The sequence below is a fragment of the Amphibalanus amphitrite genome, unplaced genomic scaffold (genome assembly GCF_019059575.1).
Source record: "Amphibalanus amphitrite isolate SeventyFive unplaced genomic scaffold, NRLGWU_Aamphi_draft 000034F_arrow, whole genome shotgun sequence".
Taxonomy (NCBI): domain Eukaryota; kingdom Metazoa; phylum Arthropoda; class Thecostraca; order Balanomorpha; family Balanidae; genus Amphibalanus; species Amphibalanus amphitrite.
Genome location: NW_024881530.1, coordinates 744,105 through 951,521, shown reverse-complemented (window position 1 = coordinate 951,521; position 207,417 = coordinate 744,105). Strand labels below are relative to the sequence as shown.

General features: G+C 49.6%; 7 protein-coding genes across 57 annotated transcripts; 6 read left to right on the top strand and 1 right to left on the bottom strand.

The window, feature by feature from the left end:
• Positions 1 to 2,397: 2,397 nt before the first annotated feature.
• LOC122369800 lies at positions 2,398 to 61,166 on the top strand. The gene is made up of 4 exons (XM_043344811.1): positions 2,398 to 2,696; positions 19,803 to 19,858; positions 56,862 to 57,799; positions 58,597 to 61,166. Exons 3-4 carry the CDS (start codon positions 56,900 to 56,902, stop codon positions 60,118 to 60,120), a joined length of 2,424 nt encoding a protein of 807 aa, XP_043200746.1. The 5' UTR covers positions 2,398 to 2,696; positions 19,803 to 19,858; positions 56,862 to 56,899; the 3' UTR covers positions 60,121 to 61,166.
• LOC122370416 lies at positions 27,715 to 30,426 on the top strand. Its single transcript, XM_043346021.1, has 3 exons — positions 27,715 to 28,115; positions 29,596 to 30,313; positions 30,420 to 30,426. The coding sequence occupies exons 1-3, from the start codon at positions 27,839 to 27,841 to the stop codon at positions 30,424 to 30,426; spliced, it is 1,002 nt and encodes a 333-aa protein (XP_043201956.1). The 5' UTR covers positions 27,715 to 27,838.
• Positions 30,341 to 33,601, top strand: LOC122369804. The gene is made up of 3 exons (XM_043344825.1): positions 30,341 to 31,194; positions 31,667 to 31,935; positions 32,419 to 33,601. Exons 1-3 carry the CDS (start codon positions 30,438 to 30,440, stop codon positions 33,106 to 33,108), a joined length of 1,716 nt encoding a protein of 571 aa, XP_043200760.1. The 5' UTR covers positions 30,341 to 30,437; the 3' UTR covers positions 33,109 to 33,601.
• Positions 61,167 to 69,654: 8,488 nt separating the features above from the next.
• On the top strand, positions 69,655 to 89,366 carry LOC122369761 (glutathione synthetase-like). Of its 9 annotated transcripts, none has more exons than XM_043344776.1 (13): positions 69,655 to 69,810; positions 70,699 to 70,837; positions 71,250 to 71,433; positions 71,745 to 71,820; positions 72,976 to 73,106; positions 85,298 to 85,340; positions 85,583 to 85,656; positions 85,925 to 86,089; positions 86,668 to 86,821; positions 87,143 to 87,247; positions 87,380 to 87,654; positions 87,889 to 88,053; positions 88,404 to 89,366. In XM_043344776.1, the coding sequence occupies exons 2-13, from the start codon at positions 70,741 to 70,743 to the stop codon at positions 88,432 to 88,434; spliced, it is 1,500 nt and encodes a 499-aa protein (XP_043200711.1). In that variant the 5' UTR covers positions 69,655 to 69,810; positions 70,699 to 70,740; the 3' UTR covers positions 88,435 to 89,366. The 9 variants fall into 9 exon arrangements, with proteins under 9 accessions (XP_043200711.1, XP_043200663.1, XP_043200734.1 ...); XM_043344728.1 differs by lacking the exon at positions 72,976 to 73,106 and adding an exon at positions 83,452 to 83,582 and having other exon boundaries at positions 69,730 to 69,810; XM_043344799.1 differs by having other exon boundaries at positions 69,747 to 69,798.
• A 694-nt stretch (positions 89,367 to 90,060) lies between these two features.
• On the top strand, positions 90,061 to 170,870 carry LOC122369680 (dynein axonemal assembly factor 11-like). Of its 18 annotated transcripts, none has more exons than XR_006254460.1 (12): positions 90,064 to 90,168; positions 92,050 to 92,230; positions 92,808 to 92,975; positions 93,504 to 93,678; positions 94,049 to 94,227; positions 94,446 to 94,530; positions 94,660 to 94,899; positions 95,204 to 95,369; positions 95,781 to 95,960; positions 98,704 to 98,781; positions 99,702 to 99,709; positions 99,932 to 102,158. XR_006254460.1 is itself a non-coding variant. In XM_043344637.1 (10 exons), the coding sequence occupies exons 2-9, from the start codon at positions 92,221 to 92,223 to the stop codon at positions 95,919 to 95,921; spliced, it is 1,164 nt and encodes a 387-aa protein (XP_043200572.1). In that variant the 5' UTR covers positions 90,063 to 90,172; positions 92,050 to 92,220; the 3' UTR covers positions 95,922 to 95,960; positions 151,997 to 152,251. The 18 variants fall into 18 exon arrangements, 16 of the variants coding, with proteins under 16 accessions (XP_043200543.1, XP_043200572.1, XP_043200534.1 ...); XR_006254457.1 differs by having other exon boundaries at positions 90,066 to 90,172; positions 99,932 to 100,714; XM_043344637.1 differs by lacking the exons at positions 98,704 to 98,781; positions 99,702 to 99,709; positions 99,932 to 102,158 and adding an exon at positions 151,997 to 152,251 and having other exon boundaries at positions 90,063 to 90,172.
• On the bottom strand, positions 96,583 to 204,211 carry LOC122369556 (coiled-coil domain-containing protein AGAP005037-like). 24 transcript variants are annotated; one of them, XM_043344491.1, is made up of 25 exons: positions 204,042 to 204,211; positions 186,211 to 190,357; positions 167,228 to 167,317; positions 135,982 to 136,094; positions 135,240 to 135,368; positions 129,672 to 129,840; positions 127,771 to 127,969; positions 125,332 to 125,497; positions 124,696 to 124,822; positions 124,257 to 124,467; positions 123,173 to 123,238; positions 121,922 to 122,070; positions 121,135 to 121,191; positions 119,932 to 119,982; positions 117,208 to 117,291; positions 110,916 to 110,978; positions 110,541 to 110,618; positions 109,550 to 109,703; positions 107,488 to 107,607; positions 107,064 to 107,171; positions 104,858 to 104,956; positions 104,523 to 104,606; positions 104,209 to 104,293; positions 100,782 to 100,818; positions 96,583 to 98,094 (listed from the first exon to the last, which is right to left on the bottom strand). In XM_043344491.1, exons 2-24 carry the CDS (start codon positions 190,340 to 190,342, stop codon positions 100,786 to 100,788), a joined length of 6,567 nt encoding a protein of 2,188 aa, XP_043200426.1. In that variant the 5' UTR covers positions 190,343 to 190,357; positions 204,042 to 204,211; the 3' UTR covers positions 96,583 to 98,094; positions 100,782 to 100,785. The 24 variants fall into 24 exon arrangements, with proteins under 24 accessions (XP_043200426.1, XP_043200323.1, XP_043200341.1 ...); XM_043344388.1 differs by lacking the exon at positions 100,782 to 100,818; XM_043344406.1 differs by lacking the exon at positions 100,782 to 100,818 and having other exon boundaries at positions 125,332 to 125,482.
• Positions 194,556 to 199,511, top strand: LOC122369661 (uncharacterized protein K02A2.6-like). 3 transcript variants are annotated; one of them, XM_043344578.1, is made up of 3 exons: positions 194,556 to 197,525; positions 197,691 to 197,875; positions 198,200 to 199,511. In XM_043344578.1, exons 1-3 carry the CDS (start codon positions 194,946 to 194,948, stop codon positions 199,224 to 199,226), a joined length of 3,792 nt encoding a protein of 1,263 aa, XP_043200513.1. In that variant the 5' UTR covers positions 194,556 to 194,945; the 3' UTR covers positions 199,227 to 199,511. The 3 variants fall into 3 exon arrangements, with proteins under 3 accessions (XP_043200513.1, XP_043200519.1, XP_043200506.1); XM_043344584.1 differs by having other exon boundaries at positions 194,556 to 197,875; positions 198,200 to 198,435; positions 198,787 to 199,509; XM_043344571.1 differs by having other exon boundaries at positions 194,556 to 197,875; positions 198,200 to 199,509.
• Positions 204,212 to 207,417: the final 3,206 nt, after the last annotated feature.

Here is a 207,417-nt window from a genome sequence, read left to right as displayed (position 1 = left end):
GACCACAAAGCTCAAAGCTCCACAAAGCTCAGAAGTATATGTATTCTTTCATTTCAATCCATTATTTGTCAGAGGCATATCAACCTTGACCCGCAACTGACAATGTGTTTTAATTACAAGAAAATACACTTGTAATTCCAAAATATATTGCCAGTTTTGATACCGTTGGCTTGAGGACACGTGACTAGCCAACTTCAGAATGTTCTAAATAAAACTAAGTATCATAAAGCGAAAAAATGATGCTGCTAAAATCAAGCCATTTTGATAGCGCTGTGTTGGACATGATTGCGTTTTCATGAATGTGAGGTCTGCTGCTAAACTACAATCATTTTTCTAATGGTTTCTTTCAGGATGTGTTCTGTCATCCTTTTTTAAACACTGGCATTTTATCAACTCACCTCTGAGCTTCTTTAGCCGAGAAATTTTGAACAATCCAAAATCATATCAACTCACCCCCTGGGGGGTGGTGAGTTGATATGAACTTTGACGTTTTAAAAAAGGGGCTTAATATATACATTTTTTATTCATTTTTGCTGATTGCCTCCCCAAGGCATGTGCCATGAAACTGGCACAAAAAGAATTCCGTAAATGAATGTGGCTTTTAAAGAAATCTAGAATAACCTCAAAATCCATATCAACTCACCCCGGTTTACGGTACTGGAAACTATGCACCGCTACAACCTCAACCCCGCTAAGAAATCACCCAGGGCTGTGGTAGATTCAGACTCAGCGTTGCAGTCTCCAAATGGAGATGTCCAACTGCACCATCTCGGAAATGCAGTCTCCATTTGGAACTAGGCATCTAAGCAGCGTTACAGTCGCCCGAGAAAGGTTGGTCCGAACGGGGCATCTAATCGACACTGATGATGGTGGCAGAGACATAGCAGAGGTGGCCATAATAGTGTTCCAGCCCAGAATCGGAATACAGAAGAATGACATTTCTCGGCAACTGCAGCGTCCATATACAAATTTCGCTTAAAACAGATTTACAGGCTCTTGTTTGAGCCTACTTGCTCATCAAATTCATTCGCGATGCTCATGGATAGTCCTTGTTGTAAGGAAGCGTTCAAACGCGTGCGATGCCATTTTACTCTAGCCGTCTTTTTTTTTTTTCTCTCTGAAACTAAGTTAGCAACAGACGAGCCAGGCCCAGTAGCTGTAAAGTCTAAATATATGGCCCATCGTCTTATGACTGCGACGGGCCATTTTTCAGGCCCCACACTACGCTCCCCGGCTCGGAGCTCTGGTATAACCCCTGTCCTCGAGTCCTGCTCTGACCTCTGCTCTAATGACGTCACGACGGTCCATTGACGTCACGCGTAAGACGGCGGCCGGCTCGCCTCCAGTACGGTTGTGGAAAGCCTGATTGAGGATTACGGGAGACGGGATGAAACCCGCGCGATGGATGCCGTTGCAGCCAGTGAGACTGGTAGTGGTGTTGATGGGGCTCCAAACAAGGAGAACACTCCGGCGTTGGCTCTGCAGCTGGCGCGGATGATCTGCTCGATGAATGAATCCCCAGACAGGACCGGAGACGAGGCACCACCCAAACGACGCGATTTCTGGTATAGGTATGAATTGGGACGTCGGGTGAATGGCTCACGTCTTGCACTACCACGTCCACCAGCCGCTCGCCACGATTCACGGAACGATTCCCTCGTCCAGCCAGTCTTGTGTGGCATAGGTGACGTTTTTGAAGCGTCTGTCGTGTGTGTCGTGTGTCGCTCCAGCGCTGTCATTGTGTTACACTCTGCAGGGAGCTCTACCATTCGCCACATTCCTCTGACGCTGCAGCGAAGACGTTACGGAGCTCTGCTGCGCGTATGGCAGCTACTTGAGTTCGGTCAGCGGTCGTTTGTGTGAGTTGTAACAGGTGACGCGTCGAGCCGCCCAAACGACTGTTATTGTACGCCGAAGTCTAATCCGACAATATTGCACTTGCAGTGGTTTGAATGGCTTTATTACAGTCACTCAGGTATGCCGGGTATGCGCGTTGACCTCCACTTCACCTCGGCTTTGACCTGTAAGATGACGCATATTGCCTGTCCCTCGGCTCTCACCTCACCTCACCTCACCCTGAGGCTTCATCCCGCCATCTCACCTCTGAAGAGGCCGCTGGGCCTGCTCGGCATCCGGCGCGAGGCAGGTAGCCGCCAGCCATCCCCAGCTGTCACATCGCCATCAGGCAAAAACACCTCGGAAAACATTCATGTCATTTCTGCGCGGCTCGGGCGGCAGCTGCCCGGCAGGGGGTGACCGGCGGGGGGTGGACGGCGGCCGGCGGGCCACAGGGGGTCCCCAGCGCGCCGCGACCCACCGGGGGACGGTCGGTCAGCCGCGCCGACTACAGCGCCGCACCGGCAGCGGCGGCGCTGCGGTCGGTAGAGCGGCGCGCGCGCACTCTCCGTGGAGTGGAGTGTCGCCGTGGGCCGGCCGGCGGCAGTGTGGCGCGCGACGGATAGACGGGAGGGTGCGCGGCCGGTGCTCCGAGGGTGACGAGGGGTAGCGACTCGGACAGCAGAAGACTGGGATCGTGGACAGGAGTGGACGGAGCTGTGGATCTCAAGAGTGACCTCACACAGTGTGGAAAACACCGCCAGGACTGGCACGACCGAACTGTGGTGGTTTACTGAACAGGGTGCAACTCTTGAATGTATAACCGCTAGAGCATTCTTCAAGCCTGGAGTCAAAACAGGGTAAGTCCCGTAACTTCATCGGCGTACTGCTGTTAGTGCATTTTTCTACGTGTCGTGTCTGTCGAATACTTCGGAAAGGCCTCCAGTGGACACTCAAAATCGTATTATGTTTATAGTGAGATAGTCAAAATATATCACGTTTCATAAGCCATCACAAGATAACAAATGAAGTAAAGTAACCAAAGCAGTCCAGGTTTCGTTAAGGCAAGTGCACGCACATGAAACATGATAAGGGCAGTCGTAATCGTCGAGCACATCGCACGTACCGTGTCAGCAGAACCCTCAGCACTAGCATAAGCAAGGGCAAGGAAGTTTCCTATATCGGTGCAGAGCTCGTGTTTACCAGATCGTTTATTCGCTGCTAATTAATGACTTCTTAAAAACTTAGAGGCAAACATAATATTTCGTTAAGACTGGCTATCTATGTAGCTTTATTTATACGATTATTGGTAGGTACTCATATCTTCCCTAACTAATGACAGATAGTGGAAAAGAAGTAAGGTGAAATTACCTACACGTATTCATTGATTAATTGTTCGCTACCCAGAAGAGCTACGACTGACCTGTAGTGTATAGACCTTATTCGTAGATCTACTTGTTTCCTAAAAACGACGCCAGCTCATCAAGCATGGAACGAGATTTAAATTTGAAGCCTAACATCTCTGAAATATGATATTTTTGTAATGAAATGACGTGGGCTTCCTAACGCTTCATAACAATACCATTATGGATGCTAAAATGTTGCATTACACGTTGTAACTTCACATCGATAAGGCACCACTGAAGTTGCACACAGAAAATGCGATATGCAACATTCATGTCCTCACTAGTGGTGTCAATCGGAACTTGAATCTTTGGAATTCCGATTTTGTCCAATGTCCAATTCGGAATTCGGTTGGACAATGACGGCAGGCGTTGGACAACTTTGGACAATCACTTGCTACACCTCAGCATTTTTATAAAGCAATCGTGTTGAACACTGATTGGCGAATAGAAAGCTCAGCTTTTGAGATGATTAACACATTAAAGCTGGTAATAGTGCATTTAAAACAAATTAAATAACAGTGTTGAGTGTAAACTATTGCGTAGGTTTCGGACATCTTTGGACAAATGGCTGGCTTGGACATTTTTGGACGAACAATCAACGTAAGCATTGGAAATTGGACGGACATTGGACATATATTTTCTGAAACTGACAACACTAGTCCTCACCACTAAACATTCACATATTCATATATTTTTGTCATTTTCAACTAACCCACTTTCCCCTCAGCCCACAAAAGAAGCCACTTGCCAATAAATCACAACACAAAGCTCCCTACATCCTGCTCGACTGTCACATTTACCGGCGCAGAAATCGCCCCGAATCTGATGTGGCCAATCGCTAATTGTTCTCGGTGGCTGATATTTTATGTTAAAGGTAGTGTGCCAGCTTTCTTGGACCGTATGGAGTTAATGGCCCAGATAAGGAGAACCGGATTTTTAGAACTTATCCATACCTTCAAAACTCATGGAAACGTCTTAAATTCTTCAAATTTTGAGTACCCCAGTGCGAAATTCGCCCCGACGGGTTGTCGGTCGTACCCCAACCACATTTCACACCACTATGAACAATAAATGCACACACTGAAATCGCTATTACCGATATGCTCATCCAATCAAGTTTCGATAAACCCGTTCATCATCATCTCCTGCGGTTTCGAACACGCCTGTTAGGTGGCTTCTGATGCTCGTCGAGGTCGGAATTTCCAAATACGCGTGGTGCGTCGGGCCGCGCGCTCTGACTTCGGACAAGAAAAATGCGTCAGCTGATCATTGTCATTTCTGCCACTTGCGTGTGGTGAAATGGGGTCATAACTTATAAGACGGCTTTTTCATATCAATTATTTTACATAAAATCATATTTCAAACCATAAATAATGTTCGACAGCCAAATAAAAGAAACAATACCAATACGGGCTTACAGTTTAAGGCTCGACATTGTGTTGTCTACGATTAGACAGCTGATAACTCATTCCCGTACGTCGTATGGTCGTAACACTATAATGACCTTTGCTTATTGTCACAAGTGCGCCGCATTCGCGATTGTTGCCCGACGCCTGTTTGCAGGTGAGCCCACTACAGTTGTTATACATATCTAAAAACCGAAAAACTTTTAGGCGAAAAAGGCACTATTCCAGGCCCATTTTTGATTTTTTTTGCGATATTAGGTAAAAACAGAAGCTTCTTATCCGAGGAAAAATAAAATGGGAAATCTTTCAAAGGTGGCACACTACCTTTAAAGGTAGTGTGCCAGCTTTCTTGGACCATATGGAGTTAATGACCCGGATAAGGAGAACCGGATTTTTAGAACTTATCCATACCTTCAAAACTTATGGAAACGTCTTAAATTCTTCAAATTTTGAGTACCCCAGTGCGAAATTCGCCCCGACGGGTTGTCGGTCGTACCCCAACCACATTTCACACCACTATGAACAATAAATGCACACACTAAAATCGCTATTACCGATAGGCTCATCCAATCAAGTTTCGATAAACCCGTTCATCATCATCTCCTGCGGTTTCGAACACGCCTGTTAGGTGGCTTCTGATGCTCGTCGAGGTCGGAATTTCCAAATACGCGTGGTGGGTCGGGCCGCGCGCTCTGACTTCGGCCAAGAAAAATGCGTCAGCTGATCATTGTCATTTCTGCCACTTGCGTGTGGTGTAATGAGGTCATAACATGGATGAAGGAGAACCTGGATTGGAAACTAACAGCTGATTGCGTTCCCTTCGGTAAGTGCCCGAGGGCACGCGCGGCGGCAGCGGGAGCCGCGTCTACCGCGCATTCACTGGCGCCGCGTAAGCGTTCACCGGCGCCGCGGAAGAGAAAAACACTAGAAATAAATGGCCCTCTTTTTCAAGGTCGCCTGTATTCGGCCCTCGTGTACGACTTTGGTGCGGAACGAACAATAATAGTTTTGGTCTCATTCGATAGCCTGATCAATTTTGTCTGTCGTAAGTAGCTTCTAAACCTAAAAATAAATCCGCATTGCGGTCTAATACCCGTTTCAAAACATGCCGCCCCGCGTCCACCATAGGCCGTAATGCTTAACGGCGGGAGTTTCCAGTCCCGATACTTACCGAACGCTAGGTGGCAGGTCGATCGCCCGGAACGCTGCCCGTAATGTTGAAGGAATAGGAGTTTCCTATCCAGGTTCTTTCATCCATGGTCATAACTTAAAGGGACACTCCCACCTTAACATTAGTTTTGAGTTGAGATAGCCAAATTGGTGGCCATGGCCTGCAAATACCGGTTTGGGCACTCACAACATCGACAAATGCTTTAATTCGGAGATATGGAATTTCAAACTTGCAGTTTTCGGATTCTAAGGGGCTAGTGCATTGGTATGCCCCCTTAGAATTTGTGACGTCAGCGGAGATCTAACTATTTTTAAATCTTTTACTAAAACGTTTGGTAGCACGCGGTGGTATATGCTGCTTTGCGCGCAACAAATGCCGCACTTTCAAATAAAGTCGCTAGGAACAGCGGAGATCCCAAAAAGTAAACAAAAGTAAAAGTCTAATATCTTGAAAACCGGTGAATATTTTTCGATGAAATTTGGTAGATATTCGTTTTCGCTCTTTCTGAACCGAGCGACATCACTTTCGTGCCAATTCATTAACTTTTTTGAAGGTGGGAGGGTCCCTTTAAGAGACGGCTGTTTCATATCAATTATTTTACATAAAATCATATTTCAAACCACAAATTAATGTTCGACAGCCAAATTTAAGAAACAATACCAATACAGGCTTACAGTTTAAGGCTCGACATTGTGTTGTCTACGATTAGACAGCTGATAACTCATTCCCGTACGTCGTATGGTCGTAACACTATAATGACCTTTGCTTATTGTCACAAGTGCGCCGCATTCGCGATTGTTGCCCGACGCCTGTTTGCAGGTGAGCCCACTACAATTGTTATACATATCTAAAAACCGATAAACTTTTAGGCGAAAAAGGCACTATTCCAGGCCCATTTTTGATTTTTTTTTGCGATATTAGGTAAAAACAGAAGCTTCTTATCCTAGGAAAAATAAAACGGGAAATCTTTCAAAGGTGGCACACTACCTTTAACACACTTTTGGCTTAGTATTTGGATATTTGGCACATAAGTGGGAAAAATATTAAAAATAACAACACACGTGCTGGTATCATTCACGTGTTCTATTTTTCTATTTTTTTTCTAACATGGTACGTCTAAGCCAATCATTACTACCGTTCAACAACGGCAAAAAAGCAAAAAATGTCTTACTTAATTCAACATAAGATTGCTGGTTTGAAAATGATGGTACAGTGTTTTAATTTGGCATACCAATGCGCAAAGAAGTGACGCAAATTTGATGAAAATTTTGGCTCGTTATTCGCACCCGAATTTGAGATATAGGACTCCAAAGTTCGGAACGTTTTTTTTTGGGCCACCCGGTATATACATACTGATTAAAAAAAAAAAAATGTTATACCTAATCGGTCGTACCCCAACCACATTTCACACCACTATGAACAATAAATGCACACACTGAAATCGCTATTACCGATATGCTCATCCAATCAAGTTTCGATAAACCCGTTCATCATCATCTCCTGCGGTTTCGAACACGCCTGTTAGGTGGCTTCTGATGCTCGTCGAGGTCGGAATTTCCAAATACGCGTGGTGCGTCGGGCCGCGCGCTCTGACTTCGGCCAAGAAAAATGCGTCAGCTGATCATTGTCATTTCTGCCACTTGCGTGTGGTGAAATGGGGTCATTACTTATAAGACGGCTTTTTCATATAAATTATTTTACATAAAATCATATTTCAAACCATAAATAATGTTCGACAGCCAAATAAAAGAAACAATACCAATACGGGCTTACAGTTTAAGGCTCGACATTGTGTTGTCTACGATTAGACAGCTGATAACTCATTCCCGTACGTCGTATGGTCGTAACACTATAATGACCTTTGCTTATTGTCACAAGTGCGCCGCATTCGCGATTGTTGCCCGACGCCTGTTTGCAGGTGAGCCCACTACAGTTGTTATACATATCTAAAAACCGAAAAACTTTTAGGCGAAAAAGGCACTATTCCAGGCCCATTTTTTATTTTTTTTTTGCGATATTAGGTAAAAACAGAAGCTTCTTATCCTAGGAAAAATAAAATGGGAAATCTTTCAAAGGTGGCACACTACCTTTAATCTTCCACTGTTGGCGGTAAATGCAGTGATGCGTCTGTGTCGAGCTGTACTGTCGGTCGGTTGGCCTGACCTGAGGCACCGCCCGCCCAGACGCCCTCCATCAGTGAGTACATGACGTGCGTACCGAGCGATGTGCGTTCACCTCTGGTAGGCTGCGCTCTGCGCACGAGCTGTAGTGAGGTTTGGTGCGCGCGTGGAGTGGAGGGGCTGAGGAGATAGAATGAATGACCTCACCTATCCATGCTTCTATCCTCAGGATACTGAAATCCTTCTCCTCCACACCGCCACCCCCTTCCGGGCTGGACAGGCAACTTTATCTCATGCGGGCTGCTCCCTTGGAGCGGCACCGCTGCTCCCGAGGGAGCGCACCCCGTGCAGTGAGTGCCTTGGGGCTGGGTGGCCTGTCTTCGGACGGGCTCAGCCCCGGCGACTCACTAGGGTGCCTGCCCAGACCAATGTCTCCCCCTAATTCCTATCATCCTTCCGGCTCTGCAATGGTCTTGTCGACCGAAAGGGCCTAACCCAACAAAACATTAATGAATGAATGAACAGCTGCAATTGTGTAGCATTCACAGCTGGAAGAGATTTGTGAGAAATAAAGTGTATTTTTAGATTGAACTGTATCCGGTATCATATTATGCTCAAAGAGTCACATTTCTTCATACAATTTATTTCAGAATTTTCAGAACGTGAAGCTGTTGCCGTTCGCCCTTCATAAAAATGAGGTGTAGGTACTATCTGCACCTGCATCTTATAAGAAATGCAGGTACTATTTATGCCATTGTTTATTAATATTGAGGTCCTACCTACTAAGACCAATGTCTACAAGCTAATGTAGGTAGGTATAGACCCACAAGGATATAGTCAACATTTCAGCAGCAATAAATAAAAAAGAAAACAAAAACCAAACTAAACAATCAAATCACCCCCTTGATCGTATCAATAGCGCTACAGCACCGATGCTTCGCCGAATCTAATCTTCTGGGAAGGCTATCTGCGCAGACCGTTGTACTTCTACAGCTACTGATGTCAGCCCGGCATCGATTCACTCGCAGCCTCGTATCTGTCAGGTACTGCAGCGCGACATCTCCATTGTCTGACATCGTCTTCTGTCCCGGTGCACTGTCACAGCCCGCTGCCCCGCGGCGCGCATGCCACGGCCTCGGTTCGCGGAGCGCCCCCCCCCCCCCATTTACGAGTCGCTCGCACTCAGACGCTGTCGTATGGAATGTGCGATTGTGGGTTTATTGTAGAAGAGTGTCCTTATCTTTATAGTGGCCATTGCAGTGAGATCGCCGCACGGGGAATTTATGCTGTTTAAAAGGTCATCCAGAGCTGCCGCGACAGCCCAGAGCCAATTAGGACCCCATAGTCAGCCGCTTCTGCAATCAGATGTGTCATGGTTGGAAGTCGTCAGGCTCCAAACTGTGCGGATCGCCAGGGTGGGAATCATTCGCCATTGTTAACTGACAATTAGCCACGTCCGAGCAATTTACGATAGCAATGACGCTTCATTTTAACCGGTGCAATCCAGAGTGGCTATGCAGTGCCACTTAGGCCGTTCTTTATTGATGCCGATGGTCGGACGCAGTGGTGCGTCCACCGATCACATACCGGCGACAATGACGCCGCGGCGGCGGCAGCGCGCTGCGCATGCCGCCGGTAACGAACTAAGTGCCCGTTCTGCGTTCTTTGGGCGACATTTTTACGGCGTGCCGCGGGCGCCGAAATGAGGGACGCGGATCCGGGACTCGAAAAGCTTCGGATGGCCGGAGTTTTTGACAAGCTTTTCAGGCGTTTTTAGTGGACCCGAGGAACGTTAAGGGAGTTGGATAACCATCAGCGAGAAATAACCCGGCCGGTGTTCGGCGCAGATGGGAGACGGGACGCAAACCTGCCTTGTTAGCGACCAGTAACTGTCCCGTCTTGGATTTACTTCTAGAGATCCGAGGCACATACGGTTCAAGTTGTTTAAAATCAATCAGTTCACCTCTCAAAGCGTCCAGAATGTGTGGGGTCTGGCTACACCGGGGACACTTTCATCGTTTTTCCGATCAATAGCGCCTCCCTTCCCACACAATACGCTCCATTTGCGCCGTCTCCCCTATCCCCTCATCCCTTCTTTCTCACGGACAGGTCTCCTCCCTCCTCAACCGTCCCCACCTGTCCGAAGAATTCTCTTGCCGAAAAATATCGCCGATCTTGGACCTGGGACGGCATCTCGTCGATAACCGATCACCGGCATGCATGAATGCGCTTTGTGGGCCCGCCGCGGGCCGGGCTGGGGTGGGCCGCGGACCTCCCGCGCAGGGCACGCATAGCGCATCACGCACGACTGAAGCAGAGGACAACATAGGCACGGACAGAGGGCCCGCCGATCGGAGGGCGGCCGGCGGCGCCGAGAGGCAGCAGCTGCGTGAGGCGCGGCCCCGTGATGGAGCGGCCAAGGTTAGACCAACAGTCGACCAGAGTACTTAGCGAAATGAGCTCCGGTAATGATTGTCGAACGTCCGCGGAAGATGGCTCAAAAGATGAGCCGTGGAGATGGTGGTGGGAGGGGGACGGAGAGAAGTACGTGGGCTGTCTGAGAGAAAATGAACGACTTGCTTATGACTTGGTAAGACAGAGTATAACAGGTATCACCCACGTGATCTACAAATGGAAAATGATCGTATGTGGGTGGATATCGAGGAAATCATTGTAAGAACAATAATGCATTTCCATTATTCCGCTTCATATTGGTGTGATGTTTCATGGCAGTGTTTCGAGAATCGAAAGCTATCAGTTACCATGTCACATCTATCACTTCTTTCCTCGCCTTTTTCGCTGCTTAGAATCGTGGTTGGTTTCAGCTATACATTTTGTAGCAGCGATCGATCAAAATCGATTGCCCTCAGTTTCTGAATATAAAAGACATGCTCCCATTTCAACAACACATCGTTTGTCATATCCTCATTATATTTCAACACACGTATCTACACCTTCCTAGACGCAATGGTCTGTTCTTCGCATGAAGTTGCTGTGTATTTTTGTGATGTCTTTTCTCTTCCTCGCTTCTCCGTATGTGCATTCCAATGTGTCGGCCTGCTGCGCCTGCTTCTGCTCACTATAAATATTCTATATGGCCGTTTAACATGCCTGTAAATTAGGATGGCATCCAGCCTTTTGTCATGCGATCTTTTAGCCGGCTTGCCCGCTCAATTAGGCCCATTTGTTTGCGAATCACTGCGATCGTAAACATCCCAAGCAGTGCCAATGTTTATTTTGCTGTCACGCTGAGCCATCCGCATGGTCGAATGTCCAACGTTGGTCTTGGACTCAATCCCTGCATCCAAAAGATATCCAACAGTAAATTGGTGGCCTATTCTTATGAGGAAACCCCACCACATTCAGCATTGACCGTTTAAATAGCAACGCTTCACCAACGTACATGACACGTGACCCACCTACATACAATGCACGTTGGTGAATATGGAGACCACATGACGCATAACAGCTCCCGACACAATGGTCACGTGACATGTCACCTGGGCCACGTGACTCTCGAGTCCAGGGGCGCTCCCTTGTCGCCAGGCGGGGTAAGCTCCTGACAATAACTTTCGTGTCAACCGCGCCCAGCGCGGCAGAGAGGGTGTCTCGTAGCCTGTCGGGAGAGGCCATAAAACAGGCAGCTGCTCCACTATCACTCAGTGGCTCAGAACGCGCTGCAGCCGGCCGCCATTAAAACGACATTAATCTGCACATTAACAGGGCCCGAGCAACTTGCGCTCGCGCTCGTTTCAAATGGAGGAAGCCATTAAAAAGACACAAATATAGGCATAACCAGTAGCAGGTAGCTGTTTGCATGCAAGAGGAGCGTGCGCCAGCGAGGTGGGAAAGAGGGAGGCACAACGAGCAAGTAGGAAAGAGGGGAGAGGAGGCCGAGGAATTCAGGGACAAAGGGAGGCGGAGGATATTTGGGGAATGTGTGGAATGCGGCGCGCATGCCTGTGTATTAGTACGGGTGACACGGGCTGTCTCCCGTCGCATTGCCTGTTTGGTCTGTACAAACGGAACAAATCGGTAGTAAAAGAAACTGGTTCGGTAGCCGGCCGGCGCACGTACCTAATTAACGCGGAACTCCTTGCGTCCGCATGCGCGTCATTTTCGTGCGGCCTTCAGAGCTCTCCGAAAGCCGGATTTCCACTGGCTATCTACTGTCGGTGAATCGAGTGCGGATGACGAGCAGTTTACTTTGAGCGTTTGAATTTGTTCTGGCGCTGGTGGGTGGCGCGAACTCGCCGACAACTTGCTGAATCGAGGTAATTTGCGACACAGATGACACCGTACGGAGGATTTATCTGCTCCTACGCGGTAGGAGACTGTCACATTGGCCGCCTCGTGACACTGAGGCCGGCGGAGCGGCACGAATCCATGCAAATGCTGCTGTCATTCGTCCGGTCGATACAGCGGGACGAAGCAGCCCCACCTCACCGTCTACTTTGAAGCGGACTCCGACTGGCTGAGTTGTCCCATAATGACTTAACGTGAACATTGGTTTTTTAGGGTCAATGAGACAGACAGGTGGTGAAAAATATCTATGTATGGTCCCATATTTTAAATGCAGTCTTTAAATGAAAAGAGGAACGCCATGCCGTCAAATCATCTAGTACAATGTTGCGTGTTTTCTGAGGATTTAATGATAATGAAACCTTCAACGAGCTGAAAAAAAGACCTACAATGATCAGATAACCATGGTGCTACTCTTAGACCGTCAAGGCTTGATCTAGCTTGGACTCGTATATTTGAACAGCGTTTATAGATGTTATAAGCAACAGCTGCCGGCCGTCGCTCCCTCTCCGCATCGCGGCCCGGCCAGGGATGTTTGCCTGTGCTCCATCGTAGTCTCCAGAGGAATGCAAACACTCGAACGGTTACTGAGGCGTCGCGTCAGGGACTCAGGCACCAGACTTGTGCCGGGACCAAAAATCAAGATCCAGGATCCTCAAGGTCCCACGGCAAATTCAATTTTTAGAATCCAAGGTTTCCAAGGTCCAACGGCAAATTCAATTTCTAGAATCCAAGGTTTCCAAGGTCCCACGGCAAATTCAATTTCTAGAATCAAGGTTTCCAAGGTCCCACGGCAAATTCAATTTCTAGAATCCAAGGTTTCCAAGGTCCCACGGCAAATTCAATTTCTAGAATCCAAGGTTTCCAAGGTCCCATAGCAAGTATACTTTGCAGGGTCCACAGTCCCCAAGGTCCCACGACAAGAATGCATTGCAGGATCCACAGTCCCCAAGGTCCCACAACAAGAATGCATTGCAGGATCCACAGTCCCTAGGGTCACACGAAAAGTGTGAATTTCAGGATCCACAGTCCCCAAGGTCCCATGACAAGTACACACTTCAGAGTTCAGGGTCCACAGTCCTCAAGGTCCCACGACAAGAATACATCTCAGGATCCAAAGTATTCAGGGTCCCACAACAAGAACTTAAACAAACTAACATTCTGATGAGCAGACTTACTTCTAAATATTCTGCCAACGGATGCCCAGCAACATTGAAAGGGGCAGAACCTATGCAAACCTGTGGACTGTGGTGGTTTTATCGTTAACCAACATAGGTAGGGGGAGCTTCAACACAAGTTAAAAATGAATCATAATATCAATCTCTCCTTCTTTAACCTGACAAATTCATAAAAATATAGGTAGGTAATAGGTACCTTGCAATTTGTATTGTCGTGTCCCTTTCAATTCAATCTTACCTTATCAGTAGGAATGTAGGATAGCACCTCACAGTTATTGAAGACAGACATTCAAGTATTCTTTCAGGCAATATAAAAAACCAGAAATAAAACCTACAGGCTTCATAGAAATGGAAAAGTTGAATTGGATAGGTATATGCTTTCGATTTTCTGCACATTCAGTTACATAATACCTTGGATAAAAAGTAAAATATGTTCTAAGTCTTGTTTGCGCGAGCGCTCACAGAAAAACTGAACGACTAAGCCAATAGAATTAACGGTCGTCAAGTTAGATGTAAGTGAATCCTAATCTATAATCTAAGATTCGGAATCAGGTGAGCCCCTACGATTTGGACCAAAATTGGTCAGTGGATAGTACGTAACGTCCTGATTACGATGCACCCAAAATCTAAGCTCGGCCCGCCATATTTACGAAGTTACGGATGTTTGAATTTCAAGGTCATTCGGGAGAGCCCCTACGATTTCCGTCAAAATTTGTGTACGGACACTCTAGATGCTCCTCATTACGAATATCACAAAATTTAAGCTCGGCCCGCCATATTTACGAAGTTACGGAGGTTTGAATTTCAAGGTCATTTGGGTGAGCCCCTACGATTTCCGTCAAAATTTGTGTGCGGACACTCCAGACGCTCCTCATTACGAATATCGCAAAATTTAAGCTCGGCCCGCCATATTTACGAAGTTACGGAGTCACAAAGTTACGGAATTTCAAGGTCATTCGGAGAGCCCCTCCGATTTTCGTCAAAATTTGTATGCGGACACATTACATGCTCCTCATTACGAATATCATAAAAGCTAAGCTCGGCCCGCACTATTTCAAAAGTTAGAGATGTTTGAATTTCAGTGAGTTTCAAACGTCAGTAACTTTTGAAATAGTGCGGGCCGAGCTTAGCTTTTATGATATTCGTAATGAGGAGCATGTAATGTGTCCGCATACAAATTTTGACGAAAATCGGAGGGGCTCTCCGAATGACCTTGAAATTCCGTAACTTTGTGACTCCGTAACTTCGTAAATATGGCGGGCCGAGCTTAAATTTTGCGATATTCGTAATGAGGAGCGTCTGGAGTGTCCGTACACAAATTTTGACGGAAATCGTAGGGGCTCACCCAAATGACCTTGAAATTCAAACCTCCGTAACTTCGTAAATATGGCGGGCCGAGCTTAAATTTTGTGATATTCGTAATGAGGAGCATCTAGAGTGTCCGTACACAAATTTTGACGGAAATCGTAGGGGCTCTCCCGAATGACCTTGAAATTCAAACATCCGTAACTTCGTAAATATGGCGGGCCGAGCTTAGATTTTGGGTGCATCGTAATCAGGACGTTACGTACTATCCACTGACCAAGTTTGGTCCAAATCGTAGGGGCTCACCTGATTCCGAATCTTAGATTATAGATTAGGATTCACTTACATCTAACTTGACGACCGTATAGAATTAGAGTACCTATCAGCGAGCGCAAACCTTACTTACTGTTCATTCACATTAGATTGAAGGCTCTGAACAAAATTCCATCTGACAATTTTTTCGTCAGCCGGTTATTCGTCGGCAGATTTTCGTCTGACTTTTTCGTCTTGCATTTTTTCGTCTGTTCGAATTAATTTGGTGCATTTTCGTCTGAGTATTTTTCTGTCCGGCATTTTTTCGTCTGGACGAGGCGGAAAATGTCCTTATGAAAATAATGCGCGGACTTAAAAATGCACAGACGAACAAATGCATAGACGAAAGTCTGCGGACGAAAATCTGCAGACGAAAAATTGTCCGACGAAAACCTGCTAAACGAAAAAGTTGAACTGTCATGGAATCATTGCTTATATTGCTCATTGCTCAATGGTGATTTGATGAATTGCAAAACAAATAAGTTTGACACTTACTTGGTCAGTGGGTAGCTTCCAAGTAGCTTCAAGCCCGGCATATCACAACCCAGAAAATATGTGAGGTGAGATTAGAAAAGAACTCTCCAAACCACCACTGTCCACTGTTTGACAGTTTCATAATCCATAACATTGATAATGTAAAAAGCTACCAGGTCTCTTGTTCCAGTTCTGCCTCACAGCCATGGCAACGATTTTGCTCTATATATGTCTACACAGTCTGGTTCGTTTTCTCTTCGTGTAGCTATCTAGCCCCTTGCAGCTGGTCGCTCAACCATAGATATTTATTGAAGTGCCTACAGACAAAACCTAGTGCAGGGTCCTTAGTGGCCCATGTGCAACATAAACCTCATGGTCCAGCTTCCAGGATTCTTGAGGTCCCTCAACAAAATGATGGTGTAGGTCCAGACCGTTCTCCTAAGATCCCATGACAAATAATAAAACTGGTACTGAAGGTCTGCATTCTGCAGGGTCTTGCAGCATACCAAAATTTTGAGGTCCTAACCCCTGGGTTTCCATGGTTTTACGGCATATGAAATGTTGAGGTCCTGGGTTTCTAAGGTCTCATGTCACATGAAATGTTGATGTCCTGGGATTCCAAGGTCTCACGGCATATGCAAATGTTGAGGTCCTGGGATTCCAAGGTCTCGCGACATATGCAAATGTTGAGGTCCTGGGATTCCAAGGTCTCGCGGCATATGGATGTTTTAAGGTCCTGGGATTCCAAGGTCTCGCGGCATATGGATGTTTTAAGGTCCTGGGTTTCCAAGGTCTCGCGACAAAAATGACAATACAAGGTCCAGGATCCTTCAAGGTCCCAGACCTTGGACTCTGCGAACCCTGGATCTCGGATCTTTTTGGGACCTTGGCACAAGTCTGTCAGGCACATTCCACCGCCGAGAAATCCTGCTCCGAGACAGATGAAGTGGACTGAAGAGATAGCCTTGATCCCATCCAGTAGTTGAAGTACGGACGACAAGCTCGGCATCGCGGTCCTCGATTATCCATGGCGTTCACTACGACACACTCCCATGCACTTTGATATACGCCGGTAAACAGGGATCCAAAGAGGTTCACGGGGATCCACGGAGATCCGCAGAGATCCAAAGCGATCCATACCGCCCGCACTCAGCCCGCGCGAGCCTCCGACCCCTCCCTTCCCCTCGCCAGCTGATGGCGCTCGGCCGGTCAGACCGAGAGGTGTGAACGAGATGGTCCCCCGCCTGAATACCGCCAATTGGCGATCAATCAGCGTCCGATTGAGAAATCTCCCCGCCCGTACGGGAAGTCACCCTGCCGAGTTTTTACAAAAGGCGTCATTAGAGAGCGTGCGGGGTTCGAGCCCACGGAGCCAGCGCTCTCAGAGACGGGCGGCTTTATTATAAATGGTCATGAGACGAGCGTGAGAAGCGTCCGATGGTATTTGGCCGGCTTGTAAGTAAACAAAGCGGTCGTGAGATTGCCTAAGTACTGTAAGAAGTGCGGTTTAAGTCCGTTAAGTCTTAGTGCTCAGGACTGCCGTGGGTTTTACATTTTATCGGCTCAAGGCATATGGTGTTCAGCTTTGGTTTATTTTTGAACCAGCCGGACGACACTGCCAGACCTTTGTTAGATTAGTGAGAGCTAGATTAGCTTCAAATGCTGATTAATTCCGTCTTGAAATTTGAGGCTCCTGGGCTATACTAGAAAGGGATCAACATTGATGCGACAATACAGTTTTTATATTTTTAGTAGAGAAGAAAATGTTTAAGCATTCGGTATCAGAAGCAGGAATTTGAGTCTACCTGAGCTTCGTTTGATTGCGAATTAGGCACATGATATCATCCCCGTCGCGTAATTCTTTTTTCCAATCAAAGGAAGGCGCTATACGGAGAATAACCCATTGCGTCATTGAAAAGTGACTTACACCTCGATTCGGTCAGCTGGCTGCTTGGCGTATTGGTTAGCGCACTCGCCTCATGATATGATAACTAGGGTTCGTATCCCGCTGCCGGCCGAAATTTTTGGCGCCTTGTAGGTTAGGTTAGGTTGTAGGTTTGTAGGTTTGTAGGTTGTAGGTTGTAGGTTTGTAGGTTAGGTTGTAGGTTTGTAGGTTAGGTTGTAGGTTTGTAGGTTGTAGGTTAGGTCAGGTTAGGTTAGGTTATGTTAGTTTTTGTTTGGTTTGGTTACAAAGAAGCATCTTCGGGTACAGCGCCTTCCTTTGGTTGGAAAAAAGAAACACGCATCCCCGTCACTTAATGTGATACTTGAAGCAGCAAATTTCACATTATTAAATCGAAGCGGCGACATTCGCGAACGTCCATTCGAATGGAAGTTTCCCCTTCAGAATTCTCTGGAGATCGATATTTGTGTCCACCACCCATTCTATATTTCAATTTTATGGACCACCTCTAACCAAAACCCGGACCCTCGGCCTTTCGCAACCACCACCAGCCGTTTATCCAAACCACTCTCCCCAGCATCTCAACACAAAGCGGTCTATCCTGCGGGCGCCGCACTCCGGCCAGGTGCGTTCCCCTCCCCTCGCACCCTCCCTCTTCCCCTCTGCCCCTCCTCCTTCTATCGTCTCTCCCTCCTGCCTCCGCTTTGATGCGCGAGACAATCCACGCATTCCTGGCTTCATGCTTTTCTGTCATAGTGGGTGAATTTTATGGACTTTTGTGTGACAGAGCCGGGCCGGGCGCGGCGGGGCTTCTCTCACCTTTATGCGCGAGTCACTCGGTAATCGGGCAGCCGAGACCGGTATGCGGACTCGCACTATAGCACGCCCTCCAGTCAAATAGCGCACGGGGGATGGCGTTTTGTGAGTGGCACGCCCCTTACGCATCGCATGCCGGCCTTCTCAGAAGGGAAGGAGGGGCCGCAGCGAGCCACCCCGGCTGAGGCGGGGCGCAGCGGGCCGCCGCGAGCGGAGATGAGCTCTGCATTGCTTCGTGCCGAGTTCTCTGGAAGCGGTCGGACCGCCGCCGCCGACCAGACAGGCGAGGCGTATTGCACGTTGCGTGATACAATGTAGATCGTGGACAGTGGGCGGCGCACCGGCCGGCTGAGCGCCAAACCGGACGCCCGGCGCCGAGCAGCATGTGCAATGCGCCCCGGTGCATGCCAGCGGAATCAGACGCGTAGCGGCCGACTCAGTGGCGTTGGATTAGGCGGGCCCGAGGAATTCGCCGCGATCAGGCCCGACTATGAGCCGGGCCCGCCGCGGTCTGTTCAGGGCCGGCGCGGCGGCTCGCTCGGCTCAGCGCGGCGGCTAGGAGCGGCACAACGGCTCAGATCGGCTCGCAGTTTTCTTTTCAGCTGGAGGCGGCGGCGCGGTGCGAGAAAGGGACAGGTGTCTGGCCGCAGAGCGGCGAGGACAAAGCCGAGGCGTCTTTGGTCGCGGTGCCGAGCCGTCTCGGGCGGCGGGAGGGCGGCCGGCGGGACGTTAGTAGGGATTCCGGAGGGGAGGGGTTATCCCTCGGGGAGGGCAAATGGGGGGCTCTGTTAGGGCCCAGCCGTCTCCTGGTTACGGTTTTGGTCATTAGACTTCATCCTGACTGATCTCACACACCCCTTTAGGCCGTCTAACCGCCCATAACAATTTTATGCGATCGCCTCGAATCTCGTTTAGAATCTCGGGATCAGTTTCGAAAGACCCTACGAACCCGCATCACAAAAACTCGGAGTTTGCCACCACGTTTTGCGAGCGACGCGGGGCAGGCCGCGTGCGGCGCCGGGCCGGTCGCGGTGGGTCGTCGGGGTACCGGGGTCCGGACTCCGAGCGGGCGCAGGTGGCGGCGACCTCGGCTGCTTGCGGTGACGCTCCATCTGAGCTGCGGCATTGTGCTGTCGGAGCGCGGGCCTCCCGCTGTGACCGACCCTGTCCCGGCGCTGTCCCGCCCGACCCCGGCCCGCCAGCGCCGGCCAAATGCCGACCTGTCAGACTCCACCCCGGCTCAGCGACCGCAGTCGTTCACCTGTGCCTCGTTCTTCATGAGAAGTGGCACGTGCTCATGGCTTGGTTTTTCACGTGCGCTCTGTTGAGCCGTATGAATACCGTGATCACGATGTTTAATTATGTGCAATTTCTTGCATTATGATGGACGGGTGGATAATTTGATTACTTTGTAAGTGCCCGTGATTTTCATTATAAAAATGAAGTGTGGAAGCTTAACACATACTTAATCTGATTTATCTGAACACATCTTTCATGCGTATCTTGCCTTGCAATGAAGTTTATTCCTATTTAGGTATGGGCGATATGAGTAATGAGTCTCATTTTGTTTCAGAAACGACCCACCAGGAAGGCAGAAGGAGCGACTGAGGCCCGCCAATAACTTTTAAGGTAAGTCCAGCACTTGTACATACAGCATCCTGTTGCATTCTTCCCTTTTTGCACTCAGCCCGAGCGAACGGCACAAATACATTCTCAGTTTGTCTCAGCACCATTCCAGCCCACTATCTCTCCCTCGCCAGCTCTCAAACCACACGGACACGATCGTACCCACGCCGTGAGCGATTCCCTAGCGATACGGCAGCCGCCAGAGCTGCAATGTGTCAGCTTTGCAGTCGCGATGTCAGCGCCGATACCTGTCCGTCACCGCTGGGCTGACCTTCGACTGCTTTCGCCAATTTGAGACGAAATCGGACAATCTCGGGCGCTAGCTGCGGATCATGGGATTTTTTTTCGGCAGGACTCCGAAGCCTGAAAGCGGGTTTATTTCTATTACATGGAGCACTTGTTTGTGACAGATAGTCGGACATGATATGGCGTACTAATGATCCATGCGTGCCGTAAAGCCTTTGGACAACTCACGCCTTTTTAAAACTTATATCTAATCGATCCACGCACGCCCTGCTTTTAAAGGTATAAAAACTAATATAATTTTTGCAACTGATTGACTCTAAAAACTCATTTAGGTACTCCAGACTATGCTAACATTTTATCGAATTGTTTAAATAGTCGGTGTTGATGCATCTACCATTATTCAGTGATTATGATGATGCCTATATCCATTGAATTACCATGATGCAAATATTATAATCCGATGAGACATTTCGGTTCAACTTTAGCTGGTATTTATCAACTACAAAGAAGCATTCGACGCATCATTTTTGCCTTATCTACGCAATCTAAATGCACCGTTGCTGAAATTATAGTTGGCTAAATACGGATATGAATGTGACTGACTTATTGAAAGCACGCAGTCAATTGAAAACGTCAAATTGGCAGCGAGATAGCAAATTAATATTCGCTATAGCCGATTACCCACTTATCGCAAACACCCAGAGATTATGCAACGCACACACAGCGGTTTAACATTCCATTGGATATTTCTGGTGAATTCCGAGTGCTTTACTCCAGCGTCAAAGATATCTATTTTTCGGCTGACAGGCCTTAGCTAACCCTACTCCCCAGCTAATTGGTCACGAATGCCGGTTTTGCCAGTTCGTGTTATCGTGGCATCGTTCGATCGCTCCTCGGGATCCACCGTTCGACGGAAAGTACGATACCCACCGGTGTCAACTGTCAAGAAATACGAGTTGTAGTAACCGGTCATCGTAGCAGGTTCCAGTGAATATGTCTTATGTGTGCAGAGCCAGGGCTCTTCTGATCGTGACTTGGTCATGGCGAGATCTCCGACTCCCCCTACAGTCAATGGAGGATTTACGTGCTGTTTTAATGAACCTAGATCATTTTTTTCTCCTTGATCAAATGAGTACCTATTCTGAAGCTTTCTAGGCGAAGGTATTCGACATGTTTGAGCGATGCATTATGATTCATGACAGCAATATCCATTAAAAACCAAACCCATAAAAGATATTTGCTAGAGTTATTACGATTATGAGTTACCTTCAGGAGCAGTATGTTTTTACTCAGTTGCACAAAGAATAAAATACTGCTCGCACAATATTGGAGATCGGTGTCCTATTTAGTGAAAACAATTGTGGAAGGAAACCCCCTTTGCCGAATCCATCCATCAAAACTAGATGAAAACTATCAAAACTCAGCTTTCCTCCTGAGCAATGGTGCACCCACGACTGAGGTTTACAGTCTGATCCGCACTTTTAAAATGCGGCCATCCAAATTTGTACCTTCCCGGTGAATTACATTGTCTTTTGAAATATCTGATGGATCGACGATTATGGACTCACTAACGATTCGACAGGGCCATGAACTAGTTACACAATGCATTCTTGGCGAATGCCAAACGCTGTAATGCGTTCCATAGAACATGAACAATGCGACGTTCTTTAAATATTCTGGCCTTTGCGATTCTGTTATCTTGATCTAAATGTCCCACTAGCTTTGATGGTTTTCTCGAGAGAAAAAAAAACTGCTCATTGATCTACTCGAACTAAAGAAATAATAAATTCTACTATTAACCATTACTGACATGCTGTTCATGATCATGAAACAAAACTGCCTCAGTAAGAAATAGGCTCGTTCTATCTTTCCATGCTGATTTGAACTGGAATCGCTATCGCTGTTTGACAATATTCTTTTTTCCCTTGCCATATTTGATAACCAAATTCCTCAAGTTAACAATGCCTCACTCTGTATCGTGTCTCAAACTATACTTGCACGTACTACATGTGCGTCGTATCCCACGTTTTACTCATGACGCATTCCGTGCCACATCCCATTTCTGCTCTGCGTCGTGACCCAGCTCATAGCCCGCCCCGCCCCCTCCTCTGGCGAGCATTATGATCTTGTGACCTGGGCGACCCCACCCCGGGCCGGGTCACTAAAGTGAGAGTGACCGCCAGAGGGGCAGTTTGCCGTCAGACCAACGCAGCGCTCTTGGGGCGGACCAGTAACTCGCGAGATGCCGTCCCTGATAGAGGAACCTCGTGCTGAAGAGATGGAGGGAGGTAGGGAGGGAGAGAGAGAGAGAGAGAGAGAGAGAGAGAGAGAGAGAGAGAGAGAGAGAGAGAGAGAGAGAGAGAGAGAGAGAGAGTCGCGATAGCTGAACGAGGAAGAGATAGGATGGCGATAGCAGAGATTGCGCCAGGAGAGACATGATTAGGTCATTTGACGTCATTCTTTCCACGGAGCCATTGTCCGTTGTATAATGCATAATCTTAAATCAAGGCCTCGCGTTCTCGATGATTAGCATTTGGATCGGTCATCGGTCCAGTTACCATTGGTACTGCACTCTTAGTGCGTGTCGTGGTTTATCATCGGCACTCTCTTCGGGTTGAAACCTCACAGACGAGGAAAGACTTTCAGTCAATAGCAGTTTGCGCAAAATCATTTTACTGCAACGCACAAATGCACCAAATTACCCCGACACTATAAAATCAATAAGTGTGGAGAACCGTGCTCATTGAAAAAGATGGTTTGAGGACAGACAGGCCAAGAGATTAGGCAATTACAAGAGGGCTAGAACACTCAGAAAGCCTAAGGAGAGCTGACTATCAAACCATTGACGACCATAGGACCAAAAGATGCGAGGACTATGGGAGTAGCGCCCCGCGCACATAGGACCAGCGAACCAGCGCACACGAGAACCAGGTCCAGCGCACATGGGACCAGCAATCCAGCGCACAGAGGCCCTCGGTCGGCGGGCACCGCGTATATATCCGGCCCAGCCAGCGCCGGGCCAGGTCACGCGAGTGGTGGTTCCCACGGCCAGCCTACATGGCGTGCCGAAAAACTCACAAACCTGCTCTTATCACGCCGATTCGGGTCCGACCGGCGTATTTGGCTGCGTTTGAGGTGGGCGCCGCAGACACTACGTGGAGCCTCCTGCGAGTGGCGTCAGTTGAGTTAATTTTACAGGCGGTGTTGAGTTTTGATCTGATTGCTGTTTAATTGTAGTGCCTGAAGTTTTGCTATTCTCTGTGAAATTATTTTCGGCACATTGCCTGTGTTACGTGATGTCAAGCATTTTTATGTTTCCAATAGAACATAAAATTTGCAAATGCATAGCGTTTGTTAATGTAGTTACATTTCATCAAATTGTTATCATCTGCAACCAATTTCTCCCCAATTAATTAAACAGTTTCGATCATCAACTTAATGACCAAAACCATGAAGAGAACAGAGTCAGAAACACTCTTTCAAAGCAAATGGCTTTTGTCGAGGTATATTCAGGTAAACATTTGAACGTTATCTGCTGCTGCCTTATCCTTTACTGATCCGAACATCCACATGATCAATCACCAATATGACATGACACTATTTAAGAATACTGCACTACTTGCCCTATCCATTAATAATCTGATCTTTTTTGTTGGTTCCCGGATCCAGTGCCCCTTTTCCTGACGGGAAGTTCTCCGGGCGCAGAGGCGGGACGCCCGCCCGAGTGGCGGTGACACTGCTTTCTTTTAGTGCGCCATTTTCCTTATCGGCGTGAATGTGCCAATCGAAGAACGAATTTTAATGGTGTCCGCGTTCTACCGGTGGTCGTTGGAGTAGAAAGACGACCTTCAGACTTGAACGACTAATTAAACACCAGCCCACCTGACCAAACGCGAGAGAATGCGCGCTGGACTCGGCCGCGGGCTGGGCGCGGCGATCGGCGGCCTCTGGAGAGGAACTGCAGGGCGCGCGCGGCTCGGCGCAGTTTCGTCACCGTCTCCCCGAGGGTGCCAAACGCTCGCTCTGAACCCTGCGCCGCCTTCTCAGTATTATTCCAAGCATGATAATAGAGTATTGCAGGAGAGCGGAGGGCGTCTGAGAGCGCGCAGCTATCCGGGCCGGCCCGCAGAATGTCAAACAGCCGGCCGGCAATGACATGGCACTATCGCGCAGGACCCGGAGGCCCGCGCAGGATCCGGAGGCCGCCCGTGGCGCACGCTCCCGCTCCCTCCCTCGACGGCCTCCGAAATCCCGGCCGGCCGACCGGCGCCCGCCGCCGCCGCCGCATCGGCTGCATTATCATGCAAAGCTGATGTATGCGTGTTTATTTGGATTTGGGCGGCCAGAGGCGTCGCTGGATACGCCCTGACCTGCGTGGGGTCGCCGTCAAACGGCCTGTTGAGCTCCACAAAGCCGTCCATTTGGGGCTGCAAGTGTCATCGCCGGGCGTGTGGGCGATGCCGAGGACGCTTAATGCGGTCCAGTCATGGCCTATTCACGTCGATACTAATCATTGTTAGTTTGTCGCTGAATGACCTCAGCCCAAATGATTCTTCGGCGAAGAAGTTGGACTACCCCTTGCTGATTTTAACACGATGAGGCTCTTGATCTTTATTCCACTTGGGCTTCAATCTGGTTTTCCCATGTTAAGCAATGACCTGTTTTCTGTTCTGATCCCATCGACAGTCTGCGACAGATTTTCCCCTGATCTGTCTGAGCGACCTTTTCCCACGTGCCGCGTCGTCGCTGGCCATCTCGAACTGACGCCGGCATGTGCGCCGGGCTCGCCGGAATGCCTTTGTACCCACCCGGTCTCTCTGAGGACAGAGCAAGCTCCAGTCGCTTCGTTCGAGTGCATGGACGCACGGTATGCAGACAACGCACACATGCACACAGCTCGTTTTCGGCACACGCATATCTAGGCAGATAATATTTCTTGGTATTCATGCGTTAGTTTATATATTATATGCATAATGATGTCTTATTATCCGTCAATAGTGTGCGGCCGTCAAATTGTGGATCGCTCCGTTTGAAGCCACGACTGGTATTCATTAATTGAAATGCCTTAGGCAGCCTGTCCCATTATTTCGTGCGAGTAAATCGCCTTCGCCTGTGTTCACATCCGACTGTTTCATGGTCGGCAGTCCCCGTGCTGGAGAGGTGTTCCCAAGAGCTCATACATGGTCGCCGTCTGCAGCCATGGCTCATGTGTCGGTCCCCTTCTCTCAGCGGGTCGTCGACAAGGCGCAGCTCCTGAGTGACCCCCCCCCCCCCAGTCCGCCCTCACTCTGTGCGGGCGTCTGACCGCCCTGTCGCGGCCTAAAAGCCCCGACCGCGCGCCACAGGCCGTCGCCCGGCATTCCGCGCATGGTACAAAACCAGGAATGCGCGCAGTCAAAACTAAAGGCGATCGTATCTGGGCGGCTCTATTTTACGTCAAGGGCGTCGTCGGGCGGGCGGTCTGTATCTGCCCTGGCATCGGGTGCGCGCGATTGGTCTGCTTTGTGACGGCGACACGAGCAGTTTGAATATTTTCCGCCCCCACCGAGAGAAAAACATTCCCATGCTGAATCAGTCTATCGCCGTCTACTGTTTGGGAATGTCAGGCAGCATGAATAAAAACAGCGCTGTTTTGTCAGCGGCGAGAGCTGTCCTTTTTGTCACTTGACCGCGCCGAGATAACGTATGCACGGATGAAAAAGCAGCTCACCGGGAAAATTCCTTCACGACGGCGGGCGCATTCCTCGGTCGGTGCAGATTGACACCAGGTGCGCACTCCGGTGCTTCAGAAAAGGGCCAGCATCACCTGCAGATGCACGGACAATGATGCAAACGCCCGTGGGAAGATATACTGCAACATGCACTGACACGGGTCGTGGCAGTTCACATAAGGAAAGAGAACACACTACGGTCACGGTCGTTTAAGTGGAATGCTACGGAGGAATGGAATGTGTCTGTCATTCTGTTTCACAAAAATAATTAGCTTTGTTTACAGCTCTTAAATAATTTCATTCATTGCAACAAAACAAGCTTAATGAAAAGGACCGACCAGAACCAGGTTCTTCTTATTTTGAAATGATTCATGAATATCTGTGCAGTTGGCACTTGACTTATAGATAAAATATAGGCAACTAGCCATATCTGGAGGTTTGTGAATGCCTGTGGTTTCACTCCCTGATAGAGCGTTTCTGTTACATAACACACCTGAAGTAAAGCCTCTCTCGTCAAGTCGTCAATACTAAAGTATAACGCCCTCAGACACCGAGTGATATACTGCCACCTTTGATACCACCAGGCCGCTTAGCATGATTCACATTCCTAAACCTGTGAATGTCATTCCCAATACTCCATCCGAAAAGCTCACAGCGGGCTCCATTCCGGCTCATGTGTTGCAATCGTGGCGCACAACTATCTGCAAAACTGCCTCGTCAGGTGCCAACGAACACAGGGTGTTTTTGTACCCAACCACCAGCGGCTCCTCCCGTACCCACAGCAACGCAGCATCAGCTGGCGCGGTAGCCATTGGCTTCGAAGACAAAGTTCTCTCTCTCACTCTCTGTGCCACGTGGGAATGCTTGGCGCCAGAATACGTCACGGGGTGAGCAGGACAAGGGACGGGTCCCGTGGCGATAAATCGCAGTTCGCGCCCTGCATGACACGGCTACTCGCAACAACAAATGCTCCGTGACACGGACCGGCGATGGCAATGCCTGGCACGTAGATACCGTACTACAAAGTCAGTTTTCTATTTGCGGAACTGCACGACACGACAGGGGAATGTTTGTGCCTCAGTCATACGCGGGCCAAGGGGAAACGGTACGGTTCATCCAAGCCGGCTCCGTGTTTAGAACATTACACAGACATGGAATGATAATCGGAAAGGCGCCTTATATGGAGTGCCGGTAAATATTCCAATAGAATGAACGGACACGTAACGGTAAGCGTATTGGGAAGGTAAGGTACAACAGTCTGGAAGCAGTGCATGAAATCAAATAATGAACAAAAGTATAAGCAAGCATTCCAAGCTAAAAGGCCATGCAAGTATTGAACGTGGTATCACAATGCATGTGGAATGTTGATGCACCTACTGTAAGTCAGATATAAGGGGCTAGCCGAAGTGACGCTGCTTTTGGCTAACCAAACAACATATTTCTATATGCCTACATTGGTCACTTACGATGGGACGTCTAGAAGATGGCGGGACGGGTACTGAGCAGCGCTGCTCATTTCTCAGTCGACACTGCGCCGGCCACGGTTTGAGAAATGATCCGTCCAGTGAGCCGTGGGGGGTCGCCGGGCAGGGTCCCCGCCGCGCAGAGGTGCAAAAAGCAGCCAACTCGCCAACCGGTGTTTGCGACAGATTTGGACTCAACTGAACAGCTTGTGCGACACATTTTGCTTGTGATCATTGTGTTATAGTAACAGTCTTCATATTTCAATCACAAATACGGATAATGCAGAAACTCCGTAATCAAATCATGCACATCGCATGCGTTCAAATAATTAGTAGTCGAGACCTAATACCCAATTGACGCACAGTTGTCAAACCCGCGCCATGACTGGATAAATTTAGCCTTAACGCAAAAAGTGAGCAACTCTGTCGCACGGAGCGTTGTAAAGCGTATTCCTAGTTGGAGTTGGTTGTGCGACAGTTGTCTGCGACAGGTGTCGCACGGTTTTTGAGGTCGGTTGCCGTTGATATTGATAGTTGCCGCCCGCGGTTGCTGTTAGTTTGCCATGAACCCATTGCGTGGTGGTGTTGGACCGATTAAAAGGCAGAAAGGTGCTGCCTCCGACGCCAAGAAGCCCCCATCACGTCGACGCGTGGTGTGTGGGATTGACGGGTGTGCGTACAATGGCGAGTACAGGCTGCATGCAAGGCACAGGCAGCTGGTGCATTCTGGAAAAAGAGCGGAATATGCCAACAGCTCCTTTGGTGTGGGAGGACGATTCAGGAGCTGGGTCCAGAAACCATCTGAGGATCAATATGTCCATCTTCGGCAGGAAAGCCCAGGTTAGTAACTGGTTAAAATAACATAAGAGATGCCAGATTTTGTGTTTTTTTTCAAACTTTAATTTTCATGCCCATTTTTGGGTCGTTTCGTTTCAGTTTTCTAGGCAATATCTAAAATGCAAAATATTTGTAAAAACCTGATTTATTAATTTCCGCACCATATGTAAATGTGATGAATGATGATCACCTACCTGTCCTATCATGTCATTTTTTAAAATTATTGTTAGTCAATTTGTTAACATGGCTGAAAGGATTTTTTTTTCAAATATCAAGAGCTCTCCTTGATTTATTAAATCTGGTCAGTACCTAAAAGTATCTTTGTCGGAATACAATTTTGACAATATCATTCCATGCTCCTGCATGCATTAGTAGATGTATTAATAATTTCCATAGTATGTTGTCAGAACAAGCAGCAATTTATCCTGTTTAAGGGTATCGCCAGAGGGTTTCCTTCAAAATGTCAGGTGTTTTTTTTTTTAGCTGCTTGTCTAAATATGGTTGAGGTCCCAATCTGAAGTTATTATTCCAAAATAGCCTGTTTTGAATGAGTGACCCTCCAATGTTGATTTCTAGAGACACACACAATGCCGGGCTTAGCTGCCAGACAAGCAATCCTGCCAAGGCCCTAAAGACTGCTTCAACATTACATGGCAGATTAAAAAAACAAAAAATATCAAGATTTCTTGAATGTCTCTAGTTACCTCCCCAAAAGTTGGGGGAGCATGATGAGACTGACAGCACCCACCTGGAGGCAATTGTGGGCTGTAATATCTTAAATTTCCTTAGGGAAACTCTTACTGAGCTGAGCTGACCTGATGGCTAATGTTTCATCATGCCTGTAAGTGGATGTAAGGCATTTGGTTTAGGTTGTTTGAAAACAGGTCATTATTTAGGCATAACATGCCTAAGGGTGGTAAATTACTCCTGAATTACATTTTTCTTATCAACAAATACCTTCTAAAATAATTAAATAAATACAAATTATCCTGCCTTTCCATTCCTTTAGGATGTGATGACAATATTTGTTAGGTACTGATTAATGAAAAAGTTTAATAGTTTGCTTTTTTCCTTTCAATACCACATCCAACTTGCCACTTAAGTGAAATGTGGTGTTCCTTTTTGTAAATTCTGCTAACAGGCATCTAACTTTGTTGATCAACTCTTGAATTTGTGATGCAATGCATAGCTCATCTCTCTCTCTCTCTCTCTCTCTCTCTCTCTCTCTCTCTCTCTCTCTCTCTCTCTCTCTCTCTCTCTCTCTCTCTCTCTCTCTCTCTCTCTCTTTCTCTCTCTGTCTCTGTCTCTGTCTCTGTCTCTGCTCTGTCTCTGTCTCTGTCCCTGTCCCTGTCCCTGTCCCTGTCCCTGTGCCTGTCTCACTCTTTCCCACCCATTTGTAAAATTGCATGTCAAGAAGTGCTCAAACTTCAGTCTTATTGCCTAAGTATTTGTCAAAAGTAACTCCAACCTTTGGATGTTCTAGGTGCTGCCTTGAGAAGTGAGGAGAGTTCACCCCCAGAGGAGACTCCTCAGTCCTGCTCACCAGGCCAAGCAGCTTCCAGCCCAACTCAGTGTGCAACTGAACCCCAAGTGAGTTCAGACAACGTCTGTCATCGCTCGGAGGATGTGATTGGGGAAACAACGGACAACACCGAGTCGGCAACTTGTGGTGGCTGCTGCTCAGTCTGTGGTGTGTCCTGTAAGGCCCAAACTTTCATGTCGGACGCTCAAAAAGTGCTTCATGTTTTGGAAGAAAAGTGCCGTGAATTGGCAAGTGACGCCTTCGTGAGTGAGGCTCGAAAACTAGTCGCAAAACTGGACCAGAAATGCACGGAACTTCCAGACAAGCTCCCGGCAGTTGCCACTGAGGATGTAGGTGAGGGAGAGCACATCAGTGTTCTGTTCCGGTCCGGTCGCAGTATATCCACTCTCCAGACGGCGTCAGGTGGCGAACTAATGGTAGACGAGGAGAAGGGATATCTCTATTGCTCAGTCTGTGTGCCTCAGCCGAAAGACGAACAGAGAAGCAGACCTGGCTTGTTTGCCTACGACTTTTCACTTGGCTCAGTGTTCGCCAACTGTTCCGTGCTGCCACCACGGTTTAAGAGCCTGCGGGACACAGTTGCAAAACATTTTAGATCGGAAGGCCATAAGGCCATGAAAAAGTCGCGCTGTGAGTCGAACGAGCGCGAAAACGCCCTGCATGATGCAAACAAGACGGCGGCAGCGAGGGTTCTTCGAACAGCATACCTCGTTCTGAAGAAGTCGCTCAGCCAGCTTCTTTTCGAGGAACTCATTGTCCTCCAGCATTTGAATGACGCCTTCATGGGAAACATAAATCACTCGCGCATGATGATGGACACCGCCAGGACGGCGGTCTGCCAGACATTGCTATCAAATCTAAAAGAACACGTAGAATCTCAACCGTGTGTTGCAGTACTGGCGGACAAAGTCACCATCGCCCGTCGAACAGTTGACATAACCGCAATACAGACCCTTGTGCCGAACGCAGAGCCCGACCACATCTTCCAGACCTTCGTGGTCGGCGCTCCTGTCGTGAAAAATCATGACGGCGAGGCGCTCGCAGCCGACATCTGCAGCACGCTGTCTGAGGTAGGCGTCACCAACACGGAGAAGATTGCTGCTGTGGCGGCCGACGGCCAGTTCCACCACAATGGTGTGCCACAAAAGCTGGCACGACTACTGGAATCGTCGAGCGGCTGTCCCATTCCGGCCGTATGGGACCAGGCGCACCTGATGAACCTGGCTGAGTCCGATGCTCGCAAGCACTGTAACAGTAGATGGGTGAGAGACACCATTGAAACAGTAACAGAGGTGAACAAGATGTTCTCCATCGGCAAGGGATGGGAGGACCTCAGGCGATGTGGCGAGGATATGGGAGAGCCGGTACTGCGACCAAAGCTGTGGTCTGAAACACGCTTCGCAGCGTACGCTGCGGAGGTGTTTTCCGTCTTCAGACGGAATGAGAAGCAGCTGCGAGCGGCACTGCGCAGGAAGAGGATGGAGGAAACGCGACCGTCGCATCTGAAAGAGCTGGAGAGGCTGCTTGTCTCGCTAAACGGTAAGTACTTCAACCAGGCTCGATGGAGACAGCTGTGAAGCAGCTGTCGCCCCAAAGTAACCATTGGGTTATGTGGTTCTGGTCCTTCTCGCATGTCTCTCTCATTTTGTGTTATTAATTTTGTCGTTCAAGTGTTGTGCTGTCCGGATAAGTTGTCACGCAATATCAATTACCATTCAAGCCTTTCCTTGTTGACCGAGCGCCTTTCACTAACTCATTGTACTTTGACACCTTTTTAATTTTTGGAGACGACGATGAGACATTATTCACGAAACCTCATTTAAATATGGCATCGGAATGTAGGAATTACTTTCTAGCTTTTCACTACTTTAATTATTGCTGTTAATGTTGCCGTAGCCAAGAAATGTGCCACATAATTGCGAACAGAACAAGACATTATTGCCAAGTTTTAAATGACATTATTTCTTGTTTATGACCAATGATGGTAAAAGCACAACGTATCTGCTCACAGATCCAGCGTTTCATGCCCGCGTGAGGGCGCTGGAGGACATATATGGTGTACTGGGAGCAGCCAGCAAAGCCGTCCAGAGAACGCAGTCCCTGCCGTGGGAGCGTCATGCTGACCAGCAGGAGGCCGTGGAGACGATCCGCCGCATGAAGGTAGCGCTGGTGACACAGCACAAGAAATCGCCTACCACAGAAGACCTCCTGTGTTTGGCTGATAAAGACGAGCTGTGGCCTCGCTTATCAGCGAGCGAGCCATCAGTTCCAGCAGCGGAGGTGAGAGGCTCGGCTGTTGGTTATCCTGGTCACCAAGTACTTTCCGATTGATCTGAACTGAATAGTGTGTTAGGCTAGGCAATAGGCATGCACATGTTTTTGCAAAGACACTCGCGCTTTAAATGCATTTTCGTATGTGTTTGTGTGTGTTTGGGAAAGGGGTCTTAGGATGGTTACAGGTACCTTAAGTGCAAAATTATCCCGGAGTAATATTAGTTACCTGCTATTAACAGCTGTTTATTCAGTTACATTCAAAGCACGGCTGCTTCTTAGCTGACATCTTTGATGATCACCGCTGTTTATAAGCAATTGCCTTGCAAAAAAGTAATTTGAAAACACGCACGCATACTAACACAAAGTATAGCATGCGTACGCTGTCTGACTTCGATCAGGTGACCTGCAAATAGGTAACGGTCCTGTGATAAGGTAATAAGATTGGCTGAGCTAATCTAAAACGCTTTCCCCCTTTTTGTTTCATTTCAGGTCGCCAAGATCGCCTTCTTCTGCACCAGCATAATGGAGCGACTGAAGTTCCGAGGGGCTGGTCAAGATGTCAGCGGCTCTGACAAGAACACGGCCAATAATGTTCTGGGTCAGAGCATGGCTGATCTGCGCGCCGTCGCTGACCTGCACCAGCTGGCCGGATCGACCGTGCCAGTGCCAGTGGCAGCTCGCCTCTACCGAGAGGCAGGGGAGAGGCTGGTCAGAAGAAAGCTGATCCCAGTGGACACGGTACCGACTGAAGGTGAGATTCGCTCCGTGCTGCCGCTATTGCGTCGCCATCGTGAAGAAACCAACCAGCAGCTATGGAAGATGCTGAACCGGCACGCTGATGACCACTCTGCAAGGGCCCTCACCAACCTGGTCACCCGTATCTGGCTCCTGTCCCCACCAGAAAGTGTTGTGGAGTCGATGGGCAGTGTCATCGCTGAGGTTTTTGGGGAACATCGGCAGCTGGAACACGGCAACGCTGCGAAAGAACTAATTGTGAGGTGGAACGGCCCATCGCTGTGTCGGGCCGACCGCCTCCTCTCGCGCGTCCACCGTCACCTCTCTCGCGACGACAGCTTCCGGTGCGTTCGGAGGACGACCACCATCGGTCAGTCCTTCCACGGAACAGTTATTACCCGGCACAAACGGGCCCCTGACCACAGGGCGTGCCTTTGGACTTAGATATAGTAATGCAACCATGTTTGTAGAATGCCTGTTAGATTATGTATTGCTTTTAACCCTCGTCCGTATAGGGGAAGGGGATCGAACGCCCCACCCGCCTCGGTTTTTCGCGATAACTCGGCCGATCGGGACGAAACTTTCAGTACTCTCGAGTCAATCAATTTTACACCTACCCAGAAAATTGCATGACCCTGACCCAAATGACCTTTGACCTGTGACCTCTTTCTCGAAACCATGTTAGGCTGGAATTGCGATTCGGCGTGTGGCGGCTCGCATTGGCCGTTTGTAGTCTTTTTGTGGCTTCAAGCGTTCAAACATGTGATATGATGTTGTTCCCATGCATTATGGTGGGTGTCAAGGTCGCCTGAAGGTCAGGTCAGGTCATTGACCTTTGATGACCTCGGCTCACTTTTTAGTTTTTACCTGTGTCCAGGCTGGTTTTTGGAGCTGGTTTCGAATTTAGCATTTAGTGCATTTGGCATTTAGCGAATTTAGTGCCGGTTCTGCGACAACTGAGCGAACGTCATTTCAGCGAACGACATTTGAGCGAAACATTTTCAGCGATTATCAATTTAAGCGATTGGCTTTTTCAGCGATTGTCAAGCCGGCGAATTCAATCACAGCGATTATCAACTTTAGCGAGGACCAGAATCAGCGAAACCAGATTGAGCGAACATATGGTGGTCAGTGGGAGACCAGTTGAGCGATGCAGTTACAGCGAATGACCGAACGCGACGAAAGTCAATCATTTGCTACTTTTCGGAAATTATTGCACCTCTTCACGTAATTTCAATTTTGAAGAAACATATGTACATCGGACGACCAACAAGGGGTGCATGGGAGGGCAGTGTGTCCAAAATTGTAATGATGCGGGGAAATCCGCCCATAATGAAAATAATGACATCCTAAAAATACAAATAAAAACATCCACACAGCAGTCACGACTCATAATAACAACCTCGAACCCAAACATCTAGGAGCAAGAGAAACACAAACCTCGCAAACTCTTACAACACGCCAAGACAACCAATCGAATACCCCAAATGTTCAAATATATGACCCAACTTAAACCTCATTTAACATATCCCGAATACCAGAATGCCTTCAAAGTTTTATCAGTATTTAATATTTCTACATCATTTTCTCGTGGCATAAAAAGGGTCGAAGTCAAGTTTTATTAGAATAACGACATCCTTTCAGCCCTTTTTTTCTGCATCCTCCCCTAACGTAAAATGAATTTAGCCACACTGTGGGAGGGGAAGGAGGCGGGCAAAATTTGAATTGAAAATGTGGAACGTGAGAGATAGGGCGACGGAAGGAATGCCAAGGACCAATAACAAACTAGAGAGATGGCACAGGGGAATCCAGTCTATGTTTTAGGGACCTCACCCAAATATCTGGAAATTCGTACGGTGCTTGGGGCAAGAACAAATTTTACAACATGGGGAACTGATCCAACTTCAAGCGGGGCAATTTCGCGAAAAAAGCACAAGCAATATTGATCTCTGAACAAACGTTTGGTCACCATTATTGACAAAGAGCAGGGTGGGTTAGGGGGGGGGTGAAATTGAACCGTTGGAATTTTTGACAAATGTAGCATTAAAATTGGAGCTCAATGCCTGACCTTTGAACGCGCGACATCCGCCATCCAGTACAGGATAACCATGAGATATTCCGGAAACATTCGTACGCATACGCTCGCAAAAGAAAAAATCCACCGTTACAGGACGATGAAATGTTTCGCTGAACTGACAGTCGCTCAAATTGTAGTCGACGAAATATATGTCGCTGAAACATAGCTTTCGCTAAAATTGATAATCGCTATATTTGATAATCGATGAACTTGATAATCGCTGAATTGCCATTCGCTGAAAATGGTTCGCTCAAATGACGTTCGCTCAAATGACACTCGCTAATGTCGCTCGCACCGTTTAGTGCCTTTGTAACATGTTACGAAGCTGTCAGTGGCGGTTGACACCTACTTTGAATACCCAGCAGGACATCTACTGGTTGACATGACCTGACCTGACCCGGCCTGGCTTAAATGCATGAAGACATCATGCATTTATGTCCCGTATTTGGATTGTGAAGCCACTGTCTTTCAACGTGATATGTGACTGTGGGTGTGTGTGTGTGTTTGAAATGACGATGTGAATGATAGCATTTGTCACAGACTTCTCTGTTTCCATGGAGACATAGAGAAGTCTGTGCATTTGTAGATAATCTGTTGTGCTTCTGTTACTCCTCTCGTCAAATTAAAAGAAGAATACTTGCTGCTATTGGTTGAGTGTTGATGAAATTCTGCAGATGTTCAGGTTACTTAAGAAGTTACGCGAGTTTTTGGTGGTGCATCGGTTTATTTTTGTGTAGGCTGTAACAACAGAGGATTATACTTCAAATAAGTCAGTAACTTTGTTTGAAACCCTGTCGTTTTTTTCAAGCATTCAGTGACTGCTCGTTTGTGCTTTCAATTCGGAAAACCTAGATGTGGTAAAGCGAAATGGATTGCAGATTCTTTTGACTAAAAATGTCAAACTTCGAAGAAGACACCTTAGGATCTATGGGAAAATAAAAGACAAAGCATAGATTAAAGCTCCGGTAATAATATCTGCATTGTATACCTACGCTCGCAATTTTCGGAAATGGAGGCAATGCGACAGAGTTGAGAGGTTATGTTTGAGTATGCGACAGGTCGATTGGTTTTTGCACCTCTGCCGCCGCGTCCCCTCCCCCCCCCCCAGAGGGGTAGTGTGTTTGTCTGGCGAGGACCGCCCTCCAGCCGCGCTGACCCTACCGGTCAGGGTCGCTAACCGGTCCGTCTGTCATCTTGTCATTTAGTGACACAGTGTATGACACATGACACACTGGTGTCATGTGAGGTCACCGTCACCTTGGTGTCACCATGTGATCTCCGATGATGGCTGATATAGTCAGGTGCACCCGACGTCAGCTGATGTCATCTGATTTCCTCTGGATGTCCCTCAGTATCATTTGATGTCACCCGATGTCATCTTGATGTCCCTCAGTGTCATCTGATGTCACCCGATGTCATCTGGCATCACTAGAAGTCATCTGGCATCCTGTGACTTCATGTCCACTTCTGGTGAGGGTTTCGACGTCATTCCATGTCACAAGAGATCAGCAGTGAAACACGGGTCACCTGTCGACATCATGACCCAAACTATCACAATCAAAGCTCTCGTAGATCAAACACTGTGGCTATCAGAGCCATCAACGATCAGAACCATCACCGTAACGAGCTGAAGGCAGCAGCGACATCCGCAGGTCACAGGGTCGTTTGTCGTTACCGGTCACCGTTACCGATTTCGCCGTAGTTGTCGGGCCGTCACCTGGCGTTGACAGGAGCACCTGCCAGTCACGTCCGCGTCCGACCAACCGTCATCTCGGCGGCCACCAGATGTCGGTTCGGATGTCGTCTGCCATCTGCCAACGGTCGCCCCCGCCGGGTTGACAGTTGGCAACTGGCAGTGGATTTCCGGTGGATGTTCGGTTTAGTTCTGATTGTGTAAGTCAGTCTGTTGTATCGGCCAACTCCAGGTGGTGCTCCCCTGTCTTTGTTGGCTCGGGTTTGCTGCCCAAAAACGTTAGGATGCTATGTGTCGTTACTCGTTAGAGATTGTTTGTGCATTTCTAAAGAGCCATCCGGGCATTGGTATCCAGTGAAAATGGATAACCTTTCCTAAGGAACAACAAACCATCTCTTAAAAGGTCGCAGTTTATGACTCGCCTTTGGCTCACGGACTCCAAATGATCTTTTGTTTAACCGCAGTTTATGTCCTTTGAACATAGTTTAAGTACGGTTATTGATGTCTTCAAAGATCAGTCCATGGAAATATGTCAGTCTGTGACCTTTCGCCGACGGACCCCATTTTCCAGCATTTGAACTGACCATCCCCACCAATTCAATGCCGTCTTCCTTGGCCATTGAACTGGCCAGCTGCTTGAATCGTGAGCCGGAAGTCTCCACAGCTTCGCCATGACAGGAGGCACCCCGGCGGGGCGAAAGAGAACAACGGGACCCTCGCGCGCGCGCTGAATGCGTTGGCGGCGAGGTGTCGCCAGCGACGGGCTGAATTCCGCGCCCACGTCTTGTCACACCTCTGTCGGAGACCTGGGCCTTCCCGAGCGGTCGGCATTTGTCGACAGTGGGCGAAATCTCACCAGATCTGAATAGTGAATCAGCAGAGGGCTGAAGGGCAGAGGCCGGCGCGGGTTCGAGGCGAGATCGCTCCCTTTTCCAGAGGAAATGCGTCGATTGTTCGGCTGGCGAGGGCTCTGAGAGGTTTGGCAGAGTGGGGTGAGGTGGTCTACGATCCATCAGGTGGATAGAAGATGCTAGTCAAGTTTGGAATGATTCAATATCTCAATCGAAATGTCAATGATTATGAATACTGGAAAGTGGCTTAGGCTAGCCTAGATGCTAGTCAAGCTTGGATTGATACAATGCCTCAATCAGAATGTCCATGATTATGAATACTGGAAAGTGGCTAGCCCGTTTGTCAAATGTCTAGCGACCTGGCATAGGAAAGAAACACTTATGAATGCATGCTTGCCGTATGAATCACTGCCTCTGAAAGGGGGTTTGGGACTGAATGAAAGACAATTCTCGCTTCTAAACCTGACTCTTCAGTCATCAACTTGCCAATTATGTCATTCTCAGCCTGTTAACCGGAAGATATCTGCTTCAATGTTTCCTTTAGCAGCCATGCCTCACATAACCATTAACTCTTCTCTGAAACTCCACCATACGGAGGCAGTTTTACCTCCTAGTGAATGATGTCTCCTCCTCTCCTAGTGAAATGTCTCACCCGTGACCATGTTACGCCAGTGAGCTGGCCTTCCCGACACCATCCCGTTGAGCAGCACACCTCTCCCAGTGACCGGGTCAGCTCGCTCCGGCCGGCGCCGTGTCCCAGTGCAGGCCCGGCCGTCCGCGGCTGGTATGGAAATGGCCCGATGTCGGGCCCCAATGTCCGGCGATGGCTAACAGACGGTATCAGGCTGTGATGCATACAGCCGAGATCGCCTCCTGCATAAAGATAATACCGCCGCCGCCGCGCCGCGCCGGCCGAACCGGCGTCATCCCGCCGCGGGGTGCGCGCTGCAGTCGAAATAAATGGGCAAAATTACTGACAAATTTAATCCTGATCGGAGCCCGCAGTGCGTCGGCTGGACAGGCGGCTAAGCCATTTCACCCAGACTGATTATTTTTGTGTCATGGAGCTGTGTCCTATCATAGTCCACGCCCTGATGGTCAGATATAATCATATATGTAGGCTATCTAGCCGAGTGCCATACCACGAGCGCGGGACACACATTGCTGCCAGGTCTCGAGTTGACCAGAGTGTGGGGCGCTGTATAGGCATCCAGCCTGCGTGGGTATAATGCAGTCCCACAGACTAAGAGTCGCTGGAAAACCCGCATCGCCGCTGCCGTAAACGTCGCAGGAAATGTGTTGGCTCCTCTGAGCCCGGGTGGATTGGTCAAGGGTTTCAGGTTTGCGGTGATGTATTCTGCAAAGCTAGTGATAAGGTACTATTAGTTTAATACATTGATTTGATTCGATTTATTGAGCCATGCGAGTGAACATCGGATCAACGCACGTCTGGCTTAGGACCAAATTCGGAGTGTTTTATAAATTACGACACTCCTTATTTCCATTGGCAATTCAGCATTATAAATTGCAAACATTTTTTTTAGCTCTAACCAAAAGATTATTCCATCATATCTTGTCTCATCACCTCATATCATTCCAATTTTCAAATTCGCATCAGAGTGGTTACAATTTATATTACCTATGAGCTTAGCTCGAAACCAAAAGCTCAGGCCTCAGCTCAGGCTATGCAAGCTCAGTCCATCACACAGCCACTGCCGTTTGGTTCGAATTGTCTCCGGTCAGCCGTCCGCCCAGGCTGAGCTCCGGCTCGACAGGCTGTGTGTCCCAGCTGGGTGTTGGACAGGACGAATTCAGCTCCCCCGCCGGGGACACGGCGTCACACCGAGCCCGCTGAAGATTAATGCACGATGTAATGACATACCGTCGCCAGGACGAGAGCTATCGCCTCTCTCTCTCTCTCTCTCTCTCTCTCTCTCTCTCTCTCTCTCTCTCTCTCTCTCTCTCCCTTCCCCTTCTCTCTTTCCCTCCCCCTCTCTCTCTCTCCCCTTCCCTTCTCTCTCCCTCTCCTTCTTTCTCTCTCTCTCTCTCTCTCTCTCTCTCTCTCTCTCTCTCTCTCTCTCTCTCTCTCTCTCTCTCTCTCTCTCTCTCTCTCTCTCTCTCTCTCTCTCTCTCTCTTTACCTATAGGTGCAGCGAAATTTCAAAGCATAAGTATACAAATGACTGAACTAAATAACTATTATATCCTTACCATTGACAATGCTACTGATCTACTAGAAAATCCGTATATCTAAGTATTGGAGAGCGATTACACCCTACTACGTTCTACCAACATCCGCGTGGGCGTCGGAACAATGCGATTAACCGCACTGAGTTCCGTGTTATATGTATGACATGACACTACGTCGTCACAGAGCCGCCCCTTATCTGTGCCAGCGCAGTGTAATGATTCGCTGTGTGCACTGCTGCCTCCGAGGCGGCAGGATCTCTAGGATTTACAACAGTATCAGGACCAACAGGACATTCTGGGAACATTTCGCACACGAGAGATAAGCTTCTTGCCAGTGAGCATACATCTACACTACATAAAGCAGTGGTTTTTCATGCCAGCTAAACATACATGACAGGCAAGTTTGGTAGAATGAGTCAACGAGCTGACTGCAGCATAAGTACTACGCGGCACGCTGTCTGGGCAACTTGATAGCAACAATTAAAAATCTGGCCTCGGCTTACATATAATAATGTAACATGATTTATGGGATTGACATTCATAACTGTATTATAAACTGCTTAATCTCGATGCCCACTTAAAAACATTATTATGCAATGTGGGATACCTGTTTTTGGAAATATTATAAGGAGTTTACTAAGATTAAGTACGCACACGCTAGATGGTTGGACGCTTTTCATTCCTTAGAAGTTTGAATAATGCCAATTGGGATAGTTTCGTCGTAATCAGATAAATCACCACTAAAGTTCTTGAAAATGTTACGTAACTGACTACAAATTTGTTTATATCATACACTGGCATGACAAACTTTTATACAACTTCCCGGGAAAGCTGTTGATATACGACGCTATGTCGCTGAATACTCGCATATCCACTCTATCAGCAACTGTACATATTTTTACAAATGCGATGGGCGGTGTATTTTATCATATCATACAAGATAGGAACGATATGATACGATCGGTCTAACGGGTTGTTTTGGAGCTTGAGTCGGTATACCGAAGCTTAAAACTTAGAGTCGTTGGGTATAAAGTCGTGCTTCATACAAGCTGATCTCTCGGAAATCACGGTGCAAAAACACATTCATGATTACATACTCAATAGTATGTTTCCCAGAAGACATCATAAACGGACATTGACTCAATATAAAACAGATAACACATAGTCCAATATTCACCATTGTCGCCGTCAAGTTCGGCCTGAGCCGTAACAATCCACCCGTTGCTGATGTAAAACGCGTCAAAGCCACGCCTGCCGTCGCCTCCGCCGCCGCGTCGGTAAGCGGCTGTTTAGCGGTGGTGGTCGGCGGCAGACCGCGCCTGCCGCCGCCTCCGTGGCCGGTCACACTTTCACCCGTGGCCGGCTGACCCGTCGTGCGGTGCCGGCCACGGGCGCCGGCCGCAGCCCGCGAAGGTCACTCGACCCGGGAGGCCCGCGCCGAGCCAACTCAGCGCTCACCGCCGGCGACGAGCGGTGAGCGTGCGCGTTTCTCGGCGAGATGAATGTGAGCGAGCGCTCTTACCGCTGGCGTTGAACGGTGAGTGCTGTGCTTACCGGCGGTGAGAAGAGACAGAGCTAAATGGTGAGAAGGAGGGGCTGTCAGCTGTGGTGTAAATGTGCTCGGCGGATCGTTCAGGAATTCCGATTAGTAACATCGGAATGTGAAGTTTCACAACCGTTTTTGGGCGCTTTGAACGCACCGAAAACGCCAGTAATCACTCATCTACCGACTTAACAAACATCTTGTAAGCATCTTTTGTTCGCTTATTCATTGTGGAGATATCAATTTGCCAAGTTGTTCACATCGTCCGCTTATTGCATTTTGATTGTTGTTATCGGTGGAGCGGCGCGCGGCGCTGTCGGCCCGGCGCCGCCTCTGAAGGCATTTGTCACTCTGTTGTTGGGACTCGCGGCACCATTGTGGCCGCTAAGCCGCCTCAGTATGCACACAGCGCGCCACACTGTCTGCATGGACGAATCAAAATGATAAACAAGTCGCGCCAGGACTAGGCTAACCGATAATGAAATACGAAAATTCGCGGACGCCGTGGTATTTCTCGGAGCTCCGCCGGACTGCCAGCGCGCTCGTGGACACGCATAAAGTGGCAGGTCTACGGTAAACACGCCACATTAGCGGCCGTCGTTATGTAAACACCGGCAGGGGGTGTCAGACTGACCTCGGGCCCACGCCCGGTGACTCCGCGTCCCCCGCACCCTCCCCGGTCATATCTATCGTCCCACGCGCCGCCATGTGACGTACCGACTCGCACAGACTCTCCCTACATCCGCCCTAATCGCCTCCTACACCGCGGTCTCATCCAAATCTACAGGGTGTCTCAAAAGTTCGTTCACAGGTACCAGCCATGCTTTTTTGTCAATAATTCTGAATCAACAAGAAATTAACAGTCGAAATTTTGCATGGGCATTGGTGACAACCCTCCTCAAGCAGTCTCATTGTTTTCAAGTGCATTCGACCCTTCATGAGCTACCAAAAAGGGTTCACCTCTGACCATGGGTCAGGCACGAAAATGTAGGTTGCAAAGTCGGGTATGTTGTGAAACTCTCTGTTTCAGGAGTAATGAGAATGGTTAAGTCGGAAATGATACATGGCTAAGTGTCGGCGAGGATGAGCGCAACATGATGATCATCTCATAAAAACGGTGGCTAAAATTTTTGAAGGACGAAACCATGCGAGACTAACGGCGTTTTGAACGACCCTCGCACGACAGCAGACTCGTGTTCCGGAAAGCAGCTGAAAATGCGGTCATAACTATTGAAAACTGGCAAGAAGGTCACAGACAGAGGTTACCCATTTTCAAAAAGTGCAGGTCATCGTAAAACAAAAACAAAGCATAATTTAAAATTGTTTATAATATCTATAACGCTAATTTTTGGGGAGAATAACGCAAAAATCGTCAATGCCAAGGACACCTGACCCTCCAAAAGTGTCAGCTATTGTAAAAATTTTATCTAACGAAGTTTCAAGAGGCAGATCTGCAGCGAATAATTTTCTTTTAAACACAAAATCCCGATAAAACCACACGATGGACAGGTTTGGGCCGTTTACAAAGCAGAACATCTCCCGAGGAAAACACTCCGCAACCGAGCGAAGGTCTTGGCATGGGGAATGACGAGCGCTTGGAATTTGCAAAATTTGCACAATGTGTCTGAGAAACAGACGTCCGACACATTCTGCTACCATATGATGCGAAAAATTTACTCCTGGCACTTCCCGTTTGTTCAGGACTGGGGTCGTTTTGAAAAGGAAAATGGTGCTTGGGATGTCGGCGCCAGTCATTCATGAAGGAGTTAGCGCCAGAGAATGCCTACAAAATACTCAAGAATGGTGTCGATGCAAGCTGTCGGCTTTCAGGGAAAATCAGATGTTGCCGGGGAGCTAGTCAAAACTAAATCCGACGCAGAAACTGCAGGGGATTCCCCTGCAAGAGCTTGAAAGCTGGTAACCTTTTATCAGCCTCCGGCAGCTGACGGAGCAACAAAAATCGGTATGGGCAAATATTTTTGGAGATACAGCAAAGGGATTGGTTTCCAACCTTCTTAATCAGTTGTCAAAGCATGCATATTTGTCTAGTGTACACACAGACACCAAAATCTTATACTTTTGGCCGGTTCTTATATGCTTTATTGGCATGGGAAATGTGTGAACGAACTTTTGAGACACCCTGTACACCTCACAAGCCACATTGGAAATGAGCACTGCGCTGAAATGACTCATCTTTAGCCTGCGCATCCACACCGCATCCCTCCAAAGCCCTACCTCCTACATTGCCTAACCGTATCCCTCGGGGAAGGGGCGGTCCTTGAAGTATTTCCGAGTATTTCCGACAATCGCCTGGGGTGTTCACGTGCTCCAGGTAAACAGAGCGCCTAGCCCAACCCCTGGAGGCTGGCGCCGCCGCCGCCGCCGCTAAACGACTGGTGATGATCGAGCACTGTGATTTACTCGACCGGACACGGCTTGATTAGCGCTCTGAGGACGCGGCGGTAAGGTGTGGGGCGCCGCGCTGGGGGTGTTTGAGGAGGGGCGGGGGGGGGGGAGGGAGTGGAAGGGTACGGCTGCAGCAGGCGCGGTGGCGCGGGCCGGCGCCGCGCAGGGCCCTCGGCACCCCGGTGCGCCGCCCGACGGGGGGCCGCCAGCCGGGGGCCCGAGCGGCCCTCCGTGCGACAAATGGCGCACGCCCCGCATTCCTCAGCATTCCGCCGTAAATGGAGAACGCGCCCGGCGCCGGCCCGGTCACGTGACGTGACCACGTGACAGGGGGCGGGGCGCCGCGGCGACTGAGGAGATATTGGGGCGAGGGTCGCGGCCGATTGGACCCCGCCGCCGACTCCGCCACCACCTTATCGTTCTCCCGGGAATTCGGCACCCGGAAATGCCGGGGAGCGCCCGGAAACGGACAGGCGATTAGCGCCTATCTGACAAATTCTTCTCCCCACCGGACAGGCTTGTCGTTGTTACGTTCTCAACTCCTCTCTGCTTACAACGGTTTTCGTGGGTTTACCTCCAGGTGCGACTGATTTAAGCAGTGTCTGAGCCTCTCGCTATACCTTCATACGAACTACGATCATATTAAATTTAGCTACACCACCACACCACACACATTCCCTATCCGCCGAGCCGTCCTCCGAATGCGCGAGGCCAGTACCGACCTTGAGTTTCACCGGTAGCATATTTGTATAAATCGCCGAGCGGTTGACTGGCCGGGGTCGACGGGGCGACATCCCCTCGGCAGGGGAGGGACCGCCAGCTGATGTAGGGCCTCGCTAACCTCGCGCGACAGATGAAGCCCCAGCAGTGCGGTCGGCGCTGTCAGGGAAGGGGAGGGCTGTCCGCTGGTTGGACAGGGGATGAAAATCGTGATGTTTGAGGACAATGCGGTCATATCGAAGTTCGGAGGAATGATAGTGAATTGGACATCCATTAATGTCTCGTCGCATGGGAAGGTATTCAAGCGGTAATGCAATTCGCAGCGAGTTAGTTTATTAAGTGACCCACTAGCTCAATACGCAGATTCATGCGGTTACTATCGGTAATATATGCATATTATCACGTAACAGAAATGGGCTACAACGATATTTTGCATGCCCTCGTATATCAACATGTCAAGATTGTGCGTAGAAATAATGTGCGTGGCAGATAACGAGGAAGGAGCATGGGCAGTGTGATCTGCGATGATGAAACTGGGCGTGCAAATCACCTCGAAAAATGCAGTATCGGAAATCGGAATCGTTCCGACGATTGCGTTAACTACATTATCAATTTTTACTCGTTGGTGAGTAAGGGAGATTATCATTATACATAGACTGATCATCTCAGTTAATCCGACTTGATTAAAACCTGAGAAACGGACATTAGAAACTATCCTCCACCATAAATTTCACAAGGAAGTTTGGCGTTGGTGACTCGGACAGATCAGATAGATCAACTCCCCTGACGGAGCAGTTCGATTCGATCAGCACTATACCGGTGGTCGCCGGTACTCGTACGCCACGCCCTAAATGGTCGTCCGCTCTCTCGGTTCGGAGGTCCTCCGGTCAGCATCCGCGCTACCTCACATGGCCGTCCGAGGTCACCGAGGTCACTGGGGTCACACGCTGGACGTGAGGTCAGCAGAGAGGCCGAGCCCGGGGGCTCTGCGGCGTGCGAGAAACTGTGGCGTCGTGCCGCCCGCTGGCCCAGTGCAGGGCGCCGCTAGTCGCGTTGCGAAACTCACCGAGATGTAGCTTTCGCTTCGGGTGCGCGCCAGTTCCATGACCGGTGACCGCCGCTCGACGGAGGCGTCATGAATTAGATGAGAGGCCCCAGAGGAACCCAGCCGGGCGACTCAAAAGCTTCTCACAAAGGTCTGGGACACGCTTTCATGGAGAAAGAATAACAGACTGGAACATCTGGACAGATCTGCGGTGAGCTTTGCGCCCGTAAGTCGCCGTGTCGTAAGCTGAGCTGCGCTCAAAGCTGGTGGCAGAAAACGGATTGCTGAGGCACCGAGAGGATGAGAGCTGTGAGGCGTCCGAGTCTCCTCATCTGGCGACAGCAGCCATTTGTCAAGATTTGTGAGGCTCAGCCAAGGTGTCCCAAGATCATCTCCGAGACGTCAGTCAGACCGAAACGGACCGACCGAGCGCGTCGGGTAACACCAAAAACGGCCGGCCGCGCGCGTCGGATAACACCAAAAACGGCCGGCCAGCCGCGCGGCGGGCGGACCGAGTACGGCCGACCGCGCGTCGGCCCCGACTAAACCCCGACCACGCAGATGGCAGTGCCAAAGTGCTGAGCAATACGGGATCCTAATATCTCAGGGCATAAATTAATGAGGCTCATTACTCATCCGCTCACTAATTCGGTTCAAAATTAAATAAACTGTTGCAATCGACCGAAATATTCGTCAACAAAAGATAATGTCATCAAATCTGGGAAAATGAAAGTTTATTTGTTTTGATTGATAATTTGGCATGGGTCTGCTAGCATCCTCCGTTTGCATACGGGGTTAGACAGAGCGTTTTGCCTTAGCTGTCAATAGACAAGGAAACGTTCACAACTCTGAATCACAAGGGTGACGCAGGAACTTGTCCATAACCAAACGGAACCGGTTATAAGCGACCTTCACGAATCTATGTAATATCTGTTCTTTCTCCACTCTCGACAGCATACCTCCGCCCAAACATCCCCTCTCCACGTCTCTCCCTTCCTTCCCTCCCGAGAACCTACCTCTCCACACTTGCTCGTGTAGCCGCCACTCTGCGGAATTCCTCGCACTCCCGACCGGCTACGCATACCAGCTCATTACCGGATTGACGGTGTAGCTGAACACCACACGGACCCCTCAGACCACTCGGGCGACTCCGAGCGATCCGATACCATCACCGGTTGTAAGCTCACGCCGGTGATTCAATCGAGACGACCGGACTGAGTCTGCAGCTCGCGCTGCACGTGTCTGAGGCGGTTAGATCGGGGAGGCGGCCGGTATCGGATACATATCGCGCAGAGAGGCACGGGGACTGCATCACCGGTCTGGGTCAGCCAGACAGACGGTGACCCAGAGAAGCCGTCAGGGTGTTTGTTTGCAGCGTGGGTCATCCGGGCGAGACTGGAAGGCTGTCTGAGAGGGGTCTCATTCATGCAGCTTCAGCTCCGAGGTTCTTGTGGTATGCGAAGCTTCTTGCTGCTGAAGGTGTCCTTGTCAGTTCTTGTGGGTGTGAGCCGTGAGGGGCGTTGTGTTCTTGTCCGCTCTCAGGCGCTAGTCATTCCGGTAGCCATTTTAATAGGGAACTATGGAAGGAATTTCAAGGTTGCGTGAGAAGTAAAGTAGTCGTTTGAATCAGTAAGTAGTCGTTTGAATCAGTCGCGTGTTCTAATAGATTTTTGTACTCTACAGAGCGCCACCAGAATTTCTTAGAGTTCATACGGCTTCTTCTTGTGACTCCAGTGCTCTGCCAATAAATCCACGCAGGTGTTTGCCGCTGTGCAGCCAGTCGTTGAACGAAGCCCCACGGCGCAGGCTGAAGTCCCCACGGGAGGCTGACATCGCCCGCCGCAGCCGCAGTAGGCAGCACCGCAGAAAACGTCTCCGTTTACAGCTGACGTCACGTGACATCACGTCATGTGACGTCGAACGCACGCATAAATTAGCCGCGGACCAGTAGATTTATAACCTGCCGCACGCCTTAAATCCTATCAGGCGGACGACCGCAGAGGCGAGAGCCGCCCGCCCGCTGCCGGTAATTTGACCCTTAACGACGCGGCGGCCGCGAGTCGCATAACTCGGTTCGGCTCGCCGCGTGCAATATGCATATGAGGAGGCTCCGGGCTCCCTGTGGGCCGCGGCCGCGGTGTACGTTACCAACTGATCACGCCTCGGATGATCATGTGCCGTAAGTATGATCGTTATATTCAGATCGCGAGCGAACGTGACTAATTGAGGATCGTTTGTTTATTTAATTTCGCCTGCCGGTCACCAACAGAAAGTGAATTTTATTGCCGGCTGCAAAGTGTTGTAGTAGCGTGGCCCTGCAACAGCCAACTGGTAAACGTCGAGGCATTATGATGGCGATGAATCGGTGTCGTGACTGTTAGCTTCTAAAGCTGCCACTGTTCGTGCTGCGCCACTGTAAGGCTGGACAATAAAACAGCAGAAACATCACGGTATTAGTCCTAAAAGCCCGGAGAGAACATGTCTAAGTCAAAGTCATGCTCCTGGTCAGGACATATAGGTACACCGTCTCGAAGAGCGTATGGGACGAAAACAACTTTCTTAAATAACACAGAATAATAATTTTCACCTAGATTGGAGGATGAAGTGCAGCTTCGGCCAAAGATGTGCTCCAGAGTGTTCCTCATAGCAATTCACAAATGCAGTTTTAGTCACCAAAGAAAGAAATCAGCTTAAGAATGCATACCTATTATCTAGCCCATATGCTCACGACCACCTAGCAACCACTGCCTAATGGAACCATTTACCAAACCTGCAGACTGCGAACATAAATATGTAACGCTGGATCCTTCACGTCAATCAAAATCAAATATCCCTATGAAGGACTTCGTGCAGGTTGACTTGATCTCCAGTCCACTTACATTAGCGGCACATTTTCCGCAAAGCGCAGATTTCTGTAGCTCGCCTTACCGAACATATCTTCCCTCCTTCATGCAGTAACTGCAAAACATTGTACGTCACGCAGCTCCCTTGCACGATTTGCCGACTCACTTTGAGTGAGTGGATCCGGTCCTGTCTGTCGTCTCGGTTACGCCCATGTCACTCAGACTAGTGAATGTCTGTGCTGACGGGTCCGGTCCCCTGCCGTCATACATCATTCAGTCTGTGCCACCTGCCATCGGCTGCAGCTGTTCTAACACTGTTGTAGCCGCGTGTAGATCTTCTGCACGGACAACACATCCGTCCTGTGTCCATCGGCTGCCTCCGACTGATCCGGCCTGCGCTGTGGTGCTTCCTGAACAAAGAATGACGGAGAATGCTTGCCATTCGTGCACCGCGAGATGTTTTGAGAACCAGCGGACGAGCGATACGAGTTACAAACACGCAAGTCGTGCATCATGAGTCGTATATGAATACTCAACACAACGTTAATATTTGTGTAGCTCGTGTAGCACATGTTCTGTTCCATCCAGCTCCAGACAATCCATCTACTCCAGACCACGCCGGTGGTAGGACTTTCGCAGGACCTGACCGAGACGACCGGGCCGGTCTCGGCGGGCCAGAGCTACCGGAATGCCGCCAGCAGCTGCGATGTCGCCGGAGAATGTGGTTGGACGGCATAGGCAGTCTGCCTGGGATAGCGCGGAGGTCGTGTCACGTAGACGAGCGTCCGTCTCCCCGAACCTTCTGGCGCGTTCGCCCAGAATCTCCGGCTATGGACAGGGAACTCTGTGAAATGAGTTTTCAGCGAGGACAGAACGCCATGCTGGCCGCTGAGATTGAGGTTCTCTCGATCGATCAAGTGACTGACAGTGTAAATCCGTTGTTCGAACCATTTGAACTCTAGCGGTGATCTGCCGTCGATTATTAAATATTTAAACATGTTGTCGTGCTGATGTCGCAACGTCTGCGCATATGGAGACAAACATCCACGGATTTCACCTGATGTATTTGTGTTTCAAACTCATCATTTACAATCAAAGCTCAGTGATCATTTACGTCACAAATGCCTCCATAACCATCGATCCCCCACTGCTCCACGATTTTTCTGCGTCCTGACCTTCTGACGTCACGCGTTCTGACGTCACGCGTCAGAAGGTCGGCAGAGCGGGGCTGCCAGACACCGCCCGGGGGCTGACCATTGCAGTCGGCTGACCGCCGCGCTGCCAGATCTGGTGCCAGATGATAAATGGAGGACACGCTCAGACCCAGTGTAAGAGTTCTGTGAAAGGCAGCGCGGTATGTGTCGATTGAGATGCGCCGGCTTTGGCCAGTGTCTCGGCCACTTCGTTAAATGCAGATGGGATGTGTCCAGGGCTATATAAGTGCGGTGCCAAGGTGCGACTCTGAGATGGAATTCGAAACACTTGTCGGAAGTGCGCTGACTGATGACGGGCGTTCTTGGGAGTGATGTGCGTCATTGCTGGTCATGACGTTACGCAAACTGTTCGAAATATTCGGCAGTAACGCAAGGTTACGTGTATTCTGTTCAATCTGCCGGGATGGAAGCATTTTGTGGTGAAACGGTCATCTCGATTTTTGTCAGGTGTCGTGTCTCGTCTTTCTTCAAAGAACGAATGACGGACGCACATACGACGTCGTGGCATAGCAATGGGTGATTTGAGTTCATGCAGCCAGAGACCTGTAAATTGTTCCTGAGTGAAGAGTGGTCCATATAATCTGGTCTGATTCTAATGGCTCAATAGGTCAATTTCAAAGAAATTTATCAATGCACCTTGTCACGGCATTCATGCCCTTTCCCGGAAGTAGGTCCATATACAATATCCACCTTAATTAGCACATATGTGCGTTTTCCTAATCAGATTCTAAGGTGACAGCAAATATCTGATGGTCAAGATTTATTCTCCTTCTTTTGTACCATGCAACCCTTCCACGAAGCTACGCAGGAAAAGAATAAATGAATCGTAATAAAATACGTCGAAATGCGGTAGCCATCTTTCAGAGGAACCGGTTGCAGCTGCAACTTGATACTACATACCACGGTGAATAGCTCATCGCAACGCCGAACAGCGTTGGGCCAGTCCGCCGCGGCGCCTCGGCCGCCTGCCCCAAGGTGCTGGATGTGTCATCCGCTGCACCTCTCCCGGCCAGGGGAGGCTGTCACGTCCCCGTGCACCGGCGACCGCTCGGGAGCTCCGTCGACCCGACCGGCCGACCGGCGACCGACGCCGGTCGGCCGCCGCGAGTATAACAGCGACCGGCCACTGTCCTGACGGGATGTACTGGTTTCTAAATACACTGGTTGTGAGGCTTCCGTGCTGCCGGTCGCTTGTCCACCGGGCGGCCAAAGTGGCCGGGCCGGACGCGAGTCGACTGTACGACAGCCATTACCGTCGACACACGCAGGGCTGACGACGGACGGGTGCCGCGTGGCTTGTAGTGGCGACCAACGCTATCCAACCGGACAGGTATCGCCTTAATGCGACACGCGCTGCCGTTCTCAGAAGGCTCTGCGCACACTGGTCCCGAGCGGGGGAGACCGACGGGATCCCTCGGCCGATCTCACGGCCGGTGCTGGTGAGATGAATCGACAGCCCCTATCAAACCTCATCACCCGAGCATCACCAACGATCGAAAATAGGTGTGGCCGATTCTAAGGACTCGACAAACGGCTGGATTCTTATGAGAGGGTTGGTATGCGTCATAGACCCCTGTGCGCCGAGAGTCGGTAATAGGTCTATGAAGCGTTCATACGCACTCATGGTAAGATAGTCGGCGGGAGGCTCGATGAATCCTTTTCCAGCGACTATTTCATACACTATTTAGATTTACCCGGCCAAAACATTTGATAGCCTGCGACATCGAATAACCACTTCAATAGACGCTTACGACCCACCGTTCGATTTAATATTCAGTGATACTGTCCTGTTATTCGTTGCAGTCTCCAGTGTTATACGCTCACCACCTGATGCAGTTCCCGCTGTTAGTGACTCAGTGTTCGTTGCAGTTCCCGAAGCTTGCGCTTTGGTGATAGTGGATAATGCGTCGTTACAGTCTTTTGTAATGATGCTGCCTCATTCGGAAATGCAGTCTCCGACGGCTAGCATTTGTTCACGTTCCCAAAAATCAAAACATTGATGGATATGTCTAAGTTATTCTGTACGTACTTATCGAATTTTACGACACAACCATGCTTTAACCCTCGCATGTGTAGGAGGGGGGGGGTCGGATGGACCCCCCCCCATGGTTTTTCGCGAATAACTCGCGTAAAAAGCGGCCGATCGCGACGAAACTTTCAGTACCCTCGCATTGATCAATTTTACACCTACCCTGAAAATTTCATGACCCTGACCCAAATGACCTTTGACCTGTGACCTCTTTTCCGAGACCATGTTTGGCCGGAATCGCGATTTCGCGTTTGTCGGCTCGCACTAGCCGCGTGTTTGCAAGCTTTTCGTGGTTTCAAACGTTCAAACATGTGATTTGATGTTACTCCCGTGTGTGTCAAGGTCACCTGAAGGTCAGGTCAGGTCATTGACCTTTGGTGACCTCGGGTGACCTCGGTCACTTTTTCGAGTTTTACATGTTTCTAGGCTAGTTTTTGGAGCTGAATTCGAATTTAGCAACCCTTTGAACATTTACGAAGTAGTTTTGGTGACTTCGTAACATGTTACGAAGCTGTCAGAGGCGGTTGACACGTACTACGAATACCCGTCACGACGCCTACTGGTTGACCTGACCTGACCTGACCCGACCTGGTCTAAATGCTTCAAGACATCATCTGTGATCAAAACTAACACGATATTCGTGATCAGCACCCCGAAAAACCCCTTAGCAGCCACACTTTACGACTTTCTAACAGGTCCCGATTTTCCCGACTTTGGGTCATTGACCTGACCTGGAAGGTCAACCAATGACCTAGGACCTTAAAATTGGGTATCATCGGCTTCCTCTCGTCACGGGCAACACGCTCGTTTTTTCCGCGAAGCTCTAGCTCGATCAGGGGCCAAACGGCAAGGGGGGGGTCCAACCGACCCCCCCCCCCCCTACACATTAGAAGCTGGCAAACGCCGCACACATGCGAGGGTTAAAATCATTATGTTAATTATTATGTAATCATTATGTCAGTAAATTCGCTCAAATCATATCAAGAGTCGTCCACCAGTACCAATATACATATAGGTACCAATATAGGTACGGTACAGCACCGCCGCGATGCGTTCCCTCGTTAACGCGTGGCCTTGTTTGTGACCGAAGTTCCGGGAACAATGCCGTAAACTCTGCTATCGAAAAGTACACACGGATGGCAGCCCGCACCGCTAGGCCGGACCCGGCACTTTTACACGGTGCGCAGCGAGTGATTTCCTCCGATAGCCCTATAGTGATGTCCGCCAGTGATTATTAGCTAAGGTATGCTATTGTGCTGGGTTCTGCAGGCTCACAAAGCTAATGAATGGCACAGTAAGTACCATTCAGAAGCTCTCATGGTGTAAAGCTCTGTGATTCGAAGCCCTCTTGTATTGTTCTCGGGTCTTGGTCGAATGCATTAGCTCTTGAAACAGGCCTGACAAATGTTTTGTGGGGCTATAATGGGCTCACCTTGTTATCACATGAATCAGACAAAGCTCGACTGGAAACCTTCCGCCATATCGAGCCAGGTGGGAGCAGATGTTCCCAATAAGACAATTCAGACAGCTTTGTCCGAGCGCAGTTCGGCGAACTCATTACCCGTCCACCTGTGAGCGGCCATTGTACACCGAAAATAAACCGCCCGACAAATTCAATGGCTTGTATCGTTTGGCATCGCCGGTCGAACACTTAGCAGCGGACGCCCAAACAGAAAGCACTCGGGTGTAAACAACGCCCGAGACCGGCGGAGAATAATTCATCAAACATGGGCTCTCCGAAACAGCGGACGCCGGAAGGTTACAAGACCACAACAATGAGCACAGCGAGCAGCTCTGCGAAAAATAGTACCGACTTCTCCGTGCAGGCGATCGATACTCCACGGCTAATGGCGCAGAGAAACCGCAGACGTCTGTAAAAATGGCGCCGGCCAGGAATTTGGAGGAAGGTTTCAGCGATACCTTTTCAAGCGAGCTGAACATTCCTGAGGATGAGCGGTGCTGGCTTTGAGCTCCGTCTTTGTGTTCCGACAAATCCAAAAACCAGATCATCTGAGGTGTTTCAGACGGCAAACTGCGCACTGCGCAGCTGTTGCCGCAGAAAGAAAGAAAAAATATATAACGGGATCGAGCTCACACTAGCCTCACCCTCATGTATTTTCTATTGTATCATTATATATGAAATGCATAAGATTTATAGTGTAGCAGAATTACGTTTCACTTCAGGCACAAGAAATAAATTAAACACGGAAATGATGTCAAGCATAATCAATTCCATATTAGCCCTTTTCACGACGGGCTATCTGGCAAATGCACCTTATTTGATCAAATCTGCATCAAATCCCTTTTACAACAAATATATTTAAATTATGAGTTTATTTCAGTATTTTAAGTCGCATTAAGTGCTAGTCGCATCAGCATACAGGGTACCGAACACTACAGCACGCCACCTTGCCGCTGATTTCGACGATTTTGAAGCCCAGATTCAATTCATGACAGCCAAGTATCCACGGTCTACACTAGTGTTATGCGGTGATTTCAATCGTTGTCTCTTAAAAACACCTGTCAGAGACAATTATAGTATTCAACGACTGTTTGAAACGTACGGCATTGCGGTGACAAATAACACTAGAGCTACGTACCGTCCGTCTGGCAGCCTGTTAGACGTCATAGCGACCAATCGTCCTGATCTAGTGAGGAGAACGGGTGTAACGCGATGTCATTATGGCGGACCACATGATTTTACCCGCATCATACTCGCATACCCTCCTGTAGAGACCACAGGTACACGACAGAAGTATCTGTATCTCCGTCCAACAGGTAGGATTGACCAAACAGCTTTTAATTTGCAATTGTCTTCTGCTGATTGGTCAGACGTCTTATATTCCTGTGAAACCGGTCAGAAGTGGCATGCATTTAAGCATACGTTCCTGTTTCATTTGAACCTGGTAGCACCGCTCAGACGTGCACGTGTGCGTGAGCTCAAAACCCCACCTGTGACAGCTGAGACGCGGCGCCTGCTTATGAGCCGCCGTGCCGCGCTTGACAGCGGAGAGCGTGACGAGTACCTGCGCGTAAACCGGCTGTGCCGGGCCGCGATCCGCCGCGACTGTGTGTCCCTGTACAGCAGTGAGATCCGAAAGCGCGGGCGCAGTGGTCTGTGGCGAGTGTTAAAACCAGTGTTAGGCCGCAAGCAGCAGCAGTGCACGATTCCCAACGTCACAGCAGATGCTTTGAATGACTATTATGCGTCGATTGGTCGATTGACTGCTGCTAGTGTGCCGCCTTCTCCTGGTCCAATTCCAACGCTGCTCCCCCGCGTCATGACCTGTTCGTTTAAAGTGAGACCGATTGATTCCGACACACTGTGCATCACTTTAGCAAACATGAGGAACTCCAAATCACTGGGTGTCGATGGCATTAGCATTGACCTTCTGCAGAAATACTTCTTTGGAATTTGCATGCCTTTACTCGAAGTAGTGAATTCTAGTTTGGTCACAGCTACCGTTCCTGATTCTTGGAAACATGCATTGGTCACACCCATTCCCAAGGGTAAAGTAACCAAATGTCCAGCAGACACCAGACCGATCTCAATTTTACCTGCCATTTTGAAGCTAACCGAATGTATAGTTCAGCATCAGCTCGCTGAGTACCTTGACCAGCACAAATTGTTGGCTGATTCTCAGCACGGTTACAGGAAACGGTACTCAACTGAGACAGCCTTGCACGCGGTTACCGATCTAGTGCTGCAATCCATGGACGAAGGCAAAATTTCACTCCTTGTACTTGTTGATCTGTCAAAGTGTTTCGATGTAGTGCCGCATACTAAATTACTTGAAAAACTCTCACTATATGGAATAGACACCGCATGGTTCCGCAGTTATCTTGAAGGGCACACGCAGCAGGTACGGATGCCCGCGACGGAGCAGGCTGCGGATCCCAGCGGTGCTGGACATGTGCCGGCAGTCGCCAGCCAGCTGTCGAAAACTAGAGATGTGCCCATCGGTGTTTTTCAGGGTGGTGCGCTCTCTTGTTTACTTTACCTACTGTATGCCAACGACCTGAGCCTGTGTGTCAGTGAAGAAGTCAGCATAATACAGTATGCTGACGACACGCAGGTGCTAGTCAGTGGCAAGAAGCGAGACTTGCCCAATCTTATTGAGCGGATGGAAAACGCACTCGCGGCACTTTTCCGCTGGTTTAGCTGCAATGGTATGAAGGTTAATGCCCAGAAGACCAAGATGATTGTCCTCGGCACTCCTCAGATGCTCCGTGGCCTTCCACCTGTTTCGCTTAGCTTTAACGGGACGACTGTAACAGAATCGCGAGTAGTCAAGAATCTGGGGCTCACTATGGACAGATCGCTGAATTTTCAAGCTCACATCGACTGTATGTCTATAGAAAATGCTCAGGTATCCTTATAGCACTAAGTCATGCTCGTCATGTTATACCCGGCCAGGCACTCAAAGTCATAGTTGAGTCACTTGTGTTGTCTATCGTGCGATATTGTTTATCTGTCTACGGCTCGTGTGGAATTACTCAAGTGCACAGGATTCAAAACATTGTAAATTTTGGTGCCCGTGTTATCACCGGCAGGCGGCGAAGTGACCACGTGTCAGATGCAATCAAACTTCTAGGGTGGCTTACAGCTGAGCAGCTCATCGATTTTCACACCATATGTGCCTTGCAACGTATTATCCGGAACGAAGAGCCCACAGGCCTATACCTCACCATCGGTTCGCAAGCAGACGAGATCCACGATCACAACACACGTCGAGCCGTAAACAGGACGTTGCCGCGCATACGCACCGAGACGGGTCGGCGACGACTGTGTTACCGAGGCGTTTCGCTGCTGAATAGGCACCGACTGGATCCTGCAGATCGTAGTTTCCGCGTTAAAGTTAAGACGGCGCTGGGAGCTGATGATGGATGATGCTCTGCGAGTGTCAGTCGTTCGTCGCCAATCTTGAATTGTGGCATTCTCACAGGCATCAAACTGAGTCCCCCCCCCTTTTACTTAGTCATGTGTTGTATTAGGTATTATGTGAGTGTTTGCGTGATTGATGTGCGATTTTAATTATGTCTGATGTCCCAGTAACATTCCCCATTGATTTACTGATTGACGTGAGAAAGTGAAAAGCCCCGTTTTACGCGGACCTTTTTCGAATAAACTGATTCTGATTCTGATTCTGATTTAATCGAAAATAGCGTCCAATAATTTGAAAAACGAGGACTATAAAGTATAAGCATCTGTGCAACCCAAACTGACAACTTTAAAGTAACACAGAGAACCTAATTCGATCAAATCTGCACCAAACCTGCACCAAACGTGGATCAGATGGCCGTCGTGAAAACGGCTATTGTCAAACACTGCGAAAGCTAAAACCCAACTGTATGTACAGCACACACGAAATAGAATAATGGACATTTGAAATAACAAAATGCCAAAAGTAACGCTATCAATGAGAACGAACTCAACTCAAGAGGCGAGCTTCGGTTTCTATGTATGTAAAGCGCCCGCGATGCGCTGCGTCTGTCGAGCATTATGCTCCATATTCCCACTCCCAAACGTCCCAATGACACTGCGAGCCGTTTACAAGCCCATCTAACTCTGTCTGCCCTTCCACAGATCACGGCCGCAGGATGACCTAAGCCGCGCCGCCGGCCATGTCCAAGGAGGGCGAGACGACCGACCCGGAGCGGCGTCGGCTGCGTCAGACGGCCGCCATTCTGCTCGGCTGCCACCTGTTGGAGCTGGTGCTGACTGTCTGGCTGACGGCTGACCTCTGGAGCCAGCAGCGGCGACCGCTCTGCCTGGCGCTGCTGGCGCTCCTGGTGACCGCTAATATACTGGTGGCCGCCGCTAGTCTGGTCTGGGTGCACCGCCAGCTGCGTTTTGGAGATCGCTGCGCCGGGAGACTGGTCTGTTACCTGCTGCACGCGGTCGGCGGGGCGCTACTCTGGCGGGCGCTGAAGCTCGGTCTGGTGTTTGACGCGCGTGACGTGAGGGAGTTTGCCACCCTGCGGCACCTGCTGGTGCACGTACAAACCCTGCCCGTGTGTCTGGTGCAGATGTACGCCAGTTACCAGACGGGCAGTATCGGCGTGTTCCCGGCGGCGCCTGTGGTGGCGTTGCTCGCCGGCGCCGTTACCACGGTCGTGCTCGCCAGCTCTGTATTCTCTCGCGCCAGCGGCGGAGGAGGGGGAGAGCTGGGGAGGTCCGGGGGCGGCGGCAGCGCTCTGAGCCTGCCCACCCTCCCAGAGCCGGCCGACAGCCCGCTGGCAGTGCCGCGCGGCGCCGCCGCCGACTGGACGGGCGCTGATGACGCCTGGAGCCGACTGCTGGTGGCCGTGCAGGCTCTCTGTCTGCTCTGGGCGCGGCTGACAGCGCTGGCCACGTTCGCCAGCCTGTGGCTGGGCTGGGCGGTGGGCGTGGTGGCGCTCCACTGGACGCTGGCCGCTGTCTGGCTGGCCGCTCAGCAGTACCTCACGTCCGAGCAGCGCTCGCCGGCCTCCAAGGCCGTGCGCGTGGCCTTCCTCGCGTATCTCCTCATCTTCGACTGGCAGGTAGGTACGGCCACCGGTCGGCTGCCGCGCGCGCCGCCCGCTCCAGATTCGCTGACCGCCCAGAACGGTATCTTGCGCCGCTAAAACGCCCCGATAAATCGCTGATAAAACAAATGTGCATTCTGATTGGACGGACGGTTTGTTAATTTAATGTCCTCGCCAGCATGGGTCCCGGGTAACAAACGTATTTTCACAGATTTATGCATGCCTTTGTGAAATATGAAGCGGCTCCACACATTTTCGTGGAATGTTAGTGCTCATTTCTTTTGTGTAAATGACAAATGACTAACGATCGAGACCGGCTTTTTTACATTATTTTTACTACCACCTTACCAACGCCAGATGATGTCAATCATCAATATGTGTGATGAACACGATTCTTGACAGGTACACCATGTCCACTCATTCAATGCAAGCATCTGTGCATAATTTGAATTGATTTGCAATTCATGAGCGGGGCGGGTGCATCCAAAAGTATGTGGCGTTTCCGGTGATGGCATTCTCAAAATACGATGTTGCTGAGTGGGATTAGTGCATCTTGCATCCGCAAGCTTCCGATTGTGTTCATGTTTACGGTGTTTTGCACATAGCTAACGTCCCTGGTTTACCTCCGAGCGTATGCGTTTTTTTTTGTGTGTGAAACCGTCCATGAATCTTCTGGCTATCCCGTGTCTAAAAATTAGGTACTTAGCTAGCATCCCGCTTTCGCCCTTTTCCGACTCCACTATGCGATGTAACTTCAGCCCAATAGCATGTCTCAGGCGCCTCTAACGCACCTCTGTTCTCTCTGCTCACAGGTGAACCGTGACTCTGGCAGCGCTCTGACGGTGTGCGCCCGGCCGCGAGCCGCCGCCGTTTACTACCTGGCCGTGGGCCTGCAGAACGCCGTGCTGCTCGGCCTCTGGGTGGCCTTTTCTGCCCACATCCCGCACACAAAACTGGCCACGGTGACCGGAGCGGCGGCTACGTTCTCGGTCGGCGCTGTCATCCTAGTGATGCTCTACTGCTACTCGGCGGAGACGGCACTCGGCGCGCAACCTGAGCACGTGCTGACGGCGCACGTCGGCGAGAAACCCAGCTCGGTCAGCGAGACGTACGTCGATTATAAGCTCGAGGAGGAGAGTGCTGCCGAGAGGAGACGCCGAGTGGGGAATCTCTACACGGCGTTCCCAGTGCTGTCCAGATCAGACCGCTCGACGGATAACCACTCGGCAAACTCCCGTAACACGAACACCCTCTGTGAGCTGGAGGTGGGCCGGGGAGAGCCACTGACGCTGGCGCCGCGGCGGCTGCGCCACGGCTCACCCGGCTCCGACACAGCTAGCTCGGCATCGCGTGCCGCCGCCGTGGCTGCCGTGGTTGGTCACTGCGTCACCAGTACGCCCAAACGAGCGCCCTGGGAGAAGACGCCGTCACGACCGACCCGACCGTCGAGACAAACGAGGCACGTGTGCGCGCCAGGTGCCGCTTGTCATTGTCGACTCTTCGACGCGCACACGGGTCTTCATGTGCTGGAGCCGCGTCATCCGGCCGGCAGTCACACGGACGGACGGCCGTTCCGAGTTCTGTGCGCCGGCTGTCTGCGCGCACACGACCCACTGCTGACGCCGTGCGCACCGCTGCCGGCCGGCACGGCGCACATACACGGCGCGCCCACCTCAGTCTCAACCACCGACTACCCGTCCGTGTCAGAAGCCTCTGAGCGGGCGTCTGTCTCCTCCTCAGACGGCTCAGCGCTCTCCTGTTCAACCTACACCACTTGGCCGCCGCGCTCCGTGGGCGGAGAGCCTCTCTCCTGGCTGCTACCACCCGACCTCACTGGCCGGGAGTACGTCCAGGCCTGGCTGGAGCTCTGCGGCCAGCGGCCGCCGCCCGAGGGCCGGCCCAAGAAGAAGCTCTGCCGTCGCCAGCACGCAGGATGTCCGCAGGTCGGCTGCGGGGGAGTCGGTCAGCCCGTCTCGCCGGCGACACGACCCAGAAAGCTGTCCAAGAAACAGCGGCTGAAAGGCGTCCTGCTGAAGAACAAACTGTGCAGAAGGGCGGGACGGCTGAGGGCGAGGAGCGTCTCTCCACGCCCGAGCGAGGTTCGAAATAACACGCCACCAGCGCCCCTCGTAGCGGAGAGGCGAACTCCACCAGCGCCGCCCGTGGAGCAGGCAGCAAACCTAGCGCCTCTGGCGGCAGAGAGGCGAACCCCACCAGCGCCACCGGTGGACCAGGCAGCGACACTAGCGCCCCTTGACAATGCACCGGCGCCCGCACCTCTGCCAGCGATGAACAATGTACCGAACTTTGTACAAAATGTGGAGGCTTACGTTTAGTTATGTTCAAATGATGACCATTACCTCAGATTTGCAAGGGAGCTCGCCGAGTGTTGAGCCGCCCGCAAGTACGGCTCTCAGTCATAGACAGGGTTTTGTCAAGGTTGAAGGGATAACGACTGCAACCAGTAGATCAAAGAAATGGACTTTGTCGTTAGTGCATAGCGTTCGATGTTTGCTTTGCAATGTATGATGCTGATTTTTATGTTGTCAACGGGTACACTGCCGTGAACTTCGCTGCTTTTTTAAAATGTTTTCATTTGTGTAAATATGTGTTTCAAGTGCATATTTATTCAGACCTTGGGACATCGATGTTCCTACGACTGGTGACGTTTACCGAATTATCGAAACCTGCTGTAATTGATTGACCGATGTTTACCTTGTTTACAATGTCAATTTCCTTCATGTGTACGATCCTGACACATGAGTCGTGTCCTCGCCCACCTGATACCCTGTTACTTCAGTCAGCACCTCCGTACACAGCGCTGTATTTGCGGGCAGCGCTCGCCTTGCTGAGGTTCCTATCTCCTGCCGCGATCAGCAGCGCTCACAGCTCTGCCCGTCAAGTTCCTAGTTGTCCCCCATAGCCTCGAGCTCGCGGTAACCATGCTGCTCTAGTCATTGTCCGGGGCGTGCGCATATGTTCGACGTGTCTTCATGTTCTATCCTGTGAGATTTTCGGAAGGTGAGGCTGAGTCGCGAGAAACGCAGTCGCTTGGCGGATAAGTGGGTGCTGGAAATATTGCAGAGATTTGGCACGGCGCCGAGGGTTTATCATGTCCTCCTATAAGTGATGAGGGTGACCGCTGTTCGCATGTTGAACGGTACCAGCGAGCTACCGTGATGGTCGAGCGGTGCTTGGGTCAGTGTGGCCGTATAGAAACGATTCGAGAGATGACTTCGAGAGATGACTCGGAAAACGACTCGAGAGGTGACTCGAGAGATTCGGAGTAGTTACCTCCCGACTCGAGCCGCTCAAGATGGCTCGCGGCTCGACTCTTGCCAGCCTATATTGCGGACAGAGCAATAAACGACTATAAAAGGGATGACCGTCTTTTGTTTCACTTATCATCATTAGTTATGTCAATTACAGGAAATCGGAATACCGATACCAAACCAAATACCAACCAAAACCATCAGGAAATACCGAAACCGAACCAACTTGAGAAGATGAGGAAAATACCAACTTTTTACCGATTTTTCAACCTTGTATACATTAGCAAGGGTTCATAATACCAACACAATACCAAAAACAATCGGATTGAAATACCAAATACCAACTTGGTATCGGTTTGGTATCGGTATACCAAAAAGTTGGTATCCGATTGACATCACTAATCATCATCCTTCATTGCTTTTCAGTAGGACTCTGTTAACCCGCGCCCGGCTGGGGGTCCTGAATTTCCACGCCTTGCTGGGGGGGGGGGGTGTTTGAACACCCCCCCCTTCTAACTCGGCTCCTGGGCCACGTAGCGATACGCGGAAGGCGGCGTTCGAAAAAGTGTCAAAAATAATGAGGAAATCACTTCGGTCAATTTTTTGGTCAGGTCAAAGGTCAGGTCACCAGAGGTCATTGAAGGCAAAATTTCGCCGATTTCCAGGTCGAATGTCGACAATTTCCAAGAATCCAACGCATAACTCGGGAACCAACAGAGCTACAGCGCCGCGGAAAAGCGCATTCGATAGCCCTATTAACGCCCTTTCTGAGTAATTTTCTCAGATTTGACCTAACGTCAACGGTTTTGCCTGCAGGGGGCAAAAACTGCAAAAATAGCCGATTTTTTCGGAAACAGTTTTTCTGCAATAACTTTTGACCCAAGCCTTGTACGAGCTTACTTTTACCGGCATCGTGTTCCTCTCGTCAAGACGCATCGAATGAACTATAATTTGACCTTGAAAGCTCAACTTGAAAATTTGACCTCAGGTCAAGGTCATGACCTGACCGGAAAGGGTCATGTTGCATATCAGTCGATCCGTATCGTCGAGCTGAACACATCTAAGGCGTTTTCATCGCTCTAGCATGCCTCTATCAAAAGTACGTTACTTACTACGTTACATACGTTACTCGTTACTTACTATGCCAATGTTCGTTCAATTTTGGAATACGGTTGCGTGGTCTGGGCGGGAGCGGCCAAATCCCACACAGAGCGGGTTGATCGTGTGCAGCACAAATTCTTGTTGTGGTTGAATAGCCACACATCCTCGCCATGTTCCTCTCTGTCCTATCCTTCTCTTCTGCATCATTTTGGTATTACATCACTGTCTGTCCGTAGAAACCAACACGACCTGCTCTTCCTGAGGAATATCCTGGCCGGTAAAATCCGTTCTTCTAACCTCCTTGGTAGATTTCCGCTCCATGTGCCGCCGCGATCAACCCGCTCACAGCGGCTCTTCGCCGAGCTTCCCTGGCGCGTACGGACCGTCGGGGATGGTTTTCTGCGCCGACTACCGAGGGCCATGAACGTGTTTTTAACTAGAAGTCCCGCTGATGTTTTTAGCGATAGTTTCTACACTTTTAGAGGACACGTTTTAAACTATGTGAAAGGGCTGGAAGCGGCGTGATCGCATCCGCTGTGCTTTTAGTGTTTCTTGTTTACTAGGCTTTTTAGGCTATTATTCATTTATTTACATCTCCTGTGTTTATAACCCTACGTGTTTTTATCTTCAGTGTGTGTGTGTGTATGTAGGTGTGTGTGTGTGTTGTGTGTGTGGGTGTGTGCTGTTTTACTGTCTCTTTGACTTCGCCTTTTAGGTGGACTTATTGTCTGTTGGCGATTTTAAATATACAAATTTTTTTAAATATACAAAGTCATTTGCGAAAAACTGTTAGATACCATTCGTGACCTAAGATGACCTCAGGGCATAAACAGGGGTCACGGACACCATTTTCATGTTCAGTGTGTCTAAAACACTTGTAATTCAGTGTTTGGGAGTGTTTATAGTGTCTTTCGTCCAAAAGAGGTGCATTTCAATTTTCTCCCATTGACTTATAATGGGGAGGTCGCAAAATTGACCTGACCTTAGGTCATCGATATCAAAATTCTGAGATATACATTTTGTACATGCTATTGCTCTTAGCAATCGCTGAAAGTTTCAAAGCGATCGGTCACTCGGTGTAGCTATGACAGACATTGAAACTTTTTATGAGGTGAGGTCACTTCAAGTGACCTGGTGACCTGACCTTGAATGACCTTGGTCTGAAATTTTCACAACATGAGTAGAATTGATGTATGATAAGGTGTACCAAAAACGGCGGCGCCGCGAAAAACCACAAGGGGGGGGGTGTTCAACCCCCCCCCCCCAGCAGGGCGCGGGTTAAGCATGATGGCCGATCAAATGCATAGTTACACACCATTAATTCGTCAGCGAGGACATCGCCAGGTGGGCAATCCCGGTCATTTCGTCCTAGCTTGACATGCAGGCGCAGCTTAGCGAGCAAAGCGAAAACCGTAAAACGTTCCAATGATTCGAGGCATCAGCTGGCAGCCATGGCACGGTACTATCACACTCACTTCAGCGCTGGGTTGGCACGACGCTGTAGCTCGTAGCCAGCTTCAGAACGAATGCAGGGTTCTTGACAGTTGACATCGTCCAGAAAGTCTTAGCGCCCTCCCTCCAGCCAAGCGAACGAAAAACACTGCAGGAGTCCTGTTAGGAAGGGGAGCAGCTCGTTACGTGCCATCGGTTCTCCCCGGCACTTCCGCTTGCCGCCTGAGATCGGCATCATGAGACGGTCCTGCCGGCGGCTTGAACCGTCTCAGAGGTACCAACACGGGCAGCAGTTCGCCGAGTCGCTGCGTCTCCAGGATGACGGCCTCGGTGAAGGGCAGCCGCTGTCTGTCGGCGAGCGTCGGCGGCCGCTGGCGGCCCAACTATGTGTTCAGCTCGGCCTGCAGCCGGCGCTGCACGTCCGGCCGCTGGCAGAGAAAGCCCAACGCCAGCGTCCAGCGCAGCGTGTTGGCCGTCGTGTCGTTGCCAGCAAGGAAGAGCCTGGCATCCTCTCCGGGTGGTGGTGCTGCTGCTCCTGCAGCAACGCTTCAGTACCTATAAGCTCGTGGCTCGCCGGTCAGATTTAGATCTTAACGATGTTGCTCCAAGGCTGGGGTAAATGCCTCCCGGATCTGTTCACCAAATTACCTCTCTTTCTTCGCCCTGTTGAAGACGAACTCTGGGAGGATCGCATCCAGCCACGGGTAGACATCCAGGATGACGAGCTTGGCCGCGTACGTTGACGCCCTCCATCAGCTCAGTGGATCACGTTCTGGATCTTGTGGTCGGTTATAGGTATCCAGCTCCTCAGACGCCATTAGACCCAGAAGAATGGATGTTCAGCACGGCAACGTTAAGCGTCTGGTCGATGGTAATGCAAGATGTTGGGCGTCGGGAATAGATCCATATAACCCTTGATCTGATGATGAATATAAGCTTCTAGCCTCGATTTCCCCACACCAAGGCTGCGCAGAGGAGGCAGCGTCAGCGACCGGGAGTGCTGTCACAGTGGCCCTTCCGAGAAGGCCAGGCACTGACGTTTGAAGACGAAGTGGGCGAGTGCCGTGTCGGGCCGGTGGGCCACCTCGCTGCGTCCGAACGCCTCGCGGATCAGGTTCGGGCTGCAAAGTTGTACAACCTGGTTCAGCAGCCCCACTGGTCGTACAGCTGAGCAGCTCACTACTATGCATTTCAGACCCCATGAGACCCTGCTTTTCGGCAAAAATTTCTTCAATTTTTGTCCAATTAGCTTGAAATTTTGACATTAGACATTTCAGCTCAAGCGCCAATTTTCATCAATATGGTCTCTTAACAAAATATCAATATTTAGAGCACTTATCATAGGCTCGTAATGCTAATAAGATTTTGCACCCGGATAGAGGCTCGTTCGCTACCGCAGCGGATTGGATGGGAGCGCTGGCCAATCACGTTGCGCCGGGCCCAACTAAACTCCGCCCACTGGCCGTGACCGCGCTGGGTCTATGCCGGCTCAGTCGGCGGCAGCACCGCGGGGAGGTCGCACGGGGTCCGCGCGCTGGAAACATGCATGGAATCGACAGGAAGTGTCTGAGCGAAAGTTTGCTCTTCATTTGTGGGAGTTGGTAACCGCTTCTCTCTTTTTGGTATATTAGGTAACACCGATCCAGCTCAGAATATGAAGAATAATCATAATGAGGATATCAACCTCCCCAGAACCAACCTTAAATAGAGAGCTGAGTCATGCACTATCTGAATATCTGAATGAATGCACATTCTGGCGCTTATCTCATGGTCAGGTCGTGCCATTGTTCTGTCACCCATGGCATGCGATGCCCCTGCACTACTCGAAAATATCGATATTGTTGCTTCAATCGCTGCGTTGCGTTGTCGTTGCGTCAATCGCTGTTTCTGAAGACGCTGTTATACCTATGCAGAAAGCAACGGAGTAAGGATGATGAGTTGCGAGCACTTCCGATTGCCTAAGACGTCGCTCTAAGAGCTGTGTTCGTAATTCGGGAAGCGTTGAGAAGGGAGCAGAAATGTGATGTGCGATTTATTGCGCATGGTAGAAATGTGACATCAGAATAAGGGAAACAAGCGCATTGGCTATAGATGGCTATAGTAAAGAAATCGCGTCTTTTTGTCAAACTAAAGTAACTTTTCAAGCTCTCCAATAATGAGGCAGTAGGCTACTTACTTACAGGTATTTTAATTATTTGTAGTTCAACACGAAATCCTGGGATCAAGTCAGTCCGGTGACCTCAAACTAGCCAATTATAAAATGGGTTAGTTCTGAAGGTGTTCATGTTGCACCGCAATCGCATGAATCCATCTCAAGGATACGCATAAGCATAATATATTTCATATTGCAACCACATTTCTTAAATGCTACGGTGTAGGTAAATGTTTATCATGTCTTGCAAATTTGACGTAAGCTGACCGACGTCTTGCATCAGTTCACAGTCAATTGACATCAACGTTTTTTTAATGACGTTAAATCAAGCAAAAATGCAGTCACTAGCCCTGAACTTACTGAACTTGTAACTTACGCAATACCCATATCTTTATTGATTGACATGGTGTAGGCTAATTTGCGATAAATGCCATAACGAAGGCTAGTGTGCTAATTACGAGCGTTAGTTTCTGCTGTATCGTTATTACTGCAACGGCGACCGCAAGGAAGCCACGTCCAATGCGAGCCGCCCCGGTCCGGCATACGGCGTTGGGTCCGGCAGCTACTGCCCCGTCGGCTCCACGCATCCGACTGACCGGCCAAGGTCACCGCTCCGTCCGCCGTGAGGGCGGAGCTTAATGGTCACGTGCCTGTGACGTCACACCTACGTACGGATAGCCTCTACTCCACTGACGGATTTACGGAGCTGATTTTAACATTACGAGGCAACGACAAGTACCCTAACAATTGATATTTTGTTAAAAGACCATATTAGCGAAAATTGGCGCTTGAGGTGAAATGTGCTTTGCGAAAATTTCAAGCCAATTGGATAAAGATTAAATAAATTATCGCCAAAAAACAGGGTCTCATGGGGTCTGAAATGCATAGTAGTGGCCATGACCGAGGTTGAAGGACAGCGGGAGCGCCGATGGGGCAGCACCGATGCATCGGACCCCTTTGCTGCCAATTGCCATCGCGATGGCAGCAAAGGGGACCTGAAAACCGAGTTAAGGTACAATTAAATTACCGTCGAACGAACGCCAATCGGGTTCCTTCGCCCGGACTACCCATAGCTTTGACCGATCCAGGGGCGGATCCAGGAAAACTCCAAGGGGAGGGTCATGAATCGAAGTGGTGCCCCTACCTATACCCAAAATTAAAAACTCAACGGATTTCGTCCACTTCATTTTGGTGGTGCCCCCATTTTCAGTTTTTTTTTGTTTGTTTTTTTTTATTTTTAGTCAGTATCTTAACTCTTAGCCACAACCACATTTACCAATTGTAAGCAAGTATATATGAATGTGCTATGTGTATATATGTTGTGGACGCTGAGTAGTGAGTACTTACCAGGAACGTTATTGTAAGGTCTTCGTCGTCTAAATTTGCGGCATTGTTTTGCGCCCGTAGTTTGAAAACCGTCAGGTCACCAAATTGTAGACGGTCAGAATAGACTGGCCGTTCATGCGTGTGTCGGGGGGACGGTGACTGGCGGTGCGTTAGTGCCTGGGTGCCAGGTGCGTTCGAAGGACATGGCCTTTGCCTCATGCCTGTTTTTAGAACGCACTACCGCCTCGGGCCGAGTACAAAAGCGGTGAATGAGAGTGAAGCGGGGTCTTCGGTGCCAGTTCGCTGCTGAGTGCGCTGCTCCGAGGCCCCTCCGACGAATCACCGCTGCTGGCTTGGTCTCAAGGTACGGTCCCTGGGCACTGGGAAGATGCGGGCTCAAAGGTCTTCCTATAGATAGGTTTGGAGCAAGGGGAGGCGGTTAACCTTTTATTGCGAATGCGTTAGGGTATGATAAGGTAGTTTTGCGCGTTATTTTGGCGGCCTTATTGATGTGTTTATGTTCTCATGGCAGTCCATTACTATTTTGGTGTAAATACATTGGGGCTAAATCGATAGCATCTTTACATGGAGGTTTTCACGAGAAGGAGGAATGAAAGAGCGGGAGCATTTTCAGTCGGCACTATAGTCCTGCCAGTTTGACTTTGAGTGGCTAAGTGTTTGGTGCATATTAGATTAGTATACCCATCGGCACGCTACCAACCGCGTGGCTACCAAATGGCGAGCATTCACCACTGAACCACCCGAGTAAAACGGCCCCACAGTAGTTGCATATATAGAATGACAGTGGCCCGGGTGGCAGACGGGTTAACGGCACAAAGGGAGACGTCCCTGCCTAACACTAGTCACGTAGAGTAAAGTAGCAGATAGCTGATAAAGGGGGAGATAGCGACAGACCCACAGGACCCGGGGCTCGAGTCTCCACCCCTACATTATCAGGTAAGCAAATCGTTGTCAGTCCGACGAACTTGACCCTGGCGTCTAAAGGGTCTGTCCTTGACACTTCAGACTTGTCAGGGGCACCAAAGTCCTTCCAGGGACACCACAAACCTGTCAGGGGCACCTACGGCCTTGTAGGGGCGCCACAGGCCCGCCAGGGGTACCACAGGCCTGCCATGAATCAGGGGCACCACAGGTCTAGCAAATATACACGACAGGCCTGTCAGGGGCACAACGGGCCTGTTGGGCCCATGAGCACCCCTAGGGGCAGGGGCACCACAGTCCTTCCAGGGGCACCGCAGGCCTGTGAGGGGCACCAGCGGCCTAGCAGGGGCACCAGTCAACACAGGCCTGCCAGGGGCACCACAGACCTGCCAGGGGCACCAGAGGCCTGCCAGGAGCACCACCGACCTCGCAGGGGTAACTTGGGCCTGTCAGGGCCCAGGGGCACCACGGGCCTGTCGAGAGGCACTTCAGGCTTTTCAGGGGCACCATAGTCCTCTCCGGGCGCAGGGGTAGCAGGGGCACCAGAGGCCTGCCAGGGGCACTACAGGCCTAGCAAGGGCACCACTGGTCTATCAGGGGCACCACGAGCCTGTCATAGCCAGGCATCTCAGGCTTGTCAAGGCCCAGGGGCACCACAGGTCTGTGAGGGGCACCAGCGACCTAGCAGGGGCACCAGTCAACACAGGTCTGCCAGGGGCGCCACAGACCTGCCAGGGGCACCACAGACCTGCCAGGGGCACCAGAGGTCTGCCAGGGGCACCACCGGCCTCGCAGGGGCACCTTGGGCCTGTCAGGGGCACCTTGGGCCTGTCAGGGGCACCTTGGGCCTGTCAGGGGCACCACGGGCCTGCCGAGAGGCACTTCAGACTTTTCAGGGACACCAGTCCTCTCCGGGCGCAGTGGTACCAGCGGCTTAGCAAGGGCACCAGAGGCCTGCCAGGGGCACCAGCGGCCTAGCAAGGGCACCAGAGGCCTGCCAGGGGCACCACAGGCCTAACAAGGGCACCACGGGCCTGTCAGGGGCACCTTAGGCTTGTCAGGGCCCAGGGACACCACAGTCCTTCCAAGGGCACCGCAAGCCTGTCAGGGGCACCAGAGGCCTGCCAGGGGCACCACAGGCCTAGCAAGGGCACCACTGGCCTGTCAGGGGCACCTCAGGCTTGTCAGGGCCCATGGGGCACCACAGTCCTTCCAGGGGCATTACAAGCCTGTCAGGGGCACCAGAGGCCTAGCAAGGGCACCACAGGCCTGCCATGGACACCACAGGCCTGCCAGGGGCACCACCGGCCTTGCAGGGGCGCCTCAGGCCTGTCAGGGGCACCACGTGCCTGCCGGGGACACTTCAGGCTTGTCAAGGGCGTTACAGTCCTGTCAGGGCCCAGGGGCACCAGGCCCGTGGTGTCCCTGCTAGGCCTGTGGTGCCCCTGGCGGTCCTGTGGTGCCCCTGTCAGGACTGTGATACCCCTGATAGGCCGGTGGTGCCCCTGGCAGGTCTTTGGGCCCCCGGGCCTCAAGGGGGGGGGGGGCCATGACCCATGTGACCCCCCCCCCTTGGATCCGCCCCTGGACCGATCTTGCCATTGTCTAAGGCATCATCCCACGTCGCGAATCTGAGAACGGATAAGTCATGACCACTAAAAACTTCTTGTCACGGTAGTGGCGCACAAAAGTTTATAAATGACGCACCCCGAAGCGCAGTCAACAATCGAAAGTCGTGGGGGCGGTCCGCACGTCGGAGCAAGCGGAGGGTGAGGGTGAAGGTGGGTGAAGGTGGAAACTCAAACTGGAAAGATACCGGCCCGTCGTGCGTTTTTTTTGTGATTTTAGGTACCTACCTGCCGCTGTTAATGGAGCTGAGTTTTAAGAAGATCTGGTTTCAGTTTTGCTCTCAGGAAATATCAAGGAAACGTTGAGATCAAGGGCCGGAACTTGAGATCTCAACTAAGCATTCCAAATAGCCATTTTTTCAAACTTCTGCCATTCCAATGTTGTTATTACCTTGTATGATTTATTATAAGTTGGCTATTCAGATTTTACGTACTGACAGGCCTAAATTTATCTCCATTCTCCATGGAAAAATGAAAGCTTATACTTGAAATTTGAATTATCAGGACCACATCAGGACTATGACCCTTCACAACTTATAACACTTGTCTTGATGCTATTTTTTGTTTTGTTTATGTTGTTACCTTTGTTACATTTTCATTTTCTTATATGATGTAATATAAATGAAGTCATTACTCATTATAATGTGCACGTTTACTTTCATCTGTATCATTTTCACTTTCTTTTGAGTTGCACGCATCCGGCATCGCACAAGAACCTCACAGCTTCATGACTTGTCTGTAGGAGGATGACTGGGGTGCATGGAAATGTTCAAGTTACATGTAGTCATGCAAGCTTTTGAAACTTGAGTTTAGATTTTAGAGGCAAAATAGTTGACTGTTTAATGTTTATGTCATAGGGTTATTGAGAAATGAGAGCATTCAAGAATTGAAGTCATGCATTTGTTCAGAATGAGATGGCATTGCCAACAGAATATGTACACAGTTGTACTTAATACTTGATGTATAAGTGTGAGCATTTGTACCTATATCTTGTTGACATCCACCTACATTACATTTGACATGTTTAACACTTCATTACAGGCAGCCAGAAAGTCAAGTCATTGATTTCAGTTCATTCTCACAATGGCAGAATATTCTCATCCATTCCTGAAGTTCCCAATGAATGAAAAAGAATTAGAGGAGCTTGCTCAAAATGAGAGAGATTATCTCCTTCTCCATGGTAAGAATCATAGTGCTGTTTCACCCTAACCATTGTTGCTCAATGCATTAACTTGTCTAGTGTCATGATCCTTTCTGTGAAGGGCTATTAGCTGTGCATGGTTCTTCTATTAGGCCTTTTTTACACATTCAGGCTAAGTATTTCCCTATAAAGATAAAGATAAATCATCATTAATTGAACATGCTAGAAATAAGCAAGAAATAATTTTGAAGACAATATGTAATCTAGAGCAATGTGTACTCAGGCTGAGTGTTGTAACTGATAATGCAACCCAGTAACACTTTCAATAGACCACCTAGTTAACCATGAGTAACTGTTGGTTGTCTTGAAACGAGTTGACCTCATCATACCAATCATGCATATGTAGTGTATACATCTTCTGTGAGCACTGCATCCCTTCCCTTCCTCTCAGGCGGCAGTCTGAGGCTGCGAGAGAGCAAGTCGAACGATGAGGTGCGGTTCGCGCCGTTTTTCCTGTTCCCTTCGCTGTTCCCGGAGCGCGGGTTCCGGCGCGCGCTACTCGTGCAGACTGCCATGAACAAGCTCATGATGGGAGTCGCCTACGATCGCCAGTTTCTCACCCATTGCCTCAAAAAGTAAGAAGTGCACACAGCTGTCCATTGCAATTGGTCCTGTTTGCATACTCTTGTTTCACTCTTGGTTATATAGCCTTGGTTTCAGTGACATAAAGTCCTTTGATGCTGCATGGTGAGGGCCCATTGGTCCACCAAATATCAGAACTTGCAGTTATGCACCAGCACTGAATCAGACTGCTCCTCCCGGGTTCCCTGAGTGTAATGTGGCTTGTTTGGAGAACACCGGGTCCTCGGGAAGTCGCCAGCACCTCCCGTGCCCCCGGATACTCTCGGCCAGCGTGCGTGACACACCTCTTGTTTTGCATGTCCAGCACTATCGAGGTGGACGACTTCACCGCGGGTCTGTTCAAGATTTACACAGCGGTGATGGACGAGGGACTCACGCAGGTAGGTGCTGGCGCCGGGTCAGTGGAAACCGTGTAATGGTGTCGTTACTCCCTGCTGCTTGTCGGCTTCAAGCAGTGATAATTGAGTTTCATAATGGCTTTAACGTAATTTGGTTGTGTGCTTAGCTGGTTAGTTGTGTTATATGCCATCTGATGAGTTGCATTGATATTAGCTTAACTGCTATCGATTCAATACTGCTTCGCTATCAATAGGAAATGATGTGTATGAACATCTCGTATTGACAACATTGTGTGTGCTGTGTATATGAACTACAGACATTCAGTACAAATCAGTCACACATCACGTACATGTCTCACGCACTGTCTATCTCGCGACATCTACCGCAACTGCGAAACCAGACTGTTACATTTCATAATAACAATTATCTAGAGACATCGTATATATCTTACTCTCACCGTGCTCAGTACGGTTTTTGACGTTCACGCTTACGGCTTATCCCCAATTAATAGCATATAGTCAGCAATACCCAGCGATAGGTGCGTATAACTACCATGCATATGTTCATCCGATCAATGTTGTATCACTAATTTTCGCCATCTCATGCTTCGATAGTACGCTACTCACTGGTATCGATTCTAACCGGGGGACCGGCCGGCCTCTGATTTCCGGCCTAGCTTGTAGGTGAGGGGGGGGGGGGGCAGGGGTCATGCCACTCGGCGCGCCCGGCTGGCCCGTTCTCCAATGTTTATTGATCCTGTGCCCGTGGAGGTCGGACCGGTGACCGTCCCAGTTTCGCTGTCACAGTGACGAGCAGTTTTGATCGCCCAGTCACTGTCCCTCAGCGTTTCATGGGCTCGGGATTCGGCACTGTCCTGCTGTGTGATAATGCGATAGGTATCTAGCAATAACAAAATTTAATGCTGAGTTAACGATTTGCAGCATGACAAGCACTTGGGAAGCGATAGTGTACAACTGGCATGTAACGTCATACTTACATTACATTAATGTGAATGGAAGATCACACAGGGTCACGGGATATAAACACCTAGATTATACACATTCGCCCTATACCATCCCCTATACTCTACACCAGGGCCCGTGTATCGCCGCCACTGTCGGTTATGTGTTTGAGCGGTGGTGACCGCACCAGTTCTCACTGCCACGCCCCGCTCGGCGCCTTGTGTATATCCACAGAGCGTCGGCCTCGGCCTGATTCGCAGCGACTATTTTTACGACGTGCGCACCGGCAACGTTAAACAAGTGGAATGCAACACGATCGCCTCCAGTTTCGCCACGATCGCTTCCATTGTTAACGATTGCCATAGGTAATCGCCCACGTTTAGCACATTGAGCACCTCGGGTTTCGAATGGTTAGAGTTGCGAGATCAGAGCAAGACGATACAGGAAATCGTCAGTAAATGGACGGGGAACGTTGTCCGTTTTGCAAAGCTTTTAACGGAGAATACGGAAAATGTGTAAAGTTACGAAAGGAAATATTTCACCTTCGCTTCGAGTATTTCAAACTGAGATAGATTAGCCGACCAGGTACCTTTGCTACTCACATTTCCTCGTTTCTGTTGAGAGGAAGTGGTTGAAAACTCACATAAGTGCTCGTCATTGAGGTAGGTATTCTATCAGAGAGCGAGATGCCTCGCAGAACGGTTAAACCTGGGATGTCTGAAAATCGCATTACCCGTAGTTCGGTCACGAAATCTTCAAAGCTGAAGATATATTATTTTTGGAAGGTGAATTATTTCCTTTAGGTTGTTACGCAACACTTTTTGCCAACGTCCTTAGATTAAGTTGCGACTAGGGTGCTTCGCTTTGTTAGCTGTGCCTTGCGCAATGCACTACCCTTACCTGCCACTGTCTTTTTGGTTTTGACACGGTAACGCTGGTTTAACTTAGGAATCGCTACGCATGCTTATGCTTTGGGGTGTGAAACAATGGGATCATTGACGAACCCACTTTGTCTGCGAATTTCCTTTCCTGCTGCCTGCATGCTTGCATTTCCATGCAAAATGTAATGGTCTCAGTAATGCTCCATAAAAACACGACACAGAAGATATTCTATGCGACAACCCATATGCTGAACGAAGCTAACGTAACGTAAACAACAGTTATGCCTAGTCAAACGTAGATCACATGTAGGTATGCTTAGCGACCATGATAAACATTACCCTAATGTTTCCGGAACTATATTTCGCCCTGGTTATTTTTGCTGTCCACCAAGTAAGTATGGGTACCTACCCGTATGGGTATGGCGTGCAACTGCGTTAGCGGTAAACGCATTTAACGTTGAATAGCTTTGATTAGAAGTTAAAACCCCACGTTCTTGATGTGAACCCTGGTGGCTGTTGGACTTCGTACGTGCGTAATATTTTCCATTTTCCATCGTCGGGCAATCGGTGAGAGGGGAATGCTAGCTAGCAGACTCAGGGTAGAGTCCTTAGTTGTGTTCTGCTGTTATTCGAAAGGTGTTAACATGCATGTCGCTGAAGTGGTCAAAATAATTCAATTGAAATAACGTACATATAGTTAGGCTGCGCTGTACATTGCTGTATTGCGAGTCACCGTAGTGGTTTCCATCCCTTTGTAAATATTCCTGCAATGCCATGATGCGTTTGACCGAACATATCTTCCTGTAGTTTGCCGGAAAATCCTGAATTTTGGGTTGAAGTTTTCTGGATTCAGGTTAAATGGAACCCAGCGCAAAGCTAGAGCACCATCAGCAGTCGCTGCGACGTTCTGCCTAAGGACCAAGGAATGGGCATTTTGGAAGGCGCCGGTAGATGGCAATCGCCACCAGCTCAGTCTTGATGATCTTGAGGCCCATCATAGCATGATGGGCCTACGACACGACTTGCGATTAAATCAGCTTACACCTACGCTTATTACATTTTGTATGATTCAAGAGCAGGGTTTAAAATAACCGTCTCCGCAGAGTTCGATCTGTCGTTGGAGCTTTTGATATGTACCTACTACCTACATATCTTTGTCAGCAGTCGTATCGTCATCCTAGTCAGTCGTATAGAATCTTCTGTATGGTTAACCCTCGCCTGGCCTATTGGTTTTCTACATACGCGCCGGCCGAGGGGGGGGGGCGGGTACGACCCCCTCGCCGTTTCGCCCCTGGTGGAGGTAGCGCGTCGCGGAAAAAAACGAGCGTGTGCGCCGATACGAGATGCAGAGATTGATACTCGATTTTAAGGTCCTAGGTCTACCGGTGACCTCTGAGGTCAGGTCAAGTGCCCCAAGGTACGGTTCCGTTTTTGGTGAATAACTTCGCAAAAACGGCCGCAGAGCCGCGATTGTGGCAGCATCGTGTTCGCCTCGCTCAGGCGCGTCGAATGATGTACTTTTTGTTTGGGTCAGGTCAACTTAGGGTGTTGACCTCAGGTCACGGTCAGGTGAGCTCCCCCAGGTCACGAAATTGGTCGAAGGAGGTCATGTCGCATATCATTCGATGGGCAGGTCTTCCTGAGTGCATTGAAGGCTTTACCAACTTGCTAGCTCAATTTGATCGGGAGTTATTGACGAAAAACTAATATGACCCTAATGACGTCATAAATGACGTCACGCAAGGTCAACATTGCAAAAGGGACGCATGTTGCCTTGCAAGGAGTGCATCAAATCACGATTCTGTGTGCTTGAGATAGTTGGAGATCGTTCCCGGCGCCAGAATAGCAGTTTTCATTTTTCCCCATTGACTTATAATGGTGAGGTCACGAGAATGACCTGACCTCATATGACCTTAAGGAAAAATCCGAGATTACAAGTTGTGAGATTCGTAATGGATACCGGATCCTGCAAGTTTCATTCCCCTGTGAAAGCTCCTCTGGCAGAGGGCGTTGGGAAGTTGCGACATCTGAAGACCGTGCAAAGGTTCACTTATGACGTCATAGGTCAATGACCTGATCTGACCCGAAAATGCGGTTGGTGTCAAAAGATCCGGCTTGAATCAAAGGTCAGGTATGCCAATTTTCAGCTCTCTATCGCCAGCGTGTTTGAAGCTATCGCTAAAAACCCTATGGGGGGAGGGGGCGGCACCCGTTCCCCCCTCGGCCGGCGAGGGTTGAGAGTTTGAGTGCTCCTTGGTCCTTATAATGTTGCGCCGTGTACCCATCCCATAAGTACCGCACAATGCGTAAAAAGTAGGCGATGGACAGATACGCCACATCAGGCATGTCAGATTCATTCAGGTAAATCACGCTCTGCAAACAGCGAGGGTACCTGGAACTAAAGTCGACGTTTTAGGACGCACCTTCTTGCTATTGATTGCCTCCACTGCCATCCGGCCTAACAACTGTTCAATGCTTATTTGTGTAGAGCTCTCCGTTCCTTTCGTGATGACGGGTGCGATCGAGGTATATTTCTGGCTTGGCTGAAAAGGTTCTTCAATAGTGGCTTCTAAAAATTATTCGCTTCAGGTGATTGCTAGTGCTATCCTTCCCCCCTTTGTCGCATTCTCGCTCGCCTAGTTTTGTTGCTTCATTGTTGTTATAATCAGCGTCCCCGAGATGTAGTCTCATTTTCTATCCGCTGGCAGCGCCTGCTTCTAGGCTTTAGCGAGGTTCCTGTGAGTTTCCCCGTTTGGTGAACTTGCGGCAGGACACGCCATTCATTGCTTAGGTGCGGTTTGTCCTGCATTTATCATATCAACTAAACAATTTTGCTCGCTTTTCTGTAATATCGCAGAATTCGCAACACATTGTACGGTTCTCCAGGGTATTAGTCGTAGGTCGCTTGGCGAGCGGGAGGGCAACCAGTTCCGCCCCTGTATCGCGTGACCCCTTGCTCCGCCCAGTTACGCACGAGCGTACTCCACGCCGCGTAGTAGCGTGGGGAGGGGAGGGTTAGAATGGTGGCATGTGTAGAGGCTAGAACCGGTTTCCAGCGCCATGCCACCGCCCAGCGACATGGAGCGGGGTCAGTGACCAGGGCGCAGGGAAAGGTCAGAGGTCAACTATAACGCAGAGCTTTGTGTCTCCCTCCCCTCCGCGTGTAACGACGCACGACAGCGGCCGGCCGCCGATCAGGCTTGACATGTCAAGGTCACCCGCAGTCAACGGGCTCAGAGGGTTGGTCGAGTGCGGGTCCGTGGCTGACGACAGTCTCGACCATGTGCTATGGTGCCGATAGACTAGCGTGGGTAATAAGTTTTTGTTCAGTGCATATGGCTGCTGGGGTGTGTCATCTTGATATATGATGCCTTGTAACGTGTATGATACGCTTAAAACCTCGCTGGCAGTGGCCGAGAGGAGAGGGGGCGGGGGGGGGGGGCGGGTGCCGGTTGAATTTTTTATGACAGCAGCTGTATTTTCACCCTCGCCCATATTGGTGTTTTGCCAGCGTCTATCGTAAGGGGGGAGGGGGGTCCATTAGACCCCTTTGCCGTTCAGTCCTTGATCGAGCTAACGCTTCGCGGAAAAAGAGCGTGTTGCCCGTGACGAGAGGAGGCCGATGATACCCAATAGGTCATTGGTTGACAGGTCAATATATAACTCAAAAGTCGGGGAATCGGGACCTGTTAGAGCTTCGTAAAGTGAAGCTGTTATAGGGTTTTGCGGGGTGCTGATCACGAATTTCAAGATAGTTTTGATCACAGATGATGTTTTCGTGCATCAGGTCACATGTTACGAGGGAAACAAAACTACTTCTTAACCCTCGCCCGTAAACGGCGATCTGCCACCTTCGCCCATGCAGGGGGGGGGGGGTTGGTGCGACCCCCCCCCCCTTGGCGTTTGAAAACGGAGCGTCGTAGAGCTTAGCGGAAAAGACCAACGGATTGCTCTCGCCGAGATCTCGCGATTGGTGGTATATTTTTTGGTCCTAGGTCAACATTTGACCTACTTTTGACCGGTCAAAGGTCAAATTTTCGGAAAAATAGACTTTTTTCAACTTTCCGCGGCGATTGCGGCAAAACGGTGGGAGATATCGACTTGAAACCTTCACTATCGTGTTCCTTGATCAATTCTCTATCGTTTGGTATGTATTTCGTTTCCCTAGCTCTAAAAATGGCGCGTTGGGAGCGCCGGAAGTCGGCAAGGTCACAGTCGGCGGCAGAAATTCGAAAAATCAAAATTTAAATTTTTGAAATCTGATTGTATTTTTGGATTTGGAAGGTCCATTTGCTCCCTATAGAAGCTAATATTGCTGCATATTCCCATTGAGGTGACAAGAATTAGCAAAATAGTGGTTCGGGCGCTTTTCAAAAATAGTACCGGACGCTGTTCCTCTTGTGACGTCATAGCTCCGTGACCTGACCTGACCCGGTCAAGTTTCTTATACCATATGATAGCCAATACTTGCCTCAACATGCATGGGAAGTTTCATCACGATCCATCAACCGATGTCCGTACCACCGGCAGGAAACCTCGTGCGTTGGCACTCAGTTTGTCAAAATCCGGCCGGAGGCTGTTCCCTTTGTGACGTCATAACTCCGTGACCTGACATGACCCGGTCAATTTTTTTTTTTATCAAAAGATGCGCAAGGCTTGCCCCATAAGGTACCGAAAATTTGGCGGCGCTGCGCGCCGCCGTTTTTGCACTATTTCCGAAAAAACCTCAGGGGGGGGGTTGCACCAACCCCCCCCCCTACATGGGCGAGGGTTAACCCGCGCGGGGCTGGGGTCTCCAGCCGAACGCGCGGGGCTGGGGGGGGGGGGTAAATTTTACCCCCCTGTTATCTCCCGAACTAATGGTCCGATTTGGAAAATTCAAACGCCAATCGAAAGCTCTCATCACGAACAACTAAAAACATGTACTTAATTTAAAGTTTGAGGTCAAGGTCAAGGTCAGGTCAAGGGTACAAATTGCAAGTTTCTACAGTATCGGCCTTGCACCGTAGTTGCCGAAGAATGGAGTCATGGACTGAGACTGATCGCCCAAAACGTGTTCTTAGGCTACCAAGACAATATTCGTTGCATACAATATCATTCAGAGGTCAAGGTCAAGGTCAGGTCAGGTCAGGTCACCAAAAAACAAAATATAGAAAAGGGCATGTGCGACACATGTTTTATGGGTCATTTTACTCATAGAATTCAATAGGCACACTCAATAAGTGATATGGACCACCTCTGGATGAATTTCAGGTCGAGGTCAGGTCAAGGTCAAGTCAAGTGAGGTCAAATTTTGAAGTTGGTTGTTAAGGCCTAAAAAGGTGTCTATCTGATGCAGTTTTTCACGGCGAATCGAATGGTGCTATTTTTGTTTCCGTACGAGGTCTAGAACTTCCAAAAAAGTCATTTTTCTAAAATTGTGTGTCGTGACGTCATAAAATTTTGAATAACTCCCACATTTTTGAACCGATTCTTCTAAAATTTGGTATGTAGGTGCACATAGACCACTTCTCTGACATATATTCCGGTTTTTTTTCGATAGACTCAAAATTTTGGATTTTATGAGTATTTTCCCAAAAAAGTCAGTTTTTTGAAAAAATTTGGGCCAAAATAAAAATTTTTCAAAAAACCGAGATAACCATTTGATAGACAAAGTAGAATTACGTATATCCTTTTTTGTTACGTCTTGATTCCTTTAACAATGAAGATGTTAGCGGCGTTTGAACTTTTGCCGTTTTTGAGGCGAAAATGGCGAACATGACGTCACTAAAACGTCAATTTCTCAAAAAAAATTCCGATGGATTTCGCTCAAATTTTCAGGGAACGTGTCAAATTGATGTAAGAAAAGGTACTGAAAGGTTGGCGGCGCTGCGCGCCGCCGTTTTTGAGGTATCGCAAAAATTCGCGAGGGGGGGTAAAATTTACCCCCCCCAGCCCCGCGCGGGTTAAATGTTCAAACGGTTTCTAAATGCGAAATCAACTCCAAAATCTACCCTAGAAACATGTAGAACTCGAAAGAGTGAACAAAGGTCATCAAAGATCAGTGACCTGACTGACCTTCACGTGACCTTGATACCCACTAGAATCCATGGGATCAACATCCTTTCACATGTTTGATCGCTTAAAGCCACAAAAAGACAATAAAATGCGCTTTACGCGAAATACGCCAAAACACGATTCCGGCCAAACATGGTTTCGGAAAACAAATCACAAGTCAAAGGTCTTTTGAGTCAGGGTCATATAAATTACAGGGTAGGCGTAATATTGATTAACTCGAGGGTACTGAAAGTGTCGTCGCAATCAGCCGCTTTTTGCGCGAGTTATTTGCGAAAAACTGAGGGTAGGAGGGCTGTTCGACACCCTCCTACAAGTGCGAAGGTTAAGGTCAGGCCGTTGACCAATGACGTCAAAAGTGAACCTCTGTAAGGTCCCAAAATGTCACGACGTCGCAGCACCCTTCGTGCCAGGGGACTTTTCAACGGGGAATGAAGCTTATATGATCTAGTACTATCTCACAGAGGCCTCACAACTTGTATGTAGCTATCTCGTATTTTTCTTAAGAGTGACCTGAAGTCAGGTCGGACACGCAACCTCACGATTATCAATCAGTTGGGAAATATGAAAGCTGTTATTTTGGCGCCAGGAGCCATCTAAAGCTGTCTCAAGCGCATTAATTCGCGCTTTGATACAATTTTTGTAAGCCCCAGCATTCACTTTTCCATTCTTAAAGTTAGGCGACTTCATTTATGACGTCACTATGGTCACAGGAGTTTTCACCAAAAAGTCCCGATCAAATTGAGCTAGAGAGTCGGGAAGCCACCAGTGGACTTGTGAGGACCTACCGAATCGAAGAAGCTACATATATGACCTCCTTGGGCCAGCTTCGTGGCCTGAGTGGCTCTGCCCTGACCATGACCTGATGTGAACATGCCTTAAATTGACCTCAACGAAAACAAAGCGTATACTATTCGACGCGCTTCAAGTAGAGCATGCAAAACTCGATGGTGCCATAATGTTGGCTCTGTAGCCACTTAAGTGGCGAAGTTGTTTACCAAATACCGATCCCGCGACTTTGAGCTGCAACCTCAGAGTTTATCGGTTGACCCGAGACATTCAAATCGGGTACCAGTTGCTGCATCTCATACGACGCACGCGCTCAGTTTTATTCGCAAGGCGCTAGCTCAATTAGGGGCAAAAAGACGGAGAGGGGTTGCAATCACCTCGGCCGGGGTATACTCGTATGCAGAAAACCCAAAATTCCGTTGAGGGTTAAGCACTGAAGTGATATGATGCGACAAGGTATAGGTCAAAACAAGTATGCACACGAGCGGGTGTGAATAAAACTGTGTTCGAGGTATGCCTTTTTATTATACATTCGATTTGCTTTTGTTATTGGTAAGAACAGATACAACCAAGAAGAGCGCCCCTTAAGAAAAGGTGGCGCACCGGACAGGTGCGATTTTAAGGTCTAAGGTCAGTCGGGGACCTCTAAGTTCGGATTAAGCGCTGCATGTTAGGGGTAAAAAATGGGGGCAAAAAAGCATCCCGATTTTGGCAGCATCGTCATGCTTTGTCATGGCACTGATCCACTCCCTCGGCCGAAATATTATTACCCTTTTGTATGAGTTCTGGCATAATCCCGCACATTGTGCTGCATGTTGTTTGCCATGAAAAAAAAATGCATGTTCAGCTACGTTCTACGCAGTACGCACTAATCTAACCACCATCCCATCATCCACCACTAGCCACTATCCCGTTCTGTGCCCCCTTCCACCCCACACGAATCAGCCGAGACACTAGTCAGTCGGGCTAGCGCTATCCTATCCTCCCTTCCTGACTGCACAGCGCTTAAACCCAGAGCCGAGACTTCCCGAGCGCGACCTCTGACCCCACGCGGTCCGAAGGGTCGGCCGATGCCTAAGGGCGCGCCGCGCGCCGGCCACCCGGATAGCCTCTGCCGAGTCTCCCTTTCATACACCGTTTACTACGCGCTCGATTCATTCATGATTCTGTGTTTCTGCGTTCCTCTCGTTAGATGGCTCTACTGATGTCATAGGCGATCCCAGGAAGATTGCGGCCAGAATACCCCAAACGGCAGAAAATGAGGTTTTTGGTGAATATCTCGGAAAGTATTTGGCATACAACGATGCAATTTCACAGTCTCGTGGTAAATGTGCATACACACAATTCGGGTTGATACTTATGCATTTGAACATTATATAGGACCAGATATGTCCGAAAAAGCAAAACCAACAAGACTTTTACTGGAGAGCCGTACATAAACATTTTGCATGCTGCTGTTCGCGACATGAAACACAGTGGATGGAGACTTCCACTGGCGTCCAACTGGCGTCTAACTGAGCAGACGTCAATTTGGCGTCTAACTTGGCGTCTAACTGTTGGACGGAGACTTCCAAGCTAGACGCGTCTAAAGTTAGCTGTCGCCGTATAGACGCAGCCGTCGTCCAGCTAGACGCGTCTAGCTAGACGCTAAATGGAAGTCTCCACCCAGTATGCTGTTTCTATACCTATTATGGCGGTAGACGTGGATAAATGAAGGCAAAAAGGATGTAGGTACGCTCATCTTGGGTACGCTCGGCGTGTGAAATTCAAACCAGAAACCGGGGCCATCGGAAAACTTACTATAAAAAATATTTCCAGCACCGTCAAAGACCATATTTGACAAAGTTGTGCGATTTGCGGCAAAAAATGGCGCTTTGTGACAAATGTGGCGCATTGCGGCAAACGCGGTGCATTTGGTTAAGCGCATTGAAAACTGTTTTTATTTACCGAAAAGCAACACCTTCATTCGCCTCTGTTTTTCAAAATACATAACTTGCCAATCTGCAAATGAGAGGCACCCGCCGCCGATCGTCGTGCATTTTATTGTCAAAGGCGATTGAACCCGGCTGCCGATGCCTTGAAGACCGAACAAAATTCTGAAAAAATACCCACTTTTCCAGCGCGTGCCACGTGCAAACCATCCACCCCCCGGGACTCGCATCTCGACACTGCACGTGCGCGTGACGTCATCAACACCCTGCGAAAATTTCAGCCCCATCCAACGCACCGTTTGACCTGCGCACGACGTCAAAGCACCCCTCTGCACGGTGCAAACACACAGAAACACATACAGAGCAGATACAGAGTTTCATTTCACAAATAGTGGCGAAAATATATTTCCAAAAAAAAAAAATCCGAAAAAAATTACGCGAAAAAATATTTTCAGTTCTTACTATAAAATATTATAAATAAATATTTTCATTGCCAATGGAAAGTTGTTGCAGTGACGGCGGCGGCCCAATGTGTGCTTAAATTACGCGCAGGTACAATTTAAACCAATTGGGAAATACAAACATGCCCACATACGTCAGGTTACAAACCCAAGGACCTCAGAATTGGGACTGCATACTCATCTAACAAATATAAAAACACATAGTTTATCCTAGAGCACTGTCTAATGACACTTTGTTGCTAGGTAACACAGCGATACAGCATTAATAGGAGAGAAGCACAGAACAAGCTTGAAATGAATTTTGACCAATACCATTACCATCTTATGCGACTAACGTCGTTGAAAGGCTTCCGCGGAACACTCATTTTGCATAGATGGAAGTGGAAGCACTCAGTCTGTGGCATGAATGCACAGACAATCCTCAATGAGTTCGACACACACGGTGTATGACTGAGGAGCACACTCAGTACCGATTTCCCAGCACATTGCCTACACGACTGTGGTGTTATCTGAGCGGGACACAGCGGCTTTCGCGGGTGCTTCTGGCCCTCGTGCCGCCCCGAGGCGACGCCACTGAAGCCCGTTCTCTTTCAGCCGATCACGCTGGGCCTTCTGCGCGTGGACTATTTCGCCTGCGATTTGTCCGACACCATTTACCAGGTGGAGGCGAACGTTATCGCCTCCGGGTGGAGTGGCATGTCCGTGGTGTCGACCGATATGCATAGGTACGCCGTCACCGGGCCACGCGCGGCACGTTCCCGCCACTGGTGAAGCACGTGCGTGGATCCCAGATCCCAGACTGTGCTCAGTCCGAGCCTCTTAACTTTCACTCAAGTCATGACATTAACAAAAGTTTGGTACGGGAGTATGATTGTTGTCTTGGACACAACAATATTCAATGAGACAGTTTTTGTAACCCCTTGAGTTCCGGTTTGAAGTTTCGCGAGATGAAATTATCGAGATATTTTGTTTTGCTAAGCAAAAAAGTATGAAGTTTGCTACTCTATATTTATATTAACTTTGCCGCTGAGTTTTACCCCTGGTTTGTGCACATTGTGACAATGAGCACTGTTTTTGGGGTCGCATCTCGTAAATATAGTAGGCAACTGCAATAATTCGGCAGGCATGCAATATGCATAATCAAATAATTAACATTAATAGATGTTTTGTTAGTTATTGAATCCCCGTCACATCGAACCCTCGAAAGAATGATCGAAGATATAATGCTCTTCGAAAAGACAGCTTTATGTACCAGGATTGGTGGCTTTTGGGTGGTTGTGCGAATACTTTAGAGAACCCTGAAAGCTCATGCCAACTAGATGTAATGCGGTAGGAAGGTGAAAATTCATAACTTCAAAATCTATTCTACTGTCCAGAATGACTGAACACTGGGGGAGCAGACATGCACGGCATTTCTTTGTCTGTGATCCACGCACATGCTTTACGTAACCCTTTTATTCATTTCGGTTGGATAAAAGTATGCTGCTTCAATAATCATAGCCCATCTTTGGGGCTTGAATACACAACTACTCATGATTACATGCACCATGAACAATCAGTTACAGTGACATTTGTTTACATAGAACATCTATGAAAAGTAACATTCTTGTGCACTGATTGTTTCTGACGTATGTGAAATGCTTACTTGCGAGCAAACTGGGGCGAGGGTGGAAACCTACACCATCGGTACCCTAACACAATACGACAATGCCCTTATATTGATTCCAGAAGCTTGAGCTAACAAATGAAAACATCCATAACATCGAGGATGAAAATCGTAACATTCTCTAGTATGCTAGTGTTGGATGACTGGTGGGAAACGTCGGTATTAAAATGGAAATATAATAATTCTGCACTACAAATTGACCGACTGAAGGTCACTGCCCGTCTAAAAAAGAAAATATTGAAGATGTACTTTATCCTTGACGAAGATACATTTACTAAATATACCAAAGCAATTTGTCTCTCAAATCAATCCACAGTCATACAATGATTTCTAACGGCCCCTTCCTTCGCGGCATGCACGAACCGATTGCCGTCAACTAACTGACCTTAGCGTGTTTTGAGTGTGCGAAGGCGCCATACAGTGGCTGTTCTGTCGGGCCGTTCTGCTGGTGTGGGGTCTTAATTTGGCACCGTATGTAGCATGCAGTCCCCGCGCTAGGCATATGCTTGTTACGTTTGTTATGGTGCTATGCTATTGGGACATGTTTCGTCATTGGTTTTTATAGTGTCACATTGGTTTATTACGCAACATGCTTATTTTTTGCCTAGTACAAGATGCCGCTACTTCTGCCATGTTTATTTCTTAATTCTTTGTCATATTGGGGTTAGCATATGTTTTGCGTTGTTGCACTTGTCACACACGCTGATGTAACTTGTTCGGTGGGCTTAGCCATCAACGGGACCTGACCTGTCGTGTTTGTGTGTTTGTGCTTAGATACGGGTTGACTGAGATGGGCCATCTCGACAAGCTAGACCAGGTGAGCTTCTAACTGATAATTCGTAACTTTCTTTTTTAGTGAGGAGTCTTTCTTTGAAACTTCGATGTCAAAATGTAACGTAAGACTGGCATGATTTCGATGAACTCTGAAAGGACTGTCCTTCCTTACATGCCATTTTCAAATAACGCGACTAAGAATGTTCATGACAAAGTAGAGATCGACGTAACATTGTGTTGCTTTTATTTTTATATTTTATTCACTTGGCGTCTGGGATCTGGCAGATACCGGTCAACACATCGCTCTCTGGGATCGCCGAGGGAATGATCCACGCCTGGGACAAGTACAACGTCGAAGGGTACGCCATTGCCGTTGAGGACATGTCTCAATATATTAATTGTCCACTGAGTTGTGTTATAAATGGCACCACTGCACTGGGATAGATCTTATACCGCTAAGTTACGAACATGCTTTGGTGAATACCTACCATTTATCTATGCCACACCAACATTTGAAACTTACCTCCCCTTTTAATCAATCGCAGTTCTTTAAGAAATCCAATCTCATCTTCACCAGCTAAGACATAAACCACTGACCGTACCGCCGGGCTGTCCGTTTGTTTTCAGAGCTGCCATTCTGTTCGTAGTCGAGGAGCGCACCATCAACATCTGTGACCAGCGCTTCCACGAGTTTCAGATCTACAAGCAGCGTCCGGGTATCAAGGTGCTGCGCCGCACCCACGGCGAGCTGGTCACCAAGGCCACGCTCACCAGCGACCGCCGTCTCATGGTGTAAGATTCCGGGATGGATACTAGGAGTTTAGCCCATTGGCAGACTCGTGGCGGCCTCAGGATTCTGGCTTGAGTCGGGGTTACTTAGAAACTTGACAGCCAGGCCCAATATACAGTCGTTGTTTTCGGGCTCAGCCGGTACCAGAGTCGGTGTCAAACTCTGCATTGTGCTTGTTCAAAATTAAGAACCTTTCATTTTATCATAATGCCTAAAGCGGCGCTTTGCTCCACATTGGATCTAGCTATTGTAGATCTAATATGTGGGGGTCTGTGAAACTATGTGTTGCTGCATACGTGTCCAAACCATTTAGCTCGTGATGTGTGACACAAATACTTATTGCAGTATGGCAGACCTATCACAAGAAGCACTTCCATGCATTGCATTATTGCAGGAAAGGGATACGATATAGCTCCTCTCAAACGTTTTAGGCAGTGACCACAAAATGATACAAAAATTGTGAGCTTAATGTTTGCGCAGTGATAAGAACTTTTCAAGGTGTTGTTAGCTGACTTTGATTCACGTAGGTCTATAACCGTCGAACCCTGATGGCCATCAAATCCGTCCGTCTTTCCCGCAGAGACGGTTACGAGATCGCGCTGGTGTACTACCGCATGGGGTACTCACCGGACCACTATCCCACCGACAAGGAGTGGAGCGTGCGCCTCCTGATCGAGCGCTCCAAGGCCATCAAATCGCCCAGCATCCAGCTCCACCTGTCCGGCACCAAAAAGGTAGGTCGGGTGGGGAAAGGAAGGGCAACGGCGGAGGGAGAACGAAGGGAAAGTGGTAGGAGGAGGGAGGGGACATGGTTGAGACCTGAGAGGATTGGCTGTGCGAAATTGTGACAATTTGCACTCAAGGTCAACTTGTGATATGGAAAACATCTGAGAAAAGAGACGTAATGATTGAGAGCAAATGTCAGACCTGAGGTCCAGTTGAACGTAACGAACTTATCTCGTACTTTCATGTAACGTTGTCATTCCGTCACTGCTCTGTCGCTCAGGCATGAAGTAGCTGGCAGTGTAACATCGTTCCTCCTTATCAACCCTCAGGTGCAGCAGGAGCTGTCCCGTCCCGGGGCGCTGGAGCGCTTCCTGAACGAGGAAGAAGTGAAGCTGTGTCGCTCGGTGTTCACCGGCCTCTACTCGCTGGATATGGTGAGCATAGAAAGTTGGTTTGTTTCCTTCCTCTTCCATATTGTTTTCACATTTCTCCCACTCCGATTTGATTACGATTGTGATTTGATATTTGAAATTGTATCATCGTTGACATGTGTGCATGTTCCCCAGAACGAGGAGGGTGACGCCGCTGTGAAGATGGCCATCGCCAACCCGGAGCGATTCGTGCTCAAGCCGCAGCGTGAGGGCGGAGGGAACAACGTCTACGGCCTGGAGATTGCTAAGACGCTCTCCGCAATCAAGAACAGTCCCGAGCGCACGGGCTACATCCTCATGGATCTGATCGAGCCGCACGTGCAGCCCAACTACTTGCTGAGGGCCGGCCAGGGCAAACCGCAGTTGGTGCAGGCGGTGGGGGAGCTCGGCATCTTCGGCTACATCCTTAGGTGGGTAGCAAGGAGTACCAGTCTGAGAATCGGTCTGATCAACAATAGGATTTGAGTGGAAGTTAAAGTGGAAAGCGGAAGTTACACCAAAAATTCATCTGAAACGCAGCATAGAGTTGTATTATACATACAACTTGTCAGTGTATTACATACATTATAATATCAAGTCGGAAAGGAATGCTCTATCGTGTAAACAATCCTGTTAACCTCAGCTTATCCCGTATGTCGTTGCAGCGATGCGAACCAGACGTACTGCAACGAGTGCTGCGGTTTCACGCTGCGCTCCAAGCCGTCGACGGTGCTGGAGGGCGGCGTCATCGGCGGCTCCGGCGCCATGGACTCGCCGTTCCTCGTATCGTCTGACGAGCATATCCGCACCGCCTCCGACTTGGGAGAGAAGTGAGTCCAATGGCACAGTGACATAGTCGCGCGAGATGGTGCACCATGTTTGCGTGATTACATTGTATTTATAAGGATAAAAAGGCTGAATTTGGAAGGCGTGAAAATTGTAGCAAAAATACTAGTGATTCTCAGCTTCAAAAGAGTCAGGTCAATTTTCAAATTCATACAATTACCTAACCGTAGCATTTATAACGTAGCATTTTGTCCATATTGCAATGAAGAAGTATGGTTTGAAGATTCCAAAGTCAACTCAGTTCTTCATTCTTGCTTGTCTGCTGTCACAAGTGTTGATGAAGGTGCATGGAAGCAGTGAACACTGTATTAATTGAAGCGACTTGTGTCCCCAGCTGTCTGTGCACCACTGGTCCATGCCAGTGAGGCGTATCTGGCGATCTATGCTGGGAGCATCCGTCATCACCCAAGTCCATGAAGTCACTTCACAGTGTGCTGGTGCTTGGTCAAGGAAATTCGCTAGTTGCTGCTGCCACATAATTGCCATTATTAGCAGGGATTCTGACAGATTGTAGAAAGAGCGTGCGTAACACAGATGTATGCATATTTTATATTCTCAGTATGGGTGAAACAACTGACTAGTCGAAGATGTTATGTTCATATGAAAATGCTAAAACTATTGTTGACATTCCTAGAGGATAGTAATTGCAGCTCACGCCTCACAGTCGAAATGCTGGTATTTCACCGAAATCCACCACCATCACTGATCTATTACTAAAAATGCTTAAAACATAATGATCTGAATCTACCTTCAGATAGGCTGAAGTCCATTGATGGGCGTGAAGAATTAGAGGGCAAGGTGGCTGTGTCCATGCATTTTTTTATCACATCCAGAACGGAGAACCAGTGGGTGGAAGGTCCAGTGTGTGCATAGGTGGCTGTATTCATTTGTCAAGAAATGGCTTGTTTTTTTTTTTTTTTGTATGTTTATGCATACATGTGCAAACTTTTTCAACAGAACCAGGTCTGAGGTTATATGCATATCAGGTTCACAGAGTATATCTTTATTTTAACTTTTTTGTTCATTGATGAATGACAACTTAAATGATTTATATTGTTTTTATTTTTCTTGGTTTGCATTTGTGTGCAAAAACACTTGGCCAGTGAGTTAGTCGCTCTGCAGATCACATGTGGTTGCATAGGTACCTATCTTACTCTCTCTCACCACTGACGCAAAATAGCACCTTTTCTTGCAGCTATGTGTACTTATCTGTTAACGGCTACTCCACTGTGGCTCTGCGTGCTGAGGATTCCCTTGAAACGAGAATCTTGTGTGAATAATATACCGCAGAACTTTCTTCTTTGTTTTTACTTGCATGCTGACTTTAATATTCATGCACAAACCAGGCTTATCGGAATACATATCGGAATACAATGTTATAGTGTAGGTATCTTCACTTTCAATATACAAAATTTCTCTAGTTGGAGGTACAAATTTCACTGTAACACTCACCTTTTAGTAGTTGGTGGAATAGGTCAACAATAATATTGATGGTAATATAACAGCAACAATTCAAATATTAAACCTGGCTGAATGGTCCAGAAGAGGGAATGGAAACTGACCTTTCTAACCTTTCCACTTTCGCTGGTGGTAATGGAAAAGTATGAGATATAAAGAAAGGCACTCTGTAAAACACGATGATTCAACGACACTTAAATAAGTTGAAGGTCGAAGGACAAAAAGCAATAAAAGTCATCACTCGTCCTCGCACATTGCCGCCCTTTATCCAAATTGTTATGAAACACTTGCGCAATTTACGTCCCTTTTCCAAGAACTTCAATCTTTGTAGATGCTTTTTGAATTATTTGAGACGATTTTTCCACAGCTTTAACTTTTTTGGTTTGATTTGAATAAATATGGCAAAAATAGATTACGAAATGCATGCAGCTAATTTAGCTACGCAACTATCTACGCAGCTTTATAATGCTCCACCAGATGCCAAATGTTGCCATGACAACCGAGGCCTCGCTGTGGAATGGCCTTGAGGATTTGTTTTGTTTTGGTTTCGACCGTAGTGTCGTCCCTCCGAATAATGCTCCGATTCCAAGGCCCTATATAGAGCTCCGATGGTATATAGGGCCTTGGCTCCGATTCTTAAGTTGGGTGAAGAACGCGTTATTTGTTTGATTTGTTTCTTGTGATTACCTTGTAACTAAGCAACGCACGTGTGTGCTTTAGATATAATGCTTTGACCTTTTCCCCCTTGATTCGAATGTCCGTGAAGTTAGCGTCAGCAACAGCAACGAATACAGCGTCGGATTCAGAATCGCTTCATATTATGCCATTAGGTCAATTGGGGGACGGGGAACACGAATATGACATTTATTTTGCCCTAGCTCCCTTCCTTCATCCCTTAATCGTCCCTTAAAGGACGGGGCGCGTCAAAAGTGCCCCAAGGCTTCGTCTGATCGCCAAAATAATGGTCGCAATCGATTCCTCGGGTCAATATCTAACCTCAGTCGAAGGTTCCAGACCTGTGGCTCCTATCCCTCATCCCTTAATCGTCCCTTAAAGGACGGGGCGCGTCAAAAGTGCCCCAAGGCTTCGTCTGATCGCCAAAATAAGGGTCGCAATCGATTCCTCGGGTCAATATCTAACCTCAGTCGAAGGTTCCAGACCTGTGGCTCCTATCCCTCATCCCTTAATCGTCCCTTAAAGGACGGGGCGCGTCAAAAGTGCCCCAAGGCTTCGTCTGATCGCCAAAATAAGGGTCGCAATCAATTCCTCGGGTCAATATCTAACCTCAGTCGAAGGTTCCAGACCTGTGGCTCCTATCCCTCATCCCTTAATCGTCCCTTAAAGGACGGGGCGCGTCAAAAGTGCCACAAGGCTTCGTCTGATCGCCTTGGGGCACTTTTTTGGCGGGCAATCGATTGCGACCCTTATTTTGGCGATCAGACGAAGCCTTGGGGCACTTTTGACGCGCCCCGTCCTTTAAGGGACGATTGAGGGATGAGGGATAGGAGCCACAGGTCTGGAACCTTTGACTGAGGTTAGATATTGACCCGAGGAATCGATTGCGACCATTATTTTAGCGATCAGACGAAGCCTTGGGGCACTTTTGACGCGCCCCGTCCTTTAAGGGACGATTAAGGGATGAGGGATAGGAGCCACAGGTCTGGAACCTTCGACTGAGGTTAGATAATGACCCGAGGAATCGATTGCGACCCTTATTTTGGCGATCAGACGAAGCCTTGGGGCACTTTTGACGCGCCCCGTCCTTAAAGGGACGATTAAGGGATGAGGGATAGGAGCCACAGGTCTGGAACCTTCGACTGAGGTTAGATATTGGCCCGAGGAATCGATTGCGACCATTATTTTGGCGATCAGACGAAGCCTTGGGGCACTTTTGACGCGCCCCGTCCTTTAAGGGACGATTAAGGGATGAGGGATAGGAGCCACAGGTCTGGAACCTTCGACTGAGGTTAGATATTGACCCGAGGAATCGATTGCGACCCTTATTTTGGCGATCAGACGAAGCCTTGGGGCACTTTTGACGCGCCCCGTCCTTCAAGGGACGATTAAGGGATGAGGGATAGGAGCCACAGGTCTCGAACCTTCGACTGAGGTTAGATATTGACCCGAGGAATCGATTGCGACCATTATTTTGGCGATCAGACGAAGCTTTGGGGCACTTTTGACGCGCCCCGTCCTTTAAGGGACGATTAAGGGATGAGGGATAGGAGCCACAGGTCTGGAACCTTCGACTGAGGTTAGATATTGACCCGAGGAATCGATTGCGACCATTATTTTGGCGATCAGACGAAGCCTTGGGGCACTTTTGACGCGCCCCGTCCTTTAAGGGACGATTAAGGGATGAAGGAAGGGAGCTAGGGCAAAATAAATGTCATATTCGTGTTCCCCGTCCCCCAATTGACCTAATGGCACTTTTTGAAGCGATTCTGAATCCGACGCTGTATTCGTTGCTGTTGCTGACGCTAACTTCACGGACATTTGATTCGATATCTTTGTGGCTGAAGCGGCGCCCTGCTCTGGGCTGAAGTTTGGACAAGTCGATTTTGATGTGTAAAACCGGTCGGTTATTTGCTTGGATGTTTTTTTGTCGATCATCGGCAGCGCAAGATAGAACCTTTTTCGTGTGATGTTCCATTTTGATTCTTCGTGACCCAGGCTTCCATTTTCAAGCAAAAATGGTGTTAAGTAAGTTTTAAGGGCGGCCAGCCTAAATGTCATTATTGTGTTCCAAGGGTTCAATTTCATGATGCTGTGGCACACGCATTTCCAGCGTGATTGTTGACATTTGATGAGCTATGTGAGCCCACCATGCAGTGCAATAGTGTCACCGATCTAAATTGAAATAATGCGGTATGAGCCGCCGGGACTGCCCGTTCTGGCACCCGGTGGCCGGTGTGGCTCTGGTCCCGGGGACATGCACATCACAATCAGCTTTTATTGCGCGGCGATGCCCAGACATATATTCTGCCTGCAGGTCTACCTGCACATGCAGACCAATTTACAGTCGAAACAGTCAGTATTTGCCCGAGTTAGCCCGTAGCTTTTTAAGTTTTTTTTTTTCTCGACACTCGGACCGCCGCTTTGTTTGAAACGGAAGGATATTTGTTTGATAATAAACCGAACACTTAGCGACTGTCAGTGTTCACGATAGGTCCCACCAGTTTTGTCTGTTATGAGCGCTTACAAATGCTTGGCTGTACATATTTCCGTTGCCAGTGCCCAGTATTTTGATACGTGATCTTCGGCTCGTCATTTGCGGCAGTAACTGAGGAGCTGGTCCGGAAGCGGGCCGAACACAATGAGAAAGAGATCTTCAGCTTGGAGGAGCTGTCGCTACACCAGTGCGATGTGGAACGGATTCAGCACTTGGATCGATGGTGTCGCCGTCTGCGCATTCTCTACCTGCAGTCGAACCTCATCGAGAAAATAGGTGAGTGCGGGTGAGAGAATAGGTGATAATAATAATAATAGAATAATAGATAATAGAAATAGGTGAGAGAGAAGGGCAGTAGAAAGCCGATGGGGATCAACATAACCGATCATTTATCAGTGTGGTGGGTTGATAGCTGATCAATGGGTAGGATGAACAGTTTCCGTCCGGTTCTCGCCGTTTTCGCTGTTTGTGTCGCTGCATGGATTTCGTTCTGTCAGCTGAAAGGTGGATTCATTATGAATTGCTAGCACCTTACGGTTTAAGCTTGAGGTGTAAGTTCTGTCAAATCGATAATTGTATATAATTACAGTATCGATTAAAGTATAAAATCAAATTTATAGAACTGAAGGAGATGCGGTGGTCTTTTACATCGTAAAAAACTTTTCTTGAACGCGACCGGGGTCGTGCCACGATAAAGTCATGCATTCGTTTTCCGCCAGTGCAAACATTCCTGTCAAACATAATGGTGAATGGTTGGATTTATAATCGCATGCTTTATTATTTTTACCTCATCGCCTTCGACAGAAAATGTGAGTCGTCTCAAGGAGCTGGAGTACCTGAACCTGGCGCTCAACAGCATCGAGCGCGTGGAGAACCTGGAGGGCTGCGAGAGCCTGACCAAGCTGGACCTGACGCTGAACTTCATCGGCGAGCTGACGTCCGTGGCCAGCCTCCAGCACAACGAGCACCTCCGGGAACTGTGAGTGGACAGTCGTAGGCCACTTCTTATGGATAGTTCGATGTGAGGGTATTGTAGTTCGACCTCCTCGGTCTGTATCGATTGCCGTCCTGAGATACGTATTGGGGTTACTCGAGCTGGTTCGGGTACTTCTGTATCCTCCCTTATTGCGCGTGTTACGTCGATCCGGGGAGTGGGGACTGGTCGGGCGAGGAACTTGACACCGGGCTCCGGATGTACGAAGCTCGGTGGTTTTGGTGTTCTCCTTGTCTAAATGTTGCAAACATTGTGTTTTGAGTATGCTTGCTGCGATATCGGGACCAACACTGGTCAGTGATCATGCACATATCATCTTACTGAACCAACATAACCGTATTCCCCGCTTTCTCAGGTACCTGACGGGTAATCCGTGTGCCGACTACGAGGGCTACCGGGACTGGGTGGCTGTCACCTTACCCCAGCTGCAGACCCTGGACGGTACCCGGATAGAACACTCGGAGCGGATCACGGCCCGGCAGCGCTTCTCCGCAGTGCAGGACGAGATCATACAGCAGCAGAAATGCTACCTGGGTGAGCTCTGATAGGGTCGGCGTGGTCGGAAGAATGTGGGTGGTTGGTGGATTCTTATTTGTTGGCGCTGAAGAACCTCGATGGATAACGAATAGAATAATCTACATAAAATAATATAAATTAACAACGATTATTATCTTAAAGTAGCTGGTGATTTTTTATAGAAGCGTCGTGAATTTTCTACACTAACGACTCATATGTCTTTATTTTGTTTGCAGAGAAACGAAGAAAACAAAAGGAATCTGATCGAGAAGCTAAACCCGAAGTAAATGTTGATGAGATGACTGAAGAGGAAAGGAAAAAGTAAGCATATATTGTGTCCTATCTCAATTTGAGATTCACAGAATATCGGAGCAGTGAGCACGAATGCAAAGCTTGGCCACCTCAACACCAGACCCGCCAGTCATCACCGAATGACTCTTCCTGTTCCAGATTCTGGTCGGAGACCACCGCTTACACGCCCGAGTCTCGACGCGAGCTGCACCGTCAGGTGGCGGCCTCGCGGGCGGTACCTCCGCCTCCCGAGCGGCCGCCGTGGGAGGCGCCGCCGCGTCCCATCCGGCTGGTGACCGACGACGGCCGGCCGCTGAACGTCAACCCGACCGGACTGAAATTCGAACTGGAAGATGACGAGGAGCAGCACCGGCTCGTGCTCAGACTCGATCTGTATAAGTGAGTGGGGTGTTATAGTGCACTATGGAGGAAGAGAGGTTGGAAATAGAGTGTATTTGTGATATAGTGTGATGATTGAGAATGGTAATGGGCTAGCCTAGGTCTTAGCGATATGGCTCGTGACGCAAATCTGGGATGCTCAATATTTTGCCGTTCGTTGTAAGGTGTGGAAATTTGTTTTACACGAGCAAACTTGGCATGGTACGTTTGCCCAACGTATTTTTTTGCGATTCAGTCTGGCTCTCAATAACAGCTCATTGTGTTCCCACCATTCCTTACCCACTAATGTCTCCCCTCCTCTCAGACACCTGGACACCTCGCTACTGGAGGTGGACGTGCAGCCCACGCACGTGACGGTGCTGGTGCGCCAGCGGCCCTTCCAGCTGGTCCTGCCGGAGGAGGTTCTCACGGACTCCAGTACCGTGCAGCGGTCCCAGGTCACCGGTCAACTGGTGGTCACCATGCCAAAGGTAGGTTAAGCTGCTGCTGGGCGTTGTGGGGACGATCTAACCAAATCATCATCTTCATTATCGGGACGGACGAGGGTGAGAGGGTACAGATCGAATGGCGCGGCTTTGTGGGAGTGATCAGTGATGAAAGTGGTTGGTAGGTGTATTGAGGTCAGGTGGGTACGATAAACGTGGATACTGAGTTGTGTGATTGATTGTGGTGCATGTTGTGTCGGAACTAGGTTTGCCTATACGCAGTTACCTAAGCAAATGAGTCATACGTCAATTGACCGACATGATGAACAATTAAACAGAGCGGCTAAGTGGTGACCGCAGTCCACTCGTTTTGATGTGCAGTGTGCACTGTGCAATGCCTCTGTGCAATACTTTTCCATATCCCCGCCATGGACCGAACGAACTGCTCTTCCCCAGTTCGCCGAGCGACCAAAGCGGACACCGTCTCGGCGACCACCGGCTGCCCCGGTGTCCAAGCCGGCACCATCGGCAGCACCACCAGCGCCAGCCGCACCAGCGGCGGAAGATCACCATCCGGAGGTGCCGCCGCTCATCTGACCGTCTGGTTGTCCCAGCTGGAGAGGAGCAGCTCTTACGGTCAGCGTTGACATCTCACGCAGTAGTTCGCTAGGCAGAGATCACCATGATTGTGCTAAGTTGTCGTCGGAGACCAACCGCGGCGGGATCTCGATACAAACTGCTATTCAAGTCTCCAATGAGTGGGTAGCTAAGTAGCAGTTCGTCTGTCCTACAGATCTGGTGTGCCCGCTGGCCGCTGTACTAACGCTTGCTTTGCTGAGTACTAACATGCATGGGCGAGTGTGTGGTCTGTCATGTGTCATTCCGTTTTCCCAACATTTTCTAGTCAGTGAGGCCTGTCGTAATTACTCTATTCAGAGTGCACTATAGGAGGAATTACACCATCACAAGAGCGTTGCGTCTTTCTATCGCTCCACATTGAAATTGTAAGTATCTCTGCTTTCATTTAGAAAGGTGACGGCCGAATCCCTTGAACTCCCGAGCAACTGCGTGAAAGACGACGAGGTTTACTTTCTTGGTTAGCGTAGCTTTTTACCTCTTGAGTCTTACCAGCAGTGTCGCTGTGCTACATTGAGCTGCCTACAAGGTAGTCTGTCTCCCTTACCATCACACAAAAAGGAAATAGCGCAGTCTCGCCTGATGTAAAACTTACATCAGATATCCGAGTTAAACAGCCGCGTTTGGCAGTCACAATTTTATTGCGCCTCATAGAAACATAGCCGGCCTATCTCCACAACAATCAGTTCTGTTCCAACTTCAACAGTACCCTGCCGGGGCCCGGGACGGCCCGTCCGTTCAGCCCCACGCTCACCCTCGCGTCCTCCTGTATTGATTAGCCGGCCGGTGTGCCGCACCCCTGCGGGCGACTGTAAGGATCTGGTCCGTAACAGTTTGGCACCAGGTTTGCCGATCCCACAGTTACTCCAGTGGGAGGTGGCGGCGGGGTTACGATGAGATGGGTTCGGTCGTATCGCTCTGTTCCACATTTGGCACGCAGTTCCGCCAGTTACAGATCCACTCCAATCGTCGAATGTTCGTCTCATACCTCATCAGCCTGCCGGTTCGTTTCTCCCATCTCGCGATTCGTCTGAATTCTCGCGTTCTGTCGTTCCTTTACCCGATTCCAGCTCAGCACACAACAGCGCCCGGTCTCTGGCCGCCTCACTGCCGTCGGGGGCAGTGCGGCGAGCTTTTCAACGCACACAACAATCCGTCAAACATAACAAGCGAGCGTCGCTCGGCGACCGGCTCGAACCGGTCATCACAGGAGAGGGTGGGGTGACGGCGGGAGCGGATGGGAAGGCGGGGGACATTGTTCACCGGGGAGAGAAGCGCGTTGGCACTGAACAGCGAGTCGTAAGGCTGCGCTCAAGCTGAGTGGGACCCGTCAACGAATAAATATGGGACTGCAGCGGGCATGAGCAAGAACACCCTGCATCGAACATTGCACATTCTCTCCCACTCTCTCCCACTCTCTCTACTCTGACAAGCGCAATTGCACTACATCCACGCGCAGAGCCAGAGTATGGCGCACGTGCTATATGGCCTTGAGCAATCGGGTCAACTGGCCGGCGCCGGTGCCGATGGTTGTGCAGCCGGAGCTCTGTCTCACCGCTCACGGCTGCTGCTGAGCCGCCGCCGGCCGGTCAGAGTCCTCTAGCGGCGGCGCCGCAGGCTGAGCCTCGCCGGCCGGCCGCGGCGGGGCGCCGTGCATGGCCTGCAGCCGGGCATACTGCTGCTGGAGGGCCGCCTGTTTGCGCCGGAGCTCCGCCTCGCGCCGCTGCAGCGCCTCTGCGGCGCCGGTGGGCCGCTGCGAGCTGACGCTCTCACTGCTGCTCGAGCTGGACGAGGCGGCGTCTCGGCCCAGGCTCTCGTCGCTCAGCGCCAGTGTGGAGGAGAGCGGCGCGGCGCCCGGCGCCGACACGGCCCGGCTGAGCGGCGCAGGAGGACGCGTCCACTCGCTGCGCGCCGGGCTGCGGGAGGAGGTGCGCGGCGGCGGCGGCGGCGGCGGAGGCGCCGGCTCCGCGCCGGTGCCCGCCGCCGCGCCTCCTCCGTTGCCACCTCCGTCCTGCAGCTCGCTCAGAAGGGCATCGAGGGAGTTTCCGGCCGCGCCGGCGGCGCCGGCTGCTCGGAGCGTGTGCGGCTCATCGGCGGCAGACTGGTGGCCCGCGGCGGAGGCACCGGCCGGCAGCTGCAACGGGACACGGCGGCGTCAGTCAGGCTCCTCGTCAGACAGACCCTCGGCTTCTGTTCGAGAAGGCCTCGTCGTGGCTAGAGCTCAACACAGCAGCGAGCTGGTCAGTGGTCACTGACGCTACTTTACTAGCCTTCTCCAACGCCACCGGATATATTTTGCAACCTTCAGTGGTTGTGTGGTGACAGGATGCTCTCTAAATCAAAATATAGTGGCATGATATTAACCTGCTACCATATTATGCTGTAGATTTTGTTAAGAAGCATTGATCATGGGCGGAGTGAGAGAGTTACGTGATCTTCCAGTCGATACAGTACAAAGCTATTTGGTATAACTGCGGGCCAATAACGTAGGCCATCGACGACATTAAAATTAAGGCCATTGCAGCGCCTCATGCATTTTAATGCGAGCAGAGCCCACTGTATCAAATGATCGTACAACATCAAACGCTTTAAAAAAGCTGGCAATAACATCAATAAAAACAGCTAAAATCAGGACATTTAAAGAGCGTTAGGTTTCACGTCAATGCATCGGTACGATTGAGAAATTGGACATCCCAAAATATGAGAAATGGGACAAGAAAAAGAAAAGCGATATCTCTTTCAGGATGCTACTGATCTCTCTGAAGGTCGAGTTGATCGATGGAGAGATAACAGTTTGTCAGATGGCAAAGGACCTGAAATGATGTGTAGGGGTGGAGACTCGAGCCCCGGGTCCTGTGGGTCTGTCGCTATCTCCCCCTTTATCAGCTATCTGCTACTTTACTCTACGTGACTAGTGTTAGGCAGGGACGTCTCCCTTTGTGCCGTTAACCCGTCTGCCACCCGGGCCACTGTCATTCTATATATGCAACTACTGTGGGGCCGTTTTACTCGGGTGGTTCAGTGGTGAATGCTCGCCATTTGGTAGCCACGCGGTTGGTAGCGTGCCGATGGGTATACTAATCTAATATGCACCAAACACTTAGCCACTCAAAGTCAAACTGGCAGGACTATAGTGCCGACTGAAAATGCTCCCGCTCTTTCATTCCTCCTTCTCGTGAAAACCTCCATGTAAAGATGCTATCGATTTAGCCCCAATGTATTTACACCAAAATAGTAATGGACTGCCATGAGAAAATAAACACATCAATAAGGCCGCCAAAATAACGCGCAAAACTACCCTATCATACCCTAACGCATTCGCAATAAAAGGTTATCCGCCTCCCCAGCTCCAAACCTATCTATAGGAAGACCTTTGAGCCCGCATCTTCCCAGTGCCCAGGGACCGTACCTTGAGACCAAGCCAGCAGCGGTGATTCGTCGGAGGGGCCTCGGAGCAGCGCACTCAGCAGCGAACTGGCACCGAAGACCCCGCTTCACTCTCATTCACCGCTTTTGTACTCGGCCCGAGGCGGTAGTGCGTTCTAAAAACAGGCATGAGGCAAAGGCCATGTCCTTCGAACGCACCTGGCACCCAGGCACTAACGCACCGCCAGTCACCGTCCCCCCGACACACGCATGAACGGCCAGTCTATTCTGACCGTCTACAATTTGGTGACCTGACGGTTTTCAAACTACGGGCGCAAAACAATGCCGCAAATTTAGACGACGAAGACCTTACAGATGGAATGGTAAGTGGTAACGTTTGATTAGGTAAGATATGAAAGTTTAATTCAATAATGTAACCATTAATCCAGGGTTTATGAAAGGTAACACTTGTAATATTTCGTAGTTGTTCCTTGATGTTTCATTCGTATTCAGTTTCAAATTCGTTTAAAATTTATAGGAAGCTACCTTACTATAACACACCATTTAATGCCATTATAGCTCTAATGCGTCGTTATTTGTTTCAGATGTCCAATAGCCCGCAACACATCGAAATCCGCAACCAATGTCCCTGAAGACCGGTAGCCACTGTTTTACACATCGCCGTAACATATTGGGCTCATGGAGGTTTGGGTCCCGGATGCATGCCAGCGGTGAATTATTTCGGCAATGTTCAACTAGCCAATACCTAGTTAAAGTTAACCATACACTCGCTTTGCTAAATAAAACTGCATGCGGTGCTTCCCTAGCATTCCAAGGCAGCCCAAGTCCAATGTCCACCCTCCTCTGGGTCTAGCGTCACCTTCAAGCAAGTGCAACCATGCAACAAGCGCAAAGAACTCGGGTTGTATTTCCTGCATCTCATTTGATAATGTGCTTCTACATAAGTGAACCAAACAGGGTTGGAGCTCTTCATCGAGCGTGGTCTAAGGGGTTCTACTTTCTACTACCGCAAGCAGTCTAGACCCGTTTAGTCCCTCTGGGTGGTGCGGGGAGCTCTAGCTGCGGGTTGGGTAAGTACGGTCCCGGGTTTCTCGGTTAATCGGGTCGCTGTTGACATGCATGCAACCAGTCGTGACCGGGCATGGGGGAGGGGTATTATACTGAACCAGTCTGGTCGAGGAAAGATGCAAGTAGTTAGGTCAGGCAGGTCGGGGCGGGCAGTCGGTTAGACCAAAGGCTTAAAAAGGTTGCCTGGTGTTCTATCCAAGCGATGGGAAGTGCAGCAGCCAAAGCTGACGGTAATGTTTTCGGCGTGAGACCACGGAAGGAAGTGGTGAATGGGTCTTCAGGGAGTCGCTACCAACACACGTTAGTCACTTTCAGCGGGGGGGGGGAGGTGTTAGTCAGGGGCGGGGCGGGTGGGTTTCAGCTGACCTGTTCAGACAATGTGCGGAGGGTCCTCCCTTGGCGCCTGCAGAAAAGGTTTGAACTCAGTATCCGCGTGTAAGGCATCGGTACAGCCGAGGTCAACGCTATTTGTCGAACAACCAATGAAACACTAATGGTAATATTTATTCCGAAAATAGGTACGCAAACCGTGATGTTTTAGTTGCGGTTTACTGTGGTTATAAACTACATGTATTTTATCCTTTACTACTCATATTGCGGATATGAAATTAATCGCTGTATTATTGAAACATGGCATAGGTAATGCCTAAATCACTCTGGTAGGCACATTGATTAATGCCTGAAGTGCCTGTCAAGCATACATTTGTGTATGGCTTCATTGTCACTCGCTACACTCGCTATTTGTCTGTCATGCATGAACGGCTAATCATTAGCCGTGAGTCATGGTTTTAAATTTAGCTTGTCTTTTAAGCTGCAATTGTTTACTTTGACCGAAATAACTATAAAGAAATAGCAATCCTATTTTTTCTGTGTTCCACTTGTGTTTACTGCTCCATAACTCTTAGTAATTTGTTTTACTTCTCATTGCTTATATAATCTACATTGTTCTTGCTGATTTCTGGAATGTTTACACAAATGACCGGTAAGTAAGGAGATTACGTTCGTGCAAGGGAGGATCCTCCGTTGCACCTTGCGCTGCTCCGTTGCACTGTCCGCGAACAACGATCTTTTCGTGGGTACTTCGTGCCTCTGGAAATCTATTTTCGAAGTCGTTTCAAAGCAAATTGGAAAACGGATCTTGGCAGATCAAGATTCCACTCTACTACTTTCGATTGACTGTTAAATGACCATCTAGGCGCGAACACATACAAATCACAACTTATATGAGGAAACGATTAGTGGAATTTTACCGTACGTGCATGACCGTACTTATGTGACTTCTCGTGAATTGTTTGAAATGGTATCGTAGGTACTATCATTGACATGGAGTGAAAGGTTTGGCAAATGCAATTCTTGTAAATCGTTTTCACTTATTGTTTAGGTGAATGCGGTTTATTTACATGTTGTTATTCCTGTTTCATCGCTACATCTTGGGAATTAACTTTTGATTATTTTATTTTTATGATATTAGTTCATTGTTTCATTTCAAAATAACATAACGTCATCTATCATCGGTTTGAATAGTTGGGATGATTATCAACATGCATTGCATATGCAGACAAGAAGAAATAATTGAACTGTAGGAAGACTGAAGGCATCTATCGATGCCTTTGCGTCGTCCACACAAAACGTAGATGTGCAGTATGTCGATGCAACAATTGTTATTTTCTGTACCTAATGCTCTACAACAGTAGGGCGAAGTTCTGAAAAGGACAAATAAACTCACAGTGTTCTTTGGACGGACATGGACTTGTAACAAGTGTGTGTAAGCGTTATAAAACATGCGATATTTCTGTAACATGATTCATTCAAATGTATCAGAGCATTGGCGTCATCATTGTCATAGACAACCAACAGTCATGAGCAAATTCAGGCTTCAGTCAAATAAGCAAATCAAAGCCACTCAAAACCGTTGTCAAATAACATTCAGAAACGCCTGTAAAGCGATCGCCATCACATTGTGTTTGTGAAGGTATCGTCAGCACCGCAGCCACTGAGGCGAGCGCAGCCCGGATGACCCGCCGGACCGCTGGGCCAGCCTGCTTTCTGAGGAACGCATGCCACACAGACGCGGGGTAGCGGGATAAAACACCCATCTATCAGGCACTGGGCGGGCTGCGGGGTGAGGGCGCACAGCCAGGCGGCGTCTAGCGACGCGTCGAGCGGGGCCAGCGGGGAGCAACACCGAGAGCCAACAACGGAGAGCTGCGGGCGTCCGTTACTCATTGACGGCGACTCTGTCCTTGAACAGCGAGCTCTGCCGCCACTGATGCTTCAGCCGCTACCAATACGGAAAAACGCTACTGTCAGCTAGTGGTAAAAATCACACACGCGCAGCGCGCCGCGACGCCCGTCACAAAAATCACACACACTCGCCCGCACCTGGTACCGACACGCTAACTCGGACGGAGGCAGCGCAACGGTCGGCAGCGGCCAGAACGTTAGGAGTCGAGTGGAAGCCACATCCGATATGGCTTCTTGGGCATCAAGGTTTTGCCATATTTTTTTGCATAAATGAAAAAGGCATAAAATGACTTCTGAAATGGCATCAAATGACGTCAAAATGGTTTTGTGGTCTCGAAGTTAGTTTAGATTAGGTTTATTTCGTACTTTTGAAAAAGTAGATGCCACATTGAGCTCTTTTTCGGCCATTTGCGCAGCCTCCATCCCTATCCATGCTATGATATCTAGTTCTGAGCGCAAGCGGACACTAAAGTCGGTCTCTGCACCCTGGCGATACGAAAACTGTACACGGGGGATATTATGTGTGTGTGTGCAACTGACAGCTCAGGTACACGACAGGAGAGATGAAACGAAAGGGAGAGTAGCGACAGAGCGAGAGCAGACGAGCAGAGGCAACCGCCAGAGATAAGGCGGCAAGGCGGACAGAGAAAATGTCTAGACCGGCTACCATGCGTGCGAGGTGACTTTTCCCTTGGCAGGGGGCTGTGAGATGGATTGCCTGCATGCAGAGGTGTGTTTTGAAATTGGTCCGGTTTCGGCTGCATGGTTCTGAGAGACACTGAAACTGGCTAATTTCAGTGTCTCTCGTTTAATTCTTCTGGTTTCATTTTCTATTTCCTTGCAGCACATGGCACATGCCAGCTTTATTTTTTTTTTCTGGGTTATGAGCGACGGTTGATTATAATGTACCACTTGTCTTTATGGCTTTCAGAGGTCACAGTTACATCCATGCCAAAACGAGCATAGAACTCGGATTTTTTTCTGGTACATTTCAGCGAAATGTAATAGAATCTGTGGTTTCTGTTACTGGTAACAGCTTAAATTTTGCATCGACATTCACTTAGCCCGAATAGAAGTGTTTCTTCTGTGAATGAAGTAGTGTGTATTTAGAAACGATAGCAATGTTTTGATAGAGAAACAGACATTCTGTTCATGATAGCGCAACGACTATTTAAATCTAGAAGGAGAATCGAGAAGCGAACATTCGAAGAGGAGAAGTTAGTCGGTCATTTTCATCCTATGAAATGAACCATGATATACTTGATTCGTGTTCATGCCTCCGGAGTCCGGACATAGAATACTCTCAGAAACAGTTACTGTCATTGAAACACAAAACACGCACTTGTCCCTTTAACCCATGTCTGTTCCTTCAAGAGACATGCAATTTAGAACACACACCAGCGTATCACTGAGGAAAAGTTACGTATCCCCACAGTACACCGGTTCCCATCAACACCACATTGACATCTCCCATCACAGCACACCCACAATGACACCCTCTCCACATCGCCCCCTTTTGACCGGTGACCCGCCCCGACCTCGGTCTGACCTTGCTCTGAGCGTCGGCTGGCTTAGCGGCGCCTGCCGCCGCGTCCTCCGTGTCGGGTACCCTCTGCTCCTGAACGGACGCCAGCCTGCGCCACAGCAATAAATCTCAGTCGGGGATGCGGCAAATTAAAATGCTAAAATAAAACCTTATGTAGAAAACATAGAATGTCAGTTCTTTCCTAAGTTCAAAGGTGTGTCCGTCATCGATGGCAGCATTTCTTTCGAATGAATGCCAATCGCGCCTAGAAGTTGCTTGTTCCCTGCATTTGCTGTTGGTTGTCACTTAACTCATCAGAGTTCATAGCTCATGCTTACCTCTTTAATGTTACTAAGGTACCCGATAACTTTTTAATTCTTCGTAGTGCATTTTCTAGCCGGAGCGGTTCCTCTCCGATAAACCTGGGAAAAGAACGAAATCAGTTGTGCGAAATTTTTGTTAAGGCGTAATGCAAATTGGAAATGCCAATTGAATAATATTTCCTGTATCATAGTCTAGGCCCAAGCACACGACTACATAGTTAGCCTAAAATCGTGTATTTGTTTACCGTTTTATGTAAATGAGAACGTCTAGCACGTTTTCAATCCTCTCCCAACCTCAACCATCTCGTTTTCTTGCCAGCGAGAGGGGAATGATAGGGTGCTGCACTGACCGTTCCTCCTTTTTGACCCGTTCCGCCTCCTGCGCCACCAGTCCGCGCAGCTCCGTCTGCAGCTCGGGTAGACGCTTCTGTAGCTCAGCCACCGTCTTACTGTGAAACGTATGATTACGGAGCGAGCGAAGCGAGCGTAGTCTTTCCTTAGATTAACGGAAATTTCTGAGTATGAGCGGCGGCCGGCCGGCCGGCCGTGGTCACGCTTTTGCGAGGCTTATATCTCAGCAACCACTTGACCGATTTACATGCGGTAAATTTTGTAGGGTAGCTTCATTCCTTCTACCAAGTATTGGACTATTCCCGATGCATGTGGGTGACCCCTTATGCACGTGCCACGTGCAAAACGAAGAGGTGTCAGTTTTGTAATTGTTGCAATATCTCGGTAACTACTTGGCCGATTGCGCTGAAAGTTGGCATGTAGGTAGGCACCCACTAGACACTGCATATCCATGTGCCAGAGTTGGGGTGCTGCTGCACGTGCGCACGTGCAGGGGTCGTTTCCAGATCTCGAGAACGGCTCGACCGATTGCGCTCAAATTTGGTACACAGTTAGGGACCGGTTAGTAGGGTGCCGTGCACAAGTCAGTTGGGACTAGAGATTGCAATCCCGGAGCGTTTTGCCAATCCCGGGATCCTGAAAGTTTTTATTTCGGGATCCCGGGATCCCGGGATCCCGGTCTTGTCACTTAAAGGTCGTAAGAATGACTTCCTACTGACATATATGTTTTGCGTCTTTTAGCTTACCACAACCAAAAGCCATCCTTAGACCATGTCATTTGCATTAAAAGCGATTGAATTTGCGAAGGAAACGTTTCGATTTGATTACCATTTATTCCCAATTGGCCTTTATAAATCTGTGCGTCGACCAGTGCGTTTACTATCTCGTCATTAAGACGGGTTCCAGCACATCCACGCCTCACTCACTCTTCGTCTACGCTACTCGTAGTTAGCGCGACAGTCTTAAGCCATTGCTGGTAGGTCTGTCTATTTTAAAACTCGCGACCAGTCTACGCCAAATTTGGCAGCTCCCTATTTCACAATGTTTTCAAGACGTCGCTTGGTCACTTCACCTCCTTCCGGTTCCGCTTTCATCACTAATATCTCTCAGACTTTGCTCCGAAGTCGCTTTGAGGGCAGAGTCACTGACTGGGAGAGCTCCACTCTACCGTCTTAAAGGTTTGAATCAGTGAGCTCTGCCGTCACTTGCGTGACATCTGTGACATCTTTCTGCGACACGAGCTCAAAGACTGTCTTGATGACCTCTTTTGTTCCGGCCACGGACGGACAAGTCAGAATCGTTGAACGATCCGTGATCCTGATAAAGATGTTGCAGCACTGATGCTGCAATTTTTTGGCGTTCGGGACCCTTTTTCGTACACATTTAAGCGGCTTATCCGCTGTGGGTGATACCCGGGAGCTATCAACACGGTCGATTGTGGACGGCCGCTACGGGGTGCCAGCTAAATAGTTTCTCTGCTTTATGTCACGCAGCACCATGAACAGTGTAAATAAGACTCGTGCAGCGGCTGCATTCTTTTTATGGTGAAAAACGGATTTTTCGGGATCCCGGGATTGGCGGATTTTCGGGATCGGGATCGGGATAAAAATCCCGTCGGGATCCCGGGATCCCGATCCCGGGATTGCAATCTCTAGTTGGGACCCATTTTGCACGTGCGCACGTGCAGGGTGCCGCTTCCAGATCTCGAGAACGGCTGGGCCGATTGTGCCCAAATTTGGCACATCGCTAGAGACCGTTTAGTAGGGTGCCGTGCACAAGTCAGTTGGAGGTACCCCCTCACAATTTCGCACGTGCAAGGCCCACCCTCTCGCTCGCTCCGTTAGTCGCCCCAAAAGGCGTTATACTGGTGTTAATCCGTTAGATAACGTATCTGCGAACACACGAGCTGAACACGATTTAAATGATATAGAACGAAAAGAGAGCGGAGTATCGACGCAAAGGAATGTTTACCTACATCACCTTCCTTCCTGGCCTATGGGTATTTGCTAGCAAACAGCAAAGCTTATATTGGGCAGAACGTGGCTTAGCAGTGTTGGCAAGTGACTCTGTTTTCAGACTTCCACTTGACTTCTCTAGCACTGGTTAGTGGTTGTCTCCATCCATCCTCTATCCTTAGCTAGCACTGAATCGAGCGCTACCTGCCGTGCGGCGGATAGAACCGACCCGGGGTAGATCGGTACCGACCTGGACCTGCTGAGGACAAGCGCCATGCTCTCGACGTCGCTCATGTTGACCCGACGTCTTCTGTTGATGACATTGCTGCGGAGGTCCTCCACGTGCTGTTCCACCTCACTGTCGGCCGGCGGGAGATGCGGGGGTTACACGTGGTACACAGGACACGCGAATGACCAGTGGGTGTTGCCTCGTTGATAGGTTTTAGTCAGTGACCTGCGTGACACGGGGTTAGACTCTTACTGCCTTCCTCTCTCGCTCCCTCTCTCTTCCCTCCCTCCCTGCCTCCCTTGCTCACCCTCTCCACTCTCTGCCTGCCTCCCTTGCTCTCCTTCCCCACTACTGTTGCCGCTTTCCCTCCCTCTCTCTTTCCCTCTCTCCCTTTCTCTGTTCCCTCTTTCGTCGCTCTTTTCGGCACGACTGCAACTGAGCTCACCCGAGGTCCTTTTCGACTCCGAGCACGTCCTTGCTGTAGGCGTCCTCCTGTTTCCGGACCCGGACAGACTCGGTCTCGCCGCCTCCAAACGCCAGCTCGGCGCTCGATAGAAGACACACTCTGCGGATAGACGGCAGGCGGTGACACTGGGCGTGGGAGAAGAGGGCTATGGCCCAAGGCCTCGTCTAACATGTTAACTGGGGGGGCCAAACCCCCGCAGTCATCGGCCTGGCCCCCCCAGTCAGGGCAAAAAGTCACTATTGGGGGGGCCGGCAATAGCCAAAAGGCAAACGAATTTTTAGGTCGAGGCGTCAGTGCACATAAAAGCAAATGTGTAAACGAAACATGGATGCAATGTGAGCACATTGATACCTAGCCGATTACTTAGGCCTGTTATCAAGTGTTTATTTTGTTTACCTGACCTTAACCATTTTTTTCCGCTCAGCAATACGTTACATTTCGTCTTTTCAGGCGCCCAACTCCGTGTCTCGGATATTCTTTTTTATAAATTTAGTCCGAACCTTTTGAATGGAAGGATTCACAAGGACAGAGCCCCCGCTAAGCAGATCTTGTTGCGTTGGCCCTGCCCTCTACCCTCCGATCGCGCAATTTCTGATCTATGGCAGAATTTAGAGCCCAAAGTTTTACGTATGCACATAGCCGCGCACGGCCGGTCCCCTCACTGACTTCGACTGGTTACGGCCTGCCACCAACCGCAAACATACTCGCCAGGAGACTCAAACATCAAGCGACTCTGTCGCGCTTCGAACCCGGACTGTTATAACCGGGACGCGTGCCCTCACCACGCGGAGTCCAACGCTCTACCGACAAAAATTTCTCCTTTACGTATCAATCTGTTGTTTCTGTCCTCGGGGCGTCAATCTCTTGTTTTTGCCTATCGTCGTCCTCACTATGCGGCGTCCAGCTTCTGGCTGGACGGTCACCGGTGTGCGGCTAGAGTAGCTCCTAGTCGTAATGAAGCAGGATCCCGTGGTGGTCGTACGTAGGCGCAGATTGGTGGTCTGTCTGTGGGGACGGGAACTGACAGCTGGATTATCTAAAGAAGTCGGCGTGGAGTCCCGGTGGGCAAATGCCAGCCAAATGCCAGCCTGTAGGGTCCCAACGGGCCTCAAATTGCACTACTACACGGGGAAATCTTCATTTTTTGTTTAGTTTATAGCCTCTGACAACCTTAAGGTTGTGTCGGAGATCCACGGCGATTACGACTTACGGAGAATCCACCTGAAGTGAGAAGCCATCAGTCTCCAAGTTGATACGTACGCATTACACTCGTCTGAGGGGGCCCTAGTGGGAAAATACTGTCTCCACTCAGCTTGATCCTTAAAGCCTGGTATGGATCATATAAAGCCAGCGTGGGCTACCATAGAGGCCGGCGTGGGTCCAGAAGCTGGTATTAGCCCTCAGAACTCGGCAGAGCTCAGAGTCAAGCCGCAAGCGCTCAGTCTATGCGTGTGGGCACCCGACATAAGGCTCGGCATGTAAATTCCTTAGACAAGGCACTGCCACTCAAAAACGCTCAACCATGGGTCGGATGCCCTATTATTTTTCCTTTAGTTAAAAAAAAAATCATGGTGTCAGGGCTGTGATGAAAAAACAAGTGGTCTAAATCCGGTGAGAAAACAGGATTTGGGGGTACCCTAGGTTTGGCTCCTTCAGGCTCTGGCCCCCCCCCCCCCCCAGTGAAAATTCCTTAGACGAGGCCCTGCTATGGCCTATATTCAGCGTGCATTTGGGAAAAATGTGAATATTGGTTTCCTTTTAACTTGCGTTGGAGAGAACCAGCTATTTAGGAAACAAGCAGTACTCAGCTTGTTTTTGGTGTGCATTGGGAAAAGTGGATAGCTTCCTTTCTCGTGCAGAAGGGTGCAGAAACGTGCAGGGAAGGTCTTTAGGTACCCTTTCGAGTAATAAGACCCTTTAATCAAGACTTAATGAAATACTATGAGTAGTGATAATCTATCATCACTTTCATTGCAATGTCATTGCTGTATGTACTTTTGTTTTCCACCGTGCTCCTGTATCGCCTGTCTGTCGTCCGTACCTGATTTTGGAGTAGGTGTCTCCAATCATCTCGTTGACGGCGGTGGCGTGGTCCTGCGACAGTCGCCGCAGCTTCCGCATCTCCAGTCGCAGGTCGTGCGCCTTCTTCTGTAGACTGCGCAGCTGGTTGTACGTCTCGGGCGAGAGGTGAAGGTCTGCCGGTGGCAGAGGGTGAGGTCAGAGCGACGAGCACGCAATGTGTGGCAGTAGGAGAGGGGTGGGGGAGGGGGGAGGGTCGGTGGTCGAGAAGTAGACCGCTAGTTGAAGTGTAATGGACTTTTTTTGGTTGGTTACAAAGAGGTGGGATGCGGGAGACATGCATAAAAAAAAATTGGGAGGAGTCGTGCATTTTAATTTGGCTTGTTTGCCACGGCGAATACAACTTATGGTAACCTGGACAGTCGAGTCACCCAAACGTTTGCATGATTTACCAACTGGTCTGATTCGAAATTCTGTCTGATTCTGATTCGAAAACTGGTCTGATTCGGCTGGTCGAGATTCGAAAGTTCCGTGTATGATAACGCACATGGCACGCTTAACATTTAACATACATGCAAATGCCAAGTCGAGAAAAAATTGTTGAAGCGGATCAAAATAACGTGAAACTTTAACTACTCAAAGCAACAGGTGCCGCATTTCTCGCGTTGCTTCATACTCGCAAAATAGGCATCATTTTCTCTGAAGCAATTGTTATGTAATCATGCATTGCCTACACAGACACATCTGTTGCGTTTACAATAACTATTAATCCGTCAATCCCTGAACATAATAACAAAACTGGAATCAACAAAAGGATGAATTGCTCTCCAAATGCCTTTGCACCATCATACATAGGCAAAATTTGCCCTCGAATGTCCTTCGTGCTCAATCAAGGTAGCACCAACCAAAACAATAAGTTTCAATATGTGTATCCAAAAATAGCCGATCCACCACAGCGTGCCAACAAATCATGCTGAGAAGGGCCTGATAGAGCAGGCGCATGGCACTGCTACCTCGGCACGCGACGGCGTGCCGGCTCTCATAAGTAGTGAGGATGGCCGGCTTGGGCGGCGGCGGCGGCTTGATCCGCTCTGCGGGCGCGGGCCGGGTCGGTCAGATTAGCTCTTTGGGACTCCGGTCACTTCTGATTGGTAATTAGATATGAATGTTCTTCGAGTATTGCAGCTACTAGGTGATACAACTACTTGAAAAGTGGTTAGTAAACGTGTTCCTTTTAGTTCTGCTAGCGTGTTTTTAGTTAGATCTTGTCTTACTCAAATACCGAATTATGTACAGCTATTTCTATAAAGAGAACATGGGTTATGAACGGATATAAATACTATTGCATGAGGTCTGTGTGCGGCTTCATGAGGTCGGCTTCGACTAACCTTGGGATCCCATTCGTGGCAGCGTGGATGACTTGATCGCCGGTTTTACCGGGACCTTGTCCGCTGAAACAAAAGCATCACGGGTCGGTGAGGACGACGGTCAGGTTGAGCTTCCCACCTCTCGAGTTCTCACACGGTTCAACCTCACATTTGTGTCACCAGACGTGAGACAATAACGGCTGAGCCATGTAACAGCCCGACCCCTTGTCTCTGACCGCTGCACACAGCCGCTATCAGGGTTCAGAAGTGGCCAATACCCTAATTTTCGACAAATTTTAAAGCGTGCTTTTCTCACATTTTATGGTCGTAAATTGATCAGACTGTATAAAATATCATCCAGAAAAAAATATTACTCATTCTGGCACAGATTGGTGGGCTCCCAAAGTACACCGTTTTGTTTTGCTCCGTGAGACCGAACTTGTGCTGCGATTTTCATGTAAATGTTGACGAGTCTCCTGTCATATTCTTTGCTTGAAAATGCGTAAGGAAGATGTCAGCTGAAAGGGGAAAATGTGAGGAATCTATTTGTAACAAAAGTGCATCTAAAAAACTTCCCAATCAGTTATTGTAAGCTAATTGTTGCACACTTGCACAAAGCAGAAGGGCTTGAGGATTTCAATATTTACATAGGCCTACCAAAAAACGCACAACGTGCTTCACATCGAGACAACGTCCATAACATATACCGTACAATTGTGATTCATTTGCTGAAAAAATTAGGTCGGCATCACACTGCCGGCAAAAGTTACAGTTCTAGTGACGCTAGGTCGCCGCCCGGCCGACCCCGGTCAGGCCGGCCGGGCGGCGGCCGTGCAGCTGACGTCTGTGCGGTTCGGCAGCTGACCAATCAGCTGCGAGAGAGGAGCGCGGTCCTTCTAATCGCCCCCGGCAGTTACTTGTGCGGAGGGGTGTTCGACGCTCGTGTCGATTGCATTTGTTGGTTGTCGATTGTCGATTGACTTGTGGGTATACTTTCTGGTGACCAATAGATGTACGTCGTCTTAACTGAATGTAGTCCGATCAAATTCAATAAAGCAAAAAGACATCCAGCCAACAGAACATCGTAAGAATGTCCGATATGGTTGATAACATTCAGAGTTTTGGGGAGCAGCCATCGACCAGAATGAACCTTATTGGCTTTTGTATGTAACATTTGCATTGCTTTTGGAATGTTTCAGTCAGATATCTTCAGAAATGGCAATGTTATCGGCTTTTGCATTTTACCGTAGTCGGTTAATCACAATTTTCGATATTGCAAAGGCAATTTCAGTACGTTCTTGACATCGAAAACCAAAACGAATAGCATCATCGTGTTCCAGAGCTCAAATTGCATCCGATGCACATCTTTTTTGTTGAGAATGTTCAGCTTCAAAATTTGACCCTTTTGACCTCGCCGTGACCTGACCTTCATTTGTCGAAAGGAAATAGTTTCGAATCGGACGACCCAGATGACATCATTTTTAGATGCTTTTGCCGAAATGGACCATTAAAGATGTGTCGCATGACCTTAAAAATGTATATGTTACAGGGAGTATGCGATTTCAGTTAGTTTGCAACGACCCTAGGGTGGTTGTAACCTCCCTGAACGATCAGTTTGTTTGCAACGACCCTAGGGACGTTACAAAATAACTGCTAGTTCCGGGACGTTGTAACGAAACTAGGGTCGTTGCAACCTCCCTAGTTAGTATGCAACGAACCTAGGGCTGTTGCAAAATAACTAGGGAGTTTAAGAAATCATCGAGTCTCGTTTCACAGGAGGGCCGTCAACAATCTTGTCCGATGAAAATCTTGTTCAATCTAGTTCATTTAAAAAGAAAAGAACAAAATTTGAACATTCAGCTCTGGTGTATTTCACGACGGCCATCAAGTACACATTTTGTGCAGATTAGGTGCACATTTGGTGCAGATTTGTTCAAATTAGATGGTCATTCGCCAGGAAGCCTTCGTAAAAACGGCTATTATCCGCTCGTTTTCAATCTTTTTGTGATTGTAAACGTTCAAACATGTGGAATGATGGTGGTCCCATGCATTATGGTGGGTGTCAAGGTCACGTGAAGGTCAGGTCAAGGTCATTGACCTTTTTTATTTTAATTTTTTTATAAATTTAGTCCGAACCTTTTGATAGGAAGGACTCACAAGGACAGAGCCACCGCTAAGCGAAGCTTGTTGCGGTGACCCTGCCCTCTACCCTCCGATCGCGCAATTCCAGTGCTATGGCAGAATTTAGAGTCCAAAGTTTAACGTGCGCACATAGCCGCGCACGGCCGGTCCCCTCACTGACTTCGCCTGGCTACGGCCTGCTACCAACCGCAACCATACCTGTCAGGAGGCCCATAAATGTCGAGCGCCCGTCGCGCTTCGAACCCGGACTGTTATAACCGGGAACGCGTGCTCTCACCACGCGGAGTCCAACGCTCTACCAACTGAGCTACGGGACCGGCGGGACCTTTGATGACCTTAGTTCACTTTTTCTGGGTTCATATATTTTTAGGCTAGTTTTTGGAGCTGATTTCGAATTTAGCATCCATTTGAACATTTACGAAGTAATGTTGGCGCCTTCGTACCCGGTCACGAAGCTGTCAGTGTTGGTTGACACCTTATATGGTCAGCTAGCAAGACGCCTAGACTGGTTGACCTGACCTGACTTGACCCGAACTGGCCTAAAAACATCAAGACATCATCGGTGATCAAAGCTAATATGAAATTCGTGATCAGCACCCCGTAACAACCTAACTCTCTTTAACCCTATTCCTGGCGGGCTCCGCCGGGACAAGAAACTGGCGGGGGGGGGGGGGGCCGATTCGGCCCCCCCCCCCTGAGATCTCGAGAACGAAGCAAGATAGCGACAAGCGGTAAACGGCATCGGATACGCACGGCCAAGATCTACAATTTTTACTAAGGTCATTTTCAAGTCAGGTCAAAGATGACGTCACAGGGGTCGAAAAAGTCAAAATGGCGGCACTAGATATGGAGAGAGTTTTTCTCGAATAACTTTCGAATTAGTCAAGATAGGAACAAACTAAGGGCATCATCGTGATCCTCTCGTCAATCCGCATCGAATGATATATATGTTGACCTCGAAAGGGCAAGGTCAAAGGTTGACCTCAGGTCACGTGACCTCGAGGTCATCATGTATATCATTCGATGCGTCTTGACGAGCTGAACACAATGAGACCATCCACGCGTCTGTATCTTGTTCCTGTACGGAGTTATTGGCCAAAAACCTTTGGTGACCTTTGATGACGTCACATGACCTCACAGCTGCCCAACAGCAAAACAGACCTCAAGGTAGTGAAGGTTGATCGTATATGAAGTCATGTATGGTATATGGGGCCATTCCGACCCGTTTTAGTGGTAAAAACAGGGAGTTGATTTTTCCCCCATTGACTTATAATGGGGAGGTCGCGAAATTGACCTGACCTTAGGTCACCGATATCAAAATTCCGAGATATACAAATTGCACATACTGGTACCCTTACTAAACCCTGAAGAGAAGAAATTGATCGGTCAAAAACTCTAGCTCTGGCGTGATTGCAAACTTTTCTGAGGTAGCGTCACCAAACCGCCTCTGGTGACCTGACCTGAGGTCAGATCAACTCAAAATTTTCAGACCTGTTGCGTAGAAGCCTTTTAGGAAAAGTCAGAAAATTTGAGCTTCCTAGCTCAACGCGTTTGGGAGATATAACCAAAAAACCTCAGGGGGGGGGGGGCTCCTGAGGCCCCCCCCCCGCCAGGAATAGGGTTAACAGGTCCCGATTTTCCCGACTTTTGAGTCACTGACCTGGCCTGGAAGGTCAACCAATAACCTAGCCCCGCCATGTGCGTTTGCGGCTAGCAAAACACCAATAAAGGCGAGAGTTGACCCCGCAGGACCTGTTGGTTTTCTACATGCGCGCCGGCCGGGGGAGGGTTGGTACGACCCCCTCGTCGTTTTTCGCCCCTGATGAAGTTAGAGCGTCGCGGAAAAAAACGAGCGTGTGTGCCGTTAGGAGACACAGCAACTAGTACCCGATTTTAAGGTCTCAGGTCAACCGGTGTCCTCTGAGGTCAGGTCAAGTGACCCAACACACGGGTTCGGTTTTTGATTAATAACTTCTTAAAAAAACAGTCGCCGAGGGCGATTTTAGCATCAACGTGCTCGCCTTGCTCAGGCGCGTCGAATGGTATAGGTACTTTTTGTTCGGGTGAGGTCAACTTGAGGTGTTGACCTCGGGTCAAGGTCAGGTCAGAGACACCTAGGTCGCGAAATTGGTCAAAGGAGGTCGTGTGGCATATTATTCGATTCGGCAGCTCTTCCTCAGTCCATTGGTGGCTTGACCGACTCGCTAGCTCAGTTTGATCGGGAGTTATTGACGAAAAGTTGCAAAATTGAAGCATCTAACCTTGCAAGGAGTGCATGAATTCACGATCCGTGTGCTTGAGGTAGTTTGAGATCGTTCCCGGCGCCAGAATAGCAGTTTTCATTTTTCTCCATTGACTTATAGTGGTTAGGTCACGTGACCGACCTGACCCTCATGTGATCTTTAGGAAAAATCCTAGAGGTACAAGTTGTGAGGCTTCTGGAAGATGCACGTACTGTAAGTTTCATCCCCCTGTAAAAGCTCCTCTGGGACTGAGGGCGTTGCGAAGTTGCGGCATCTGAGGACCGTCCACTTATGACGTCATAGGTCAGTAACCTGACCTGACCTGAAAATCTGGTTGGTGTCACAAGATCCGGCTTGAATCAAAGGTCAGGTATGCCTAGTTTCAGCTCTCTGTTGCTGGCATGTTCGGAGCTATCGCGAAAAAAAAAACTAGGGGAGGGGGACGAGGATTAAGCTAGGCTGGGTTAGGTAAGTTTTGGTCAAGTAGTAGGGGTCCCACCCGCACCACCTGTTTATAGCAGGTGTACCTAAACCACCAGCGACAGCTTCGTAGCAAGTTGCATTGGCACCACAATTATACGTACTTCTCAACTGTCTCAACGAATGCTGGATTCGAAATAAGCTAAAAAAAATCCCTTAAAATCGTAAAATTTGAAACAGTCACCCGAAGTCACCAAACGTCAATGACCTTGACCTGGCAGACAACTGACAAGTCAACTTGAAACCCATCACGATGCATGGGACAACCATCAGTTCACATGCTGGCACGTTTATATGTAATCCCAATAGAAGTCTGGAAACGCAATTTTATGTGCGTTAACATAAACGACAAATCATTTCGGTCTGCCATGGTCTCAGAAATCAGATCAAAGGTCAAAGGTCATTGGTTTCAGGATCATTAACTGTATAGCGAATGTGTAACCAGTAACGTAGATAAGTCCGAGGACACTCAAAGTTTCGTCACGATCGGCCACTTTTAGCGCGAGATAATCGCGAAAAACGAGGGATTTTATCCGGCCCGCACCCCTAAAAGTGTGAGGGATAACCCGCACACGGATAGCGACGGATATCCATCACACCTACCCCAGTAACTATATTTTCTACATGTAAGCATATGCTGGCGATATAATGCAGCCAAAATTATCACAGTTAGGTACGTGCTTTGTCCCGGGCACGACATATGCTCCTGAGCTGAATGTTCAAATTTTGTTCTCCTTTTCTTTTAAACTGAACTAGATTAAACACGATTTTCATTGGACAAGATTGTTGACGGCTCTCCTGTGAAACGAGACTCGATGAATTCTTAAACTCCCTAGTTATTTTGTAACAACCCTAGGTTCGTTGCATACTAACTAGGGAGGTTGCAGCGACCCTAGTTTCGTTACAACGTCCCGGAACGAGCAGTTATTTTGTAACGTCCCTAGGGTCGTTGCAAACAAACTGATCGTTCAGGGAGGTTACAACCACCCTAGGGTCGTTGCAAACTAACTGAAATCGCATACTCCCTGTAACATATACATTTCCTTCCATGACCTTTTCCATGACCTTTTGTGACCCATGACCTTTCCATGACCTTTTGTGACAAAGTTAGGTTTCGTTTGTCAGCTATTCCTATCAGAAGCCGTTTGAATTTTTAGTATTGAACGAGTAGTTTCGAAGACAGCATGGGGAAGCTATGCAGAATCCCCTCCCGAGTCACCCGTTATGGGATATACCAGTTATCCGCGGATTACAAGCAAAAATATTTTTACGGCAATGCTGGATCAGCAGGATGCTCATACGTTTCCATACGTGACCTTAAGGTTTACTTCACATATAATAAAAATTCCTTGGCAAAATGTCAACTGGTTGACGAGTTATCGCATTTTGGCCACTTCCGAACTCAAATAGCGGATGTGTGCGCTGGTGACCTGTCCTCGGACGCTCACCGGCATGCGTCGGTGAGTGCTGCTTGGGCGGGTCGTGGTGGTCGTCACTGAAGCTGACCGATTTCTCGAAAGACACCGACTTGTCTGCAAAGGAGACGCAGCTGTTACCACGAGCCTCGGGAATTGGAACATCCCGATAGTTGCTGCTTGGCTGGCTACGGTCGGGGTATAAAAATTAAACGCATGCTGACTGGTAGATGCGTAATAAAAATGGGAACCAACCAAAGTCGAATCGTGAGTGTGCAAAAGTACGGAGGACGAGAGATAAGACAGTCTAATAAAATAATTCTTAAGCAAAGGAAATATCAGTTACGCAATAACAGAAGTGCAGTCGTGAAATGATATTGGGTCCAGTATAATGCAAGTGCAGTTGTGAAATAAAATTGGATCATGGAGACGAATTAAAAAACGCATAGATACCATCATCCAAAACGGCTTTAAAACATAGAACTGTAATGACAATTCCAAAAAGTGCATAATGCCGCTTCCAAAGCTTCCAAAGTTCAGGAAGCATGAAAAGGATATGAAAAATCGACAGATGAGTAACTAGGTAGGAACTTTATTACGGAGCGAGCGAAGCGAGCGTAGTCTTTCCTTAGATTAACGGAAATTTCTGAGTATGAGCGGCCGGCCGGCCGGCCGGCCGGCCGTGGTCACGCTTTTGCGACACTTATATCTCAGCAACCACTTGACCGATTTACACGCGGTAATTTTTGTAGGGTAGCTTCATTCCTTCTACCAAGCATTGGACTATTCCTGATGCATGCGGGTGACCCCTTATGCACGTGCCACGTGCAAAACGAAGAGGTGTCACTTTTGTAATTGTTGCAATATCTCGGTAACTACTTGGCCGATTGCGCTGAAAGTTGGCATGTAGGTAGGCACCCACTAGGCACTGCATATCCATGTGCCAGAGTTGGGGTGCTGCTGCGCGTGCGCACGTGCAGGGGTCGTTTCCAGATCTCGAGAACGGCTCGACCGATTGCGCTCAAATTTGGTACACAGTTAGGGACCGTTTAGTAGGGTGCCGTGCACAAGTCAGTTGGGACCCATTTTGCACGTGCGCACGTGCAGGGTGCCGCTTCCAGATCTCGAGAACGGCTGGGCCGATTGTGCCCAAATTTGGCACGTCGCTAGAGACCGGTTAGCAGGGTGCCGTGCATAAGTCAGTTGGAGGTACCCCCTCGCAATTTCGCACGTGCGAGGCCCACCCTCTCGCTCGCTCCGTTAGTCGCCCCAAAAGGCGTTATACTGGTACTATACAGTCGATAATCGACAGCGCCCTGTGCAGTCCGACAAGTGACAGCTCACATTAGTAAAGCGAATGTTACCGCACGGCAGCGGCCTCTTCTAAAGCACTTGCACGTTTCTACTTAGGAAGCGGAAGAAGCCATTGCAAATGAGCATAAGAAAAATGCTCACGTCGTTGCATGTTAGTCCGTGCTCAAGAATGTCTTTTTTATGTAAACACACCGTTTCGGCTGGATTTATTTTACTTTAGCATGATCCATGATGAATTGAAAATCGATAAGTCTAAAGGAGATTAGCAAGTGCGTATGTTTGCATATGTTTCTGTCATGCTTGTCGATGAATAAGGATATGACACGTTTGTTTTCAGATCGGTACATCAAATATCAGGCGTACAAAAAATACAACATTTCCTTATGAGCTAGACATAGGCAAGGAATGCACCGAATACCGATCAGGCATTCATACACGTCAGCACTACGCATCTCCGATGAAACAAAACAATGTCCAACGAGTTTTTTTTAGGTCCCATGCTGAAATCACGGATCATGTTCATTGTTCAGGCAAGTATGTATGTAGATGCCATCAGATTGCTGTCGCTGCTTTGTGTATGGTTGTTCATCTGAATCATTCTTTGCAACACCCATGACCGAATCGTTGATTGAAACAAAATGTGTGAAAACGGCACCCTTATCTCATGCGACAAATGAAAGTTCAAAGTTCGACTGATGTCGTTACTTGGAAATGTGGACATACAAATTCATACCTTCCGATTCATGCGTTTCTATGTTTAGTTATATCAAGTATATTTCGGCGAAATAAGTATAAACCGTTTTTATACAAACTGTCATGTTAATGTTTCCATTTTTATACGAACTGTCATGTTTCCATTTACGTGACTGACTGTTATTTATGCACAGAATTTGCCCACAATTCGATGCTGAATTTCACCTCTATATGCTCCTCACTGTACACGTACAGTGTATATAGAGGTGTATATAGAGGTATAGAGGTGTATATAGAGATGTACAGCACTGTACTCGTACAGTTTGATATTACCACCACTGTGATCATTTACACGTAAATGCTTGTTTGCCCATTTGAGTGACCGGATGGTTTCTGAGAATCAAATCCACCTCAGGCGTTCATTCTTAAGTTATATCTGAACCCAATTTTTGGTATCTATTGTGCAATAAAGACTCGCGTGGTATGATCTCATCAATGCAAAGCAACAGCCCTGACCAATCAGCCGACAGATGTTTTAACAACCCTTTGACTTGCAGGCCAATTATAGAAATCACTGATAATGCACAGAAGAAGTAAGGACTGAAGAGTAGAGTTGAAGCATAGATATTGGCAGAGTAAAGACGAATGCAATCATTCTCTCGCAATGTAGATTGCTGCACGGGACAGAAATGGCGAGCAACAGTCCAATCATTCAGTATCGTTCCTGTGGCCATGCCTGGCGTTGCGTACCTTTGCCTCGGCCTAACTTTGGAGGCTTTTCAGGTTTTAGGAGATGGTCGTCTGAAAGGCAGATATCACGGTCAGAGACTCGGGAACATGCTCGGCCCGTGGGGGGCGCCGGATCCCGTGGGGCGCCGCTCTAAGGCTACGACAGTACGACACTATAACGGGGGGGGGGGGCACCACCATCACTGAGGGTCACGGGGAGAGACACGGACCGCGGATAGTCATTACAGCACGACTGTTCAGGGTACATATTTACACTGGATGGTTTGGTGTGTCTACATATATAGTAGTTACATTTTGTACAAAGTTGATTAACGATATTGTACATCGCAAAACCGTGTTCCGTTTTACGTTCCATTCCAGATTCCCATCTACTTGCATTGATTAGTGATTGTTATTGCAGAAAAAGTGTCAAAGGCAGACGCATGTTTACCTACTTACTTTGAGAGCATAGGTACACCTTATGATGAAAATAGACCATGCACCTATCCAAAGTTGGGTTAGACTGTATAGAACAATTAAAAGTGTCACTTCTCTCAACATTACATGCAAAATATGGCAAAATATAGATTAAGTCCGGCTATACAACACATGTTACAATAGCTCTGATATTTGAGGAAATTTGATGTTTAAAGAACATTGATAAAGGTTTAAAAGTAAGTTGTCGGAATTATAAAACCATGCGCCAAATCAGTCATCGAATCCCAAATGTTTTGAAGCTTTATTTTATGTAGTTAAGATTTGCCGACGCTTAAAATGACGGTTAAATTTTGGAAGACAAGACAATTTTAAGGCATGGCTGGTGAACCAAATTGAAGTCACGAAAGTTTTACCAAAAGCTGCAAATAAGTAAGCATATAGAGATACAGCCAAAGCATGAGTTGTATTAGCAATTGTATGCGGTACGAATGAGTATGAATTATGAAGATGAACGTTAATAGCACCTAATAACTTATTATGTTGTATATCAAATGCACAGCTTTATCAAATGCACAGCATTTGAAAGAAAACTGAAAACATATTTTTTGTGAACATATTTAGTATTTACATCTGTACAGGTATAGGCAACTACATATGCACAGCGTGAGCGCCAAGTGGACACCGCAGATAGGCAGCCGATAAATAGCGCCACACCGAGACTATAGTCTCAGAAGGGCCGGGCATGCAGCGGTGCTGTGCTCCAAAGCGGGACAAAACGACACACACCTGGGATGGCCGGCGGTGGCGGCCGGTACTCGGTCTCTACTTCAAAACTACTATTGGCTGCAACGACAGAGGGTCATCTAAGCGAGGCTAACCACACTGGCGGGGCGCTGGGCGGGGCAAAATGGCACACTGGGTCACACTCACTGGGCGACAGAGAGCGGGCGGTGGTCTGTTCAGTGACCACCTCTGGGCTGGTTATGCTGTTTGGGGACGGGCCGACGAGACCGACACTCTACAGCGTCTAGTTGCTACATTCCGCGTACCTATTTTTCTATTTACAATATATTATGTATTGTTGGTAAGTTATTTTATGGTTATTTATTGCGCTTCTGCTTTATTCATACGGCTTTCGTTGTTTAGGAGGTGTTAAGAAGTGCATCTCTATGGATGCACTACAGAAACTATCGTTTATTTTGCACTACAGTTTAAAAGAAACGACAGTTAAACGTTCAATCTACCGCTATCACATAAACATACACAGCCACGCCTGTAGCACACTGTCCCTTTTACTTCAACCTCACTAGCAAGCGTTACCACTCACCAAACCTTGTCACTGCCCGTCTAGCCGCCCGTGATCCGGGCTTTTACCTCTCGGAGTTTAGTATTGTGTGCGAGATACCGTATCTAATACGGTATCTCGTCTCGTTGCTGGCATCGTAATGCTCGTATGCTTATATGACTAGCTTACTCACCACTCCCTGGTTTGGGCTTTGTTCTGGCCACTCACTCTTAGACAGAAGAGTTGGTCGATCACAGTTTGGTAGTAATTCCGACTCATCGTACTCACCGCTCGGAGTGCGGTGGTAGGTCTCGCGGTCGCTCCGATAGCCCGAGTCCAGGTCGGACACGGCTCGGTTGACCCGCGGCGTGTGCAGCGCCTTCTGCACCAGCCCGGTCAGGTTGGCCAGCTGTCGCTCCATCGATTCCACACGCACTCTGTGTCGTGAGGCACAGAGGTCAGACGGCTCGCCGCAGGTCCTCAGGCTGCCAAAGGTCACAGGTGAATGCCGGCGGATTTCCGTTCCGGACGCTGAACGGTGATCGACGGACTGATGCTCGAGGCTGATCGGGAACTATTTCAAACATGGCTTCAATGAAAAGACATTATTTTGTTTGTCTTAAAAAAGTTGTATCTTGACTCTGAATTTTGAGGCAAATGAAATGATTGACCTATAGAACATTCCAGGCGATTCTTATGCATAAAAATGCATAAGAACATCAGTAGCATTTGATCATAAAATTATAGCAACTGTATAAAGGAACTTCTTAATGTAGCAGAAGCCCCCAAATCTATCCAGCTATTTGCCAGACACGGGCTGAGTCTCCTAGCAGTGGCTAACGCCCGCGGTAGGACGCGTCGTGCATTTCTCTCGCTAGGTGGCGTTAGTAGTAACGCCTGAAAGTAGACTGTGCCGCAGGGCCGGGAAGCTCCCGGCGTAGCGTGCCGTTGCTCACCGCGGGCGGCTCTTATAAAGTGGCAATCGTAACGTTTGAGTCTGATAGCGAGGTTTGCGGTTTATGGGCATGGTTTTTGAACGGACACCCGATGGTTACGGCGACCGTGTGCTTTTTATCACTGAATGCGACAACACTCATTCCAACTCATTTACCACAAGTTCAAGCTACTAAAAGACAACAGCTCACAAAATTTAACTGTTCACGGCACGCAAACAGAAGTCACTTTACCACGACAGAGCTAATCAAAACCACGACAATCACGACAAAACATACAACATCATGAACCTCTACGAAAAAAAACGATTACTTTTCATGCACTCGCCGTTCATACGCCGAAAAGTACGTCCAGTTTAGGTGCGGGAGCTTACGATTTAGGTCGCGTACCTGTCATCTAAACAACCAGCGTCAATATCGTTCTGATTTGCCATGCGTTTAAATATTATCAAGCTTGTCTGCAACCTCACACTGCTGTGAAAAATTGGAGGGGGAGCGCGCGACACGGGGAATGGGGTGAAGGCAAAAATCGGCGAGCGAGCGAGCGAGCAAGCAGGGAGTGACGGACAGAGGCGGGTCAGCGTACTTGTCATCGAACTGTCGGCCGCCCGCCGCTCTCCTGGCGGGGGCGGGGTCATAGAACCCGGCCAGCCTGCGAGAATAGAGAGGAGGACACTGCTCAGCCGACGGAAGTTACTTGGGCCGAATGGCCGGCGGGAGAGCCGAGACAGAGTAGGGTGAATGCTGATTGTAAGATAGCCTAATGATGCTGTGTAAACGCTGTAGTTTAAGGTGTTTGAAGATATACGAAAGTTGAAGATCAACTATAGCAGCATGACCAGGCATTATGGGGTAATAAAAACAATCAATTCTATGGAAATTTGTATAAAATATCGAGGGTTGCTACTTAGTAAGCATGGCATTTAATGTGAGGAATGTAAGGAATTTGTTTGTGGAGTCTGATAATTAGCTTTCATATGAACGACTAGCGGATTGTGATCAACAGCTTTAGTGTTGTCGAAAATATAAGATAAAGGGAACATAAAAGGAAAGGTAAGGCGTCTGTGAGCTGGACAACGGGATAAGTCAAAGCGCGGGACAGCCATCCCCAGCCGCACAGAGATAGTCAGGGCGCGGTCTGCAGCGGGTAGGCAGCCTGCTGAAGCCTCGCACATCTACTGGCGCAGAGCTGTGTCGGAGGACACGGCGGGTCGGCACAACCAGCCAGCAGCGCAGAACGCCGGCCCGCCCCGGTCGCGATCGATAGAAAACGCTGAGGTGGCGGCCGTGACCGGACAGACCGATACATTAAGATGCCGGGCGGCGGTCAGCGCCGCTTCCCGGCTAAACGAGTCGGCTTAAACGGTCCTCGGTCTGTGGTGCGGTGGTCGGATAGCGTGGTCTACCATTCATATTATAGTTGAACCTCTGCCAGCGATACCTACTCGTATTTACATTGCAGAAGGCTGTCACGCAAATGGCGGGGCGTGAAGTATCGTTAAATTTAACCGATCTGAAACACGATTTTTTCGCGGCGCTCTCCCACCAGTCCGTGTCTGGCTGTCAGAGAGACTAACAGATAACCCTCACAAGCAGACCGCTGCCACCCGACCGTCTGCTGGCCGGCCCCGGTGTATCCGTCCCCCGACGATTGGTGCCCTTTGCCTTACCTTGCCTCCTCATCCACCAGTGGATTGCGGTACGGTGGCGGGTAGTACTGGTCTCCAAATCCAGCCGCACCGCCGGGGTAGGGGTAGCCGCGGCCCCGCTCTGGTGATCCCGCGTACCCGTCTCCAGGGTAGAACACGGGTCTTGGAGCGGCGGCGGCTCGACCTGACCGGCCCCCGGCGCAGCCGGCACGCTGCGGTTTTGGCGGCGGGCCTGGCAGGAGAGAGAGACGCTAGTGTCAGATGAAAGTTCAAGAAAACAAGTCTGCAGCGAGTTTGAGGTGCTAGTGAGGTAAATAGCATGCTCTTGTTGCTGCAAAATGGACAGATATACGGTAACTAGATGCCAGACATCGGCTCAAGCCGGCTATCCCTGGCGGCGGCCGCGTTGTCGACTAGTACCGCCCGCGCCCGATAGGCGTCAGCGCGGTCGGGTGGTCACCTGGTCCTGGGTGGTAGCCGCGACTGGCCGGCGGCATATCGGACTGTCCCCTCGGCGGGTACGTCCCCGCGGGCCGTGCTCCCGCCGGGTACGGTCCTCCGGGCATCCGGAACGCGTCGCCTTTTCCCTGTGGGCAGTGTGATGGTGTCAATGAGAGACGTGAATTAGTCAGAAAGTCGACATGGCCATGGGGAAAGTTACGGAATTCCTAAATGGTTCAGCATGGGTGGATGAGTTGAGCAACTTCTCTCGACATGATAATTTCTCACCCAGTGTTACACCTACATGACTATCGTAAATGTCATTCTTTGAATGTCATTGGATTGCTCAAGAACTGAGGTACGAGGGCGAAGACGGTGGGTGTAGCGAACAATTTCGAAATAATTTGATGTTGCTACAATCCGGTTCGGCTGTTTTAGATAGTCCCACGAATAGGCTATCTTCATAAGTTACTAGGCAAAAGTTTATGGAAGACGCTCCTGCCGACTCTGGCATCAACTGTAATCCCCCTACGTCCGCCCTGTATCACGTACTCTCTCATACCCTCCCTGCCCCCGGCAAAGAGCTCTCTCATACACTCCCTCTCCCTCGTCTTTCCCTCTTTTTCGCCGCCACTTCTGCCGCTCACAAGCCCACCTTGGTTTTGTGCACGTGCTGGTTCTGCTGGTCTCCGTCGAACTCTGGCTCGCTGAAGTAGCTGTTGTCGTCCCAGGTGGTGCCGTTGGTGGGCGCCGACTGCGGCTGATCCGTCTCGAAGATACGGAGCACGGACCGGTCTCGAATGTCCCTGCCGGACAGCGGTCTGTCCACTGTACCTTACTGCCGTAAACACTGCCGAACTGGTACTGACACTGTACCTTACTGCCATAAACACTGCCTCACTGCCGGACAGCGGTCTGTCCACTGTACCTTACTGCCGTAAACACTGCCTCACTGCCGGACAGCGGTCTGTCCACTGTACCTTACTGCCGTAAAACACTGCCTTACCGCCGGACAGCGGTCTGTCCACTGTACCTTACTGCCGTAAAACACTGCCTCACTGCCGGACAGCGGTCTGTCCACTGTACCTTACTGCCGTAAACACTGCCGTACTGGTAAATACACTGTGCCTTGCTGCCGGACAGCGGTCTGTCCACTGTACCTTACTGCCGTAAAACACTGCCGTACATACGGTATTTAACCCTCGCCCATGTAGGGGGGGGGGGTTGGTGCAACCCCCCCTGAGGTTTTTCGGAAATAGTGCAAAAACGGCGGCGCGCAGCGCCGCCAAATTTTGGGTACCTTATGGGGCAAACCTTGCGCATCTTTTGATAAAAAAAAAATTTGACCGGGTCATGTCAGGTCACGGAGTTATGACGTCACAAAGGGAACAGCCTCCGGCCGGATTTTCACAAACTGAGTGCCAACGCCCGAGGTTTCCTGCCGGTGTTACGGACATCGGTTGATGGATCGTGATGAAACTTCCCATGCATGTTGGGGCAAGTATTGGCTATCATATGGTATAAGAAACTTGACCGGGTCAGGTCAGGTCACGGAGCTATGACGTCACAAGAGGAACAGCGTCCGGTACTATTTTTGAAAAGTGCCCGAACCACTATTTTGCTAATTCTTGTCACCTCAATGGGAATATGCAGCAATATTAGCTTCTATAGGGAGCAAATGGACATCCCAAATCCAAAAATACAATCAGATTTCAAAAATTTAAATTTTGATTTTTCGAATTTCTGCCGCCGACTGTGACCTTGCCGACTTCCGGCGCTCCCAACGCGCCATTTTTAGAGCAAGGGAAACGAAATACATACCAAACGATAGATAATTGATCAAGGAACACGATAGTGAAGATTTCAAGTCGATATCTCCCACCGTTTTGCCGCAATCGCCGCGGAAAATTTGAAAAAGTCTATTTTTCCGAAAATTTGACCTTTGACCGGTCAAAAGTAGGTCAAATGTTGACCTAGGACCAAAAAATATACCACCAATCGCGAGATCTCGGCGAGAGCAATCCGTTGGTCTTTTCCGCTAAGCTCTACGACGCTCCGTTTTCAAACGCCAAGGGGGGGGTCGCACCAACCCCCCCCCCCCCCTGCATGGGCGAAGGTGGCAGATCGCCGTTTACGGGCGAGGGTTAAACTGTGCCGTACTACCGGACAGCGGTCTGTCCATTGTACCTTACTGCCGTAAAACACTGCCGTACTGGTACTGACACTGTACCTTACCTACTGCCATAAACACTGCCTCACTGCCGGACAGCGGTCTGTCCACTGTACCTTACTGCCGTAAACACCGCCTCACTGCCGGACAGCGGCCTGTCCACTGTACCTTACTGCCGTAAAACACTGCCTTACCGCCGGACAGCGGTCTGTCCACTGTACCTTACTGCTGTAAAACACTGCCTCACTGCCGGACAGCGGTCTGTCCACTGTACCTTACTGCCGTAAACACTGCCGTACTGGTAAATACACTGTGCCTTGCTGCCGGACAGCGGTCTGTCCACTGTACCTTACTGCCGTAAAACACTGCCTTACCGCCGGACAGCGGTCTGTCCACTGTACCTTACTGCCGTAAAACACTGCCGTACATACGGTATTTAAACTGTGCCGTACTGCCGGACAGCGGTCTGTCCATTGTACCTTACTGCCGTAAAACACTGCCGTACTGGTACTGACACTGTACCTTACTGCCAAAACACTGCATCTTACTGCCGGACAGCGGTCTGTCCACTACCTTACTGCCGTACTAACTGCTAGACGAACTGCTGTTTTGTCATACCACACCAAAGTTACCGTCCTTTCCATCCTTTTACTGGCATATGTACTGGCACATTGTTCTACGAGCTACGACCTCAAACGTCTAGTCATACAACGGTGTCTCCACCGATCTTACTATGCTAATGCGTCGTGCTTGGTCCAGCTTATTTCGTTATTTGCTGCACTTTATTACCGTAATATTTTATTTATTCTACATAACTGTTCTTTCAAAATCGGGCCGCTGGATTCAACAATCACTGGAATTTGGCCAGCGCACAGCGCCGTAAGCGAAGAAATGATATCCATCATCCTCCCATCTGCCACCAACCTGATATCCTCCATGTCGTAGAACACGTCCCGGCTGGAGTCCAGTATGTAGATTTTGCAGGCGGGCGAGTCGAGATACTCCATGGTGAGCTGGTGCTGGAAGGAGCGCACGAATAGCGCCTTCACCGTGTCCAGAGAGGTGATCTCGTTGGGCAGCAGCGCCCGCTTCGTCTCGTTCCGGTACTGCAGGAACACCACTCCTTGCGAGAGGGAGGGAAGGGGGAGGTCAGAGGCGGATGATGAGGACGGTTTGTATGAAGGGTTTCGTGGAGTGTTTTTATGTGTGGGCCATCAAAAGAACGCCCATTACACTTGCCATACCGAGCAAAAATAATGTTTGAAATGTCCCATGCATCGATAATAATGCAAGTATTTAAATGAAACGAATGAGGAAAATTTGTCAGATTGCTTATTTGTCCGTTCCACAAGTTGGCATCAAATTTTTCACAAAGCTCATGTAGTTGACATCGATAACCTTCAAAACGCTTGTAATGTGCCATCAAAATAGCTGGCATGAGTTGACAATGTTGAATACATCAGTGTCGAACATCCCGCTCCAGTAAAGCGAACTGAGACCTCCGGGTCCCGACAGATCTGACGTTAACCCGGATCTTCCGACCGCCTTTCAGGGCACCACCCACAATCCTACCAGCCCGATAATTAGCGAGTTGACATTCCGAGTCGGACATCCGGAGCCGACCGCCTTTCGACTCGGTAATACCAGCCCGGTGACCTTACCGGGCCAGTTCCAGTCGACCGAGCGCCGGCGGGAGCTGTCTCCAACAGACGTCCGGCCGGCGTCAGCATCGAACGCAAACCGTCGCGGAGGGGAGGGCGACGGTGGCGACGCGGCGGGATCAAAGGCAACAGGTGTCCCACCGCGTCGCTGCGTGTCTACAGACTTACTTGTCAACAGCGCGCCTCTGAAAACCGCCGCGGAGCGCCTCACAGCCCTCCGGCGCGGCTGGGCTGCCGAGCAGTGACGTCATCCCGGTCATGACGTCACGCTGACGTACTCTGTCCGGGCGTGCGCAGCCGTCTGAGCCTGGGGTTCGCCGGCGGCCATTCATTCGGCCCGAGAGAAGAGCCAGTTTGCCAGCCAGTCTGCTGCCGATGACTCTCAGAAACTGCATCTCCGTTTATCAGACAGCTTATTTCACTCTCAGACTGGTGGGCTGCGGTCTGCCCATGGATTGTCCCCGGTAGTCGGAGGGTTCCCGACCGTCTCTGTCGGACATCTGACCCGCCAGAGCGTGTCGGTCGGCCCGGTATTGAGCGCGAGCCATCCCAGCTGGCCCCGACAGCCGCCGCCGCCGCCGCCGCCGCCGCCCCCGCCCGGGGGCAGACGGCCGGCCGCCACCGTCCGCCCGCCGTGGTGTGTAGCGGCCAACTTTACGGCCGCAGTTGGCCAGATGAGGGACCACGTTACGGGCCCGGTAAAGTCCACTGTGGGTGTCGGCGACGCGGCGCGGGTGGCGAGCAGCGGCGCGACAAGGCGCCGAATTGGCCGCCGAGTGATGAGGCGGCGGTGAATGACGCGGTGCGACCGAGGGGAGCCCACTGGATGACCTGGGCGAGAGGCGCCGCGGATAGGATGTCGGTGCAGTGTTCGTGGAGGGGAAAATGTGGCTGAATAAAGGAGTGTATTCTTTGTGATGTGCGTATGGCCACGTATCGAGCTTGATGTCATGTAATGATATTGGCCGGAGGACCTAGTTCGTCGCGGTAACAGCACTTTGATGGCTAAAGAAACCAACAGTAAAGTTGCATATTCTTCACACCAAGCGCACAAAACATACACCCATTGGATCTCGCATGCATGATTATAAACGCAAATCCCCTCATGCCCTACACATGCCGGATTTTCATATCCTTGAGACAGTTTGATGTCGGTCAACTCACCGAGAGGCCGCTCCATGGTTTTGGAGGTGGTGCGCACCACGGGCAGCGAGGAGCGGACCTTGACACCGCGCCGGAACCCAGTGGAGGCCGTCTCCGCCTCCGACATGATGCCCGGGTCATCGTCGAACATCGACGACGACGGCGAGCCCATGTAACCCTTCACCGGTGGCTGGGGGCGCCAGGGGTCAGGTCAGAGGTCACCGCGTCGACGGGAGGCCCGTGTAGCCCTTGACCGGTGACTGGGGGCACCAGAGGTCAGGTCAGAGGTCATTGTTGATAAGGAGCCCATGTAGCCCTTCACCGGCGGCTGTGTTCGCCAGGGGTCAGGTCAGAGGTCACCGTGGTGGGAGCGAGGCCTGTGTTTGACATGTCAATGAGAGGGAGGTGGAACATTGCACGGTGCGGGTATTGACGGTATGGCAGGTCACCGTGGGATGGAAGTTCGAAATGCCATTTCTGAGCGAGAAATTACATATGTGCATTATATGGTTGTTGTTGATGAGGTCGTGCTTGCATGATGATGTATCAAGGTCAGATTAAATACCATATCCATATCGTCATTCATTCTCAACCACCCTCTACTGTGATTTACATATACTGCGGATTCGTTTACATTGCGGCCCCGCGGAAGTCACAGTTGTAAGGCGCCGCCGCGCGCCTCCGATCTGTTATCAGGGCACGGCTCCTGCACGGCTGCGAATCGGTAGTGGACACTTGGTACACTATCACTCCCAACACAAGTATCGTGACTGCAGGCGGGTGTGGGTAGATGGTAACGCTATCGAAGGAGTGGAGAGGGGAGGGGTATCGGAGGGGGGGGGGGGTGCAAGGTTCAGAGGGCGCCGATCTTAGTCACTCCGCAGTCTGCATTGCAGCGATGATATACGAGAGATAGGGCGTGGCTGGGGATGGAGAAATATGTGTAAACGGGTGATGTCACCAGCAATGAAAATGAATATCGATAGTCCCTGCATTTAACGATCGTCGGTGGGGATGATTGAAAGATTGGACAAAAATAAACTGAGCTTATTTTTTTAACGCTAGAGCATTGGACGTGTGCAGCTGCATATATATTAGGTACCTACAAATAAATTATGGAAAAGTGCAAAATCACTCCCGCAGAGTAGCGATAATCTTAGAATCCATTTTATCGAAGTTAGTGTAATTCATTACTCGAACGTTCAGCTTATTTTCCACTCAGCAAGATATGAACTTTGAGTGCTAATTAGGGAAATGTTCGACACTTCAAAGTCTTTTTCACGAGGCGTTAAAGGTAGTGTGCCAGCTTTCCTGGACCATATGGAGTTAATGGCCCAGATAAGGAGAACCGGATTTTTAGAACTTATCCATACCTTCAAAACTCATGGAAACGTCTTAAATTCTTCAAATTTTGAGTACCCCAGTGCGAAATTCGCCCCGACGGGTTGTCGGTCGTACCCCAACCACATTTCACACCACTATGAACAATAAATGCACACACTGAAATCGCTATTACCGATATGCTCATCCAATCAAGTTTCGATAAACCCGTTCATCATCATCTCCTGCGGTTTCAAACACGCCTGTTAGGTGGTGCGGTAGACCGCGACCAAAGCCAGGGCCCCGGTAACGTGAGGTAGCCGAGTCGGGGCAGCGTGCGCTGACCCAAGCCGGGGCCGCGCTCCTCCCGGTGTCATGTGATAGCCCGGGGCTGCTCGCGGGGATGCGGTAGACCGCGCCCAAAGCTGCGGCCCCGGCTTGGGTCAGCGCACGCTGCCCCGACTCGGCTACCTCACGTTACCGGGGCCCTGGCTTTGGGCGCGGCTTCTGCTCATACTTTGTGGTGCGGTGGTGGTGCGTCGGGCCGCGCGCTCTGACTTCGGCCAAGAAAAATGCGTCAGCTGATCATTGTCATTTCTGCCACTTGCGTGTGGTGAAATGGGGTCATAACTTAAGAGACGGCTTTTTCATATCAATTATTTTACATAAAATCATATTTCGAACCATAAATAATGTTCGACAGCCAAATAAAAGAAACAATACCAATACAGGCTTACAGTTTAAGGCTCGACATTGTGCTGTCTACGATTAGACAGCTGATAACTCATTCCCGTACGTCGTAACTCTATAATGACCTTTGCTTATTGTCACATGTGCGCCGCATTCGCGATTGTTGCCGACGCCTGTTTGCAGGTCAGCCCACTACAGTTGTTATACATATCGAAAAACCGATAAACTTTTAGGCGAAAAAGGCACTATTCCAGGCCCATTTTTGATTTTTTTGCGATATTAGGTAAAAACAGAAGCTTCTTATCCTAGGAAAAATAAAATGGGAAATCTTTCAAAGGTGGCACACTACCTTTAAACCGTATGGCACTATGGCGTCAAAATATAACTGATTTGGAAACAACTAATTTAAAATAAGTTTGTGAAAGGCATTAAATGAAACAGTTTTCTTTCGTTGCCGTCACCCGTTCATTGATTTGTGCCGTGCTGAGAGGCGGCCTCCGTGCTGATGTCGATGCAACCGAACCCATAACTTAGCTATTCTGCCGGAGAGCCACTATTTTACGAAACCTTCCCAAGATGAAACTGAAGCGAACATAACTTACTGCGGCGGAGGGTCAAAGACAGCTTATGAGGCAGTTTGGGAACGCCGGCAACGTAGCGCAGACACGCGAGGGAGAGCGTCTGGGCGAGGCGGGCCGCTGGCACTCGGCGGCGTCTTTTCCGTGTAGGGAAAACGGTGAGAAGACTGGAATCCGAACTGGAGAGACGGCACAGGAGAGACAGGAGACGGCGAGAAAAGAGACTGGTTGACTGATAGTTACCGGTAGATTAAACGACATATTGATGGTGACAGACAGCGGATGGGAAGACAGACATACAGATCGACAGACAGACTGATGGACGAACCGACCGACCGACAACACACAGATGGACAGACCTGTCCGGCCGTCTCCCTGTCTGAGGACCGTCGTTGCAGGCTAGTCTCCGCCGGAGCAGAGTGAAGTCTCCCGCGGCGGAGGCGGTCATCAGGTGACGACGAGCTCTCTTCCCTGACCACGTGACGACTCGTCCGCGGCAGGCTGTGGTACAGTGGCTGAGTCACGTGACCTGGCGGCCGCGGCGGCGGTGACCCGGGCGAGTATTTCGGTGTCGGTGCCTCCTGCCGATGCAGTGTAAGCCGCAACGGCCGCGGGTATTCATACCCTGCCACCGTCGCCGCCCTGGCCGCCGGCGCAGTGCCGCTGCCCATGTGGTGGCTGGTCGTCGAGCTATCCGTCTCCTCTAAGCTGGATGTGGCAGGACTGTGTCGCGTCCGCAGAGCGCCGATTTGATTTCCACGGATGGCTGGCAATGTGTCTGGCGGCAGCTCCGTTGAGGCGCTCCCTATAATTGGCTTCGGTCGAGCGCTGTTTTCCGACAGGTGCACAAAGCTGGGCGCGCTCAGTGGACGGTCGACGGGTCGGACAGAAGCCCTACCCCGTCGGCGCACCACTGCGGCTGACGCCTGGACCGGATCAGCCTTTGACGGTGCGATGGACATTGCTGGCCGCTGCGTGCTCGGCTTAGTGTCCGATCTTCCGACCTCAGTTGTGATGAAAACGTCATCATCTGGTCTAGTCCTGGGTCTCTCTAGCGACATATCTCTCACACTCAGTTTCGCTCTGGACGAGGTGCCCCCAGTGGAGCGTGATCGCCTCCTTGCAGTCCTGGTCACCTGGTTGAAGGTCGTGGCCATGTCTTTGGCGACGACGTCGAGGATGGCCGACTGACTCTTCAGCTGACCGCCGGTGTTGAAGACGCGAATGTAGTCGCCAGTGGCCACTCGCAGAACGGCGGATGGCGGCGGCTTTCCCGGACCGGGCCGACCGCGCTGGTCTGGTGGCGAGGTGACCCCCTCAGCCATGACGGACTGTGGAACTGGCTATGGAGCGCTTAACTGGGCAGCACGCTGGTTTACAAGTTCAGAGAGAATCGTCGATGTGTTGTCACAGATGAAGAAAATTGGCTCGACAGCGCTGGGTGCCCGTTGTAAAGCGCCGAACATAGGTCAGCTAGTTAGCTTGACTTCTTCAATGCACTTCAGTGAGTGCTGAGTGCCGACACTGCTGGGCTCCACCCTTTTACCGCTTCAACACCACCACTTCCTTCGGCCAGGCTGTTCTGACTTCACAGTACTTCTCTTGTTTATTAGGTGACGCTCTGGGCTACCATCAAACACACCAACCCAAAACCCTTCACATCCTGTGATTTATGTCACGTCACTCTTTCGCTCACTCCAACTCTTCCTTCGAACTCACACCTTCTCAAACTCTACTAAAATTGCTGCGTTCCACATACCATTCAAGCACATCACCAGTTCTCTCACACGATCCTGTCCTCACTAACGCCCCACCGATACCGGGCCGGGTGGGCTCACGGTACTCACTGGCCGCTCGAGCACACTCCGCCTATCAGCACCCGCCCGACAGACAGCTGTTCAGAGGTGCGGCACGCCAATCTCGTCTGTGATTAGTGACGTGACACCGGTGACGTGACCACCTGTGACGGCCAGCGTCACATCAGAGGACTGCGTAATTACTGGCAGAGTCTGGGCTGACGTTGGTAATACTGGACTGCATTTCTAGATGTGCCCGATTTATTATTGTACTGTTATCAGCTGCAGTACAAACATGGCATTTAAACAAAACTGACATCATCTTCATGAGTGTACTTAAAAGGCCACCGGGAATCTGAGTTTTTCTTAGAGACACTTTTCCTTGTCGTCGTCTTCGAGACTTGCTTCGTGCCATACCTACTGCTAACTGCCGAGTCGAATCATGGTTCTCAAGTTTGTTTGTTTTGTTGGGTTAGGCCCTTTCGGTCCAATTAGACCATTTCAGAGCCGGGAGGATGATAGGATATAGGGGGAGACATTGGTCTGGGCAGGCACCCTAGTGAGTCGCCGGGGCTGAGCCCGTCCAGAGGACAGGCCACCCAGCCCCAAGGCACTCACTGCACCCGGCTACGCGGTGCGCTCCCTCGGGAGCAGCCCGCATAAGATAAAGTTGCCTGTCCAGCCCGGAGGGGGGTTGCAGCGTGGAGGAGAAGGATTTCAGTATCCTGAGGATAGAAGCACGGAACGGTGGTTCTCAAGCTTGTGAGTAAGTAAACTGACCGTTCAGGCGAAGCGAGAAGTGCCTTTCCCAGACATTCTCCTGACCGATAGTTGCCAAGTAGCTTTAAAACAACAGTCACACAGTTCAGAAAGGAAGATAGACGGATGCTCGACTGATAAGAGCTGGGTCATGTGATGGCCACATGCTGAGACAGCGGGACACGACGAGAAGTGCTATTTGTAAATCATATCAGGGAGGAGTCAGGGCGCTTGGTATGTCAAGGAGGCGGTCTATTTGATTAGATTATAATCTGGTATAACTGTAGTAATTGGTGTCCACATGCTATATTGCGTTTTTTATCAACAATCTTGTTTTATTTTCCATCGACTTTGTATACCCTCTTACCCTCCTCGAGTACCCAGTTCACCCTTTTCATCACCCATCCTTTAACCCCACATCCCTCTTCCTTCCCACTTTGCCCTACCTGTTGCCGGGCGTTGTTGCCTCGACCTCCCGAGAACAGCGGAAAGCTGCGCCGCTCCGGTTTTGCAGGCGGGAAGTTGGCCTGCTGCGACTGCACGGAACGCTCCGAGTCGGACGAACTCTTGTTGCTCTACGGGCCGGGGTCACGCACACAAACACACGGGGATGGTTAGTTCACGGCACGCGTGGTAGGTTAGCGGTTGTTAGACATGGCTGGTTAGTCAGGTGTCACACACATGCGCCGTGCTGTTATACCGGGCGGTTAGCTTTTTTTTTCTCGGTCTTATCGGTTCTACACATGTGTCGCAAATATGCAGTCAGAGAGGCGTTTGCACTAATATGTTTGACTTCATATGCTCGACGTTACTAAATCGCCTTCTTTTGACCTGACGTTGAACACGCTGAGCCAACAATTATAAAGTGACTTTACATAAGCAGTGATTTGCAATGACACATGACATCATTTGACGTAATTTGATTAAGCACTACAATTTGTAGAAAGTGTGGCATTCAGCTTCCTAATGCCTTACTAATGCTTCCTAATAGGCATATGGATAAAGCTTGGAAGGTGGGCCGAGTATGTAAGTCGTCTTGCACACTGCACAGTGCATATAGCATATGCAAGGTAGCTTAGAGCGCATGCTGCTCTCTTTCCCTCATCCCTTCTCCTTCCTCATTTTCCCACTTCTCTATCTATCTCCTGTCCCTCTCCGGTTCCTCTTGTGCCCACCAGTTCCACTCACGTCCAGGTCCATGGCGTCTGAGTGTCTGAGCACGGGTCGAGAACCGGCGATGGTATGTCGCCGCGGCAGTAGATCCCGACGGCAGTGGGACGCGTCCGCCGCCTCCGGCTCCTCTGTGGGTCACAGAGGTCATATGGAGGTCATACATAGGTCATATAGAGGCTAGAGCTCATATAGAGCTCATGCAGAGATGATGTGCCAATATAATATCAGCTCGCGCTAACAGTGGGCTGGGGTCAGCCTTACGTCTCTGCGCTTTGAGAATGACCTCAGGTTGTGGGCTGAACATGGAACTATCCTTTACCCACACGTAAAGTATTTGCGAGAATGTCCCTTCTCCGAGATGGAGTTCGAGGAAGTTCCTCGTTCACAAGCCGGGCGCAGGTCACCATGGATGAACCGCCAGCAGTCTCGTGTCGGACACATGTGTTTGGTATGAGCCGCCGGCCGTGCTGACTGACTCTCGGTACACTGAGCGACATACGGCCGACACCGCTGACCGCCGCGTCGCCCCCAGTGACGTCACCGGCGGCCCCCTGGTGACGTCACCGCTGGATTGATGGCCACCCACAGTTGAGCGGCGCGCTCCCGCGGGAAATCAGGCGCGCCGCGCGGCCCCCGGCCGGACGGCGCGCGGACCACTAAACGTCGCGACATGCCGGGCCAGACGCCTCAGAGCGCGCCGTCAGATATAAACCTGTTCTCCTGAACCCGACCAAAGTGAGCTCCACCCGCAGAAGTTGCCCAAAGTGAAGACAAAAATAAATATAAATATTATTACTTAATATGAAAAGTTTGTGCAAATACCAGGAGGCCCAGGATTACTCAGGTTGACGTCATGGTGCAAAGGTTGCTCGCAAGAACATCGTAAGTGAATGTCAGGTTTATTTTTGGTCTGACGTCTGACACGTAGGTAAAGCTTAGGGTTAGATCATTTATTTAGATATATTCTGTCCACTAAACCCATGCTATTAAAAGCATCACATTTGGTGCATATGAATTGGTTTAAGAGAGAGCAAATGTTATAACTGCGATCATTTGGTCCCGACTCTCATGAGCCATTATAGTGGCTTCACTTACATAAATACGACCAATTACAACGGCAAACTAAATAGCACATAAACGAATCAAACGCTCTATTGATTTAGGTTGTCAGTGTCTGGACATTTTCGGACCATTTTAATGATGCGGCAAATAATGCGATTTCCGGTGGCCCAAAATAGCACAGCTCTCCCTATTGACCCATGCGGCCGGTGTCGGGTCGGACGATTTGGGGGGCCTACATGTCTGTCTTACGCCCTTACATCGGCCGAACCATTCACCCCTTACCAGATATAGCGTTCTGCACATGTCACCGCCACTCTCTGCCCGCTCTGCACAGGCCAATGCACCACTGAGAAAGGAAAACCGGCCGCAAGTACAGGGTGAAACAGCGCCAGTTCATTTCTGTCCACGGCCCAGTGGTGAATAAACCATTGCCCGGATGTCACTGACGCGTTGGCGGGGACTCGGGTAATAAAAGTGTCGGGGCTTTTCTGCTCGGAAAGGGGACTATTCTCGTGCTGGGTGTCAGGATGGATGGTGAAATACAGTGAGTATGATTGAGTCAGAGTATGAATGAGAATGAAACATTAGAGGGAATTGCAAGCTAAAAGAGCTTTCTTAAAGTGACCATCCCGCCCGAACATTGGCTTTGAGTTGAGATAGCCATATTGGGGTCCCTGGCTCGCATTTATCGGTTTGGGCACTCACAATATCCAGAAAGATTTTAATTCGAAGATATTTAATTTCAAAGTTGCTGCACTTTGGATTCAGAGGGGGCAATGCATTTGAATGCTCCCTCTGAATTTGTGACGTCAGCACAGGTTTAGCGATTTTGAAATCTTATACTAATATCTTTGTGAAGCTGTGTTGGTATATTCTGTTCGCGCGCAACATCTGCCGCACTTTTAAGATTCCAAATTATTGCTTCCAAATGACGTCGTAGTAACAGAGAAGGCTCCGAAAAATAAACAAAGGTAATTGTCGAATATCTAAAAAAATTGGCTAATACTTTTTTGTAATGAAATTTGGTAGATATTCATTTTTGCTCACTCCGAACCATGCGACACCACTTGTATGCCAATTCATTAACTTTTTAAATGTGAGAGGGTCCCTTTAAATGACACGCCGTTAGTAAGCTACTGAAAAAAGCAAAGATATACTCTATGTAAGTCTTTAAATCAAACGTCTTTATTCGTCCATATTTCGTACTATGCCACTGCTTCCTAGCTGGTCATTATATGCCTGTATCAACGAGCGATGTCTGGTGTATGCTTATACGGCTACCCGTGACCACGACGCACGATTCAAAGAAAAGTCGGCACAAGCAGTTCGTCTCTAAAGGTATCACTCTCATCCCTGGTCTAACAAATGCCTGTATCTCGGTCTGGATTGTCTAGAGCGTTGGTCGGTAAAACAGAGCCGTGCTGGCACTGGCCGTCTGCCAAACCGTAGCTGTACCGTGGAGGCAGCTCGGCGAGCGGATGCCTGCGGTGGTAGGCTGTACCGCAGTACACACGGACACTGCGGCACAGCCTACCTTGCCACGCGTTCCGGATCATTTATGCGGTGATGTCGTTCTGGCCATGGATGGAAGAATACCTTTCATCCATGGCCTGGCTATGGGACATAGCGGCTGCAACCAAATCAACTTATCTCGGGCTCTGACTGCCAGCTAGTTTGAAGCACCAGAAAAAACTGCAGATGGTCCAGCCACTGGGGCTGAGACAGGCCGACGGCTTCCTCTATGGCATCTGGGTCGTGCTCCGAGGCTGACTGACCTTTCATGGCTCATTTGTGGTAATCAATCAGTTTCTTCTATCGTGGGCCATTCTCCTGTCTTGTATATACGCTCGGCTTATTCTCATCGCTATTAAAAGGCCAGGCCTTCCATTTATGCAGCAGATGCCATTGTCATTCTTTTTCTACTAACGTAGAACAATGCTACTGAAGACGCATTATGACAGCACATTTATAATACAATGGTGCCAGTCACTTCATTACATCGTCAAATATTACACGATACGCTTTTATTTAACCGTAAGATAGCCGATCTGCTTCTGCATCTACCTAATATTTTTGCATTGCATACCTAGTTTGTATTTACCGCGGGCACGCCAATAGCTACCAGTCTTTTCATATCCAAGATTATCTTGATCTTCTGCGCTGTTCATGAACTTTATGGACTTCTTGGTTTCCTTTTGCTTCCAAAAATCCTCCCTCGTAATTTTAGGCGACTAGTCGTACCCTGTCGCTCCTCTCCTATAATTATTTTTCAGTTCCTTCTCGCTCTGTTCTCTCTCTCTCTCTCTCTCTCTCTCTCTCTCTCTCTCTCTCTCTCTCTCTCTCTCTCTCTCTCTCTCTCTCTCTCTCTCTCTCTCTCTCTCTCTCTCTCTCTCTCTCTCCGGGCTCACCTCTCGTCACCACGCTCTGCCACCCGGCGCGCCAGGTCGATAGAGCAGCGGCCGCCACTCGGTTACTCTCCCGCTCTCCCTGCCGTCTGCTACTCTATCCGCCGTCTGCTACTCTGCCATTGGCGGCTGCTCTGCCGTCGGCGGCGGCAGTCAGCCGGTCGGGCCACACGCAGCCGCGTGACCGAACCCGAGCAGTCTGTGCGGCAGACACTCGGCCGTGCGCTGATACGGGGATGCTCGGATTTTACGGTGGATACTCAGGCAATGGCATGGTAGCCTTAGACAGCAACATTTCGACAGCGTAATAATTTTGTTTCATGCGATACAGCTGCACTGACATCTGCATTCACAGCTGTAAATGTGGTACACCTGCATTTTGATAACCGAGAACGGAGCATTCCAAAATACCTATGTCGATGCCTGTTTTGAACATGCTTTGGTCATTGGTTCGAGTTTTGAATGGGCACAGTGTTTGTAATTATATTTCGGTGTTATAAATATTTCGTCCCAGCGAAATGTCTTTTGCTTCACGCTCAGATCAATGCATGAGGAATAGCCATCAAGTTGAGACATTCCTTACACCTGGGTTAAGAAGTGACACAGGCTGTGTCTGTTCAGCGGTGACAAGTGTCGCTACCTTCCGCCACTGTCGTCCCTGATTGGACCCCGCTGACACCGACAGACCCGGTGTCAGTCTGCCCTCTGACACACCACAGATGTGTGGACACCTGGCTGGTCGATTTCAACAGCCGATAGCACACGTGGCCGTCTGTGGCGACTGTCGCTGGTGAACACTGAACACTGAACAGTGAACAGGGAACAATATAAGGTGATGTGGCGCATCCGTTACGTCTGCCGTTTCATTACTCATCAGTTAAAATAGATAAAAAGGAATATTTTTCCTGTGGCTGACAATTCTAATAAACAATAATAAACGATGATAACAATCAAAATGGGGAATGAAAAAGTTGGCAATTGGCACATACCTATTCCGGTACACATACAGAAATAAACTAATTTTAGTTATTTTATAATAAAAATACTTTCAGACCGTAAAACCAATTATGATGCTTGAGGACCTACTCCTCTTCTGTTCTCCGAAGAACTCCTTCCCGCCCACAGTATTCATCCTTCTCCCTCTCCCCCGGCACTCCGCCTCCCCTTCCCCTCCCCTGTAACGGTCCAGTCTCGCCCCACCAGACAGCGCGGCGACCACAGGCGGCGACTCAGACATCGGCCAGCATCTCGCCAAAAGGAGCACACTCGAGACGGTATAAACGTTTCCGCCGCGGCGACAAGCCGCTATGAATGGCATATGAGGGCGAGCCCGCCGAGATAATTCAGGTTAGAAATGGTCGGATGAGGGAGAGAGCCCTGCTGAGCGAACCTTGAATAAGTTGTGTTTATTTTATACGGGTCACGTGTCACATGATTGTCATATGATGGGGACTATTTCGCCAGCCATTGCGACCCGGATGCCAATTTTGTAACGCTGAACTGGCCCAAAGCACAGAAGATCAGATAAATGGACATGCCTTTTCCCAGTGACTTCACTCAGGAACACCAGCAGGTCACACACTATCTGTAGCATACCACCGCTTATTTGCTTCTCAAGTCTCGAAACGAACCCTTCGCATCCAGATAGCAGCTCATAGCATTGGATCCCCTCGCCCTTTGACTGTGGTATCAGGGTCCGTTTGGTGTCCCAGTTTGCATAGGTAGAATGAAGTGATCTACTTTTCCTTATCTGCTTTTCCATGAGCATGGCTCACGGTGGCAGTAGCACAGGCAGAATGCACCAGCACAGGAAACGATCGACAATACCTATGCGAGACCATTTAGCAAGTTGAAAATTCAGTACCCAATGGCTTTGTGCACTCCTCCCCGCCGCTCCCACAGGCTAACTTGGTCCTCTGTGTCATCTTCATACATTTCTGCTCCGTCCTCCCTACCCTCTCTCTCCTCTCTCCTCCCACTATCATCAAAACGAGTCGCCGGCTAATGCCTTTTTAAGGAGCATCAGAGGGCCATCAGGGTCCGTTTGGTGTGCCGCCGCCGGCGAGTGACGAGTCGGTTCACAGTGGTGCCGAACACCGTGCCTATTGACGGCCGGGGTCGCGGCAATGTCAATATTTACGGGGGTCAGCGGGCGCGCCGGCCGTGGTGACGGTCCACTGGCGTCGCGATGGGACGGCTCGTTCGAGTGTTTACCGGGTGATGACACGGTGCCGCCGTGGGTTAAACAAGGTCCGCCACTGACCGGCGCCGCTAGTGACCGGTGATCCGACGGTCCGTGGTCAGCGGGAGGACTCGGGACAGCAGACCGGTGGGCTGCTATACAGAGTGGGAACCAAAATGTGATGAATGAATTTCGCATGAAAGAATTGAATACAATCAGCGCAATTATTGAAAAAAAAACAGATAGGTGGAAAGTGCTCGCCTGCTTGATTGTCATCATCCGTGAATCAGACCTGAGATCACCTCTCCTTTTGCGAACTCATTGTGGTTGTAAGACACCAAAGCAATGACAATCCGTTTTCCCTTTCACCCAAACAATATGTCAAAAGGAGAGAAGCCGAGCGACCTATATAAAGAAGCTGGCAGGTGTTTCCCACAAAATGCATTCTGAAGGCTTCAGTCGGTCACATATTTGGACGGTAAGCTCAGTGAAGACTGAAGCAGACCCAATGCAGTCCGCTGGAGGCACCTTTCCCCCTGGAACACCACTGCGGCTGACTGCTCGGCCGTGTCTGAGGAGATGACGCCGAGCGGTGCTCCCGTCGACCGTGACCTTGTCCAGAGCGGCAAGGCCGTCTGCGTCCCATCCCTCCGCGTCTACTCACAGTCCGAGGTCGGGTGGCTCTCCGCAGCTGCACAGCTCCTCTCTCGCGGCTTCCCGTCGTCACACAGCACAGAGCACGGTCGACGAGGACCGGTCACAGCCACCAGCCAGGTGTGCGCGGCTCCGAGCGGCGGGGAGGGGCGGCCGAGAGGACACCGGCGCGCCGCGCTCGGCGCCGGACGCGGCCCGTTTCCGGCTGGTGGCGCCGCGCCGGCCGGCCGAGCGCCGGATGTCCGTCGTCGCGCCGCCGGCGCCGGCCACCGGAAACGCAGCGCGGTCAGAGATCTACTCACCGCTGCGGCCCGACGAGCTCTCGCACGCGTCTCTCTCTCTCTCCCGCGACTTCCCCCAATCAATACCCACAAGAAGTGATCGGCCGCAGCGCGCCGCTATAGGTGGCAGCAGCCGGCGGACTGGTGCTGCCACCTCGGGGGAGGAGGCCGAAGCGTGAGAGAGTATCGATCGAGTAGGGCGCGTACCTGTCCATAGATGGCTCTGAGGGTGTGGCTGGGATGGCTCGGGGAGTGCGAGGACCCGGAAGTGAAGGTAAATGCAGAGGCGGTCGTTGCCGCCGCCCGCCGCAGCACAGTGATGCAAATGGGGTTCACGAGTGGCCATAAATACGAAAAAGGCCCTAAATTCAAGTTCACTTAATCGAATAAATCGTAATATGGTCAGTCAGGCAAATGTTTGGGGTGTCTGAAAAAGTATGATTTTAATGTTTTTGTCAAAACCGGCCTCGTGTAGGATTGTCAGAAGTCGAGACATTTTCGATGTCGTAAAATGACTGTCAGGTACTTGAAATTCAAGTGCCGCTAGCGTGCGTTCATGTCATGCAAACTGCAAAAATTATACATACATAAATGATCCCCGAAACCTGCTGCTTCTAATGCCACGTCATAAAAACCCGTATCTATTTTGGTTTGGTGGTGAGCTAACTATTTGTAATTATGTTGCAACCGCAGTTTTTTACCAAAAATATTTGCTTTCAATTCACCTACAGCACTTCATACAGTGTGTGCCCGTTAGTGCACCATATCATAGCATTCCCTAATCATTTCTGAGTCGCATGGTGAAAGAATTAAGGCGCTAGCACAGGGCTGACCGGCGCTACAGAAGTTTTCGTCCGGCACGGTCGGGTGCCGCGGCGCAGCGGGCGGCCCGGGCGGCCGCGCCGCCGCGCCGCCCGGACGCCGCGCGGCGGCACCCACACCCGCCCACTGCGCGCCACTGCGGCACCCGACCGCCCGGACAAAAACCTCTGTAGCGCCGGTCAGCCCTGTGCTAGCGCCTTAATTCTTTCACGATGCGACTCAGAATTGATTAGGGAAGGCTATGGTATGGTGGACTAATGGGCACACACTGTGTTAAGTGCTGTAGGTGAAACGAAAGCATTTTTTTTTCTTAGTAAAAAACTGCGATTGCAACATGATGATAAATAGTCAGATTACCGCCAAAGCGAATGAGATACGGCTTTTTGTGACCCGGCATTAGAAGCAAAAGGCTTTGGGGATCATTTCCATGCATAATTTTTTTCAATTTGTACGAAATGAACGCAAACCAGCGGCGTTTGAACTTGCGAGTGTCTGACCGTCATTTTACGACCTAGAAAATGTCACGACTTCTGACGATTATACACGAGGCCGGTTTTGACAAAAACATGAAAAACATGTGATTTCAGATGCCCCAAACATTTTTCTATTCGGCAATATCGCAATTAACTCGATTTGGTAAACTTGATTTTTGGGTATTTATGGCCACTCGTGAACCCCATTTGCATCACTGTGCGCAGGGAGCTAGCCTGACCGTAACTCGAATCGTGATCGGCAGTGAGCGCAGAGCACTGCTGTCAGCTGTGCCTGCTGGTGCCTGGTGGATCCCCTGGAAGAGCTGTGGGACCTGGGTCCCCATGATCTTATTTCGAATAGTGCTAAACTTTGAAACCACAACTTCATAAAGTATTTTTCAAAATGACGATTAAGACATCATCCGTCATCTTTCGGACCTCACAACTAGGAATACACACTCACACAATCGATCCCTTTCCTCGCGACAGTTGACACTACCAGACTCCTCCCGAGCGCTCACTTTGCACAGATGAGGATGGAGGGCTGCTCCAGTAGAGGCAAACGCTTTCAGTGTGACCACTGGCCACTTGGATGGATGGATGGACTATCGCACTATGGGCACTCCCGTCCCAACGGTATGGTTTCAGCTGCGCACGAGGCGGTTGTCTCGACGGACTGAATGTTGACCCATTGAACATGTGAACACCTATGAATGGAACGCGTTGCTTATACTAACACTATAGTCGTTTATTCCTTTCCATAGCTTGGAAGCCATCCATGCTTTAATGGTCATCAAATGAAGCTAAGGAAAGCGATAGTTAATGCGGTCTAGTTAGCGGTCAAAGCCTTTTTGGTCTCTACCTTTCCAAACTTCAAAAGACTGCATCAGCTCCTGCCCGGAGTATATTGTCCGTGTTTATTTATTTATTTATTTATTTATTTATTTCACATCGTGACTGTCCTTTCCATCATACAATGGCTGTTCTTGGCAGTCGTGTCCAATAATCACGGAATTGGGAATCGTATGCACATCAATCAGGACAGACAAACAATATACGACCATACAGCGTGTAAAAATATACCTCATCATGCAGTGTTCTTCTTAAACAGGGAGAACTAGTCATCGCCATACTGTTCCCTCAGCAGCATCGCCCGGTACTCCTTCTTAAATCTGTGCAGGCCTAGCTCGCGGAGTGCTGCTGGGAGGCTGTTATACATGGTCACAGCGCTATACAGAAATCGACGGCGGCCGGCCTCCGTTCGGATCATAGGCGTGTCCAGATGATCGGCTTGTCGAGTGCCGCGGCCATGCACGCTCCCTCGACACGCTATACTAGCACGCAGAACCTCGGGCTGTCCCGTGGTGAGCATCTTCTTTAGCAGCATGACTGATTGAAATCGCCACAAGTTCTCAGCTGAGAGCCATCGCAGTTCTCTCATGACGTCACTTATATGATCGAACTTTCGGCGACCCGAGACAACGCGAGCGCCGAAGTTCAACAGCCTCTGAAGCCTACTGGTCTGCGTGACACCGCAGACACCGTAAACACTGATGGCGTACCGAATCGTTGACACAGCCAAAGCCTGCACGAGCGTGACTAGCGTGTCCCTGGGTAGGTAGTGTCTGGTGTGGCAGAGGCCACTCAACACTCCTGTACAGCGGCGCACAACCTCGGATACGTGAGTGTCAAACGACAGGTGTGCATCAAATGTGACGCCAAGGTTCTTCGCCGTCGGTGACTGCTCTATGGTGGCGCCCATAAAATCGACCGTGATGGGTGGAAGTTGCCGTGTGTTTTGGCGTGTGCCGATGACCAATAATTGAGTTTTGTCTGCGTTAACCTTGAGACCGTTTTTACGAAGCCAAACTGCGAGCGCTGCTAAATTTTGCTCCATGCACGCCACCAGAGCGTCAGCGTCCCGGGGGCTACCGAACACGGCCAACTGAGTGTCATCACAGTACTGCACTAGACACGTGGCATGCGAGACACTCTCAGGCTGAAACAACGGCATGTCATTTGCATATGCACTGTACAACAGGGGGCCCAAGGCGGATCCCTGGTAGGTGCCAATGGGGTTGGCCAATGGTTGAGAGAGCATGCTACGACCGTCCGGTGTCCGCGTCACAACCTGTTGAAAATGGTCACCGTGCATGCCTGCCAGCGACCTGTCCAACTATTTCCAGCTCGTCTTTCTGTGACACAGTTCTTCACAGCGTGTCAGCAGTAACCCCACATTTTCTGCTCGGTCTCTCCGCCATGAGTCCGATGCCGCTCACACCAGCGCGGTTCCCACGCCGCTCCATTGTGATTGGCTACTGTCGCCCTTGTGTCGGCCCGTCTCTGTCGGTACTACAGATCTCCACTGAGCTGGCCCCCAAAGCCCGGTGTGCGGCTGTATGGCTCTCCCGCGGGATATCGAGTAGAGGTAACTTGTTCCGCACAAAGCCGAGTTTGGCTGAGCCGCCGACTGCGACAAAGTCTCAGGCTACATTAGTTTAGTGCGGAAACGCGTATCACATTTGAAATGTCACCCCTGATTTGGCTGGAGTCGCTGGAGGAAGTGGTGAGATTTCTCTCAAATCCCACGCATTTTGTGAACTTTGTGAAACTCCGGCGCTCTCCTCTCATCTCTCTCGCGGGGTACACATTTGTGGAATATAAGTGCCTTGTTTTATGCAGTGGCATGAAATTAGCTCCCATCGCTGTTTTTATTGAGTAGTTATGAAATAAACATAAGATAACGGCCTGCAATTCATCTGACAATTTACCTGAATTGTAAATTTCCAGGTGAATGATTCTTCCTAACAACAAGCGAATTGCCATCACCAATCAGGAATAAAACAGCCCAAACAGTCCTAAACCTTGCCCAGCCATCCAACAGTCCGGTCACATCCTCATGGCTCACACCTCGGACCGTGTCTGGGCGGTTCGTCCGGGTCAGATTGGTCCAATCCCTGGCGACACCGGTCGCCCGCCAGTTACACGGTCGTTCCATGTCAGGACTGGTGTCCGGGACGCCCCGAGACCTCACTCAGGTCACCGGGAGACGCTCTGATGACTGGAGTGTGGACGGTAAGGGACTGCTGATGTTGTTTTACCAATGGCATGATTGACAAACTGGGCTGCTGGGGGAGGGAGGGAGGGAGGGAGGGAGAGAGAGAGAGAGAGAGAGAGAGAGAGAGAGAGAGAGAGAGAGAGAGAGAGAGAGAGAGAGAGAGAGAGGAGAGAGAGAGAGAGAGAGAGGCAGAGTCGATGTAAGACAGAGGGATAATGGAGAGAGGCGACGTGAAATGGAGAGAGGATGGATGACTGCAGCTAGGGGAAGTGAGAATATTATGATAAGGATGGATTGCGAAACTTGTTGACAGCAAAGCGACGCGAGACTGACGACGGCTCGCGAAAACTTGTGACGAAAAGGCGGCATTTTGTTGAAAGGGATAAGTATTTTGTCAAGTCCTGTCTTTTGGCGTTTGCTGCACCTGAAACATTTCGCTGCAGAACTGTCCACGCACATTCCGCTGAACCCCAGAAAATGAAGGTTTTGTGGTGGACTGGGAGTGAGTCAGGGTGAGCCAGAGTGAGAAAAAACTCTCACCATGGAGAGAAAACGCCAGGCTCTGTGGTGATGACATTATCGGAGCTAACTGGCAGACGCCAGGGAGTTGTCCGTCAATAAAAGAATATCGGGAAAGGCTCTCAGGACAGGATAAATGTGGAATTAATGGGACGCTTTGGTTGGAAATGCACATGAATTACGTGGCATTCCCATTTGCCAAATTGATCTGCTGCCTATACCTACATATTCCCATAGTAGGTAAAGAGCAAGTACTTTTGAACTGTTTCTGAATTTATAGGAAATACAACTCGCTGACTGAAACCGTTGGGCGAAAAGATAAATATTTAAACTGAAACCAGCAACGGTTGGAAATTAGATAAGTCGTGACGTATGCGACTGGTTAATGACGGAAAAATTGAAACCCCTGTCGCTGCTTGAACAAATGGTCTTCAAATGACGCAGGACAGCCACAAGCGAACTTCGAGCGGCTAAGCCGCAAATCTAGAACGAGCCCCCGAAAAAGAAGGTTTTGTGTGCACAGGTGTATTTAGCTACGTTTTCACCTACTTGCTTTAAACGAAAAATCATGTTCGATCTAGATAGTTGTGCCTAGCTCATGTCGATCTATACCCTTCACTTCCGAACCATTTATCAATTGGTGTCTCCGTCGACACCACAGTACCTATCCTAGTGTGAACGTCTTCGTTCATGCTACACAGGTCGACTTCACAGGTCACAGTCCGGCATCACAGCTCGTGTTAAAAACGGGTCACGTCGAATGTGAACCGATGAGGTCAGGCGCCAATCCCGGACACCAAGTCGAGCTGCAATCCCCGGCCACGGGATCCTGCGAGGGTTGAACGTCCACGACAGAACACTTTGATCGCATAATGTCAAATAATTCCGGGAATAGTTCAGTGCCAGGTAAATTCAATACCGATTCCACATTGAATGGAGTGACGTGATAGAAGATGCATCGGTTGTTGGAATCCATGGGATATCGGATTAAGTACAGTTTTATAATTATGACGGAAAATAAGGGCTTGGCTGGGCATTTGAAACTAGTTTGAAATTCAAAATCTGGGCGCTGAATATGGAAATGAAGAGAGACGTATGCAGGGAGTTGTATAACATCAGTGACTCATGAAAGAGGCCCGCATTTATGCGTTCAGCGTTGAAGTGATTTTTCAACATATTTGCCTAATGCACCCACTAAAAAGTGATCATGTTATATCCATAGTTTCCTCGGTGGAGCCCTGTAACCATCCGACGCTTTAGACATGGGTCTTCGGCCGCACAGATCGCCACTTTCCCGGCCAAATTGCTAGACCGAACATGCAGCCGCTTACATAACGTGTTTTACATTCACCAGCACAGTTGGCAGCTGGTCGGGCCGCCCCACATCTGGGGCGGAGCACGCCCGGTCACTGGCTCCATCCGAATGTGCGCTGTACGTGCTCCATGAAAATTCGGACAAACTATGTGGCATGGCGCTGTGTCCGAGCGTGGTTCATCGTGGTTTCAGTTTTAATTATGGCGCCCTGGGAAACGAGAGGTGTGAGCTGTACATACATCCATTGACAGGCAACGGAGTTCGTCGAAGTTAATATTAACGAACAAAGCCCGAGCGAAATGACCTGCAGATAGGGCTCTGAAGACAGGTTAATTTCGTAACTTTCAGTTTCGATGTTTAAATGAGTCATAGCGGGTTAATACCAAAACTTTAGATTGGTATTGGGCGAGGAAACAGTTTTTGCCTCAGCATTTTTATATTTTCGAGAACTTCGCGTTTTTGATAACCTTGCAGAGGTGTAGACGTGTGGTGAATCCTAAAACAAATTACAAAACTTGACAATATAGAAGCAGCTGAGCTCTCAGGGCATTTTAAAAGGGACTAAAAACTATCTATGGGTGGGCTACTGCCTATTGGCGTAGCAGTTTAATGTTCTTTCGTAACCGGATGATTTTCATCCATGTCTAAAACACTGTTAGTTCAATATTAATTGCACTTAGGTTACTTTTTGAATTAACCTCTATTACATTTTGAATTTCAAAGTAAATTGAGCCCACCTGCAGTGCGCGCAAAGTGAAATTTATACAATCTGGTTACATAATGGCTGCCAGATCGCTCTCGTTTCAGGCAATTACAGCCCCATTATTACACATCCAACGATAGCAGATCTCTACACTACCGCCATCAAAGGTCAGTGAGGGCACATTCAGTAAACCAAGATCGATTCGCCGCCCGATTAGCTGCAGTGTGTGTGTTCAGTGGTCTCTAGGCGCACGGTGTTACGGCTCACATGAGCACCTGGCGTCTGATCATCAGTCACCGTCCCCGGCTGTTTGCGTAGGCGTCCAATCGCCATTCGGCGTCAATCCCACGAGATCTCGAGCTCATACCGCTCTCAGTTACGACCTCTCAGTTACGGGGCGGTCATGTTGGCCATTCCGGCTGTCCGGCTGAGTGATGACCTCTGGACAATGAACCCTGCTGAGCTGACCGTAGGCCGGTGGTCAGATGATGTTCTGTCGTGGTATGGTTCATTGAGCTGTGAAAATTTCACAAACACGTAGCATTGCACACCGGTACTTCACGTGTTGGCATCTTGTTCCTTTCCGTGCGGTTCCCAAGGCGAGTCGGTCTTATCGAACGATCCGAGTCTTGACGGCGTATCAACTATTGCCGTCTCTGGGGGAGCGGACGATATTTTCCGTTAACAGTTGGGCCGGCCAGTTGACCGGTCGACCTTGACCCGGCCGGACGTGTTTGCGGCCGCTCCGTCCGCACGCGCGGCTGGTGGAGCGAGAGCACCTGGCCAGCTAGTGTTTTTGTGTAGCGTGAGTCGCTTGTGGGTCTAACCATGACCAAAAAGCGAAAGGCGTGTTCTCCAACAGAAGGAGGACAAAGTGAGCTTTGCGAAGAGTTGAAGAAATTCATCGTGGAAGAAAACGCGAAATGTGTTCGTGAGATAAAGGCCGCGAGTGACGGACGCTTAGTGGCGATCGAGGAGTCACTGTCTTTCACAATGGACTCGATCACTGCGGTGTCTAACAGGCAGTATTCCGCTGATCTGGACATTGTCCAACTGCGTAAGGAGACAGCCCACCTCAGACGGCGAGTTCAGGAGCTGGAGCTGGTGGAGGATAAGCGACAGCAGGAGCAGAGGCTGGCGTGCCTGTTTTTCTCCGGGCCGGCGGTTCAGACGCACACCCAGCGGGACCAGGCAGTGAGACAGATTCGGTCCGTGGTGCAACAGTATCTGAACCACACTCTGGACGACAGGCAGGTCAAGACCGTCATAAGACTGCAGAATGGAAAGATACTGCTGGAGTTTACCTCCTTTGCAACAGGTTCCGACAGAGACATCCTTTACCGGTCGAAGACAAGGCTGAGGGGTTCCGGTCTCTTTATCGCCGAATCGCTGACGCCACGCAGGCAGGCCATGTTTTTGGAGCTGCTGCGAATGAAGAAGGAGGGAAGGATCCATTCGGTTTTTACCCGTTCCGGAGATATCCTCGTGTGCCGGTCACGTGGATCGGCACCGATACGCATCGCTGACCCGGAGGCGGTACGCCAGCTCGCCGGCGGTGACCCACCGGAGCGCCCCGACCAGAGGCGCGCCCAGGGAGAGCGCGGAGCAGCACCGCCGTGCCCCGCCCCTAGCGGGGAGCGGAGAAGTTCGGGGCGGGCAGCGACCTCGCCTCGAAGCACCGACAACAACATGGCGGTGGAGACGCATGATCCCGTGGATACTAACAGTCCCGGTCGTCGGGGTTCGTACTCCGGGCCGTCACGTGTGGGGGCTGCTGACGGACTGGAATCAGCAGATTCCATCGGAGTGCAACGTCAGAGGACCACATCGTCGCTTCTGGAGTGCGCCCAGACACCATCAGTTCGACTGGTGCAGCTGTCTCCGCCGCTCCGTGAGGTGCCGTCTCCGGGCGCACCTGCTGAGCTGCTGACCGACGCGGCTGATGGCGGCCGCGCGCCGCGGCGGCCCCCCGCTGCCGCCGTATCGGACGCGCCCTTGGCTGTGACGTCAGAGACTGGTGGACCTGCTGGGGTGGCGCGGGATTCTGATGGGGATGGGGACCATCGAGGGGCGGCGAGTGCGAGCTCTCGGCCGGCTACAGATGTCGCCACTGTCGGGTCGAGCAGGACCGGATCGGGGCGCGGTCCTGCTGGTAAGGACCGGTCGTACGGAGCTCGTGAGGCGCACCCTGCCGCTCCTGGTAACCCGGCAGCTGGTTCGCGTTCCAGAGATATCAGGGAGTATTTCTAGAGAGAAGAGTCGGGCATAATCAGTGTAATGATCGCTCTAACAGTTACCCTGTTTTGCTGTTTTTCATATTTGAACATACACAATGTTCCCGTTCTGTTTTTCTTTATGAAATGTTTTGAGAGCAACTTATTCGATAGACTTAAGTCAGGAAAACCCGTGTTTCTTGCACTAGCTTTCATCGTAAGTGTTCTGCTTATCATGCTGTATGCGTCGCTAAATTACCGCTCGCGTACCCCTCAGCTGTGTTTGTTAACTGATTTCCTTGATATTTTTGTTAGTAACTGGCATAAACTTTCTTTGTTAAAGCGGCTTGTCGTCCAGCCTGCCGGTGGCGGGCGCGACGTTTGCGGCGGCGGCGGTGGCGGCGGCGGCGGCGGCGGGGTCTGCGCTGTGGCTCCTGGGCGCGGAGGTGTGGAGGGAGACAACGTGATGGGCGGTGAGAGAGTCGGCGTCGGCCCCTGGCTGAGCGCCCCTCGTGCGACCTGGATTTGTCGCTGCCGGCCTAGTCGGGTGGCCCCTCCTGCCCGTGGCCCTGTGCGCGCTATATTAGTTCACGGTCAACTATTTTCTTTTGATGTATCTCCTACCGTTCATAGCAACAGCTGTCTAGCTGTGTATATCCCATGGCTTATGTCCGAGCTCAAAGTTGCGACATTTAATTGTAGAGGCCTAGGAGGTCAAGTTAAAAGAAGAGACGTTGTTAATTATCTGCGAAAGAAAGATTATGATATATTGCTATTGCAAGATACACACTTGACAACACAAACAGTTCACAACTTTAACCACCTCTGGAGAGGGAAAGGTTATCATTCTTGTGGCTCATCAAACAGCCGGGGCACATCGATCCTGTTTAAATCCAACGTGCAGCATGAAATAATCCATGAAGAATATTGTAAAGACGGTAATTTTGTCATACTAGTTTGCAATATATTTCCAAACACTTACACATTCGTCAGTATCTATGGCCCAAATGATGACTGCCCTAATTTTTTCGACCAGCTCCGAATGAGGCTGAGCGAAATTGGATCGGAAAATTTATTAATCGGAGGGGATTTTAACTTTGTAATGAATTACCTACAAGACTCAAATTACTCTCAGCAGAATAACCCCCGTGCCAGAAATGTATTTGCTAGCCTCATTGAACATTTTAGTCTGTTAGACACTTGGGATGAACTTCATCCTCAAACGAGAAGTGCCACCTGGACTCGTCAAAATCCATTCAAATGGGGACGGCTAGATCGACTACAGGGTGGGGCAGAAAGATTTACCTCTTGATTTCTTAAAATATTTCGGTCCCGAACAAAGATATTCAATTGATTTTTAGTACACGTATTCAGTAGCATGTACACATCTCAGCAACGGTAATATTGACCAATATGGCCACCTTTCGTCTTCACCCCTGCCCCGAAACTTCAACCTGCGGAGTGGCACGAGCGCCGCACGGTGCCCTCGTCGAAAATCGACCATGCCGTGTCGAGGGCCAGCTTCAGAGCAGCGATGCTGCTGTGTGGTGTTGCACACATCTCCCTCTCCAGGATGGCCCAGGTGGTGAAGTCCATCGGGCTCAGGTCTGGACTTGATGATGGCCACATGTTCTTGTCCCAGAACCCAGGCATGTGGGTCTTGCACCACTGTTGAGTGAAGTTGGCCGTGTGAGGCGACGCAACGTCCTGGATGACGACGTATCCGTCTCGGAACGACTGAGTGACCCAAGGTAAAGCATGTTCCTCCAGCAGATGGACGTAAACGTTTGAGTTGACTTTCACACCCGCCTCGATGAAGATCAAGGGTCCTTTTGAGTCGTCGGATGCGACGGCAGCTCAAACCATAACACCAGCAGGGTTGTGGCGACCAAAACTGGTCCGGATAGCAGGATCAATACTGGATGTACCATCTGCCAAGATTATGTCGCTTTGGGAGTTCATCTGGGGCTCAACCGTGGGAATCTCTTCATTGGATCAGAAGAAGACCTTGTTACCGGCGCTTCTGATTTCCTCCAATATCTTTTGGGCCCTGTGTAGCCGCTTTTCCTTGGATGCCGCCGAAATCAGGTGTCGACCTTGCATCTTGTATTACTTAATGCCCAAATCGTCGTTTATGATTCTCCTGACCATTTTGGGCGTAAATCAAGGTCCCTTGCCAGTTTGCGCATGCTTCGCCTAGGATTTCGAAACACCATCTTGTGCACGATATCAACCAGCTTTTTGGTGCGGACATGCCTTGTTCTGCCTGCCATGGACTTCATCGACACTGTACCTGTCTCTTCCAGGCATTTCATTATTTTGTTAGCAGTTTTTATGGCAACACCGAGCTGTTTGGGAACGCTTCGGACGCTGACTGTTGCCAGCCTGCATCGGCACCGCAATTTGGGCTCTTTTTGTAATCTCCGCCATAGCTCATCAACAACCATGATAAAATTAAAAACGATCGTAACAGTTATACACGAGTCAGTTGGGAAGCCGCATGCAAAATTTCACTAAAATCCGTCCATAAATTTTTGAGTTATGGGCTGAAAACAAACAGGTAAATCTTTCTGCCCCACCCTGTATATATTCAGGAACATTTGTTGAATCATGTTACGGAAGTTAACGTTCAAACAGGGTACAGATCAGACCACTGTATGGTGTCACTAAATTTGAAGCAGCCTAGAAAGAAGAGTGGTCCTGGGCTTTGGAAGTTTCATGAGTCATTAATAGACGATGACTCATAGAACACCTTAGTGGTGAAGGTCATTAATAGTGTAATAAAGCAATATGCGGTTCCAATTTATAGTGATTGCTTTATATGTGATCCAAAGAACTTTAGTGCGATAGAGTTTATCATAAATGATGGGTTATTTTATGAAACCTTACTTATGATGATCCGTGGAGAAACAATATGCTTTTCAAAACAAAAAGCTAGAAGAAATAGGATAAAAGAAAAAGAAGCAACAATAGAAGTCAACAGATGCGATGCATTGTTTAAGATGAATCCATCACATGAAAACCTTCGCCGTCTAGATGATGCTAAGCAAAATCTTGAAAACATACGTAAACCTATGATTCAAGGCCTAATAACTATTTTATAAAAAAAAAAACAGTTGGGCCGGCCGATCGGTTCCGACAAGGTCGCTCCGCTGGGAGCGGTCGTTCCTCTTCTGTCGGAGTCGACGATCGCTGTCGACGCAGCCGACACTGTCGCCCCGTTCAGCTGTCTCTTCCTGTCGGTAATGGGCCAGCAGTGTTGATGTGCAAGGTGAATTGAGCTGCCGAGCGATAATTGAGCGAATAACACAATGTAGTATGTGAGCTCAGAGAAGGAGAAATAATTATTTTCAGTAACTGCCAACATCTGGCTAGTTACCGCTTGCGTTATTACATATATTACCTGCCGAAGTAGCCCAGTTTGGAGGACGTTTGATCGTTAAGTGAGTCGGTGGACTGTAGGCCAGATGATCTCGGCGAGCGGGGCAGACCGTGTTCAGATATATGGACACGTCCATGAGAGCGATATTAGCCGTTTTCACGACGGGGTTTCAGGCGAGTGCACCTGATTTGACCAAATCTGCACCTAATCTCTTTTACAGCAAATATCTTTATTTTATGAATTTTTTTCAGTGTTCTAATCGATGATACACTCTGATAATATGACAAAGCAGGCATATAAGCAGCTAGTGCAATTCTAGCTGATAGCTACTAAGAGACACACTGAACCTGATTTGACCAAATCTGCACCTGATCTGCACCAGATGTGCACCAAATGTGTACCAGATGGCCGTCGTGAAAACGGCTATTGCTTATTTATTTATTTGCGCTTTTTTCAGTCCATAGCTTTATGTTTATAACAAAGCCTTTCTGAAGTTTCGATGTCAGTTTGCTAGATTATATCGCCCAATTTGCTGATCATTATGCATTGGAGCATCCTTCGTTAATATGTAATTGTTCATGAAAAGCCAGATATAAATGAGGCTAAGGTGAATTTTCTCCTCATAACTACCTCTGTCATATGAGAAGTAGACAAACCCCGAAGCCTGAGCCTCGATCTAACTGTACCTACATAGTGTGTGTATCATCTCAAATTCATTTTCTTTGCGGCTTTGTGGGTGGCTTTCATTGAGCCGTGGACCGGTTTCCTTTGCGACTTTTCAGCGCACATAAACAGTTTCATTCAGCGGGGAAATCTGAGCGGTGAATCCCCAGAAAACCACTCTGGAGATATCATCTCGCGCCCCGCACAACAGTTCAGCGGCTGCATTTACTCATATCGCCAGGTAGGATTCGCATTTCGCAGCATTAGTGGCAGCGCCAGTTGAATCCCAGCATCGGCTAGCGGGAGTCCCCTCACTCACCCACATCCACAACCTCATAAAGCATATCTATCATCTACTTCGAACCTCCATATTGGGCTGAATGTCAGACGCAAACAATCGCCCAGTCTTCGTCCAGAATCCATCTTTAAATGTCTACCGTCCATCAAAGTCTACCGCTTTCGCGCACCCCACTGATCAGAGCCCAAAGTTTAACGCCCGCCCATGGTCACCGCTCAATTCATTGCCTACCGCGCCAAACGCACAACCGTCCACCATATCCCGTCTGCCCACTGACCCTAACCTTGAATAGCACGTACTGCCCACCCACCTTCCACCACCCACCACTCCCACCCGTCACCCGTCAGTTCCAGCATTACCATCGCCGCGCCGCGCTGGTGAGATCCCGTCATCTGCGTGCGACCAGTACCGGGTGGCACAGGAGCCAAAGGACGGGACGGGACGGGAGAGGGACAGGGGAGGGGGTTGACGGGTGCCGATATCTGGGCCACGCCGGACTAATTGGGCCTGGGCGCCGGCTCGGCAGGCCCGATATACGTCACTGGCGCAGATATAGGCCCCGCCGGGTGCCTGCTGATGAAGCGCTGAATTGGCCGACGCGCCGGCCCGACTGGTGGTCAGGAAAGGAGGGGGGAAAGGCGGCGTGAGAGAGGGAGGCGAGGAAATGGGGGATTACTACCGCGCGAGAGTGGAGAAATGGTGGGAGGAAGAGAGGGATGGATGAATGAAGCGATAACTTGCGGTAACTATGATTTGATGCTGGTAAAAATTGAGTACGTCCTAGCACAAAAAGAGCAGCTACCTGCATGCTGGGAATAAGGAAGGTGAGATGACTGGGGCAAATGAAAGGGGCAGGCTAAGCTAATTTACCTAAAGGATCAATGTCAGGGTTCCGGATTGTCGGTAAATTTTGTGAGGTCGTCATTGGAACGCTGTCCAAGTCCGAGTGTCCGAGTTCGGGTAACTTTGGCCACAAGTTGTTGGTCGGCTGTGGCGTGTCTGACCCCAATCACCACGTCTTTACTAGTCTGCTGGCGAGCGACACAACTGCCAATGACGTCTCCAAGTTATTCGCTGAACCAGTAATAGACATGCGTCCAGCCTTGAATCTATTCATGAGTTGGCGAATATAGAGGAATATGTGTTGCCAAACGGTCAACTTTTGCAATTGCATGTGACAGCGAGGAAAGGCCATTCGAGTGAATCAGATATGAGTCAACTAACCGAAGCGGATAGCTCCTCAGGCTCTTATCCAAGCCTCAACTCAAAACAATCGGCCCAAAACTCAGAGCTTCGGGTTAACCTGGAGATATAATAAAAACCATTAAAGAAGCCTAGCTTTAACGTCTTGTCGTAGCTTTATGATGGTGTTACTTCTTGCAGCAAGCAGCAGTTCATGAAAAATTACGGCAACGGCTTTGGGTTTCTGCTCTTCTTTTTGCGCTCAGCGGTGGGTAATTCTGTCTCCTGGCGACCGATACATAGTTATCTAAGAAAGAAGCATCAAATCCGGGTAGCATATAGGTATGCTGTGCCAGGGGCGGATCCAAGGGGGGGGTCACATGGGTCATGGCCCCCCCTTGAGGCCCGGGGGCCCAAAGACCTGCCAGGGGCACCACCGGCCTATCAGGGGTATCACAGTCCTGACAGGGGCACCACAGGACCGCCAGGGGCACCACAGGCCTAGCAGGGACACCACGGGCCTGGTGCCCCTGGGCCCTGACAGGACTGTAACGCCCCTGACAAGCCTGAAGTGTCCCCGGTAGGCACGTGGTGCCCCTGACAGGCCTGAGGCGCCCCTGCAAGGGCGGTGGTGCCCCTGGCAGGCCTGTGGTGTCCATGGCAGGCCTGTGGTGCCCTTGCTAGGCCTCTGGTGCCCCTGACAGGCTTGTAATGCCCCTGGAAGGACTGTGGTGCCCCTGGGCCCTGACAAGCCTGAGGTGGCCCTGACAGGCCAGTGGTGCCCTTGCTAGGCCTGTGGTGCCCCTGGCAGGCCTCTGGTGCCCCTGACAGGCTTGCGGTGCCCTTGGAAGGACTGTGGTGTCCCTGGGCCCTGACAAGCCTGAGGTGTCCCTGACAGGCCCGTGGTGCCCTTGTTAGGCCTGTGGTGCCCCTGGCAGGCCTCTGGTGCCCTTGCTAGGCCGCTGGTGCCCCTGGCAGGCCTCTGGTGCCCTTGCTAGGCCGCTGGTACCCCTGCGCCCGGAGAGGACTGGTGCCCCTGAAAAGTCTGAAGTGCCCCTCGGCAGGCCCGTGGTGCCCCTGACAGGCCCAAGGTGCCCCTGCGAGGCCGGTGGTGCCCCTGGCAGACCTCTGGTGCCCCTGGCAGGTCTGTGGTGCCCCTGGCAGGTCTGTGGCGCCCCTGGCAGACCTGTGTTGACTGGTGCCCCTGCTAGGTCGCTGGTGCCCCTCACAGACCTGTGGTGCCCCTGGGCCTTGACAAGCCTGAGATGCCTGGCTATGACAGGCTCGTGGTGCCCCTGGTAGACCAGTGGTGCCCTTGCTAGGCCTGTAGTGCCCCTGGCAGGCCTCTGGTGCCCCTGCTACCCCTGCGCCCGGAGAGGACTATGGTGCCCCTGAAAAGCCTGAAGTGCCTCTCGACAGGCCCGTGGTGCCCCTGGGCCCTGACAGGCCCAAGTTACCCCTGCGAGGTCGGTGGTGCTCCTGGCAGACCTCTGGTGCCCCTTGCAGGTCTGTGGTGCCCCTGGCAGGCCTGTGTTGACTGGTGCCCCTGCTAGGCCGCTGGTGCCCCTCACAGGCCTGCGGTGCCCCTGGAAGGACTGTGGTGCCCCTGCCCCTAGGGGTGCTCATGGGCCCAACAGGTCCGTTGTTCCCCTGACAGGCCTGTCGTGTATACTTGCTAGACCTGTGGTGCCCCTACTTCCTGGCAGGCCTGTGGTGCCCCTGGCGGGCCTGTGGCGCCCCTACAAGGCCGTAGGTGCCCCTGAAAGGTTTGTGGTGTCCCTTAAAGGACTTTGGTGCCCCTGACAAGCCTGAAGTGTCAAGGACAGACCCTTTAGACGCCAGGGTCAAGTTCGTCGGACTGACAACGATTTGCTTACCTGATAACGTTCCTGGTAAGTACTCACTACTCAGCGTCCACAACATATATACACATAGCATCTATGCACATAGCACATTCATATATACCTACTTGCTTACAATTGGTAAATGTGGTTGTGGCTAAGAGTTAAGATACTGACTAAAAATAAAAAAATAAAAAAAACTGAAAATGGGGGCACCACCAAAATGAAGTGGACGAAATCCGTTGAGTTTTTAATTTTGGGTATAGGTAGGGGCACCACTTCGATTCATGACCCTCCCCTTGGAGTTTTCCTGGATCCGCCCCTGTGCTGTGCAGTGTGCAATATCAAACGCATATAATGTATATTCTCGCTTTCAATGCCAGCCGTGGACGTAAATACAGGTAAGCTTCAATCCCACGAGTTTAGATCCCATGAGTCGGCATCCAATCAGCCTGAATCCATCCGTCTGAAACCCATTATATTGGATTCCCGGCGCTGTTCGCCGCTGCACCGTTGCAGCCGAGTTTCTGCGAGCTGAGTCGGCGCGGCTCCGCCGAGGTGCGGACACGACACTGGGTCGCTCTCGATGAATCATTGATTGTCACCTCCGGCGCCGCGGACGGCGTGCTCTGCACTCTGCGGCGTAGGCACCGCTCCCACACCGTCGGAATAATGGATCGCCGCTCTACGGTCAGAATAGAGACGGCCTGGCTGTCAGAGAAGGTCATCATAATGCGCGCAGCTCCTGAATTGCGTCGATTCGCTACTGAAAGCGTTTTTCATCGCGGTCTTTCCCTCGTTCAATGACAATTTGTGGGTATTCTGTAGGGAATCAACGACAATCAGTCCATCTATTAATTCAGTGCTGCTCCGATTTCCAGATAGTCGACTGACAATCAATTCCAAGCATCAGGTGAGTACTGACCAGTCATGGTGGGCGATTTCCTTTCACCAAGAAGCTGATGGAAGTACACCCTGTGGCATGAACTATTCACCGACCGATACGAACCCGGGCACGGATCATCTTACCACTCCCAGGCACGTCCGAAACTGATTTGCCCCACAACTTCGCCAATGGCCATCTTCATGTATTACGGGCGCCACGTCACGTCAAGGCCCGGCCGTCTGGGGCCAGCTCTGATGAGTCCATCAGACTGCAACCACTTGTGCCGTGTTTTTTGCAGGAAGGACCCAAAGGACAGCGAAAAACGACCCTCGCGAACGACCACTTTTTGGCGTGGTTCTGTACAATTGGCACACGTACAAGCTGAAGGAAACAAAAACACCACAGCGTTTGGTACAAAAACAGTGAGAAACCCCTGCGTATTCTGCGCCCAGTGTTTCCCCTTTATCAAACCTCTCAGCCGGGAGAGCTCTCGCAGCTGTATCATCTGTGGGGAGAAACCGGAGGCCGTCTAAACGGCATTCTCCAAACAGGAGCGGCCCAGAGACCGGCCGTTGTTTGGCGCCCGACAGTGTTGATTGATCGTCAGTTGGTGAGAAAATATAGTCAGTCGGAGGAGTCTGCAGCTGATTTGCAGGCCGGTCGATCGAGATGACAGACCCGCTGAACTGAGCTCCGAGCTGTTGGAGGATAAGGAGCCATTGTCTGTCTCGTTGGTAGCCAGATCATGACGCGGTGTTTGAAGCGTCTGAAATTAAAAGATCTTAGAGTTTGAGTTAGTGTTTAGTTAATTTATTAAGTTTGAGTTGCGAGTTGGGAGTAGGTAGTAGGCGGATAGATTAGAATGAGAGTTTGGCGGCATTGTTGATGCTGATATATATGGTTGCCTTACTCTTCAATAGGAGTTATCTCGACTCGACTGTTCTTCTCATGAAGCCATATTTTCAGGAGTGGAAAACAGGTATTCATACTCCCTCTATCAGGACATGTAAGCCCATGGCCAGTGGCGGCGGAACACCTTCAATAAGGGGGGGGGGGGCACTGCCGACTTTTGGTCCCATTCTTTCCATGCAACGCCCATAGGGCTAATGTTAAAATGCCAAAATCAAAGGGGGCACGGTGCCCTCCCTGTTCCGCCGCCTATGATGACCTTACGTCCCACTGAGTAGCGTCCGTGGTCCGACAGAACTCCTACTGCAGCGCTCTGCCGCGGCAGTGAACCTGCGCGCTGCCGGATACTGTACCGCATAACCGCGGTGTGTTGCGGCACAGCCTATACTGCCGTGCGGCAGATATGCGGTCCGAAGCCAGACGCTAGATGCCAGTCGGAACGGGGAACGCTGTAAATATGCTCGGAGCGAAGAAATTGGCGAAGAATAATAATTTAAGCATCGCCATACTATGTCTATTATAAAGTCTGATGGCCAAGAGTTGCGAACGAAAATTATGATTAAAATCTAAATCTTTTTGTATTTCAGACGTTTCGACAACACTGTGTCATCCAGAAGAGATGAAACTTGAAGAAAAAGTGCAAAGTCTCAACCAGGTAGACGCTCAAATTCAATTTACGGTGGAAAATGAAATGAACGGTGAACTTCCTTTTCTGGACACATTCATAATCAGAGAGGGTCGAAACTTGAAATACAAGGTATACCGGAAGCCATCGTGCAAAGAGGACTACATACACTATTTTTCTGGACACAACGAGAGGTACAAGAGGGGCATTGTAATAGGATTTTTCCTGCGCGCTTACCGAGTGTGCAGCCCGGAATATCTCGAGGACGAGCTGGAGCACATTTTTGAAAGATTTCAGCAACTCAAATATCCAAGAGGGTTTCTCATTTCTCAGAAGAAAAAGGCCCAGAAGATTCGTGAACGAAACACTAACGAAAGAGAAAACGCAAGAATAGAAAAATCGAGTACATAGATTGCTCTGCATTCCCAATTTTGAAAAGGTGGATACGGTAGCACGACAGCTTGAACAGGCCGGATTCAAGACGGTGATAAGTGCGGGACACAAAAGTGGCGATATTTTAAAAGGTGCACGCGACGAAGATAAGGATCACGAAAGTAGCATAGTCTATCAGATACCGTGCGCTGTTTGCGAAAAACAATATGTAGGCGAGACAGGTAGGGGCCTAGGTACCCGTGTCGGGGAACACAGAAGAGATGTGAGGGGGCACGTGTTAAGTAATGCGATAGTGGTTCATGTGGATGAGGCCGGGCACTTACCAAGGTGGGAAGGGGCTGAAATTTTAGAGAAAGGTATGAACAAAAATATCAGGAGGGCACTAGAGGCTGCACACATCAAGACCAAGAACACACTTAACACAAGAGGGGGATTTTATTCGATGGCAGCAGCGACAGCCAGATTATCCTTGCTGAAACGGAGCACGCTTGTGAGGAACGAACGTGATCGAATGTAAAAACACCGAAATGTCATTACCATGTGTAATTTCTTAATGCTGATGTTATTTTTAAAATGTGATTTGTGACTTCAGGAAACATTTTATATCAATTACTGACGATGACACAGTGTTGTCGAAACGTCTGAAATACAAAAAGATTTAGATTTTAATCATAATTTTCGTTCGCAACTCTTGGCCATCAGACTTTATAAACATGTCTTACAATACTGAACAATATGTCTATTATGTTGCCACGATAAAAAAGAAAAAATGACTCAGAGCCGGTCAAAAATTAACGTGGAAATATCCCAGCATTGTCGCTCGGAATGCTACACTTGTCTCCGAGGGACGCTGTTTTGGCAGTCTGCCAGGTCTCCCAATCATCCTAGGGCAGGTCAGGCTTCATAGTATCACTTTGGAAGCTTAGTGAGCTTTAGGACGGGCTTAGTCCTGACGTCTAGGGAGCTACGAGCCCATCATTTTATGCGCTTCGTCGAGCGGACGCTAAAAGTTTATCTTCATCTGAACAATGGAGTGAATGATTTTGTCACTTAGTTTCGTGTCAGACATTATCTGAAACCACGGTAGAGGCCGAGGGAATATTTGATCATTTGATCATATGTCAAATTTGAGACCAGATAAAGTAGATGTGTAATGTGTGTCAACCGTCATTGATCACTATTCCTGAGACGTTTTGTTCAACCTACGCAAATCGCAATATTGATATAGTTCTGACTTTGATGCCGAAGCAATAACTTGGTCTATTCACAAGCATGCAGCATAAAAAAGCAACTAAATCTACAATCAACTGCAGTTAGTGATGACTGATCAATGAGTGATCAATGATCATCTCTCAGTGCTCGACACCCATCCCTTACCAACGACGTTGCTAAAATAATGAATCGAAACGGCGTTCAAAATTTCACAAGCACGTACAAAAAGCGCATCAATCTTGCCACATCATTTCATCTCAACATCTTTCCACTCTGTCCCACTTCTCATCCACGTCACACCGAATCTCTACCACTATCAATCTCCTGAATTCCTCCTCGTGCATCGTCTCGCCTCAGCGCCACCACTGACGGAGAGTTCGGCTGACAGCGACGGTCGGAGGTGTTACACCGTTCCCATCAGTTGCCGCCACACCACCGTTCGGCTCGCTTAAAACACTCGCCGGCGCGGTCAACCGTGAGGCCGGCCGTCCGTGAGTGACATGTTCCGAGAACTGATGGGGAGGGGCGGCGGTCGGAGCGTGCTGCCGGCGCCTCCGCTCTGCAGCGGTGTCGCCGGGCCGGCTGGAGGCCCGGGAGGTTTGGAGGAGACGCAGGACGGACCTGAAGGTGGGGATGGCTGGGGGGTCTCCCTAAGAGTTTGATAGGTTTGATCGGACTGCCATCGCGACTGCCTGGTGGTGTGTGACGGAGTTTCAGTGGCGTTCCTTGTAGCAATCTAGCGGCACCCACCCGGCTGCGGAAGCACATTCCTCTGAGAGTTCCTCGTCTGACCTGACCACCCACACACCACAGCGCACTGGGCAGCGAACAGCTACTGTTACGGGGCATTGCATCAGTCGCTCTGCGTCCCACACAGTAGCCCAGTGTCCGGCTGTGCCCTGGGGGGCGGTCAGACGCCAGCCGGTCTTTCTCACGGCCCCGCCCCCGTCAATGGCGCTCTCCGGGACAGCAGCGGCTCTGTGCCGATACCCATACATTGCAGACAGCAGACGACCAGACACTGCAGACAGAAGGCAGGCTGTCTCCGACACCCACACTGCAGACAGTAGACGGATGGCTGCCCTGACCACGGCGGGATCCTGTGGTCGGCAGCCAGTCGCGGCACCCTACACACCCACAGACTTCAATAAGGCCTACAGTGGACAGCGCTGGCCCGGTCCCGAACCGCTCAACACACTGCAGGCAGCAGACAGTAGCTCTGTTCCCGACCCGCTCCGCTCCATACAATGCTGTGTAGTGGCCGCGGCGGTTGGTGGGCTGGGGTCCGGCTCAGCTTTTATTGCCTACTCCCACGCCGCTCAGCCGACCCGAGTCTGGTATTGACAGCTCTCTAGTGCTCACTGCTGCGGAATTTTATGAAGGGCATTGGAATTGAAACCGTTTGGGGTTTAGTGGTTGTATTGTGTTCCGTCTTTGTTGGTTATTTTACGTATGCATCTTGCAGTATTCGACTACATCTAGACTGTCACTTGTTTCTATCAGCTTACATCACCCGAAATTGATTGACATCTACCCCACCAAATATCCCATAATTGCATCGCCCCTGGCATCTGCCGCCCCACCAGATACCGTTCCTGGCTCCGCCTCTGCTCATGGAGCTTCACTAACCTTGTATGTTATCTCTGGCATCTCCAGTCCCACCAGTCACCACCCCTGGCTCCGCCTCTGCTCATTGAACCTCACTAACCCTGTATGTCGCCTCTGGCATCTGCCGCCCCACCAGACACCGTCCCTGGCTCCGCCTCTGCTCATGGCCGGCCGTGGTAGCCCGAGGGCAGCTTGCCGCGGACATGCTCTTTACAGGCCGTTTCAAGTCGGCCGTTCCGTCTGCTGTGGCGGAGCCCACGTGCCGCCGCCGGGCCGGCTCCGCGGCCAACGGCTCAGGTGCGTCCCAACTAATTCCACAGCGGCGCAACGGCCCCGTCAGTTATCCGATCTGCGTTCAGGGGTCGTCACTGCGACAGTTATGGAAACGAGCGCCGGCCGTGCATTTGGGAGATTGGACGCCAGATAATGCCGTCCGAATAGAACTATTGTTAAAGTATACTTTTCTGCCATTGGTTCAGAAAGACCAGTCGGAGGATCCGCCTACCATGGAGGCACGGGACGCTCATGGTCGACGCGATGTCTTTGCAGAAAACTGGCTGGATTGAAGTTTGGCTCACGGAGCCTGACGGAGCTGTGGAGCATTACCCCGGCACAGGTACTCGATCTCATTTGTGTATTATTTAGCTACGAGTACCTATACTTATAAATGCAGCAGAGTTATCCAGGGTCGTCCAGTTGCGCACTCTAATGTGATATCAGATAACGCCTTTATTGTTTTCTTCTACGAGCCCGCCAAAGTACGAAATGCACAAATGCGCACTACTTTGACATCAATTCTCCAGAACAAGGGTCATTGGTATGCATTGCTAATCCGTTCCAGCGAAGAGTTGATAATACATTCAGCAGGGGTAAGGCGTCTCTCATCTACATTCTTGCAGAACAATTGGTCACCGTTCAGTCTTTATTGACAGCAGATTTCTCTTGGAATGGGTGTCGGTCGATACTTTCTGCATAGCGACTTGGCGGTCTTTAGTAGACAGTTTTCTCGGTGTGAACGCTTAATACTTGATATAAGACAAAAGTGACGTTTGTGCTGCTTTTAGTTTTCCAAGCCCACCGACACAATTTGGATGCATATTTATGACAATAGATTTCGTCCATTTTGTCCTATGCTGCATTGAGTGAACACCATGGCTAAAATAAATAATATCATGGTGTTCTTTTTATAGAACACGTTGATATCTGACCTTGCATTAACAGCTGCTCTGGATGCCGACATGAATTGATTATCATCTAAATGTGAAACAAAATATATGCATTGAAAAAAAAACTCCTCAGTGTTTGATGGTCGTCTATATATAACTAGTGCCTCGGGACCCGTCCAGTCCAATTATCTATGACCAGCTGGTGCAGCTCTATCAGGCTGTCCCCAGGGGTCGATGTTGTCCCCCGCTCCCGCTGACCTCGCTGAGATAACGGGGACTGACAACCTCGCCAGTCCAAGGTCTGATCAAACACGGCCGGATCGGATCTCGGAAACCGGCAAATATGAAACCAGTGGATATTGACATATAGACTGATGCTTGAAAGACGGGGCTGTTAACTACATAAACTGTCGATCTAGACATAGAAACACGCGTCGCATCTTCAGTGGTCGCTTACATCGACTTACAATGCGATAAGTAGACTGATATGAAATTTAGTTTCCAAACTTAGAAAACATTATCCAAGAGCTTGTACGACAGTCGAGATAATGTTTGTCATATTGGTCCTTGGCGCCCCAAATGAGTACATGTCTCATTTATGGACCTAGAGTCTGCCAATAAAAAGATCTCTCTCTCTCTCTCTCTCTCTCTCTCTCTCTCTCTCTCTCTCTCTCTCTCTCTCTCTCTCTCTCTCTCTCTCTCTCTCTCTCTCTCTCTCTCTCTCTCTCTCTCTCTCTCTCTCTCTCTCCCTCTCTCCCTCTCTCCCTCTCCCTCTCCCTCTCCCTCTCCTCTCTCTCTCTCCTCTCTCCTCTCTCTCTCGCTCTCTCCCTCTCTCCCTCTCCCTCCCTCCCTCTCCCTCTCTCTCTCTCTCTCTCTCTCTCTCTCTCTCTCTCTCTCTCTCTCTCTCACATACTCCTCTGTAAATCAATATGTATGTCTTTGTCTCTCCTTTCCCCTCTCTCCTCCTCCCTCTTCCCGTTGCTACCACACATCGATTAACCGGAGCACGTGCCCACCAATCAGGGCGGCGGAGCCGGCGCGGACACCGAGACATTCACGGCGCTTCAGCCGCTGCACCGGGCACCTCTCAACGCTCAATGAGTAATGAATAATTAGGCCGCGGGCTAATTATTCCCGCCGGGTGTCGGCGCTCCGACTGGCCTCTGATTGTGGCACTCTGAATTCTCAGTCGATTTGATATATGTTCCGGTGAAATCCATCACCAGATGCGTCTTTGTTGATGCCCTATTCGGGAAATATTAGAGGTTTCTTCAGCTTTCCAATGTAGGCAGGTAACATCCATATAACGAACTAACTGACGATTATTTGAACAGCTCATTAATTTTGAGTCAGGTTCATCCAGATAGCAGCCAACAGTGACCTGTGCGTGTGGGGAAACTTGAACTAACCTTTTGGCTCCATATTTGCTGATACCGCTGACGGCACAGGCTGAGGTGCTGGCAGTGATCGGGTCTGAGTTCTCCAGTCTTCGTCGGCAGCTGAAAATGAACAGATTGTGTCCGTTAGATGCTATTTTGCATATTAGGAGATTTTAGTATGAAATTATTACGAATTCCTAGAAAAATACGTACAAATTGTTTTTAGTGTGTGACGTGTGTCTTCGAACAAACCAGTGACTTTACAGAACTTGACACATCTGATTCTTAATAGCAGGATTTCAGAAATATTTCAGTTTCGTTATTGAATACTACACTGTTAAAAAAGATTAGCAGTTTAGTGCTAAATCGTGCGCAATTCATTTGCTAATCAGGTTGTATTTGCACCTTCATACTTTTTACGAACTTTTTCCTAGTTTTCTATGGCATTCCTTTCATTTTAGCAGGCTCAATTGGTAGCTTCCTACTTGTTCTGCTGGACCTGCTATTTAAGCTGCTAAAAGACATGTTTTGCAAAGGTGCTAAATCATTGGCGGGGAAGGTTAGCATCATAGGACTGCTACAAAACGGCGAGTACATAAAAGTCTGCTAAACGACTGCTAACTTTTTGTGTTTGTAAATTTGTAGCAGTTTTAGCCTGCTAGACCGATTGCGCACTTCCGCGCGGCGGCGCCATTTTATTATTGAAGTGTTGGACAGTGCTGCAGTGCATCCAGGTGCGTCGCGACATTCCGACCGGACTGTGCAGTGCATGTGTGTCGAGTGGACGTGGTGTGGGATCATCGTGAGGTGAGTGTGTTCCTTATGTTGAAATTTGTTAGTGTCGTCTGAAGAAATTGAATAGCATTTTCCTGGGCTGGCGTGTGGTTACCGAGTATGGGTAACGGCCGGCGTGGCCGCGTGTGCTCGCTGGTGAGAATGCGTCATGCCTTCGGGCTGTGCAGTGGGCACGGCAGCTGCCGACCGGCACGGATACGTTTATGCGTGTTGACTGTTGCTGCTCTGGTCTTACGCGCGATTATCGAGTGTGCAGCCAGCGTGTGCTCGCTGGTTGGGACCAGCTGCCGCCATACTCTGCACGGCAGCCGTCCGACCGGCACCGATTTTCTGTGGTTTGTGGCACACCGCTGCTATGTTACGCTCATGGGGTGTGGTTTTGAAGTCCTTATTAAATAAAAGGTGTTAATAAAAGTGCGTGCTTTGAGTTGCGTGTGTTAATTAAGTTGCGTGCGTGCCTAATAGGGGTAGGTATGCAGGCGTTCGGCATTGTCAGCGGCCATTTATTTCGCATTGCGTTAATTTTACGTATGGATATAACTTGTAATTGAGTTTATGAGGTGCAAAATTTAGCAGTTTAAAATTGTTAATATGGTGCTAAGTGGTGACTTCTTTCGTTTTTAGCAGTCATTTGGCACAAAATAACGAACTTAAAACGGCTGAAATTTGGCGCCGAGGGTAGGGTTAGTAAATGCAACCCGTTAATTAGCACCACGAATAGCAGGTAATTTAGCAGCTCAAGGCTACTAAAATTTTAGCAGGAACCGATTAACAGGGCTGATAGCAGCCGAAAATAGCAGTTATAAAGTGCTGAAATTTGGCGCGAGAATAGCAGGTGAAACTGCTAACCTTTTTTTACAGTGTAATACGTCATTCACATCTTATTGATTGCACACAAACTCAATTACGTTGATAATGATTGGCAGTTTAGCCGCCCGATAATCAAGGTGCTGGTGCCCATAGTTCAATCATAGTGCATTTCAATTACCTAGTCAATTTGACTTTTATCATGGCATGATAATGTGAGTAAAATATTGTGCTTCGCCGACTTTGGGATGGCTCGCAAAATCACTTCCCAACTGTCCACTGACGCGTGATCTACACTCTGCTGTTTGGTTCCCTTTTGCCTCAGTAAACGACTCAGTTTAGCACAACCAGCTTGGTCATTGCGAACATTTGCCTTAGTATGTCTGAGGCGTGATCCGAATCGACGACAGAGCAGGGTCCCAAATTTTGACACGGCTGCAGCGCATGGGTACCATTAGCGTCGGCAACGGACGATCTTCCCCCGGCGACCGACAAAATCTCTGCCACCGTTCGATCACGAACGCTGCTGTGATATTGGTTCCTTTCCATTACCCGACCGTTCACGTCTAATGAAAAGCGATCGCCAGCGTTGCCCACGACACTGTTCGTGTCGCCGTCTATGTTACAGTCTTGCCGCTCACGACGAAAAGCGACTGGGTGAGCCGGGTATCGTCGGGTTTCCGAGCTTTATGATCGAAGGGTGATATTTGTCGCCTGAGCCCGTCACACGTCAGTTCGCTGGTCATAGCTATCTTGATGGATAAATGCCGATCGTCTTGACTCAATTGTCAATTGACGGACTCATCAGCATGTGAGAATAGTGCCGAGCTATTGAAACGCAATTCTAGCGAAGGTATATTGTATAGTTTTTGAAGATGTTGAACCTTCGATTATGACTAGGCCAACCAATAGCCATTGCATTGTTCAATGCTCATATGGTGAAGCACATCACATATCGCTGCCACAATCATTTACGCTTCGAATTGAAAAAGAAAAAAGCATGCAAAACATATCATATTGCTGGCATCTGTGTATTCAGGATAATATCTAGAGCTCCACGCCAACATAAGCGACCCATTAGAGGTCGGCTCGTCTCGGCACAAATCCCTCGACAACAGCCGTCTAAGGCCGGACTAATTCCACAGGTTCACGGCAATCACATCGAATCCCGGCGGCGACCCCGGGGGCGGCGCTTCCCGACCCGACCCGCCGACTGTCGTGAGTCGACTATTCGTCTTGGACGATGGATGGCCCCCTCCGTGGAGGTCCCATGTCCACCGAGACGGCCTGGTGGGAACGGCACTGGTCGACGACAGAGGGCGGAGTGGGAACGGTCGGATAACGGGAGGCCGCGCTGCTCTCCAGAGCTCTCCGAGCTCGCAGATACTGTAAGCCGCCGCTTGGCCAGCTCAGTGGCTCGACGACGAGCAAATTGTAGTGGTTTAGAAGCTGGAGCAGCGTTCGCCGTGGCTTACTGGGTAAAAATAACACGGCTTATCATCGTTTAGCCTGCTATTGAAGCGTGCAGACCATCCCAGAAGAGCCAAATTCATGTGAGCTCAAGAATAGAATAATCAATGATGTGGATGCTCACATTTACGTATTGTAGATCTCATGAGATCATGAGATGCGAATTAAATGAGGTCAACTGTGTTTTATTTTACCAGAAGTTCATTATCAATGGTCATTTACAATTCAGTTATCCAAATGAAGCGCCCATTCCGCCGGGGTCTGATCGACCGGCACTTCAACTGACGACGTTTGCGCCGTCTCAGCTCGCTGCTATGTAGATATCGATGCGACTGCTTGTCTCAATAGTTTGGAGCGCCGTGGGCTGTGCACCTACCTTATCGCCTAGGGTGGCCATTAGTGTAGCACGGAGCCACCCGAGTATACCGTCAGAAGAGGCTATTGGAGTCGGATGGCTGATGATTATAATTAGGGCAGTGATAAGATGGATGATTATTTGATAGCAATTAGTGGTTTAAGGATGAAACAGTGCAAGGAATTAGGTAACAGACACAGCTAATCGTCATGTGGACATGAATTAAGACACGCCCAAACGTGCATAAAAAAGATGATTACCTGCCGTTAGTATGATGACTTGATAGTTGATAGTGTGTTTATTCGAGATCAGGCAAGGATGTAAATTTAAGTGCAATGTGCAAAGGGACAGAGGTGGCCTCTACAAAGTAGCACAATTTGCTTGTAGCCTAAATGAAGCTTGTATGGACAAAAAAAACTTTCAGATAATGCCAATAGGCCTAACAGACTGCATTTGCATTACTAGCGATGCCAAAATCACGCAGTAGGGGAGAGTGGGGCAAAGCGGCCACCCGGGGCAAAGCGGCCATCCATCGTTTTAGCCCTCCACAGCTGGCGTCAGTTCCAATTTATGATTTCCAATTATACTTCTCTTTGCGGTCGTTCGAATGAGCCAGACCGGGGTTTCAGGCCCATCGCCATTGTTCTGTGAAACACGGAAAAGCATTTCTTGCCAGGTTACCAATTATGTTTACAATTTTTAAATGTTATTTTATTCCATAACCGTTTGGAATTTTTATAAGCGTTTTTGTCCATGCATTGCGTGGTTATCGTACATGCCTTCTACCAATTTTAATGCTTTTTACCCCACTAATAGCTGAGCTGGAATATTTTTGTCTCGGACGGTAGCGCGGGGCAAAGCGGCCGGGGCAAAGTGGCCAGCCCCCAATTGGCCATAAGTTGTTTCCATCTGGATAAAAACATTATTTATATTCAAATGTGTCGTCATGCATTCATCTTGGCCACTTTTCGGTTACATGAGTTACCAAATTATGCAATTAAATGTTTTTCCAAGAAAATTCTTTCTTTGTTTAGCAATAGGTGGGAAGATAACAAAGTAAACATCCATCTTCCCTTAAAGGGAGATTATGACCTTTTTCCACAAAATCTGAGTTAGGACCATTTTCTGACAAAACACAACAAGTTATAATGTAAATTAAAACCATTTTGCTCAATTCGGTACCTTGCCGCAAATATCTCAACTTGAAGTCACGTTAGCGGGGAGCGCTGAAAATGACCGTTGAATAAGTACTTACATCACTTTTTGGTACTTGCATGTAATTTTGTAAAATGAGCGTATTCATTACATTTGATCTTCATCACGTCTAGTTAGTTAATGGTCGTCTATAGTGCCTTCAAAAGATATTCATGGTTTGGGGGTGGTTTATGTCTAAATTTACGCAACTTTTTTTCCTGTTCATCATCTGTGGCCATATGCTGCTATTTTAGTAGCAACGACTCAATTTTGAATCGGTCCCGCCGACTGCACAATAAAAGAAGATAGATACAACACTTTTGCGGCATCACTGAAAAACTTATGCAGTACTGTTATCAAAATTCTCATAACACCGTTCGACAAACCTGAAGTCTTTTTGAAATAAATATGCTTGTATTTTTCGCTTCAGGCTCTGAGGCCAAAATAATGAATTTCGTAGTCGCAATCGCAAGATTTGGCTGCGTTTCTGGCGCATGCCGTTCATTTGTGGCGCAAAATAATACTTGGAAACAAAGAAGAGTAGGCACTATGTACCCCCGAATTAGAATCTAATTAATTCTAAACCGAATTAACTCTAATTCAAATTAGAATCCTTACAACCAAGCAACCTCGCCGGCCGAGGGGGGGGGCGGAAGCCGCCCCCCCCCCCATAGGGTTTTTTCGCGATAGCTCCGAACACAATGGCGATAGCGAGCTGAAACTTGGCATACCTGACCTTTGATCCAAGCCGGATCTTTTGACACCAACCGCATTTTTGGGTCAGGTCAGGTCACTGACCTATGACGTCATAAGTGAACCTCTGCACGGTCTTCAGATGTCGCAACTTCGCAACGCCCTCACTGCCAGAGGAGATGTCACAGGGAAATGAAACTTGCAGGATCTAGTATCCATTATGAGTCCCACAACTTGTATATCTCGGATTTTTCCTAAAGGCAGGGTTGTATACGACTCAATCAATAGCAATCAATTCAATCACGACAAATTTGGGAAACCAATCAAATCAATCAAGTCAGAGCAGTTTTCGGGAATTGATTCAATCGACTCAAACGCGACAATGAAAGGAATCAATCAACTCAATCAAACGACTCAAACCAAGACATACATTAGGTTTTTTGCCCCACCAACTTGGAAAAGTGTCCATAGCAGTCTGGTGTACCTACCTACCTACCTACCTACCTACCTACCTACCTACCTACCTACAGAAGAAACATAAAAATATTGTCATTTAAAATTATAAATTGCCATGCCATTCAAACTTTCTATGTAATAAGGAAGGATACCTAGTGATGGACAGGTGGATCATGATATTGAGGTTCAATGGGTAGAATTGGAGCAGAAGTGTCATTTATTGGGTGCAAAATGACCCAGTAGTTGACTCGCCCCTTAACCCAAATCACCACCTTTCACCTAAAAGTTGTCAATTTAATTTTGGCCATATTCCAACTCCATTTACACTAAATATCAGATATTGCAGTTGAAAGTTGGCTGCTCAGATTTTGGCAGTGTTCGTGATTTGGCCATTTACCCTACATCATGTCTATTTTAACACGCGCACTGCAGCGGGTCTGAGCCGAACACGAACTGCAGGGGGGGGGGTTGAAAACAGCCCCCCCTGAGATCTCGAAAACGGCGCAACGTAGCGACAAGCGGTAAACGGCGTTGGATAGGTTAAGATGAGATCTACAAGAAATACTAAGATCATTTTTGGGTCAGGTCAAAAACGAGGTCACCAGAGGTCACCGAAGACAAAATGTTACGATTTTCACAACAGGAATTTCGCGGTAGTTTTTCTTGAATAACTTGTCTTGCACACAAGACAGAGGATCGATTCGAACGCCATCGTTCTTAGCTCGTCAAGGCGCATCGAATGATATATAATATGACATCGAAAGGTCAAGTTGAAAATTTGACCTCAGGTCAAGGTCATGACCTGACCGAAATAGGTCATGTTGCATATCATTCGATCCGCATTGACGAGAAAAACACGATAAACGTCGAACGGAGTCTCTATCTCTATTCAATCTCAAGTTATTGAAGAAAAACCGTTGGTGACCTCAGGTGACCTAAGATGACCTGGAGATCACCTTCCAAAGGTCATTAGTGATATGTTTCGGTGAAATCACCAACAGGTACCTGTAATACTATGATCCTGAGCGTATTGAAATCATAGGATGGCATTCAGAGTAAGTTGAAATTTCTCCCATTGACTTATAATGGGCCGGTCGCAAAAATGACCTGACCTTAGGTCATCGATATAAAAATTCTGAGATATACAAGTTGTAGCTCGTGATGACTTTACTATTTCCTGTGGGTTTCAAGATCATATCTCAACAACTGTGGGCTTGGTGGGATTGCAAACTTCGAAATTTACGTTTCGAGGTAGGGTCACTTGATCTGACCTGGTGACCTGACCATAGGTCACCTGGGGTCAAAATTTTTACTCAAGGTGTGCAAAAGTTGGGAGAACAGGTATGCAAAATTTGGCGGCGCTACGCGCCGCCGTTTTCTCGCGATTTGCGAAAAACCACAGGGGGGGGGGGGTTGAAAACACCCCCCCTGCAGTGCGCGTGTTAATGGATAATATGCATCAATAACATATTAACCATAGGGAAATAGAAATAAATATCTTACCTGCATCATGCATGTGACGGTTTCGGTTAGACAGAGACTGACGGGCAGCCTGAAAAATCATTCCACACAATGTGCATTTGAGACATGGGATGTTGTCAGATTGGGAAGGAAGAGATTTGAAGCATTTAGCGGTCCACGATTCTGGACGTGGCATGTCAATGTTAGGTACCTATGTGAAGAATTCAAAACATTTTATTGCAATACAACTTGAGACTGTTAGGACTGGGGGATAGGGATGAGGATTAAAAAAATTAAAAGGAAATGGAGAGGACAGGGACTCTGGGAAAACGGCACGGCGCGACTGCGAAACAACGAAAACGTTTGGTTTTGCCAATAAGTATGCTTAGCTTTTATAAATCCTTATTCTACTTCTTTTGACTTTGCGGTAAGATGACGTCATTGATTATCATGTAGTATGGTAGATCATCATAAAATAAATCGGTTGTACAGCACCAATTTCGTTTTAATTATTATTTCATTTGAAATAAAAACACTTAATAATATTCGGTAAAATATTTTAAGGAAAATGAAATATATTAAATATGTTATGCTTAGGCTCTCAGGAGAAAAGGATCAACAAACGTTCTGCTGCAAATTAAACAATGCAGCAAAGTAGCTATCAATTGTACCTACGTAAACGTAATCAGCGAGACGAAAACGGCGCTTTTGTTTCAGCTATTTTTGTAGGGGTTTCATATATTTATAGAGTTCAGTGGGTTGTTTCTGGGGAGATGTGGAGATGTGAATTATTAATTAATCACACTTTATTAGTATATAGGGCCTTGCACTTTATCATCTGGATTAAAAAAAAAGTTTCCTGCTGAGTGCAGAAAGGAAGGTAGGTGCATCGCCAGGTTCTATCACCAGGAGCAGTTCAGTTATTGCAGTTGCAATAACTGAGTTATTGCAGTTGAAAGTCAACGTTGGCTGCTCATGTTGTTTAGGCCCTGTTCTTTATTTGGCCATCTACCCCATATTGCAGTTGTGATGACAAGCAGTTTTCAGTGTAGTATTGTGATCTTTGGTGTCATCAATTGGTGTCATTATTTTTTTGTCAACTTAAACTTATTTGAACTTTCCATTCAATCGACTCAATCATACGAGTCACTCTAATTTTCGGGAATCAAATCAGTCAACCAGTCGCTAAAGTCAAACGAGTCAGTCAACCAGTCATCTCGAAAAGTCAATCGACTCAATCCAATCAACTCAAAATACGCGTTGAAACAAATCAATCAATTCAATCGACTTGATTGGTATACAACCCTGCCTAAAGGTCATATGAGGTCAGGTCATTTTCGTGACCTCACCATTATAAGTCAATGGGGAAAAATGAAAACTGCTATTCTGGCGCCGGGAACGATATCCAACTATCTCAAGCACACAGAATCGTGATTTGATGCACTCCTTGCAAGGTTAGATGCGTCACTTTTGCAATGTTGACCTTGCGTGACGTCATTTGTGACGTCATCAAGGTCATATTAGTTTTTCGTCAATAACTCTTGATCAAATTGAGCTAGCGAGTCGGGAAAGCCACCAATGGACTCAGGAAGACCTGCCGAATCGAATGATATGCGACATGACCTCTTTCGACCAACTTCGTGACCTGGGGGTGCTGACCTGACCTTGACCTGAGGTCAACACCCCAAGTTGATCTGACCCGGACAGAAAGTATATCATTCGACGCGCCTGAGCGAGACGAACACGATGCTGCCAAAATCGGCGCTCTGCGGCCGTTTTTTTGCGAAGTTATTCACCAAAAACTGAACCGTACCTTGGGGCACTTGACCTGACCTCAGAGGTCACCGGTTGACCTAGGACCTTAAAATCGGGTACCAATCTCTGCGTCTCGTAACGGCGCACACGCTCGTTTTTTTCCGCGACGCGCTAGCTCCACCAGGGGCGAAACGGCGAGGGGGGGGTCGTACCCGCCCCCCCCCCCCCACTCGGCCGGCGCGTATGTAGAAAACCAATAGGTCCGGCGAGTGTTAAACCTTGTCACCATCAAATACCCTAGTCGTGCATGAGGCAACTATTCTGTTTCTCATATCGGGACTTGAGAAGTCGCCAGTGGCCGCTTTGCCTCAGGGATGGGGCAAAGTGGCCAATATGCTATAGGTGGGGCATTCCACGTCAAATCAAACACCGAAATCCGTCATCCCCTTCGATTTTTCTGAAAATTTGTAGGAAGACTGGGCATGGTTCAAAACTGAGTTACGTATAATATTTTCGAAATTTGATAACGTATCGCTGAGATATAGGTCATCGAATATAGCGAAAAATGCCACACATCAATTTTTTAAATGGCTATAACTCTGGTTCCTTTTCTGATATCAAAATGATATTAGCAGTTTCTTATAGGCAATTGATAAGGCTTTGATTTTTAATTGTAAAATTAAATTGAAGTGACCTTGAAATGCATTTGACCTTGAATTAAAACAGAAAAATTTAAATAGCAAAAAACACGTCACCTTCGATTTGGGTAATTTTTACATATTATGTCCGTCACAATGTTCCTAACCATCTATGAAAAAACTGGAGTGGGCCATTCATAACTTTCGCGGCAAACGCCGTTTTCATGCATCAACATCACGCAACCACGCGTGACCTTGAAAGACAGAGTCAAGATATGCTTGCTTGTGTACACTTTCTGAAGTGAATGATTGCTGATTAGTGATATCCCAAACTCTGCGAGAATGGAAATGCATAGTCATCGTAGTCAAGCATTCACGTTCCATAGTAAAAGTGTCTCAGGCAAACGGTATTTTGCGGTGAATTTTGAGCCGTGTGGAAATGCATCATGAAGTAAATTCAACGAAAACATTATCACGCAACGATATCTTCACGTCTTTTGATCTTCACTATACGAAAGAACATACATTTTTCAGTATGTATGGGGAATTTCTAGTTAATCCAATAATAAATATGGCAGTTAGAGGCCTGCTAAGAGTAACATGTCGCCGGCTGAGGCGGGCTCGGCCGATGCGGGAAACGCAGTAATCACAATTTTGTGTTTACACGTTCATATTTCAATTGTTTACCAACCGATTTTCAAAATTCTTTCACCATAAGATTGCCTGTACATTTCTTAGTCTTCTCACAAAATTTGACGCGAATCGAACGTAATCAGCCGTAGGGAGCGCGATGTAAAAACGGAACCGTTCCGTTCCGTCCCGGCACAGTCTACAATTCAGGCGGCGCGTAGCGGTCGGCGCCGGCTGCCGAGTCGCCGCGTTGCTGCGGCGACAGGATGTTCACTTTACACCGCTATTACTAGAACAGTTGTGAACCGATTTTCTTATTGCTTGCACGATGAGATGTCCAATTCAATTCTTGACAGGTAGCCATAATTAATTTCGCATTAATCTTATGAGATATTGGCGAAAAACAGGAGGGGTGGGCGAAATTCGTCCTTCCCCCTCCACTGCGCGTGCTAACATACGTCTGCATATGTGCAATTTTCTTCAAAACTTATGAATGGCCCACTCTAATTTTTTCACAGGTTGTTAAGAATATGGTAGGCAATAAAATATATGAAAATGAGCCAAATCGAAGGTGACGTGTTTTTTGCTATTTCAATATTTGTGCTTAAGAACAGATTTAAGCAAATTTCAAGGTCATATATTTAAGTAGGTGCAGTTCTAAACAAATGCTTAAGAAATTACCTAAACAGTAAGGTTTATTTCATTCAAATCAAACAAGTACAACCAAAGTTATGGTCGTTCAAAAATATAAAGATGCAACATTTTGCAAAAATTTGATGCCCTATATTTAGAAGACCTGTGGTCAGAATGTGCAAAAAACATCAATGTAATGTCCGGGGCCACACAGGAACTCGCTCACAAATTTATAATGAAATCGCTGATGGTAAGGTGCAAAACAGCCGATTTTTGTTCGATTTGACGTGGAATGCCCCAGGTTTAAAGTTTTGTCAATATCTCCCATATGTGAACGCCTTTGGAAATGAAACGCAGTTGGAATAAAAGACAATTTAATAGGGATCACATTGGTATAGAAAGAATCTTTCCAAGTTTAAAAATCAAGCGTCGGCATCGTTAGAAATGTTAGGGTGGCCGCTTTGCCCCACTCTCCCCTACTATTCGTAACTAGTCACGATATCAGTGTACGTGGAAAACCAACGTCCTCCCCTAACTGGCCGTGAGTCGGCCTAACTCAATTTGTCAGCGGTATGGCCGAAAGTGCTGCCTGGGAGCCCTGCCAGCTAATCTGATCAGAAAGAGCAACTGCTCGCCGACAAGAAAAGAATAGAGAATAACTCTGGCAAGGTGCCGACTGCTTACTTCGCTGGTTTTTGGCTGGTTTGCCCGCCCTTCGTCTTTAGAGAAAAACTTTCAAGGTGCGTTGGTAGTTGACTATCCACACATACATAAAAGAATCAGCATTCAGCAATGCTTGCTTTCCTTGGCAGTTACGAAAACATTTATATACTGCCTCAAAGATCTTTGAGGCATAATCTATTATGTAATTGTATGTCAATATTCACTCCCAAAGGCCAAAGCCTCGAAAAGAGATGTCTTTGTCCGATCCTCTATGTCCGTTCAGGTCCTTCGGCACAGGCAGGAGTTCCTATGTGTTCCTCCGCTCCTCTCCGTTTCGCGGCCGGCACTGGCGGAGGCTTTCACATTTGTCTGCTCCTCTCTCTGTTCCCCAGCTCCGGCCCGCACTGGCAGCAGCAGTTGACTTTTCCTCTCTGTTCCTCTCTGTTCGGCTCTGTTCCTCTCAGCTCCTGCCGGCACTGGTAGAAACATCTGACTGTTCCTCTCTGTTCCTCTCTGTTCCTCTCTGTTCGGCTCTGTTCGGCTCTGTTCCTCACCTCCTGCACCGGCCCTGGCTGCAGCATCTGTCTGCCGCTCGGCCGGCACTGGCCATTACTCGGTGTCTCGGCGGAGAGCCGCTCGGACATTCCCTCGGGGGAAGACGCTATCAGCATCCACAAGGTCGATCGTTAGGAGGGCGTGGTCCCGTTAGCAGCGGCCCGCCAGATGATATGATTAGCTCTCGGACAAAGTTGTGTTTGCCGAGCTCCAGGAAACAACGAGCAGTGATGCTCTCAGCAAATATCGGTACCGATGCTGTAAAAGGGAGTGAGGAGGAAGCAATGAGAGGTAAAACAGGATGAAGGTGAGCTGAGCCGGAACAGAGGTTATACCTGGTTAAGTGCAATGTCTTTTGGCTTAACGAGCGCTGCAAATCCTATGTCGCTAATCATCTGATTCTCAGACTCTAAGTATGTTATACGTTATATTATACATTATATTACATGTTATATTACACACAAATCCCAACAAAATACACTTTGTAATAAGTGTATTTTGTCCTTAAGAGAAAATACACTTTGCTGTGATTCCTACTGTTCATCATTTGAAACGCTTGGCGATTTGCATTGCCACAGGTTTGGTTCAAGTTTTCGTTGGACCCCTCTCCCCCTCAAAAAAATGACATCTAGAAATAAATACAATGCCAACAGAGCTCTTCACATTACAAGTCTGACCTTTTATCTTATTACTAAACCATAAACAGCATCAAAACTGTGGTCATCACTCATCAGCTATCAACAAATCAAATGAAGACCCGATTTATCCAGCAATGACGTCACAGCTACGTAGGCGGCGTCCGGCAGTCATGGTATACCAAGAGAAGCGTAGTGCACCAGAAGCGGTCAGATGACCCGGTCAGTAGCGCCGCAACGCAGGTGGACCAGTCCGGGCTCTTTCACTGATTGGACTCGGCGGAATAGGTAAAGCCGTGCCAGGCTCACTGCAGCTCAGTAAATCCTGTGTCCTTCTACGAAGATTGTGCTTCAGCCAGCAACAAAGTTCGCCTAAGCTGCTTTGATAGACAGATGTGTGATTTGTCTGTCTGCAGACAAACATTCAGCGCACCTTTCGAGCTCAGCAGGCGGGACTTTTTGCGAGAAATGATCTAGTTTGACGCCCATGTGTAGGGGAGAGTGGGGTAATTTGGCCGGTGGTGTAAATTGGCCGCCCCCACCTGTACGATGTCTAATAAAAGTGAGTGAAATAACTCTAGTCTCAATTCATTTGTCATGGGTATAAGTAACTGGAGGACAAATGTCAAAACTTTGCCCCTCGTAGTTTTATTCAAAATTAATAAAACGTTAATTTTATTAGAAAATGGTAACTTTTACTTCTGTTTATAAAGTTGTATAACATGTAGTATTTGGGCTAAAAACGAATTCAGACATTATAGCGCCGTTCTTGGGGGTGTTCAGCGGTTCCAAGAGCAATTTTATCTAATTCCGTAAAGCCGCGATGACTTTATAGACAAAAATTTTCAGAATGGCAATATGGGGTAATTTGGCCGGGACTAGCGGGGCAACTTGGCCGGTGCGCTGATGGTCACTATGCTGGGACGGCCGAGTTTTCATGGTCAATTGTACCATAAATGACATGATTCATGACCAACTTTAACTACTTTGATTCTTACTTCCGATTGGTCAACTGTAAGAGCATGTGACGTCATCAAAGGTTACCAAACGTTTTTTGCTAATAAATCCTTACATAAAAATGGTACAGCCGCACAAATGGTCTCATTCGGTTCAGCTCGCCAAGGCGCATCGAATGATATGCATGATGACCTTGAAATCACGTGACCTTGAGGTCAAGCGACCGGATGCAACGTGACCTGAGGTCAACCTTTGACCTTGACTTCTCAAGGTCAACACATACATCTTTCGATGCGGACTGACGAGAGAATTACGATGGTACTCGAAGTTTTGGCATAGCTTGATTACTTCAAAAGTTATTCGTAAAAAACTGTGATCGCATCTAGAGCCGCTAATTTGGCTATTTTGACCCCTGTGACCCCTGAGCCAACCTCCAAAATGCGGCAAATGCGTCATAGGACACACGTCATTGCTGAAAGTGAAGCTGAATCGCAATATAACAGAAAATCCCGACCGCAAACTAACACCGGCCAAATTGCCCCACACCCCCGGCCAAATAACCCTGCTAGTGGGGCAATTTGGCCGCCTTGCAGACCTTTGTAATACGTCACAATTTCAATATAAGTAACTACTCTATCATTTCAAGTTCACTGTCCAGTAAAGTAAAATGAATGCGACACCTGCCAGCGTTGAGAAAATGCAGAAATGTGTCGTCAATTTTAAGTTATATCGTTTTCTAAAAAAGCGGCCAAATTACCCCACTCTCCCCTATTACGGCGATAATACGACGCCAGAAATTTTGCTTGATGGCTTTGGGCTGCCGTAAACTGAAATGCTCGTAAGCATTGAGTGTAATGCATTCTCGCAACTGCTATACGATGTCAGATGCAAAGCGAATTGGCTGGCTGGAGAAGCCTGCTACCAAAAATACAGCCGTATAGCTTCTTTCAACCGTAAATAGTTAAGGCATCTTTTTACTACTATCAAACAAAGGCTGGTAACACCTTGGAGTTTCAGGAGCAACTCTAAAATCATTTAAAGCAAAAATTTGTTCTTTTAAAATTTATTCGCAGTTTGAAACTGTAATTTTTCAAGTATAAAGTTCAATCAGCGTACCACGAATGTATCAGGCGATTGTAAGGCCATATGTCTAACAAAGCAATCGACGTTTATTGTTTGATAGGATGCAGTTGGATTAGCACCAACTCCAATTTTGTGTGTTGTGTCACTTCACCTATACCTATTTCCGTCATCCAAACAAAGTTTATAACTGCAGGCTAAATTAGGTAAGTTAAACTTCGCTTTATTTTATCTCCCACGAGTGATAAAAATGTCTTCAACTGGTGACAAACTGATCAAACTTTTAAACTGTCTTATGGATCGTATGAAAAGTTTCCTGGAAACGGCATTTCTGCCAAACTCAACTTAACATGACATTTGGGTCGCCTGTGACTGGGCTATTTGTTACAGGTCACGGTGCGCTAACTGCCTACACCAATCATCACTGATGTGGTTCATTTGGCTTCACCTTCGGGTGGTCTTGATTTAATCCGATCTGTCTGTGACCTTACCTTCCAGTGAGACACACTGTCTCCAGCTGAACGTGCCCTGATTATGACTCAGTGCCGGCGCCGGTTGACTCGAATGACTCGATTGGTGAGTCAGTCGGGACGCCCATCGGGATCCGGGCCAGCGGCCGCGGTGGCTGGACCCGGCCGGCGCGCCGCCGGGTCCGGATCCGGATCCCGCCACGGGTCCGGCGCCGTGCCCGGGGCCGGCGCCGCAGCCCGCGCCGGCATCACGGCATGTGGCGTCCCCGCGCACACTGCCCTCCCGCCGCACACTGCCGTTTCGCCGCACACTGGCGCCTCACGCCGCCCCCCGACTCAAGGCGCGCCGACTCACGGCGAATCGGATCGCGAGTTGGGTTGATCCAATCAATGGCGCTCTGAATCACGGCTTGGTGCAGTTCGATTTACGCATTAGATCGGTTCTATTCACTTCACAGCTTCGCTGAGATCGATTCGACTCACGGTCCTATTCACGGCTCAGCTTCGCTCGATTCACGGCTTCTTTCAATTCACGGCTAAGATCGGTTCAGCTCACGCCTTGGCTCGGTCGGACTCACGCCCTGTCTGGCCAGAACTCCTCGCCTGCCTGTCCCTGTCACCACTGCTGTCTGGACCGTCACACGCGCTGAACTCTCACTGAGCACACGCCAGGGACCGCTCGTCCAACGCCGCACACTGAGGCGATTCGATAAGCACCCGTCTGGCGCACCAGGCTCCCACAGCTGTCGCCTGGCCCCCTTTCACAGCCGCCACCCGAGTTGGTCGGTCCTCGGACACCTGTGTGATAGGGTCGGGCGTGCCACAAATTCTGCGTGAGCAGATGTGAGCGCTACAATTAAACGCAGTGCACCTGCACACTCACAGACGCTCACATGAGCTCACAAGCTCTCACAGACGCTCATCCGACCCTTGAGCTGGCTGATCGTTGCTCTGCGCCACTAAGCGTCTCCCTTTCGGCTCCGATTAGCTCTCTAGAATCCACTTCTCTCGTCACCGACTTCACTTATACCTCACGTCTCGTCTCACGTTTCGTCTCGTCTCAATCCAGGCGCGCCCTCTGCCGCTCGGCCCACCCCGGCTGGTCTGAGAGCTGCGGCAGCCGCGCGCGCCTCCGTCGGCCGGCCGTCCGGGCAGCGACTGCAGAGCTGCCGCAGCTCGGCCGGGGCCGCCAGGTGCTCGCGCAGCTCAGCTCGGTGGCGGCGGAGGCGGCGGCTGCAGCCCAGCCAGGTGAGCCGCGCTGCCCGCCGGCCGCCGCCAGGTCACCGGATGGGCTCAGAGAGACGCGTCCCGGGGTCCAGGGATGTCCCAGAGTTCACGGAAAGCGAATGACGTGGGGTGGATGAAATGGGGACAAAATAGGCCTCAGTACTGTGTGTTTAGCTGGTGGTAAAGATGTGTCTGGCGGGTGCAATGCAGACGGTGTGGTCGTATTGATCCGCGTGAGCTCGTGTCAGGCCATTCATAATTCAGTCCAATGCAAACCGGCACAATTTCACCGGGGCGTCGTTTCCTCAGATATGCCTGCTTTGCATGGAACAGTGACATGAATAGAGCCATTCGAGCTCAGATGATATCCACAAATTGGAAACACGCATGCATGAAGTGATACTTTCTAGATAGATGTGATTCTTTGAGCATGCCGCCCTGCAAGAAGATTGGTCGTTCTAATATGTCCCACAAAAATGTACCTACAATTCATATGCAAAATGCATTGACATTTGCCTGAGTGCCAATGCATCATGCCTTATGATATATATTTTCATTTTAACGCAGAACGCTGCTGTTTGACAATCCCATAAATGGGTGTCAAACAGCTTTTATGCAACATACTGCGTATGGCTAGCTCGCTTTGGCCTTAGTTACACAGGATGCCGTTAGGATGGGTACATACTCGGGCTCGCCTTTGCCATTCAGCAGGGACCGCTCGGATAGGAAATCAGCGACGACAGGCTCTGACGTCTACACCCGAACCAAAGTACGTCGAGATGTTGCCGTGTTATAAGGAATGTCACCCGTACGCTGAGGGAACGATTGTCGGAATATTGATGTGCATATGTTTATAAATACCTAAAAGTAATGGTGTCTGCCTTGCTCACAAAAGGAATGCGTGATTGCTGTGGTGCATCAGCTTCCAGACTTTGAAGGCCATCATGCATGTGCAGGTTTCGATGATATTCATCGGGATATACCTAAATGGATCTTCTATGGAGCTACAGTGTCGATTGACACGACTGCGCTGTACATTTTAAAACACTTCACAGTTAGGGACGAAGATGATTCGCATCACGAGTTATAAAGTTGGAACATTTCGTTACCCAAGAAATATGACTGAAGCATTGACCTTATCTCCCTATGACTTATGAGTGACGCAAGTGTGACCTTTTCCTGTTATTCGCTCCTATTTTCCCAGTTGTGCACCTTTGCGCCTCCGAAGAACAGTTCATTTTCTCGCTGCTTTCCTCAGCCCAGCGTTTACTGCCACCTTTCGCAAAATTGCATGACAGATTGCGAGACCGTGCTAAAGCCGGTGTTGCTGGAAATGGCTGCTAGGAAGCCCTGAATCGGCTTAGAATGCCGACCGGCGCCTGAAATAGGCCCCCAGAGCGCTGGTCACGTGACAGTTCGGCGCAAGGTGACCTGGTGACCTTTACCGACCCGTCGACGACCGAGACGCAGGTCCAGACACCGGCTTACTGTGTACATATACCTGCCCGCGGCAGCCAGAGACGATCAACGGGTCCATGGCAGCCATCCGGAGGCAGTGTTCAGAGCAGTAACTCAAACACATGGGCGGCAGTTCAATTTATGTGCGCTTCTGTCGTGCTAAGGGGCAATACGGGGCTGCTAGATTAAACAAACTGACCTAATCTAGCATCGTCGACCTGAGATCATTGTTGACCACATTATTACATCCTGGAGCAGCCAGCAGTATGCCACTCAGCCTAGCAACAGCAGCGATGATGAATCGTCTCTCAGCACGGCGCGCATTCCGACCAGACCGACTCGGTAGGTCGGCCCGGTCTGACCCATGTCAGCAATCAGCACAAGTCGTTACCAGGCGACCGGGCGGATCATCAGCGCTCGCCGAGGCCCCGAGTGCTCCCCCGCGTCCCGTGCGTTCATCATCCACACGGCCGGAGCGGTCCAGCTGCGACTGGCATCCAGCCTCGTTATGGAAATAAGCTGTGTGGGCTCGGTTTGATAGAAGAGGCATGAACTGCTCTGAGTGTTTTCTGGATGTGAGGAATGGGCTCACAACAGGTATCCGTGACATTTGGTTTTACTTATGTAACGTTTTGGAAATCCTCTGCTTCCGGTGAGCGATTACGTAAGCGAGTTGAATTGCATTGCAGAAAACAGATTGCCATTCTATAAAAGTTTTCTGATTGTAGCTACTCCTACGCGTATAAGTTCAATGCCAGAAAGCAATGACCCAGGACTGAATGTCAAACGGAGCAATAGAAGGTATTGGTCAGGACAAGAATAGAACTAAATCTAATGAATTTATCAGCAAATTGTGAGGGACTTGTTTTCCCAAAAGCAGAAGTTAATGGTAGTAAGCCGGATACTTTTTTTTTGCAAAATTACGTCGTGCAGCTTCAGTGTTTGAAAGAAACTTTGCTGCTCTTAAAACGAAAACGAGATATAACTTAGGCGAAGTCCAATGTCCATGCTGTAACCTCGACATTTTGTTTAACAATTATTCACTTATAACAGAATAACAGGTGCCATACACCCGACTGACCTGGCGTTGACTCGGAGACTGCGCGGCCGGGCCCGTCGGCCTCCGTCCAGTCGTCCCTGCTCCTCTCTCCAGCCGGGTCATCCTTGGTCGGCAGCGTCTTGGAGAAGCTGACCCGCTTCACCCGCGTCGGCGACCCGTCCACGGTGCGCTGCGAGTGCGGGCTGCGGCTCGAGGACCGGACCCGCTCGCCGCGGTCACTGCTCTCCGTGTGAGTCTCGTCTCGGTCGCGATCCCACGGAGTTGGAGGAACCGACGGAGAAACGTCAACGTTTGGGTCCACCTCGTCGATCCGGACGGAGCCGCGGTCACACCAGGTCGGGAAGGGGTCGCCGGACGGAGGGTAGTTTCCCGAGGTGAGGAAGCTCGGCAGCTCGGGACGCGGCGGTGGGGGTGATAGTGGTGAACTGAGGTCAGGCTCGGCGGAGGGCGGCGGTCGCGGGTCGGCTGTTGGGGATGAGGTGCGCAGAGGTAGCGCTGCGGGTAGATGAGCTGGTCGGCTTGGTGTCGAGCTGGGCGGAGAGCTTGCTGACGAGACAGTGGTCGATGGCGACGTAGCGACGGATGTTGAGACGCTTGCCTGTGAAGTGGCTGAAGACTGTGGCGTCTGGAAGAAAAGCTCGTGCTGTTGACTTTGCCCTTGTGATGCAGCGGCTGAGACAGCCGTAGTCTGACTCTCGCTTATCTTTGCACTGACTTCCGTGGCCACAGGAGGTGACTCTGCGGTAGTCAACCCCTCAGACGGAGCCCCTCCAGCAGCAGCGCTCCAGTGTCTGCGGCGTCCGGTTGTGACCTGTCTGGTGCCCGACCCTAGAGCTCCGCCCATTACCGGGGCGCGGGATGAAGCTGCAGGACTGAACGTCGTAGTGGTGCTGGTTGAGTGTTGTGGTCCAGACAACGATGGAGAAGTAGTAGAGCATGAGCTCTGGGCTGCTGGGACATTTAGCGTAGGCTGTTGCGTCTGCTGGGTGAACTGGGAAGACGAGCTGGAGACCGGAGCGACTTCTCGTCTAGAAAGCTGAGGTGACAATGGCTGCTGCGATTGGTGAGGTCTTAATTGCTTGGTGGATTGCTCTGTCGAAGCAAGCTGTCTTTGTCCCAACTTTTCGGTTGTCGGCTCCACATCCAAAGATCCTCCACGCTTCAAGGGCCGGGGTGAGAGCTGTTCAAATAGCTGGGCGTGCTTGGCCACCGTTTGTATGACCGGGCCCATTTGAAGAGTCGGCTGAGTGGCTTGACACTGGTCAGGCTGCTTGGAGGACTGTGCGACAGACTGGGAAGACGATTGAGTGAAAGGCGCCGTTCTGACTGCTTGTTGTGTGTTCAGCGTTTCTGTATCGTGCTGCTTAGACATGTGACCTGCCGCAGTCTGTTGAGTGTCGTTGTTTAAGAATGGCTGTGGCTGGCTGGCCTTGGCCTTGGGACCGGGCATATTAGCGCCGTTTGAGGAGATTTGTTCTGAAGAAGATGCAGGATTCCATCGGTTGTTAGCTGCTCTTCGCTTTACTTTGCCGGACTCCGTATCCGATTGAGCTTCAATAAACCTTTGAGGAGTTGAAAAGAAGCTCGCTGACGTGGTAGGAAGATTTTCTGTAGAATTTCCCTTCTTCATGAAGGCGACTGGTATCGTTTTAGCGTTGGGGACATGATGTACTTGTTGCGTCCATAGTCTGTTCAATGGAGAATTTCCTTGTTGTTGATCATTCTGATTTTGATTTTCACTTCCTGTGGAGGAAACGGTCTCCGCTTTATTCGGGTTCCATCTGTCTGCCAAAGACGTCATCCTGTCAGCCGCCTGGCTGGCTGACTTGGACTTCTGCAGTCTCCCTGATTGACCGTCACTTCTTTGCTCCGTCCTTCCAGTTCCCTCTTCCGCACCTGACTCAGGAGATGTCTCCTGGGTCCTGCTCGGGCTCCGCATGGGACTGGTTTGTGTCATCGCCAGGGGAGAGCGCTCTGGGTCGGACCTGTCTGTAGTCACCGGACTGAGACTTGCTATCCGGTCCTGGAGAATGGCATCGGTCACCGGCGCCAGTCGTACACCGGTGTACTGACGGGGTGAGCGGGCTCCGTCCGAACGGTCAGATGGAGGCTCACTGAGGGGGATCTGGAGCTTCGGCAGCTCACCGTTTGCTGGAGGAGGAGGAGGAGGAGGTGGTGGTGGTGGGGGAGGAGGCGGGGGCGGAGGGGGAGAAGAGGTTTCGACAGACGGTGGAGGAGGAAACTCCAGGGTGGGAGGAGTAGATTTATCGGCAGGCTCGCATGTGGCTTCAGTGTTCTTTGTGTGTGATTCACTGTTCTGAGACACTGGAGGTGTAGCAGCGGGATCCAGTTTGCCATCAGTTACAGCTGACACTGGCAATCCTTCTGCCTTTGCCTCACATTTTTTATCGTTTGCATGATCAGGTTGTTTGTTTCTTTGTGACGATTCATCAACGATTGGCACTGCTCTACCGGCCTCCGTTGTGTATTGCTCAGCCTCCACGCTTCCACTTTTCTGGATATCACTGGTCTTCGCATCATTTCTTTCGCGCTTATTCGTGTTTTCTGTGGAGACCGGAGTAGGATCCAGGCTGATTTGGTGTACAATCACTCGCGGCTCCGGCTGCTGCTGCTGTGTCTGATGCTGCTGAAGCTGGAAAGGTAGCTGTGGCTGCGGCTGTGGGCGAGGAGTCCCACCTCCTGTCCACGAGGCGTGTCTGACGCGGCGCTGTGCAGCTATGGGATTTGTAGTCGCCGTAGCACTAGCTTGACCTGAAGGAGCCGACAAGAAGGATGTAGTCGGCATTGTGGATGTCCCAAATGCTGACGATGAGACAGAAGATGCTGTCCCCATCGATGCCGTCATGGTCATGCCGTTGTCGCCCGACGGACGGCGAGCCCGGGAGTACTGTCCACCACTGTGACCCCAGGTGTTGAACTGACCTGAGGTCGAGCCACTACCAGAACCTCCTGCACCTTGCTCAAACCGCTGCGCCAGTTTGGTGATGGAGGAGCGCCGTGGAAGTGACTGAGTCCCCGTGGGAGTCGGTGGGTCCGAGTCGCGCCTGGCACGGCCGGCAGGCTGCCACACGGGGTTCACTCCGCTGAAGGTGGGAGGTTCGGCGGCGACCTGGGGACTGATGGACGATGGAGAGGTAGCTGCTGAGCTGGTGGAGCTCCCATCGAACGACTTGAAGGTACTGGAGGTGGGTAAGGTGGCCGTGGTTTCGGTGACAGGACGGACGTTGGTGCCGGGAGTACGCTGCCATTGACCGGTAATTTGACCCGCAGAGGTTGAACTCGTGCCAAGGCTGAAGTCGGAGGTAGATTGGTCTTGTACAATCTGTTCTTTGGTGACGAATGGTGCTGCGGTCGTGTGAGATGCAACTGTTTTTGGTGTAAGATTCGCCGCAGTGTAGAAAATGTTACTAAATGACCTACCACTTGAGTTGTTCGAGTTTGATAAACTAGCTCCATTTGCTTGAGACGTCGTTGGTGTTTGTGAAGGAAGTCTCGGTTGGTATGGCTGTTGCACGTTATTTTGTTCGTCAGTTACGCCAGCATACAGGTATCGTGGCCTGGACTGAGCAAATGTCGGCCTGATCAGCGGCGAAGGATCAGCAAAAGTCTCAGGCGCCGCCAAGGGCGCTAGGGTCTCCGCAGTTCCCGTAGGGTTCGAAAAGTGTCTCTTCCTTTGCGCGATGGACGTCACACTTTTCGTTATACTGTTCAGCATCTCCTCGCTGTTCCTCATGGCAGGAGCAGCTCTCGCTCGTGACACCTGGGCCAGTACCTGAGCCGCCGAGAGTGGGTTGAGAGGCGGTGGTGGCGGGCCGGGGCGACCCCGCAGCGCCGCCAGGGGGTCCGCACCGGCGCCGCCTGGCGGCAGGCCGCCACTCATGCCCGGCAGCGCCACGCCGCGGCCTCGCAGCTGCACGGGCGGCTCGGCCAGGTACTTGTGGTGCGTCTGGCTGATCCCTGTCGACAGTCCGGGCCGCACCGGTTGGCGCTGCAGACTCTCCGGGTCGCTAAGGTTGCGGCACTTGCCGCGGCCGGCCTCAAACTGCTGTCTGATGTTGGAGACGGAGCGTCGCTCGTCTCCGCCGGGCCGGTCCAGACTGCCGGTCCGGCGCAGCGCCCCGCGGGAGGCCATCGCCGACCGCCGACTCTGGGGACAGAGACTGAACGTCAGTAATAGGTACTGCTGGTCCACGGACAACGATCAGCTGCTCTGGATTGGCTCGTTAATGGGCAGAGATGAATGTGATAGAATGGCAAGTTTTTAATTAGCTTTCATGGGTATATCAATTATGAAAATTAAATGAATCGTCCATAAATCGTCTATATTTTAGTGGACCCGAGTAATTGTAAAATTCTTAAAAGCTTAGTAACTATCAATGGAGGTCCATATCTATTAAAAATTGTGTTGGTAAAAACTGTCTGGTATATCGTCGTGTCAGTGTAAAAAGAATTAAAGAATAAAAAAAAAATACATCATTACAACAAGCTCCCTCGGTAACTCGAGGCAAAACATAATTCGGCGCAGCATCCCGATACGCAGTTACCCGATGGTCAAGCGTGTTCAGTGCTGTGAAACGTAAAATAGCTAAGTCTATGGTAGCAAGTTTGCTTGTACGCATATTCCATCCCGGAGGGCCCCACTAACTTGCCGAGAACATATCACATGCCCCCATGAATCGGGTATGAAGTTCGACTGTGTATTTTGCCAGAGATGTGCATCAACTTCCATGTGCGCACTTTGCGAGGCCTGAAGAAAGACGCATTCATTTCACACTACATTGCTCATGAATGCACACATCAGTGTTTCTTTTCGTATATTTCAACTCATGGGACGATGGTCCAAAATGTATGTAAATCGGTGGTAAAATCAAGACAGATGAAAGGTAAATATTAGAAGGGGGTAGGCGTTTAGTTATAATCCGACGAAATAGGCTATTCTTCAGCTAATTTACGTCTGAAGCGGTTAGAGTTTTAAGTAAACATCAGTTAATAGGTTCGAGAGGTTAATAAAACACATATGCAGCTTTATAGACCCGGTAGCTTTGTCCGCGGTCGCTGTTCCTCCTACACATTTACAACTTGCGGCGATCGGCACGGCGTTGTGCTGGCTCATCCCGTTCCGGCTCACGGGTCCATTTCTCATGTCTGCAGGCTGGGGCGGTACAAACTTCATCTGAAATGTCACTAGACGGGCGCCGCCGCGTCTCTGTCGCCTACGCTCCGCCATATCTCAGCGAGTCGTCCGCTGCCCCGGGGTAAACTCGCAGTGATGTAGCGGAGAGCCGGGCGGAGCGATGTGACAGGAAGAGGCTACTATCAAACATGGCACTCGAGGGGATCGATATACGGTACTAGAAACGCTTCCGAGTTTTGTGATGATGAGTGTACGCTTGTGGAGAACGGTTCTTGAATCATCATTCAGGGTCCCCGGACTGCAGAGTGCCAGAGGTCATGGTCACCTTTTGCGCCTAGACATTAGGGTCATGTTCAACATTTGGTGGACTCGATTGGGTGCTATGAAACTATGTAAAGGGACTCCCGAAGAAAGTAATTCGTGACTCATTACCTTGCCCGCATGAACAAATCAATATTCGTGTTATCATGTTTGGGGCGATATCTACAATCACGCTAATATTTCCGTGCTGTCGTGACCTGCACGCACCAATTGCTCTCTTTAATCACGCCGACCGCTCTGTCCGTGGCAGCCACATCGTCATTCATGACTGCCACGCAGAAACTGCCCGTCTGCTGGCCCACATTACCACAGACAATGGCCCGGCCTGCCGCCGTATTATCACAGACAACACACGCACTGCGCCGCCACAGCCCGGAGGAGGCCAGGGCAGAACGACGGAGGAGGCAGGGAGGAGAGGGCAGGAGAGCGGTGGGGAGAGAGGTGGGAGTGGGCAGAGAGCAGGAGAGTGGTAGAGAGAGTATTGGGAGTGGGGGAAACCGGAGGAGATCGATGGAAGAGGGGGTTTAGAAATGTTGTCGTAAGTGTGGTGAGAAAGAGAAAATGGGAAGAGCGTGTGGGAAGGACAAGAGTCACGATTTAAAAAGAGCATGTTGTTGAGAGAATGATGAGTGAAATGATGATGATGAAGACAGTCTGACAAGGGGAAAAGGTTCATGGGAAAGAGTGCCGTATTAATTGACAGATGTGAGAAACAGTCCTAGAAATGAGGGGGTTATAAATATTTGAGCTGGAAGTAAGTGGTAAAAACGTAAGATGGATAGTGCAGTGGAAGACTGCAAAGAGGGAGACGAGGAGCAGAGCGGGTTGTGATAGTGATACTGGGAGAATGCTACGGTCAAGCGGTTTGGGTGCACGGGGTAGCCTGCTCCCCTATGGAGAATGGGAGCAGACTACCCCGTGCGAAGACTGAGTATCGGTCGAAGCTGAGCAGAGACCTTTAACGAGTTGTTCGACCTCACTGTCGGACCGATTATCGGACACTCCCCAGTGAGCAGTGACCACCTCCTCCTCCCCTCTCCCCACTCGTCTGTCGATCCGCGGAACGTCGCCGGAACGGCCATCGTCGAGGGCGACGCTCGGTGCGTCAGAGGCGTCGCGACCGACGGAGGGGACGGGTGGTGCCGAGAAATGCGGTCAGTTGTGCCGAGAAATGCGCTGAACCGTGACGGGTTGGCAGAGGCCGGGCTCGATGACGGTGCTGAGTCAGAGGCGTTCTCGCTCGCTGCGGTGACTCACAAGTGGAGACTGTAGGTGGTTCTTCCCGTAGCTAAATTAGTGGTTTAAGTGTGAGAGAAAGGATGTCCAGTGATCTTGATTGGTTGGAGAGGCACGCATTAAATGCAGCAAACTACTTAATTTGATTATCTGGGTCACAAATGTCGGTGGAGTCGGGATCACAGCGCCAATCACAGGCCTAGCAGAGCAATGTCTCCGAACCCCATGTTTTTTTAAGCGTATCGTATTTACCAAAGCGGCGTGGCGTTTGCTTACCTATCTCATACTGGCTCCATTTATAAAGTTTTTACTCATTGTGTGCGCATGGTGTATATACCTATACAATATTGTAGGTACGCATACCTGCCTGCTCTCGCTTTGCGAATATCTCGTCGCCAAATGCTTTGATGCCATCAATTTGTTTCGATGCTTGTTTTGGTGCCGGATGCGACATGCGAGTAACATGATACAAATCGTGTTTTCTGTTTGGAACTCTTTTTCGGAGAAGACGATATTGTGAATGATCACAAGACACCACAGCTTGCGGCAGCCGCCGCTACATCAACCTAGCTTCAGTAAACCCTGCCGAAGCTCTCATCGGAAACAATCGTATTCATATTGACCAAGGTCCGGCGGGGGTAAGATGCCGACCACTGGCGCCGAAAAGTGCTGGCAGTGCTCCCACCTGTCATAGATGCCCCTCGGACACCCTCAGCCGCCTGTCAGTCTGACAGACATGCCGGAGTCGGCCAGGAGTATGACCGGAGAGTGACAGAAATAGTCAGCGGGGGTGGCCGACGGGAGGTGGGAGGAACAGAGGAGCCAAGGAGAGGGGAGTGTGAAAACCTTGCCACCTGTGGTAGCAACCATGCGACTGAATCATTGGCGCCAAAGAGCAGGATGGTATTTCTTTGTTGCTATCGACACCCTACTGGATTGACCATTCAAGCGAATTCCGAATTTAGCAGCTTAAGCTACTTTTATGACCTTCGAATTCTACTTTCAAGTCTATCAATGATTGATTTGGACCTTATCTCCAAGCTCCTCTACAATACGCCGGTCATCGCGCGAGCCGGTAGGTCTATCGTATCATCAACGAGAGTCCTAAGTCCTATCTCGCGGTTGTTCTTCACACTTCTAAAGAATTTCTCCTGAAAGCTAGCACAAAAGACTTTCAAAGTACTCAGTGACCGGATTCTGTCTGCCCTGTAGAACGAGCACCGTCAGCGCTCTGTTGGCAGCCGAATCACGTGCCTTAGATGACGGAGCGCCACCCCTGGACACATCCGAGACGCCTTTCATCTCCAGTGGTCTGCTGAATGAGATGTGACACTCATGCCGATTATAGACTGTGGTCACAAACCAGCAACTGGACCGAGGGATGTCGTTTTTTTTCCGTGGGATGTCGCGTTATTCTTATAGAATATACTGTTTGATGTTTAGCCGTCGTCGCAAGCTCCACGTTTTCATGATCGCATTCGAATAGTGGATGTCTTTCAGATCGCCACATTAATACCTACCTTTTGTCTTCTTCTTTTGCGCATTTTTTGTGTCAAAGTCTGTTGTGATACGGGCCCGTACCCCCCTCCGTTTGTGATACGGGCCCGTCCACGTGTTCGTCCCGTTTTCGGTCGCGGTCGCCGGTCGTTTGTCCGCCGCCGCCGCCCCGGGTCAGGCCGCGGGCGGTCGGCAGCGTGGTTGATGTCGGGTGTTTTCGTCTGTTCCGCCGGCCAGTCGGTTTTGGGCGGCGGAACTGGGTGTGTCTCTTGAAGTGGTCAAGTCCCGTTACAATATAGAGCCAAGCCAGAGAACTGGAGTGTCACGGCGGAGGTCGGCAGAGCAGCGAGTGCTGAGGATACAACAAATTGGCGACGAGGGACGTGGTATACCCCATTTTCTGTTTTTATTGTTGTATGCCTTTGCATGGTCTGACTCAAGTGATTGTCGATAAATCAAGTTTGCTATAGCAAGTGCAATGTATTGATGTTTACTGTTGCCTGCCATTCAAGTAAAGTCCGTTGAAGCCAGGAGTAATTTTATCGACATGTCTTCTCTGCCTGTGCCGCCACCATATCAGCCCGGAGAAAATTTTGATCGTTGGTTGCGCGGTGTGGAGTATTATATGATTGCATCTGGCATTACTTCTAATCAAAGAAAAAGTGCCACTGTTCTCACCTTTCTCGGACTTGAAATTCAAGACGTTGTTCGCACATTGCCGCAGCCTCCGGAACTGGATGACGCCGCCACAGAGTACCAAGTCCTCACCGCCAAGCTTCAGGCGTACTACCAGCCACGAGTCAACGCGACGTATGAGAGGTCTGTTCTTCATGACATCTACAGAAAAGACGGTGAGTCATTCGAGGCATTTGTCACCCGTCTCCGTCTTCAGGCAGACAGATGCCAGTTTGACTATGTTCTGTTGGAGCAAACTGTTCTTCAGTGTGCTGTAGCTCACGCCAGGTCCACTGAGCTGCAGAGGAAATTTTTTGATAAACCTGACTTGACTCTGGCACAAGCCCTCGAAATAGCTCGTCACTTTGAAACCACTCGCTCTCAGCTAGAGGATTTGAACCGGTCGACTGCAGCTGTACAGTATGTGACCGCGCCGTGCCATCGCTGTCTCTCCACGACTCATGATGCTTCGGCATGTCCGTATCGCACACGAGAATGTTTCGCTTGTCACCGTGTGGGCCATTCGCGTGCTGCATGCCCCCAGCGAGCCCGTCAAGCCGAGCCAAGCCGGAGGAGAGGACAGTCTCGAGCGCCGTCAGCTTCAGCATCGTCTCCAGCATCGCGACCTCTCCAGGGGACAGCACAGTCAGGAAACCAGTCCTGCTCTCGCTGTCTCAGCCGCCGTCATGGTCAGGACGTCTGCCCGTTCCGTGACCAGATCTGTTACAGATGCCAGAGGCCGGGTCACACGCGTGTCGCCTGCCAGAACCGCCCAGCTCAGAGCAGCCAGCGCCCGGCTCAGCCTCAGCCCGCCGCCAGCCGACCGTCGCGCCAGCGCCGCGCCCATTACGTCTCTGGTAGCAGCCCTCCCGCCACAGAGGTGTCTGCTGATCTTCTGTTCACGGTGAGGTCATCTGGATCCGTTCAACCACTGCATGTTGAAGTGTCCCTGAACGGTAGCCCCGTTACAATGGAGGTGGACACTGGTGCCAGCTGTTCCATGATGAGCCGTGCAGTGTTTGAGAAAGCGTTTCTCCAGTCGGTCCCAGATCTAGCGCCCTACCGTCGCCGTCTGTACACCTACACAGGTGAAGAGGTCCCTGTAGCTGGTGTAGCTCAAGTTGTTGTCGCCTATCGTGACCAGTCAGCCCGTCTGCCCCTCATCATTGTTGACAATGACGGTCCTACCTTGATGGGTCGGGACTGGTTGGCCACGATCAGGCTGGACTGGCCAGCACTGTTTGGCGGCGCCGCACGTGTTGACTATGTTGCAGTCCCTGGCCTGGATCTGGAGAACGAGCTACGGAAGCTCGTGCCGACGTTCCCGGAGCTGTTCAGCCCTGGTCTCGGCAAGTACACGCCCAGACAAGTATCGCTGCAGGTGGACGACAGCAAGCCGCGCTTCTACAAGCACCGCCCACCACCTTTGGCTCTGAAAGGTCAGATTGAGGAGGAGTTAGAAAGGCAAGTCAAGTTGGGCATCCTCGAACCTGTCACCACATCCCAGTGGGCCGCGCCCATTGTTCCGGTTAAGAAGAGGGATGGGTCCATCAGGCTGTGCGGCAGCTACGACCTGACTGTAAATGTCGCTTCTGCCCTGGAAACGTATCCGTTGCCTCGGGTGGAGGAGTTGTTTGCTGTGCTGTCTGGTGGTGCAAAGTTTACCAAAATTGATCTCAAGGAGGCATACTTGCAGCTCGAATTGGATGAGCAGAGCCGCAAGTTCACCACGGTCAGTACGCACAAAGGTCTGTTCCAGGCTACGCGGCTGGTCTTCGGAATCAAGTCCGCGGTAGCCGTGTTCCAGAGGGAGATGGAGAACCTGCTGGCCGGCATTCCGCATACCGCCATCTACCTGGACGACATCTGCGTAACCGGACGCACTCCCGCAGAGCATCTTGCGAACGTCCGTGAGGTTCTGAGACGTCTCGCCGCTGCTGGTCTCAAGATCAACGCTGAGAAAACGGTCTGGGTAGCAGACGAGGTGCAGTATCTGGGCCACCGGATCACAGCCGCCGGCATCAGACCGTCCGCTGAGAAGGTACGTGCCGTCTCGGAAGCCCGAGAACCAGCGTCCCTGCAGGAGCTGCGCGCATTCCTGGGTCTGGTGCAGTATTATAGCCGCTTCCTTCCCCGCCTGTCTACTGTCGCCGCACCGATGTATGAGCTAGAGAAGAAAGATGTGAAATGGGCTTGGGGAGAGAGGCAAAAGGTTTCGTTTCAGGAGACGAAGGACCTGCTCGCTGTCGCTCCAGTGCTGGTGCACTACCAGCAAGACAAGCCGCTCGTCCTCACGGCAGATGCCAGCCCGTACGGAGTAGCCGCCGTGCTCAGCCATCCGGATCCGCAGACTGGTGCGGACCAGCCCATCGCCTTCGCGAGCCGCAGTCTGACGCCAGCCGAGCGCAACTACAGCCAGCTCGACCGTGAGGCGCTCGCGATCATCTTCGGGGTGAGCAAGTATCATCAGTATGTATATGGTCGGAAGTTTGTGATTAAGACTGACCATAAGCCGCTGTTGGGCCTGCTAGCACCTGGTAAATGTCTGCCAATGGTTGTCTCGCCCAGGGTGTTACGATGGAAGCTCACGCTGACTGGGTATGACTTCGACCTGCAGTTTGTACCGGGTCGAGAGATCGCCAACGCGGATGGGCTCAGTCGCCTGCCGCTTCCAGACACGGATGGAGAGTTTCCCGTTCCGGCCGACGTCGTGAACCTGATGGAGGAGATGTCCCACCTGGTGACTGCTCAGCAGCTCGCCATCGCCACCCGCCGCGATCCGGTGCTGTCAGCCGTCTACCGGTACGTTCAGAATGGCTGGCCAGAGTCACCGCCGGATGCAGAGCTGTCCCACTACTTCCGCAGAAGAAGTGAGTTAAGTCTAGAGGCGGGGTGCGTGATGTGGGGTTGCCGTGTGCTCATCCCACCCTCTCTGAGAGCCAGACTGATGTTGATGCTTCATGACGGTCACCCGGGCACCTCGGCTATGAAACGTGTGTCGCGAGCCTGTGTGTGGTGGCCTGGGCTAGACAGCGAGATTGAACAGCTAGTCAAGTCATGTCAGCAGTGTCAAGTTCACAGGAGCGTCCCAAATGTGCCCGCCTCACCGTGGTTGTTTCCCAGCAGGCCCTGGCAGCGTCTGCATATAGACTACGCGGGTCCGATGGAGGGCGGTCACTGGCTGCTGATCATAGTCGACAGCTACTCCAAGTGGGTCGACGTGCACATCACCACGTCGACGTCGGCGGCAGTGACGATCGACAGACTCCGCCAGACGTTCGCCTGCCACGGCCTGCCACTGGTGCTCGTGTCGGACAACGCCACTGCCTTCGCGTCGTCAGAGTTTAGTGCCTTCTTGAAAGGTAATGGCATTAAGCATTTGTTCAGCCCTCCCCGGCACCCATCATCTAATGGTCAGGCTGAAGCGATGGTCAAAGTTGTGAAAAATGCGCTTCGGAATAGGACCGGCTCTCTGCAAACACGCCTGCACCGTTTCCTGTTGTCGTACCGTACGTCCCCGCACTCGTCAACGGGTCGGTCACCAGCCGAATTGTTGTTCGGTCGCCCACTGCGTACCCGCTTAGATGTCTGCAAGCCGAGCCTGCGTGAAACTGTTGAGCTCAAACAGCACGCGTGGAAGAACGCGCGTGACTCGCACTGCACAGACCGGCAGTTCATGGTTGGTGATCCTGTGTATGTATGTTTGATTCCAGGCCCCGGCGCCCCATGGGTGCCAGGCGTCGTCACCGCTGCTGGCGGACAGATCTGCACCGTTCAACTGGCCGATGGACGGATCTTCACGCGCCACCGGGACCACGTCCGGCCTCGCGTGTGCGCGCTGCCGTCCCTCGTGCCGGGTCAGGCCGACCCGGCACAGCCTGTTCCGGAGACTACCACGCCGGCTCACTCTGCTCGCGCACCGAGCGCGCTGGAGGCGCTCTGTGCTGGCGCGCCGGCGGCACAGGACGCGTCCTCTCCGGCGACAGCTACATCGGAGGTGCACCCCGCTCTGCTGCCCGAGTCGGTGGCAGCTGCGCCGGCTCCTCCGGGGGTGCCCTCTGGGTCAGCACCTGTCGTCCCGCCTGGGGGTGCTGTCGGGACCCGTCGTTCCACGCGCGTGCGTCGGGCGCCCTCGCGTTACAGCGCGTCGTGATTGCTGACTTGTGTTCTAAAGGTGGAGGATTGTTGTGATACGGGCCCGTACCCCCCTCCGTTTGTGATACGGGCCCGTCCACGTGTTCGTCCCGTTTTCGGTCGCGGTCGCCGGTCGCTTGTCCGCCGCCGCCGCCCCGGGTCAGGCCGCGGGCGGTCGGCAGCGTGGTTGATGTCGGGTGTTTTCGTCTGTTCCGCCGGCCAGTCGGTTTTGGGCGGCGGAACTGGGTGTGTCTCTTGAAGTGGTCAAGTCCCGTTACAATATAGAGCCAAGCCAGAGAACTGGAGTGTCACGGCGGAGGTCGGCAGAGCAGCGAGTGCTGAGGATACAACAAAGTCAATTCTGTATCCATTGCCATAAAAGGAAGTCTTGCAGGTTACATTTGTCAACAGCTCTGACTCTTCATCAGACTCAGCGTGTGATTTAGAAAAAAAAGTTCTCGCTGAAACAAGGTTGTTCTTTCGACGAAATCCTATCCAAACTGACAGACACCAAGCGAACCGGCATACGTGAGTCAGAGTAGCTTGCCATGCATACCGTCACCCCTCGTACGTGCACATTCCACGCACGCATTGTCCCAGTGTCACTGAACAAGTGTCAGACGTCACAGAGCCAGGGTCGTATGTGTGACGAGACCACCACTGGGTGTCATATTTCGGGGCGCCGCCGCCCGGCCTGAGCAGGTGCGGGTATTTTCGCGGACCCGCCGGCGCCCAATTATGCGCGACTCGCTCGGCACGCGCCGATTCCCGGAAGCGTCTCCGCGTCGAACTCGACGCAGGATAACGACTCCGGGCGGCGGCGACGACGAACGACTCAATCGACAGAGGGCCGACGGACCGGCCCGGCGACCGATGGCGGCGCCCTGGGCGACGGCGGCGGATTGTTGACAGGCCAGAGCTGATGCAAAACACCGGCCTCGGATGATGAGGGTGCTGGGCGGGAGGCGCGGGGGGGGGGGGTGAAGGTGCTGAGCGGAAGGGAGCGCTCGCTCCAAAGGTCTGCCCGATTTGGTGCGTTAGACACAGCTCAGCCTGCCCGGGTGTGAACGGATGAAAGCAAACACGCCTCGCCGTGCCAGGTAGTAAAAAAGAGCGGGCCCTTCAGAGAAGAGAGGCTAGAATGCGCCGAAGAAATGAAAAGAAATGGGACACGCTGCTTTGCTAACAGAACAGCCACGAATATTGAAATATATTCAATGCCATAACAATGTTAATTTGTGCTAAATGAAACCGGGCTCACCAAAATTGTTTATACGGTACTTACCTCCTGTCTCACTGCCCATATCCACTTCCCACAATGGCCGTAACACGCCTACATACAGCCCCTCCCCGGCCCACCCGCCCTTGTCAGGGACCGGACGGCACACAATGCCACCATTCGTCACCTTGGGCTCCTCCCTCCCACTCCGAACGGCCATTTACTGCGTGCCTCGCACATCCGACATGGCACTGTACAGACAGCGTTTGGAACGGAGCCACGTGACATTTGTTAACGCTCGGTAACAATACCACGTGACATTTATTAACGCTCGGTAACGAGATCACGTGTCATTTGGTACCAATAAGCATCAGGTCACGTGATATTAACTGCAAATGACCCGAACAGGGGGGAGGGGGTGATGCAACCCCTCCGCTAAGGTTTTTCGCGAATAACTCGCGTAAAAAGCGGCCGATCGCGACGAAACTTTCAGTACCCTCGCATTGATCAATTTTAAACCTACCCTGAAAATTCCATGACCCTGACCCAAATGAACTTTGACCCGTGACCTACTTTCCAAGACCATGTTTGGCCGGAATCGCGATTCGGCGTATGTCAGCTCGCATTAGCCGCGCGTTTGCAAGCTTTTCGTGGTCTCAAACGTTCAAGTCATTGACCTTTGGTGACCTCGGTTCACTTTTTCGAGTTTTACATGTTTCTAGAGGCTAGTGTTTGGAACTGATTTCGAATTTAGCAACCATTTGAACATTTACGAAGTAGTTTTGGTTACGAAGCTGTCAGAGGCGGTTGACACGTATTACGAATACCCGTCACGGCCCCTACCGGTTGACCTCACCTGACCTGACCCGACCTGGTCTAAATGCTTAAAGACATCATCTCTGATCAAAACTAACACGATATTCATGATCAGCACCCCGGAAAACCTCATAGCAGCCACACTTTACGACTTTCTAACAGGTCCCGATTTTCCCGATTTTCGGGTCATTGACCTGACCTGGAAGGTCATCCGATGACCTAGGACCTTAAAATTGGATATCATCGGCTTCCGCTCGTGACGGGCAACACGCTCGCTTTTTTTTCGCGAAGCTCTAGCTCGATCAGGGGCTAAACGCGAGGGGGTCGTACCCCCCCCCCCCGCCCCCCTTGTGCCGTCGAAGGACGCAAAATGGCCTGTGCCGGCGAGGGTTAATACTTAATAGGCACATATTAACTATAGGTGAATTGGCAGGTTGATAGGGCATTCAATGATCTGATGAGGAAATGATTGAAATGGAAAGGTTACATAGGTAGCCAAGAAATATTTCAAACTCGGTGTCTAATTTTTATGGTTTAGTTTTCTCGTAATTGAAGGTGAATTGCGCCATAAATGATCCATAATTTTCGAGCAAAGATAAACAACATTTACGAGGTCCCATAGCTTGTACCTATCGATCGGAAAAGTCAATTATTGAACATAAAAAGTCGTGAACATTTTTTTTTTAAGAAGCAATCGCTATCAAACTCTATGAAAGAGAAAACGCCGAAGTAAAAACAACGATATTGTGTCGGCGCAATAGCCGTTTTCACGACAGCCATTTGGTACATATTTGATACAGATTAGGTGCAGATTTGGTTAAATATATTTGACCAAACAAACTGAACCTTATAAGGTTCAGTTTGTTTCTTAAAAATTATCAGTTTTGGCTGCACAGATGCTTAAATATCTCAACAATCGGACATTATTTTCGATTTAAACACCGAAATGAATTCATGATACGAATATATTTATTTCTAACAGGTCCCGATATATTCGTATAAATATTCGTATAAATATACGAATGGATATATTCGTATTTTCGTATTGTGATGTCATACCACAACATTTATTGTAAAAGGGATTTAGTGCATATTTGGTCAAATTAGGTGGATTCGCCGGATAGCCCGTCGTGAAAACGGTTAATATCAATTTATTTCCAACAGCGGAATGCCCGTGCAGCAGTTCAACCACAAATCTGCCCTGAGCTGCTGAACAGTTAACCAGAGCTGCTCCCTCGGATCCACTTGTTAGTCTCAGAGGGAGACTGGTCAGGGTCGGAAATCGCTCTCCATATGGCGACAAGTGATTTAGTAGAGGTCGTAACTGTGGGCGAAATGTGGCCGAGGTCGAATGACGTCACATGTACGTCATCAGGTCACTCAACCACGGTGGGGAAAAGCTGATGAAATAAGCCTTGGGGATTGTCGGTTTAGAAAAAAGGCGACAGATTGATGAAGCCATATGGCTGACGAGCAACTGTTGGTGACAAGTTAGCTGATGCTATTAAATTTGATAATGCGGATTTTTTACAAGGAGTTTCAGATGCCCTTTTCAGTCATGAGGTAGGCCTGTGTGTAGGATAAAGATATTGTTTGAGAGATATATGATAAACATGTGATGTTGCCCTAAAATTGCGTGCATTTTCAATTAAGCCTTAGGGGAAGGTGGGGTAAGACGGACCAGCTAAGGTTTGAGGCCGCATATCTTGCTACACTGCTCTTGTAATTCATATTATTTATAGTCTTCGGAATGCTCAATCCTTCCTCTGTTGATATGTGTAAAGACTAAATTTCAAATTAAATACATCTAGGTGGTGGATGCTCTTAAAGAGGGACATGTCAAAAACTGAGACAAGAAAAAAAGTGGGGTAAGACGGACCACCCGGCAGTGCCTGCTATCCGTTCATGTGTGGTTACACTTCTGCTCTGTACTCTTGTAAGAAAAAGTAACCAGAATGGTAAAATAACAAAATGAGCCTTTATTCTTTACTCATGTGTGATGGAAGTGCAGCTAAAAGCTGGGAACATGTGTGTTGATTGTCGTTTGGCATGAATGCATGCTAACTGAGCACTTGCATGCATGGCTCACATGCAACAAAGACTCCTTCCTGAAAAATTAGCTTACTTAAACTTGTGTCAATGTTTTGGAAAAAGAACTTTCCATATCTGCATATGGTACCTACAATGGACCACCACAGGGTAAGATGGACCACAGTGGTCCGTCTTGCCCCAAATCTAAATTCTGTCATTATCATGACGTATATGTCAAATAGCCCAGCATTGCAAAACCTTGCCTTTCCTAAAGTGTGACTATAATTAAGTTTATAACTTTGTTCTTCACAGTTAAGTGCAAAATAGAAACTAATCATGCAAGAAAGGCGCCGTAATTGAATCACCCGTAAACCTCTTATATTAGATCGGTTTGACGAAAAACAACATTTTTCTCAATAACTCAAAAGCTATGCATCCTAGCAGCATGAGCTCAAGGTGGCCATTGTTACGAAGGAAAGCAAACATAGTGAGTGCATAAAGCAGTAGATACCAGCAGCGGTTCAGCCGGGAGGGCTGGTGGTCCGTCTTGCCCCGCTGGGCCGTCTTACCCCACCTTCCCCTATGTCTTCCCTTCTTTCCCTTATGTCTCTGTTCACTAAAAGTTTTGGAAAAGATTTTCAAGAAATCCTTTGCGAAGAAAATCTCCTTATTTCATTTTTTTCTATTTTCGTCTTGAAAAAAGAAATTAACTGGGTGCCATTTTTTGCCATAACCACCTTTTTCAATCATCACTCGTAGTGAACTTACTCGGATTGTTCGGCGGGCAGGCAGACAAGTCTTCGACAGCCTCCACAGGACCCCAGCCACAAGCCGTCCTCCTCACATGTCACACACGCGCCTCACTCCCTCACTCTCCCCCGCCGCCGCCGCTCTCCCGACCCCTCGCGCCGCCCCGAGCCACTCGACTGAGACTGACCGGCCGCCGCTCATGCCCGGAGGCGTTTCTGCGCAGGACCTTCGACAACCCGCGGGCCGTCGCGGCGGCGGCAGTCAGGCGCGACGCCGCGGATACAGGGACTGTTGTGCGGGGTTGTGCCGGAGGGGAGAAAGCGTGACTGTGCTGAGTTGTCGGCGCCGTGAACAAGAAGAATGAGAGGTTCACGGCTGCCTGAGAGAGGTTAAGATAACACAGCTTGTGGAAACGAAACCCAATAAATGTGGTTTTAACAACAATGTTTTTAAAGTTTAAAGACAAGTGTTTTCAAACTAATTAATATTGTTTTAAATTTGTATTCTAGATAACCTCACACATGGCCAACAGTTATAGTCACGTAGTAAATTTGCTCATTAAAGGGACCCTCCCACCTTCAAAAAAGTTAATGAATTGGCATGAAAGTGATGTCCCTTGGTTCAGAAAGAGCGAAAACTAATATCTACCAAATTTCACCGAAAAATATTCACTGGTTTTCAAGATATTAGGCTTTTACTTTTGTTTACTTTTTGGGATCTCTCCTGTTACTAGCGACTTTATTTGGAAGCAATAATTTGGCAGCCTAAAAGTGCGGCAGACGTTGCGCGCAAAGCAGCGTATACCACCACGTGTTAACGATGGTTTTAGTCTAAGATTTAAAATCGTTAGATCTCCGCTGACGTCACAAATTCTAAGGGGCATTCCAATGCATTAGCCCCTTTAGAATCCGAAAACTGCAAGTTTGAAATTCCATATCTTCGAATTAAAGCATTTTTCGATGTTGTGAGTGCCCAAACCGGTATTTGCAGGCCATGGCCACCAACTTGGCTATCTCAACTCAAAACTAATGTTAAGGTGGGAGTGTCCCTTTAAACGCCTTAAAAATATGTGTTTACGGAGCGAGCGAAGCGAGCGTAGTCTTTCCTTAGATTAACGGAAATTTCTGAGTATGAGCGGCCGGCCGGCCGGCCGGCCGTGGTCACGCTTTTGCGAGGCTTATATCTCAGCAACCACTTGACCGATTTACATGCGGTAATTTTTGTAGGGTAGCTTCATTCCTTCTACCAAGTATTGGACTATTCCCGATGCATGTGGGTGACCCCTTATGCACGTGCCACGTGCAAAACGAAGAGGTGTCACTTTTGCAGTTGTTGCAATATCTCGGTAACTACTTGGCCGATTGCGCTGAAAGTTGGCATGTAGGTAGGCACCCACTAGGCAATGCATATCCATGTGCCAGAGTTGGGGTACTGCTGCACGTGCGCACGTGCAGGGGTCGATTCCAGATCTCGAGAACGGCTGGACCGATGGCGCTCGAATTTGGCACATGGTTAGGGACCGGTTAGTAGGGTGCCGTGCAAAAGTCAGTTGGGCCCATTTTGCACGTGCGCACGTGCAGGGTGCCGCTTCCAGATCTCGAGAACGGCTGGGCCGATTGTGCTCAAATTTGGCACATCGCTAGAGACCGGTTAGTAGGGTGCTGTGCACAAGTCAGCTGGAGGTACCCCCTCGAAATTTCGCACGTGCAAGGCTCACCCTCTCGCTCGCTCCGTTAGTCGCCCCAAAAGGCGTTATACTGGTTTACTGGTTGCGAAGATGTGTACCCTAGTAGTCAAGCTCAGCGTATAGCTAAAACTTAAAGCCGTTTAAGTTTATTGAAACGTTTGTCAGTATTATTGACACTCGCATTGCTTGCGCACGTTTAAAGGTAGTGTGCCAGCTTTCCTGGACCGTATGGAGTTAATGGCCCAGATAAGGAGAACCAGATTTTTAGAACTTATCCATACCTTCAAAACTCATGGAAACGTCTTAAATTCTTCAAATTTTGAGTACCCCAGTGCGAAATTCGCCCCGACGGGTTGTCGGTCGTACCCCAACCACATTTCACACCACTATGAACAATAAATGCACACACTGAAATCGCTATTACCGATATGCTCATCCAATCAAGTTTCGATAAACCCGTTCATCATCAGCTCCTGCGGTTTCGAACACGCCTGTTAGGTGGTGCGGTAGACCACGCCCAAAGCCAGGGCCCCGGTAACGTGAGGTAGCCGAGTCAGGGCAGCGTGCGCTGACCCAAGCCGGAGCCGCGCGTCCTCCCGGTGTCATGTGATAGCCCGGGGCTGCCCGCGGGGATGCGGTAGACCGCGCCCAAAGCTGCGGCCCCGGCTTGGGTCAGCGCACGCTGCCCCGACTCGGCTACCTCACGTTACCGGGGCCCTGGCTTTGGGCGCGGCTTCTGCTCATACTTTGTGGTGCGGTGGTGGTGCGTCGGGCTGCGCGCTCTGACTTCGGCCAAGAAAAATGCGTCAGCTGATCATTGTCATTTCTGCAACTTGCGTGTGGTGAAATGGGGTCATAACTTATGAGACGGCTTTTTCATATCAATTATTTTACATAAAATCATATTTCAAACCATAAATAATGTTCGACAGCCAAATAAAAGAAACAATACCAATACGGGCTTACAGTTTAAGGCTCGACATTGTGTTGTCTACGATTAGACAGCTGATAACTCATTCCCGTACGTCGTATGGTCGTAACATTATAATGACCTTTGCTTATTGTCACAAGTGCGCCGCATTCGCGATTGTTGCCGACGCCTGTTTGCAGGTGAGCCCACTACAGTTGTTATACATATCTAAAAACCGATAAACTTTTAGGCGAAAAAGGCACTATTCCAGGCCCATTTTTGATTTTTTTTTGCGATATTAGGTAAAAACAGAAGCTTCTTATCCTAGGAAAAATAAAATGGGAAATCTTTTAAAGGTGGCACGCTACCTTTAAGCCGTTTGTGATAATGGCGGCCTGCTGTTCCACCTCAGCTTGAGCTAACGACCTCTACGATGGGTTTTCGTCTCTCGGTTCACTAGACACTGCGGACTTAGTGAGGTCTTAACGAGTTGACCGACTTGTTCGCTTAAAGTTGGGCGATAAATTAATAACTTTAATTTCTGGTGCCGAGCAAGATAAACACCGCGCCACAAGAACACCCGCGGGGAGCTAGATCGTTTCAATGACGACAAGGGAGCGGGAGACTCGGAGAGAACTCGCTTTGGCACTAAAACTAAAATATGCCGAAGTTATAGGTATTGCAATGACAGTGTGGTAGTGGTAAACAAAATAAAAAACTGAAAATCAAAACAAAAGCAAAAGAAAATGTATGACGGTAGTCTAAACACGGCCTTGGGCATTAAGTTAAGTATTCTC

Bases quoted from the DNA above. Each gene is read 5' to 3' on its own strand.
- LOC122369800 (XM_043344811.1), top strand. From the start codon at position 56,900: ATGTCCAAGGAGGGCGAGACGACCGACCCGGAGCGGCGTCGGCTGCGT. The intron at 57,800-58,596 runs GTAGGTACGGCC...CTCTGCTCACAG, and splicing joins TCCTCATCTTCGACTGGCAG to GTGAACCGTGACTCTGGCAG.
- LOC122369804 (XM_043344825.1), top strand. From the start codon at position 30,438: ATGGGAAACATAAATCACTCGCGCATGATGATGGACACCGCCAGGACG. The intron at 31,195-31,666 runs GTAAGTACTTCA...ATCTGCTCACAG, and splicing joins GCTGCTTGTCTCGCTAAACG to ATCCAGCGTTTCATGCCCGC. The intron at 31,936-32,418 runs GTGAGAGGCTCG...GTTTCATTTCAG, and splicing joins CATCAGTTCCAGCAGCGGAG to GTCGCCAAGATCGCCTTCTT.
- LOC122369556 (XM_043344388.1), bottom strand. From the start codon at position 190,342: ATGGCCTCCCGCGGGGCGCTGCGCCGGACCGGCAGTCTGGACCGGCCC. The intron at 135,369-135,981 runs GTGAGTGGAACT...CCCGGCCCGTAG, and splicing joins CAGACGCCATGGACCTGGAC to AGCAACAAGAGTTCGTCCGA. The intron at 109,704-110,540 runs GTAGCAGTGCCA...TGCCACCGGCAG, and splicing joins GCACGCCGTCGCGTGCCGAG to ACCTTCACCTCTCGCCCGAG.
- LOC122370416 (XM_043346021.1), top strand. From the start codon at position 27,839: ATGAACCCATTGCGTGGTGGTGTTGGACCGATTAAAAGGCAGAAAGGT. The intron at 28,116-29,595 runs GTTAGTAACTGG...TGGATGTTCTAG, and splicing joins TCTTCGGCAGGAAAGCCCAG to GTGCTGCCTTGAGAAGTGAG.
- LOC122369761 (XM_043344776.1), top strand. From the start codon at position 70,741: ATGGCAGAATATTCTCATCCATTCCTGAAGTTCCCAATGAATGAAAAA. The intron at 87,248-87,379 runs GTGAGCATAGAA...CATGTTCCCCAG, and splicing joins GCCTCTACTCGCTGGATATG to AACGAGGAGGGTGACGCCGC. The intron at 87,655-87,888 runs GTGGGTAGCAAG...ATGTCGTTGCAG, and splicing joins ATCTTCGGCTACATCCTTAG to CGATGCGAACCAGACGTACT.
- LOC122369661 (XM_043344571.1), top strand. From the start codon at position 194,946: ATGTCTTCTCTGCCTGTGCCGCCACCATATCAGCCCGGAGAAAATTTT. The intron at 197,876-198,199 runs GTACGTTCAGAA...GTTTCCCAGCAG, and splicing joins GTGCTGTCAGCCGTCTACCG to GCCCTGGCAGCGTCTGCATA.
- LOC122369680 (XM_043344705.1), top strand. The intron at 94,228-94,445 runs GTGAGCTCTGAT...TTTTGTTTGCAG, and splicing joins GCAGCAGAAATGCTACCTGG to AGAAACGAAGAAAACAAAAG. The intron at 94,531-94,659 runs GTAAGCATATAT...TTCCTGTTCCAG, and splicing joins ACTGAAGAGGAAAGGAAAAA to ATTCTGGTCGGAGACCACCG.